Source organism: Scyliorhinus canicula, chromosome 9 (genome assembly GCF_902713615.1).
Source record: "Scyliorhinus canicula chromosome 9, sScyCan1.1, whole genome shotgun sequence".
Lineage (NCBI taxonomy): Eukaryota > Metazoa > Chordata > Chondrichthyes > Carcharhiniformes > Scyliorhinidae > Scyliorhinus > Scyliorhinus canicula.
Window position 1 is genome coordinate 96,050,375 of NC_052154.1, and position 274,657 is coordinate 96,325,031.

General features: G+C 49.9%; 1 protein-coding gene and 1 long non-coding RNA gene across 8 annotated transcripts; one reads left to right on the top strand and one right to left on the bottom strand.

The window, feature by feature from the left end:
• Positions 1-9,629: 9,629 nt before the first annotated feature.
• LOC119971555 lies at positions 9,630-9,972 on the top strand. The gene is made up of 3 exons (XR_005461869.1): positions 9,630-9,772; positions 9,808-9,886; positions 9,922-9,972. It is a non-coding gene; the product is annotated as an uncharacterized LOC119971555 (long non-coding RNA).
• Positions 9,973-13,054: 3,082 nt separating this feature from the next.
• On the bottom strand, positions 13,055-229,033 carry celf1 (cugbp, Elav-like family member 1). Of its 7 annotated transcripts, XM_038807236.1 has the most exons (15): positions 228,928-229,033; positions 226,495-226,550; positions 125,973-126,160; positions 109,401-109,483; positions 90,735-90,783; positions 88,770-88,904; positions 78,799-78,878; positions 76,063-76,224; positions 70,110-70,185; positions 69,009-69,137; positions 45,754-45,864; positions 44,755-44,940; positions 37,913-38,056; positions 19,339-19,505; positions 13,055-14,826 (listed from the first exon to the last, which is right to left on the bottom strand). In XM_038807236.1, the coding sequence occupies exons 3-14, from the start codon at positions 126,148-126,150 to the stop codon at positions 19,378-19,380; spliced, it is 1,461 nt and encodes a 486-aa protein (XP_038663164.1). In that variant the 5' UTR covers positions 126,151-126,160; positions 226,495-226,550; positions 228,928-229,033; the 3' UTR covers positions 13,055-14,826; positions 19,339-19,377. The 7 variants fall into 7 exon arrangements, with proteins under 7 accessions (XP_038663164.1, XP_038663162.1, XP_038663160.1 ...); XM_038807234.1 differs by lacking the exons at positions 226,495-226,550; positions 228,928-229,033 and adding an exon at positions 168,584-168,850 and having other exon boundaries at positions 37,913-38,050; XM_038807232.1 differs by lacking the exons at positions 226,495-226,550; positions 228,928-229,033 and adding an exon at positions 168,584-168,847.
• Positions 229,034-274,657: the final 45,624 nt, after the last annotated feature.

The window sequence follows — 274,657 nt, forward strand, 5'->3', positions numbered from 1 at the left end:
TGATCCTATTAAATGGCAGAGCAGGTTCGAGGGGCCGAACGGCCTACTCCTTTTTACAGCCTGAAGCTCAACATGATCCAGGACAAAATAGCCTGTTTGACAGGCATCCTATCCACCACCATTAACTCCCTGGTGGATCAGTGGTTAGCACTGTTACCTCATGGGTTTGATCTCAGCCCGGGTCACTGTGGACTTTGCACATTCTTCTCGTGTCTGCGTGGGCCTCACCCCCACAACCCAAAGATGTGCAGGGTAGGTGGACTGGCCATGCTAAATTGCCTCTTAATTGGAAAAAAGGTACTCTAAATTTTAAAAAACATTCACATTACTACTGATTCAGTGTGTACCATCTATAAGATGTACTGCAGCAACTCATCAAAGTTCCTTCAACAGCATCTTCCAAACCTGCAACCTCTACTACCCAGGACAAGGGCCATAAGACCATAAGATATAGGAGCTGAATTAGGCCACTGGACCCATCGAATCTGCGCCGCCATTCAATCATGGCTGATAATTTTCTCATCCCCATTCTCCTGCCTTCTCCCATAACCCTTGATCCCCTTATTAATCAAGAACGTATCTATCTCTGTCTTAAAGACACTCAGTGAATTGGCCTCCACAGCCTTCTGCGGCAAAGAGTTCCACAGATTCACCAACCTCTGGCTGAAGACATTCCTCCTCATCTGTTTTAAAGGATCGTCCCCGAAGTCTGAGATTGTGTCCTCTGCTTCTAGTTTTTCCTACAAGTGGAAATATCCTCGCCACGTCCACTCTATCCAGGCCTCGCAGTATCCTTTAAGTTTCAATAAGATCCCCCTCACCTTCTAAACTCCAATGAGTACAGACCCAGAGTTCTCAACCGTTCTTCGTACAACAAGCTGTTGAATCCAGGGATCATTCTTGTGAACCTCCTCTGGACCCTTTCCAAGGTCAGCACATCCTTCCTTTGATATGAGGCCCAAAACTGCTCACAGTACTCCAAATGGAGTCTGACCAGAACCTTATACAGCCTCAGAAGTACATCCCTGGCCTTGTATTCTAGCCCTCTTGATATGAATGCTAATTGTGTATTTGCCTTCCGAACTGCCGACTGAACCTGCACGTTAACCTTAAGAGAATTGTGAACAAGGACTCCCTTTGTGCTCCTATTGTGATTTCCTTAGCATTTCCCCTTTAGAAAATAGTCTATGCCTCCATTCCTCCTTCCAAAGTGCATAACCTCACACCTTTCCACATTGTATTCTATCTGCCACTTATTTGTCCACTCTCCTAGCCTGTCCAAGTCCTTCTGCAGCCCCCCTGCTTCTTCAATACTACCTGTCCCTCTACAGGTCTTTATGTCATCTGCAAGCTTAGCAACAGTGCCTTCAGTTCCTTCTTCCAGATCATTAATTTATATTGTGAAAAGTTGTGGTTTCAGTACAGACCCCTGAGGCACACTAGTCACCGACTGCCATCCTGAAAAAGACCCCTTTATCCCCACTCTCTGCCTTCTGCCAGTCTGCCAATCCTCTATCCATGCCAGGAATTTACCTTTGACATGATGGGCTCTAACACGATGGGCTCTTAACTTATTTAACAGTCCTATTGCAACACCTTGCCTTCTCGAAATCTAAATAAATTACATCCACTTGTTCTCCTTTATCGAACTGCCTTGTTACTTCCTCAAAGAACTCAAGATTTGTCAGACATGACCTTCCCTTGATGGCAAGCGGATACATGGGAACACTACCAGCTGCAAATTCCACTACCACATACCATTCTGACTTGGAAATATATCGCTGTTTCTTCACTGTCGCTGGGTCAAAATCCTGTAACTCCCTCCCTGACAGCAGTGAGTATACCTACACCACATGGACTGCAGCGGTTCAAGGCAGCAGCTCACCACCACCTTCTCAAGGGCAATTAAGGATGAGCAATAAATGCTGGTCTAACCAGCGAAGTTCACTTCTCATGAAAGAGTAAAAAATGAATGTAAAGATTTGACAAGCATGTGGGGAAAACAGAGTAGGTTAAATTGGAGACTTTTAACTTCAATACAGATTTGGATAAGCAGACTAGTGTCAGAAAGACAATGAATATCTTGTGTGTCCAGCATAGATTTCAGCACCAAAGAGCCAAGAGGGGATTAGTAACATGTAATGGGCCAGATTTAGTGTGTGAACATTTGTTTAACAGTGATCATGTTTGAAAGAGAGAAACATAAAACAGCTGCTAAGATGGTAGATAAAGCTGATTTCAATGTGGAAGACAAGAGTCATAATTAAAGTACATGCCCAAATGAATGTACATGCCCAAAGCAGCAAATTGTGACAAAATATACAGCAACGAGTTGTTTCAGAAACAGTCATTAAAAAAAAACTTGGAAGACATACTTGCCGTCTATTTTACATTTTATTTTGTAAAAGTGCATTACTTCGCTCCAAACACTAAATCACCAAGAAAACTTAAAATATTTGCTGCCTCAAACTTGCATGAACAACTATAATTACTTTAAAGGCAGAAAACAGCACCTCGCTTCTCCCTCTGCACTGAATCCCCTTAGCAAAGGGGCTTTCAGACAGCCCTAACGGAAAGAATTGTTCTGTTCTTCCTTTGTTTAAGAAGGGTAGCTAGGATAATCCAAGGAATTACAGGCCGGAGAGCCTTACGTCAGTGGTAGAGAAATTACGAGAGAGAATTCTTCGAGACAGGATCTACTCCCATTTGGAAGTAAATGGACGTATTAGCGAGAGGCAGCATGGTTTTGTGAAGGGGAGGTTGTGTCTCACTAACTTGATGGAGTTTTTCGAAGAGGTCACAAAGATGATTGATGCAGGTAGATGTTGTCTATATGGACTTCAGTAAGGCCTTTGATAAGGTCCCTCATGGTAGACTAGTACAAAAGGTGAAGTCACACGGGATCAGGGGTGAGCTGGCAAGGTGGATACAGAACTGGCTAGGTCATAGAAGGCAGAGTAGCAATGGAAGGGTGCTTTTCTAATTGGAGGGCTAAGACTAGTGGTGTTCCGCAGGGATCAGTGCTGGGACCTTTGCTGTTCGTAGTATATATAAATGATTTGGAGGAAAATTGGCCGGGGCATTGAGTATAAGAATTGGCAAGTCATGTTGCAGCTGTATGGAACCTTAGTTAGGCCACACTTGGAGTGTAGTGTTCAATTCTGGTCGCCACACTACCTGAAGGATGTGGAGGCTTTAGAGAGGATGCAGAAGAGATTTACCAGGATGTTGCCTTGTATGGAGGGCAGCAGCTAGGAGGAACGGTTGAATAAACTCGGTTTGTTCTCACTGGAACGACGGAGGTTGAGGGGTGACTTGATAGAGGTCTACAAAATTATGAGAGGCATAGACAGAGTGGATAGCCAGAGGCTTTTCCCCAGGGTAGAGGGGTCAATTACTCGGGGGCATAGGTTTAAGGTGCTAGGGGCAAGGTTTAGAGATGTACGAAGCAAGTTTTTTTTACACGGAGGGTAGTGGGTGCCTGGAACTCGCTGCCGGAGGAGGTGGTGGAAGCAGGGACGATAATGACGTTTAAGGGGCATCTTGACAAATACATGAATAGGATGGGAATAGAGGGATTCGGACCCAGGAAGTGTAGGAGATTGTAGTTTAGTCGGGCAGCATGGTCGGCACGGGCTTGGAGGGCCGAAGGGCCTGTTCCTGTGCTGTACTTTTCTTTGTTCTTTAATAAACAAAACTGCAAAATCCTGGGAAAGAAGGTTGTTGGAGCAGATAAGACTGAGGGGCGATTTGATCGAGGCGTACAAGAATGTGAGGGGCATGGACAGGGTGCAGCTGTTCCCCTCAGTTGAAGGGTCAGTCACAAGGGGACACAAGTTCAAGGTGATGGGCTGGGGATTTGAGGGCGCTATCGGTCTGGAATGCACTGCCTGGGAGGGTGATAGAGGCGGGTTGCCTCACATCCTGGATGAGCACTTGTCACACCATAACAGTCAAGTCTATAGGTAAATTGCTGTTAATGGGATTAAGTAGTTTGGTCAGTTGTTTTTCACGCATCAGTGCAGACTTGAAGATCCTCTTCTGCACAGTGAGATTCTGTAACCCTTGACCATTCAGGACAGAGATGAGGACAACTTTCTTTACCCAGAAAGTGGTGAGCCTATGGAATTTCTTACCACAGAAAGTAGTTGAGGCCAAAGCATTTTATGTTTTCAAAGCACTTGGACGAAGTGGATCAAAGGATATGGGGAAAGCGGGATTAAGCTATTGAGTTGGATGATCAGCCATGCTCATAATGAATGGCAGAGCAGGCTCAAAGGGCCTCATCCTGCTTCTATTTTCTGTGTTTCAATCCCTGATTGGGACATCAACGTGCTAGGGAAACAGAAGCTGTTGGGGGGGGGGGGGGGGGGGGGGACGGACAGAAAGCTGATATCATATTTCAGCAATGGTCATTGCCCCTGAATCAGTACTAACATAGCAACCCCTACCATATACTCAGATGAAGATGACTCTGTGATATCTATCACTCAGAACTACCATGAACCAAGCGAAGGAGGTTCTGTAGAACTGTGTGCTGTTTGGTGATAATCATCACGTGGAAGTTGGACGGATGAAAGAAAGATGCTGTTGGGACAACTTGATCAAATTTTGCATGAGGAAAATGAGTTGAACCGATGAAGACAGGGTTGTGAAGGCCTTCGGGCGACATCTGATGCCAAGTGTTGAGGGAAATGCCAGGATATCTAATCTAGTATCAAATATTTGAAGCATAATTTACAGTTTCTGTTGAATACAATTTGCCTGTTAATTCATTGTATGTTTATTTTTGCTTAGTTGTTAAAGATAAGAAAAATTAAATTGTGTCCATTTTAATCTCCACAGGGTTCATAACACATCCAGGACAAAGCTGGCCCCTTGACTGACGCCCCATCCAAAACCTTTTAAAAAAAAGAAATTCCAATTAAGGGGCAATCTGACCTGGTCAATACACCTACCCTGTGCATCTTTGGGTTGTGGGGGTGAGATCCATGCAGACACGGTGAGAATGTTCAAACTTTACACAGACAGTGCCCCAGGATCAGGATCAAACCCTGGTCCTCGGCGCCATGAGACAGCTATGCTAATCACTGCGCCACCGTGCCACACATCCATGACCTTAAACATTCACTCGTTGCACAATTGACGCAGTGGCAGCGATATGTACCATCTACAAGACACATTGCAGGAATTTCACCAAGGCTCCTTCGGCAGCACCTTTCAAACCCATGACCACTATCACCTAGAAGGACAAGGGCGGTGGGTACATGGGAACACCATCATCTCAGATATCACCGTGACCTGCTGAAGACACTGATACCGCAAAGGTATCTGACAATATTCCGGCAAAAGTACTGAAGGCTTGTGCTCCAGAACTTACATCTCCCTGAAAATGTGGAAAATTATCCCGGTATTCGCTGGACAAAGGAATTAGGACAAATCCAACCCACCCAATTACCAGCCCATCAGTTTACCTCGATCATCAGTAAAGCGATGGAAGGGGTTATCAACAGTGTTAACAAGCAGCACTTGCTGAGCAATAACCTGCTCACAGACACTCAGTTTGGGATCCATTAGGGTCACTCAGCTCCTGACCCCTTTATTGCCTTGGTTCAAACATGGACAAAATAGCTGAACGCCAGACGCGAGGTGAGAGTGACGGCCCTTGACATCAAGGCAGCATTTGACCGAATATGGCATCAAGGAGCTCTGGTAAAACTGGAATCGATGTGAATCAGAGGAAGAACTCTCTGCTGGTTGGTGTCATACCTGGCACAAAGGACGATGGTTATGGTGGTTGGAGGTCAATTGTCTCAGTTCCAGAACATCACTGTAGGAGTTCCTCAGAGTGATGTCCTAGGCCCAATCATCTTCAGCTGCTTCATTAATGACCTCCCTTCCATCAGAAGGTCAGCTGTGGTGATGTTTGGTAATTTTTGCAGAGTGTTCAGAACCATTCCTGACTTCTCAGATAATGAAGCAGTTCATGGCCAAATGAAGCAAGTTCCTGAACAATATCCAGACTTGGGTTGACAAGTGCCAGGAAACGACCATCTTCAAGAAGAATGACCTCTTGACATTCAGTGGCATTATCATCACTGAATCCCCCACTCTCAACATCCTGGGGTTACCATTGATCAGAAACTGAACTGGACTAGCCACATAAATACTGTGACTACCAGAGTAGGTCAGAGGCTAGGAATCCAGTGGAGAGTACCTCACCTCCTGACTCCCAAAGTCTGTCCACCACCGACAGGCACATGTCAGGAGTGCAATGGAATACTCTGCACTTGCCTGGATGAGTGTAGCTCCAACAACACTCAAGAAGCTCAACACCATCCAGGATAAGGCAGTCTGCACGTTGGTACCTCTTCCACAAACATTCACTCCCTCCACCACTGACAAACAGTGGCAGCAGTGTTTACCATCTACAAGGACAGCATGATGGCACAGTGGTGAGCACTGCTGCCTCACAGTGCCAAGGATCTGGGTTCAATTCCAGCCTTGGGTGACTGTCTGTGTGGAGTTTGCATGTTCTCCATGTGTCTGCGTGGAGTTTTGTTTGCGTGCTCTGGTTTCCTCCCACAGTCCAAAGATGTGCAGGGAAGGGGGATTGGCCATGCTAAATTGCCCCTTTGTGTCCACGGATGTACAGGTTAGGTTATGGGGGTAGGACAGGGTACTGCACCTGGGTGTGTTGTTTTGGAGGGTCGGTGCAAATCTGATGGGCCGAATAGCCTCCTTTTGTATTTAGGGATTCTATAATGCACTGTAGGAAATCACCAAGGCACCTTACAAACCCAAAACCGTTGCTATCCAAAAAGACAAGGGCAGCCGATACCTGGGAGCACCACCACCTGGAGGTTCTCCTCCAAGTCTCTCACGATTGTGACTTGGAAACATATCGCCACTCCTTCACTGCCGCTGGGTCAAAATCCTGGAATTCTCGACTGAAAAGTACTATGGAAGTATTTTTACGACCCAGGTTTAACCATGTTCTCAAAAACACGAAAGGGGAGTAATAAATGCTGTACTTGCTAGTGATCTCCACATTGCAGAATGAAAATCAAACAGATGTGTGAACACAAAGTACTCAGGCCTGTGTGCACCTCCTATGCGCCCACATGCATAACAAAAAGAGGCAGATGACAGAATCTTCTCAAACTGTTTAATAGTAAATACTAAACAAGGAAGGTACCACACTCTCATACAAAATGACTGCAAATCTGTGCGTGCAGTTAAAACAGTTTAGTACCCTTTCAAGACAAAAATTGTAGGAAAAATCTGAAACAAATACCAGCTTTATTCAAACTAGCAACATTTTGCCATTCCTCTACACAAACTGTTGGCTCCAAAACAACTTACAAGTGGTTTTTTGATTTTTTTTTTTATTAATTCCATAATTTGTCTCAAGGTTACATCACAAAAGAAAATCACACTAAATAATGACACTTTGCAAAAAAAAAAGCTTTTCCTTTGTAATAAGAGAGCAAAATTGCATTTTACTTTAGTAGAGAGGTTTGGTCATTGTGGCAAACTTCTAGAAATCAGTAACGTTCACATTTGTTAATCGTTTTATAGTCCTCGTATAAAAGGCAAAGTTTTACAAAACCTATAGAGTTAAATACAATCAGTTTGTACCAATAAAAAGCCCACAGGATTCTGAATTGTTTGTTAACTCACAAAGCAGCAAGGGTTTGGAAAAATCAGTCACTCAAGTATTTTGTGTTTGTTTGTACTCTTTACATTATCAAAAGACAACAAGATGGCAATTAAACATCTGCTAAGTATTTTCCACAGGATTCTGGCGCAGGCTGAGTGAGGATTGGCAATAATGCTGGAGAGGGAACATAGCCCAGGAGTGTCTGAGGGGTGAGGCAACAACAGTGTAACACACACCAACCTGTCATCATGCTCCTCACACCATGTTGCACCCCCACTACCAGTCAATCACAGGAATTAAATTTCCCTGGGTGGAGTGCAGGCTGTCCAGGTTTGTCGTGCTGGGGGCGGGGTGGGTTGTGTGTTAATTCTGACTCAGTGTTTAATGGAAGACAAGATGGGAGCCATAGTGAATTTACTTTGCAGGCCCACCTGGAGTGTTAACATTACTTACATTGGCTTGAGCTGATGTGAGACCGCCTGTCCTGTACAAGTTAGCAGGGTTTAGTGGCATTGAGAACTTGAATCCCAATATGGTCTCCCCATTCCAAGCACATAGCTGAGTGTTCAGGGGCCAGGTGTGCGTGGAGGGGTGGGGTGGGGGGCAACTTGATGTGCATCAGGAGTAACTCACCCAACTAACAGGTCTTACATAGGGCCAAAGTCCATGGAGAAAGGGCTGGCAAACCAATTACTGCCTCCAAAGGAGAAACGCGTGTAACATAAAAAACACGGAGCGAGGAAATTTAATTAATTTTTTAAAAGGGAGCCGCTTTATTTGAAAACTGTGATTAACAGGAGTTGATGAGTTTCACAGTTACTAATTTGGCAGATTAGGAGATTCTGGAACATGCACTGTTTTGGGAGGATCAGATCGGTGTGTATCGATAGTCACCTCCAATGCTCGCCACAGCCCTCATCCATTTGTATTCTTATGTCTTTAACAGGCAGGGTTGTGAAGGGGTGCAGAGTATTTCTAAAGCAGTGTTATGGTTGGGATATTTGTGAGGGGGGTAGCTTCTTTAAGAACAAGGTCTGGGACTTGGTTCTTTAAGAGACAGGGACATTGGGTTTGGGGGGTGGGGGGTCTTCAAGAGATAAGACTGGGGTTTCTTTAAGAAACAGGACTGTGGGGGTCCTTTAAGAGATAGGGGACTGGGTTGGGAGGGTCCTTTAAGAGACAGAACTGTGGGTTGGGGGGTGCGTTCTTTAAGAGACAGGACCCTGGTTGGGTTCTTTAAGAGGCAAGACACCGAGTTGGGGGGTTCTTTAAGAGACTGGACTCTGGGTCAGGGGAGTTCTTGAAGAGACAGGACTGTGGGTTGGGGGGTTCTTTAAAAGACAGGATGATGGTTTTGGGGGGTTCTTTAAGAGACAGGACTGTGGGTCAGAGGAGTTCTTTAAATGACTGGGCACTGGGTTGGGGGGGGGGTTCTTTAAGAGTCAGGATTGTGGGTTGGGGGAGTTTACTAAGAGGCTTGACCGGGGAGTGGGGGAGGTTCTTTAAGAGACAGAGCTTTTAATAAGCAGGGTTGCTTTGCTGGGTCACCATAGATGCTGGGGAGAGTGAAAGGTACATGTGCTGATATATAAGCTATTATAGCACAAGGAAATTAAATTCTCAAGAAAACCTGAGTTTTGAATGGTGGGGGGCTGAGAGTATTTTTTTTAAATTTAAAGTGCCCAATTCTGTTTTTGTCAAATAAGGGACAGTTTAATGTGGATAATCTACCTAACCTGCACATCTTTTGGGTTGAAGGGGGTGAAACCCACGCACACACGAGGAGAATATGAAAACTCCACACAGACAGTGAGCTGGGGCCGGGTTAAAACCCGGCTCCTCAGCGCCATGAGGCAGCAGTGCTAACCACTGCGCCGTCCTAGTGGGGATTGCGCGTTGAGGAAGGGAGTTTGGTTTGGGGTCGGACGTTGAGGGGGTTGGGGTCGGATGTTGAGGGGGTTGGGGTCGGATGTTGAGGGCGTTGGGGTCGGATGTTGAGGGCGTTGGGGTCGGATGTTGAGGGCGTTGGGGTCGGATGTTGAGGGCGTTGGGGTCAGATGTTGAGGGCGTTGGGGTCAGATGTTGAGGGCGTCGGGGTCGGATGTTGAGGTCAGATGTTGAGGGCGTCGGGGTCGGATGTTGAGGTCAGATGTTGAGGGCGTTGGGGTCGGATGTTGAGGGCGTCGGGGTCGGATGTTGAGGGCGTCGGGGTCGGATGTTGAGGTCAGATGTTGAGGGCGTCAGGGTCGGATGTTGAGGGCGTCGGGGTCGGATGTTGAGGGCGTCGGGGTCGGATGTTGAGGGCGTCGGGGTCGGATGTTGAGGGCGTCGGGGTCGGATGTTGAGGGGGTTGCGGTCGGATGTTGAGGGGGTTGCGGTCGGATGTTGAGGGGGTTGGGGTCGGAGTGGGGGGTTTTGGATTGAGGGGTTGGTGTTGAGGAGGGGTTGGTGTTTCGGGTTGAGAGGTTGGTTAGGGTGAAAGGGCTTAGTATTGAGGTGGGGGTGATTTGGGTTGGGGGTTGGTTGGGGTAGGGGATGGTGCTGAGGTGGGGATGTTTTGGGTTGGGGGTTAGTTGGGGGTAGGGGATGGTGCTGAGGTGGGGATGTTTTGGGTTGGGGGGTTAGTTGGGGGTTGGGGATGGTGTTGAGGTGGGGATGTTTCGGGTTGGGGGGTTGGTTGGGGTAGGGGATGGTGTTGAGGTGGGGGTGTTTCGGGTGGGGGGTTGGTTGGGGTAGGGGATTGTGTTGAGGTGGGGGTGTTTCGGATTGGGGAGTTGGTGTTGAGGTGGGGGTGTTTTGGGTTGGGGGTAGGGGATGGTGTTGAGGTGGGGGTGTTCCGGGTTGGGGGTTGGTTGGGGTAGGGGATGGAGTTGAGGTGGGGGTGTTTCGGGTTGGGGGTTGGTTGGGGTAGGGGATGGTGTTGAGGTGGGGATGTTTTGGTTTGGGGGTTAGTTGGGGTAGGGGATGGTGTTGAGATGGGGGTGTTCCGGGTTGGGGGGTTGGTTGGGGTAGGGGATGGTGCTGAGGTGGGGATGTTTTGGGTTGGGGGTTGGTTGGGGGTAGGGGATGGTGCTGAGGTGGGGATGTTTTGGGTTGGGGGTTGGTTGGGGGCAGGGGATGGTGTTGAGGTGGGGGTGTTTCGGGTTGGGGGTTGGGGTTGAGGTGGGGATGTTTTGGGTTGGGGGTTGGTTGGGGGTAGGGGATGGTGTTGAGGTGGGGATGTTTCGGGTTGGGGGTTGGGGTTGAGGTGGGGATGTTCCGGGTTGGGGGTTGGTTGGGGTAGGGGATGGTGTTGAGGTGGGGGTGTTTCGGGTTGGGGGTTGGTTGGGGTTAGGGGATGGTGTTGAGGTGGGGATGTTTCGGGTTGGGGGTTGGTTGGGGTAGGGGATGGTGTTGAAGTGGGGATGTTTTGGTTTGGGGGTTAGTTGGGGTAGGGGATGGTGTTGAGATGGGGGTGTTCCGGGTTGGGGGGTTGGTTGGGGTAGGGGATGGTGCTGAGGTGGGGATGTTTTGGGTTGGGGGTTGGTTGGGGGTAGGGGATGGTGTTGAGGTGGGGGTGGTCCGGGTAGGGGATGGTGTTGAGGTGGGGGTGTTCCGGGTTGGGGGTTGGTTGGGGTAGGAGATGGTGTTGAGATGGGGGTGTTTTGGGTTGGGGGGTTGGTTGGGTAGGGGATGGTGTTGAGGTGGGGGTGTTCCGGGTTGGGGGGTTGGTTGGGGTAGGGGATGGTGCTGAGGTAGGGGTGTTTTGGGTTGGGGGGTTGGTTGGGGGTAGGGCATGGTGTTGAGGTGGGTGTGTTTCGGGTTGGGGTATGGTTGGGGGTAGGGGATGGTGTTGAGATGGGGGGTGTTGGTTGGGGTAGGGGTTGGAGTGAGGTGGGGGTGTTTCGGGTTGGGATTGGTTGGGGTAGGGTTGGAGTTGAGGTGGGGGTGTTTCGGGTTGGGGATTGGTTGGGGATGGTGTTGAGGTGGGGGTGTTTCGGGTTGGGGTATGGTTGGGGGTAGGGGATGGTGTTGAGGTGGGGGTGTATTGGATTTGGGATTTGGTGTTGAGGTGGGGGTGTTTTGGGTTGGGGGGTTGGTTGGGGTAGGGGATGGTGTTGAGGTTGGGGTAGGGGATGGTGTTGAGGTGGGGGTGTTCCGGGTTGGGGGGTTGGTTGGGGTAGGGGATGGAGTTGAGGTGGGGGTGTTTTGGGTTGGGGGTTGGTTGGGGGTAGGGCATGGTGTTGAGGTGGGGGTGTTTCGGGTTGGGGTATGGTTGGGGGTAGGGGATGGTGTTGAGATGGGGGTGTTGGTTGGGGTAGGGGTTGGAGTTGAGGTGGGGGTGTTTCGGGTTGGGGATTGGTTGGGGATGGTGTTGAGGTGGGGGGTGTTTCGGGTTGGGGTATGGTTGGGGGTAGGGGATGGTGTTGAGGTGGGGGTGTATTGGATTTGGGATTTGGTGTTGACGTGGGGGTGTTTCGGGTTGGGGTATGGTTGGGGGTAGGGGATGGTGTTGAGGTGGGGGTGTTCCGGGTTGGGGGGTTGGTTGGGGTAGGGGATGGTGTTGAGATGGGGGGTGTTTGGGTTGGGGGGGTGGTTGGGGTAGGGGATGGGGTTGAGATGGGTGGTTGGGTTGGGGGGTTGGTTGGGGTAGGGGATGGTGTGTTGAGGTGGGGGTGTTCCGGGTTGGGGGGGTTGGTTGGGGTAGGAGATGGTGTTGAGATGGGGGTGTTTCGGGTTGGGGGTGGTTGGGGGTAGGGGAATGGAGTTGAAGGTGGGGGTGTTTCGGGTTGGGGGTTGGTTGGGGTAGGGGATGGTGTTGAGATGGGGTGTTTCGGGTTGGGGGTTGGTTGGGGGTAGGGGTTGAGTTGAGGTAGGTATTGAGGTGCGTGTTGAGGGGCATGGAAATTTATGATTGGGCTTTTGAGGTTGCACCAATCACACACATTTGGTCTGAATTGGAGTTGGGGGAGGGGATTTCCTGAGAGAAGGAATGGAATTCTTTCCCTGTTTCCGATGGGTCAGAAAGCACCCAAACCCTCAACACCATCCCCCTAACCCAACCAACACCCCAGCACTGCGCTTCCCCAGGATCCCAGCAGTGATTCACTTCAAACTGTAACCAACCCTCAGCTCTCGTCATCTCTCCCTCCCATCCATCTTCAAATAATAACACATCCCACCAAACACCAAGTCATCTGACGTCTAACCCCAAGGAGAATCAACCATTTATAGATATATGTAAACAGAAAAAAGGAGCTCACTGCACACTGCCCACCAACAGGAGTGTGTGGGTTTGCTGGGAGCAGCTTTAACATCACAGTCTGTCAATGCTGGGTTAAAGCAGATGGAGGGGGAATTGTTCAACAGGACCCACCTGCTCTGTGTATGATATTTGCCACACCACAGTTCAAAAATATACTTTATTTAAACCTCCAACTCAATATTTTGCACTTTATCAAACAGTAAATTTGAAGTCAGAAAGACAGGAAAGCTGTACAAAGTGGAAAAGGCTGTAACATGCAAATAACACTTGGCACTGAATTGAGTTAACAACAAGTCACATCACATTTTGCTGAGGATTTCAGCAGAGATACAGTACATGCAAGGTATATTCACACCAAACTCGACAACATTAAACTACACACTTCCCATTTTTGTTTTGTTTCTTCAAACACTTACTGCTAAAGACAGAAAACCAAAGTTTCCAAAAATAAACCCGATGGGAAATGGCCTCCACTTTGAAAGAAGCTATTCAAGCTCATAGTTATTGATGTCACTCCAGTATCAGTGAGGGGGAAAAGGGGAAGGGTAGAAGGGGTGGGGAAGAGAATGAGCAGGGAATGTGAGAGAGAGAGAGCGCACAAGCGGGGGGAGGGAGAGAGAGTGTGCGAGCAGGGGAAGGGGAAGAGAGAGCACGCGCTAGCGAGGGGAGGGAGAGTACAAGTGAGCGGGGGGGGGGGGGGGGGAAAGAGTGAGAACTCACTTGAGTGGGGGAGGGAGATCGCACGCAACCGGGGGTGAACATGCACGAGCAGGGGATGGAGGAAGAGTGGGTGGGAGCAGGAGGGAAAGAGTGCGCAAGCTGGGGAGGGAAAATGCGCGTCAGCGGGTCGGGGGGGGGGGAAGAATGCACTTGAGCGGGGGAGGGAGAACGCCAGCAAGCAGGGGGAGGGTGAACATGCCCGAGCGGGGCAAGAGAACACACATGGGAGCCGGGGAGGGATAACAAATGGGAGCAGGGGGGAGGGATAGCGCGTGTGAGCAGGAGGGAGAATGCGCGTGAGCGGGGAGGAGGAGAATGCTCGTGAGCGGGGAGGAGGAGAATGCTCGTGAGCGGGGAGGAGGAGAATGCTCGTGAGCGGGGAGGAGGAGAATGCTCGTGAGCGGGGAGGAGGAGAATGCTCGTGAGCGGGGAGGAGGAGAATGCTCGTGAGCGGGGAGGGAGTACACGTGCGAGCAGGGGGAGTGCGCACGCGAGCATGGGGGCAGAGCGTGCGAGGGAGAGGGGGAGCGAGTGGTCGGAGAGTGCACGCCATCGCAGGCAGGAAAGGGAAGGATTCAGAGAGAGGGATGAAGGGAGTGGGGAGGAGAAGCCAGCTTGAGGATTGAGAAAGGTTTGGAATGTGAAAAGGGGGATAGGATAATGTAGAACTGGAGAAAAATCTGGAGAAGACGCATCTCAGCTTAATTTCCTTGGAGCAAAATGTGACAAACACTCTACACTGTTCTAAACACACTGCACACTAAAAAAAACGGAAACAAAATCACACACAAATCATTTTCTGCATTTTTATCAATTGGCTGCTTGAGATATAAAGCCTTCTGCTCGTGCTAGAAAGGGCGCTTCGCAAAAAGGAGTAGAAACAAGTTTCAAAATGCTGCAATTTAGTTAAGAAATTCTAGAAAAATAGACTCTTAAAGAAGATTTAAATGTAACAATCTTTTGTAAGCTTGTTGAATGCAGCCTGCCCCAGCAGCATTGAGTGGGGTGGGGTAGGGGGTGGGCAGGAAAGAGGTGAACAAAAGGTTTCTGAAATATATCAAATTTAATAAGACCAAAACAAAGTCAAAGGTCAGTAGAGGTCAAGCATCAGAGAAGCTGAGAGACAACGAGGGGACGATGAACTTGGACGTCACAGCAACATGCTAGGCAGACGATGAACAAACGGGCACGAAGATATCTAGAAAAAAAACAAAACCAGAAAGGGAGAAGGACCAAGTTACACAAAGCCATAAAAAAAGGAAGAAATAAAATAAAATTAAAATTAAAAACAAAACACAATGATACAGTGCATGGGGGCCAATGCATAATTTGAACAATGGGGACAGAAACAGCACATGCTAAACAAATGTAATTCATTCACACACACACACATACACACACATACACACACACATACACACACAATTAGAACACAAGACAACCCTAAGCCACCCAAAGGGGTCAGGGATTGGAAGATGAGGAAGGGGCAGGGGCCCTCACCCTATGTCCTTTTATTTGCAGTTTGCCAGTCAGAATAAAGGAAATATTCGTTGTAAAAGGGAGAATGTCAGTAAGTAAACAGGCAGAGACACAAAGTGGGGAAAGATGGGCACACATACTCAGGGTGAGGAAAATCCACTGAAAAGATTTGTAAAGGTAAAGCTGTGTTGAAAAAATGTTCCCAGCTACAAACCATGAGGCCAGAATGGTGCAGGAACAATGGCGTGGAAGTAAAGCTGCGCCAACATTCCATAAAGCACTGGCCATTAATCACTCCAAACATAAGGGTGCAGGTCAGGGCAGCTCATTTAAAAGGAGGAAACAGTTTAGTGCCTTTTACCAACTCAGAACATCTAAAGCCCCTCAACAGTGAGTTACTGTAACACAGCAAATTCGGCTGGCAATTTGCACTTAAGTGGTCCCACAAACAGCAGTAGCCAGAGGGGGTCCCTCTTCTGCCAACAGCGTCACAAATCTTTTACATCTACCCCAGTGGGCAGATAGTGCACCAGTTTAACATCAGGTTTGAAAAATGGCACCTCCCTCAGTACTGACCCTCTGACAGTGCAGCACTCCCTCAGTACTGACCCTCTGACAGTGCAGCACTCCCTCAGTACTGACCCTCACAGCGCAGCACTCCCTCAGTACTGACCCTCTGACAGTGCAGCACTCCCTAAGTACAGATCCTCTGACTGCAGCACTCCCTTAGTACTGATCCTTGGCAGTGCAGCACTCCCTCAGTACTGACCCTCTGACTGCAGCACTCCCTCAGTACTGATCCTTGGCAGTGCAGCACTCCCTCAGTACTGATCCTTGACAGTGCAGCACTCCCTCAGGACTGACCCTCTGACAGTGCAGCACTCCCTCAGTACTGACCCTCTGACTGCAGCACTCCCTCAGTACAGATCCTCTGACTGCAGCACTCCCTCAGTACTGATCCTTGGCAGTGCAGCACTCCCTCAGTACTGACCCTCTGACAGTGCAGCATTAACTTAGTACTGACCCAATGGCAGTGCAGCTCTCCGAGTACTGACCCTCTGACAGTGCAGCACTCCGAGTATTGACCTCTGACAGTGCAGCTCTCCCTCAGTATTGACCCCATGGCAGTGCAGCACTCCCTCAGTACTGACCCTCTGACAGTGCAGCACTAACTTAGTACTGACCCCATGGCAGTGCTGCACTCCGAGTACTGATCCTCTGACAATGCAGCACTCCCTCAGTACTGACTCCATGGCAGTGCAGCACTCCCTCAGTGCTGACCCTGACAGTGCAGCACTCCCTCAATACTAACCCTCTGACAGTGCAGCACTCCCTCAATACTGACCCTCTGACAGTGCAGCACTCCCTCAGTACTGACCCTCTGACAGTGCAGCACTCTCTCAGTACTGACCCTCTGACAGTGCAGCACTCCCTCAGTACTGACCCTCTGACAGTGCAGCACTCCCTCAGTACTGACCCTGTGACAGTGCAGCACTCCCTCAGTACTGACACTCTGACAGTGCAGCACTAACTTAGTACTGACCCTCTGACAGTGCAACACTCCCTTTATGTGTTCGCGTGGCTCATTTGCGCAGATCTTTGGCGTGGGAAGAAGGTGGTTTCTACCCATTAATGTTCGGAGTTCTGCACAATGACCAGTTATCTCATGCACAGCCCAAGCTTCCCAGTACAAACTGCGATTCGTATCCACGACACTTTAGGAGATCAGGTCTTCAATCACTAATGGAGCCAATCATAGTGATTCAGTACATTGACCTCGGGGGCAGGTGCTGGGGCAGAAAGGGAGGGAGCAGCAACTCCCCACTTGCACTGAATTCAGTCTGGCAGAGCAGGTGGAAAGGTACAGAATCAATCTCTGCTGTTTTCCCAAGGGCGTAATTTAGATGTTGGCTACTTGCTTTTGGGTCGTGGCTCCCTTGTCCTGTTCATGTCGTAGCCCTCACCAGCAACATTTACTCGACAGCCCGTGTAACATGGATTAATCCTGAGTCAGATCCACACTCAGGGTCAGGTGTGCAAACAATATTAAGAGAAAAGCCAAACTTTACAATGGGAGATCATACTCTGGCATTTAACACACATCGTGGTTTGATTGAGCTTCGCCATTTCCTTTAAAATTAAACTTTTCGCTTCTCTCCAAACAGCTATTTAAAAACACAATAAGTTTCAAGTATTTGGATCAAAGAGCGTCAGAGGGACCCTGTATCAGTAGTTCCACCTCAAACATTGCATATAACAGCCACGTAAACCAATCACCTACATAACACTGATTCCCCAGTAAAATATCTCAGATAATAAATAATCTCCAACACTTGGGAGCAGTAAAAAACCTCTATAAAAATAGAAAAGGTAGAACTGTAATTATACATTCATCCCAATCTCGTTTTGTGCATTTTTAAAACAAATTTTCATTAAATCCCTGGGGGATTTTTAAGTTCAATGTGTGAAAACAATAAAACATTTTGTCATGTTGATTTTAAAAACCCCATCAGTTCCAAAGAAAAACAACTGGAGAGAATAAAATTCTAGAGGAGGTTGATGTGACTCTCCCAATATCTGAAAGTTGATTTGCAAGTCAGACACGGTATATGCACAGCACCAGGTTTCTTTGGAGTTAGAGAGAGGAAGTGCAAGCATGATGGCCGTGCTGGATCCTTTGAGGACTGATGGAGTGTCTTATATACTGCGGTATGGCCAAGAGCACGAAGATGAGGTGAGAAGGGAGGGGAGCAGGGAAAAGGAGTGTTTAGGAGGGAGAAGCGGAGAGGGGGAGAAGCGGAGAGGGGGAGAGGAGGGGAGGTAGGGAGATGAGACAGCGAGAGGAGTGGGAGAAGGGGTGTAGGGCAGGTGAGAGGTGGGCAAGGGAGGGACACACGCACACAGGGGGGGGAGGGGGCGACACACGCAGGGGAGGGGGCGACACACGCAGGGGAGGGGGCGACACACGCAGGGGAGGGGGCGACACACGCAGGGGAGGGGGCGACACACGCAGGGGAGGGGGCGACACACGCAGGGGAGGGGGACACACGCAGGGGAGGGGGACACACGCAGGGGAGGGGGACACACACGCAGGGGAGGGGGACACACACGCAGGGGAGGGGGACACACACGCAGGGGAGGGGGACACACACGCAGGGGAGGGGGACACACACGCAGGGGAGGGGGACACACACGCAGGGGAGGGGGACACACACGCAGGGGAGGGGGGACACACACGCAGGGGAGGGGGACACACACGCAGGGGAGGGGGACACACACGCAGGGGAGGGGGACACACACGCAGGGGAGGGGGACACACACGCAGGGGAGGGGGACACACACGCAGGGGAGGGGGACACACACGCAGGGGAGGGGGACACACACGCAGGGGAGGGGGACACACACGCAGGGGAGGGGGACACACACGCAGGGGAGGGGGACACACACGCAGGGGAGGGGGACACACACGCAGGGGAGGGGGACACACACGCAGGGGAGGGGGACACACACGCAGGGGAGGGGGACACACACGCAGGGGAGGGGGACACACACGCAGGGGAGAGGACACACACGCAGGGGAGGGGGGATGCAGGGGAAAGGGGAGATGAGGAAAATGAAAGGATGGAGGATGGCAAAGCAGAGAAAAAAAGAGGAAGAGTTGAAAGAGAGGAGAGGAGGAGTGAGAGGTGGCATTGTTGGCACTACATTCTGTAACTAAAATGGTCAATATTGACCAGTTCTTTATGGCTACTCCATTCCTTCATCATCTCCATTAATACTTCAATGGTACAGTGTTTTAGGATATGACAAATATGACGTAACAACTGAGATAGAACATCCTTCAGTCCTCAATAGGGTGGCTGCACAGTAATAACTTTGGCAGATACCACTGAACAATAGTGATTCTCTCCAGTAACACAACTGGCTGTCAGTACACAGCAAACGCCAAATTAAAAATGATACGGCAGCTAAAATTTCAGTGAAGAAAAATACCTTTAGACTACCCTTGTACTGAGCATCAGTACATCTTTGTATATATAAAACTTTAAAGTTCACAACAGAAAATAGTACTGTTAATGTTGTCAATAAAAACAGAAGTGAAACGCACGCACACACGCACACACACACAAAGACCGAGAGTGCAGAGAACGGCCCCAGTCACATTGGGGTTACTCATGGAGTTGACGACCGCCCTCTCTCGCGATTGGTTCCACAGCTGCGCCCAACTTACCAGTGAACATGTTTAACTCAAGTTTATTTTGACTAAAGCTCAATATGGCTTGCTGTCATTCTTCGATCGCTTGAGTTGGACTTTCAGGCGCTTCATGCCAATCTGAAAGCCATTCATTGCTTGAATGGCAGCCTGCGAGGAGACTGGATTGTCATAGCTTACAAACCCTGCAATCAAAAACACAGCAGCAGAGTTAACAGGAGAGGCTCAAACAAACACGCCTGCCATTCAGACTGTCTATTGTAGCCAGCAGTGTGCTCGTTAAAGTGAAGCAGATTCAGACATGGAGAGGGAACTTTTCATCTGGACCGTTTAGGGAAGGACTGCCCCTACTCCCTTTCTGAGAAAAGGACCCAACTCAAAACTTTCTAACTCTCTCCACAGAGACTGCCTGAACTACAGAACATTTCCAGCAGCTTTACTTCCTTTAAAGTGTCCAACAAAATAGTAGGAATTAGACCCGACAGTCTGGGAGAATCCATTGCCTATGAAGGACGTTAATGGATGGTTAATAGGTGAGAAGAGTGCCCTAACGTTTAATAGAGTTTACAGAGACTGAAGAGATAAACACGTTAACAGAATCCATGATAAAATGACCCACAAAATTTCTACATTCCCTCCACACCAACGCTTCGACAGTGTTGCACTCCCTCAGTACTGACCCTCTGACAGTGCAGCATTCCCTCAGTACTGACCCTCTGACAGTGCAGAACTCCCAAAGTACTGACCCTCTGACAGTGCAGAACTCCCAAAGTGCTGATCCTCTCACACTGCAACACTCCCTCAGTACTGACTCTCTGACAGTGCAGCACTCCCTCAGTACTGAGCCTCTGGCAGTGCAGCGCTCCCTCAGTACTGACTCTCTGACAGTGCAGCACTCCCTCAGTACTGACCTTCTTACAGTGTCAGTACTGACCCTCTGACAGTGCAGCACTCCCTCAGTACTGACCCTCTGACAGTGCAGCACTCCCTCAATACTGACCCTCTGACAGTGCAGCACTCCCTCAATACTGACCTTCTTACAGTGTCAGTACTGACCCTCTGACAGTGCAGCACTCACTCAGTACTGACCCTCTGACAGTGCAACACTCCCTCAGGACTGACCTTCTTACAGTGCAGCATTCATCAGTACTCAAGTGCAGAAAGTGTCATAGACCAGGGTCAAAGTGCAGAAGAACAATTGTTATAGGGGACTCCATTGTTAGTGGCATAGGGATAGGCACTTCTATGGACATGAAAGAGACTCCAGGACAGTATGTTACCGCCCTGGTGTCAAGAATGTTTCTGAACAGGCAGGAGGCATTCTGAAGGGAGAGGTGAACAGCCAGAGGTCGTGGTACATATTGGTACTGACAGCATTGGCAGGAAAAGTGAACAGATCCTGCAAGGGGAGTTCAGGGGGTTAGGTAGTAAATTTAAAAAACAGGACCTCTAGGGTTGTAATCTCAGGATTCCTCCATGTGTCAGTGAGGGTATAAATAGAAAACTAGTACAGCTAAACATCTGGCTAAACGGTGTAAGAGGGAGGGTTCAGATATCTGGATCATTGGGATCTCTTCTGGGGCAGCTGGGATCTGTACAAGAAGGATGGGCTGCATCAAAACTGGAGGGGCACCAATATCCTGGCTGGGAGGTTTGCCAGAGTCACTTGGGAGGGTTTAAAATAGTGTGGAAGGGGGTGGGTACCAGAGCAGTCGTCAAGTGAAATAACTGAGGGGGAACAAGGCCATAGAATCATAGAATTTACAGTGCAGGAGGCCATTCGGCCCATTGGGTCTGCACCAGCCCTTTTGAAATAGCACCTTACTTAAGCCCACATCTCGCCACCCTATCCCCGTAACACCACCTAGCCGTTTTTTGGACACTAAGGGCATTTTGCATGGCCAATCCACCAAACCTGCACATCTTTGGGCTGTGAAAGGAAACCGGAGCCGGAGCACCCAGAGGAAACATATGCAGACATGGGGATAACGTACAGACTCCGCAGAGTAAGACTAAGAGTAAGAGCAGACGGGGAGGTGTTGCTGAACACAGCAGGACTGGTGGTCTGAAGTGCATTTGTTTAAATGCGAGAACTATAACAGGTAAGGCAGATGAACTTAAAGGCTTGAATTAGTAGTTGGGACGATGTTGTTGTTATTGCTATTATAGAGATTTGATTGAGAGAAGAACAGGATTCGCAGCTAAAAGTTCAAGGATTTAGATGCTTTAGGCAGGATAGAAGGGGATGTAAAAGGGGTGAAGGGAGTTGCATCACTGGTTAAGTAGAATATCTGAGAGTTGATTGGTGAGTAGCAGATGAGGCAAGCAAGTGCTTCACATTGGGAGCTGAGCGGGAGAAATCCATTGTGCAGTCTGGGAAGGCTCACAGAGTAGATTCTGAGTTACATTTGTAAAGCAAGAGGTTTTTTTTCTCACACTTACTTGAGGGCAGCAAGCTAAATTTAATATTTTATACCAACCTGTACTAACCAGGAGACACACAGCAGCAGTAAATTTTTATTAAGGGCCTAACTAGTATTTAGTTTTTAGTCTGACAACCAACAGAGGGAGAGATATATCAATTGGCGGGGTTGTGTGCGACATCTGCATGATGTGGGGCATCATGGACACAGAGTGTCCCTGAGGATTACATCTGTGGGAAGTGCATTCAGTTGCAGAAGCTCACCGAATGCATAGATCGATTAGAGCAGCAGATGGAAGCACTAAGGAGTATACAATCAGCTGAAATTGTTACAGATAATAGCTACAGAGATGTGGTCACACCCAAGGTACAGAAAGATAGATAGGTGACTGCCAGATGGGGTAGGCAGACAGTGCAGGGGTCCCCTATGGCTGTCCCTCTATCTAACAAGTATGCCGTTTTGGATACTTATGAGGAGGAAGGTCCATTAGGGCACAGCAGCAGCCAGAGCGAAGGCACCACAATTAGCCCTGCTGCACAGACAGGGGGGTACAAATCGCAGCAAAGCAATAGTGATTGGGGATTCAATAGTCAGGGGCACAGATAGGCGCTTCTGTGGCCGTGAAAGGGACTCCAGGATGGTAGTTTGTCTCCCTGGTGCAAGGGTCCTGGATGTCTCTGAGCGGGTACAAAGCATCCTAAAACGGAAGGGAAATCAGACAGAGTTCATTGTCCACAGTGGCACGAATGATATATGTGGAAAGAGTAGCAAGGTCTTGCAACGTGTTTGCGAGGCTAGGAACAGGAATATAGTGCAGGTGAACATGTGGCTCAAGACTGGTGAAGGACAAAGAACAAAGAAAATTACAGCACAGGAACAGGCCCTTCGGCCCTCCCAGCCTGCGCCGATCCAGATCCTTTATCTAAACCTGTCTCCTATTTTCCAAGGTCTACTTCCCTCTGTTCCCCACCCGTTCATATACCGGTCTAGATGCCTCTTAAATGATGCTATCGTGCCCGCCTCTACCACCTCTGCTGGTAAAGCGTTCCAGGCACCCACCACCCTCTGCGTAAAAAACTTTCCACGCACATCTCCCCTAAACTTTTCCCCTCTCACCTTGAAATCGTGACCCCTTGTCAGTTTTGTTGATCATTGGGGCATATTTCAGGGGCCTGCACAAGAAGGACGGGTTACATCTGAACTGGAGGGGCACCAATATCTTAGCTGGCAGGTTCCCTAATATGGTTCAGATGGGTTTAAACTAATGTGGCACGGTGGCTAGCACAGCTGCCTCATGGCTCCAGGGACCCAGGTTCACGTCCAACCTCAGGTGACTGTCTGTGTGGAGTTTGCACTTTCTCTCCGTGTCTGTGTGGGTTTCTTCCGGGTGCTCCGGTTTCTTCCCACAGTCCAAAGATGTGCAGGTTAGGTGGTTTGGCCATGATAAATTTCCCTGTCGTGTCCAAAAGACTAGGTAGGGTCACTGGGTTACAGGGGTAATAGATAGAATTTACAGTGCAGAAGGAAGCCATTCGGCCCATCATATCTGCACTGGTTCTTGGAAAGAGCACCCTACCCAAAGTCAACCCTATCTCCACCCTATCCCCATAACCCAGTAACCCCACCCAACACTAAAGGCAATTTTGGACACGAAGGGCAATTTATCATGGCCAATCCACCTAACCTGCACATCTTTGGACTGTGGGAGGAAACCGGAGCACCCGGAGAAAACCCACGCACACACAGGGAGGATGTGCAGACTCCGCACAGACAGTGATCCAAGCCGGAATCGAACCTGGGACCCTGGAGCTGTGAAGCGATTGTGCTATCCACAATGCTACCGTGCTGGTAGAGGTTTGGGCTCAAGTAGGGTGCGGTTTCAAAGGGGCCACTACAGACTCGATGGGCCGAATGGCCTCCTTCTGCACTGTAGGGTTTCTATGATTACAGCTGTACTACGTGAGGACACTTCAGAGGGCTCATGCAGTGAGGCAATATGGGTAGAGCTCAGGAAAAGGGAGGGCAATCACAATGTTTGGGGTTTACTGCAGGTCTCCCAACAGCCAGGGGGAGATAGAGGAGCAGATATGTAGGCAGATTTTGGAAAGATGTAAAAACAATTGGATTGATGTGGTGGGTGATTTTAACTTCCCCTGTATCGATTGGGACTCACTTAGTGCTAGAGTCTTGGATGGGGCAGAATTTGCAAGGCGCGTCCAGGAGGGCTTCTTGAAACAGTATTCAAATAGTCAAACTAGGGATGGGGCCATACGAAACCTGCTATTGGAGAACAAGCCCGGCCAGGTGGTCAAAGTTTCAATTGGAGAGGATTTCGGGAACAGTGACCATAATTCCATAGGCTTTAAGCTACTTGCGGATAAGGATAAGAGTGGTCCTTGGGTGAAGGTGCTAAATTGGGGGAAGGCTAATTACGACAATATTAGGCAGGAACAGAAGAATTTAAATTCTGACATGTAGGATTCTTTCAAACTTCAGTTGATAGGAATTCAGGACTGGCATGTTCCTGTGAGAATGAAGGATAAGTATGGCAAGTTTGGGAACCTTGGATAACAAGGGATATTGTGAGCCTAGTCAAAACAAAAATGAAGCATTGGTAAGGTCGAGAAGGCTGAGAACAGATGAAGCCCTTGAAGAATATAAAGAGAGTAGGAAGGAACTTAAGTAAGCTGCTCCCCAGACCTGGAACACTTGCCCATGAAGTGCCGCCCGTACTGCTGTCCACGCGAGTTGACTTCAGCCATTATCACAGCGGTCTACATCCCACTCCAAGCAGAAGTGAAGACGCTGGACGAACGGTACACAGTCATAAACAACAACGAAACAGAACACCCGGAGGCCTTGTTCATCGTGGCTGGGGACTTCAACAAGGCCAACCCCAAGAGTGTACTGTCAAAATTCCACAAACACATCTCGTGTCCCACTAGGTGCAACAACACGATGGTCCATATTTAAGAACTCAGCGACCAACCTAAACGCATATGCCACCACCGTCACAGACTTTATCAGCAAACGTGTAGACGACTGTGTGTCAAAGAAAGCAGTAGGTACGTTCCGCAACAGGAAACCATGGCCTAATCGGGAGATTGACTCCCTACGGAAGGCTAGGTCTGAGGCTTCCAAGTCAGGCGACCCTGACCTATACAAGCAATCCAGGTACGACCTCCGTAAAGTCATCAGGGATACCAAGAAACAATATCGGACCAAGTTACAGTCACAGACTAACGTTACAGACTCTTGCCGGTTGTGACAAGGCCTAAACAACATAACGGGCTACAAAGCGAAGCAGAGTAGAATCTCTGGCAGCAGCGCACCCCTCCCCGATGAACGCAATGCATTTTATGCTCGGTTTGAGCAGGAAACCATCAAACTGCTGGTGACTTCTCCAGCAGCCCCGGACTCTCCCATACCCATCATCCTTCATGAAAGTAAACCCTCGGAAGGTGACGAGTCCGGACAGGGTCCCGGGTCATGCACTCAGATCCTGTGCAGCTGTGCATTCTTCCAGCTGGCAGATGTGTTCGCGGACATTTTCAACCTCTCCCTACTTCCTTCCGAGGTCCCCACCCGCTTCAATAAGTCCACCATCATTCTGGTGCCAAAGAAGAACCAGGCAACGTGCCTCAGTGACTATCGTCCGGTGGCCTTGACATCAATTGCAATGAAGTGCTTCGAGAGATTGGTCATGAGGCACATCAACTCCATACTCCCAGAATGCCTAGATCCGCTGCAATTTGCATACCGCCGCAACTGGTCCACAGCAGACGCCATCTCCCTGGCCCTATACTCATCCCTGGAGCATCTCGACAACAAGGAGATAGGAGAGGTGCTAAATGAATATTTTTCATCAGTATTCACACAGGAAAAAGACAATGTTGTCGAGGAGAAGACTGAGATACAGGCTACTAGACTAGAAGGGCTTGAGGTTCATAATGAGGAGGTGTTAGCAGTTCTGGAAAGTGTGAAAATAGATAAGTCCCCAGGGCCGGATTGGATTTATCCTAGGGTTCTCTGGGAAGCTAGGGAGGAGATTGCTGAGCCTTTGGCTTTGATCTTTATGTCATCATTGTCTACAGGAATAGTGCCAGAAGACTGGAGGATAGCAAATGTTGTCCCCTTGTTCAAGAAGGGGAGTAGAGACAACCCCGGTAACTATAGACCAGTGAGCCTTACTTCTGTTGTGGGCAAAGCCTTGGAAAGGTTTATAAGAGATAGGATTTATAATCATCTAGAAAGGAATAATTTGATTAGGGATAGTCAACACGGTTTTGTGAAGGGTAGGTCATGCCTCACAAACCTTATTGAGTTCTTTGAGAAGGTGACCAAACAGGTGGATGAGGGTAAAGCAGTTGATGTGGTGTATATGGATTTCAGTAAAGTGTTTGATAAGGTTCCCCACGGTAGGCTATTGCAGAAAATACAGAGGCATGGGATTCAGGGTGATTTAGCAGTTTGGATCAGAAATTGGCTAGCTGGAAGAAGACAAAGGGTGGTGGTTGATGGGAAATGTTCAGCCTGGAGTCCAGTTACAAGTGGTGTACCACAAGGATCTGTTTTGGGGCCACTGCTGTTTGTCATGTTTATAAATGACCTGGAGGAGGGCGTAGAAGGATGGGTGAGTAAATTTGCAGATGACACTAAAGTCGGTGGAGTTGTGGACAGTGCGGAAGGATGTTACAAGTTACAGAGGGACATAGATAAGCTGCAGAGCTGGGCTGAGAGGCGGCAAATGGAGTTTAATGCAGAAAAATGTGAGGTGATTTATTTTGGAAGGAACAACAGGAAGACAGAGTAATGAAAATCGCTTATCGTCAGTAGGCTTCAATGAAGTTACTGTGAAAAGCCCCTAGTCGCCACATTCCGGCGCCTGTTTGGGGAGGCTGGTACGGGAATTGAACCATGCTGCTGGCCTGTTTTAAAAGCCAGCGATTTAGCCCAGTGTGCTAAACCAGCCACTGGGCTAATGGTAAGATTCTTGGTAGTGTGGATGAGCAGAGAGATCTCGGTGTCCATGTACATAGATCCCTGAAAGTTGCCACCCAGGTTGAGAGGTTTGTTAAGAAGATGTACGGTGTGTTAGCTTTCATTGGTAGAGGGATTGAGTTTTGGAACCATGAGGTCATGTTGCAACTGTACAAAACTCTAGTACGGCCGCATTTGGAGTATTGCGTGCAATTCTGGTCGCCACATTGTAGGAAGGATGTGGAAGCATTATAGGAAGGATGTGGAAGCATTGGAAAGGGTGCAGAGGAGATTTACCAGGATGTTGCCTGGTATGGAGAGAAGATCTTATGAGGGAAGGCTGAGGGACTTGAGGCTGTTTTCGTTAGAGAGAAGAAGGCTAAGAGGTGACTTAATTGAGGCATACAAGATGATCAGAGGATTAGATAGGGTGGACAGTGAGAGCCTTTTTCCTCGGATGGTGATGTCTAGCACGAGGGAACATAGCTTTAAATTGAGGGGAGATAGATATAGGACAGATGTCAGAGGTAGGTTCTTTACTCAGAGAATAGTAAGGGCGTGGAATGCCCTGCCTGCAACAGTAGTGGACTCGCCAACACTAAGGGCATTCAAATGGTCATTGGATAAACATATGGATGATAAGGCAATAGTGTAGATGGGCTTTAGAGTGGTTTCACAGGTCGGCGCAACATCGAGGGCCGAAGGGCCTGTACTGCGCTGTAATGTTCTATGTTCTAAGGAGTCCTATATCAGACTCCTGTTTATTGACTACAGCTCCACCTTCAACACCATAATCCCAGCCAAGCTCATATCAAAGCTCCAAAAGCTAGGACTTGGTTCCTCACTCTGCAACTGGTTTGAAGACTTTCTGATCACAATCAGCAAGAATGAACAAAAACTCCTCCACGATCGTCCTCAATACCGGGGCCCCGCAAGGCTGTGTACTTAGCCCCTACTATGCTCCCTACACACACACACACACGACTGTGTGGCAAAATTTGACAAATACATGCTTGCTGACAGCACGGCCGTCGTGAGTCGGATCTCGAACAACAATGAGTCAGAAAATAGGAAGAAGATAGAGAACCTCGGAGTGGTGCAGCGACAACAATCTCTCCCTCAATGTCTGCAAAACTAAAGAGTTGGCCATTGACTTCAAGAAGCAAAGTATTGTACACACCCCTGTCTGCATCAACGGGCCGAGGTGGAGATGGTTAACAGCTTCAAATTCCTAGGTGTGCACATCACCAATCTATCCTGTTCCACCCACATCGACGCTGTTACCAAGAAAGCACAACAGCGCCTATACTTCCTCAGGAAACTAAGGAAATTCGGCATGTCCACATTAATTCTTACCAACTTTTACAGATGAACCACAGAAATCATCCTATCTGGCTGCATCACAACCTCGGCATGGCAACTGCTCGGCCCAAGACCGCAAGAAACTATACAGAGTTGTGAACACTGCCCAGTCCATCACATGAACCCGCTCCCATCCACTGACTCTGTCGACACCTCCTGCTGCCTTGGGAAAGTGGGCAGTATAATCAAAGACCCCTCCCATCCGCTTTACTCGCTCTTCCAACTTCCTCCGTCAGGCAGGAGATACAAAAGTCTGAGAACACGCACTAACAGATTCAATAACAGCTTCTTCCCCACTGTTACCAGTCTCGTAAACGACCCTCTTATGCACTGCCCTGATCTCTTCACACATCTTCTCTACCAACTAGTACTACACCCGATGCCTATGGACTTACATTGTGTATTTTATGTTTGCCCCATCATGCATTTTCTCTTCATGTACAGAATTATCTGTCTGAGCTGCACGCAGAACAATACTTTTCATTGTTACACGTGACAATAAACAAATCCAATCCAAGGACTCAGGGGGGGTAAAAAGGGTCATGAAAAGTCCTTGGCAAAGAGGATTAAGGAGAATTCTAAGGCATTTTATAATGAGCAAGAGGGCAGCCAGGATAGGGTCGGCTCAGCCACAGACAGAGGAGGGAATCCATGCGTGGAGCCAGAGGAAATGGGTGAGGTACTGAATGAGTACTTTGCATCAGTATTCACCAAAGAGGACTTGGTGGATGGTGAGTCTGGGGAAGGGGGTGTAGATAGTCTGGGTCACAATGAGATCAAAAAGGTGGTGATGTTGGGCGTCTTGAAAAACATTAAGGGAGATACGTCCCCAGGGCCTAATAGGATCTACCCCAGAATACTGAGGAAATTGTTGGGGCCTTGACAGTATCCTCATTGGTATTGCCATCTCTCCCTCTCCCTCCGCTGCTCTACCTCCACTGCTCTATCTCCCTCTCCCTCCGCTGCTCTATCTCCCTCTCCCTCCGCTGCTCTATCTCCCTCTCCCTCCGCTGCTCTATCTCCCTCTCCCTCCACTGCTCTATCTCCCTCTCCCTCCACTGCTCTATCTCCCTCTCCCTCCGCTGCTCTATCTCCCTCTCCCTCCGCTGCTCTATCTCCCTCTCCCTCCGCTGCTCTATCTCCCTCTCCCTCCGCTGCTCTATCTCCCTCTCCCTCCGCTGCTCTATCTCCCTCTCCCTCCACTGCTCTATCTCCCTCTCCCTCCACTGCTCTATCTCCCTCTCCCTCCACTGCTCTATCTCCCTCTCCCTCCACTGCTCCTTCTCCCTCTCCCTCCACTGCTCCTTCTCCCTCCACTGCTCCCTCTCCCTCCACCGCTCCCTCTCCCTCCACCGCTCCCTCTCCCTCTCCCTCCACCGCTCCCTCTCCCTCCACCGCTCCCTCTCCCTCCACCGCTCCATCTCCCTCCACCGCTCCATCTCCCTCCACCGCTCCATCTCCCTCCACCGCTCCATCTCCCTCCACCGCTCCATCTCCCTCCACCGCTCCATCTCCCTCCACCGCTCCATCTCCCTCCACCGCTCCATCTCCCTCCACCGCTCCATCTCCCTCCACCGCTCCATCTCCCTCCACCGCTCCATCTCCCTCCACCGCTCCATCTCCCTCCACCGCTCCATCTCCCTCCACCGCTCCATCTCCCTCCACCGCTCCATCTCCCTCCACCGCTCCATCTCCCTCCACCGCTCCATCTCCCTCCACCGCTCCATCTCCCTCCACCGCTCCATCTCCCTCCACCGCTCCATCTCCCTCCACCGCTCCATCTCCCTCCACCGCTCCATCTCCCTCCACCGCTCCATCTCCCTCCACCGCTCCATCTCCCTCCACCGCTCCATCTCCCTCCACCGCTCCATCTCCCTCCACCGCTCCATCTCCCTCCACCGCTCCATCTCCCTCCACCGCTCCATCTCCCTCCACCGCTCCATCTCCCTCCACCGCTCCATCTCCCTCCACCGCTCCATCTCCCTCCACCGCCCCATCTCCCTCCACCGCTCCATCTCCCTCCACCGCTCCATCTCCCTCCACCGCTCCATCTCCCTCCACCGCTCCATCTCCCTCCACCGCTCCATCTCCCTCCACTGCTCCCTCTCCCTCCACTGCTCCCTCTCCCTCCACTGCTCCCTCTCCCTCCACTGCTGCCTCCCTCCACTGCTCCCTCTCCCTCCACTGCTCCCTCTCCCTCCACTGCTCCCTCTCCCTCCACTGCTCCCTCTCCCTCCACTGCTCCCTCTCCCTCCACTGCTCCCTCTCCCGCCACTGCTCCCTCTCCCGCCACTGCTCCCTCTCCCTCCACCTCTCCCTCTCCCTCCACCGCTCCCTCTCCCTCCACTGCTCCCTCTCCCTCCACTGCTCTATCTCCCTCTCTCTCTCTCCCCTCCCCCTCTCATCAGCACGGCAGCACAGTGTTTAGCAAGGTTGCTTCACAGCACGAGGGTCCCAGGTTCGATTCCCGGCTTGGGTCACTGCTTGTGCCCAGTCTGCACGCTCTCCCTCTGTCTGCATAGGTTTCCTCCGGGTGCTCCACAGTCCAAATATATGCAGATTAGGTGGATTGGCCATTGTAAATTACCCCTTAGTACCCAAAATATTCGGTGGTGTTACTGGGTCACGGGGATAGGGTGGAGGCGGTGCTCTTTTCGAGGATCGGTGCAGACTCGATGGGCTGAATGGCCTCCTTCTGCACTGTACCTTCTATGACTTCTTCTATGAGTATTGACAGGCAGAAAGATCTGGATGTACAGGTCCACAGATCACTGAAAATGGCAACACATATGGCATGCGTGTCTTCATCAGTCAGGGCATTGAGTATAAAAATTGGCAAGTTATGCTGCAGCTGTATAGAACCTTAGTTCGACCACACTTGGAAATACTGCATACAATTCTAGTCGCCACACTACCAGAATGATGTGGAGGCTTTGGATTTAATTATTGTCACGTGTACCGAGGTACAATGAAAAGTATTCTTCTTCGAGCAGCTCAACAGATCATTACGTACATGAAGAGAAAAGAAAATACAAAATAGGGCAACACAAGGTACACCATGTAACTACATAAACACCGGCATTGGGTGAAGCATACAGAGGTGTAGTGTTAACGAGGTCAGTCCATAAGAGGGTCATTTAGGAGTATGGTAACAGCCGGGAAGAAGCTGTTTTTGAGTCTGTTTGTGCATGTTCTCAAACTTTTGACGGTACCATAAGACATAGGAACAGAATTAGGCCACTTGGCCCATCGAGTCTGCTCCGCCATAACCCCTGATCCCCTTATTGATCAAGAACCTATCTAGCTCTGTCTTAAAGACACTCAGTGAATTGGCCTCCACAGCCTTCTGTGGCAGAGTTCCACAGATCCACCACCCTCTTGCTGAAAAAATTCCTCCTCATCTCTGTTTTAAAGGAGAGTCCCTTTAGTCTGAGATGATGTCCTCTGGTTCTAGTTTTTCCTACAAGTGGAAACATCCCCTCCACGTACACCCTATCCAGGCCTCACAGTATGTTGTACGTTTCAATAAGATCCCCCCTCATCCTTCTAAACTCCAACAAGTACAGACCCAGAGTCCTCAAACGTTCCTCATACAATATTCCAGGGATCATGCTTATGAACCTCCTCTGGACCCTTTCCAAGGCCAGCACATCTTTCCTTAGATATGGGGCCCAAAATTGCTCACAATACTCCAAATGGGGTCTGACCAGAGCCTTATACAGGCTCAGAAGTACATCCCTGCTCTTGTATTCCAGCCCTCTTGACATGAGTGCTCACATTGCATTTGCCTTCTTAACTGTCAACTGAACCTGCACATTAACAGAAAAGGCACAGAAGAGGTTTACCAGGACGTTGCCTGGTCTGGGGGGTATTATCTATCAGGAGAGGTTGAAGAAACTCATTATTTTCACTGGAGCGACGGAGGTTGAGGGGCAACCTCATAGAGGTTTATAAAATTATGAATGGCATGGACAGGGTGGAGAGCAGACGCTTTTCCCAAGGGTGGAAAAGTCAAAAGTCAATTACTAGGGGCATAGGTTTAGTGTGCAGAGGGCAAGGTTTAGAGGAGATTTCCTTTACACAGAGGGTGGTGAGTGCCTGGAAAGCTCTATCGGGGGAGCTGGTGGAAGCAGGTACGACAGCGCCTAAGAGGCATCTTGACAAACACATGAACAGGATGGGAATACTGACCCCAGAAGTGAGGAAAGTTTTAGTTTAGACAGGCATCATGATCGGCGCAAGCTTGGAGGGCAAAAGGGCCTGTTCCTGTGCTGCACTGTTTTTTGCTCTTTGACCCTTTGACAGTGCAGCACCCCCTCAGTACTGACCCTCTGACAGAGCAGCACTCCCTCAGTACTGACCCTCTAACAGTGCAGCACTCCCTCAGTACTGACCCTCTGACAGTGCAGCTCTCCCTCAGTACTGGCCCTCTGACAGTGCAACACTCCCTCAGTACTGACCCTCTGACAGTGCAGCTCTCCCTCAGTACTGACCCTCTGACAGTGCAGCACTCCCTCAGTACTGACCCTCTGACAGTGCAACACTCCCTCAGTACTGACCCTTCAGCAGTGCAGCTCTATCTCAGCGGTGACCTCCAAAAGTGCTGCACTCCCTCCGAACCAACGCTCCAGTGTTGCACCCCCTCATTACCGACCTTCTGACATTGCAGCACTCCCTCAGTACTGCCTCTCCGACAGTGCAGCACTCACTCCACATTGACGCTCTGACACTGCAATGCTGTCTCAATTGCTACTCAGTGCTGTATTGTGGTGCTCGTCTGTTTTTGGAATCTGGAATATGGCTGGACTCCACTGGCTTTTCCTCAGGCAGTAAACTGAGCATCAAGCCACAAATAATAGTAGGGCAGGTCAAAACTGGGACATTGATGAGGCGCTGTAGCAGCAGGAAAATTGTATTGAAGCACAATCTCTAACCTCATGGCCGAACACATCTCCCACTCTACCCATAGCAAGTCTGAGCAGTAAGTGTGCCTGGAGCTGCACCAGGCACACCTAAAAATGAGACACCAATTTGCTACAGCACAGGACTGCATGCATGTAAGACAGTGAAAGCGGCATGTGATTGACAGAGCAAAGAGCCCAACACTCAGATCAAAGTTCTGCAGTGCTGCCACATGTAGTTGTGATTGGTAGTGGACAACTAAGCAGAGGCTTGAAAAACAGCCCTATCCCCAATGATGCAAAAGATCTCTACAAAAAATGTAAATGAAGCAATTTCAGCCAGAGGTGTGGAGTGGATGATCCACCTCAAACTCATCCTGAGGTCAGAAGAATATAAGAAATAGGAGCAAGAATAGACAATTCGGCCCCTTCCCTCACAATCAGTATGATTTATCCTCCATCTGAAGTCAACCTTTCCACACAACTGCCAGATCCTTGGATTATCATAGAACATAGAACATAGAACAGTTGGGGCAGCACGGTGGCCTAGTGGTTAGCACAACCGCCTCACGGTGCTGAGGTCCCAGGTTCCATTCCCGGCTCTGGGTCACTGTCCGTGTGGAGTTTGCACATTCTCCCCGTGTCTGCGTGGGTTTCGCCCCCACAACCCAAAAAATGTGCAGAGTAGGTGTATTGGCCACGCTAAATTGCCCCTTAATTGGAAAAAATAATTGGGTAATCTAAATTTAAAAAAAAAAAGAACATAGAACAGTACAGCACAGAACAGGCCCTTCGGCCCTCGATGTTGTGCCGAGCAATGATCACCCTACTTTAAACCCACGTAACCCGTATACCCGTAACCCAACAATCCCCCCATTAACCTTACACTACGGGCAATTTAGCATGGCCAATCCACCTAACCCGCACATCTTTGGACTGTGGGAGGAAACCGGAGCACCCGGAGGAAACCCACGCACACACGGGGAGGACGTGCAGACTCCACACAGACAGTGACCCAGCCGGGAATCGAACCTGGGACCCTGGAGCTGTGAAGCATTGATGCTAACCACCATGCTACCGTGAGGCCCACTATGCCATGTCATCCAAATTTCCTTTCCAACATGACTGAACATTTATTGGGTGCAGAATTCCGATGATTCACAACCCTGGAGTGAAAGAAATGTCTTACCTCAGTCCGAAATGGCCGAATCCTTCTTTGAGACGGTTACTCCAAGGCCCAGATTCCCCGGCCACATTTTCTCAGCACCCACCTCGAATACACCATCCAGTGCACTCAGAATTTTGTTTTAAACAGATCATCTCTCATTCTTCTCAGCTTCAGGCAATAAAGGCCTGGTCCACTCAATCCCCCCTCATAGGGCACCTGCAGATATAGGCTGGTGAATTTTCATTGCACTCCTTCTAGGCAAGTATATAGCTGCTTTGGTAAGGAGACCGGAATTCTGGAATATTTGAGATGTGAATGGGCAGACAAATGATAGACGGAATTTAATACTGAAAAGTATGAGGTGATGCATTTTGGCAGGAGGGATAGGGAGAGACAATATGGACTGAAGGGCACAATTCTAAAAGTGTCCAGGAACAGAGGGACCCAGGGGTTCAGTGCACCGATCTCTGAAGGTGACGACACATTATAACAGGTTTGGATTATGTAGATGAGGAAAAACTCTTCCCTTTCGCTGACAGTATCAGAACTCGGAGACATATTTAATATTTTGCACAGGAGGCAGGGGGGAATGTGATGAAGGATTTTTTTGGCACAGTGAGTGGTTACGACCTGGAACTCTCTGTTCAAGAGAGGGGTGGAAGTGGAGATATCCATGATTTAAAAATGAAACTGAATGGGAACTAAAGGTGTGGGTTACAGAGAGAGAGCAGGAGTATATCTGGATTTCCAGAAAGCCTTTGACAAGGTGCCACACAAAAGGTTGCTGCATAAAATAAAGATGCATGGCATTAAGGGTAAAGTAGTAGCATGGATAGAGGATTGGTTAATTAATAGAAAGCAACAAGTGGGGATTAATGGGTGTTTCTGTGGTTGGCAATCAGTAGCTAGTGGTGTCCCTCAGGGATCCGTGTTGGGCCCACAATTGTTCACAATTTACATAGATGACTTGGAGTTGGGGACCAAGGGCAATGTGTCCAAGTTTGCAGACAACACTAAGATGAGTGGTAAAGCAAAAGTGCAGAGGATACCGGAAGTCTGCAAAGGGATTTGGATAGGTTCAGTAAATGGGCAAGGGTCTGGCAGATGGAATACAATGTTGACAAATGTGAGGTTATCCATTTTGGTAGGAATAACAGCAAAAGGGATTATTATTTAAATTATAAAATATTGAAACATGCTGCTGTGCAGAGAGACCTGGGTGTGCTAGTGCTTGAGTCACAGAAAGTTGGTTTACAGGTGCAACAGGTGATTAAGAAAGCAAATGGAATTTTGTCCTTCATTGCTAGAGGGATGGAGTTTAAGACTAGGGAGGTTATGCTGCAATTGTATAAGGTGTTAGTGAGGCCACACCTGGAGTATTGTGTTCAGTTTTGGTCTCCTTACCTGAGAAAGGACATACTGGCGCTGGAGGGTGTGCAGAGGAGATTCACTAGGTTAATCCCAGGGATGAAGGGGTTGGATTAAGAGGAGAGGTTGAGTAGACTGGGACTGTACTCGTTGGAATTTAGAAGGATATGGGGGGGGGATCTTATAGAAACATATAAAATTATGAAGGGAATAGATAGGATAAATGTGGGGTGGTTGTTTCCACTGGCGGGTGAAAGCAGAACTAGGGGGCACAGCCTCAAAATAAGGGTAAGTAGATTTAGGACTGAGTTTAGGAGGAACTTCTTCACCCAAAGGGTTGTGAATCTATGGAATTCCTTGCCCAGTGAAGCAGTTGAGGCTCCTTCATTAGATGTTTTTAAGATAGAGATAGCTTTTTGAAGAATAAAGGGATTAAGGGTTGTGGTGCTCGGGCCGGAAAGTGGAGCTGAGTCCACAAAAGATCAGCCATGATCTCATTGAATGGTGGAGCAGGCTCGAGGGGCCAGATGGCCTACTCCTGCTCCTAGTTCTTATGAGTAGGAGAGTGGGACTGACTGGAGGCTCTACAGAGAACTGGTTAGCTGAATGACTTCCTTCTGTGCCTTAATGACTCGTGACTCTTTTGTGGTCTAATTGCAGCTTATTTTCCGACCTAACTTTGAATGTTAACTTGCACACATGACATTTTGTCCATTTATATTAGGAGCCGATATAGATAATTAGGTGAGGCTCAAGTACTGACCCTTGTAGTACCGCACTGGTTATCACCTGTCAATCTCAAAATGTTATGTTCATTCCTCCTGCTTTCTGTGCAGTAACTATTTCTCAATTCAGATAACCTCCTGTGAATCTGAAATTTTCTTCTTCATTTGGGGCAGCACGGTAACACTGTGGTTAGAATGTTTGCTTCACAGCTCCAGGGTCCCAGGTTCGACTCCCGGCTTGTGGAGTCTGCACGTACTCCCAGTGTCTGTGTGGGTTTCCTCCGGGTGCTCCGGTTTCCTCCCACAGTCCAAAGATGTGCAGTTTGGGTGGCTTGGCCATGATAAATTGCCCTTAGTGTCCAATATTGCCCTTAGTGTTGGGTGGGGCTACTGGGTTATGGAGATAGGGTGGAGGTGTGGGCTTGGGTAGGGTGCTCTTCCCAAGAGCTGGACTGACTCGATTGGCCGCCTTCTGCACTGTAAATTCTACAATCTTTTACGTGGCAACTCATTGAATGATTTTTCAATAAAAGACATCCAATGATTTTCTCTCATCTAGTCTGGTTACAATTTCAAAAGGCTCACTGATTTGTCAAACGCTTTCTCAAACCTACGTTGATTCCACTGAAAGATGTCATGATTTTCTTTGTCCATTTTTTTTATTCAGGGGCAATTTAGCACTGCCAATCCACCAACTCTGCACATCTTTTTGGTTGTGGGGGGTGAGACCCACACAGACACAGGGAGAATGTCCAAACCCCACATGGATAGTCACTCAAGTGCCACCCGACCGCTCCATGTTAATTGACCAGCAATCTTGAGTGAGCTAATGATCCAGATACCAGAGTTAAAATTCTAACTTGCTCGCTGAGAATTAAATTCAATTAACTAAATCTAGGGAAAATAGTGACCAATCAAGGTGAAAGAGAGACTAACCTGGGACATTTAATGGCATTATCATCATCACCAAATCCTCCACCATCAATATCTTGTGAGTTACATTGACCAGAAACTAAACTGCATCAGCCATATAAATGCTGTGGCTACCAGGTAGGCTCAGGCGCTAGGAATCCTGCAGAGCGCAACTCACCTCCCGACTCCCAAAACCTGTCCACCATTTACAACGTCAGCACAATGTAGTTGTAATCTGCACCTTGACAAAATGCTGGAAAGCAGATAAAAAGCTGGAAAGTAGCACATCAAGGGGACTTTTGAAATGTGTGACTTATAAAAAGGAGTAAAGGTTGCTCTTGAAGTGGCTGGGAAGCTGAGCTCGGGCCTTTTGGGACTGTCTCAACACCTGGAGATGGGCTTAGGCTCTACACAGTGAAAAAAAATTGACAGTCAGCCTGCGCTAATGGAAACTCTCCAATTCTGCTTTTTGGCAATCTGGAGTATACTGATGCTGGGCACTGATCTTGGGCAAATCAGCTTTGGTGAATATCCACTCCTTGGGTAAATGAGCCAGGGTGAACGTGAGCACTGAATATAGAGAGACATCCATGAGAGGGGAAATGAGCACTGCAGTCTCACAAACTGTCCCCCTGTGAGTGAGAAGAGGGCTGTTCAGCGTATCAATACCCTCACTCCAACAGCAGCCTCATCATTTTGTACGTATCACAACAGGTTGATATTCATTACACCCACACCAGGCAACATACCCACCAAAACATTTGCTCAAGTTCGTCTGTTTGTCAATGAAAACCTTGGCAGAAACGACATTTCCGAAAGGCATAAACATCTGGAGCAGGTCCTGATCTCCAAACTCTTGGGGCAGGTGGTAGATAAACAGATTACCTCCCTCTGGTCCTGAGAGAGACGGGGAGAGAGCGGGGAGGGGGGAGAGAAGAGAGTGATCGGGGGGGGGGGGGGGCAGGGAGGCGGCGGGGCAGGGAGGGGGGAGAGAAGAGAGTGATCGGGGAGAGGGCGGGGCAGGGAGGCGGCGGGGCAGGGAGGGGGCGGGGCAGGGAGGGGGCGGGGCAGGGAGGGGGCGGGGCAGGGAGGGGGCGGGGCAGGGAGGGGGCGGGGCAGGGGAGGGGCGGGCAGGAGAGGGCGGGGCAGGGAGAGGCGGGCAGGGAGAGGCGGGCAGGGAGAGGCGGGGCAGGGAGAGGGCGGGGCAGGAGAGGGCGGGGCAGGGAGGAGGGCGGGGCAGGGAGAGGGCGGGGCAGGGAGAGGGCGGGGCAGGGAGAGGGCGGGGCAGGGAGAGGGCGGGGCAGGGAGAGGGCGGGGCAGGGAGAGGGCGGGGCAGGGAGAGGGCGGGGCAGGGAGGGGCGGGGCAGGGAGGGGCGGGGCAGGGAGGGGCGGGGCAGGGGAGGGGCGGGGCAGGGAGGGGCGGGGCAGGGAGGGGGCGGGGCAGGGAGGGGGCGGGGCAGGGAGGGGCGGGGGCAGGTGAGAGGGGCGGGGCAGGGAGAGGGCGGGGGCAGGGAGAGGGCGGGGCAGGGATGAGGGCGGGGCAGGGACTTGAGGGCGGGCAAAGGGCAGAGAGGAGGAAGGCAAAGCGGCGGGGGGGGGGGGGGGAGGTGAGAGCGCGGGGGGGGAGGGAGAGCCGGGGGGGGAGAAGGGAGAGCACGGGGGGGGGGGGAAGAAGGGAGAGCACGGGGGGGGGGATGAGTAGGGATAGAGCACGGGGGGGGAGAGAGAAGGCGAGAGCACGGGGGGGGGGAGAAGGGAGAGGACACGGGGGGGGGCCGCACAGAGGGAGAGCAGCGGGGGGGGGAAGGGAGAACACGGGGGGGGAAGGGAGAGCACGGGGGGGAAGGGAGAGCACGGGGGGGGGAAGGGAGAGCACGGGGGGGGAAGGGAGAGCACGGGGGGGGAAGGGGAGCACGGGGGGGGGAAGGGAGAGCACGGGGGGGAAGGGAGAGCACGGGGGGGGAAGGGAGAGCACGGGGGGGGGAAGGGAGAGCACGGGGGGGGGGAAGGGAGAGAGCACGGGGGGGGAAGGGAGAGCACGGGGGGGGGGAGGGAGAGCACGGGGGGGGGAAGGGAGAGCACGGGGGGGGGAAGGGAGAGCACGGGGGGGGAAGGGAGAGCACGGGGGGGGGGAAGGGGAGAGCACGGGGGGGGGGGAAGGGAGAGCACGGGGGGGGGGACAGGGAGAGGCACGGGGGGGGGGAAGGGAGAGCACGGGGGGGGGGGGGGGAGAGCACGGGGGGGGGGAAGGGAGAGCACGGGGGGGGGGGGAAAGGGAGAGCACGGGGGGGGGAAAGGGAGAGCACGGGGGGGGGGGAGGGAGAGCACCGGGGGGGGGGGGGAAGGGAGAGCACGGGGGGGGGAGGGATGTGCACAGGAGGAGGGAATGCGCGGGGGAGGGAGAGCGCGGGGGGGAGGGAGAGCGCGAGAGGGGGAGGGAGAGCGCGAGAGGGGGAGGGAGAGCGCGGGGGGAGGGATGAGCGCGGGGGGAGGGCTGAAGCGCGGGGGGGGAGGGAGAGAGCGCGGGGGGAAGGAGGGAGAGAGCGCGGGGGGGAGGAGAGCGCGGGGGGGAGGGAGAGCGCGGGGGGGGAGGGAGAGCGCGGGGGGGGAGGGAGAGCGCGGGGGGGGAGGGAGAGCGCGGGGGGGAGGGAGAGCGCGGGGGGGAGGGAGAGCGCGGGGGGGGGAGGGGAGGAGACGCGGGGGGGGGGAGGGAGAGCGCGGGGTGGGAAGGGAGGATGCGCGGGGGGGAAGGAGGAGCGCGGGGGGGAGGAGAGCGCGGGCGGGAGGGACGAGCGCGGGGGGAGGGAGAGCGCGGGAGGGGAGGAGAAGGAGCGCGGGGGGGGAAGGATTGGAGCTCGGGGGGGGAGGGAGAGCGCGGGGGGGGAGGGAGAGCGCGGGGAGGGAGGACGCGCGGCGGGGAGGATGAGCGCGGGGGGGTAGGGAGCGTGCGGGGGGGAGGGAGCGCGCGGGGAGGGAGAGCGCCGGGGGGATGCGGAGAGCACGGGGGGAGGGAGAGCACGGGGGGAGGGAGCGCACGGGCGGAGGGAGAGCACGGGGGAGGGAGAGCACGGGGGGAGGGAAGAGCCCGGGGGGAGGGATGAGCACGGAGGGGGGGAGAGCACGGGGGGCGGGAAGAGCACGGGGGGGAGGAGGAGCCACGGGGGAGGGAGAGCACGGGGGGAGGGAGAGCACGGGGGGAGGGAGAGCACGGGGGGAGGGAGAGCACGGGGGGAGGGAGAGCACGGGGGGAGGGAGAGCACGGGGGGAGGGAGAGCACGGGGGGGAGGGAGAGCACGGGGGGGGAGGGAGAGCACGGGGGAGAGGGGAGAGCACGGGGGGGAGGGAGATCAAGGGGGGGGGAGGGATGAGCACGGGGGGGGGGAGGGAGAGCACGGGGGGGGGAGGGAGAGCACGGGGGGGAGGGAGAGAGCACGGGGGGGGAGGGAGAGAGCACGGGGGGGGAGGGAGCGCACGGGGGGGGGAGGGAGAGCACGGGGGGGGGAGGGAGAGCACGGGGGGGGAGGGATGAGCACGGGGGGGAGGGAGAGCACGGGGGGGAGGGAGAGCACGGGGGGGGGAGGGAGAGACGGGGGGGAGGGAGAGACGGGGGGGAGGGAGAGACGGGGGGAGGGAGAGACGGGGGGGAGGGAGAGACGGGGGGGGGAGGGAGACGGGGGGGAGGGAGAGACGGGGGGGGAGGGAGAGACGGGGGGGAGGGAGAGACGGGGGGGAGGGAGAGCACGGGGGGGGAGGGAGGAGCACGGGGGGGGAGGGAGAGCACGGGGGGGGAGGGAGGAGCACGGGGGGGGAGGGACGAGCACGGGGGGGGAGGGAGAGACACGGGGGGGAGGGAGAGACACGGGGGGGAGAGGGAGAGACACCGGGGGGAGAGGGAGAGACACCGGGGGGAGAGGGAGAGACACCGGGGGGGGAGGGAGAGACACCGGGGGGGGAGGGAGAGACACGGGGGGGGGAGGGAGAGCACGGGGGGGGAGGGAGAGCACGGGGGGGGGGAGGGAGAGCGGGGGGGGGGGAGGGAGAGCACGGGGGGGGGGGAGGGAGAGCGGGGGGGGGAGGGAGAGCGGGGGGGGGAGGGAGAGCGGGGGGGGGGGAGGGAGAGCACGGGGGGGGGGGAAGGGAGAGCACGGGGGGGGAGGGAGAGCACGGGGGGGGGGAGAGCACGGGGGGGGGGGGGGAGCACGGGGGGGGGGGAGAGCACGGGGGGGGAGGGAGAGCACGGGGGGGGGGAGGGAGAGCACGGGGTGGGGGAGGGAGAGCACGGGGTGGGGGAGGGAGAGCACGGGGGGGGGGAGGGAGAGAGCACGGGGGGGGGGAGGGCCGAGCACGGGGGGGAGGGAGAGCCACGGGGGGGAGGGAGAGCACGGGGGGGGGGAGGGAGAGCACGGGGGGGGGAGGGAGAGCACGGGGGGGGAGGAGGGAGAGCAAGGGGGGGAGGGAGAGCACGGGGGGGAGGGAGAGCACGGGGGGGAGGAGTAGCACGGGGGGGGAGGGAGAGCACGGGGGGGGAGGGAGAGCACGGGGGGGGAGGGAGAGCACGGGGGGTGGAGGGAGAGCACGGGGGGGGAGGGAGAGCCCGGGGGGGGGGAGGGAGAGCACGGGGGGGGGAGGGAGAGCACGGGGGGGGGGGAGGGAGAGCACGGGGGGGGAGAGCATGGGGGGGGGCAAGAGCATGGGGGGGAGAGCATGGGGGGGTGGGAGAGCAGGGGGGGGGGGAGAGCATGGGGGGGTGAGGGAGAGCGGGGGGGGGAGGGAGAGCGCGGGGGGGGGAGGGAGAGCGCGGGGGGGGGGGAGGGAGAGCGCGGGGGGGGGAGGGAGAGCGCGGGGGGGGAGGGAGAGCGCGGGGGGGGGAGGGAGAGCGCGGGGGGGGAGAGCGCGGGGGGAGGGAGAGCACGGGGGGAGGGAGAGCACGGTGGGAGGGAGAGCACAGTGGGAGGGAGAGCGCGGTGGTGGAGAGGGAGGGCGGTGGAGAGGGAGGGCAGGGGAGAAGGAGAGGGAGAGCGGAAAAAATGCAAAATTATTAGCTGAAGCTAAACTGACTACAGTGTCACTTCTTAACATATGAACAAAACCATTGGATCACTGAACTCAAACAACAGGTCAATGTGGATTCCAACTATTTTGTGTTGAAGCCAAATAATCTAAACTAAATTAACTGAGGACAAGTTTAACCTGCAGCAATTTAAAGGATACTGCCTTGAACAAAAACGAAATACTAATGAAAACAAAAACATCAAATTGAAATGTGATTAGGAGGCTCAAAGTAATACGCCAGTCCCTGCAGTGCTCAGCGGACACGGAAGGCCTCGATGGTGCCCACACACACCACAAGCTCCCTCTCCAGGGACACCAGGCTGCGCATTTAGCTTCACAGCTCCAGGGTCCCAGGTTCGATTCCGCTTGGGTCACTGTCTGTGCAGAGTTTGCACATTCGTCCTGCGTCTGCGTGGGTTTCCTCCGGGTGCTCCGGTTTCCTTCCACAGTCCAAAGACGGGCTTGTTCGGTGAATTGGGCATTCTGAATCCTCCCTCCGCTTTCACAAACATGCGCCGGAGTGTGGCAACTGGGAGATTTTTACAGTAACTTCTTTGCATTGTTAATGTAAGCCTACTTGCGACACTAATAAAGATTATTTCTTGTAAAAAGCCACAGGAGAGGAGCAGACAGTAGGATCGGATAAACCTCTCAGTAGCTTGCAGTCTGGAGCTGAATGACCATCCCCAAGGTGCAGATTCACGCTGAGGTCCACCGCCCTCCCCACCCGTTTCCGCAGCGTGTGCCGATGTGGACTGCACTGTCAGATCTCACCCTTCCTTGCCCATCGTTGGAAATATTGCCAGAATAATGCATAACATACCCAATCCCTAATACCACTCAAACCGATCCCCGTCTCCATACCCCTATCGTACAGATACTTACCCCATTCAGATTGATGGCTGTGCCCAACTCCTACCAATCCCCCCCCGGAGCATTGAACCCAGCCCCGTGCCAGACTCTTAGCTGCCCCGGACTGAACCCCACCTCCATATCCCACTCACACTGAACCCACCCCAGTACTCCTCTCTTACTGAACCTGACCCCATACCCCACTCGCACTGAACACAACCCTGTACCCCACATTGACAGAATCCACTCTTACTGAACCTGCCCCTGCCCCCATAATCTCTCTGTTAATGACCATGCCACCTTAATCCACTCTTACTATATCCGCCCCCCGGCCCTATTCTTACTGAACCCTCCCCGTACCCAACTCATTCTGAGCCTGCCTCCATACCCCACTCTTATTGAAATCTCCCCGAACCCCACTCTTACTAAACCCGCCCCTGTACCCCACTCTTACTGACCAGGCCCCTGTACCCCACTCTTACTGACCAGGCCTCCTGTACCCCACTCTTACTAAACCCGCCCCCGTACCCCACTCTTACTGACCAGGCCCCCGTACCCCACTCTTACTGACCAGGCCCCTGTACCCCACTCTTACTGACCAGGCCCCTGTACCCCACTCTTACTGACCAGGCCCCTGTACCCCACTCTTACTGACCAGGCCCCCGTACCCCACTCTTACTGACCAGGCCCCTGAACCCCACTCTTACTGAGCCTACCCCCGTACCCCACTCTTACTGACCAGGCCCCCTGTACCCCACTCTTACTGACCAGGCCCCCATACCCCACTCTTACTGACCAGGCCCCTGTACCCCACTCTTACTGACCAGGCCCCTGTACCCCACTCTTACTGACCAGGCCCCCATACCCCACTCTTACTGACCAGGCCCCCGTACCCCACTCTTACTGACCAGGCCCCTGTACCCCACTCTTACTGACCAGGCCCCTGTACCCCACTCTTACTGACCAGGCCCCCATACCCCACTCTTACTGACCAGGCCCCCGTACCCCACTCGTACTGACCAGGCCCCTGTACCCCACTCTTACTGACCAGGCCCCCATACCCCACTCTTACTAAACCCGCCCCTGTACCCCACTCTTACTAAACCCGCCCCTGTACCCCACTCTTATTGAAATCTCCCCGAACCCCACTCTTACTAAACCCGCCCCTGTACCCCACTCTTACTGACCAGGCCCCCTGTACCCCACTCTTACTGACCAGGCCCCCGTACCCCATTCTTACTGACCAGGCCCCCGTACCCCATTCTTACTGACCAGGCCCCCGTACCCCACTCTTACTGACCAGGCCCCCGTACCCCACTCTTACTGACCAGGCCCCTGTACCCCACTCTTACTAAACCCGCCCCCGTACCCTACACTTACTGAAACCGCCACTGTGCCCCACTCATACTGAACCTGCCCCCGTATCCCATTCTTATTGAACCAACCCCGTACCCCATTCGTACTGAACCCGCTCTGTACCCCACTCGCATTAACCCTGTTGTGTACCCCATTCTTACTGAACCGGCCCCCGTACCCCACTCTTACTGAACCCACCCTGGACCCCATTCGTACTGGCCAAGCCCCATACCCCGCCTCGTACTGGCCCCGGTCCGAACCACACTCAAATCTTGTGCACTAACCTGGATTCCAGACAAAATGGTTGGGATTGGGATGGTGCTTCTCATGCTTACCTTCTTTCTGACTCCCTGCTGCGCTCAGATTCTGCTGGCTGAGAAGATTCTGGTTGTAGAGTGAGGGGAGGGCTGCAGCTGCATACTGCTGAATGCCCGAGTATGCCTGGGTCAAGGCATCCATTGCACTGCCTGTACCATTCGACAGACCCCCAGATCCAAGGCCTCCATTCAAAGCTGCCATACCTGAGGACAGTTTTGATAAGGTCACTGGTCATATCTACATTTAGAACTTGCTCGACAAGCCAGTAGTAAAAATGAACAGACTGTATCTGATCCACCCCTGGATTAAAGCCCAAAGTCAACTCAACAGCCCCTACACCCTCACCAGACTAAAGTCTGAGCACTCCTCCAAACTCCCCCGTCAGCCTGGAGACCTCCCACACTTCCCCCAACACTCCCAACTGACTGCAGCTCAACTCCCTTCCCCGCAAACCACCCCCCCTTCCCGAAAACCCGCTTGGCTTCCCTCCCCTGAAAGCTCCCCATCCCCATCAGAAAGGAGCCCGTGTTCCCCTCAAAACCCCCTCTGCAGACTGGAGCTGTTCCCCCACCTACCCCCCCACAAACCATCACCTCCACCCCGACCAGCACCTCACCGAAATAGAGTCTACCAGACTGGAGCCTGATCACGTCTGCCACTACCTCAGTCAACGACTAGAGCAGTACTCCCCACCTCCCCAAACTTCCTCACCGTTCAGCCCAATTAATCCCCTCCACTCACAGACTCTGAGAGTCCTCAACTCCACCGTCCTGCCTGTTCCCCATAACCCTTCAACCCATTCCAATTAAACATCTGTCTAACATCTCCTTAAATTTACTCACTGTCCCTGCATCCACCGCACTCTGGGGTAACTGAAAACATTTTGAATTTGGTTCATTATGCGGCAGAGAGACCTCTATTTTGAAATATTGCATTGCGCTGATAAAACCCTAAATACCGTCAATCCTATTGTTTCTGCTGCAATCTGAACATTGTATAAACAGTGCTCCATTCACCTGCTAGTGAGCTAACATTGAGGCCTCCTGACGCCCCTGCCAGTGTCTGCAGTGCCCCCAGGGATGCCATCGGATTCATTGAGGAGTTTGTTTGGCTGCTGCTTGAAGAACCTGCAACATGATAACCAAATGAAAGACGGACCTACTTGAAATTACGTCAACACACACAATTCAAATGGGTGTAAAGTAACCAGTAAACATCCATGACAACACACAGCAACAACAAATGTGCTGGAGAGGGGGAGAACGAGATCGAGAAACAGATATCATTCAGTATTTATATATTATTTGGGACTAACAGTGGGGAAGCTGGAATGGAAATCGAACACACCGTGACATACTTACCCTAGTTGGATCCATTATAAATTTCAACATATGAATATTTATGGGAAAAGACCCGGCAGAATTGAATAAGGTATTCCGGGACTTCTAACGTAAGCTGTATACTTCGGAGCCGCCGGAAGAACCGGAGGGGATGAAGGTTTCTAGACGGGTTAACATTCCCAACAGTAGGTGGGGGGCGAGTGGAAGAGCTGGGGGCCCCGATTAGAGTAGAGGAGGTATTGGGGGGCCTTAAGGCCATGCAGTCGGGGAAGTCCCCGGGGCCGGATGGATACCCAGTCGTTTTATAGGACGTTCTCTGAGCTGGTGGGCCCGGTCTTGGCGAGGGTTTTTAATGAGGCAAGGGACAGAGGGACCCTGCCCCTGACAATGTCACAAGCCACTGATATTGAAGCGGGGTAAAGACCCGGAGGCGTGCGGGTCCTACAGGCCAATCTCCCTGATTAATGTAGACGCCAAGCTCCTGGCAAAGGTACTGGCGGGTAGAATGGAGGACTGTGTACCGGAGGTGATTGGGGAGGATCAAACGGGGTTTGTGAAAGGTAGGCAGCTGGCGGCCAACCTGAGAAGATTACTTAATGTGATAATGATGCCCCCAGTGAGTAGGGAGGTGGAGGTAGTGGTGGCAATGGACGCCGAGAAGGCCTTTAACCGGGTGGAGTGGGACTATCTATGGGAGGTGCTCGGACGGTTTGGGTTCGGGGAGGGATTGGTGGACTGGATCAAATTATTATATCAGGCTCCGAGGGCCAGCGTCACGACCAACAGAGAAGTGTCGGAGTATTTTAGGTTGTACCGAGGGACCAGATAGGGCTCCCAGCTCTCCCCGCTGCTGTTTGCGCTGGCCATAGAGCCGCTGGCGATTGCGCTGAGAGCCGCAGAGGGTTGGAAGGGGATGGTGAGGGGCGGGGTTGAACATAGGGTTTTCTCTTTATGCAGACGACCTGCTCCTGTATGTGTCGGACCCAGTGGCCGGGATGGGAACTATACTGGGAATGCTGAGGAAGTTCGGCCAGTTCTCAGGATACAAATTAAATACGGTCAAGAGTGAAATGTTTGTGGTCCAGGCAAGGGGCCAGGAGAGCAGATTGAGAGGGCTACCGTTTAGGCTGGTTGAGGAAAATTTCCGGTATTTGGGAATCCAGGTGGCACGAGACTGGGGCAGGCTGCATAAGTTAAATTTGGCCAGGGTGGTGGAGCAAATGAAGGGAGAGTTTCGGAGATGGGATGCACTCCCGCTGTCGCTGGCAGGGAGGGTGCAGACTGTAAAGATGACAATCCTCCCTCGATTTTTGTTTATTTTTCAGTGCTTCCCGATCTTTATCCCACAGTCCTTCTTCAAAAGAGTTAACGGGCTGATCATGAGCTTTGTCTGGGCGGGAAAATCCCCGCGGGTGAAGGCGGCGATGTTGGAGAGGAACCGCAGCGAGGGAGGGCTGGCTTTGCCGAGTCTGATCAATTATTACTGGGCGGCCAACATCGCTATGATAAGGAAGTGGATGGTGGGTACGGGGTCTATTTGGGAGCGGGTGGAGGCGGCTTCGTGCAGGGGCTCCAGCTTGGTAGCCCTGGTCACGGCTCCACTACCGCTGCCGCCGGCCAAGTACACCACCAGCCCGGTAGTGGTGGCGACCCTGCGGATATGGGGCCAGTGGAGGAGGCATGTGGGGGAGATGGGGGCGTCTGTCTGGGCGCCAATCTGCGACAACCATCGGTTTGCCCCCGGGAGTATGGATGGGGGATTCAGAGTATGGCGGCGGGCGGGGGCGGGAAGGGTTTGTGATATGTTCCTGGAAGGGAGCTTTGCGAGTCTGAGGAGCTTGGAGGAGAAATTTGGGTTGGTAAGGGGAAATTATTTTAGATACCTACAGTTGCGGGACTTTGTTCGTAGACAGGTCCCATCTTTCCCACGCCTCCCGCCAATGGGGATCCTCGACAGAATAGTCTCTAGGAGGGAAGAAGGGGAGGGTAGAGTCTCATTTATATATAAGGTGCTCATGAGGGAGGAAGGGTCCCAGACAGAGGAACTGAAACTTAAATGGGAGGAGGAGCTAGGCGGGGAAATGGAGGATGGGCTGTGGGCAGAGGCCCTGAGTAGGGTAAATTCGACCGCGACATGGGCTAGGCTCGGGCTGATTCAATTTAAGGTCGTTCACCGGGCCCATATGACGGTGGCTCGGATGAGCAAATTCTTCGGGATAGAGGACAAATGCGCTAGGTGCGCGGGAGGACCAGCGAACCACGTGCACATGTTTTGGGCAGGCCCTAGGCTGAGGGGGTACTGGGAGGGATTTGCGGGGGTCATGTCCCAGGTGCTAAAAACAAGGGTGGTGATGAGTCCAGGGGTGGCAATTTTTGGGGTTTCGGAAGATCCGGGGGTCCAGGGGGAGAAAGAGGCCGATGTTTTGGCCTTTGCTTCCCTGATAGCCCGGCGACGAATACTATTGGCGTGGAGGGACTCAAAGCCCCCGAAGACGGAGTTGTGGCTTGCGGACATGTCGAGTTTCCTGGGTATGGAGAAAATTAAGTTCGCCTTGAGGGGATCTGTGCAGGGGTTCGCCCGAAGGAAAAAAGACTGGATGTGAACGAAAGACACTGGAGCTTTGGGGAGAGTAATGGCGATTTGTTGATAATCACTTTTGTGTTAGTTTGAATAAGTAGCGTTATGTCCAATATGGGACTGTTTTAGGGTCTAATGTTAACTTTGTTTTACTGGGAGCTGGGGGGGTTCCGTGGTTGTTTTTCCACTGTTTTTTCTAGTGTTTGTTTACAGGGGAATGTGATTCTTTGAATATGTATGTCTAAGGTGGGGGTGGGGGCAGAACAATGGGGAGATAGTCAGTTTGGTGCCATGGGGGGGGGGAGCTATCAGGTCAGCTGGCTCACGGAAGCACAGTGGGGGGCGCACAGGTGATGAGCTTGATATGGGAAGTTGGGTTTCTGGTGCTGTTACCAGGGGGAAGGAGGGGGGGGAGCTGCTTTGCTGACAGGGGAAGAGCTGTTACTAGAGGATAAATGGGAGGTCGAGGACAGTGGATGCCCGAGGGTGGGCTCGAGGAGGCCGCGGACGCGAGCTGGAGGCTGGCCGAAAAAGGGTGAAGGCTAGTCAGCAGGGGGGCGTCAAGTCCGCCGACCAGGCTGATTACATGGAACATTAGAGGGCTGAATGAGCGCGTCAAGAGGGCTCGCGTGTTCATGCATCTGAGGGGGCTGAAGGCGGACGTGGCAATGTTACAGGAGACACACCTAAAGGTTACAGGCCAGACCAGATTGAGGAAGGGGTGGGTTGGCCAAGTATTCCACTCAGGGCTGGACTCAAAGACCAAGGGGTTAGCGATTCTGATTAATAAACAGGTGGCATTTGAGGCAGGGAGAATCGTGTCAGACACGGGTGACAGGTACATAATGGTGAGTGGGAAGCTGGAGGGGGTGCGGGTGGTATCGTGAACGTATATGCTCCGATCTGGGACGATGTGGAATTTATGAGGCGGGTGTTAGATAAGATCCCAGACTTAAGAGTCACATAACTTGATCATGGGGGAGATTGATCCGGAATTGGACCGGTGAAAATCCAGGACAGGGAGGGTGCCAGCGGCGGCAAAGGAATTGAAGGGTTTATGGAACAGATGGGGGATTAGACCCATGGAGGTTTGCACGGCCAAGGGCAAAGGAGTTTTCTTTTTTCTCCCACATCCACAGGATATACTCTTGCATTGACTTTTTAGATCTGAGCAGGGTTCTACTATCAGGGGTGGCAGATACTGAGTATTCGGCAATCACAGTATTGGATCATGTCCCACATTGGGTGGATCTACGGGTTAGTTTGGAGAGAGGACAACGCCCGCTATTGAGGCTGGATGTGGGGTTGTTCGCAGACGAAGGGATCTGTGGGCGGGTGAACAAGTCCATCCAGAACTACCTGGAAACAAATGATATGGGGGAGGTCTCTGCAGCAACGGTCTGGGCAGTGGTCAGGGGAATTAATCTCACTGCGGGTCCACAGAGAAACGGGTGGAATGAGCTGAGAGGGAAAGGCTAGTTGGGGAGATACTTCAGGTGGACAGGAGATACTCGGAAGCCCCAGACGCGGGGTTGCTGAAGCAGCAGCGGAGGTTACAGGTGGAATTTGGGCTGTTGACAACAGGAACAGGGAAGGTGGTGGAACAGCTGAGGAAGGCAAGGCAATCTATGAGTATGGGGAAAAGGCAAGCAGAATGCTAGCACACCAGCTCAGAAAAAAGGAGGCAGCCAGGGAGATAGGGAGGGTAAAGAGTAGATGTTGGATCACGGTCCTGGACCCAGCGGGGGTGAATGAGGTGTTTAAGGACTTTTACAATAAATTATATGAGTCGGAACCCCCGGCTGGGGTGGAGGGGATGAGGCAGTTCTTGGGTCAGTTGAGGTTCCTGAGGGTGGATGAGGATCTGGTGGAATGGCTGGGAGCCCCAGTTGAAATTGAAGAAATAATGGAGGGGTTGGAGGGCATGCAATCTGGCAAGGCCCCGGGGCCGGACGGCTACCCGGAGGAATTTCATAAGAAGTTTTCAGAGATATTCATCCCACTGCTGGTGAGGGCATTTAAGGATGCAAGAGAGAAAGGAGTCCTCCCCCCAACAATGTCGCAGACCTCTATCTCATTGATCCTGAAACAAGAGACGGATCCGGAGCATTGTGGGTCATACAGGCCGATCTCCCTATTGAATGTCAACGTCAAACTGCTGGCTAAGATATTAGCCACAAGGATAGAGGGTTGTGTCCCGGGGGGTGATAGGGGAAGACCAGACGGGATTTGTAAAGGGCAGGCAACTCACGGCAAATGTTCGAAGGCTTTTAAATGTTGTTATAATGCCTCAGAAGGAGGGTAGATGGAGGTGTTGGTTGCGATGGATGCGGAGAAAGCTTTTGATAGGGTGGAGTGTGATTACCTGTGCGAGAGACTGGGAAGGTTTGGGTTTGGTGAGGGCTTCATTGACTGGGGAGGTTGCTCTATCAGGCACCTGTAGCAAGTGTGCGTACAAACCGTCTGAGGTTGGGGTATTTTAAACTGCACCAAGGGACGAGGCAAGGGTGTGCCCTCTCACCGTTACTGTTTGCTCTGGCCATAGAGTCACTGGCCATGGCGTTAAGAGCCTCTAGGAACTGGAAAGGGCTGGTTCGGGGGGGGGGGGGAAACCAAGTCTCGCTTTATGCAGATGACTTGCTCTTGTATATCTCAGACCCGTTGGGGGGGGATTGGGGAAGTTATGCGGATCTTAAGGGAATTTGGTAATTTTTGGGGGTATAAATTGAACATGGGGAAAAGCGAGATGTTTGTGATCCAGGCGAGAGGACAAGAGAAGAGATTTGGAGAGCTGCTGTTTAGAATGGTAGGAAGGTGCTTTCGATATTTGGGAATCCAGGTGGCTCGGGAATGGGAGGCACTGTACAAGTTAACCCTATCCCGGCTTGTAGAACAAATGAAAGAGGACTTTAAGAGATGGGACATGCTCCGTTATCATCGGCCAGGGCACGAGTTTAAAAATTGGCAAGTCATGCTGCAGCTGTATAGAAATTTAGTTAGGCCACACTTGGAATATTACATACAATTCTGGTCGCCACACTACCAGAAGGCTCTGGAGAGGGCACAGAAGAGGTTTACCAGGATGTTGCCTAGTATGGAGGGCATTAGCTATGAGTAGTGGTTGGATGAAATCGGTTTGTTCACATTGGAACGACAGAGGTTGAGGGGTGACCTGATAGGAGTCTGTAAAATTATGAGGACAGAGTGGATAGTCAGAGGCTTTTTCCCCAGGGTGGAAGAGTTAATTACTGGGGGACATAGGTCTTAGGTGCAAGGGGCAAAGTTTAGAAGGGATTTGCGAGGCACGTTTTTTTACATAGAGGGTAGTGGGTGCCTGGGACTCGCTGCCGGAGGTGGTGGTGGAAGCAGCTACGCTAGGGATGTTAAAGGGGCGTCTTGATAAATACATGAATAGGATGAGAATAGAAGGATACAGTCCCTGGCAGTGTAGAAGGTTTTACGTTAGATAGGCAGCATGGTCGGTGCAGGCTTGGAGGGCTGAAGGGCCTGTTCCTGTGCTGTAATTTTCTTTGCTTTTTGTTCACCAACCTTAACCTAATAATTGACCTGAGTGGTGCATTCCCAGGTTTCAAACGCCCGTGGAAAATCTGGACAATCCTCAACTGCTACAGGGCCGTCCAGGGAAGATGCGACCACATGCACCAGAAGTGGAACATAAGGAACAGTTCAAATTGTGACTGTGGCCATCCAGATCAGACCATCGCCCATATGCTTAACTCTACGGGACTCTAGCACGGAGTCTGTCCCTGTTGCTCAGAAGGGAAGAGGGGATATGAGTAGAACATTAGTAATTGGGGACTCAATAGTCAGGGGCACAGATAAGAGATTTTGTGGGAGCGAGAGAGACTCACGATTGGTATGTTGCCTCCCAGGTGCAAGGGTACGTGATGTCTCGGATCGTGTTTTTCGGGTCCTTAAGGGGGAAGGGGAGCAGCCCCAAGTCGTAGTCCACATTGGCACTAACGAAATAGGTAGGAAAGGAACAAGAAAGGGGACAAGGATGTCAGGCAGGCCTTTAGGGAGCTAGGATGGAAGCTCAGAGCGAGAACAAACAGAGTTGTTATCTTTGGGTTGTTGCCCGTGCCACGTGATAGTGAGACGAGGAATAGGGAGAGAGAGCAATTAAACACGTGGCTACAGGGATGGTGCAGGCGGGAGGGATTCAGATTTCTGGATAACTGGGGCTCTTTCTGGGGAAGGTGGGACCTCTATAGACAGGATGGTCTACATCTGAACCTGAGGGGCACCAATATCCTGGGGGGGAGATTTGTTAGTGCTCTTTGGGGGGGTTTAAACTAAATCAGCAGGGGCATGGGAACCTGGATTGTAGTTTTGAGGTACGGGAGATTGAGAGTATAGAGGTCAGGAGCACAGATTTGACTTCGCAGGAGGGTGCCAGTGTTCAGGTAGGTGGTTTGAAGTGTGTCTACTTCAATGCCAGGAGTATACGAAATAACGAGTATACGAAATAACGAAATATACGAGTATACGTGTTTGAAACAAACCTGTTGGACTTTAACCTGGTGTTGTAAGACTTCTTACTATACGAAATAAGGTAGGGGAACTGGCAGCATGGGTTGGTACCTGGGACTTCGATGTTGTGGCCATTTCAGAGACATGGATAGAGCAGGGGCAGGAATGGTTGTTGCAGGTTCCGGGGTTTAGGTGTTTTAGTAAGGTCAGAGAAGGGGGCAAAAGAGCGGGAGGTGTGGCGCTGCTAGTCAAGGACAGTATTACGGTGGTAGAAAGGATGCAAGATGGGGACTCTTCTTCCGAGGTAGTATGGGCTGAGGTTAGAAACAGGAAAGGAGAGGTCACCCTGCTTGGAGTTTTCTATAGGCCACCTAATAGTTCTAGGGATGTAGAGGAAAGGATGGCGAAGATGATTCTGGAAAAGAGCGAAAGTAACAGGGTAGTTGTTATGGGAGACTTTAACTTTCCAAATATTGACTGGAAAATATATAGTTCGAGTACATTAGATGGGTCGATCTTTGTACAATGTGTGCAGGAGGGTTTCCTGACAGAATATGTTGACAGGCCAACAAGAGGTGAGGCCACATTGGATTTGGTTTTGGGTAATGAACCAGGCCAGGTGTTAGATCTGGAGGTAGGTGAGCACTTTGGAGACAGTGACCACAATTCGGTGACCTTTACATTAGTGATGGAAAGGGATAAGTATACCCCGCAGGGCAAGAGTTATAGCTGGGGGAAGGGCAATTATGATGTCATTAGACACGACTTAGGATGTGTAGGTTGGAGAAGTAGGCTGCAAGGGTTGGGCACACTGGATATGTGGAGCTTGTTCAAGGAACAGCTATTGCATGTTCTTGATCAGTACGTACCAGTCAGGCAGGGAGGAAGGGGTCGAGCGAGGGAACCGTGGTTTACCAAAGAAGTGGAATCTCTTGTTAAGAGGAAGAAGGAGGCCTATGTGAAGATGAGGCGTAAAGTTTCAGTTGGGGCGCTTGATAGTTACAGGGAAGCGAGGAAGGATCTAAAGAGAGAGCTAAGACGGGCAAGGAGGGGACATGAGAAGTCTTTGGCAGGTAGGATCAAGGAAAACCCAAAAGCTTTCTATAGGTATGTCAGGAATAAAAGAATGACTAGGGTAAGAGTAGGGCCAGTCAAAGACAGTGGTAGGAAGTTGTGTGTGGAGGCTGAGGAGATAAGCGAGATACTAAATGAATACTTTTCGTCAGTATTCACTCAGGAAAAAGATAATGTTGTGGAGGAGAATGCTGAGACCCAGGCTATTAGAATAGATGGCATTGAGGTGCGTAGGGAAGAAGTGTTGGCTATTCTGGACAAGGTGAAAATAGATAAGTCCCCGGGGCCTGATGGGATTTATCCTAGGATTCTCTGGGAAGCCAGGGAAGAGATTGCTGAGCCTTTGGCTTTGATTTTTAGGTCATCATTGGCTACAGGAATAGTGCCAGAGGACTGGAGGATAGCAAATGTGGTCCCTTTGTTCAAGAAGGGGAGTAGAGATAACCCCGGTAACTATAGGCCGGTGAGCCTCACGTCTGTTGTGGGTAAAGTCTTAGAGAGGATTATAAAAGATACGATTTATAATCATCTAGATAGGAATAATATGATTAGGGATAGTCAGCATGGTTTTGTGAAGGGTAGGTCATGCCTCACAAACCTTATCGAGTTCTTTGAGAAGGTGACTGAACAGGTAGACGAGGGTAGAGCAGTTGACGTGGTGTATATGGATTTCAGTAAAGCGTTTGATAAGGTTTCCCATGGTCGGCTATTGCAGAAAATACGGAGGCTGGGGATTGAGGGTGATTTAGAGATGTGGATCAGAAATTGGCTAGTTGAAAGAAGACAGAGAGTGGTGGTTGATGGGAAATGCTCAGAATGGAGTTCAGTTACGAGTGGCGTACCACAAGGATCTGTACTGGGACCGTTGCTGTTTGTCATTTTTATAAATGACCTAGAGGAGGGCACAGAAGGATGGGTGAGTAAATTTGCAGACGACACTAAAGTCGGTGGAGTTGTAGACAGTGCGGAAGGATGTTGCAGGTTACAGAGGGACATAGATAAGCTGCAGAGCTGGGCTGAGAGGTGGCAAATGGAGTTTAATGTGGAGAAGTGTGAGGTGATTCACTTTGGAAAGAATAACAGGAATGTGGAATATTTGGCTAATGGTAAAATTCTTGGTAGTGTGGATGAGCAGAGGGATCTCGGTGTCCATGTACATAGATCCCTGAAAGTTGCCACCCAGGTTGATAGGGTTGTGAAGAAGGCCTATGGTGTGTTGGCCTTTATTGGTAGAGGGATTGAGTTCCGGAGCCATGAGGTCATGTTGCAGTTGTACAAAACTCTAGTACGGCCGCATTTGGAGTATTGCGTACAGTTCTGGTCGCCTCATTATAGGAAGGACGTGGAAGCTTTGGAACGGGTGCAGAGGAGATTTACCAGGATGTTGCCTGGTGTGGAGGGAAAATCTTATGAGGAGAGGCTGATGGACTTGAGGTTGTTTTTGTTAGAGAGAAGGTTAAGAGGTGACTTAATAGAGGCATACAAAATGATCAGAGGGTTAGATAGGGTGGACAGTGAGAACCTTCTCCCGCGGATGGAGGTGACTAGCACGAGGGGACATAGCCTTAAATTGACGGGTAATAGATATAGGACAGAGGTCAGAGGTAGGTTTTTTACGCAAAGAGTGGTGAGGCCATGGAATGCCCTACCTGCAACAGTAGTGCACTCGCCAACATTGAGGGCATTTAAAAATTTATTGGATAAGCATATGGATGATAATGGAATAGTGTAGGTTAGGTGGCCTTTAGTTTTTGACTTCCCATGTCGGTGCAACATCGTGGGCCGAAGGGCCTGTACTGCGCTGTATCGTTCTATGTTCTTGCAAAGAGAGATCCTTTCCTGATGATATCACAAATATTGAGCAGCATTTAGACTGAGTACCAGGAAATTAAAACCATGAAGCTGCTTTTTGTTGGAATGGGACACGTGTTTTCAATGATAAGAAGCTAGAATTATGAAATGGTTCTGAAATATCTCGTTAGTAATACAGAAATACGCCACACATATTTTGACACTTCATCGGTGAAGCTGCTGAATGGGCTGTTAACCTCATATATACAAATAAGAAATAAGGTCCCAGTAAACTGCCAAGTTTATGTGCCATGTATCTGCAAAGTTCAGCTCTTTTGGCGTCAACTGTTTTTAGCAGTTATCGAAGGGTTGCAGGAGATTTCAAAGCAGGCACCAAGTTCCGTTTTAACCTTGATAAAGATAACTAAACAGTTAAGCAAGCCCTACACAGAACCAGGGAAGGTGTGGTATATTTCTGTATTACCAGCGAGCTATTCCAGAGCTATCTTCATTGGTTGATTACCCAGTACTCAGATTAAATGGTGCTCAATACTTTCCAGCACGTTTTAGGCCAAAGCTGTGCCACAGTAGAAGCACTCTCACCTCTGAAATCGGTTCACGTCTCACTATAAGACTTGCGCACTGAAATCAAGGCTGACATTTCATTGAGGAAACGCTGCAGTGCCAGAAATGCACTCTTTTGGATGAGACATTGAACCCTCTCAGGTGGAAGGCAGGGATGTTCTCCCCTGTGTCCTAGCCAATATTTATCCCTCAATCAACACCACAAAAACAGATGGTTCTGGATATTATCACATCGTTGTTGGCATGAGTACATATTGGCTGCCACGGTTCATACCTTACAGCGGCTAAGAAAACTTTTTAAATCCATCATTGGCTGTAAAGTTCTTTGGGACAGTCAGGACTTATGAAAGGTGCATTATAAAGACAATTCTGTCCTTTTCAATTTGTGGAAACAATTCAAGTTATTTGCAGGGCTTTTTACAACTGCCGGTACCATTGAGAATGTTTCATCAGTAGACAGTGCATTGCAATGCAGTGAGTTAGAAACTGTAAGCCATTGATTTGAGAAAGGTGGGGAGAATTTGCAGGCAGCACGGTAGCATAGTGGTTAGCACAAATGCTTCACAGCTCCAGGGTCCCAGGTTCGATTCCCGGTTTGGGTCACTGTCTGTGCAGAGTCTGCATGTTCTCCCCGTCTGTGCGTGGGTTTCCTCCGGGTGCTCCGGTTTCCTCCCACAGTCCAAAGATATGCAGGTTAGGTGGATTGGCCATGCTGAATTGCCCCTTAGTGTCCAAAATTGCCCTTAGTGTGAGGTGGGGCTACTGGGTTATGGGGATAGGGTGGAGATATGGCCTTGGGCAGGGTGCTCTTTCCAAGAGCTGATGCAGACTCGATGGGCCGAATGGCCTCCTTCTGCACTGTAAATTCTATGAAATTCTCCTGTAAAAAACTTCTCCATTTCATCGCCGTTTTGGGTGGAAAATAGAGAAAAAGGTCATATAAAATTTTACCAGAATAATTCTCCATTTTGCGTCCTCTTCAAATTCGCTAAGAGCCCACTCTTCAACTTGTAAACTGCATCATGTGGATAAGGCTGATCTATCTGATCTAGTTACTCCAATTCTACAATAGAAGTGCTGCCATGTCAAGGTCTTACTCAGACTTCTGTGCATGTCAGTGCTTCAGAATGCTGAGCTTTTCCTTGGCAGGCAGCTGGAGAGTTTTGTCAACTGCTGGCAAGACAGGCAGCCAAATTTCACCTGTCAAACAACAGTGACAGCGCTAGTCAAGATCACAGGCAACATCTTTGGACCTGTGCCACCTTCACTGTGCAACCATGAAATCTCTACAGTGCAGGAGGCGGGTATTCAGCCCATCGGGTCTGCACTGACCCTCAAAGAGCACCATAGCTTTTTTTGTAAAAGATTTTTATTCTCCATTTTCACATTTTCTTCAGAATTTATACCCCTGCCAACAAGCAGTAAACGATAACAAATACATAGTCAATCCCCTTAACAACAACAATCCTATCCTCCCACCACCCCAAACGACGGCCCACCTGACAATATAAGCATCAAATAAAACAAACCATGGTGGGAAAAACAAAGAAAAAGGAATCAGGAATCGCCTATGGTCACCATTTACCGATAGCGTCCACCCCACCCCCACATTCAATGCCATCCAGTCCCCGAAAGAGCACTGTAAATCACACCCATGAATTGTCAATCCCCCCCGACTCCTCCCCTCCACTTCCTATTACAAAACTCCTCCCCCCAACCTCTGTTCCTTCCCCTCAACTTTCCACCCCGCCTCGACTCATTGGAACCTGTTCTGCCAGGCTCCGATGGCCGCAGTCCCTCCCCCCACCTCACTCCCGTTCACTGGCCGGCATAAACCGGCCAGCGTGCAGGCCCCTGCCCGGATATCTTTCCCCCTTGCCCGGTCCCAGGAAAAACCAAGAAATCCCCTTTAGCACACAAACCCCGCATACACACCCAAGCCTCAAAGAATCATCATTGCAAGTGAAAGTCCCATCTCTTCCCTTGTCCAAATATATACGTTGGCTCATTTAGCACATACACCAGCACGCAGTGAACAAAATACAGTTACATGAGGCTACATCGGTACATGTCCATTTCTCAATTCTGCCACAGTCCTTCTGCCTTTGCAAACTCCTCCGCTGCTTCCGCCGTCCCAAAATAAAAGTCTTTGGATTTGTAGGTTACCCTCAACCTAGCTGGATATACTATGCCGCGCTGCACTGCACCTTACTGATGTATGGTGCCTTCTTCACCCGGCTGAAGGCAGCCCGCCTCCTCGCCAGCTCCACCGTAAAGTCCTGATATATGCGTATACCAACTCCAGCCCACTGCACCACGCGCTTCTGCTTTGCCCAGCACCGAACCTTCTCCATCACACTGTACCTATGAAAACACAGCGTCACTACTCTTGGCGGTTCACTCTCCTTTGGTCCAGGCCTCCACGACCGATGAGCCCGATCCAGTTCATATCGGGAGGGATCATCCCCCTTCCCCAATAGCTTCGCCAACATCGTGGCAAAATACTCAGTCGGCCTTGGGCCTTCCACTCTTTCGGGTAGACCCACAATCCACAGATTCTGCCGCCTAGCTGTTTTCCAAGTCGTCCATTTTGGCTCGCAGACCCTTGTTGATCTCTATCACCTTCCGCATCTCCTTCCCCACCGAGGTAATTTGATCACTGTGTTGCAAAAATGTCTCTTCCACTTCTGCCACTGCGCTCAATACCGCCTCCCTCACCGGGGCAACCGCCCCCATCTCCTTCCTCATCACCTCCACATTTTTTGTTAAAAACATACAGCGCTGAAGGCGGCCATTCGGCCCATCGAGTCTGCACCAACCCACTTAAGCTCTCACTTCCACCCTATCCCCGTAACCCAATAACCCCATCTAACCTTTTTGGACATTAAGGGCAATTGAGCATGACCACTCCACCTAACACCAATCGAACCTGGGACCCTGGCGCTGTGAAGCCACAGTGCTATCCACTTGTGCTACCGTGCTGCCCCATGTGTTTTGTGAACTGCCTTTCGAGTTCCGCGGTCATCACCTTAGTCACTTCTTCAGCTGTGGGCAATGCGGCCTCCCCTGGTGCCCCAGCCTGCATTTATCTTGCCATCCCCGCGGTGACCTTTGCATTCCCCGGCAGACTTTCAGCCGCTTTTCTCATGGCCGTTTTTAAACTTATTTTCGACATTTACTTTCGCTGTGCCTTCTCCCTGCCTTTGCTGCCTCTGTTGCCCCTGGGACCGGACGTTAAACCCTGAAAATGCCATTCCCAAACGGGAGCCCTCCAATGTGCGGCTGCCTCCCGCCCGCCATCACCGGAAGTCCTCAAAGAGCAGCATACCTATGCCCACTCCCCCATCCTATCCCCGTGACCCCACCTAACCCACACATCTTTGGACTCCAAGAGGCAATTTATCATGGCCGATCCACTTAACCTGCACATATTTGGTCTGTGGAAGGAAACCGGAGCACCCGGAAAAAACCTACGCAGACACAAGGAGAAAGTGCAAACTCTGCAGTCACCCAAGGCCAGAATCGAACCCGAGTGCTTGGCTCGGCGAAGCAGCAGTGCTAACCACTGTGCCACCTATATTGCACTCACTATCACATTACTATCACATTACTATTCCTGATGTGCTTGTCATATGAATTTCGCAGCTTATTTTTTTCCTAACAGAATGTGGTAGAGAGAGCTATCCAGGTCCCACACACTTTCAGGATTCTGTTATGCTTTATACACAGAAAACAGTTCATCTTCAAGGACTAAGGACATAAAAATGTAGAACAACCGCAAAGCTGACAAGGTGGACCTTCTGACGGAGGGAAAAGCTTGCTTTCAGAGTAGGAATATCAAGAATTGGAACCCCCCCCCAAAGTCATCAAGCAGCTCAACACTGGGGACCAGCTGATTCAACTGCATCAGTGAACCCGAAGAATGACAGTAGCTCGGGAGAAAGGGAGTCGGATAGTGAGAAGGAATCCTGGAGTGAGCTATGTGTTGCAAATCCAGGGAGTGCATCCAGCATGAGGAGGCCTACTCCAGCACCGGAGGAAAGCCAGATAGTACAAGGGAAAACCTCATCGCGATATGGTAAGACGACAAAGCATGGCAACAGTAAAACCTCACCATGAGACGATGACAACACAAAGCACCACACATTACAGGGCATTCCACCTGGAACACTAGGTCCAAACAGCAGAGAGGATGCTGAACAAGGGAAGAGGGCCCTCTTTCAGGACAAGAGGCACAGATCAGGGAAGGCTGAGGGCAGAGTCTGGGCCTGGGCATGAGCTGAAAGGGCAGAGTCAGAAGGCCAGGTTTTGGGGGGGGGGGGGGGGGGGGGGGGGGGGGGGGGGGAGAACCAGACTCAGCCATTCAGTTTCTCAAGCTGTTTCACCACATGCCATTTGTGGCTGATCTGCAATCTTACTCACCATGTACCCACACCCCTTCATGGGCCAGAACTTCAAAAGAGTGGCTATCATTGTCAAATTATCACGATATTGATGTATAGTGATGTTTACAGGGCAGCAAGGCTAATATGTGCTCCTATTTTAATATATACAAGTCACACAAGAACATTATTTGGCTTTGCAGCAAGATGCTTAGCCCTGAGCCAAGTTGTTCCAATACAGCTACAACATTGGCATTTACCCGACAATGTGAAAAATTGCCCGGAATGTCCTGTCCACAAGACAGAGGACAAATCCAACCTGGCCAAATACGACTGCATCAATCCACTGATTGGCATAGACAGAGTGGATAGTGTAGCCACCTAAGATGGACACTGGGCTAACAAAATGGAGAACTGCTAAGACTGCAGGGAAAAAGCCGTTTAGCCAGGACAAGCAGTCTGCAAAGACTAATTAGCATTCTGCACGTAGCAAAACTAGTTTATGGCCAGGTGGAAGATCTCAACCAAAGGTGTAAATAGCAAAACGCTTTGCATAGTAATGAGGCAATCCAGATCTGGGCACACACAATAGCAACATTTGGTTTTGAATGGATACTTTGAGTGGACGCCCAGACTAAACGGCACCAGAAGTATCCATCACAAAGACCCTAGAGACCGCCCCACCCATCGAGAAGAGACCCTCAGATTGGGGGATTTGTGAGACATCGATTGGGAAATGATCCAATCGATGCATGGCAGGTAAAGCCCGCCCCGAAAAGGCACGGACATTGGGGACCCCTATAAAGATAGACCCCCGCACATGGTTCTGTCTGTTTGTGCTCCGGCTTGGTCTGCTTTTGCTCCGGCTCCGCTGTTGACCCCGTTGCTGTTGTATCCTGACTCCGACTCCAGCCGTTGATCCTGTCTTCCATCACCAGCCGTTGAGCACCAGCCATCGTTCAGTAAGTCCCAAAACGACGCTCGCTACGTGAACTTATACAGTATTTGACTAATAACGAACAGAAGGTGCAGCCCAGAAAGGAACAAAGGCCTTGTCCCCTGACCTTGCTGGTTCCCACTTAGATAAGTATTTAGTCGTTTAATAGTAGAAACAGGTATTAGTCTTTAGCGTGTGCATGCGTATTTATTATATTTGTATAATAAATATTGATCGTTGGAACTTACTAATCGGTGTATAGTTTTATTACTTTGAACCTGACCTTGAGATACTTGTGAGGTGTTTATATACGACACTGGGCGACTCCGAGCTGAAATTACACATACAGAGCTATAGCAGTGTTAAGCACACGGCCTTTAAACGGAGGCGTGTTAATACACTCCAATAAACGCGTAATACACTCAAGTAAAATGTGCAACAATAGTCAGAGGCTTTACCCCAGGGTAGAGGGGTCAATTACTAGGGGGCATAGGTTTAAGGTGCGAGGGGCAAGGTTTGGAGGAGATATACGAGTCACGTTTATTTACACAGAGGGTAGTGGGTGCCTGGAACTCTCTGCCAGAGGAGGTGGTGGAAGCAGGGACGATCGTGACGTTTAAGGGGCATCTTGACAAATACAGAAATAGGATGGGAATACAGGGATACGAACCCAGGAAGTGTAGAAGATTTTAGTTTTGACGGGCAGCATGGTCGACACGGGCTTGGAGGGCCGAAGTGCCTGTTCCTGTGCTGTACTTTTTCTTTCTTCTTTGTTCACACTTGATCATCAATGAAAGTTTTGTCGACAGTGTAATCGAGTGGATTTACCTGCTCAGTTTGAGTTCTGCCAGGTTCCTGACCTCATTACTTACAGACTTGGTTCAAACACAGACAAAAGAGCAGAACTCCAGAGGTGAGGTGAGTGACTGCCCTTGACATCAAGGTACCAAGGAGCCGTAGCAAAATCTGGAGTCAATAGGAATCAGGCTAATAACACTCCATTGGCTGCACAAAGGAAGATGATTGTAGCGGTTAGGAGGTCAATCATCTCACTCCCAGGGCATCACTGCAGCAGCTCCTCAGGGTAGTGTCCGAGGAACAACCATTATCAACTGCTTCATCAAAGACCTCCCTTCCATCATAAGGTCAGAAGTGGGGATTGCTCTCTGATGATTGCACAATGTTCAGCACCATTCTCAGCTTCTCACATACTGAAGCAGTCTACAAGGCACAAGTCAAACAAAGAACAAAAGAACAAAGAAAAGTACAGCACAGGAACAGGCCCTTCGGCCCTCCAAGCCTGTGCCGACCATGCTGCCCATCTAAACTAAAATCTTCTACACTTCCTGGGTCTGAATCCCTCTATTCCCATCCTATTCATGTATTTGTCCAGATGCCCCTTAAATGTCACTATCGTCTTTCATTCCACCACCTCCTCCGGCAGCGAGTTCCAGGCACCCATTGCCCTCTGTGTAAAAAAAACTTGCCTCGTACATCTACTCTAAACCTTTCCCCTCGCATCTTAAATCTATGCCCCCTAGTAATTGACCCCTCTACCCTGGGGAAAAGTCTCTGACTATCCACTCTCTCTATGCCCCTCATAATATTGTAGACCTCTATCAGGTCATCCCTCAACCTCCGTCGTTCCAGTGAGAACAAACCGAGTTTATTCAACCGCTCCTCATAGCTAATAACCAGAATTGAACTCTATATTCCAAGTGTGGCCTAACTAAGCTTCTCTCCAGCTGCAACAGGACTTGCCAATTCTTATACTCAATGCCCCGGCCAATGAAGGCAAGCAGGGCAGCATAGTGGTTAGCACAATTGCTTCACAGCTCCAGGGTTCCAGGTTCGATTCTCGGCTTGGGTCACTGTCTGTGCGGAGTCTGCACGTTCTCCCCGTGTGTGCGTGGGTTTCCTCCGGGTGCTCCGGTTTCCTCCCACAGTCCAAAGATGTGCAGGATAGGTGGATTGACCATGCTAAATTGCCCTTAGTGTCGGGTGGGGTTACTGGGTTATGGGGGTAGGGTGGAGGTGTGGGCTTAGGTAGGATGCTCTTTCCAAGAGCCGGTGCAGACTCGATGGGCCAAATGGCCTCCTTCTGCACTGCAAATTCTAGGCCATATGCCTTCTTGGCTACCTTTTCCACCTGTGTTGCCCCTTTCAGTGACCTGTGGACCTGTACAGCTAGATCTCTCTGACTTTCAATACTCTTGAGGGTTTCTACCATTCACTGCATATTCCCTACCTGTATTAGACCTTCCAAAATGCATTACCTCACATTTGTCCGGATTAAACTCCGTAAAGTCAGGAGTGTAATGGAATGCTCACTTACCTGGATGAGTGCAGCTCCAACAATACTTGAGAAGCTCAACACCATCCAGGACAAAGTAGCTTGCTTGATTGACACCCCATCTACCGCCTTAAACATCCACCAGTGAGGGCAGCACGGTGGCCTAGTGGTTAGCACAACCGCCTCACGGCGCTGAGGTCCCAGGTTCGATCCCGGCTCTGGGTCACTGTCCGTGTGGAGTTTGCACGTTCTCCCCGTGTCTGCGTGGGTTTCGCCCCCACAACCCAAAAATGTGCAGAGTAGGTGGATTGGCCACGCTAAATTGCCCCTTAATTGGAAAAAATAATTGGCTAATCTAAATTTTAAAAATAATAATTTAAAAAAAACATCCACCAGTGACAAAGCGGTAGCTATCTACAAGATGCATGACAGCAACACACCAAGGCTCTTTCATCAGCACCTTCCAAACCTGCAGCCTTTATCACTTCAAAGGACAAGGCAGCAGATGCATGAGAACACCACCTGCTGCAAGTCACTCATCATCCTGACTTGAAAATATATTACCGTTCCTTCACTGTCATTAGATCAAAATCCTGAACCACATTTCCCAACAGCGCTGTGGGTGCACCTAAACCACATGGACTGCAGTGGTTCAAGGAGGCAGCTCACCACCACTTTCTCAAGGGCAATTAAGGATGGACAATAAATGCTAGGCTAGCCCACATCCAATGAAATAATTTTTAAAAATTGTTATGGACTTCGCTACATTGGATGCTCTCTAAGTAAGTATATGATCACCGAAAGGGATGATTTTGACCTGGGGCTGGTTTGAAAAGTTGATGGACATACCAAATTGCAGACGTTGTTGCAAGACGGTCCGTGATTGTTTATATATTATCTTGTCAGGATATCACTGGCGAACAAGAGCACAATCACAAAGAAACATGCAAACAAGTTCTTTCAGCTTCTTTCTTGTAGCTTGTAGTTTTCAAATGAAGAACTGCTTTTTGTTCACTAATCGGATCTCGACTCAGACTAAGGTTACTGAAAGCTTACAAGAAGCATAGTACCAAAATGAACAGTGAAGAGTAATGATGTCAGGACACAACCTTCTGTAACATCATTTGCTCTGGGAACGGAGATGGAATTCTCCCCAGTCCCATCCCTTGAGTTGAAATGTCTGGACATTGCGACATGGAGAGGATTTCCATGAGGCCTTCTCTGTTAACAAAGCCAAAACCTTTAGTTAGATCAACAGAGCTCTACAATCCTGCTATGTACATTTCTATTAGTGAAAAAAGACAAGTTGTCAAAGTTTTCAGTCTTGCACTCATCAGGATAATTGCAAGATTGCCAATGTTTATAAAACCAATGCGACTATCCTGATGAGTGTAAGACAAAAACCTCAACTAAATGTGTTTTTTCAGCAGTATTCATGTTGTCTATCACCAAATGACTTACAGGTTCTCCAACTATAAAATTGTCAGTTGTATGTCTCACACACTGACTGTCTCAGGATTTATTTTAACAATATTTTGAATAAAGCCACTGCTCGGATTTTTCCAGCAATGAGTCGAGGTAAACAATTTAATTATTTTTGAACTTCTGAGGAGCATTCCTGAGTGCCATAAAGGTTGAAATAGTTTGTCATGGCATTTGACTAAACAGTCACTACTAACTTTGTATATCTTTAGCTGGAAAATGTGTCTTCCCAAATGAAGCAGATAAGTGGCCAATGCGGAGACATTTGGGCTCCTTTGCAAGGATTTCAAAGGTGGTACCATCGTGACGGTTGAGATTTACAAGGCAGTCATATTTTGAAATGTATCCTCAGGTCGAAGTAAAACACAGAATTCCAGATGAACACTTCAGCTCAGAGACCTGCCCGCATGATCTGGTTGTCATGGGGTGAGATACACAAACTGAAAACCATTTGGGTGCAGTGGCAGTTTTAACAACTTTTCACAATATTTCACAGAAAGGTGGTTAGCATAAATGCTTCACAGCTCCAGGGTCCCAGGTTCCATTCCCGGCTGGGTCACTGTCTGTGAGGAGTCTGCACGTCCTCCCCGTGTGTGCGTGGGTTTCCTCCGGGTGCTCCGGTTTCCTCCCACAGTCCAAAGATGTGCGGGTTCGGTGGATTGGCCATGCTAAATTGCCCGTAGTGTCCTAAAAAGTAAGGTTAAGGGGGGGGTTGTTGGGTTACGGGTATAGGGTGGATACGTGGCTTTGAGTAGAGTGATCATTGCTCGGCACAACATCGAGGGCCGAAGGGCCTGTTCTGTGCTGTACTGTTCTATGTTCTATGTTCTAAAACGGGCAGCTGCTGTTTGAGTTACAGCTGTGGACTTTTTTTTTGTTAACAAGCAAACAGGATGTTGTAGAGATTTTGGTTTCTGTTCGAAAGAAATGAAACAGGACGGGGTTCCTGGAGGTTTGAGGAATGGAGAGACACCAACGTACACCTTGCTGGTGATTATATTGTCAGGGAAAACTCAGGCTGAGTGGAACATTTTGTCGAAGTACACGGGAGATTTTAACCTGGTATGCTAACCCTAACCTCCTGGAGTGACTGTGGGACTGTTCCTGTAGTGCTGCATATCACACGACAAAGAGGTCGGGAAATAAATATTTCAATTGTATTCGTTCCCCCCCCCAAAACAAATTTAGAATACCCAATTCTTTTTTTTCCCAATTAAGGGGCAATTTAGCGTGGTAAATCCACTTAACTTGCACATCATTGGATTGTGGGGGTGAGACCCACGCAGACTTGGGGAGTGTGAGAAAATTCCACAAGGACAGTGCCCGGGGCCAGGATCAAACCCGGGTCCTTGGCACCTTGTGCTAACCATTGCGCCGCCGTGCCGCCCTGAATTGTATTAGCTAATGCAGAAGTACCTTTTCTTTAGTTTGATGCATTAGTTGTCGGTTAATTAATTGGTTGACCCATCGTTTTAGCTTGTTTGTTACAGTAAAAGCTTAAAAAGTGGAATCTTGTCCTTTGGTTATATCAGTTGCTGGGAAATTAATTTCTTCTTTTTTTACACAAGTCATTGATTGCTACAGGGATTTTAACAAATTGGAGATTCATGCTGAATAGTATCCAGAAGCTGCCTAACTGCTGCACTAGAATTTGTCACAGTTAAACAAGATTTCACATTTTCTCTTACTATGCTCAACGAAAAGTCAACATGAACATTTTTTATGCCAACGTGATTTTGGAAAGGGGAGACTTGCAACATATCAAGATTAATTGAAAGCTGTGGCAGAGAAATTAGGGGCTGTCGTGAAAGTAGGAGCTGTTGCAGAATGGCTCAGTACTCAAATCTTGAGGAAAAGGGTGATCCTGATGACACCCATGCTGAGTTAGTCAGACTTGTTAATGAAATAACCTAAAATGCGAGAAAGAAAAAGTAAGTTCAAAACTTGAATTGTAAAAGCAAAATGTTGAATTTTAGAGAGAAAAGGGAGCAAGAAAATTTGAACCGGTTAGAGTAAAGATTCAATTATGCGAGCAGAGGGTGGCAGTAAAACTTGAGAGATTTACTCAGAATTAATTCAGAGCTTTGATTTTACAAGGAATTTTCGCTCGTACCTAAATACACCAAGGAAGAGTTGAAATGTATTTTGTGTCATTTGAGAGAATTGGACTATTTTAGATGGAAGTTTGGAGGAGTTATGATTCAATGATTCTCTGGGAAGATGGTGTTCGCCTTCTAAGGGCAGCACGGTGGCACAGTGGTTAGCACTGCTGCCTCACAGCTTCAGGGTTCAATTCTTGGCCTCGGGTGACTGTCTGTCTAGAGTTTCACATTTTCCCCCCCCGTCTGTGGGTTTTCTCTGGGTGCTACGGTTGCCTCCCACAGTCCAAAGATGTGCAGGTTAGGTGGATTGGCACTTATCGTCCATAAAGGTGAGGTGGGGTTACTGGGTTACAGGGATAGGGTGGAGGTGGGGGCTTCTGTCGGGTGCTCTTCCAAGCGGTGGTTTACCTCTGCACTCTAAATTCTAAGATTCTGAGTGCGCTCATCTTTTTCAGATAGTCTGGTGACTATGATACAGTGAAAACTGCTGTTGTGCCGATAAGTTAGTTCTCGAGGCTGACAGATAATTCAAAATTTAGGAAACAAAGTTAGACTTTCTGGAATTTGTCAGAGAAAATAAAATGGTGCTTGACAGATGAAGGTTAAACAAGACTTCGAAAAATTTAAAGAGGTGATTCTGACAAAATAATTTAAAATTTCTGCCTCTTTGGGAATAAGGTCCCACCTAGAAGATCGTAAAGTTTCTAAGATAAGGGAGGCGGCAGCAATGGCAGACGGCCACGAATTGTCTCACACTCATGTTAACATCGGGCCTTTGTTTGGGAGCTCAAGGGGAAACTGGAGAAATATGAAATCTGTGAGGAAATTGGCCTGGGGAAGATACAGGTGCTACTTGTAGTAGTGAAAGAGTCTGGAAAAGAAGTTTGATTCAAGGGGACAAACATAGTAGCATTGTCACAAAAGTGGACAGGCGAAGGATGTAAGGACCCTTTAAGCACGGAGAGTAAATTTATAGAATGGTTATAAGGATGGAGCATTTTAGCCACATGGGTTGGGGAAGCTGGTTCTCCTTGGAGCAAAGGAGATTGACAAGAAATTTCATAGTGTGGAAAAGATTATGACATATTATGTCAGATAAGACAAAGAAAAAATGATTCCCATTAGCTGACAGTACAAGGACCAGACTGCCCATTCATGAACTGGTTAATTCACTCAGGAACTGCGGCCCTGATTACTGGGTTGATGACCTTACCTGAACAGGTCAGTGCACTCAGGGGACTGTTGCCTGCGGTCAATGCGTTGGTGCCGGGCGCTGTGTTTTGAGCTGCACTTGCAGCTGCAGCCAAAGCAGCAAGGTTCTGTAATTGCATGGCATTGAGACCTGGAAGGGAAGGAGATGCTGTATTCATGCACCATAAAGACCATTTGTATTTGGTAGTGCACGCCACTCTAGGGTCCAATGTGAATCAGATGCTGAATTTTCGAGGAAATAATTTTGTCTTTCTGTCCCCAGGTTCCACAATTTAAACCCCAAATCTTTCCCAGCAGAGGAGAAGCTGCAGACATGCCACCAGTTATGCTTTTTTGGGCTTGCCTGGTTGGCCTGCATTTCATAGAGCTGTCTGGCCAGCCTGCATTTCACAAAACTGCCTGGTCAGCCTGTGTTTCATGCAACCTCCTGGTCGGCCTGTGTTTCACACAACTGCCTAGTTGGCCTGCGTTTCATACAACTGCCTGGTCATTCTGTGTTTCACAGAACTGCCTGGTTGGCCTGTGTTTGTAATGTGGTTGGCATCCGATTGATAAGACTACCTGGTCGTTCTGTATTTGATACGTCGGCCAGCATTTGGAATGACTGGTTGGTTTGCATTTGACTGGATCATAAGTTTCACCCCTGCTTGACTGGACTGTCTAGTTGGTCTGCATTTTGGATTGCTGATTGGCACGCATTTCATAGAATTATCTGGTTGGCCTCCATTTGCAATGTGTGGTTGGACTGCAATTCACATGACATGACTGCCGGGTTGGCTTGCCTTCAGTAGGATTATCTGGGTGGCCTGTGTTTGGAATGGCTGGGTTGGCCTGCGTTTTATAGGACTGTCTTGGCCTGCAGTTGACTAGATCATCAGGTTGGCTTGCATTTGGAAGAAATGTCTACTGACCTGGATTTGAAATGTCAGATTGGCTTGCATTTGGAAAGCCTCGATAGCTGGCCGGCGCTCGACAGGCCGGCCTGCTTTCAACGGCACCTGCAGGTCGGCCTACGTTCGATGGAATGTTGTTGTTGGTCTGTGTTTTGATTGGAAGTTGTGAATGAGTTAGGGCTGAGAATGGACAGGACAAAGGTACTCACCAGCCATGGGGTGCAGGTTGCTCAGTGCATTGAGGTTCCCAGTGGACGCTGTCTGCTGTAGGAGCTGCAAATAAAGCTAGACATTACACCAAAACAAAAACAGAGTGTGTCAGCAGTGCCCGGAATATCAGGGAACGAGAGAGAGAAAGAGCAACGCACTGGAGACAGAGAGGAGGTCAGTGACAGACAGGGCTTAATTCAAACACCTCAGACACTTCATTGGCACAGTTGAGGTTTGAAGACTGATTTCCTTGGCAGTTTACAGTTTATAAAATATGTAATGGTTACAAGGGTCAGCATGGGAACACTTTACAGAAACAGTTAGCATGGCACAATTCTGAAATGCACCATCTTTAATTTGTTAACTCAATCTTATGGCACACAAACAAGTCAAAGCAGTAACATTTATGTCTACTCATCTATACACAGGCAGAGAGGGAGATAATGAGGACGTCTGGAAGAACGGTACAGCGAGCAAGCAAATGGAAAAACATTTTAAAAAGTGAGCGAGAGAAAGAGAAAACAGGAAGGAGAAAAAGAGCGAAAGAATGGTAAGAGGGAGCGAGAGAGAGGGGAAGAGAGAGAGAGCGAGAGAGAGGGAGAACACACTAAAACAAGTCATCTTAATAAATTCAACAGATGTGGACGTCACTGGCAAGATCAGCATTTGTTGCCCATCCCCTTAACTGAGTGATTTCCCAGGAGGCCATCTCAGGGGGCATTTTGAGTCAATTGGATTGCTGCGAGTCGGGATTCACATGTAGGCCAGACCTGCTAAGGGGATGGCAGATTTTCTTTCATGATGGACCCCCGTGAACAAAATGTATTTTACAACAATCAGCTAGTTATAACAAGAGTGGCTTTTTATTCCAGTTTCGAGCTGAACAGAAATTCCACAGTTACTGTGGCAAGGTTTTGAACTCATATCTGCACACCGCTAATCCAGGCCATTAACAGCCACTGCTCACATGCTTCCGAAGATGGTGTACGAGGAGCAAAAGCATGCAAGAATCAGAAAAGCGAGGTACAGCGTGATCATCAGTCAGGGCAAGGGCGCCGAAGGGAATCGGAACAGCAGACATATGGAGGTGGCGGCGGTCGGACGGAGGGGGGGGGGGCAGTGCGATGCTGGAGTCTGCCCTCAGAACGCAACAAGAGTGTCGGAGACAAGGGTAAAAGAGTGCAGGAACAAAATAAGAGAGCACGGGGAGAGCAGAGATTCGTGGCCAAATTCCAGGGTGCAGTCTCAGAGGGTGGGGTACCAGAGAGATGAGTACCTCAAGTGAAAAACAACCTGAAAGTGATGTCACAGGAAACTTGTGACCGGATTGGCTGTAAGGAGTCTTCACTAAATTTGAAAATAATTTAAAAAATCAATTCATTAATTAGTGCTAGAAATGTCAGTTAGAGGGATAATGTGCATCACCAGTGAGATGCGGAAGGTTGATGAAGCTTCCACACAACAACAACAGCAGGAAATGTACCCAATAGCAGCTCCTCACAGACCGTATAGATTGGTTGGATGCGCTTGGGTGCTTGCAGGGGGGGGAAATGCCATAGTCAGGAGTTTTAGAGATGTGTTCACACTCAAGGTGCAGGCAGATAGACGGATGACCGCAGGGAGGAGCAGACAGTGGGTGCAGGAATCCCCTGTGGCTGTCCCCCTTGCTACGAAGTATACCGTTTTGGATACTGTTTGGGGGGGTGGACTGTCAGGGGACAACAACAGCAGCAGTCAGAGCAGTGGAACCACAGCTTGCTCTGTTGTTCAGCAGGGAGGGACAAAGCATAGAAGAGCAATAGTTATTGGGGATTCTATAGTCAGGTGGCACACTTAGGCACTTCTGTAGACATGGAAGAGACTCCATGTTGCTTCCCTGGTGCTAGGGTCCAGGATGTCTCTGAACGAGGCATTCTAAAGGGGGAGGATGAACAGCCAGTGGTCATGGTACACATTGGTACTAAAGGCATAGTCAGGAAGGGTGCCATAGTCCTGCAAGGGGAGTTCAAGGAGTTGGGTTAGTAAATTAAAAATCAGGTTGTAATCTCAGGATTACTCCCTGGGCCAAGTGCCAGTGAGACTATAAATAAGAGCATAATGCAGCTAAACACGTGGCTAAACAGCTGGTGTAGGAGGGAGGGTTTCAGATTTCTGGATCATTAGAATCTCTTCCGGGGCAGGTGGGACCTGTACAAGAAGGACGGGTTGCATCTAAATTGGAGGGGCATAAGTATCCTGGCCACAAAGTTTGTTAGTGTCACACAGGAGTGGGAACTGGGGCAGTGGGTCAAGAGGGGAAATAACTGAGGGGGACCAAGTGAATAAGGCCAGTAAGACCGAGAAGAGGAGCAGGCAAGGAGATGTTACTGAACACATGGGGACTGGTGGTCTTTGTTTCATTTGTTTCAATGCGAGAAGTGAAGAGCTTGGAGTACTTGGAACTATGTTGCTGCTATTACAGAGACTTGGTTGAGGGAAGGACAGGATTGAGAGTTAAACATTCCAGGATTTAGATGCTTCAGATGGGATAGAAGGGGATGTAAAAGAGTGGGGGATGACTGATTAAAGACAATATCACAGCTGTACTGCAGGAGGACACCTCGGAGGGCTCATGGAGCAAGGCAATAGGGGCAGAACTCAGGAATAGGAAGGGTGCAGTCACAATGTTGGGCGTTTACTACAGTACGGGCAGCACGACAGCACAGTGGTTAGCACTGTTGCTTCACAGCGCCAGGGTCCCGGGTTTGATTCCCGGCTTGGGTCATTGTCTGTGCGGAGTCTGCATGTTCTCGCCGTGTCTGTGTGGGTTTCCTCTAGGTGCGTTTCCTCCCAAACGTTTGAAAGACGTGCTGTTAGGTAAATTGGACATTCTGAATTCTCCCTCAGTGTACCCGAACAGGCGCTGGAATGTGGCGACAAGGGGCTTTTCACAGTAACGTCATTGCAGTGTTAATGTAAACCTACTTGTGACAGTAAAGATTATAAAACAGCCATAAGACCTAGGAGCAGAATTAGACCACTCGGCCCATCGAGTTTACTCAGCCATTCAACCTGATATTTTTCTCATCCCCATAACCCCAGATCCCATTATTAATCAATAACCTATCTGTCTCTTTCTTAAAGACACTCTAGTGATTTGGCTTCCATGGCCTTCTGCGGCAAAGAGTTCCACAGATGCACCACCTTCCGGCTGGTGAAATTCCTCCTTATCTCTGTTTTAAAGGATCGTCCTTTTAGTCTGAGATTGTATTCTCTGGTTCTAATTTTTCCTACAAGTGGAAACTTCCTCTCCACATCCACTCTATCCAGGCCCTCGCAGTAACCTGTAAGTTTCAATAAGATCCACCCTCCCCAATCCTTCTAATCTTCAACGAGTACAGACCCAGAGTCATCAACCGTTCCTCATACAACAAACTGTTCATTCCAGGAATCATTGTTGTGAACCTCCTCTGGATCTTTTCCAAGACCAGCACATCCTTCCTTAGATACGGGGCCCAAAGCTGCTCACAATATTCCAAATGGGGTCTGACCAGAGCCTTATACAACCGCAGAAGTATATCTCTGGTCCTACATTCCAGCACTCTCGACATGAATGTTAACATTGCATTTGCCTTTCTAACTGCCGACTGAATCTGCACATTAACCTTAAGAGAATCTTGAACAAGGAATCCCAAGTGACTTTGTGCTTTGGATTTCCAAAGCATTTCCCCATTTAGAAAATAGAAAATAGCCAACGGGGATAGAGGAGCTCATATGTGGACAGATTTTGGAAACAACATGGTTATTGTGGTGGGTGATTTTAACTTCCCCTGTATCGACTGGAACTCACTTAGTGCTTGGGGCTTGGATGGGCAGAGTTTGTAAGGAGAATCCAGGAGGGCTTCTTGAAACAATGTGTAGATAGTCCAACTAGGGAAGGGACTGTACTGGACCTGGTATTGAGGAACGAGCCCAGCCAGGTGGTCGAAATTTGAATAGGGGAGCATTTCAGGAACAGTGACCATAATTCAGTAAGTTTTAAGGTACTTGCGGGTAAAGATAAGAGTGGTCCTCGGGTGAAGGTGCTAAATTGGGTTCAGGCTAATTATAACAACATTAGGCAGGAACAGAAGAATTTAGATTGCGGGCAGCTGTTTGAGGGTAAATCAACATCTGACATGTAGGATTCTTTCAAACATCAGTTGATAAGAATTTAGGGCCGACATGTTCCTGTGAGGATGAAAGATAAGTATTGCAAGTTTTGGGAACTTTGGATAATGAGGGATCTTGAGCCTAGTCAAAAACAAAAAGGAAGCATTCGCAAGGGCTAGAAGGCGGAGAATGATGAAGCCCTTGCGGAATATAAAGAAAGTAGGAAGAAACTTAAGCAAGGAGTCAGGAGGGCTAAAGTGGGTCATGAAAAGTCATTGGCAAACAGGATTAAGGAGAATCCCAAGGCTTTTTATACTTGTATAAAGATCAAGAGGGCAGGCAGGGAGAGGGTTGGCCGACTCAACGACAGAGGAGGGAATCTATGTGTGGAGACAGAGGAAATGACTTGAGGCTGTTTTCGTTAGAGAGAAGGTGGTTAAGAGGTGACTTAATTGAGGCATACAAGATGATCTGAGGATTAGATAGGGTGGACAGTGAGAGCCTTTTTCCTCGGATGGTGATATCCAGCACTAGGGGACATAGCTTTAAATTGAGGGGAGATAGATATAGGACAGATGTCAGAGGTAGGTTCTTTACTCAGAGATTAGTAAAGGCGTGGAATACCCTGCCTGCAACAGTAGTGGACTCGCCAACACTAAGGGTATTCAAATGGTCATTGAATAAACATATGGATGATAGGGGAATAGTGTAGATGGGCTTTAGAGTGGTTTCACAGGTCGGCGCAACATTGAGGGCCGAAGGGCCTGTATTGCGCTGTAATGTTATATGTTCTAAATGAAAGAGTATTAAATGAGTACTTCATCAAAGAGAAGGACTTGGTGGATGATGAGTCTAGAGAAGGGGGTGCAGATAGTCGAGGTCATGTCGACATCAAAAAAGGTGGTGGTGTTTGGCGCCTTATAAAACATCCTGTATGTACCCCAGAATACTGAGGGAGGCAAGGGAGGAAATTTCTGGGGACTTGACAGTATTTTTTTGTATCCTCATTGGCTACAGGTGAGGTCGCAGAGGACTGGAGATTAGCCAAAGTTGTTCCTTTTGTTTAAGAAGGGAAGCAAGGATAATCCAGGAAATTACAGCACGGTGGCACAGTGGTTAGCACCGCTGCCTACAGCACTGAGGACCCGGGTCACTGTTCAAGTGGAGTTTGCATATTCTCCCCGTGTCTGCGTGGATTTCACGCCTCACAAAATGATGGGGCTTGGACAGAGTGAATAGTCAGACGTTTTTACCCAGGGTGGAAAAATCAATTCCTTGGGAACATAGGTTCAAGGTACAAGGGACACAGTTTACACCAGGTGTGTGAGGGAAATTTTTTGCAAAGAGGGTAGTGGGTGCCTGGAACTCACTGCCGGAGGAGGTGGTGGAAGCAGGAACGATAGTGACATTTAAGGGGCATCTTGACAAATACATCAATAGGATGGGAATAGAGGGATACGGACCCCGAAAGTGATGGTTTAAACAGGCATCGTGATCCGTGCAGGCTTGGTGGGCCTGTTCCTGTTCTTTGTTTGTTCTTAGCTGGGATCAGTGGGCAAGTGCCCTTGGATCTGGGGGGAGGGGGAGGGGGCAGAGACGACAACATCTGCGTGGCTAGTGGGGTGAGTGTATTCGGTGAAGGTGGATCCAGGCAGGTCAGTCAGGAAAATGGTGTGCACACAGGAACACACATGGAGAAGACACTGGAACATTCCCATCTCAACAGCAGCTCAGAAGTAATATTACTGTCCCACAATTCTCCTCCCGAATATGAAAATGATAAATGGCCCATTCGCACTCTGTGACCTCCCCAATACTCACAGCTAGATATTGGGGTCCAAGTGTGTTCAGCCCTGCCAGGTTACCCCACATGGTGGCTGCATTAAGCTGCTGCATCTGCTGTTGGAGCTGCTGAGCAATTCGTTTTTGCTCTTTATCCCTCTGTGTGTCAGCAAACTTCACAACAATCGGGGAAGAACAGCCCTGTTCAGGAGAAAGCAATCAGAGTCGGTCAAGGGGTTGGGAACGGAGGCCTGAGGGGGTGGTGGGGCAGGCGAGCACAGAAAGAGAGAGAGAGAGAGATGCCGAGAACAGAAGAGGGGACGGGGGCAGCAACAAGGGTGCAGGCGTGGGCGGGGGTCAGGGGCAGCGGGCGGGGGTCCAGGGGCAGCGGGCGGGGGTCCAGGGGCAGCGGTCCGGGGGCAGCGGGTCCGGGGGCAGCGGTCCGGGGGCAGCGGTCCGGGGGCAGCGGGTCCAGGGGCAGCGGGCGGGGGTCCAGGGGCAGCGGGCGGGGGTCCAGGGGCAGCGGGCGTCCAGGGGCAGCGGGCGGGGGTCCAGGGGCAGCGGGCGGGGGTCCAGGGGCAGCGGGCGGGGGTCCAGGGGCAGCGGGTCCAGGGGCAGCGGGCGGGGGTCCAGGGGCAGCGGGCGGGGGTCCAGGGGCAGCGGGCGGGGGTCCAGGGGCAGCGGGGCGGGGGTCCAGGGGCAGCGGGCGGGGGTCCAGGGGCAGCGGGCGGGGGTCCAGGGGCAGCGGGCGGGGGTCCAGGGCAGCGGGCGGGGGTCCAGGGGCAGCGGGCGGGGGTCCAGGGGCAGCGGGCGGGGGTCCAGGGGCAGCGGGCGGGGGTCCAGGGGCAGCGGGCGGGGGTCCAGGGGCAGCGGGCGGGGGTCCAGGGGCAGCGGGCGGGGGTCCAGGGGCAGCGGGCGGGGTCCAGGGGCAGCGGGCGGGGGTCCAGGGGCAGCGGGCGGGGGTCCAGGGGCAGCGGGCGGGGGTCCAGGGGCAGCGGGCGGGGGTCCAGGGGCAGCGGGCGGGGTCCAGGGGCAGCGGGCGGGGGTCCAGGGGCAGCGGGCGGGGGTCCAGGGGCAGCGGGCGGGGTCCAGGGGCAGCGGGCGGGGGTCCAGGGGCAGCGGGGCGGGGGTCCAGGGGCAGCGGGCGGGGGGTCCAGGGGCAGCGGGCGGGGGTCCAGGGGCAGCGGGCGGGGGTCCAGGGGCAGCGGGCGGGGGTCCAGGGGCAGCGGGCGGGGGTCCAGGGGCAGCGGGCGGGGGTCCAGGGGCAGCGGGCGGGGGGTCCAGGGGCAGCGGGCGGGGGTCCAGGGGCAGCAGGGCGGGGGTCCAGTGGGCAGCGGGGTGCGGGGGTCCAGGGGCAGCGGGCGTGGGGTCCAGGGGCAGCGGGCCGCGGGGGTCCAGGGGGCAGCGGGCTGGGGGTCCAGGGGCAGCGGGGGGGGGTCCAGGGGCAGCGGGCGGGGGTTCCAGGGGCACGCGGCGCGGGGGTCCAGGCGGACAGCGGGCGCGGGGGTCCGGGGCAGCGGGGCGGGGGTCCAGGGGCAGCGGGCGGGGGTCCCAGGGGCAGCGGGAGCCGGGGGTCCAGGGGAGCGGCGCGGGGGTCCAGGGGCAGCGGGCGGGGGTCCACAGGGGCAGCAAGCGGGGGTCCAGGGGCAGCAGGGGCGGTGGGGGAAGCTGGCAGAGGGACGAGGGGAAGAGGGCCAGGGTGCGGGCAGGAGATCGGGGTGGGCGGGGTCAGAGAGAGAGCGTGAGGGTCAGAGAATGAGTTTTTGGGGGGGGGGGGGGGGGGGGTTGTTGGGGAGAAGCTGGTGGCAGGATCGGGGCAGCTGGTGGAAGGGGTGTCAAGCAATATTCAAGCAGTATTCAGGCAGTGCGCACTTGGTGAGGAGCCTGCACAATGTGCGTGGGGGGAAGCAGATGTGAAATACAGTTTGCGTGGCAGGTGAGAGGCACAAGGGAGCTTCCACAACTGGAGCAGTTGCGGGCCAGGGCAGTTGTCAGATGGAGCGAGGGAAACTGGAGTGCACAGAACCTGACAAGGGCAGCTCAAAACATAACAAACATTGAGGCAGACTGTTTACTCACTTCAGTACAACAACTGGTTTCATGCGCAGGTACAATCAAACCCAAAAGTGAGTATTTACGGATTATGATGACAACCATGAGGCGAGTAAATTTGCTCCAATGTTAATGAGGGTTGAGGACCAAAGAGCCTGGGGATAAATGTACATGAACCTTTTCTGGGGGTAAAATAAGCCAAGAACACAATTAACAAAATTTATCGGATCTTTGGCTTTATCAATAGTTGCAAAGAATACAAAAGTATTCCACCTTCCCACAACTCGAGATAAACCTTAGCTGGAGTTCTGTGCTCAGTTTTGAACAAAGCCTTGGAGAATGTTCAGAAGAAATTTACTTCAATGGCCCCAAGGATACAGAACTTCAGTCATGTGGAGAAGCTGGAATTGCTCTCCTCCGAGCTGAGAAGATTCTAGAGGTGTTCCAAATTATTTTCAATCGAATAAATGAAGAAGGTGAGGTGATTTTCTTTCACAGCAGCGAGTAGCCGTGATGCAGAATGCACTGCCTGAAAGGTTGGAGGCAACACATTCGGTAGTAACTTCCAAAAAGATATTGGTTAAATACTTGACAGGGCAAACATGGCAGAGCCATGAGGAGCAGGCAGTGGTTATGGTCTAGCACATTGAAACAGCTGGCACAGACATGATGGCCTGAATGGCCTCATGAGCTGTGTGACTGGTATTCTCGAACAGGACTCACCTCCATTGTCTGTGACTGGTGCATGGTCTTGATTGCATTCTGTGCCATTGAGCGTGTTGCAAACGTTATAAATGCGCAACCTGTGGAAGAGACGATAGGGCAGTATGGAAGAGGGTTCAACAAGACACACAAACATCTGCCCTGTCATGCCCCCTGAAAATCCTTTATGTGTCAATAAGGTTGCCTCTCATGCCCCTAAACTCCAATGAGTCCAAACAACTAAAACTCTCCTGCTAAGAAAATCCCTCCCTTTTTCAGGATCAAATGAGTGAATTTTCTCTGGACTTCCTCCAATATCAGTATATTGTTCCTTAGATAATGGGACCAGACCTATTCACAGTATCCTAGGTGTGGTCTAACTAGTGCCCTGTATAGTTTTAGCAAGGCTTCCCTATGTTTATACTCCATTCCCTTTGAAATAAAAGGCCAACGTTCCATTTGCCTTCCCAATTCCCTGCTGAGCTTGCATGCTCTCTTGGTGATTTATGCAAGAGGACCCCGAAATCCCTCTGTGCTGCAGTTCTCTGCAGTCGTTCTCTATTTAAATAATATTCAGTTCCTTTATTCTTTCTGTCAAAGTAAACAACTTCACATTTTCCCACATTATATTGGACGGCTCCTTCCTGTTTACTCCCTTATTTCCCCTTTCTTTTATTTTTGCCGTTACATTTTTGATCAATGGATGATAAATGAACATGTGACTTGAATTCTTTTTTTCATAAATTTAGAGTATTCAATAATTTTTTTCCCCCAATTAAGGGGCAATTTAGCATGGCCAATCCATATAACCTTCACATCTTAGAACTTAGAACAGTACAGCACAGAACAGGCCCTTCGGCCCTCAATGCTGTGCCGAGCAATGATCACCCTACTCAAACCCACGTATCCACCCTATACCCGTAACCCAACAACCCCCCCCCCCTTAACCTTACATTTTAGGACACTACGGGCAATTTAGCATGGCCAATCCACCTAACCCGCACATCTTTGGACTGTGGGAGGAAACCGGAGCACCCGGAGGAAACCCACGCACACATGGGGAGGACGTGCAGACTCCGCACAGACAGTGACCCAACCGGGAATCGAACCTGGGACCCTGGAGCTGTGAAGCATTTATGCTAACCACTATGCTACCATGCTGCCCATGGTTTGGGTTGTGGGGGTGAAATCCACACAGAGACAGGGCGAATGTGCAAATGCCACACAGACAGTGACCCAGGGCCGGGATTGAACCCGGTTCCTCAGCGCCGCAGGCAGCAGTGCTAACCACTGCGCTACCGTACCACCCGTGTGACTTTTCGTCAAGCAATTTTTAATTTCAAGCAGGAAGATTCCGAAAGGCTGTGCTGGTTTAAACAGAAGCTGTAGACTTGCCGGCACCAAACCGAGGTGTGTGTTGGGACACAGTTTGATTTGATTGGCTGGTGGCCAATGAATTGGCCCAAAAAGCTGCACTCTCCCTGGTAAACGTGGTGATTGGTTCTGATCCCACTAAAATACTTTTCGGAATCCAAGGTTTGAGTTTGGTTTCCGGTTTTGATTCTGACAGCACAGTGAAGGGATCCAGCTAATTCTCTCCAGAAAGATCCAATTAACTCTCTCCAGACAAATCTATAATTAGGGGGACAGACAGCATCCTTTGTAAGCAGGGCCGAGAGTGCCACATTGTATGTTGCCTGCCCGCTGTAAGGATGATGGACATCTCTAACCGGCAAGGATATTGGAGTAGGAGAGGGCGGATCTAGTTGTTCTGGTCCATGTTGGGACGAACAACATAGGCAAGAGGAAAGAGGACGTGTTTGGGAACATCAGGAACTGGGAACAAAATTAAGACCAGGTCCTCAAGGGTTATAATCTCTGGATTACTACGCAAGCCACATGCAAATTGATTTAGGAATGAGGAAATTAGGGAAGTAAACAGGTGGCTAAAGGAGTGGCGCGGGAAAGAGGGATTCCATTTTATGGGGCACTGGCATTAATATTGGGACTAGAGGGATCTGTACCGTTTGGATGGTCTCCACCTGAGCCGATCCAGGATCAGTGTTGGAGCGAAAAGGATAAATAGGGTGGTAGGGTGGTCACAAGGACTTTAAACTAGCAAGTGTGCAGAGGGAGTGGAGGGAAGGATAAAACTACAGAAATTAAAAATTAAAATGTAATGTGACTGTGGGAGTAAAAGTTGGGGATGAGGCAGAGAGTGATCACAGATTAATGAAGGAGGGCAGAATATGTGAAAAACATTGTGCACAAGACAATCCTGCAAGGGAAGGACAAATCAGTCGGACATATTTAAAAACCAGGGCCGGGATTCTTCCCTACCCGGTGGGGCGGGGGGTCCCGGCGTGTTGGAGTGGCGTGAACCACTCTGGCGTTGGGCCGCCCCAAAGGTGCGGAATTCTTCGCACCTTTAGGGGCCAAGCCCTCACATTGAGGGGCAAGGCCCGCGCCGGAGAGGTTTCCACTCCGCCGGCTGGCGTGAACGGCCTTTGGCGCCAAGCCAGCCGGGGCCGAAAGGACTTCGCCGGCCGGCATAAGTCCGCGCATGCGCCGGAGCGTCAGCGGCTGCTGACATCATACCGGCACATGTGCAGGGGAGGGGGTCTCTTCCGCCTCCGCCATGGTGAAGGCCATGGCGGGGCCGGAAGAAAAAGAGTGCACCCATGGCACAGGCCCGCCCACCGATCGGCACAGGCCCCCCCCCCCCTCCATGGGGTCAGATCGCCCCCCCCATCCACCCTCCAGGACCCCGGAGCCCGCCAGCGTCGCCAATCCCGCTGGTCAGGTTGGTGGTTTAAACTACGCCGGCGGGAGAGGCCTGTCAGCCGCGGGATTTTGTCCCATCGAGTTCTGGAGAATCGCTGCGGGGGGGGCTCGCCGACCGGCGCGGCGCAATTCCCGCCAAATCTCGTGGGGACGGAGAATTTGGGACACGACGGGGGCGGGATTGACGCCGGCCCCGGGCAATTCTCCGCGCCCACACACCCCCTCAGACACGCGCCCACACACCCCCTCAGACACGCGCCCACACACCCCTCAGACACGCGCCCACACACCCCCTCAGACACGCGCCCACACACACCCCCTCAGACACGCGCCCACACACCCCCATCAGACACGCGCCCACACACCCCCTCAGACACGCGCCCACACACACCCCCTCAGACACGCGCCCACACACCCCCCTCAGACACGCGCCCACACACCCCCTCAGACACGCGCCCACACACACCCCCTCAGACACGCGCCCACACACCCCCATCAGACACGCGCCCACACACCCCCCTCAGACACGCGCCCACACACCCCCATCAGACACGCGCCCACACACACCCCCTCAGACACGCGCCCACACACACCCCCTCAGACACGCGCCCACACACACCCCCTCAGACACGCGCCCACACACCCCCATCAGACACGCGCCCACACACACCCCCTCAGACACGCGCCCACACACACCCCCTCAGACACGCGCCCACACACCCCCCTCAGACACGCGCCCACACACACCCTCTCAGACACGCGCCCACACACACCCCTCAGACACGCGCCCACACACACCCCTCAGACACGCGCCCCCACACACCCCTCACACACACACATAAACCCTCAGACAGACACACACACACCCCTCAGATACACACACAACCACATAGCTCCGACACACACACAGACACCTCCGACACACACACACAGACACCTCCGACACACGCACACCTCCGACACACACACACACACCTCCGACACACACACACCTCCGACACACACACACAGGCACCTCCGACACACGGACACACAGGCACCTCCGACACACGCACACACAGGCACCTCCGACACACGCACACACAGGCACCTCCGACACACGCACACACAGGCACCTCCGACACACGCACACACAGGCACCTCCGACACACGCACACACAGGCACCTCCGACACACACACACACAGGCACCTCCGACACACGCACACACAGGCACCTCCGACACACGCACACACAGGCACCTCCGACACACGCACACACAGGCACCTCCGACACACGCACACACAGGCACCTCCGACACACGCACACACAGGCACCTCCGACACACGCACACACAGGCACCTCCGACACACACACACACAGGCACCTCCGACACACGCACACACAGGCACCTCCGACACACGCACACACAGGCACCTCCGACACACGCACACACAGGCACCTCCGACACACGCACACACAGGCACCTCCGACACACGCACACACAGGCACCTCCGACACACGCACACACAGGCACCTCCGACACACGCACACACAGGCACCTCCGACACACGCACACACAGGCACCTCCGACACACGCACACACAGGCACCTCCGACACACGCACACAGGCACCTCCGACACACGCACACACAGGCACCTCCGACACACGCACACACAGGCACCTCCGACACACACACACACAGGCACCTCCGACAGACATACACACAGGCACCTCCGACACACACACACACACACAGGCACCTCCGACACACACACACACACAGGCACCTCCGACACACACACACACACAGGCACCTCCGACACACACACAGGCACCTCCGACACACACACAGGCACCTCCGACACACACAGGCACCTCCGACACACACACAGGCACCTCCGACACACACACACACAGGCACCTCCGACACACACACACACAGGCACCTCCGACACACACACACACACACAGGCACCTCCGACACACACAGGCACCTCCGACACACACACAGGCACCTCCGACACACACACAGGCACCTCCGACACACACACACACAGGCACCTCCGACACACACACACACAGGCACCTCCGACACACACACACACAGGCACCTCCGACACACACACACACACACACAGGCACCTCCGACACACACACACACACAGGCACCTCCGACACACACACACACAGGCACCTCCGACACACACACACACAGGCACCTCCGACACACACACACAAAGGCACCTCCGACACACACACACAAAGGCACCTCCGACACACACACACACAGGCACCTCCGACACACACACACAGGCACCTCCGACACACACACACAGGCACCTCCGACACACACACACAGGCACCTCCGACACACACACACACAGGCACCTCCGACACACACACACACAGGCACCTCCGACACACACACACACAGGCACCTCCGACACACACACACACACACACACAGGCACCTCCGACACACACACACACACACAGGCACCTCCGACACACACACACACACAGGCACCTCCGACACACACACACACAGGCACCTCCGACACACACACACACAGGCACCTCCGACACACACACAGGCACCTCCGACACACACACACACAGGCACCTCCGACACACACACACACAGGCACCTCCGACACACACACACACACAGGCACCTCCGACACACACACGCACCTCCGACACACACACACAGGCACCTCCGACACACACACACACACAGGCACCTCCGACACACACACACACACACAGGCACCTCCGACACACACACACACAGGCACCTCCGACACACACACACACAGGCACCTCCGACACACACACACAGGCACCTCCGACACACACACACAGGCACCTCCGACACACACACACAGGCACCTCCGACACACACACACAGGCACCTCCGACACACACCCGACACACACACACACACCTCCGAAACACACGCACACTTCAAACACACACAAACCCACCCTCAAACACGCATGTCCACACAAACAACCTGAAGACGCACACACACACGCACTCACACTTCAGAGACACAGACACACACACACCCCCCCCAGACACACATGCACCCCAGACACACACACGCACCCCAGACACACACACGCACACCTCCGAACACACAGACACCTCCGACACACACACAGACACCCGACACACACACGTCTGTAGACACGAGGTGTCTACCTCCGACACACACACACAGACACCTCCGACACACACACACAGACTCTTCCGACACACACACACTCTTCCGACACACACACACTCTTCAGACACACACACACTCTTCAGACACACACACACTCTTCAGACACACACACACTCTTCAGACACACACACACTCTTCAGACACACACACACTCTTCACACACACACACTCTTCACACACACACACTCTTCAGACACACACACTCTTCAGACACACACACACTCTTCAGACACACACACACTCTTCAGACACACACACTCTTCAGACACACACACTCTTCAGACACACACACTCTTCAGACACACACACTCTTCAGACACACACTCTTCAGACACACACACTCTTCAGACACACACAAACCCAACCTCAAACACGCATGTGCACACAAACTACCTGAAGACGCACACACACTCACACGCCTGACACTCACACACCTCAGACACACAGACACACACAGACCCCTCAGACACACACACACCCACACCCCCCAGACACACGCACGCACCTCAGACACACAAACGCGCACCTCAGACACACTCGCGCACCTCAGACACACACGCGCACCTCAGACACACACGCGCACCTCAGACACACACGCGCACCTCAGACACACACGCGCACCTCAGACACACACGCGCACCTCAGACACACACGCGCACCTCAGCCACACACGCGCACCTCAGACACACACGCGCACCTCAGACACACACGCGCACCTCAGGCACGCGCACACCTCAGACACGCGCACACCTCAGACACGCGCACACCTCAGACACGCGCACCCCTCAGACACGCGCACCCCTCAGACACGCGCACCCCTCAGACACGCGCACCCCTCAGACACGCGCACCCCTCAGACACGCGCACCCCTCAGACACGCGCACCCCTCAGACACACGCACCCTCAGACACACGCACCCCTCAGACACACGCACCCCTCAGACACACGCACCCCTCAGACACACGCACCCCTCAGACACACGCACCCCTCAGACACACGCACCCCTCAGACACACGCACCCCTCAGACACACGCACCCCTCAGACACACGCACCCCTCAGACACACGCACCCCTCAGACACACGCACCCCTCAGACACACGCACCCTCAGACACACGCACCCCTCAGACACACGCACCCCTCAGACACACGCACTCCTCAGACACACGCACTCCTCAGACACACGCACTCCTCAGACACACGCACTCCTCAGACACACGCACTCCTCAGACACACGCACTCCTCAGACACACGCACGCCTCAGACACACGCACGCCTCAGACACACGCACGCCTCAGACACACGCACGCCTCAGACACACGCACGCCTCAGACACACGCACGCCTCAGACACACGCACGCCTCAGACACACGCACGCCTCAGACACACGCACTCCTCAGACACACGCACTCCTCAGACACACGCACTCCTCAGACACACGCACTCCTCAGACACACGCACTCCTCAGACACACGCACTCCTCAGACACACGCACTCCTCAGACACACGCACTCCTCAGACACACGCACTCCTCAGACACACGCACTCCTCAGACACACGCACTCCTCAGACACACGCACTCCTCAGACACACGCACTCCTCAGACACACGCACTCCTCAGACACACGCACTCCTCAGACACACGCACTCCTCAGACACACGCACTCCTCAGACACACGCACTCCTCAGACACACGCACTCCTCAGACACACGCACTCCTCAGACACACGCCACTCCTCAGACACACGCACTCCTCAGACACACGCACTCCTCAGACACACGCACCTCCTCAGACACACGCCACTCCTCAGACACACGCACCTCCTCAGACACACGCACTCCTCAGACACACGCCACTCCTCAGACACACGCACCTCCTCAGACACACGCACTCCTCAGACACACGCACTCCTCAGACACACGCCACTCCTCAGACACACACACCCTCAGACACACACACCCTCAGACACACGCACTCCTCAGACACACGCACATCCTCAGACACACGCACACATCCTCAGACACACGCACACATCCTCAGACACACGCACACATCCTCAGACACACGCACACATCCTCAGACACACGCACACATCCTCAGACACACGCACACATCCTCAGACACACGCACACATCCTCAGACACACGCACACATCCTCAGACACACGCACACATCCTCAGACACACGCACACATCCTCAGACACACGCACACATCCTCAGACACACACAAACCCACCCTCAGACACGCATGTGCACACAAACACAACCTGAAGACGCACACGCATTCTCATGCACCCTCACAGATCGCACAAACAGCTCAGACACGCACAAAAACACACCCTCAGACATGCACACACGAACACACACCCCCCAGACACACCCACAAACACATCTTCAGACACGCATACACGCACAAAAACATACCCTCGCAGACACCCCCATCTCAGACCCGCCCCCTCACACAGACACACCCACATTCTCACCCTCAGATACACCCACCCTCACAAACACACCCTGCTCCTCAGACATGCACAGACATGCCCACCCCCAGATACGCCCACCTACACACCCATCAGACACACACAAACACACACACACCCTCACACACACACACACACCCTCACAGACACAGACACACACACCCTCACAGACACACACACCCTCACACACACACACACCCTCACAGACACAGACACACACACCCTCACAGACACACACACCCTCACAGACACACACACCCTCACAGACACACACACCCTCACAGGCACACACACCCTCACAGGCACACACACCCTCACAGGCACACACACCCTCACAGGCGCACACACCCTCACAGGCACACACACCCTCACAGACACACACACCCTCACAGACACACACACCCTCACAGACACACACACTCCTCACAGACACACACACCCTCACAGACACACACCCTCACAGACACACACCCTCACAGACACACACACCCTCACAGACACACACACCCTCACAGACACACACACCCTCACAGACACACACACCCTCACAGACACACACACCCTCACAGACACACACACCCTCACAGACACACACACCCTCACAGACACACACACCCTCACAGACACACAGCACCCTCACAGACACACACACCCTCACAGACACACACACCCTCACAGACACACACACCCTCACAGACACACACACCCTCACAGACACACACACCCTCACAGACACACACACCCTCACAGACACACACACCCTCACAGACACACACACCCTCACAGACACACACACCCTCAGACACACACACCCTCAGACACACACACCCTCAGACACACACACCCTCACAGACACACACACCCTCACAGACACACACCCTCACAGACACACACCCTCACAGACACACACCCTCACAGACACACACCCTCACAGACACAAACGCATCCTCACAGACACAAACGCATCCTCACAGACACAAACGCATCCTCACAGACACAAACGCATCCTCACAGACACAAACGCATCCTCACAGACACAAACGCATCCTCACAGACACAAACGCATCCTCACAGACACGCACACAAACACACCATCACAGACATGCACAGAGGTACACCCTCAGAAACACGTACGTGCACACACGCACACACACACTCTCAGACTGGCGTGGGCCCGCAGAGATACACGTATGACTGGGTGCCCGCACAGGCATGTGACATGCCTGTATATACAGGTGCATGTGCTCACACGCACAAATAGGTGAACCATGCCCACAGAGACATCTGTGCACACCCTCAGAAACACAGACGCACGTACTCACTCGAGATAAATGCACACACTACACCTTCAGACACAGATGTACGTGAGCCCCCTCAGTCACATGTGCATCACCCTCAGACACACGCACTCCTTCTACCACGACAATCCCGCAAACCATCAGCTCTGTAATATCACTCACTCACCTCGACTCATTCCCACATCCCTGCTGCTCTGTAATGTAGCTTCTACTTACCTCGACTCAGTCCATCTGGACCCCGTAATATTCGACATTCTTCTATCTGTCCAAACGGTGAAAACATGACACGGGCATCATTTTCATTACATTTTTTTGAAATCATCCCCACAAAGAGCTTTCTGTCTTCCACAGCTGCAATTAAACAAGGGCATAATTTTAACGGCAGTCAGTTATGTAAGGAGTCATGTACACAGAATACCTACAGTGCAGGAGGCTATTCAGCACACCGAGTCTGCACCGACCCTCCAAAAGAGCACCCCTCAAAGACCCACTCTCCTCCTCTCTCCTCCCCCCCTCCTCTCTCCTCTTCCCCCCCCCCCCCTCTCTCTCTCTCTCCTCTCCTCTCCTCTCCTCTCCTCCTCCCCCCCCCCCCCCCCCCCCCCCCCCCCCCCCCCACCACCCCCGATTCCTGTGACCCAACCTAACTTGCACATCTTTGGACACCAAGGGACAATGTAGCACGCCCAATCCACCTCAGCCACCCCTCAATCTTTAGACTGTGGGAGGAAACCAGAGCGCCCGGAGAAAATCCACGCAGAAACTGGGAGAACGTGCAAATTCCACGCAGACAGTCACCCGTGACCAGAATTGAAGCAGGGTACCTGGTGCTGTAAGGCAGCAGTGCGAACCACTGTCACTGTGCCGCCAACTAACCACCCCAATGCCACATACCAGGGCTTTATTCACTGGAAAATAGAACACATGTGGGGAGGGTTTTTAAGATATTGAGCTGAAGAGAGCGGGCCGGTGGAGTGAATCAACTTTCACTGGGCTACGACGACGAAGCAGAGTCCAAAGCTTAGAACCAGATCGTTCAGAATAGAAATGAGGAAATGCTGCTACACAGAAAGGGCTGACAAAAGTCTTGAATTCTCTTCTGCTAAGGTTTGCTATCCAAGTGTTAACAAACATTAAACAAAGAACGTCACAGATTAGACACCATCTCTTTGGCTGGTGTCACGAGAGGGGATATTTCAAACTTGGGTCCAGAAATGGAGTCCAAGTTGCAGTAGGCAACTTAGGGGTTAATCAGACTGAAGGAAAAGACTGCTAGCAGCAGAGTCACAGGGATGCATCCACAACCTGAGTTACCTTGTCCCATTCAGACTTAACCTCGTTAGTGGGAATGCACAGGATGTCCTGAATCAGCTAGCATGATCCACTCAAGGTCCATTGTCATTCGGGACAACATTGCTTGACGAGCCATCAGCCCATCACAAGTTTGATGACCTATTTATCTGTTCTTTTGTACAAACAGGAGTGGGCAATCAGCCAAGATAACAAGAATAGGTTCAAGTCTGGCCACCTCAGAGGGAGAACCTTTGCTTGAGGGGGTGGGCAGAGCTTAGAGAGAGCGAACAAGTGAGTGAGTAGCAATTATTGTTCTTTTGAACAGTTACAAAGGCTGAGCACTGAGCAGCGAGGACATGAAAGTTGGCACCAAAGCAGGCATTGGAAAAGGTGTCCTACATTCTGATGAGCAAGAACAAATGTCCCTACTAGAAAGTTGCTTCGCAAATGCAAGTATTGCCTTTGACTCCCTGCAATAGTGCCATGAGAGCTGTATGTTCAGTTACAGCATTGTCTACTGGGAACTAGTGTCTTAAGGTGAAGGAACTGCATATAATCAGTTAGTGTTCCAGCTGAAGAAAACGTTTAAATATTGTTTTCTTTTCGTTCATTTTAATGAAGTTTGTTTATAAAATAACCAAGCCTTATTTCCTATATTATCACCCCCAGAACGAATCAATCTTTCTGCAGTCTTAAAACATAAAAAATGTTATGCGTCTGGTTCAGTATCTCAGCCATTGTTGAGGGCTGACCAGGTGTCTGTAACACTGGCTGAAAAGACATGAGGGGTCAAATGGCAAAGATGTGCCCATCGTGCGCACCAGATAGACGTAGTCTCTCCTGAAACAAGACGATGGTGTTCTACATTCTGATGAGCAAGAACTGACTCACCATTGTTCTTCTCACTATCAGCTGGTTTCATCTGTATAGGATGGTGCATCTGGAAAAAGAGAAGAGGCAATGGATCAATCAGTACACGGTGCTGGTAGGAAGCTGCTCCTAATAGTCTATCCCTGCCTAGTAGGAATCATCAGTGTATCTGTATCCAGGACTCAAGTTCAAAAATCAAATCTGACGTTCAAATGCAGTACTCTGGGAGACTGCATTAGAACATAGAACAGTACAGCACAGTACAGGCCCTTGAGCCCACGATGTTGTGCCGACCATTTATCCCAATCCAAGATCAACCCAACCCACACCCCTTCAATTTACTGCTGTCCATGTGCCGGTCTAAGAATCGCTTAAATGTCCCGAATGACTCTGACTCCACCACCTCTGCTGGCAGTGCATTCCACACACCCACCTCTCCCTGTGTAAACAACCAACCTCTGACATCTCCCCGATACCTTCCTCCAATCACCATAAAATTATGTCCCCTCGTGACAGCCATTTCCATCTGAGGAAAAGTCTCTGGCAATCCACTCTATCCATGCCTCTCATCACCTTGCACACCTCTATCAAGTAACCTCTCTGCCTTCTTTCGCTCCAGTGAGAAAAGACCTAGCTCACTCAACCTTTCTTCATAAGACATGTCCAGGCAGCATCCTGGTAAATCTCCTCTGTACCCTCTCCAAAAATCCATATCCTTCCTATAATGAGGCGACGAGAACTGGACACAATATTCCAAGTGTGGTCTAACTCGGGTTTTATAAAGTTGCAGCAAAACCTCGCGGTTCTTAAACTCAATCCCCCTGTTGTCATGTGAGAGTACCTTTAAGAAATGGGTGTTTAATGTACCTTTAAGAAATGAGTGTTTACCAGTGATGTCAGAGTGTGGGTGGAGCTGGGCTGTCTGTCAGCTTTTTACTTTTGTTTTAGGCTGTTTGCTGCAGGATGTGTTTTAGTTTTGTTTTCAGTGTTGGAGCTGAAGCCAGGCAGAGCAGGTGTACTGTTGAGCACTCTGCCATCAAAAGACTATCTCTTAATCATTTGGTGAATTCAGAATTATAAAGGTTCTCAGTAGTGAATGTAAACCTAATGTGCTTCTGTTAAAAGGTGTTTCTTCGGTCTTCTCGATGTTGTTTGGGACGTTATTAAGGATTACGTAGTGCTGTTTTCTTTGGGGGTTATATTTGAAGTGATGGTTGCTAAGTTGCTCGCGGTATGTTGTAAAAAGTTTAACTTGAGTTCATAGAAAATTCATTGTTTTGCTTTAAAAAATACTTTTCCATTTCTGCTGTACCACACCTGTAGAGTGGGCCGTGTGCTCCCCATACCACAATCTATTAAAAGTTATGGGTCAGGTGAACTCCGTGATATGGATTGGCTTAGTGAACTTAAAGACAATAAGGGGTGAGCATATTGTGGTTGCTTTTCATGTGTGGTATTGTAGTTTAAGAGGGGAGTGTGTTGTGGACAGTGGCTCTTTCAGAGGCTCTGAAGTTTTTAGGGTGGAGACGATCACACGCAGTACCTTACGGACAGAGACTAAAAGCAGACTGTTAGATTTGACAAAAACATTGCAGTTAACATGACCTGACAAACTGCAAAAAGATGAGGTAATTATGGCGGTGGCTAAGTATTTAAAGTTGCCTGAGACACAGTCTGACTCATTAGAAATGGCAAAGATCCAGTTGCAGATTAAGCAACTTGAATATGAGAAAAAATTAAAGCAGCTTGAATACGAAAGAGAGGAAAAAGAGAGAGCGGAAAGAGAAAGTGATAGAGGAAAAAGATATGGAGAGAGAAGGAGAAAAGAAAGAATAGTCCTCGCAGAACAAAAAGAAAGAGAAAGGGAGATACAGATGAGGAAAAAAGATAAAGAGAGAGAGTTTGAACTTCAGAAAATGGGCATGAAACAAGTCAATCAGTTAAAATTGGCAGATGTAAAGGGAAACGTACAGTTGGAAGATAGTGATGAGGATAGTGAGAGAGCGTCAAAGTCGAAGGCTTGGTGGGAATCTATTTAAGTATGTCCAAGCATTGCCAAGGTTTGACGCAAAGAAAGTGGAAGCCTTTTTCATTTTGATTTCATTTGAGAAGGTAGCTAAACAAATGAAATGGCCACAGGACATGTGGGTATTACTGATTTAAACAAAGCTGATAGGTAGGGCTAGTGAAGTGTCTGCATCAGGGAGATAGGGTGGAAACTTAGAGCTAGAACAAACAGAGTTATTATCTCTGGGTTGTTACCCGTGCCACGTGCTAGCGAGTCGAGGAATAGGGAGAGAGAGCAGTTGAACACGTGGCTGCAGGGATGGTGCAGCAGGGAGGGTTTCAGATTCCTGGACAATTGGGGCTCATTCTGGGGTAGGTGGGACCTCGACAAACGGGATGGTCTACACCTGGACAGAGGGGTACTAATATCCTCGGGGGGAGGTTTGCTAATGCTCTTCGGGAGGGTTTAAACTAGTTCAGCAGGGGATTGGGAACCTGAATTGTAGCTCCAGTACACAGGAGCTGGAGAGTAGTGAGGTCATGAGTAAGGTTTCAAAGTTGCAGGAGTGTACCGGCAGGAAGGAAGGTGGTCTAAAGTGCGTCTACTTCAATGCCAGGAGCATCCGGAATAAGGTGGGTGAGCTTGCGGCATGGTTTAGTACCTGGGACTTCGATGTTGTGGCCATTTCGGAGACATGGATAGAGCAGGGCGAGGAATGGTTGTTGCAGGTGCCGGGGTTTAGATATTTCAGTAAGTTCAGGGAAGGTGGTAAGAGAGGGGGAGGGTTGGCATTGTTAGTCAAGGACAGTATTACGGTGGCTGAGAGGACATTTGATGAGGACTCGAATACTGAGGTAGTATGGGCTGAGTTAAGAAACAGGAAAGGAGAGGTCACCCTGTTAGGGCTTTTCGAAAGGCCTCCGAAAAGTTCCAGAGATGTAGAGGAAAGGATTGCAAAGATGATTCTGGATAGGAGCGAAAATAACAGGGTAGTTGTTATGGGGGACTTTAACTTTCCAAATATTGACTGGAAACACTATAGTTCGAGTACTTTAGATGGATCCGTTTTTGTCCAATGTGTGCAGGAGGGTTTCCTGATGCAGTATGTAGATAGGCCAACACGAGGCGAGGCCATATTGGATTTGGTACTGGGTAATGAACCAGGACATAGGAGGTAGGTGAGCATTTTGGTGATAGTGACCACAATTCGATTACGTTTACTTTAGCGATGGAAAGGGATAGGTATAAACCGCAGGGCAAGAGTTATTGCTGGGGGAAAGGCAATTATGATGCGATGAGGCAAGACTTAGGATGCATCGCCTGGAGAGGAAAACTGCAGGGGATGGACACAATGGAAATGTGGAGCATGTTCAAGGAACAGCTACTGCGTGTCCTTGATAAGTATGTACTTGTTAGGCAGGGAGGAAGTGGTCGAGTGAGGGAACCATGGGTTACTAAAGCAGTTGAATCACTTGTCAAGAGGAAGGAGGCTTATGTGAAGATGAGACGTGATGGTTCAGTTGGGTCGCTTGAGAGTTACAAGTTAGCTAGGAAGGCTCTAAAGAGAGAGCTAAAGAGAGAGTCCGAGGAGATAGGAGAGGTGCTAAATGAGTATTTTTCGTCAGTATTCACACAGGAAAAAGACAAAGTTGTCGAGGAGAATACTGAGATACAGGCAACTAGACTAGAAGGGCTTGAGGTTCATAAGGAGGAGGTGTTAGCGATTCTAGAAAGTGTGAAAATAGATAAGTCCCCAGGGCCGGATGGGATTTATCCAAGGATTCTCTGGGAAGCTAGGGAGGAGATTGCTGAGCCTTTGGCTTTGATCTTTAAGTCATCTTAGTCTACAGGAATAGTGCCAGAGGACTGGAGGATAGCAAATGTTGTCCCCTTGTACAAGAAGGGGAGTAGAGATAACCCCAGTAACTATAGACCAGTGAGCCTTACTTCTGTTGTGGGAAAAGTCTTGGAAAGGTTTATAAGAGATAGGATGTATAATCATCTGGAAAGGAATAATTTGATTAGAGATAGTCAACATGGTTTTGTGAAGGGTAGGTCGTGCCTCACAAACCTCATTGAGTTCTTCGAGAAGGTGACCAAACAGGTGGATAAAGCAGGGGGTAAAGCAGTTGATGTGGTATATATGGATTTCAGTAAAGCGGTTGATAAGGTTCCCCACGGTAGGCTATTGCAGAAAATACAGAGGCATGGGATTCAGGGTGATTTAGCAGTTTGGATCAGAAATTGGCTAGCTGATAGAAGACAAAGAGTGGTGGTTGATGGGAAATGCTCTGACTGGTGTCCAGTTACTAGTGGTGTGCCACAAGGATGTGTTTTGGGGCCGTTGCTGTTTGTCATTTTTATAAATGACCTGGAGGAGGGCGTAGAAGGATGGGTGAGTAAATTTGCAGATGACACTAAAGTCGGTGGAGTTGTGGACAGTGCAGAAGGATGTTACAAGTTACAGAGGGACATAGATAAGCTGCAGAGCTGGGCTGACAGGTGGCAAATGGAGTTTAATGCAGAAAATTGTGAGGTGATTCATTTTGGAAGGAATAACAGAAAGGCAGAGTACTGGGCTAATGGTAAGATTCTTGGTAGTGTGGACGAGCAGAGAGATCTCGGTATCCATGTCCATAGATCCCTGAAAGTTGCCACCCAGGTTGAGAGGGTTGTTAAGAAGGCGTACGGTGTGTTAGCTTTTATAGGTAAGAGGAATTGAGTTTCGGAGCCATGAGGTCATGTTGCAGTTGTACAAAACTCTCGTGCGGCCGCATTTGGAGTATTGTGTGCAGTTCTGGTCGCCACATTATAGGAAGGATGTGGAAGCATTGGAAAGGGTACAGAGGAGATTTACAAGGATGTTGCCTGGTATGGAGGGAAGATCATATGAGGAAAGGCTGAAGGACTTGAGGCTGTTTTCGTTAGAGAGAAGGAGGTTAAGGGGGGACTTAATTGAGGCATACAAGATGATCAGAGGATTAGATAGGGTGGACATCGAGAGCCTTTTTCCTCGGATGGTGATGTCCAGCACGAGGGGACATAGCTTTAAATTGAGGGGAGATAGATATAGGACAGATGACTGAGGTCGGTTCTTTACTCAGAGAGTAGTAAGGGCGTGGAATGCCCTGCCTGCAACAGTAGTGGACTCGCCAACACTAAACGCATTCAAATGGTCATTGGATAGGCATATGGACGATAAGGAAATAGTGTAGAGGGACTTTAGAAGGGTTTCACAGGACGGCGCAACATCGAGGGCTGAAGGGCCTGTACTGCGCTGTAATGTTCTATGTTCTATCACGACCGGAGGAGATATCTTGGGCGTATGAGGAGGTGAAAAAAACCATCTTAGGTGCATATGAACTAGTGCCTGAAGCTTACAAAGGTTTAGAAATTTGATGAAAGAATTTGGTCAAATATACAGCAGCACGGTAGCATTGTGGATAGCACAATCGCTTCACAGCTCCAGCGCCCCAGGTTCGATTCCGGCTTGGGTCACTGTCTGTGTGGAGTCTGCACATCCTCCCCGTGTGTACGTGGGTTTTCTCCGGGTGCTCCGGTTTCCTCCCACAGTCCAAAGATGTGCAGGTTAGGTGGATTGGCCATGAGAAATTGCCCTTAGTGTCCAAAATTGCCCTTAGTGTTGGGTGGGGTTACTGGGTTATGGGGATAGGGTGGAGGTGTTAATCTTGGGTAGGGTGCTCTTTCCAGGAGCCGGTGCAGACTCGATGGGCCAAATGGCCTCCTTCTGCACTGTAAATTCTATGAAAATACATGGAGTTTGAAAGGCTCAAACAGAATAATTTTGATAGGTGGATAAGGGCTTTGAAAATAGACCAAACGTATGAAGCTCTCAGAGAAATTATACTTTTGGAGAAGTTTAAAAATTCAATTCCTGATGTAGTAAAACTGCAAGATTAGCAGCAGAAACGGCAGATGATTATGAATTAGTTCATTAATCAAAGCTTGCTTTATGACATCAGTTTCAGCCTGTGAGGGATAGAAACTGAGGACATGAGAAATACTGAAGTGGTAAAGGTAAAGGTGATCTGATGGGAGATAATAAGGAGAGTGTACCTCAGATTTAAAAAGAAATCCAGGAGGGTGGAAAAGAAATGAAAAGTTTCAAATGTTTTCATTGTAATAAACTAGGCCATGTAAAGTCACAGCGTTGGTGGATGAAAAAAAGCACTGGGAAGGCTGATGTGGTAAAACAGGATAAGACAGTGGGGTTTGTTAAAGTGATAAAGGAATGCCCAAGTGAATTGAAGGAGGTGCAAAAGATTGTACAGCCTGATCAAGAGGTGATTGATGAGAAGGTGCCAGATCTCTTTAAAGAATTTACTTGTGTGGGTAAAGTTTACTCATGTGTATCAGGAGGAGCAGGTAAAGAATTTTAAGAGATACGGGAGCTAGTTAATCTTTAATGGTAAGTGATGAGGAATTATATAGTCTGAGGAATTATATAGTCTGCCAGAAAAGGTGGTAATATGAGGAATTCATGGTGAGAGGAGTAGTGTTCAATTATCTAAGGTAAGGTTTTAAAGTCCAGTGAAGAGTGGTGAAGTGGTAGTGGGAGTAATAGAGAAACTATCTTGTCCAGGAATACAGTTTATCTTGGATAATGATATAGCTGGATCGTCGGTGGAAGTGATGCCTACTGTGGTTGATAAAACAGTGGAATCCAGGATTATGTAGTGACAAGGTCGCAAAGTCACAGGTTAAGACAAGAGGAGAAATCAAAGAGTGAAGATGAAGTTGAAGTGCAATTATCAGAAAAGATTTTTGATCAGATTGTTGAAAAAGAATAAGAACAGGTGGAGGATACGGTAGATATTTTTAGTTCAGGAAAATTGGCGGAGTTACAACAGAAAGATAGAGAAATAAAACGGATGTATCAAAAAGCATACATGGAAGAGGAATCTGAGTGGATACCAGAGTGTTATTACCGTAAAAATGATGTCTTGATGAGAAAATGGAGACCTTTACATATGCAGGCGGATGAAAAGTAGGCAGAAGTTCATCAAGTCGTATTGCTGGTAGGGTATGGAAAGGAGGTGTTGCGGGTTGCACATGAGGTACCAGTGGGGGTTCATTTGGGAATACGGAAAACTCAAGCTAAAATATAAAAACATTTTTATTGGCCTGGGCTACATAAAGATGTACTTAAATTATGTCAATCATGTCACACATGTCAAGTGATAGAGAAACATCAAGCAGTGATTAAACCCTTAATACCCATTCCAGCATTTGAGGAACCTTTTACAAAGGTCCTAATTGATTGCGTAGGACCGCTTCCTAAAACAAAAAGTGGGAATCAATATCTTTTGACAATATTGGATGTGTCTACTAGGTTTCCACAGGCCATTCCAGTACGTAATATTACAGCTAAAAAGATTGTGGAGGAATTACTTAAATTCTTTATTAGATATGGACTACCCACAGAAATACAAATCGGATCAAGGACAATCTCAAGGTTATTCAAAGAAGTTATGGATAGTTTAGGAATAAAACAATTTAAATCAACTGCATACCATCCAGAATCACAGGGAGCGTTATTAAGGTGGCATCAGACATTAAACACAATGATGAGGGCTTATTGTCAAGATTATTGTTGTGGCGATTTCAGAGACATGGGTAGAGCAGGGACAGGAATGGTTGTTGCAGGTTCCAGGATTTAGATGTTTCTGTAAGAACAGAGAAGATGGTAAAAGAGGGGGGGGGTGTGGCATTGTTAATCAAGGAAAGTATTACGGCGGTAGAAAGGACGCTTGAGGACTCGTCTACTGAGGCAGTATGGGCCGAGGTTAGGAACAGTAGAGGAGAGGTCACCCTGTTGGGAGTTGTCTATAGATCTCCGAATAGTTCCAGCGATGTAGAGGAAAGGATTGCAAAGATGATTCTTGACAGGAGCGAGAGTAACAGGGTAGTTGTTATGGGGGACTTTAACTTTCCAAATATTGACTGGAAATACTATAGTTCGAGTACTATAGATGGGTCAGTTTTTGTGCAGTGTGTGCAGGAGGGTTTTCTGACACAGTATGTAGACAGGCCAACAAGGGGCGAACCACATTGGATTTGGTACTGGGTAATGAACCCGGCCAGGTGTTAGATTTAGATGTAGGTGAGCACTTTGGTGATAGTGATCACAATTCGGTTATGTTTACTTTAGCAATGGGCAGGGATAGGTATATACCGCAAGGCAAGAATTATAGCTGGGGGAAAGGCAATTATGATGCTATTCGGCAAGATTTAGGATGTATAGGATGGGGAAGGAAACTGCAGGGGATGGGTACAATCGAAATGTGGAGCTTTTTCAAGGAACAGCTACTGCGTGTCCTTGATAAGTATGTACCTGTCAGGCAGGGAGGAAGTTGTCGAGCAAGGGAACCGTGGTTTACTAAGGAAGTTGAAGCACTTGTCAAGAGGAAGAAGAAGGCTTATGTTAGGATGAGACATGAAGGCTCAGTTAGGGCACTTGAGAGTTAAGTTAGCCAGGAAGGGCCTAAAGGGAGAGTTAAGAAGAGCGAGGAGAGGACACGAAAAGTCGTTGGCGGATAGGATCAAGGAAAACCCTAAGGCTTTCTATAGGTATATCAGGAACAAAAGAATGACTAAAGTAAGATTAGGGCCAATCAAGGATAGTAGTGGAAAGTTGTGTGTGGAATCAGAGGAGATAGGGGAAGCATTAAATGGATATTTTTCATCAGTGTTTACACTGGAGAAAGACAATGTTGTCGAGGAGAACACTCAGGTTCAGTCGACCAGGCTAGATGGAATTGAGGTTCAAAAGGAGGAGGTGTTAGCAATTTTAGAAAATGTCAAAATAGATAAGTCCCCTGGGCCAGATGGGAATTATCCTAGGATTCTCAGGGAAGCCAGGGAGGAGATTGCAGAGCCTTTGTCCTTGATCTTTATGTCGTCTTTGTCGACAGGAATAGTGCCGGAAGACTGGAGGATAGCAAATGTTGTCCCCTTGTTCAAGAAGGGGAGTAGAGACAACCCTGGTAATTATAGACCTGTGAGCCTTACTTCGGTTGTGGGTAAAATGTTGGAAAAGGTTATAAGAGATAGGGTTTATAATCATCTTGAAAAGAACAAGTTGATTAGCGATACTCAACACGGTTTTGTGAAGGGTAGGTCATGCCTCACAAACCTTATTGAGTTTTTTGAGAAGGTGACCAAATAGGTGGATCAGGATAAAGCTGTTGATGTGGTGTATATGGATTTCAGTAAGGCGTTTGATAAGGTTCCCCACGGTAGGCTATTGCAGAAAATAAGGAAGTATGGAATTGAAGGTGATTTAGCGGTTTGGATCAGTAATTGGCTAGCTGAAAGAAGACAGAGGGTGGTGGTTGATGGCAAATGTTCATCCTGGAGTTCAGTTACTAGTGGTGTACCGCAAGGATCTGTTTTGGGGCCACTGCTGTTTGTCATTTTTATAAATGACCTGGATGTGTAGAAGGATGGGTTAGTAAATTTGCAGATGACACGAAGGTCGGTGGAGTTGTGGATAGTGCTGAAGGATGTTATAGGATACAGAGTGACATAGATAAGCTGCAGAGCTGGGCTGAGAGGTGGCAGATGGAGTTTAATGCGGAAAAGTGTGAGGTGGTTCACTTTGGAAGGAGTAACAGGAATGCAGAGTACTGGGCTAATGGCAAGATTCTTGGTAGTGTAGATGAACAGAGAGATCTCGGCATCCAGGTACATAAATCCCTGAAAGTTGCCACCCAGGTTAATAGGGCTGTTAAGGCGGCATATGGTGTGCTAGCCTTTATAAGCAGGGGGATTGAGTTTCAGAACCACAAGGTCATGCTGCAGCTGTACATAACTCTGGTGCGGCCGCACCTGGAGTACTGCGTGCAGTTCTGGTCACCACATTATAGGAAGGATGTGGAAGCTTTGGAAAGGGTTCAGAGGAGATTTACTAGGATGTTGCCTGGTATGGAGGGAAGGTCTTACGAGGAAAGGCTCAGGGAATTGAGGTTGTTTTCGTTAGAGAGGAGAAGGCTGAGAGGTGACTTAATAGAGACATACAAGATAGTCAGAGGGTTAGATAGGGTGGACAGTGAGAGTCTTTTTCCTCGGATGGTGATGACCAACACGAGGGGACATAGCTTTAAATTGAGGGGTGGTAGATATAGGACAGATGTCAGAGGCAGTTTCTTTACTCAGAGAGTAGTAGGGGTGTGGAACGCTCTGCCTGCAACAGTAGTAGACTCGCCAACTTTAAGGGCATTTAAGTGGTCACTGGATAGACATATGGATGAAAATGGAATAGTGTAGGTCAGATAGGCTTCAGATGGTTTCACAGGTCGGCGCAACATCGAGGGCCGAAGGGCCCGTACTGCGCTGTAGTGTTCTATGTTCTATTATCCAGAGGATTGGGATAAAGGAATTCCATTCGTACTGTTTGCAATTAGGGATGCACCTAATGAGTCAACCATTAGTCCTTTTGAACTAATTTTTGGTCATGAGGTAAGAGGACCACTAAAATTGATTAAGAAAAAATCAGTGAGTGAGAAATTGGAACTTACATTATTGGATTACGTGTCAAATTTTAGGGAACAATTAAATAGAGCAGGTGAATTGGCTAGACAACATTTAAAAGTTGCACAAAATGTGATGAATCGGGTCGCGGGCAAGAAATCCAAAGTTTGTTGTTTTGCCAGTGGAGATAAAGTTTTAGTGTTGTTACCGTTGGTTAGTGAACCTTTAAAACCTTGGTTTTGTGGACCTTATCAGATTGAAAGGAAATTAAGTGAGGTGAATTATGTGGTAAAAACACCAGATAGAAGGAAGACTTACCGAGCGTGTCATGTGAATATGCTTGAAAGGTACTTTGTAAGGGAAGGAGAGAAAAAGGAAGTTTTAATGATTCTAACTCAAAGTGACGAACCAAATCCAGATGACTATGAATTTGACATACATAGAACATAGAACAGTACAGCACAGAACAGGCCCTTCGGCCCTCGATGTTGTGCCGAGCAATGATCACCCTACTCAAACCCACGTATCCACCCTATACCCGTAACCCAACAACCCCCCCCTTAACCTTACTTTTTTTTTAGGACACTACGGGCAATTTAGCATAGCCAATCCACCTAACCCGCACATCTTTGGACTGTGGGAGGAAACCGGAGCACCCGGAGGAAACCCACGCACACACGGGGAGGACGTGCAGACTCCGCACAGACAGTGACCCAGCCGGGAATCGAACCTGGGACCCTGGAGCTGTGAAGCATTTATGCTAACCACCATGCTACCGTGCTGCCCCGTTTTTTTTAGAAATAAAAGATCATGTGATAGATTATATCAGAACCCGCCCGTATTAGAATACCTCAAATTAAATTGGAAAATGAGGATGTTCTTAAAAATTGGGATAAATTGTTGAGTTACCTTCCAGAGGAAAAACGATCTGACCTGAAAGAGGTATTGATCATGGGCAAGTTTGTAGAGATAAATTGGGAAGTACTAAAATGGCTATACATGATGTTGATGTGGGAAATGCTGTTCCGATCAAACAACATCCATATCGACTTAACCCTTTGAAATTGGCACAGGTTAACAAAGAGATTGAGAGTATGCTTAAAAATGGCATAATTGAAGTGGGTTGCAGCCAGTGGAGCTCACCCATAGTGATGGTACCTAAACCAGAAGGTACCCAACAGTTATTGTGTGGACTATAGAAAGGGTAATGCAGTTACAAGAACGGACTGTGATCCTATCCCACGTTTGGAGGATTGCATTGAGAAAGTGGGACAATCAGCTTTTATTTACAAACCGGTTACTGGCAGGTACCTTTATCCGAAAGGGCGAAGGAGATTTCAGCTTTTGTGACTCCAGATGGTATATACCAATTCAAAGTTATGCCATTTGGCATGAAAAACGCACCAGCCACATTTCAATGGTTAACTGACAAAGTCGTTTCAGGATTACCCAATTGAGCGGTATACATCGACAATCTGTTAATTTTCAGCCAGACGTGGACAGAATATTGAAAACATCTGATGGAGTTATTCAATCGACTTCAGGAGGCAGATTTGGTGATAAACCTAGCCAAAAGTGAATTTGGAAAGGCCCAAGTCACTTTCCTTGGCCATACAATCGGACAGGGTCGAAGAGTCGAATGGTTAAAACGGGACGTGAAAACAAAAGTTATTGGGGAGTTTCTGATACCCTCGACACGAGGGGAAATAATGCGATTTAGCGGACGTTTGTGCCAAATTTTAGCAGTGTGCTTGCTCCACTGACGGGACCTGCTCAAAAAGTGTAACAGACTGCAGTGGACAGCGGAGTGTCAACAGGCATTTGACGGCCTGAAGGCTGTGTTAACCACTGCTCCCGTGTTAGTCATCCCAAATTATACCAAAGCATTCAAAGTGGCTGTTGATGCGAGTGATGCGGGTGTAGGTGCGGTGCTTCTGCAAGACGACGACGAAGGGCTAGAGCAGCCTATTCGTTATTTTTCAAAGAAGTTGAATTCTCACCAGAAAAAGTATTCCATGATTGAGAAGGAGACTGAGTTGGCTGGCTTTGCAACATTTTCACATGTATGTAACCAGCAATCCGTCTGACACCGTTATACATACTAATCATAATCCGTTGACGTTTTTGGAGCGATTCCGGAATAACAATGCAAGGCTGTTTCGCTGGAGTTTATTGTTACAGCCATTTCATTTAAAAATAGTACATGTGGCAGGACGAGAAAACGTGATAGCCGATGCTTTGTCACGAATGTGATGAACGGAAGCAGCTTCAGTTGGAGGAAGAAGAATGAAAAAAAATGGACTATATTATTATACCTGTTTGCGTGTGTTGTTTTTTGAAACAAAAAAGTATATTTACTGTGTGCATTTGTTAAAGGATAGTGAAATGGTGAAAAATGAAACCATCTTGAAATTGATGGGGTTTTTTTCTGGGGGGGAGGGAGGTGTCATGTGAGAGCACCTTTAAGAAATGGATGTTTATGAAATGTACCTTTAAGAAATGGGTGTTTATTAGTGATGTCAGAGTGCGGGTGGAGCTTGGGCTGTCAGCTTTTTACTTTCGTTTTAGGCTGTTTGCTGCAGGGTGTGTTTTAGTTTTGTTTTCTGTGTTGGAGCTGAAGCCAGACAGAGCAGGTGTACTGTTGATCTTTCTTACATCAAAAGACTATCTCTTAATCATTTGGTGAATTCAGAATTATAAAGGTTCTCAGTAGTGAATGTAAACCTAATGTGCTTCTGTTAAAAGGTGTTTCTTCTCGATATGTTCCTGGAAAGGAGCTTTGCGAGTTTGAGGAGCTTGGAGGAGAAATTTGGTCTGGTAAGGGGAAATGATTTTAGGTACCTACAGTTGCAGGACTTTGTCCGTAGACAGGTCCCATCCTTCCCACGCCTCCCGCCATTGGGGATCCAGGACAGAATAGTCTCTAGGTGGGGAAGAAGGGGAGGGTAGAGTCTCTGATATTTATACGGTGCTCATGAAGGAGGAAGGGTCCCTGACGGAGGAACTGAAACTCAAATGGGAGGAGGAGCTAGGTGGTGAAATGGAGGACGGGCTGTGGGCAGAAGCCCTGAGTAGGGTAAATTCGACCGCAACATGTGCCAGGCTTGGCCTGATTCAATTTAAGGTTGTTCACCCGGCCCACATGACGGTGGCTCGGATGAGCAAATTCTTCGAGGTAGAGGACAAATGCGCTAGGTGTGCAGGAGGACCAGCGAACCACGTACACATGTTTGAGCATGCCCGATGCTTAGGGGATACTGGGAGAGAGTTGCGGGGATCATGTCCCGGATGCTAAAAACAAGGGTGGCGATGGGTCCAGGGGTGTCAATTTTTGGGGTTTCAAAAGACCCGGGAGTCCAGGGTGAGAAAGAGGCCGATGTTTTGGCCTTTGCTTCCCTGATAGCCCGGCGACGAATATTATTGGCATGGAGAGACTCAAAGCCCCCGAAGACTGAGTTGTGGCTTACAGGCATGTCAAGTTTTCTGGGTATGGAAAAAATTAAGTTTGCCTTGAGGGGATCCGTTCAGGGGTTCGCCCGAAGGTGGCAACTTCATAGACTTCTTTGCGGGAGAGTGAGCGTCGGGCGGGGGGGGGGGGGGGGGGGGGGGGGGGGGGGGGGTTAGAGTAGAGTAGGAGGGATAAATTGGCGGGTAGTACCGGTGGGAGAGGAGCGGGCTTGTGCAATATTTTATGACTGAAGTATTGAATGTACGTGGATGTTTGCACATTTTTGCCTTTTTTGCTTTCTTTCTGTTGTTATTTGTAACTGTTTACAATGCCAAAAACTACCTCAATAAAATTGTTTGTCAAAAAAAAAATGGTGTTTCTTCTGTCTTCTGGATGTTGTTTGGGAAGTCATTAAGGATTACTTAGTGTTGTTTTCTTTAGGGGTTGTATTTGAGTTGATGGTTGCTAAAATGATCACTGTATATTTTAAACGGTTAACCTGAGTTCATAGAGTAAACATTGTTTTGCTTTAAAAAATACTTTTCCATTTCTGCTGTACCACACCTGTAGAGTGGGTCGTATGCTCCCCATACCACAATCTATGAAACGTTGTGGGTCTAGTGAACTCCAAGGTACACTTTGGGGTTCTCTAAACCCTGACCCATAACACTATTAATGAAAGCCAACACACCATACACCTTCTTATCACCCTGGGTGGCAACTTTGAGGGATTTATGTACGTGGACCCCAAGATCCCTCTGTTCCTCCACACTTCCAAGAATCGTGCCTTTAATCCTGTATTCAGCATTCAAATTCGACGATCCAAAATGAATCAATTCACATATATCAATCTGCCGCATCTCAGCCCAGCTCTGCATCCTGTCAATGTCCTGTTGTCACCTGCAAGAACCCTCAACACTATCTGTAACTCCCCCAACCTTCATGTCATCGGCAACCTTAATAACCCACCCTTCCACTTCCTCATCCAAGTCATTTATAAAAACCACAAAGAGGAGATGTCCCAGAACAGATCCTTGCGGGACACCACTGGTCACCGACCTCCAGGCGGAATACTTTCCATCCACTACCACTCGCTGTCTTCTTTCGGCCAGCCAATTCTGCATCCAGACAGGCAAATTTCCTTGTATCCCATGTCCCCTAACTTTCTGAATGAGCCTACCAAGGGGAACCTGATCAAATGCCTTACTGAAATCCATATACACCACATTCACTGCCGGACCTTTATCAACATGTCTCGTCACATCCTCAAAGAATTCAATGAGGCTTGTGAGGTATTAAACCGCTACAAAAACACAAAAAAGGAATGAAACCGGACGGACCACCCGGCATCAAACCAGGCACCCGAAACAGCAACGGCATTGCTTCATCAATGTGGAAAATTGCTCAGGTGTGTCCTGTATACAAGAAACTGGACAAATCCAGCCCAGCCAATTACCGCTCTATCAGCCTACACTCCATCATCAGCAAAGTGATGGAAGGAATCATCAACAGTGCTATCAAGCGGCGCTTACTCAGCAATGCTCACAAATGCTCAGTTTGGGTTCCGCCAGGGTCACTCAGCTCCTGACCTCATTACAACCTTGGTTCAAACATGGACAATAGAGCTGAATGCCAGAGGCGAGGTGAGAGTACCTGCCCATGTCATATTGGCAGCATTTGACTGTGTATGGCATCCAGGAGCCCATAGAACAGTACAGCACAGAACAGGCCCTTCGGCCCTCGATGTCGTGCCGAGCTTCATCCGAAACCAGGATCAAGCTATCCCACTCCCTGTCATTCTGGTGTGCTCCATGTGCCTATCCAATAACCGCTTGAAAGTTCCTAAAGTGTCCTACTCCACTATCACAGCAGGCAGTCCATTCCATACCCTAACCACTCTCTGAGTAAAGAACCTACCTCTGACATCCCTCCTATGTCTCCCACCCTGAACCTTATAGTTATGCCCCCTTGTAACAGCTACATCCACCCGAGGAAATAGTCTCTGAACGTCCATTCTATCTATCCCCTTCATCATCTTATAAACGTCTATTAAGTCCCCTCTCATTCTACTCCCACAATCTTTCCTCAGAAGACCTACCCTCCAAACCAGGCAGCATCCTGGTAAATCTCCTTTGCACCCTTTCCAATGCTTCCACATCCTTTCTATAGTGAGGTGACCAGAACTGCACACAATATTCCAAGTGTGTTCTCACAAGGGTCACGTACAGTTGCAGCATAGCCCCACGGCTCTTAAACTCAAGCCCCCTGTTAATAAACGCTAACACATTATAGGCCTTCGTCATGGCTCTATCCACTCTATCTAGCCCTAGCTGAACTGGAGTCAATGGGAATCAGGGGGGAAACTCTCCACTGGCTGGAGTCATACCTGGCACAAAGGAAGATGTGGTGGTTGAAAGTCAATCATCGCAGCTCCAGGACATCAGGGTAGTGTTCTAGGCCCAACCACCTTCAGGTGCTTCATCATTGACTCCCTTCGATCATAAGGTTAGAAGTGGGGATATTTGCGGATGACTGCACAATTTTCAGCACCATTCGCGACTCCTCAGATAATTAAGTAGTCCATGTCCAAATGCAGCAAGACCTGGATAATATCCTGGCTTGGGCTGACAAGTGGCGAGTTCCCCCAATTGGGAAATATATTACCATTCCTTCATTGTCAATATCCTTGGACTCCCTCACTGATCGATGCCCCAAAAACACATGGACTGCAGCAGCTCAATGTGGCTCACCACCACCTTCTCGAGGACAATTAGAGACGAACAATCAACATTGACCTTGTCGACAATGCCCACATGCCTTGGATGAGCAAAAAAACACTCCAATCGGACAGATTCTATGTTAACATGTCAGTTGACGTCTTGTTCTGATGAATGATCATAGACCTGAAACTTTAACTTTGTTTCTCTCTCTACAGATGCAGCATGTTTCCAACACCTTCTGCTTTTTTTTCTCAGATTCCCAGATCTGCATTATATTGCTTTTGTGTTTCCAGTTCAATTTTGTCTTGGATTCGGTCGAGGACATTCTCTCTTAACAGTTACCCCCTCTTCAATTTTTCATTCCCTTTTTGGTGCCTTGAATATCTTCCACCCATAAATATTAAGCATCCATTTGTCCCCTTTTTTGAGTCAGGTCCCATATGGCTATTGGTGTCTGTCGCCCATCAACCTTATTTATGCACACACTCAACATGCAAACAACCCCCTCTGTGATCTGGCCTAATTCCTTATGTGGTATCGCTGGCGAGGTCAACATTCAATGTCCATCTCTAATCATCCATGAGATGGCATCCAGGAGTCAACCACATTGCTGTCGGCCTGGAGTCACAAGCAGGCTAGAACAGGTATGGATGACAGATTTCCTTCCCTCAAGGACATTAGTGATGGTTTTTTAATGACAATCGACAATGGTTTCATGGTCATCATTTGACTTTTAAGTCCAGATTTTTATTCAAATCTGCCATAGTGGGATTCAAACCTGGGTCCCCACAGCATTACTCTGGAGGTCTGGAATACCAGTCCAGGGACGATATCGCTGCGTTCTCCTATTCCCAACTCCAACTGTATCTTCAGTCTTTCATGCACCTTGTTTCTAAGGATGTACGGGCCTCTCTTCATCGATGGTGACATTTAAGGGCCGTCTTGACAAATACATGAATAGGATGGGAATAGAGGGGTACAGACCCAGGAAGTGTAGAAGATTTTAGTTTAGACGGGCAGCATGGTCGGCACAGGCTTGGAGGGCCGAAGGGCCTGTTCCTGTGCTGTACTTTTCTTTGTTCTTTCATCCTTGTATTTTCTTAAATCTCCCAGGGCTTTCTGACCCCATGCCACTACAGGCTCCTATACTATTGTCTGCAAAGTCTCATGTATATAACTGACTGACTGACAGGCTGCCTTGATGAAATCTGTGGTTTTGGAGTGAGTATTTTTTGAAATAGGCCTTAACTGTAAAAGAAATGGAAACTTCAGAAAGGGAAACAGAATCTTGAAGTTTCTGGGAAATCTAAGCCTGAAATGGAAACAGAAACTTTGGGTTTCTAAAGAAATTGACACTGTTTGAAACCAAATAAAAAGGCAAAGAACTATTCAAACTCAGATTCGAGTGGGGCAGCACAGGTAGGCTGAAGAGGGGAGCTTGATCCAGGAACTGGAAATCGGTAAATACACAATTGCTGCATTGGTGGATTTATTTATTTATGGTTAGATCTAAACCATCAAGATCATTCTGAATACAGTGGAGGAGGTTCTGCCATTTTGGAGCTTGGGTTGGTTGGGTTCTGCAGTCAGCTGGAGATCAGGTTAAATCCTCGTGAAAAAGGAGCTGGAATTTTATCGGAGGAAGTTCAGAACAGTGAATGACCTTGCGACTTAAATTGGTGCCATATATGCGGAATGGACTGCAGAATAAATGAGAGATCGATCTTTGTTGCATTTGCTATTTAATTTATAGTTTATAATGACCACAATTGCGTGCAAATTCATAGTTTAATTTATGCTGATTTTAAGTGGTTAAAAAGTGAAATCTTGTCCACTGGTTCTCGCTGGGGTCATGCAACAAATTTGGTTCTTTTGGTTTGTTGATCGCCCCAGTAATTACAAATTTCTGTTTAACCGCACACATGGAATAGTGACAGATTGGTCAAAAACTCTTGAAAGCACAGATTAGGTCCCAATCCCTGACCTATTGAGGTGTTAGTTACCATGGATATACTTACCCCAGGCAGTATCTTCATATTGTGAAGAGCGTTTTGTGCTTCCAGTGCCGCTTTACGGGTATAAAACGTTACAAAGCAACAACCTAGAAAGAAAGGAAAAGAGTAAAAACCATAAATGCCAGCTCACCTGCCAAATCTCAGAATATCGGGGACCTTCCCATCTGCTTGGGCACTGATCCATTCTTGCTACACTGGAGATGGGAGGCGTACTCTAATTCCACTACTCCATGGGTCACAACATATAGAATCCCTACAGTGCAGAAGGAAGCCATTTGCTCCAACGAGTCTGCACTGATCCTTCGAACGAGCACTCTACCCATGTCTACTCCTCCGTCCTGCCTGCCCTATCCCCCTGACCCCATAACCTAACCTGCACATCCTTGGACACTAAGGGCAATTGATCACGGCCAAATAACATAACCTGCACATCTTTCTACTGTGGGAGGAAACCAAAGCACCCGGAAGGAACCCACAGACACGGTGAATGTACAAGCTCCAGGCAGACAGTCACTCGAGGTGGAATCGAACAGTGCTAACCACTGTGCAACCTTGTATTTAAATGATTTCTCCAGCTAGCAAAATGGTCAATTATGTGTTTTACTGGTCAATCTCAGAATGAACACTCAATGCCGGGATTCTTCAACAAAATGATTAGTTTATTATAAAATCAGACTTGTCAAGTAGACGGCAAAGCTCATTAACTTAAATATGAAAGTATAATAATTACTCTAAATAACCAAACTCTCAACCAATAGATAGAAATACAATGAAGAATTCTGTCCCAAAAGGTGAAACATAAATGTAAGGGACAAGGATAAATGATGGGAGTCCTTGAATGGTGCCCGGGTTATATGGTTTGTCTCTCAGCACGGTCTGTGAAACAATCAGTGACCCTTGCACTACGATTCAGGCAGACGCTGCAGGAAACCTAGTCAGTCAATTAAGGGAGACATCGGAGCAACCTGCATTGGTTTTTTGCTTTTGACTGGGTCTGGAGTTCCAAGAACCCTCTGTCTTGTTAAAAGGGCTTGAAAATTGCAACTAGAACATAGAACATAGAACAGTACAGCACAGCACAGTACAGCTATGAGAGATAGATAGATTAGGCTGAGGTTTCTTTCCTTAGGGCACAGGAAGCTAAACACCTGATTGAGGTGTTCAAAATTATGAGGGGCCTGGATGGGGTAGACAGGAAAAATTTGTTTCCCCGAGCTGAGTGGTCAATTACGAGCGAGGGTCCAAAGATTTACGGTGATAGGTGGGAGGATTAGAGGGGACATGAGGAAAAACCTTTTTCACCCAGGTGGGTGGGCACCTGGCATTCACTACCTAAATTGGTGGTTGAGGCTGGAACGTTCAAACCATTTACAAGGTATCTGGATCTGCATCTGAAGTGCCGTAACCAACAAGGCTATGGACCAGGTGCTGGAAAGTGGGATTAAAAAGAGAGGGTAGTTTGTTTTGGCCAGCGCAGACACAATGGGCTGATTGGCCTCTTTAGCAACATAACCTTTCTTTATCCAAGCAGTTGATCCGTCTTGTTTTCCCCTGTCACAGAAACCTGGTCAGCTCTCAGTAGTGGATATAAAACTGGACCAGACCCGCAACGTTTTAAAGTTTTAATGTGAAAGAGAAAGATCGATTTGTTCCAGTTAAGATAGCATAAGAAATAGGGCTTGGTTATTTTATAAACAAACTTTATTAAAACCAAAGAAAAACAATATTTAAACCTTTAAACTTCAACCCTAATAATAAGAGATTACATGTAGTTTCTTAACCCTAACACACGAGTTCCCATTAAACAGCACTTCAAAGGAACATGCCGCTCTCATTCTACTTACACAGCAAGGCAAAGGTGCTACGTGCATTTAAGAAGCAATTTTTCTTCTATTAGTGAAGTTCTTTCAGAACTCTTTGCAAAAGTCTGTCTCTGGAAAAGCTTTCCAGGACCTCTCCCTGTGGCTTTTTCAAATCCTCTGATTCTTCCTCTCTCTCTCTCGGAGCTCTGCCCAGCCCCTCAAAGAAAGATTCTCTCTTGGGGCTTCCAGACTTGAACCCATCATCGTTATCTTGGCTGTTTGATTTCCTGCTCCCGTTCATACAAAAGAACAGAGTCACGCTATTGATTTGACACAACTCTCCCACTGACGGACAAAGAGGCCATCAGATTCTAAAATGGGCTAATAGCTGGTCAGACATGAGTGTCCTGAAGGACAATGGATCTTGAGTGACTCACCCTGGCTGAACAAGGCATCATATATAGTCCCACTAATGAGTTTAGGTTTGAATGGGACAATGTAACTCAGGCCGGGTATGGGCATATCCCTCTGACTCCGAGCTAGCAGTTTTTCTCTCAAGTCTATTAATGTCTAAATTGCCTGCTACATCTTCAGCACTGAGCACAGTTGCTTCACAGCTCCAGGGTCCCAGGTTCGATTCCCAGCTTGAGACACTGTCTGCATGGAGTCTGCATGTTCTCCTGTGACTGCGTGGGTTTCTCCGAGTGCTCCCGTTTCCTTCCACAGTCCAAAGAAGTGCAGGTTTGGTGGATCGGCCATGATAAATTGCCCTTAAGTGTCCAAGAAAGGTTAGCTGGGATTACTGGATTATGGGGATAGGGTGGAGGTGTGGGCCTAAATTGGTGCACTTTCCAAGAGCCGGTGCAGACTCCTTCCGCACTGTAAATTCTATGATTCTTAATTTTCTTCAGTCCCATTTTTGGACCCAGGTTCCTAATATCTCCCTCTCATAACACTCCCCAAAGCCCATTAATTTTGTTTCAATGTCATAAACACTTATATGACCCTTTGTACACAGGCCACCAGGGTCAAGGTTTCCAGCTTCTTTAAAACTGCTGAATTACCTTGTCTTATAAAATGCTGCCTGTTCCAGGAACAACAGCAACCAGAGATCTTCCATTAACACTTCAAGAGGCAATGTCCTACATAAACATAAATTCTTCCAAAATGTTCTTAGTGCTTGCAGATTAAACATTTGCTGTGATTAAACTGTCCAGGACAGCCACTCCTTCCCACCGGGTGCTGCTGACACTGAAGAACAGCCAAAACCATGGAAAAGTATCAGTGCTCCAATAACTATTTAATGCTGCCCACATTGACATGAGCCTGCCAAATCTGTCTCTCAGACCTCCCCCAATCCTAATTGCTTGAAACTCACCAGGAGGGGTGCAGCTACTTAGCTGCTACACCACTCACCCTGCAATCTCTTAAAAAATGAATTTACAGTACCCAATTATATTTTTTTCAATCTAGGGGCAATTTAACGTGCCCAATCCACCTCACCTGCACATCTTTGGGGAGAATGTGCAAACTCGAAATGGACAGTGACCCAGAGCCGGGATTCATAGAACATAGAAAAATACAGCACAGAACAGGCCTTTCGGCCACGATGTTGTGCCGACCTTTTGTCCGAGATGAAGAACAAAATAATCCACACCCCATCATTCTACCGTAATCCATGTACCTATCTAAAAGCCGCTTGAAGGTCCCTAATGTCTCCGACTCAAATACTTCCACAGGTAGTGCATTCCATGCCCCTACTACTCTCTGGGTGAAGAACCGACCACTTTAAATTTCCCATTGTAATGGTTTGTTCTACCCAGGGAAAAAGTCTCTGACTATCTACTCTATCTATTCCCCTGATCATCTTATGAACCTTTTTCAAGTCTCCCCTCATCCTTCTCCATTCTAATGAGAAAAGGCCTAGAACCCTCAACGTTTCCTCGTAAGACCTACTCTCCATTCCAGGCAACATAAGAACATAAGAACTAGGAGCAGGAGTAGGCCATCTGGCCCCTCGAGCCTGCTCCGCCATTCAATTAGATCACGGCTGATCTTTTGTGGACTCAGCTCCACTTTCCGGCCCGAACACCATAACCCTTAATCCCTTTATTCTTCAAAAAACTATCTATCTTTACCTTAAAAACATGTAATGAAGGAGCCTCAACTGCTTCACTGGGCAAGGAATTCCATAGATTCACAACCCTTTGGGTGAAGAAGTTCCTCCTAAACTCAGTCCTAAATCTACTTCCCCTTATTTTGAGGCATGTCCCCTAGTTCTGCTGTCACCCGCCAGTGGAAACAACCTGCCCGCATCTATCCTATCTATTCCCTTCATAATTTTAAATGTTTCTATAAGATCCCCCCTCATCCTTCTAAATTCCAACGAGTACAGTCCCAGTCTACTCAACCTCTCCTCATAATCCAATCCCTTCAGCTCTGGGATTAACCTAGTGAATCTCCTCTGCACACCCTCCAGCACCAGTACGTCCTTTCTCAAGTAAGGAGACCAAAACTGAACACAATACTCCAGGTGTGGCCGTACTAACACCTTATACAATTTCAACATAACCTCCCTAGTCTGCAGAACATCCTGGTAAATCTCCTTTGCACCTTTTCCAAAGCTTCCACATCCTTCCTAAAATGAGGCGACCAGAACTGCACACAGTACTTCAAATGTGACCTGACCAAGGTTTTGTACAGCTGTATTATCACCTCACGGCTCTTAAATTCAATCCCTCTGCTAATGAACACTAGCACACCATAGGCCTATCTTGAGTGGCAACTTTCAAAGATCTATGAACATAGACCCAAGATCTCTCTGCTCCTCCACATTGCCAGAATTCTACCATGAACCCTGTATTCCTTATTCATATTTGTCCTTCCAAAATGGACAACCTCACACTATCAGGGTTAAACTTCATCTGCCACTTCTCAGCCCAGCTCTGCATCCTATCTATGTCTCTTTGCAAGCGACAACAGCCCTTCTCACTATCCACAACTCCACCAATCTTCGTATCGTCTGCAAATATACTGACCCACCCTTAAACTCCCTCATACAAGTCATTAATGAAAATCACAAACATCAGAGGATCCAGAACTGATCCCTGCGGTACGTCACTGGTAACTGGGCTCCAGGCTGAATATTTGCCATCCACCACCACTCTCTGACTTCTATCGGTTAGCCAGTTTGTTATCTAACTGGCCAAATTTCCCACTATCCCATGCCTCCTTACTTTCTGCATAAGCCTACCATGGGGAACCTTATCAAATGCCTTGCTAAAATCCATGTACACTACACCCACTGCTTTACCTTCATCCATGTGCTTGGTCACCTCCTCAAAGAATTCAATAAGACTTCTGAGGCAAGACCTACCCCTCACAAATCCGTGCTGACTATCCCTAATCAAGCAGTGTCTTTCCAGATGCTCAGAAATCCTATCCCTCAGTACCCTTTCCATTACTTTACCTACCACCAAAGACTAACTGGCCTGTAATTCCCAGGGCTATCCCTATTCCCTTTTTTGAACAGGGGTACAACATTCACCACTCTCCAATCCCCAGGTACCACCTCTGTTGACAGTGAGGACAAAAAGATCATTGCAATTTCATATCTGCTTCCCATAGAATCGTTGGACATATCCCTTCAGGCCCGGGGGACTTGACTATCCTCAAGTTTTTCAAAATGCCCAACACATCTTCCTTCCTAACAAGTATCTCCTCGAGCTTACCAGTCTGTTTCACACGGTCCTCTCCAACAATATGGCCCCTCTCATTCGTAAATACTGAAGAGAAGTACTCGTTCAAGACCTCTCCTATCTCTTCAGACTCAATACACAATCTCCCGCTACTGTCCTTGATCGGTCCTACCCTCGCTCTAGTCATTCTCATATTTCTCACATGTGTGAAAGGCCTTGGGGTTTTCCTTGATCCTACCCACTGAAGATTTTTCATGCCCTCGCTTAGCTCTCCGAATCCCTTTCTTCAGTTCCTTCCTGGCTATGTTATATCCCGTCAGGGCCCTATCTGAACCTTGTTTCCTCAGCCTTACACAAGTATCCTTCTTCCTCTTAACAAGACATTCAATTGTGTCCTTCCCTGACAGCCTATATTCCTAACCCATGCACTTCAGTTCTTGTCTGACAGCATCGTATTTACCCTTCCCCCAATTGTAAACCTTGCACTGTTGCACACACCTATCCCTCTCCATTACTAAGTGAAAGTCACAGAATTGTGGTCACTATCTCCAAAATGCTCCCCCACTAACAAATCTATCACTTGCCACAAGTGGATAGCACTGTGGCTTCACAGCGCCAGGGTCCCAGGTTCGATTCCCCGCTGGGTCACCGTCTGTGTGGAGTCTGCACTTTCTTCCCGTGTCTGCATGGGTTTCCTCCGGGTGCTCCAGTTTCCTCCCACAGTCCAAAGACATAGAACATAGAACGATACAGTGCAGTACAGGCCCTTCGGCCCTCGATGTTGCACCGACATAGAAATAAAACTAAAGGCCATCTAACCTACACTATGCCCTTATCATCCATATGCTTATCCAATAAATTTTTAAATGCCCTCAATGTTGGCGAGTTCACTACTGTTGCAGGTAGGGCATTCCACGGCCTCACCACTCTTTGCGTAAAAAACCCACCTCTGACCTCTGTCATATTACCCCTCAATTTAAGGCTATGTCCCCTCGTGCTAGCCACCTCCATCCGCGGGAGAAGGCTCTCGCTGTCCACCCTATCTAACCCTCTGATAATTTTGGATTGCTCTATTAAGTCACCTCTTAACCTTCTTCTCTCTAACGAAAACAACCTCAAGTCCATCAGCCTTTCCTCATAAGATTTTCCCTCCATACCAGGCAACATCCTGGTAAATCTCCTCTGCACCCGTTCCAAAGCTTCCACGTCCTTCCTATAATGAGGCGACCAGAACTGTACGCAATACTCCAAATGCGGCCGTACTAGAGTTTTGTACAACTGCAACATGACCTCATGGCTCCGGAACTCAATCCCTCTACCAATAAAGGCCAACACACCATAGGCCTTCTTCACAACCCTATCAACCTGGGTGGCAACTTTCAGGGATCTATGTACATGGACACTGAGATCCCTCTGCTCATCCACACTACCAAGAATTTTACCATTAGCCAAATATTCCGCAGACGTGCAGGTTAGGTGGAGAGGCCATGATAAATTGCCCTTAGTGTCCAAAAAAAAGGCTAGGTGGGGTTGTGGGGTTATTGAGTTACGGGGATAGGGTGGAAGTGAGGGCTTAAGTGGGTCGGTGCAGACTCGATGGGCCGAATGGCCTCCTTCTGCACTGCATGTTCTTTGTATCTTCTATGTATTACCAAATTCAATATGGCCTCCCCTCTGGTCGGACAATCTACATACTGTGTTAGAAAAGCTTCCTGGACACACTGCACAAACACCACCCATCCAAACTATTTGATCTAAAGAGTTTCCACTCAATATTTGGGAAGTTGAGGTCACCCCGACTACTACCCTGTGACTTCTGCACCTTTCAAAAATCTGTTTCCCAATCTGTTCCTCCACATCTCTGCTGCTACTGAGGGGCCTATAGAAAACTCCCAACAAGGTGACTGCTCCTTTCCTATTTCTGACTTCAACCCATATTACCTCAGTAGGCAGATCCTCCTCGAACTGCCTTTCTGCAGCTGTCTCTAATTAACAACAGTAAGAAGTCTTACAACACCAGGTTAAAGTCCAACAGGTTTGTTTCAAACACGAGCTTTCGGAGCACGGCTCCTTCTTCAGGAACACTCATTCACCTGAAGAAGGAGCCGTGCTCCGAAAGCTCGTGTTTGAAACAAACCTGTTGGACTTTAACCTGGTGTTGTAAGACTTCTTACTGTGCTCACCCCAGTCCAACGCCGGCATCTCCACATCATTCTAATTAACAATGCCACCCCCCGCCTATTTTACCACCCTCCCTAATCTTACTGAAACATATATAACCAGGAACCTCCAACAACCATTTCTGCCCCTCTTCTATCCAAGTTTCCGTTATGGCCACCACATCGTCGTCCCAAGTACCGATCCATGCCTTAAGTTCACCCACTAAGTCGAACCCGGGTCCTCAGCACCGCAGTCCCAGTGCCATCCACTGCGCCACATGCCGCCCCCGCTCATTCTGCAATATGTTGTAACAACTGTAGCTCCTCTACCACCTCCACACTCAGACCATTCCTTGGACCAGAATACAAAGCAATTTCAGCAATCCGCAGTCAGCATTAAAGTCGATGTCTGCCCCTGATCCTTCTCTCAAATCTGACCATTTATTAACGTTCTTTCAGGATGTAACAAGCATGCTGGATAAAGGGGAACTAGTTGATGTTATGCATTTCTATTTGCAAAAAAGGCATTCAACAAGGTGCCACGTGACTTCCGGTTGCGGCTATGACCAGCTAAGTCGCACGTTTGGCTGCTCCTGCTACAAAGGTGTTTTCGGGCCGATTGGAGGGCCCCAACGGCGCTGTAAGGACAAATCCCGGTGGGGGAAGGCTCCCTGAAGAGAACCAGACCAACTTTATGGTCGGTACCCGGAGTGGGGTGGTAAAGAAAGCAACAGCAGCTCCCAAAAAAAAGCGGGGGAAGAAGACCAAAATGGCGGCCGGTGGTGCACCCGAGGAATGGAGGAAATGGGCGGAGGAGCAGCAGGCCGCTCTCCTGCGCTTCTTTACGGAGCTGAAAATGGAGCTCTTGGAGTCAATGAATGCGACGACCACCAGGCTGATGGGAGCCCAGGCGACCCAAGAGGCGTCGATTCGGGAGCTGCAGCAGGAGATGACTGTGAGGGAGGAGGAGGCCACGGTCCTCGTGGGAAAGGTAGAGGTGCACGAGGCACTCCACCTGAAATGGCAGAGCCGTTTTGAGGAGCTAGATACCCGAATGAGGCGGAAGAACCTGAGGATCTTGGGCCTGGCAGAAGGCCTGGAGGGGTCAGACCTCCCGGGATATGTAGCAGAAATGCTGAGCTCCCTGATGGGGGCAGGGGCCGTCCCTTCGCCCCTGGAGCTGGAAGAGGCCTACAGGGTCATGGCTAGGAGGCCAAGAGAAAATGAGCCCCCGAGGGCGGTGCTGGTGCGGTTCCAGCGACTCAGCGACCGTGAGAGAGTGCTGGAGTGGGCCAAGAGGGAAAGGAGCAGCAAGTGGGAGAATTCGACGGTGAGGGTCTACCAGGACTGGAGTGCGGAGGTGGCAAAGCGGCGGGCCCGGTACAACCGGACGAAGGCGGTGCTACATGCAAAACGGATCAGGTTCGGAATGCTGCAGCCAGCGCGCTTGTGGGTCACCTACAAGAACCAACACCACTATTTTGAGTCCCCAGAGGAGGCGTGGGCCTTTGTACAGGAAGAGAAACTGGACTCGAATTAGACCCAGGGGATACTTGGCGGCCGTAGCCGCTCGGGTACTTTCAGCTGAATTCTTTGTTTGGATTTTGAACTCTTGCTGTGGTTTTTCTTCTGATGTTTTTTCCCCCTCTGCCAACTTCCCTTAGTTATTGTTATTGTGGTTATTCATGGTTATTTATGGTTATTTATGCTGTTTGGTAGAGGGCGACTGTTAAGTACAATGTTATTTGTTATTTATCTGTTATTTATAATGTTAAGTTGGGGAGGCGGGACGGGGGGGAGAGCAGATCGGGGATATGGGCTCCTAGGGGGGGTTCTTTACAGGCATGGACGGGGACGGGGGTGGAACTGAAGATGGCGGGGTGGGGTGTGGCAGGGCAAAAGCGCGGGCTTTCCTCTGTTTTCCCGCGCGCGGGGCAGAGGAGGGGGGGAGGGGAGGAGTGCGGGGCGTGGCTAGCAATGGCGACCTTTCCCGCGCTGGAGCGGGGCCAGGGAGGAGTGGCAAGGGGGGGGAGGCCCCCCCCGAGCCGGGAGGAGTCGGAGTGTGGCAGGAGCAGCCGGGTCAGCGTGAACCAGCTGACTTACGGGAGTACGATGGAGGGTACATCGCGGCTAGGAGGGGTCCTAGCCTGGGGGGGGGGGGGGGGGGGGAGGGGGGTTAGGGAGGGACACCGGGTTGCTGCTGAAAAGACCAGAAACGGGAAGTGGAGGACTGGAGAGGTGGGGGGAGGGAGACATCGCCATGGGGAGCGGGTCAGAAGGGGAGGGTCGACCCGGGGCGAGCAGGGAACAGGACATGGCTAATCGGCAGGGGAGGGGGGCGGGTCGTCCCGCGACCCGGCTGATCACTTGGAACGTGAGGGGGCTGAATGGGCCGGTCAAGAGATCAAGGGTATTCTCACACCTGAAGGCCCTGAAGGCTGATGTAGCAATGTTACAGGAGACCCATTTGAAGGTAGTGGACCAGGTTCGCCTGAGAAGGGGGTGGGTGGGACAGGTGTTCCACTCTGGATTGGACGCAAAGAACCGGGGGGTGGCGATTCTGGTGGGAAAGAGGGTGTCGTTCGTGGCGGAGGAGGTGGTGGCGGATAAGGAGGGTAGGTATGTGATGGTGAAGGGTAAGCTGCAGGGGGAGAAAGTGGTGATGGTCAACGTATATGCCCCGAACTGGGATGACGCGGGTTTTATGAGGCGCCTATTGGGCCTCATTCCGGGACTGGAGGCAGGGGGCTTGATCATGGGGGGGGGGACTTTAACACAGTGCTGGACCCCGGGCTAGACAGATCGAGTTCAAGGACCAATAGGAGGCCGGCAGCGGCAGAAGTGCTGAGGGGGTACATGGAGCAGATGGGAGGAGTAGACCCATGGAGGTTTGGTAGGCCAAGGGCGAGGGAGTATTCCTTTTTCTCCCACGTCCATAGAGTGTACTCCAGAATCGATTTCTTCGTGTTGAGCAGGGGGCTGATCCCAAGGGTACGGGAAGCTGAGTACTCGGCCATTGCGATCTCTGATCATGCACCACATTGGGTGGATGTGGAAATGGGGGAGGCGCGGGACCAGCGCCCGCTGTGGCGGCTGGATGTGGGGCTGTTAGCGGACGACGAGGTGTGTAAAAGGGTCCGGAAGAGCATCGAGAGCTATCTGGACTTGAATGACACGGGTGAGGTGCAGGTGGGGATGGTCTGGGAGGCCCTGAAGGCAGTGATCAGGGGAGAGCTGATCTCCATAAGGGCGCACAGAGAAAGAAAGGAGAGGCAGGAGAGGGAGAGGCTGGTGGGGGAGCTATTGGAAGTGGATAGGAGATATGCGGAGGCACCAGAGGAGGGGCTGCTGGGAGAACGGCGCAGCCTGCAGGTCAAGTTCGACCTGCTGACCACCAGGAAGGCAGAGACGCAGTGGAGAAGGGCACAGGGCGCGGTCTATGAGTATGGGGAAAAGGCGAGCAGGATGCTGGCACACCAGCTTCGCAAACGAGATGCGGCTAGGGAGATTGGGGGAGTGAAGGAGAGGGGCGGGAAGGTAGTGCAGAAGGGGCAAGAAGTGAACGGGGTCTTCAGGGATTTTTACAAGGAGTTGTATCGGTCTGAGCCGCCGACGAGGAGAGGGGGAATGGAGGACTTCCTAAACAAATTGAGGTTCCCAAGGGTCCAGGAGGGGCTGGTAGAAGGGCTGGGGGCGCCAATAGGGCTAGAGGAGCTAGTCAAGGGAATAGGTCAGATGCAAGCGGGGAAGGCGCCGGGGCCAGATGGGTTCCCGGTGGAATTCTATAAGAAAAATGTGGACTTGGTGGGACCGGTACTGGTACGAGCCTTTAATGAGGCGCGAGAGGGGGGGGTTCTGCCCCCGACAATGTCGCAGGCACTGATCTCCCTGATATTGAAGCGGGATAAAGACCCCGTGCAGTGCGGGTCCTACAGGCCTATCTCGCTTCTGAACGTGGATGCCAAGTTGCTGGCAAAGATCCTGGCAGCTAGAATAGAGGATTGTGTGCCAGGGGTAATCCATGAGGACCAGACGGGGTTCGTGAAGGGGCGGCAGCTCAACACGAACGTGCGGAGATTGCTGAATGTAATTATGATGCCGGCAGTGGAGGGGGAGGCTGAGATAGTGGTAGCGCTGGACGCGGAGAAGGCATTCGATAGGGTGGAGTGGGAGTACCTGTGGGAGACGTTGGAACGGTTTGGGTTTGGGGAAGGGTTTATTAAGTGGGTGAAGTTGCTCTACTCGGCCCCGACGGCGAGTGTAGTGACAAACGGGAGGAGGTCGGAGTATTTCGGGCTCCACCGAGGGACCAGGCAGGGATGTCCTCTATCCCCCCTACTTTTCGCACTGGCGAATGAACCGTTGGCGATGGCACTGAGGGGTTCAGGGGGGTGGAGAGGACTGACTAGGGGAGGGGAGGAACATCAAGTATCGCTGTATGCGGATGATCTACTGCTGTACGTGGCAGACCCAGAAGGGGGAATGCCGGAGATAATGGAACTATTAGCAGAGTTTGGGGACTTTTCGGGGTACAAACTAAATTTGGGCAAAAGCGAGGTTTTTGTGATACACCCGGGGGACCAGGGAGAGGGTATTGGGAGACTCCCCTTCAAGCGAGCAGGAAAGAGCTTTAGGTACTTAGGGGTGCAGGTGGCAAGGAACTGGGGGACCCTCCACAAGTTGAACTTTTCCAGGCTGGTGGAACAGATGGAGGAGGAATTTAAGAGGTGGGACATGGTACCGTTGTCGCTGGCGGGGAGGGTGCAGTCAATCAAAATGACGGTCCTCCCAAGGTTCTTGTTTTTATTTCAGTGCTTGCCCATCTTCCTCCCTAGGGCCTTCTTCAAAAAGGTGACGAGTAGCATCATGAGCTACGTGTGGGCGCATGGCACCCCAAGGGTGAGGAGGGTCTTTTTGGAGCGGAGTAGGGACAGTGGAGGGCTGGCACTACCCAATCTTTCGGGGTACTACTGGGCGGCAAATGTGTCAATGGTGCGCAAGTGGATGATGGAAGGGGAGGGGGCAGCTTGGAAACGAATGGAGAGGGCGTCCTGTGGCAACACAAGCCTGGGGGCCCTAGTAACGGCACCATGGCCGCTCCCCCCCACGAGGTACACCACGAGCCCGGTGGTGGCGGCCACCCTCAAGATATGGGGGCAGTGGAGGCGACATAGGGGGGAAATGGGAGGTCTGTTGGCGGCGCCAATAAGAGGGAACCATAGATTCATCCCGGGGAACATCGACGGGGGATTTCAGAGCTGGTACAGGGTGGGCATACGGCAGCTGAAGGACCTGTTTATAGAGGGGAGGTTTGCGAGCCTGGGAGGGCTGGAGGAGAAGTTTGAGCTCCCCCCGGGAAACATGTTCAGATATTTACAAGTGAAGGCATTTGCTAGGCGGCAGGTGGAGGGGTTTCCCCTGCTCCCCAGTAAGGGGGCGAGTGATAGGGTGCTCTCGGGGGTCTGGGTCGGAGGGGGAAGATATCAGACATCTACAAGATAATGCAGGAGGCGGAAGAAGCATCAGGGGAGGAGCTGAAAGCCAAGTGGGAAGGGGAGCTGGGAGAGCAGATAGAAGACGGGACGTGGGAGGGATGCACTGGAGAAGGTCAATTCTTCCTCCTCGTGTGCGAGGCTGAGCCTCATTCAATTTAAGGTGCTGCATAGAGCTCACATGACGGGGACAAGGATGAGCCGGTTCTTTGGGGGTGAGGACAGGTGTGTCAGATGTCGGGGAAGCCAGCGAACCATGTGCATATGTTCTGGGCATGTCCGGTGCTGGAAGGGTTCTGGAAGGGGGTGGCAAGGACGGTGTCGAAGGTGGTGGGGTCCAGGGTCAAACCAGGATGGGGGCTTGCGATCTTTGGGTCGGGGTAGAACCGGGGGTACAGGAGGCTAGGGAGGCCGGAATACTGGCCTTTGCGTCCCTAGTGGCTGGACGAAGGATATTAATTCAATGGAAGGACGCGAGGCCTCCAAGCGTTGAAACTTGGATTAACGATATGGCTAGCTATATTCAGCTAGAAAGGATCAAATTTGCCCTGAGAGGGTCGGTACAGGGATTCTCCAGGCGGTGGCAACCTTTCCTTGACTTTTTAGATCAGAGATAGACGTTCAGGGTCGTGGCAGCAGCAACCCGGAGAGGGGGGGGGGGAGGGGGGGGGGGGGGGGGGGGGGGGGGGGGGGGAGGGAGGGAGGGGGGGAGGGGAGGGGGGGCAGCAAGGGTCGTGGGGGGACATGCACGACTGTAACGCGGGCAAGTCTGCTCGCTGCTCATGTCTGAAACTGTAGGCTGCCCTGTTTGTTAAGGTTGCCTTGGGGGGGGGGGGGGGGGGGGGGGGGGCTGGTGCGCGCGAGAGGGCGGGCGAGGGAGGGACATTTGCCTGGAGGGATTGTGTTGTAAATAATTTTAAAAATTAGTAGGGGTAAATGTTTGTATGGAAAAACTCTTTCAATAAAAATTATTTAAAAAAAAAAAAAACAAGGTGCCACGTGAAAGGTATCTAGGTGTCCTTGTACATGAATCATGCAGGTATACCAAGTCATTGGGAAGGCAAACGGAACATTGACATTTATTGCAAGGGAGATGGGAGTACAAAAGTAGTGAAGTCTTGTGTTAGGATACTGTTGGAAACCGTTGTCTGATCTGTGTTTCCTTATTAATTCTTGATCTACAATCTTCTTGCTAACTGCTATAAACCAAAAACATCCCTGGCCTAATGGACTAGCCAAGACTTCGCCTTTGGGTTCTGTGGCAGAGAACATGTTGTCAGTTTGATAGACTTGGCAAGCAGCCAATCAGCGAATCTGAAATTCTGAGCCATCTACTGTTGTTGCTTCTGATTGGTGGAGCCATTCAGAATCTTCCGGGAGAAAGACGGGTCATGTGAAGAGCTCCATTTTGTCCTGAATTCTGTGAGAAGAGATTTATTCAGGAGGCAGCTGTAAGACACTCTCTCTGCCAGGCAATTTTAAAAACTCCTCATCAAACCTGGGAAGGCACTCTTATTTAAAAGTCAGATAGCAGTTAGAACTGTGATGAGATCTTCTGGAGTGAAAGGTTGCAAGCAGTTTCTCACCACGTCTGTAATACTATAATCCTCTGTCTGAATGGTTGGGAAGAACCCAAACTGAGAACTCTCTTCAGAATACAGCCGTATTTTCTGCACAGAGATTAGGCAAACGAAAATGCCTGTACAATTCTCAGGCATAACGCTCCAGCAATGTCTCAGGAAGATGAAGGCTCCGTTTGGTGGTCGGAGGTCATAATTGCATCGATCTTGTATGAACCAATTCCTCAGAGGGTCGCATTCAGAGAAGACCGGCGCCTGCAGAGGCCACAACCGCAGCAGCGACAATTCATTTTGAATTTTTTCCCTACATTCCCGTTATTCCAACCCTTTTCATATCTCTTCACCGTGTATCTGTTTTGTGTGTGTGTGGGTGGAGGATGGACGGAGTTTGGGGAATAGGTAGATTAGTAGACCATAGTTCCAATTATTTCATTTTATGTTCATCTTTTACTCTTGTTATAAATAAACCATTTGTGTCAGTAACTCATTGGAGCAGTCAGAGGTTAAAGATCTCAGGAAAAGACAAATTAATGGTAAAATTCACTTATGTTGAGAATCCAGGGTTTGTGGGACTGGAACTGACCATGCACTCGCCCAGGGTATTGCAACACTTGTTACAGCTGTACAGGGCATTGGGAAGGCAACACCTAGGGAACTCTATACAGTTTTGGTCAATTCACTTCAGGAGTAAATCAGAAACAATCTATTGGAAGCAGTTCAGAGAAGGTTCATCAGGCTGATTCCTGGAATGCAGGTGATTGGTCCCCTCACTCGTGAGTATCTATTATAGAATCCCTACAGTGCAGAAGGGCGGCATTCGGTCCATCGAGTCTGCACCAACGCTCTGAAAGAGCACTCAACCTATGCCCACCCTATCCCTGTAACCACGCCTTACCTGCACATCATTGGACTGTGGAAGGAAACTGGAAGACACGGAGGAAACCAATGCAGACACACGGAAAAAGTGCAAACTCCAAATAGACAGTCACCCGAGGTTGGAATTGAACCCGGGTCGCTGAAGCTGTGAGAAAGCAGTGCTAACCACTGTGCCATAGTGCCGCCCTTTCTTTGGAGGAAAGGTTGAGCAGATTGGGCCTATACTTATCGGAGTTTTGAAGAATTATACGTGATCTTATTGAAACATACAAGATTCTGAGGGGGCTTGACAGGGTGGATACTGAGAGGACTTTGCCCCTCATGGGAGAATCTAGGACTAGGTGGCACATTTCCAGAATAAGGAATTTCCCATTTAAGATGGAGATAAGGAAGTATTTCTTCTCTTGGGAGTCAAGAGTGTTTGGAATTTTCTATTCCAGAGAGCAAGGAGGCTGGGTCATTGAATATAGTCACAGCTCAGTTGGACGGATTTTTGATGAGCTTGGGAGTCAAGGATTATGGGGTTCAGGCCAGAAAGTGGAGCCACAATCAGATCAGTGTGATTTTATTGAACAGTAGAGCAGGCTCGAGGGGCCAAATGGACTATACTTTGTCCTATTTCTTCTGTCTTTATGTTGAGCATGGCATCCGAGATTGGGAGATCAGTGACTGTATTTCTAAAAAAACACCCTTGTTCCAAACACCCAGAACAAGTGGGTGCCCAGAGTGGCACAAGTTGAGAGGATCACAAGACCAAACACAGGGTAAATGCGCTGGACACCCAGACCAAGGAGGCTTGGGGCCTGGACATGAGACCACGAGGCAGAATGAACTCAATCAATGAAGTTGCACAAGACACACAATCCAAGGGTTGAGTGGCATCTTGCAATTATTGAAACGCCTACAATAAAACTGATGTTGGCAGACACTGACTGAAGACAAGGTACATCAGATTTTGGCACGCTCACCTTTACTCTGAGGAGGGTTCTGACTTCTGTCTCGAAGTACGTTGATTTCATACACCGCACCATACTGCTCAAAGAGCTCCTTCAGTTCCTTCTCTGACCAGGACCGTGGAATCTGGCCTACAAACATCTTAATGGAGTCGATGTCGGGCTGGTCGGGGTGATCCAGAGACCCGTTCATTTTCTTTGATCTGTGCAAAGAAGAAATGGCAAAAGTTCAGAAACAAGACTGACCCAGGTGTGGAGGAAGCATTAGGGAGGAGGGGCAGTGGATGTGGAGATGGGGTTACAACACCATAGACAATGGCACACTTTCAGCACAATTCTCCCTGGAAGGAAGGAACTCCTGCATCCAGGGAATGGCTACGAAGTACGAATGAAGTGCTTCTAGATGTAACTCTTCAGCCCATCTTGTACCAGTTCATAACTCTGTCATTTCAGGACATTGCACACTTTTCAAATCCCCTCTCATGTTCCTCCTTATCTTGTTGAATGAAACTTAGTTGAGTAAATATGCGTAATTGAGGTCAAAGTGGAAATAAGTCTTATCCCTTACCTCGACAAGGACAGGTCCCTCTGCTTCAGTTACTGAAGCTGAATGGGCTTTTCTAAACATTGCCTGTCGAGCGCAATTCTGCACAATGAGTATCATGTGCTCAGAACCCATACAGAAGGCTCAGAATAAATATGTTCCCAGAAAGAAAAGGGGGGCGTAAAACCCAGACTTGCCAAAGAGCATCCAAAGTAGGGCATGGCGAAAAAGGAAAGCTCATGTCAGATTCTGAGAACAGAGGTGAAATGAAAAAAGAAAATTAGGAAAGCAAAAGAGAGGGCATGATGAAATATTGGCAGGTTTAATCAAGGAAAACACAAATCTGCTTTATAAATCTTTAAAGAGCAACAGATTAACCAAGGACAGAGTACTGCAATGAAAGACTTAAAAGGTTAACCTTGTGTGTGAATATGGGCATGGCACGCATTCGCCGCTGACCCGGTCTCCAGCACACTCTCAGCATTGACCCCGTCTCCACCACACTCTCAGGATTGACCCTGTCTCCACCACACACTCAGCACTGACCCTGTCTCCACCACACACTCAGCATTGACCCCGTCTCCACCAACTCTCAGCATTGACCCCGTCTCCACCACACTCTCAGTATTGACCCTGTCTCCACCACATTCTCAGGATTGACCCTGTCTCCACCACATACTCAGCATTGACCCCGTCTCCACCAACTCTCAGCATTGACCCCGTCTCCACCACACTCTCAGTATTGACCCTGTCTCCACCACACTCTCAGCATTGACCCCGTCTCCACCACACTCTCAGGATTGACCCTGTCTCCACCACACACTCAGCACTGACCCTGTCTCCACCACACTCTCAGCATTGACCCCGTCTCCACCAACTCTCAGTATTGACCCTGTCCCCACCACACTCTCAGCATTGACCCTGTCTCCACCACACTCTCAGCATTGACCCCGTCTCCACCACACTCTCAGTATTGACCCTGTCTCCACCACATTCTCAGGATTGACCCTGTCTCCACCACACACTCAGCACTGACCCTGTCTCCACCACACTCTCAGCATTGACCCCGTCTCCACCAACTCTCAGTATTGACCCTGTCTCCACCACACTCTCAGCATTGACCCCGTCTCCACCACACTCTCAATATTGACCCTGTCTCCACCACATTCTCAGTATTGACCCCGTCTCCACCAAACTCTCAGCATTGACCCCGTCTCCACCACACTCTCAGCATTGACCCCGTCTCCACCACACTCTCAGCATTGATCCCGTCTCCACCACACACACGAGCATTGCATTCCATACCCTAACCATTCGTTGTATGAGATTATTTTGCATGAAGCAATTTTTGTATTCTTTCTTTTTCCAATTACCTGCAATCTATGCCCTTCAGTTCTCCTGTCTTTCCACCAATGGGAACATTTTCTCCCAATGTTCAGATCACTCAATATTTTGAACACCGCAATCAAATCTCCTCTCAAGTTTCTGCAGAAGTCCAACTTCTCCAATCTGCCTTCAGAACTGAAGTTTCTCATTCGTGGACCCATTCTCATCAACCTACTCTGCACCCTCTCTCATACACACATATCTATTCTGCACCCTCTCTCATACATACACATCTACTCTGCACCCTCTCTCATACATACACATCTACTCTGCACCCTCTCTCATACATACACATTTTTTCCAAAGTGCAGTACCCAGAATGAGACAATACTCCAGCTGAGGTTGATCCAGTGGTTTGCACATGTCTATGTTACAATCCCAGGTGATGTAACCCCTGGATAGTCAGGTCCCAGAGTGGAACTCTGGCTCAGTAGATGGTAAAAGGTTTTCTGCAGAAATGTGGATAAATAAGAGTCGCAGGATTGCTGATTAACTTTTACCAAAGGAATAAAACCTTTATTGAACAAGAAAATATTAACTATAATACTCTACTCCTTCAACCCAGCTATTCCGTTACCAGATGTATTCAGATTTATATGATTTACACAAGTTACAAAATCAATCTTATACTCTAATGTTCTCACCACTCTCTGAGAACACACTTTGAAATCTTTTCCCACGCAAGGTTTTCTCAGATGTCTCTACCAAGCATCCGCATCCAGGATTTCAAAATCTCCTTCCGGTATTCCTCGGCCCTGGATCACCATGTGCATTCATGCTTCCACACACTCTCTCAGGTATCCAACCATGCCAACCGAACATTACTGCTTCACAGGCTGTATTAATATAGCACCAACTTTAGGTTACTTAGGTATCTTGGCTTCTCGCAAGCAGACTTCTTCAGCTCTGCACCTTGCAGCTATGTCTGTGGCTGGGAGCCTCTCTCTGCCCCTTTCTAACTTCAGTGTGAACAGGACATTGTTTAGATTTAGATTCCTTCTGGCTCAGTCGTCCTGGGGCTCTTTTCAGTCCTTGGTTTCTAACTGTTGTCTAGCTTCTAGGTCTTGTTTCAGCCCCTTGTACTGCCTGTACTGGCAGCCTCTGAACAGCATCATGCTTCTTAGGTTACTTGGTTCCAAGTGAAATCAACTGCTGCCACTTTTCAGTGTGGGCCTCTGGTTGTTAAGCAACAGCTTAATTTTTTCCCCGTCTATAATTTAGTGATCACAATTTGGTTATGTTTACTTTAGCAATGGGCAGGGATAGGTATCTACCGCAAGGCAAGAATTATAGCTGGAGAAAGGCAATTATGATGCTATTCGGCAAGATTTAGGATGTATAGGATGGGGAAGGAAACTGCAGGGGATGGATACAATCGAAATGTGTAGCTTTTTCAAGGAACAGCTACTGCGTGTCCTTGATAAGTATGTACCTAAGGCATTTGCTAGGCGGCAGGTGGAGGGGTTCCCCTGCTCCCCAGTAAGGGGGCGAGTGATAGGGTGCTCTCGGGGGTCTGGGTCGGAGGGGGGAGGATATCGGACATCTACAAGATAATGCAGGAGGCGGAGGAAGCATCGGGGGAGGAGCTGAAAGCCAAGTGGGAAGGGGAGCTGGGAGAGCAGATAGAAGACGGGACGTGGGCGGATGCACTGGAGAAGGTCAATTCTTCCTCCTCGTGTGCGAGGCTGAGCCTCATTCAATTTAAGGTGCTGCATAGAGCTCACATGACGGGGACAAGGATGAGCCGGTTCTTTGGGGGTGAGGACAGGTGTGTCAGATGTCGGGGAAGCCCAGCGAACCATGTGCATATGTTCTGGGCATGTCCGGCGCTGGAAGGGTTCTGGAAGGGGGTGGCAAGGACGGTGTCGAAGGTGGTGGGGTCCAGGGTCAAACCAGGATGGGGGCTTGCGATCTTTGGGGTCAGGGTAGAACCGGGGGTACAGGAGGCTAGGGAGGCCGGAATACTGGCCTTTGCGTCCCTAGTGGCTGGACGAAGGATATTAATTCAATGGAAGGACGCGAGGCCTCCAAGCGTTGAAACTTGGATTAACGATATGGCTAGCTATATTCAGCTAGAAAGGATCAAATTTGCCCTGAGAGGGTCGGTACAGGGATTCTCCAGGCGGTGGCAACCTTTCCTTGACTTTTTAGATCAGAGATAGGCGTTCGGGGTCGTGGCAGCAGCAACCCGGGGGGGGGGGGGGGGAGCAATGGTCGTGGGGGACATGCACGACTGTAACGCGGGCAAGTCTGCTCGCTGCTCATGTCTGAAACTGTAGGCTGCCTTGTTTGTTAAGTTGTTGCTGGGGGGGGGGGGGGGGGGGGGGGGGGGGAGGGACTGGTGCGCTCGAGAGGGCGGGCGAGGGAGGGATATTTGCCTAGAGGGATCGTGTTGTAAATAATTTAAAAATTAGTAGGGGTAAATGTCTGTATGGAAAACTCTTTCAATAAAAATTATTTTAAAAGATAAGTATGTACCTGTCAGGCAGGGAGGAAGTTGTCGAGCAAGGGAACCGTGGTTTACTAAGGAAGTTGAAGCACTTGTCAAGAGGAAGAAGAAGGCTTATGTTAGGATGAGACATGAAGGCTCAGTTAAGGCACTTGAGAGTTACAAGTTAGCCAGGAAGGACCTAAAGGGAGAGTTAAGAAGAGCGAGGAGAGGACACGGAAAGTCGTTGGCGGATAGGATCAAGGAAAACCCTAAGGCTTTCTATAGGTATATCAGGAACAAAAGAATGACTAGAGTAAGATTAGGGCCAATCAAGGATAGTAGTGGAAAGTTGTGTGTGGAATCAGAGGAGATAGGGGAAGCGTTAAATGGATATTTTTCGTCAGTGTTTACACTGGAGAAAGACAATGTTGTCGAGGAGAATACTCAGGTTCAGTCGACCAGGCTAGATGGAATTGAGGTTCACAAGGAGGAGGTGTTAGCAATTTTGGAAAATGTAAAAATAGATAAGTCCCCTGGGCCAGATGGGATTTATCCTAGGATTCTCTGGGAAGCCAGGGAGGAGATTGCAGAGCCTTTGTCCTTGATCTTTATGTCGTCTTTGTCGGCAGGAATAGTGCCGGAAGACTGGAGGATAGCAAATGTTGTCCCCTTGTTCAAGAAGGGGAGTAGAGACAACCCTGGTAATTATAGACCCGTGAGCCTTACTTTGGTTGTGGGTAAAATGTTGGAAAAGGTTATAAGAGATAGGGTTTATAATCATCTTGAAAAGAACAAGTTGATTAGCGATAGTCAACACGGTTTTGTGAACGGTAGGTCATGCCTCACAAACCTTATTGAGTTTTTTGAGAAGGTGACCAAATAGGTGGATGAGGGTAAAGCGGTTGATGTGGTGTTTATGGATTACAGTAAGGTGTTTGATAAGGTTCCCCACGGTAGGCTATTGCAGAAAATAAGTAAGTATGGGATTGAAGGTGATTTAGCGGTTTGGATCAGTAATTGGCTAGCTGAAAGAAGACAGAGGGTGGTGGTTGATGGCAAATGTTCATCCTGGAGTTCAGTTACTAGTGGTGTACCGCAAGGATCTGTTTTGGGGCCACTGCTGTTTGTCATTTTTATAAATGACCTGGAAGAGGGTGTAGAAGGATGGGTTAGTAAATTTGCAGATGACACGAAGGTCGGTGGAGTTGTGGATAGTGCTGAAGGATGTTATAGGATACAGAGGGACATATATAGAGCTGGGCTGAGAGGTGGCAGATGGAGTTTAATGCGGAAAAGTGTGAGGTGGTTCACTTTGGAAGGAGTAACAGGAATGCAGAGTACTGGGCTAATGGCAAGATTCTTGGTAGTGTAGATGAACAGAGATCTCGGCATCCAGGTACATAAATCCCTGAAACTTGCCACCCAGGTTAATAGGGCTGTTAAGAAGGCATATGGTGTGCTATCCTTTTATCAGTAGGGGGATTGAGTTTCGGAGCCACAAGGTCATGCTGCAGCTGTACATAACTCTGGTGCGGCCGCTCCTGGAGTACTGCGTGCAGTTCTGGTCACCACATTATAGGAAGGATGTGGAAGCTTTGGAAAGGGTTCAGAGGAGATTTACTCGGATGTTGCCTGGTATGGAGGGAAGGTCTTAGGAGGAAAGGCTCAGGGACTTGAGGTTGTTTCGTTAGAGAGGAGAAGGCTGAGAGGTGACTTAATAGAGACATATAAGATAGTCAGAGGGTTAGATAGGGTGGACAGTGAGTCTTTTTCCTCGGATGGTGATGACCAACATGAGGGGACATAGCTTTAAATTGAGGGGTGGTAGATATAGGACAGATGTCAGAGGCAGTTTCTTTACTCAGAGAGTAGTAGGGGTGTGGAACGCCCTGCCTGCAACAGTAGTAGACTCGCCAAATTGAAGGGCATTTAAGTGGTCACTGGATAGACATATGGGTGAAAATGGAATAGTGTAGGTCAGATAGGCTTCAGATGGTTTCACGGGTCGGCACAATATCGAGGGCCGAAGGGCCCGTACTGCGCTGTAATGTTCTATGTAATGTTCTATGTCCTAAGTGTCTCCAGTTGCAGCTTCAGGAAGCCCGAGTTTCAGAGCTGGAACGGCAGCTGTGGACACTGGAGGCTGAGTATCGTGTATAGTGCTTATAGAGAGATGGTCACACCCCAGGCTCAGACCCCACAGGCAGGGAATGGATCACCACCAGGCGGAGCAAGCGGGCTAGACAGGGAGTGCAGGAATCTCCTGTGGCCAGTCCCCTGCAAAACAGATATACCGCTTTGGATACTGTTGAGGGGGATGACCTCGCAGGAAAACAGCAACACCCAAACCTGTTGCACCACAGTTGGTTTTGCTGCAGAGGAGTGAATCATTGAATTTACAGTGCAGAAGGAGGCCATTCGGCGCATCGAGTCTGCACCGGCTCTTGGAAAGAGCACCCCACATCTCCACCCCATCCCCGTAACCCTGCAAATCCCATCTAACCTAAGGACAATTTGGCTTGGCCAATCCGCCTAAGCTGCAAATCTTTGGACTGTGGGAGGAAACTGGGGCACCCAGAAGAAACCCAAGCAGACATGGGGAGAACATGCAGACTCCACACAGACAGTGACCCAAGCTGAAATGGAACCTAGGACCCTGGTGCTGTGAAGCCATAGTGCTAACCACTACGCTAACGTGCTGCCCACTGTAGAGACCACTAAATTGCAGTAGTAATGTCGGGAATAGCAATAGATGGAAAACAGAGATTTATGTGTTAAAGGAACATCTGTGATTGTGGGTAACGTTAATCTGCATGTCGATGACTCCAATTAGTCACAGTACAGCAGAGGAGGAATTTCTAGCATGTGTACGGGGTGGTTTTCTGGACAAATACGTAGAGGAAGCAATAAGGGAACAGGCCATCTTGGACTGGGTGCTGTGCAATGAGAAAGGATTAGTTGGCAACCGTTTTGCACGAGAACCCTTGGGGATGAGTGACCAAATGGCTGAATGGCCTCCTCTTGCTTCTATGTATCGATCAAGCCCTTCTGTTTAGTGAATACGATCGAAAACATAGACATAGAATAGACATAGAACAGTACAGCACAGAACAGGCCCTTCGGCCCTCGATGTTGTGCCGAGCAATGACCACCCTACTCAAACCCACGTATCCACCCTATACCCGTAACCCAACAACCCCCCCCCTTAACCTTACTTTTTAGGACACTACGGGCAATTTAGCATGGCCAATCCACCTAACCCGCACATCTTTGGACTGTGGGAGGAAACCGGAGCACCCGGAGGAAACCCACGCACGCACGGGGAGGACGTGCAGACTCCGCACAGACAGTGACCCCGCCCGGAATCGAACCCGGGACCTTGGAGCTGTGAAGCATTTATGCTAACCACCATGCTACCGTGCTGCCCTCATTTACTCCTTCATCCATTTCCTCTGGCTCCACGCTTAGATTCCCTCCTCTGTCCTTGAGTGGGGCAACCCTTTAGCTGGCTACCCTCTTGCTCTTTATATATGTACATGCACATATATCATTGTCCACTCAAGGAGAATGGAGGGAAGTTATGCATGGAACCACAAGAAGTGGGTGAAATCCTTAATCCGTACTTTGTATCGGTATTCACCACGGAGAAGGACATGACGAGTGTTGAGGTCCGGGATAGGTGTGTGAACTCTCTTGAGAAAGTCAATATATCACAGGAGGAAGTGATGAGTATCCTAAATTGCATTAAAGTAGACAGGTCCCCTGGGCCAGATGGTATCTATCCAAGGTTACTTAGGGAGACATGGAGAAATTGCTGGGGCCTTAACAGATACCATCACATCCTCTTTGACCAGAGGCGAAGTTCCAAAGGACTGGTGAATAGCCAACATTATTCCCTTGTTCAAGAAAGGAAGTAGGGATAATCCAGCAAATTATAGTCCTGTGAACCTGACATCACTGGTGGTGAAGCTTTTGGAAAAAATACTGAGGGACAGGATATATGCACATTTGGAGAAAAATGGACGAGTTAGTGACAGACAGCATGGTTTTGTATGAGAAAGATCAAGTTTCATCAGCTTAATTGAGTTTTTTGAAGAGTTGACAAAGAAAATTGATGAGGGAAGGGCTGTGGATGCAGTTTATATGGACTTTAGTAAGGCATTTGACAAGGTCCCACATGGCAAACTGATTCGGGGTGGGCTGGCTAATGGACACAGAACTAGCTTGGTTGTAGAAGTCAGAGGAGCGGAGGAAGGGTGTTTTTCTAGAATGGAGATCTGTAGCTAGTGGTGTTCCACAGGGATCAGTGTTGAGACCTCTGTTGTTTGTAGTGTATAGAAATGGCCTGGAAGAAAATGTGGGTGGTCTGATTAGTAAATTTGCGGATGACACAAAGATTAGTCAAGTTGCTAATAGTGCCGAAGATTGTCAGATGGATCAACAGGATATAGATAGATTGGAGAATTGGGCACAGAAATGGCAGATGGTGTTTAATCCGGACACATGCGAGGTGATGCATTTTGGAGGATCAAATCTTGTTATGAATTATACTGTAAATGGCAACCCTCAGGAACATTAACGTACAGGGGGATCTGGGCGTGCAGGTAAACAGTTCCCTAAAAGTGGTAACATAGGTGGCCAAGGTGATTAAGAAGGCACATGACATGCTTGCCTTTGTCAGCCGGGGCATTGAGTGCAGGGATTGGGAAACCATGTTGCAGCTACATAAAACCTTGGTAAGACCGCATTTGGAATATTGCGTGCAGTTCTGGTGACTACATTATCAGAAGGATGTGGAAGCTTTGGAGAGAGTGCAAAGAAGGTACACCAGGATGCTGCCTGGTCTGGAGGGTGTTGGCTATGAAGAGAGGTTGAATAAACTTGGATTCTTTTCACTGGAAAGATGGAGGCTGAGGGAAGACCTGATAGAGGTCTACACTCTTATGAGAGGCAGAGACAGGGTGGATAGTCAGAGGCTTTTTCCAAGGGTGGAAGTGTCAATTATAAGGGGGAAAGTTTAAGGGAGATGTGTGGCATACGTTATTTACAAAGAGTGATGGGTGCCTGGAACGTGCTCCCAGAGGATGTGGTGGAAGCAGGCACATTAGCAACATTTAAGAGGCATCTGGATGGATACATGAATAGGGAGCAAATAGAGGGATACGGACCGAGTAAGTGCAGAAGGTTTTGTTTTTAGTTAGGGCATCATGATCGGCTCATGCTTGGAGCCCGAAGGATCTGTTCCGGTGCTCTACTTTTCTTTATTCTTGCTCTTTGTTCTTTACAGTGGAATTGGTTGAGAGTGGTTAGTAAAGCATACAATATCTTGAACAGTTTCAATATGGACAAGAAAAAGCAAAGAATTTAAAGTTGTTAGGAAAGAGAGCTGGTTTAAATATTTGTTGCTTGGGTTTTGGGTATTAGAAATAAGATGTAAATTCATTTTTTTTTTTTTTTTTTTTATAAATTTAGAGTATCGAATTCATTTTTTCCAATTAAGGGGCAATTTAGCGTGGCCAATCCACCTACCCTGCACATCTTTGGGTTGTGGGGGCGAAACCCACGCAAACACGGGAGAATGTGCAAACTCCACACGGACAGTGACCCAGAGCCGGGATCGAACCTGGGACCTCGGCGCCGTGAGGCAACAGGGATAACCCACTGCGCCACCGTGCTGCCCTAAGATGTAAATTCATGCTTAATTTGTATTTCTGTACTCGTGCTAAGAAAATGTTAAAACTTCAATTAGCTTCTGGTTAAACATGGTGCCTGCCTTTTTATAGGTTTTAGTTTCACTTTAAATTGTGCCTGCATAGTAATTAAAGGTTTGCAACGTAATAGAACATTACAGCGCAGTACGGGCCCTTCGGCCCTCGATGTTGCGCCGACCCATGAAACCACCTGAAGCCTATCTGACCTACACTATTCCATTTTCATCCATATGTCTATCCAGCGACCACTTAAATGCCCTTCAATTTGGCGAGTCTACTACTGTTGCAGGCAGGGCGTTCCACACCCCTACTACTCTCTGAGTAAAGAAACTGCCTCTGACATCTGTCCTATATCTACCACCCCTCAATTTAAAGCTATGTCCCCTCGTGTTGGTCATCACCATCCGAGGAAAAAGACTCTCACTGTCCACCCTATCTAACCCTCTGACTATCTTATATGTCTCTATTAAGTCACCTCTCAGTCTTCTCCTCTCTAACAAAAACAACCTCAAGTCCCTGAGCCTTTCCTCCTAAGACCTTCCCTCCATACCAGGCAACATCCTAGTAAATCTCCTTGGAACCCTTTCCAAAGCTTCCACATCCTTCCTATAATGTGGTGACCAGAACTGCACGCAGTACTCCAGGAGCGGCCGCACCAGAGTTATGTACAGCTGCAGCATGACCTTGTGGCACCGAAACTCAATCCCCCTACTGATAAAGGCTAGCACACCATATACCGCCTTAACAGCCCTATTAACCTTGGTGGCAACTTTCAGGGATTTATTTACCTGGATGTCGAGATCTCTCTGCTCATCTACACTACCAAGAATCTTGCCATTAGCCCAGTACTCTGCATTCCTGTTACTCCTTCCAAAGTGAACCACCTCACACTTTTCCGCATTAAACTCCATCTGCCACCTCTCAGCCCAGCTCTGCAGCTTATCTCTGTCCCTCTGTATCCTATAACATCCTTCAGCGCTATCCACAATTCCACCGACCTTCGTGTCATCTGCAAATTTACTAACCCATCCTTCTACACCCTCTTCCAGGTCATTTATAAAAATGACAAACAGCAGTCGCCCCAAAACAGATCCTTGCAGTACACCACTAGTAACTGAACTCCAGGATGAACATTTGCCATCAACCACCACCCTCTGTCTTCTTTCAGCTAGCCAATTACTGATCCAAACCGCTAAATCACCTTCAATCCCATACTTACTTATTTTCTGCAATAGCCTACCGTGGGGAACCTTATCAAACACCTTACTGTAATCCATAAACACCACATCAACCGCTTTACCCTCATCCACCTATTTGGTCACCTTCTCAAAAAACTCAATAAGGTTTGTGAGGCATGACCTACCCTTCACAAAACCGTGTTGACTATCGCTAATCAACTTGTTCTTTTCAAGATGATTATAAACCCTATCTCTTATAACCTTTTCCAACATTTTACCCACAACCAAAGTAAGGCTCACAGGGTCTATAATTACCAGGGTTGTCTCTACTCCCCTTCTTGAACAAGGGGACAACATTTGCTATCCTCCAGTCTTCCGGACACTATTCCTGCCGACAAAGACGACATAAAGATCAAGGACAAAGGCTCTGCAATCTCCTCCCTGGCTTCCCAGAGAATCCTAGGATAAATCCCATCTGGCCCAGGGGACTTATCTATTTTTACATTTTCCAAAATTGCTAACACCTCCTCCTTGTGAACCTCAATTCCATCTAGCCTGGTCGACTGAACCTGAGTATTCTCCTCGACAACATTGTCTTTCTCCAGTGTAAACACTGACGAAAAATATCCATTTAACGCTTCCCCTATCTCCTCTGATTCCACACACAACTTTCCACTACTATCCTTGATTGGCCCTAATCTTACTCTAGTCATTCTTTTGTTCCTGATATACCTATAGAAAGCCTTAGGGTTTTCCTTGATCCTATCCGCCAACGACTTTCCGTGTCCTCTCCTCGCTCTTCTTAACTCTCCCTTTAGGTCCTTCCTGGCTAACTTGTAACTCTCAAGTGCCTTAACTGAGCCTTCATGTCTCATCCTAACATAAGCCTTCTTCTTCCTCTTGACAAGTGCTTCAACTTCCTTAGTAAACCACGGTTCCCTTGCTCGACAACTTCCTCCCTGCCTGACAGGTACATACTTATCAAGGACACGCAGTAGCTGTTCCTTGAAAAAGCTCCACATTCCGATTGTATCCATCCCCTGCAGTTTCCTTCCCCATCCTATACATCCTAAATCTTGCTAAATTGCATCATAATTGCCTTTCCCCCAGCTATAATTCTTGCCTTGTGGTATATACCTATCCCTGCCCATCGCTAAAGTAAACATAACTAAATTGTGATCACTATCACCAAAGTGCTCACGTACATCTAAATCTAACACCTGGCCGGGTTTTTACCCAGTACCAAATCCAATGTGGCATCGCCCCTTGTTGGCCTGTCTACATACTGTGTCAGAAAACCCTCCTGCACACACTGCACAAAAACTGACCCATCTATAGTACTCGAACTATAGTATTTCCAGTCAATATTTGGAAAGTTAAAGTCCCCCACAACAACTACCCTGTTACTCTCGCTCCTGTCGAGAATCATCTTTGCTGTCCTTTCCTCTACATCTCTGGAACTATTCGGTGGTCTATAGACAACTCCCAACAGGGTGACCTCTCCTGTTCCTAACCTCGGCCCATACTACCTCAGTAGACGAGTCCTCAAACGTCCTTTCTGCCGCCGTAATACTTTCCTTGATTAACAATGCCACACCGCCCCTCTTTTACTATCTTCTCTGTTCTTACAGAAACATCTAAATCGTGGAACCTGCAACAACCATTCCTGTCCCTGCTCTACCCATGTCTCCGAAATCGGCACAACATCGAGATACCAGGTACCAATCCATGCTGCAAGCTCACCTACCTTATTCCGGATGCTCCTGGCGTTGAAGTAGACACGCTTCAAACCAGCATCTTGCTTGCCGGTGCCCTCTTTCGAACTTTTAACCCTATCCGTGACCTCACTACTCTCAACATCCTGTACACTGGGACTACAATTTAGGTTCCCATCCCCCTGCTGAATTAGTTTAAACCCCCCTGAAGAGAACTAGCAAATCTTCCCCCCCCCCCCCCCAGGATATTGGTACCCCTCTGGTTCAGGTGAAGACCATCCTGTTTGTAGAGGTCCCACCTACCCCAGAATGAGCCCCAATTATCCAGCACACTTCCTGCACACACGGCGGTCCTGGGAACTGGAAACGTTCCTGGTCTCCCAGCAAAAGCAGACCATGGCTTGGAGCTCTGCTGACATGCCTTACCCGTCAGATTAAAATTGTTCCTTTTAATATGAAATAATATTAACTAGTATAAACTATTAACTAGGGCCCTTCTTCACTGTTCGTTTTTACAATAGAATATACAAATGTACAAAATATGTATACGGTGAGGTGGGGTTAATGGGTTACGGGGATACGGGTGGAGGAGTGGGTTGAACTAGGGTGTCTTTCAGTGGGTCAGTGCAGACTGGATGGGCCTGAATGCTTTCCTTCCGCACTGTAAATTCTATGACTCCACACGCACCCAATCAGCTCTTTTGATTTCCTGGTTCCACTTTCAGATTCACTTCTTTATCTCCAAGCTTGGTTCCCTAACTATTATCTTTTTCAAATATTTAAGTTTCAGCTATTTAGAGATAGTCCCCAATATCAGTTACTCTCCAATCAGCTTTTTGCCTTTTTGTGACATAACTGTTAATTTTTTTCTTCAAACCCAGCACGCTGCTTGAACAGCGAAAAGGCCCCGAGCCTCGTGTTCCCTTCATCCTCCACTCTCAATAGAGTGACCCTCGCAGGTCCGGTGCTTTCTGCTACCTATGAGTCTAGGGAAGGGTGTAGGGAAGGGGGGTTTAAACTAATAACCTTCCCTATGAGTATAGATAGTCTGGGTCCTATCAATATCAACAAGGAGCTGGTGTTGGGTGTCTTAAAAAACATTACGGTAGATAAGTCCCCAGGGCCTGATGGGATCTACTCCAGAATACCGAGGGAGGCCAGGGGGGAAATTGCGGGGGCTTTGACAGAAATCTTTGTCTCCTCACTGGCTACAGGGGAGGTCCCAATGGACTGGAGAATAGCTGATATTATTCGTTTGCTTAAGAAGGGTAGCAGGGATAATTCAGGAAATTATAAACTGATGAGCCTTATGTCAGTGGTACGGAAATTATTGGAGAGGATTCTTCGAGACAGGATTTACTCCCATTTGGAAACAAACAGACTTAACAGCAAGAGGCAGCATGGTTTTGTGAAGGGGAGGTTATGTCTCACAAACTTGATCGGGTTTTTTGAGGCAGTGACGAAGTTGATTGATGAAGGAAGGGCAGTGGAAGTTGTCTATATGGACTTCAGTAAAGCATTTGACAAGGTTCCTCATGGCAGACTGGTACAGAAGATGAAGTCTGACGGGATCAGAGGTAGCTTTCAAGATGGTTACAGAACTGGCTCGTCGTAGAAGACGACGGGAGCAGTGGAAGGGAGCTTTTCTTAATAGAAGGTTGTGACTAGTCATGTTCCACAGGGATCCCTGCTGGGATCTTTGCTGTTTGTAGTATATGTAAATGATTTGGGAGGAACATGTAGCTGGTCTGATTATTAAGTTTGTGGATGACGCAAAGGTTTTTGGAATTGCGGATAGTGATAAGGATTGTCAGAGAATACAGCAGGTCGGTTGGAGGCTTGGGCAGAGAAAATGGCAGGTCGAGTTTAATCCGGAAAATATGCGAGATAATACATTTTTGAAGGTCTAATACAGGTGGGAATTATACAGTACACGACAGGGAGAGAGATCTGGGCGTACAAGTCCACAAATCACTGAAAGTAGCAACGCAAGTGGATAAGATAGTTATAAGAAGCCATACGGTCTGCTTGCCTTCGTCGGTCGGGGCATGGAATATAAATATTGGCAAGTTAGTCTGGAGCTGTACAGAATCTTTGTTGGAATATTAGTTGGAACCTAACTTGGAACATTACGTACAATTCTGGTCACCACACTACCAGAAGGATGTGAAGGCTTTGGAGAGTATACAAAGAACAAAAGAACCAAAGAACCAAGAACAAAGAACAAAGAAAATTACAGCACAGGAACAGGCCCTTCGGCCCTCCCAGCCTGCGCCGATCCAGATCCTTTATCTAAACCTGTCTCCTATTTTCCAAGGTCTACTTCCCTCTGTTCCCCACCCGTTCATATACCGGTCTAGATGCCTCTTAAATGATGCTATCGTGCCTGCCTCTACCACCTCTGCTGGTCAAGCATTCCAGACACCCATTACCCTCTGCGTAAAAAACTTTCCACGCACATCTCCCTTAAAATTTCCCCCTCTCACCTTGAAATCGTGACCCCTTGTAACTGACACCCCCACTCTTGGGAAAAGCTTGTTGCTATCCACTCTGTCCATACCTCTCATAATTTTGTAGACCTCAATCAGGTCCCCCCTCAACCTCCGTCTTTCCAACGAAAACAATCCTAATCTACTCAACCTTTCTTCATAGCTAGCACCCTCCATACCAGGCAACATCCTGGTGAACCTCCTCTGCACCCTCTCCAAAGCATCCACATCCTTCTGGTAATCTGGTGACCAGAACTGCACACAGTATTCCAAATGTGGCCGAACCAAAGTCCTATACAACTGTAACATGACCTGCCAACTCTTGTACTCAATACCCCGTCCGATGAAGGCAAGCATGCTGTATGTCTTCTTGACCACTCTATCAACCTGCGTTGCCACTTCAGGGTACAATGGACCTGAACTCCCAGATCTCTCTGTACATCAATTTTCCCCAAGATCCTTCCATTGACCATATAGTCCGCTCTTGAATTTGATCTTCCAAAATACATCACCTCGCATTTGCCTGGATTGAACTCCATCTGCCATTTCTCTGCCCAACTCTCCAATCTATCTAAATTTTGTTGTATTCTCTGACAGTCCTCCTCGCTATCTGCAACTCCACCAATCTTAGTATCATTGCAAACTTGCTAATCAGACCACCTATACCTTCCTCCAGGTCATTTATGTAGATCACAAACAGCAGTGGTCCGAGCACGGATCCCTGTGGGACACCACTAGTCAACCTTCTACATTTTGAGACACTCCCTTCCACCACTACTCCCTGTCTCCTGTTGCCCAGCCAGTTCTTTATCCATCTAGCTCAGGGGTGGGCAAACTTTTCCGTGCAAGGACCACATTCAGAAATTCACAATTTTAAAGGGCCGCATAGTATATTAAGTAAAATAATTACTTCACCCGGTTATGATTCTGGGCGCCTCATATAGAACATAGAACAGTACAGCACAGAACAGGCCCTTCGGCCCTCGATGTTGTGCCGAGCAATGATCACCCTACTCAAGTCAACGTATCCACCCTATACCAGTAAGTAACCCAACAGCCCCCTCCCCATTAACCTTAAAAAAAAATGTTTTAAACTTTTTTTTTAATGACTTGGTGGGCCGCATAAAGACCTTTGGCGGGCCGCATGCGGCCCGCGGTCCGTAGTTTGCCCACCCCTGATCTAGCTAGTACACTCTGAACCCCATACGACTTCATTTTTTCCATCATCCTGCCATGGGAAACCTTATCAAACGCATTACTAAAGTCCATGTATATGACATCTACAGCCCTTCCCTCATCAATTAACTTTGTCACTTCCTCAAAGAATTCTATTAGGTTTGTAAGACATGACCTTCCCTGCACAAAACCATGCTGCCTATCACTGATAAGTCTATTTTCTTCCAGATGTGAATAGATCCTATCCCTCAGTATCTTCTCCAACAGTTTGCCTACCACTGACGTCAAGCTCACAGGTCTATGATTCCCTGGATTATCCCTGCTACCCTTCTTAAACAAAGGGACAACATTAGCAATTCTCCAGTCCTCCGGGACCTCACCCGTGCTCAAGGATGCTACAAAGATGTCTGTTAAGGCCCCAGCTATTTCAACCCTCGCTTCCCTCAGTAACCTAGGATGGATCCCATCCGGTCCTGGGGACTTGTCCGCCTTAATGTCTTTTAGAATACCCTAAAACTTCCCCCTTCCTTATGCCGACATGACCTAGAGTATTTAAACATCCATCCCTAGCCTCAACATCCATCTTGTCCCTCCTTTGTGAATACCGATGCAAAGTACTCATTAAGAATCTCACCCATTTCCTCGGAATCCATGCATAAATTCCCTCTTTTGTCTTTGAGTGGGCCAATCCTTTCTGTAGTTACCCTCTTGCTCCTTACATACAAATAAAAGGCTTTGGGATTTTCCTTAACCCTGTTAGCCAAAGATATTTCATGACCCCTTTTAGTCCTCTTTATTGCGCGTTTGAGATTCGTCCTACTTTCCCGATATTCCTCCAAAGCTTCATCAGTTTTGAGTTGCCTCGATCCTATGTATGCTTCCTTTTTCATCTTAGCTCGTCTCACAATTTCACCCGTCATCCATGGTTCCCTAATCTTGCCATTTCTATCTTTCATTTTCACAGGAACATGTCTGTCCTGCACTCTAATCTACAGAAGAGATTTCCCAGGATGTGGCATGGCCTGGAGGGTATTAGCTACAAGGAGAGGTTAGATAAACTCGGGTTGTTTTCACGATGGAGGTTGAGGGGCAACTTGATAGAAATTTTTTAAATTATGAGTGGGATGGATAAAGTGGATAGCCAGATGCTTTTTCCCAGGGTGGAAAAGTAAATTACACGAGGATATAGGTTTACAGCTTGAGTGGAAATGTTTCGAGGGAATGTGCAAGGCAAGTTTTTTTTTTACATGGAGGATGGCGAGTCACTGGAACGCACTGCCGGGGGAGGTGGTGAAAGCAGATACGATAGCGACATTTATGAGGCATCTTGACAAATGCACGAATAGGATGGGATTAGAGAAATACTGACCCTGGAAGTACAGAAGCGTTTAGTTTAGACAGGCATCATGATCAGCACAGGCGTGGAGAGCGAAAGGACCTGTTCCTGTGCTGTTCTTTGTACACCCATGTTCCCCTGCTCCTGCATTCTCTTTACAAATGACATGAAATGAAATGAAAATCGCTTATTGTCACAAGTAGGCTTCAAATGAAGTTGCTGTGAAAAGCCCCTAGTCGCCACATTCCGGCTCCTGTTCGGGTAGGCTGATACGGGAATCGAACTGTGCTGCTGGCCTGCCTTGGTCTGCTTTCAAAGCCAGCGATTTAGCCCCGTGCTAAACAGCCCCTCGCTGACAATTATACCCTTCACTGTATATTGTCCATTTCCCCAGCAAATGAATCACTTCACACTTTGCATTACATTCCATTTGCAATGAGTCTGCCCATTCTCCCAGCCTGTGTCTTTTTGAAATTCTATACTGTCCTCTTCATGTTTCACACCCAAGTTTTGTATATTCTATTAATTTTGAAATTGTGCTTTGTACACCGAGGTCTGGGTCATTAATATCCACCAGGAAAACTAGTGGTCTCAATGCTGACCCCTGGGGAACTCCACCTTTCTCCAATCCAAGAAACATCCATTAACCACCACTGCTCTCTCTTTCCTGTCACTCAGCAAATTTTGATTCCATGTTGCTTTTTTCCCCCTCATAAGCTCTCACCTGGCTCACCAATCTGTTATGTGGTACCTATAATTCCATCTGAAAGTCAATATACACCACATCAAGGGGCTGTTTAGCACAGGGCTAAATCGCTGGCTTTGAAAGCAGACCAAGCAGGCCAATAGGTTCGATTCCCGTGCCAGCCTCCCCGAACAGGCGCCGGAATGTGGCAACTAGGGGCTTTTCAAACTTCATTTGAAGCCTACTTGTGACAATAAGCGATTTTCAACAGCCTTAATCTTTGTCAACACAAAAACAAAATTCTGTGGATGCAAGAAATCTGAAATAACAAAATGCTGGAAATACTCACAGATCAGATAGCGTCTGTGGAGAAAACCAGTTAATGTTTCAGATTGAGTACAATCTCAACCCCACATTCCTGCCCACTCCGATAACCTTTCACCCCCTTGTTAATCAAGAATCTAGCTAACTCCGCCTTAAAAGGAGTTCCACAGACTCACCACTCTCTGATAGAAAGAAATTCTCCAAATCTCTTTGCGACCCTTACCTTTAGACAGTGAGGCCCTAGTTCCAGATTGCCCCATAAGAGAATCCACCCTGTCAATAGAGTCATATAGGTCTACAGCAAAGAAAAGGCCCTTCAGCCCATCGTGTCTGCGCCTGTCAAAAATAAACATCTCGCTATTCCAAATCCATTTTCCAGCCTTTGGCCTTGAGTGCCCAGGCATCTAAATAATTCTTCAACATTAAGAGTGTCTCTACCTTCATCACCCTTTCAGCTACTAAGTTACAGGCTCCCACCACCCTCTAGATGGAAAAGCTTTTTCTCACATCCCCTCTAAACACCCTGCCTCTTATCTTAAATCTATGCCCTCTGGTCATTGATTCCCCCAAGGGAAAGTTTCTTCCAGTCTACTTGAATATCCTGATAAATCACCTCTGCACCCTTTCCAGTGCTATCATATCCCTCCTATAACTGTTTTTCTTATTTTTTATATATATAAGTTTAGAGTGCCCAATTATTTCTTTTTCCAATTAAGGGGCAATTTAGCATGGCCAATCCACCGACCCTGCACATCTTTGGGTTGTGGGGATAAAACCCATACAGACACGGGGAGAATGTGCAAACTCCATAGACAGTGACCCGGGATCGAACCTGGGTCCGCAACGGCGTACGCAGCAGTGCTAACCACTGCACCACCGTGCCACCCTCATCCCTCCAATAATGTGGATTCCAGAACTGCACACAATAATCTAACTGTGGCCCAACCAACATTTTGTATAGTTCCTGCATAACCTCCCTGCTCTTAAACTCTACGCCTCGGCTAATAAAGGCAAGCACAACATACGCCTTCTTAACTACTTTCTTCTTGCCCGGTTACCTTAAGCGACCGGTGAACATGCACACTGAAAGGATTAAAAATCATACAGGTTTAAAAACCACAACAGCTCCCACAGGCTGCTGGCTGCTAAATTCTTAAAGGCAGAAAACTAGTGATGAGAACCCAGTTGCTTCAGCTTATACAGTCTCCAGATACAAATCAAGGACCATTGCTATATTAATTGTAGAGAGTCACACATCTCAGTTCAAAATTCAATTGATCATTATACAGCTGCAGCTCATCTGTGCCCGACTAAAACACTGGACAATGTTTTGTCTAGGTCAGGCAAATCTTTATTTTACTCTAGCAGTTAGTAAACTAATAAATAGAGACAAATAGGTGCTTGCCGATATTATAAATCAAATATAAGTGGCCCGATTATGACTGATTGGCAAGTGGACTCTGGTTGGTAGAGGTGTTGCCATGGAGAACCTACCAGTTGATGCTGACTGACAATTAACTGCCAAGCATTGTTTGAAATTTAAGCAAAGTAGCTTGACTCTGATTGGCCATGGCATTGCTCTGATGAATGAGTCAGCGAATGGCTGTCACTTATTTTGCTTTGCTGAAACAGGTACAATGTGTGTACATGTTCTTTGTCTGCAAACAGAGCCCTGTGTACTAATGTATGTAGTTTTCAGTGCATCCAAATGCACCACACTGCGAGCCCTACTGACAATCTTAAATTGGTTGTAGGTGTCATTCTTAGCACATTGAGGCTTATTCAGCAAATGTTGCTCAATTGTGGAATCTCATCTTATGTTGGACACTTTGTTTTGAGTTTGTAAGTACAGGCTGGTTGGGTATGGTACGCTCCTTGCCCGCTGCAAACAGCAGCTGGAACATGCTGTTCGCAGTGAATGTCGAAATTGTTATATATTATATTTCACTTTTGTGACAGCAATGTTATTAAAAATCCCGCTGTGACTGCTAAAGTTGTAATTAACAAGTTGTAAAAGGTGAGGTAGTGATTCATTATTTACTTGTTTAGAGAGATGGCTAATGGGATATTGTATAATTTAAAAGCAATTGTATTTAATCCCAGCTGAGCATCTTAGTGGCATACAGATGATGCAATTAAAGGGAGGAGCCAGGTTTGTCTGCAGTTTGCAGTTCTGCCGAATGTTGTTTGGTTGAGTAGATGGGTCTGATAAGACAGGAAGTGTACTGGATCTGCTCTTAAAAAGGGTTTCCCTCTCCAAAGGACTGCACGTAAGTAACCTGTTTAGTTACCTTTATGTATAAATGGCATTTGAACTGTATTGGCCTGTTTAATTGGAAATTATGGCAGATGCAGATAGTAATTTTTTTCCATTTTATTTAAGAACTGCTTAATGTGATTAATTCTGTGTTTAAATTAAAGTTTGTTTGAACATAAAAGATGCGTATTGGTCAGACTCATCACTCCTGGGTGAAGTATCCTTTCCTCGCAGTTTTACTAATTTACAAATTGTTTAAGATTCTCGTCCGGTATCCAAACAAATGTTGGAGTCTGGTCCGGTATCCTGACATATTTAATGTGATCAATCAGTCTTTTGGACATAGACTGCATACCTTCTATAACAATGAAACAGAAATGTATTTGCCACATTAATCATTTATGTGACAAGCAGAGGGTTTTACAGCAGCATCCTGTTAGTGGTGAATACCACTTGTGTTGCTTCTTTATGGTAGAAGGGTGAAACAGCCAGCTTCAGCTTTTGCTCAAAGTTTTTGAGTTACGTTTTTACTTCCAGGGTAATCTGAGATAGACTGGGCACTTTTCAGGCCAATATTGATGGTCTTCAGCCCATTAATGAGTTTGTGCAATCCACAGCGAGAGATGATCTGATCAGGACAGCCATTATCCCACAGGATGCCTTTGATGAGCCCTAGTTCAGCATTAAGCTTGTGTGCTGAGCAAATGGTTCGGACCCTATTTTCAATAATACTCAAGCTTTTATTTTCTGGATTCACCTTTGATGTAGCACCTTATCAAATGCTTTCTGGAAATCCAAGTATAGTACATCCACCAGTTCCCCTTTATCTACAGCAAGATACTCCTTCAAAGAATTCCAACAATCAATTAAACAGGATTTCCCTTTCACAAAACCATGGTGGCTCTGCCTGATTACCGTGGCATTTCTACATGCAAAAAGACCCGCCTGCACTCAAAACAAGAACTCTGCTTCTTCACGGATGCTGCCAGTCCTGCTGAGCTTTTGCAGCATTTTCTGTTTTTACATCAAAAATTCATCATCCCCCTGGAATGTGACATGTAGGAACATTCCAGCCAAGCCAAAACAAAGGTCATGTATCAAGATGTGCATTTCAGCCAGCTCTCGACAAAGGCAGAGCTATTGAGACTCCTCATCTCCAAAGTTGTGTCCATGGTTCCACAGGTATCTGCTCAAAATGCAACAGGTTTTCACGAGAGTCCTGAATGTACACCGATAGCGGAAAGGTTCAACTCAAAACCACCCTGTCACATGACCGAGACTTGAGCAGTTTTAATTACTTTAGTTATACAGCTTTGAATTCGGCCTTCAGTTGTGGGCAGCAAGGTTGCACAGTGGTTAGCACCTCCACCTCATCGCCAGGGATGCAGGTTCAATTCGGCCTTGGGTGACCACGTGGAGTTTGCACTTTCTCCCTGTGTCTGCATGAGCTTCCTTCAGTTGCTGCGGTTTCCTCCCACATTCCAAATATGTGCAGGTTAGGCTGATTGGCCATGATAAGACTGTCCCTTAGTGACCAAGGTTAGGGCAGGGGAGTGGGATAGCGTATTCTTTCAGAGGGTTGGTGCAGACTCAATGGACCAAATGGCCCCCTTCTGCACTGTTGCCATTCTAACAATAAGAGAAAACCATGCTCGAGGGTCAAAACCTGCCTCTGACCTCCATCTCTCTCAAAGACTGATCTCCACAAGGAATCCTGTATTTTGTCTCCAAAGTGAAGTAACTCCCGAGAATACAATACTTTGCAGCATCTTCAACTGCCTCCTCCTGACCATCCTGATTCTTTTACCTCAGTCTGGGCTCAATAAAATTTGAGACGGGTTTGCAGGTATCAATTATTGTTTATTTTAACCAGCTAGCTGCGTGACTCACTCTATTGGGAGAGCAGGACACCACCAGTCTCCTGCCTCTTCAACAGCCAGAGTGCAGACAAAAGGACAAAACATCTCATTTCATATAGATTCAAGTTGCATCAAGTTTCACATACATACGACCAAATAAGGCAACGGTGCAAATGCAAAGCTCCCATAGGCTTTCCCCACATTCCTTAACCTGGCCTGAGGCCCCTTTTCCCAGTATCCCTGGCAACAAAGAATGGTCTTAGTGGCTGCTCATCCCCCTCTTCCTGCCTTGAATCCCAGTTGATGTTTAAAAGTCCACTAACCTAACTCCTTATTCTACTGCAGTAAAATTTTACTCCTAACTTGGCCTAACTACCCATTATGCCTTTCTGTTCATTTCTTCACTCCGAGTTCCGAGGACAAAGACCAGCAATTTCTCCAGTCAAAGCCACCCGATGTCCTTTCATTGAACGTTGACTTACCTCACGTGAATTGATGCCAATAAACATCGTTTTGATTATTTTAAAAGTAACTCGCAATTTGGAACTTCTTTCCCTTTCTACGTTGTGTGCCCGTGAGTGTTAACATGTGTTGTGATTCATCCCTCAGATTTTGAATGTAATTTTGTTTCACCTTAAAGAATTTGTTGTGGGATTATTTTTAACATTGGACCTCATAAATCCGTGGTTGGGAACCACACCAGAGTCCAGTGGAACAAGGGAAAGGGTACAAAGGGAAACATTTAAATTAAACATCAAAACTATCGCTGTCACAAGAGAGGAACAGCAATCATAATTCAGTTCACCTCGCTCTCACGTCGGTAGCATTATTGATCTATCCCTTAACGTAATCTGCCAGTTCGCTTTAGTTAGCTCTGCTTTCATGCCCATATAATAGCCCTCATTTAAGCATAAAATACTAAATCTTGGATCCAGTCTGCTCTCCCTCAAACTGAATGCAAAATTTAAATATATTAATTAAAGGTGGTAGACCTGCTACCGAAGGGTGCATTCACATTGAAGTCATTAATTAATTCCATCTTGTTGCACAATACCAAGTCAAGTATAGCCTGCTTTCTGGTTGGCTCCAAAAAGTGCTGTTCTAAGAAACAATCCCAAAAACATTCTATTAATTCCTCACTTTAGTTACCTTTCTTTCCCCAGTGTATATGTAGATTAAAACCCATGATTATCACTGTACATTTCTAATAAGCTCCTATACCTATATACCCTTTTTGACCACGTGATTACTGTTCGGGCCTGTATATCACTCCCACAAAGTGACTTCTTGCCTTTATCATTTCTCATCTCTATCCTAATTGCTTCCACATCCTGGTTTCCTGAACTTGGGTCATCCCTCCCTTTTGTGCTAAAATCCTCATTAATTAACAGAGCCATCGCTCCACCTTTTCCTTGCTTTCCTTCTGAAAGGTCACGTATCCTTCAATGTTCATGTCCAAATTATGCCATCATGCAGCCATGTCTCTGACATGACTATGAGATCGTAATTATGTATTTCAATTTAGACTATCAGTTGATCTGGTTTGTTTCAAATGCCAAATGCATTCAGATACAGAGCCTATATTTAGTTTTGTTCTTTTTATTAATTCAGTAACCTTATCTGCTGATTTTCTCCTAGATTTGTACTCTGTCATGGTAATTATTATTTCCCAAATTAATATATTCCTCTCTTGCTTTGTCTGTACTCTTTGATTTGCCATATTTTCCCAAATTGATCCTTTGCCTCCACTCTTCACTTCCCTCGATAGACGGCCTACTAGAGCACTGGTCTCAACATGGTTCAGGTGTCGACCGTCCCAATGGTACAGCCCCCACTTTCCCCAGCACCAGTGCCCAACGAACCAGAATCCACTTCTCCCATAGCAGTCGTTAAACCATGCATTTAATTCTCGAACTGTATTTACCCAATGGCAATTTGCATGTGACTCAGAGAATAATAGAGATTATTCTGCTTTTAAATGTAGTATCTAGCTCTTCACATTGCCTATGCAGAATCTCTTTCTTAGTTCTACTTATGCTGTTGGCATCTCCATGGACCATAACAACAGGATCCTATCCCTCCCCAGGCCTGAGCAGATATCTCGAATCCCAGACAACATAGCCTTTTTGAGAGACAATGGACTGGCAGGTGAAGGAGGACATTGAACCAAAGAGGAGGGTGTGGAGATGAATGTGGGTTTGTTTTCCTTGTTCTTTGGTAATTCTTGTACTATTTGTTTGGTTGGTGGTTGGGGAACTCTTCTCCTTTGAGATGTTTCGATGCGATGAGGGGGTGAGTAAATTGTAAATTTAAATTGTAGGGGTGGGGTTTGTTTCTCTTCTGTTTTTTTACTGTTGTGCTGTTGGTTGCGAGCTGTGCAAGCGGGTGTGGAGGGATCAGTGGGGTTAAGAGGCTAACCTGCACATAGAACATAGAACATAGAACAGTACAGCACAGAACAGGCCCTTCGGCCCTCAATGTTGTGCCGAGCCATGATCACCCTACTCAAACCCACGTATCCACCCTATACCCGTAACCCAACAACCCCCCCCTTAACCTTACTTTTATTAGGACACTACGGGCAATTTATCATGGCCAATCCACCTAACCCGCACATCTTTGGACTGTGGGAGGAAACCGGAGCACCCGGAGGAAACCCACACACACAGGGGGAGGACGTGCAGACTCCACACAGACAGTGACCCAGCCGGGAATCGAACCTGGGACCCTGGAGCTGTGAAGCATTTATGCTAACCACCATGCTACCCTGCTGCCCCCATCTTTGGATTGTGGGAGGAAACCGGTGGAAACTCATGAAGACACAGGGAGAAAGTGCAAATTTCACTCAATCACCCAAGGCCAGAATCGAACCCAGATCACTGGCGCAGTGAGGCAGCAGTTTAGAAGAATGAGAAGTAATCTTATTATTTAGAATTAGATGTTCGGAGGGTGTTTCCACTTCTGGGAGAGATGAGAACCAGGGGATACAGTTTAGGAACAAGGTACCCACTATTTGACATGGAAATGAGGAAAATGTTTTCTCTCAAAGAATCATTAGTCTGTGGTATTCTCTTCCCCAGAAAGCAGTGTGGGCTGGGGTCATTGAAATTATTCAACAGCTGAGCATTTTGATAAAGAGTCATGGGACAAAAGGCAAACTGGGATGAGACACAACTAAATCAGCCATGATCTTATTGAATGGTGCAGCATGCTCGAACGGCTGAATGGCTTATTCCTGCTCCTAAGTCCAATGTTCAAATATTTCTATGTTGCTGGACCCAAGCACCAGGGAGGCAATACAGCATCTTGGATTCACATCTGTGGCTGCAGAAAAGCCTGTCTATTCCCCTATTGAATCTCCTATCAATACTGCTGTTCCATCTGTGGTGCCATGGACTTTGTGAACTAGCCACATGAACTATCACCTTCATCTGTTTTGAGAACTGAACACTGGTTGGCGAGGGGATGCACTCAGGGGGCTCTCCTGCACACGGTGCCTATTTATTCTGGACTGCCGAAGATCACCAGTTCTCTCTCCTCTATACGCTGCGCGGTGACCATGTGCTACCACAAAAGCCCTCATGGATGTGCTACGGTGACGTCAGCTGCTGCAAAAGCCCAAAACCTGCAGCTCGAGCTCATGCAGCTAACGGTACTTCTGCACAAGTGGGCACAGGAAATGCCTTGCTCACTGCTACACTGTTACTTTCAAATTCTGTCCCTTCTTGACACATTATCATGACCAAATCTAGAGTGTTGGATGGCCTTCGAGTTTTTCTTTTAATATGTAAACTACCCCTCATAAGAACTTAAGAACTAGGGGCAGGAGCAGCACAGTACAGGCCCTACGGCCCATGATGCTGTGCTGAAATAGTCTGAAACTAAGATCAAATCAACCTACTCCTAATCATTCTGGTGCACTCCATATGCCTATCCAATTACCGCTTGAAAGTTCCGAAAGTGTCCGACTCCGCGACCATAGCTGGGAGTGAGTTCCACTCCCCAACCACTCTCTGAGTAAAGAACCTACCTCTGACATCCCTCCTATATCTTCCATGAACCTTATAGTTATGCCCCCTTGTAACAGCTATATCCACCCGAGGAAAAAGTCGCTGAACGTCCACTCTATCTATCCCTCTCATCATCTTATACACCTCAATTAAGTCACCTCTCATCCTCCTCCGCTCCAAAGAGAAAAGCCCTCACTCCCTCAACCTTTCCTCATAAGACCTACCCACCAATCCAGGCAGCATCCTGGTAAATCTCCTTTGCACCCTTTCCAATGCTTCCATATCCTTCCTATAATGAGGTGAACGGAACTGCACACAATACTCCAAATGTGGTCTAACCAAGGTCTTGTACAATTGCAGTATAACCTCATGGATCTTAAACTCAATCCCCCTGTTAATAAATGCGAACACACTATAGGCTTTCTTTACGGCTCTATTCACTTGGGTGGCAACTTTCAGAGATCTATGGACATTAACTCAGAGATCTCTCTGCTCCTCCACATTCTTCAGAAACCTGTCGCTAACCACGTAATCCGCATTCACATTTGTCTGACCAAAATGAATCACCTCACACTTATCAGGGTTAAACTCCATCTGCCACTTTTCAGCCCAGCTCTGCATCCTATCAATGTCACTTTGCAGACAACATCCCTCCACATTATCACCACTCCACCAATCTTGGTGTCATCAGCAAATTTACTAACCCAACCTTCCACTCCATCATCCAAGTCATTGATAAAAATCACAAATAGCAGAGGACCCAGCACTGATCCCTGTGGTACACCGCTGGTGACTGGGCTCCAGGATGAAAATTTACCACCTACCACCACCCTCTGTCTTTTATGTGGTAGCCAGTTACTGATTCAATCGGCCAAATTTCCCTCTGTGCCATGCCTCCTTATTTTCTGCATGAGCCGACCATGGGGCACCTTATCAAACGCCTTACTAAAATCCATGTATACAACTTCAACTGCTCTACCTTCATCTACGTACTTAGTTACCTCCTCAAAGAATACAATCAAACTTGTGAGGCAAGACTTACCCCTCACAAATCCGTGCTGACTATCCTGGATTAAGCTGTATCTTTCCAAATGATCATGAATCCTATCCCTCAGGACCCTTTCCAATAATTTACCGATGACCGAAGTGAGACTAATCGGCCGATAGTTCCCAGGGTTCACATAAGAACTAGGAGCAGGAGTAGGCCATCTGGCCCCTCGAGCCTGCTCCGCCATTCAATGAGATCATGGCTGAATTTTTGTGGACTCAGCTCCACTTTCCGGCCCGAACACCATAACCCTTAATCCCTTTATTCTTCAAAAAACTATCTTTACCTTAAAAACATTTAATGAAGGAGCCTCAACAGCTTCACTGGGCAAGGAATTCCATAGATTCACAACCCTTCGGGTGAAGAAGTTCCTCCGAAACTCAGTCCTAAATCTACTTCCCCTTATTTTGAGGCTATGCCCCCTAGTTCTGCTTTCACCCGCCAGTGGTAATAACCTGCCCGCATCTATCCTATTTATTCCCTTCATAATTTTATATGTTTCTATAAGATCCCCCCCTCATCCTTCTAAATTCCAACGAGTACAGTCCCAGTCTACTCAACCTCTCCTCGTAATCCAACCCCTTCAGCTCTGGGATTAACCTCGTGAATCTCCTCTGCACACCCTCCAATGCCAGTATGTCCTTTCTCAAGTAAGGAGACCAAAACTGAACACAATACTCCAGGTGTGGCCTCACTAACACCTTATACAATTGCAGCATAACCTCCCTAGTCTTAAACTCCATCCCTCTAGCAATGAAGGACAAAATTCCACTTGCCTTCTTAATCACCTGTTGCACCTGTAAACCAACTTTCTGTGACTCATGCACGAGCACACCCAGGTCTCTCTGCACAACAGCATGCTTTAATATTTTATCATTTAAATAATAATCCCGTTTGCTGTTATTCCTACCAAAATGGATAACCTCACATTTGTCAACATTGTATTCCATATTCCCTTCCTATTCCCCTAGCCATTCCCTTCCTTGAACAAGGGGACAACATTCGCCTCTCTCCAGTCTTCTGGCGATATTCCTGTAGAATGAGGACAAAGATCACAGCCAAAGGCTCTGCAATCTCATCCCTTGCCTCCCAAAGAATCCTAGGATATATCCCATCAGGCCCAGGGGACTTACCTATCATCAGGCTTCTCAAAATTTCTAACATATCTTCCTTCCGAATATCTTCCTCCTCCAGCCTATCAGCCTATATCGCACTATCCTCCTCAACAACATGGCCCCTATCCTTTGTGAACACTGAAGAGAAGTATTCATTTGGAGCCTCTCCCATATCTTCAGACTCCATGCACACGTTCCCACTACTGTCCTTGACTGGCCCCAACTTCACCTTGGTCATTCTTTTATTCCTCACATAAGTGTAAAAAGGCTTGGGGTTTTCCTTGATCCTACCCAAGGACTTCTCATGCCCCCTCCTAATTCTTCTAAGCCCTTTCTTGAGCTCCTTCCTAGCTATCTTGTATCCCTCAAGTGCCCTAACTGAACCTTGTTTTCTCATCCTTACATAAGCCCACTTCTTCCTCTTGACAAGACATTCAACCTCTTTTGTAAACCATGGTTCCCTCACTCAACCATTTCCTCCCTGCCTGACAGGGACATACATATTAAGGACACGCAGTATTTGCTCCTTGAACAAGCTCCACATCTCAATTGTGCCTATCCCTGACAGTTCCTGTTTCCATCTTGTGCTCCCCAATTCTTGCCTGATCGCATCGTAATTACCCTTCCCCCAGTTATAAACCTTGCCCTGCCGCATGTTCCTATCCCTCTCCATTGTTATAGTCAAAGTCACTGAATTGTGGTCACTATCTCCAAAGTGCTCTCCCACAACCAAATCTAACACTTGGTCCGGTTCATTACCCAGTACCAAATCCAATGTGGCCCCGCCTCGTCGGTCTATCCACACATTGAGAGGGGAAACCCTCCTGCACACACTGGATAAAAACAGCCCCATCCAAACTATTCGAATTATAGTGGTTCCAATCAATATTTAGAAAGTTAAAGTCACCCATGACAGCTATCCTGTGACTACCACACCTATCCAAAATCTGCATTGCAATCTTTTCCTCCACATCTCTGTTACTGTTTGGGGGCCTATAGAAAACTCTTCACAAAGTGACCGCTCCTTTCCTGTTTCTAACTTCAGCCCACACTACCTCCGTAGACAGATCCTCCTCAAACTGCCTTTCTGCAGCCATTATACTATCCTTGATTAACAATGCTGCTCCTCCACCTTCCCTAATCTTACTGAAACATCTAAACCCCAGAACCTCCAACCATTCCTGCCCGTTTTATCCACTCCGTAATGGCCACAACATCGTAGACCCAGGTACCAATTCATGCTTCAAGCTCACCAACTTTATTCCTGATGCTCCTCGCATTGAAGTAGACACACTTCAAACCACCTTCGTGCCTGCAGGTTACCTTGATACCTTCCTCAGTACTGCACTACACTCAACTTCCTCAACTCCAGCAACCCTATCTCCTGGACTACAAATCAGTTTCCCATCCCCCTGCAAAATTAGTTCAAACCCCTCCGAAGAACTGTAACAAATTTCACTCCCAGGATATTGGTGCCCCTCTGGTTCAGGTGTAACCCGTCCTGTTTGTACAGGTCCCACCTTCCCCAGAATGCGCTCCAATTATCCAAATACCTAAAGCCCTCCCTCCTACACCATTCCTGCAGCCACGTGTTCAACTGCACTCTCTCCCTATTGCTAGCCTCGCTATCACGTGGCACCGACAACAAACCAGAGATGACAACATGGTCTGTCCTGGCTCTCAGCTTCCACCCTAGCTCCCTCAATTCCTGTTTTACATCCCCGTCCCTTCTCTTACCTATGTCGTTGGTACCGATGTGTACCACGACTTGTGGCTGCTCCCCCTCCCCCTTAAGGAACCTGAAAACACGGTCGGAGATGCCACGGACCTTGGCACCCGGGAGGCAACACACCAACCGTGAGCCTCTATCGTTGCCACAGAATCGCCTATCTGTACCTCTAACTACAGAGTCTCCAATAACTAATGCTCTCCTGCTCTCCCCCCCCTTCCCTTCTGAGCCACAGGGACAGACTCAGTGCCAGTGGTCACCGTGGCTTACCTCTGGTAGGTCGCCCCCCCCCCCCAAAACGGTACACCTGTTATTGAGGGGAACAACCGCAGGCGATCCCTGCACTGACTGCTTCTTCCCCGTCCTTTTAAACGTCACAACGGATCAGATCTAAGCTCTGCGGTGGTTCAAGAAGGCAACTCACCACCACCTTCTGAAGGGCAGTAAATGCTAGCCTAACCAGCGACGCACACATCCCACACACATCCAGTCGTGAATAAACCCAATTCAAGAATGAGGAGCGGGCTGATCCATTCGAGTCCTCAAAAACTTTCCTGTCTGCCTCCCACGAACTTTAACTCCTCCCTTGTCTATCAAAAATCCAACTTGAGCTTGAATAGATTCAATGACCCAGCCTCCACTGCTCTCTGGGGAAGAGAAGAGAATTGTACAGACTGACAACCCTCCGAAAAAAATATCCATATCTCGGTGTCCCCTCAGGATCCTTTACGGTTCAATAATTTCATCTCTCATGACTTCCGGTGGCGTTTGCAAGCGGGCCGGCCGCATTGAGAGGAGCTCCTATTTACAGCGCTTTCGGGGGTTTCCCCAATTCCTCGCTCTCCCTCCTGATTGTTCTTGGCCTTTGGGGCCGTCCCGGGCGTCAAGCCGGGCCGGTTTGGAAACCGGCAAGGAACCCCACCGGTTGAGACGTCGGGCCCAGGGCCCTCGGTGTTCAGAGCAGCGGGGGCAGAGCCAAACTGAGGACGAAGCAGCAGGCCCAAAGCCAGGGCACAATGTAATAGAGATGTTCCACATCGGGTGGCTCCCGCCTAGAATGTGTTCGTTTTAAGAAGACTGAAGTCGGGTCCCAGAGGAATTTTTGAGGAATAGAAAAAAGAGAAAGAAGTTTTAAAGAAAGTTTTGGGGGGAAAAAAATTTTCTCTTGAAGGAAGAAATGTTTTTTGTTTCTCTTTTTAAAAAAAGATTGAAGAAGGAAAGGGAAAAAAAATTAAAAAAAATAAGTTGTTAAAGGATGCAAAAAGCAGCATCGAAAAAGGGAGGAAGCATGGGCTCACTGTTGAATGAGACGACCAGCACTGACAAGATGGCGGATGCCGGACAACATGGTGCGGCCACACTGCTTCCGGTGGAAAAGATGACCGAGGTGATGGCTGTGGAGCTGGAAAAGCAGTTTGCGAGGCACATGGAGGCTTTGGGGAAGGAGATGGCACATTGAAGTCATTTGTGGAGGAGGCAATCGCCCCGGTGAGGGGAGTTGTGACAAAGACATTGGCCGAGGTTAGAGAGCAGGGAGAGAAGATGAAGGAAGCGGAGGAGACCATGTCGCAGCACAGCGAACAGCTCACCTTGATGGGGGACAAGCTGTGGAGGGTGGTGGAGGCCAACAGAGGACTCCAAGCTCAAGGGCTTGGAGAACCGCTCGAGGCGGTATAATCTGAGAATTGTGGGCTTGCCCGACGGGACAGAGGGCCCTAGGCCAACAAAGTACTTCGCTAAGAGGTTGGCGGAGTTGATGGGGGAGGATGAGAACCCCTCCCGGTACGTGCTGGACCGAGATCATCGGTCATTAAGGCTGAAGCCCAAAGTAAATGAACCACCAAGAGCAGTAATTATCTGCTTCCATAAGTACTGCATGAAGGAGATGTTAAGCTGGGCAAAGCAGAAGCACGAGGTGCAGTGTGATGGTGCTAGAGTTCAGATTTACCAGGACTTGACGGCGGAGTTGGCAAAAAGACGAGCGCATTTGGGCGAGTGAAGGCAGCACTGTACAAGAAGGGGGTGCGATTTGGTATGGTATACCCGGCGAAGCTGAGGGTGACATATAACGCCAAAGACTTTTATTTCGAAACAGTGGCTGAGGCGTTCGTGAGGGCAGAGGCTTGCGACAGACGTGAGGAGCGGAGCTGGAAGAGGGACTGTGAACTGTGATTGGGGAGCTGGAAAATGTATGAATGCTATAACTTTCTTTTCATTGACGTCTATTGTAATTTACTTCACTTCACTGGGTTTATTGGCATTCTGTGTTGCGACGGTTATATCTTATTTTAGTGAATTGTATGGGTTGGATTGTTGATTTGTCGTCTAGTGAACGGAGGTGAGGTGAGAGGAGGGTTGTGGACATTAGAGCCTGGTTAGCAGGTTTCAATGGGCCTATGAGGCGAGCGGGCAGGGATCGATGCTGGGAGACGTTTTTTCAAGAGGAAATGTAGGGGGGGGGATGGGATTCAGGGAAGAGGTTCGATGTTAAGAATGGATAGGAGCGGGTCAGGCTCATGGGGCAGGGCCCGGGGGTATTATGATGGTGGATTGGGGGGGGGGGGGGGGGGGGGGGGGGGGGGTTTAACTTCCAGCCTAACTCCCTGAACTTGTTTATTACCTCCACACCCCTTTTCCTACTTGCGTTGTTGCTACCAATGTGCACCACGACTTCTGGCTGCTCCCCCTCCCCCTTAAGGATCCTGAAGACACGATCCGAGACGTCCCTGGTATCTCGGCCGGGTGTGGGGGCACAGGTTTGGGGGGGGGGGGGCTGCTATTCCATAGGTCAGGGATTCACTTTAGATATCTGACTGTGCAGGTTGCCCGGGAGTTTTTTGGGGGGGGTGCCTCAGCAGGTACAACATTTCTAGTTTGGTGGGAGAGTGAAAGCTGATCTGGCAAGGTGGGATGGTCTCCCTCTGTCACTGGCGTGTCGGGTACAGGCGGTTAAAATGAGCGCGCTGCCGCAATTTCAGTTTATTTTCCAATGCCTTCCGATTTTCCTGCCAAAGGCATTTTTCGGAGAGATTGAAGGAATGATTACTTTGTTCATATGGGGAGGAAAGGTGGCCAGAGTTAGAACGGTGCTGCTACAGAGGAGAAGACAGGCAGGGGGTTTGGGTCTTCTGAACCTGATGTATTATTACTGGGCGGCGAATGTGGAGAAGGTGCAGGGCTGGGTCAGAGGGGTTGATTCCCAGTGACTCAGAATGGCGGAGAGTTTGTGCAGGGGGGTCGGGACTGAAGACACTAACAACAGCGGCACTCCCGATTGCCCCGGGGAAATACTCAGGGAGTCCGGTAATAATAGCTTCGTTGAGAATTTGGAGGCAGTTTCACCAACACTTCAGGTTGGGGGCAGGGTCAAGGGAAATGACGATTCGGGGAACCACAGGTTTGAGCCAGGAAGTGGGATGGAAATTTTCAGAAATGGGAGGAGAAGGGGATTAAGACACTAAAAGATTTGTTTCTTACGGGTCGGTTTACTGTATTGAAGGAGCTGGAAGCGAAGTATGGGCTGGAGCAGGGGGAAATGTTTAGATACATGCAGATTTGAGATTTTGCCAGAAAGGAGATACAGAGCTTCACGGTCGAGCCGGCCTCCACATTGCTGGAGGAGGTGCTGACGACAGAGGGACTGGAGAAGAGGGTAGTGTCGGCGGTTTCCAGAGCTATTTTGGAAGAGGATAAGGCACCACTGGAAGGGATCAACGCAAAGTGGGAGGAAGAGTTGGGAGAGGATATGGAGGAGGGGTTCTGGTGTGAGGTGCTCCGGAGAGTGAATGCCTCCACCTCATGCGCAAGGTTGGGACTGATACAGCTGAAGGTGGTATGGGAGGGGGACTGTGTGTGTTAATGGTGACTATCCCTAATTCCTTTTTGTCATTTGTTTGTGTGAACATGCAGGCAAATGTTTTGGGTTTGGTGGGAGGATGGGATCGCTGTTATTGATATGGGGATTGACATATTTGTTAGATTGCGCTTATTGTTGGTGGGTATAAATTTGGGAGAAAATGTGAAAAGGAGCAGAATAAAAATATTTATTAAAAAAAGTTCACCTCTTATTCCTCTAAACTCCAAGAGGTATTAACCCATCCTGTCTGACGGTTCCTCATTAAAGACAACCCCCTTCATCCCAGGAATCTACCGAGTGAACCTTCTCTGAAATGTTTCTAATGTAATTATATCCTTGAAGTGAGGAGACCAAAGCGGCGCACAGGACACCCTGCACAGCTGTAGCAACACTTCCCTTTTTCTGTACTCCCGCTTCCTAATCACTTTATTGTGTACGAGGACACCCTGATCACTCTGCACTCCACATGAGCAGTGACCCAGAGCCAGGATCGAACCTGGGACCTCGGCTCTGTGAGGCAGCAGGGCTAACCATTGTGCCACCATGCTGCCCAGATAGAGGTGTTATATTAGCGATTTTCCAATTGGCTGGGACCTTTCCAGATTCGAGGGAATTTGGAAAGATTATAATCAATGCATTATTTATTTGATGCAAAGAATAGAAAAGCAGAATATTTTTTAAAAGTTGTAAAACTTGTAATGTTAGATGTTCTTTTTTTTTTAAAATAATTTTTATTCAAATTTTCACATTTTCACAAGAAAACAACAACAGAAAATTCTAAGAACAAAAAAAACAGAGCCCCCCCCCCCGCCCGCTACTGCTGACCTTTTGCTTTTATCATCCTGCCAGGAGATCTAGGAATGGTTGCCATCTCCTGAAAAACCCCTGCACTGACCCCCTTAGGGCAAATTTCACCCTCTCCAATTTAATAAACTCCGCCATATCGTTGACCCAGGCCACGCTTGGGGGCCTCGCATCCTTCCACTGAAGAAGAATCCTCCACCGGGCTACAAGACACGCAAAGGCCAGAACACCGGCCTCTTTCGCCTCCTGCTCTCCCGGCTCCACTGCAACCCCAAATATTGCGAGTCCCCAGCCCAGATTGACCCTGGATCCTACCACCCTCAATACCGTCCTTGCTACGCCCTTCCAAAATTCCCCCAGCGCTGGGCATGCCCAGAACATGTGGACATGGTTTGCTGGGCTCCCTGAGCACCTAATGCACCTGTCCTCGGTCCCAAAAAACTGGCTTATCCTTGTCCCGGTCATATGAGCCCTATGCAGTACCTTAAACTGTATGAGGCTAAGCCTCGCACACGAAGAGGAGGAGTTCACCCTTCTAGGGCATCCGCCCACATCCCCTCCTCAATCTCCTCACCCAGCTCCTCCTCCCATTTATCTTTCAGCTCCTCCACCGAGGCCTCGTCTACCTCCTGCATCACCTGGTACACTTCCGAGATCCTCCCCTCTCCAACCCATACCCCCGAGAGCAACCTGTCCTGGACCCCACGCGGCGGCAGCAGGGGAATCCCCGCCACCTGCCGCCTGACAAACACCCTTACCTGCATGTACCTAAAGGTGTTCCCCGGGGGGGGAGCCTAAACTTCCCTTCCAGCTCACCCAGGCTCGCAAACTTCCCGTCTATGAACAGGTCCCCCAGCCTCCTGACGCCTGCCCTGTGCCAACTCAGGAACCCGCCATCAATTCTCTCCGGAACAAACCAGTGGTTCGTAATGTTAGATGTTCTTAAAGACTGGTGTACTCACACAAGGAACAGCAACTAATTTGTAAGCAAATGACATTATTCTTAGCCTGAATCACCCCATTTACATTCCTTTTGTCTTCTGTCCTTGACATCTTTGCCTATCGCCACTTATCGCTGGCCCCTACCCAGCCCCACCCCGCTATGACAGTATAAATCTATCCCCATTTCCAGTTCGCTCCAGCTTTGACAAAGAGTCATCCAGACTCAAAACGTTAGCTCCCTTTTCTCTCCAGATGCGGTCAGACCTGCTGAGTATTTTCTGTTTTTGAAGCAAATGACGCGATGGGCTTTATTGCACGGGATTGACAAGAATAAGCAAATCTTGCCACAATTGTATAGATTTTGAAGAGATTGCGTCTGAAAACAAGTGCAGTTTTGATCTTGGCTAAAGAAGGTTACACTTGCCTTGGAGGCAGTACTCAAAGGTTCATGAGATTGGTTCCTGGGATGAGTGTGTTGTCCTATGATGAGAGGCTGAGTGAATAGAGTCATTACTCTCTGGAGTTTAGAAAAATGCGAAGCAACCCCACTGAAACATTGAAAGTTCTAAAGGAGCTTGCCAGGTTGTTTCCCCTGGCTGGGAAATCTAGAACACGGCGGCAGTCTCAGGATAAGGAGTCAATTGTTCAGGATTGGGATTAGGAGGCATTCCTTCATTCAGAGTTTGTACCACAGAGGGTTGTGGATATTTCCATCGTTGAGGATATTCAAGACTTAGATGGATATGTTTATGATCTATGGAGGACTCAATGGACATGAGGAGTGGGTTGAAAGTGCAATGAAGTAGAAAGCCCAGTCATTATTGTACTGAATGGTGTAGCAGGCACAAGGATCTCACCTTCCTGATCTTATTTCTTGTGTTAAGTGGCTGCAGAGATAGTGGATGCATTAGTTATAATCTTCCAAAATCTTTAGATTCCGGAAAGGATTGGAAAACCACAGCCTCAGCCTTCAATGTATTCAATGACTAAGCTCCACTGTTCTCTGTGGAAGAGAAGTCCACAGATCAGGGACACAAGGCATCTGCAATATGAAATGAAATGAAAATCGCTTATTGTCACAAGTAGGCTTCAATTAAGTTACTGTGAAAAGCCCCTAGTCGCCACATTCCGGCGCCTGTTCGGGGAGGCTGGTACGGGAATCGAACCGTGCTGCTGGCCTGCTTGGTCTGCTTTAAAAGCCAGCGATTTAGCTGAGTGAGCTAAACCAGCCCCTATTCCAACCAATATTCTGAGGGGAGTTGACAGAGTAGATGACGAGAGGATTCTCCTCATGGGAGAACCTGGAACTAGGAGGCAGTTTCAAAATAAGAGATGAGGAGGAGTTTCCTCTGTTACAGATTGTGAATCTTTAGAATTCCCTACCTCAGAGAGTTGAGAAGGCCGAGTCATTGAATATATTCCAGACTGAGATGGACTAATTGTTAAACTGCAGGGAAGTGAAGGCCGTGGGAAACATATGCAAACTGGAGACCACTGAGACCATGATCTGCTCAGCCATGGTCTTATTGAAGAGCAGGCTCAGGCTCTGCTCCTCTTTTTAAAAAAATCATAGAATCTCTACAGTGCAGGAGGCGGCCCACCGAGTCTGCACTGACGTTCCCTTCCCTGTCCTATTCCAATAACGCCACTTAACCTGCACATCTTTAGACACAAGGGGTAATGGTCAATCTACGTAATCCGCATATGTTTAGACTGTGGGAGGAAACCCATGCAGACACGGGGAGAACATGCAAACACCACATAGGCAATCAGCCATGGCCAGAAGCGAACCCGGGCCCCTGGCGCTGTGAGGCAGCAGTGCCACCGTTATTGTATGCCCTCACAACAGCAACTAAAACTAAACAATCCCAGGGATTTGCCATTAATTATTTGCTCAGCTATTGCTATTGGAACCTCGCTCCATACAAGTCAGGTGTCAAATTTGCATAGAAAACAACAACTTCAAAAGTAATTCATTCGGACATGTGAACCACACTTCCACGCTATCACTCAGACAACCTTATTTTTTTATTTGTTCATGGGACATGGGTGTCGCAGGCTGTGCCAGCATTTCCTGCCCATCCCTAATTGTCCTTGAGTAGGACTAAGAGTCAACCGCTGCTGTGGGTCTGGCGCCACATGTAGGGCAGACCAGGTGAGGATGGCAGATTTCCCTCCCATAGGGGTATTAATGAACCAGATGGGCTTTTACAACAATCAACAATGGATTCATGGTAACCATTAGACTTTTAATTCAAGATATTTTATTGAATTCAAATTTCGCCATCCGCCGTGGTGGGATTTGAACCCGGGTCCCCAGAGCGTTACTCTGGGTTTTTGGTTTACTTGTCCAGTGAAAATATCACTACGCCATTGCCTCCCCAACACCACACTAATGCCTCCCCTCAATGTAACATTGCCTGACTCATGCCCACCCCACCTCCCCTGCTGCTCAAACCCTCATCCTTGCTTTCGTTACCTCTGGACTTAACTCATCCATTACCTTCCTGGCTGCTCGCTGGCATTCTACCCTCCGTAAACTTGGTCATGCAAACTTCTGAAGCCTGTGTCTTCATTTGCATCAAGTTCTGTTCCCCTATCACCACAGTGCTCGCTGATCTCCAGCTCCTGGCCAAGCAATGATTATTATAAAAATAAATTTAGGGTATCCAATTATTTTTTTTCCAATTAAGGACAATTTAGCGTGGCCAATCCACCTATCTTGCACACCTTTGGGTTGTGGGGGTGAGACCCACGCAGACACGGGGAGAATGTGCAAACGCCACACGGACAGTGACCCAGGGCCAGGATTGAACCTCGGACCTCGACGCCATGAGGCAGCAGTGTTAACCACTTTGCCACGTGCCGCCTATGGTCAAGCGATGATGACTTTTAAATTCTCATCTTTTGTTTTTAAAGCTCTCCCTGGCCTCACCTCTCTGCAACTATCAGCCTCTTTCAGCCTTACGACCCTCCAATATGCCGTCGGGAGTATCCCTGATTTAAAGTGTTGCCTCGTTGGGAAGAAAGACTCCATATAAATACAAGTCACGTCTTACTTTCCATAGAATCCCTACGGTACAACTATTTGGTCCATCAAGTCTGCACTGACCCTCCGAAATGGCACCCCAGCCCACCCAGGCCCAATTCCCACCCTATCCCTGGAACCGTATCCAATCTTTGGACACTAAGGGACAATTTAACATGGCCAATTCTCCTAACGTGCATATCTTTGGACTGTGAGAGGAAGCTGGAGCACCCGGAAGAAACCCACGCAGATTTGATGAGACAATACAAATTCCACACGGACAATCACCCAAGGCCTGAATTGAACCCATGTCTCTGGCGCTGGGAGGCAGCAGTGCTAACCAGTGTGCCCCCGTGTCGCCCAACTTTGGAAAGGAAGAGAACCACAAGAGAGAAATGTTGGCGCAGTTGAGAAGTAGTGTATTCGGCGAGTAGTGTATGGAAGGGACGGGGCGGGTGGTAGTGTAAACATTTGCTAACAGTCAACTGTTGTCATTTTCCAATGAGCATTTTAAGTGGAAAAGGGATTCAATACGACATGTGCAGAGAAACTCTTTTCTCCAGTGAGGTGACCCAGAATAGGGAGACACAAACTTTAAATTGGAGCAGCCAATTCTGCAATGAAATCGAAAACACGTTTCAAAACGTAGCACAGTGAAAATGTGGAGATCACATTTCAAAACGCTCAGCATGTTGGCAAAAGGTTTGGAGCCTTCAAGACCGAGAGCACTAGATTCTTCGAGACCATGGAGCAATGCTGGAAATGGCAGATGAAATTACACAAAAAGCACATGCACAGACACACTCAACAATTCCCCTTCAATATCTCATCAACAAGTCCACATTAGGCTTATTCACACTATTATTTTCATTATTCACACCTATTCCCAAGACAGATTCAGTACAGAGTTAGATACAGACTAAAGCTCCATCTATGCAAAGAAAAATGATTAGATGCTGCATAATTGTTAAAAGTTTCACAACAAACTGACCATCCGCAGCAGTCTAGTTTCAATCCTCTATTACACTTTGGGCATTGCTTTCCGTAATTATTACACTTGGCAAAATGTGAGATGCAAGAGGGCGGGTGAATGAGTCAGACAGAGAGCCAAGGAGCGAGCGAACGAGCCAGACAGCCAGCGAGTGAGCGAGGCAAACAGCCAGCCAGCGAACGAGACAGACAGCTAGCGAACGAATGAGCCAGACAGCCTGCGAACGAGCCAGACAGCCAGTCAGCGAACGAGCCAGACAGCCAGCCAGCGAACAAGCCAGCCAGCGAGCGAACGAGCCACACAGTCAGCGAGCGACGAGCCAGACCGCCATCCAGCGAGCGACGAGCCAGACAGTCATCGAGCAAGTGAACGAGCTAGAAAGCCAGCGGACGAGCCAGCCAGCGAGCGAACGAGCCACACAGCCAGACCGCCAGCCAGCAAGCGAGCGACGAGCCAGACCGCCAGCCAGCGAGCGACCAGCCAGCGGGCGAACCAGACGGCCAGCGAGCAAACGAGCAAGACGCCCAGCGAGCAAGTGAGCGACCTAAACTGCCAGCCAGCGAGCGAACGAGCTAAACTGCCAGCCAGTGAGTGAGCGAACGAGCTAAACTGACAGCCAGCAAGCAAACGAACAAGCTAAACTGCCAGCCAGCAAGCAAACGAACGAGCTAAACTGCCATCCAGCAAGCAAACGAACGAGCTAAACTGCCAGCCAACAAGCAAACGAACGAGCTAAACTGCCAGCCAACAAGCAAACGAACGAGCTAAACTGCCATCCAGCAAGCAAACGAATGAGCTAAACTGCCAGCCAACAAGCAAACGAACGAGCTAAACTGCCAGCCAACAAGCAAACGAACGAGCTAAACTGCCAGCCAGCATGCAAACGAACGAGCGAGACACCCAGTGAGAAAACAAGCCAGACACCCAGCGAGAGAACGAGCCAGACGCCCAGCGAGAACGAGCCAGACGCCCAGCGAGAGAACGAGCGAAATGCCCAGCGAGAGAACGAGCCAGACGCCCAGCGAGAGAACGAGCGAGATGCCCAGCGAGAGAACGAGCGAGATGCCCAGCGAGAGAACGAGCGAGACGCCCAGCGAGAGAACGAGCGAGACACCCAGCGAGAGAACGAGCGAGACACCCAGCGCGAGAACGAGCGAGACACCCAGCGCGAGAACGAGCGAGACACCCAGCGCGAGAACGAGCGAGACACCCAGCGCGAGAACGAGCGAGACACCCAGCGCGAGAACGAGCGAGACACCCAGTGAGACAACGAGCTAAACTGCCACGAGCAAAGAAGTGAGTTTGGCAGCCAGCGAACAAGCGAGACAGCTAGTGAGTGAGCAAACGTGCCAGGCAGCCAGCGAGCGAGTGGATGGCCTAAACTGCCAGCTAGCGAGCGAAGCGAGACACCCAGCAAGAGAACAAGCTAAACTGCCAGCCAGCAAACAAGCTAAATTACCAGCCAGCAAGCGAAAGAACAAGCTAAACTGCCAGCCAGCCAGCAAACGAACGAGCTAAACTGCTAGCCAGCGAGCGAACGAGCTAGACAGCCAGTGAACGTGCGAGTCAACCAAGCAGCGAACAGAATGAGCCAGGCAGCCAGCGAGCGAACAGTCGGGCCAGACAACCTGCGAGCAAACGGTCGAGCCAGACAAGCTGCGGGCAACCGAACGGACGGACCAGACAGACAGCCAGCCGGCCGGCCAGAGAGTTGGCCGGTGGGCCAGACATGAGCCAACGGGCGCACAAGGGGCAGAATGCTCCAGAGCCAGAAAGTGAACAAGCGACAGGGCCAGTCAAAGAATAAGCAAGAAAGCGTGAAGGTCAGACAGAGCATGAGCAAGAATGCACGTATGAGTGAGAGGGCTACAGAGTGAGACAGCGAACAAGCAAGGGTCAGAGGAATGGAGAAAAATGGACCAAAAGCTGGTAAAGCACGTGTTGGGAGAAGTTCACTGTAACCCTTGACAGCATGAGGCAGCCACTACACACTGGGTGTGCTTCCTACTCACACAGGATTAGAACTCAACGTGCAGTGATCCACCATCATCTCCGGCAGGAAGTCCAATTTGAAGGAAGACATTCTCAAGGGCAAGGCTGAGGACGAGGGCAGCGACAGATTTCACCCCTTATAAGGCCTCACAAGTTTTCAAAATGGGAACAATAATTTTTTTTGAAGTTTCTTTTTTTTTAAATCTTCTCTGCAGACTGATGGAGACAGGTGCAGCAGGCTGAGACACAAACAGCTCACACTCAAGTCTCCGTGTCCTCGAGACCTCAGCCCCCAAACAGCAGCTGCACTGCTCAACAGGAGATGGAGAATGGGGGTGGGGGGGTGGGGAGTGGGGAGGGGAGGGGTGGGAGAGACGTTGTAGAACCTGGGAGACGTAAAGGACAGTTTGGACTGAATGAGCACACAATGCAGCAGTTTGGAACGGCAGCTGGATTAAATGGGACGCAATCTAGCAAATACAGTCTCACCCTGACACACAATAGAAAGTGCTGAACCATCAGGGTCTTTGTAAAATGTACAACATAGCAGGACGAAGTGCAGTGTCAGACAGATCCACTGTCAGATTGATCACGATACGGTGGCTTGATGTTTGGGAATAAAAGCCTGCTGGTCACTTTAATCCACCGTTAATGTCAGGCAGTCTGACATCAGCACTGTGCAGACTTGTTTTGCATTAAGCTGGGTTGTGTGGAGGGAGTTAGATAGGGGTCACTTGTAAAGGAAGGCAGGTATGGTGATAATGGGCTAGTGTTAAAACCCGCAGCAAAATAGCTGGTCTTCAGAAGGGGAGCCAAGTGTCGCAGTTACACATTCTAACAGAGAAACGAAGTTCAATGCAATTTACAGTTTTATAAATCTTTGATTAGGCCTCAGCTGGAGGAGTGTGCATATCCGGACACCACCACCAGCATCCAGAAAGGATAGACTTGGATGAGGTACAGCACATTTTCGACACCAGGGTTATGAATCTGTAGCTCAGTTGATAGCACTCTGGGGAGGAACGCTGGTGGTCAAATCCTAACCAGGCTGACACCCCAAATGCAGTACCAAGAGTGTGCTGCATTGTTGAAGGTGCAATCCATCAAAGAAAGCATTAAACTTGCTTAATGTTGCAGCTGGTTGCAATAAAATTCCATGGCACTATTCTGAAGTACAGTAAGAAGTCTTAAAACACCAGGTTAAAATCCAACAGGTTTGATTCAAACACGAGCTTTCGGAGCGCAGCTCCTTCCTCAGGTGAATGGCGAGGTATGTTCCAGAAACATTTATATAGACAAAGTCAGAGATGCTGGACAATGCTTGGAATGCAGGCATCTCCACATCATGACTATTCTGAAGAGCAGCAGGGCAATTATCCCGCTTCCATGACAAAACATCTGCCTCACTTCACATTACAAAAAAGATTTTGTCAAGATATTTCTGGTTGGGAGATCTTGCTGTCCAATTGTGTGGTTACATTTCTGACTTTACAACAGTGAATACACTTGAAAAGCACTCCATTGCAAAATATCGGGGATGCTGAGGTGTGGAAGGTTCTATATCAATGCTATATTATTTTTCTAAAGGGTTAACAGGCTGGCTGGCATAGATGGCTCTTGCATTTTCTTTGAGTTTAAAAAGCGAGGGGGAAGGGGTGGCAGTTTGATTGAGGTGTTCATGATGATTAGAGAGAGGGGGAGAGAGAGAGATGCTTTCCTCTGTCCAGGCATAATTTTCAATGGAGCTTGGCTGCTCAGGGGTGTTGTCAGGAAGTATTTCTTCACACAAAGGCTGATGCAAATCTGGAACATCCCTCCCACCGTAAAAAACAGGGGAGATGATCTGAACATTTCAGAGCCAAGACAATTAGATTTTTGGTATGCACAACAAGGTTTATAAAGCTAGAGATGTATTTGGCAGATCAGCTATGATCGAAGTGATGGCGGAATATGGTGGCGAGGCTGAATGGCCTCCTTGCAAAATGCATCAGATCAGCTATGGTGGGGTTAGGCCAATCTCTCATCCACACCTCCCTCACAGCCATGATAATTAATACCAAACAGTCGAGCGGCATCTCAACTCTTTTTTTTTTTTTTTTTTTCCAGACCCCCCCCCCCCCCCCCCCCCCCCCCCCCCGGCATCTCAACTCTTGATGAAAATGAATCTTTGCCTGCACTCAGCAGAAGTGAAGCAGCTCAAATCTCAGTCTAAGAGCAGCTGAGATATAGTGTGGAGTGTCGGAGTTTGAGTCAATGTTGCGACGGGGAGGATTCAAACACATTTTCCAGGCCTATTCTGTAGATATGGCAGTTCCAAGGAAACTCCCAACTGGATGCTTCAGTCTTGCTGAAGGCCAAATTTAATGGACAACAGCATTAGACTAATACTGATTTAACACGGGAGCAGCACAGAGGTGCAGTGGTTAGCACTGCTGCTTCATGGCACCGAGGATCCGGGTTCAATCCCGGCCCCGAGTCACTGTCCATGTGGAGTTTGTACATTCTCCCAGTGTCTGCGTGGGTCTCACCCCCACAAGTGTGCAGGTTGGTGAATTGGCCGCGCTAAATTGCCCCTAATTGAAAAAGAGAAAACTGGGTACTCTAAAGTTTTTTAAAATTTGCTCCGGTTTCCTACCGCAAGTCCCGAAAGATGTGCTGTTAAGGTCATTTGGATATTCTGAATTCTCCCTCTGTGTACCCGAACAGGGGCCGGAGTGTGGCGACTAGGGGCTTTTCACAGTAACTTCACTGCAGTGTTAATGTAAGCCTACTTATGGCAATGAAGATTGATTGATCTATCTATCAGTTATTCAGATTTTCTGTTGACAAACAATTTGACTAATCGGGATAAAATATTACCTCCAGCCATCTTCAGTGGCAGAGGTAATAAATAAAAATCGGTCAGGTTTTGTTAGAGGTAAATTGTGCATGACAAATCTGATTGAGTTTTTTGCTGAAGCCCTGAAACTGGTTGATGAAGCTAGTGCAGCTGATGCTGCGTGTGCAAACCTTTTGAATATTTAATGAAGTACCATGTGACTGACTTCTTCACAGTGGTAGTGTAGAAATCAAATTGGTGAGATAGAGCAGATATGCAGACAGATCTTGGAAAGATGCATAAACAATAGAGTTGTCGTGGTGGGTGATTTTAACTTTCCCTATATTGAATGGGGCACACTTACTGCTAGAGTCATGGATCGAGCAGAATTTGTCAGGAGCACCCAGGAGGGTTTCTTGAAACAATATGTAAATAGCCCAACTCGGGAAGGGGCCATATTAGACCTGGTGCTGGGGAATGAGCCCAGCCAGGTGATCGAATTTTAATAGATCATATCGGGAACAGTGATCATAATTCTCTAAGTTTTAAGCTGCTGATGGATAAGGACAAGAGTGGTCCTCAGGTGAAGGTATTAGACTGGGGGAAGGCTAATTACAGCAGCATTAGACAGGATCTGGAGAGTGTTGATGGGCGAGGCTGTTTGAGGGAAAATCAACATCCGGCATGTGGAAGGCTTTCAAATGTCAGTTCATTAGAATACAGGACCGGCATGTATCTGTGAGGACGAAAGATAAGGGTGGCAAGTATAGGGAACCCTGGATAACGAGGGATATTATGAATCTTGTCAAAAAGAAAAAGGAAGCATTCATGAGGTTAAAAGGCTTAAGGTAGGAGTTAGGGAGGCTAAAAGAGGTCATGAAATGTCATTGGCAAACATGATTAAGGAAAATCCGACGGCGTTTAATACATATGTAAAGAGTAAGAGGGTAGCCAGTGTAAGGGTTGATCCATTCAAGGTTATTGGAGAGAATCTATGTATGGAACCAGAGGAAATGGGAGAGATACGGTAGCATTGTGGATAGAACAATCACTTCACAGCTCCAGGGTCCCAGGTTCGATTCCGGCTTGGGTCACAGTCTGTGCAGAGTCTGCACATCCTCACGTGTGTGCGTGGGTTTCCTCCGGGTGCTCCGGTTTCCTCCCACAGTCCAAATATGTGCAGGTTAGGTGGATTGGCCATGCTAAATTGCCCTTAGTGTTGGGTGGGGTTACTGGGTTATGGGGATAGGGTGGAGGTGTTAACCTTGGGTAGGGTGCTCTTTCCAGGAGCCGGTGCAGACTCGATGGGCCGAATGGCCTCCTTCTGCACTGTAAAATTCTATGATAAATACTTTGCCTCAGAATTCAACAAAGAGAAGGTCTTGGTTGATTAGGAGTATAAGGTAGAGTGTATAGATATTCTGAGTCATGTTGATATTAATAAAGAGGTGTTGGGCATCTTAAAAAGCATTAAAGTAGCTAAATCCCCAGGGCCTGATGGGTTCTACCCCAGAATACTGTGAGAGGCAAGGGAGGAAATTGCTGGGGCCTTGACAGTAACCTTTGTATCCTTATTGGCTACAGGCGAGATGCCAGAGGACTGGAGAGTAGCCAATGTTGTTCTATTGCTTAAGGGGGGCAGCAGCGATAATCCAGGAAATTATAGGCCTTGCGTCAGTGGTAGGGAAACTATTGGAAAAGATTCTTATAGATAGGAGTTACTCACATTTGGAAACAAATGGACTTATTATTGATGGACAGCATGGTTTTGTGAAGGGGAGGTCGTGCCTCACTAATTTGATAGGGTTTTTCGAGGAAGTGACAAAGATAATGAGGGAAAGGCATGGACTTCAGTAAAGCCTTTGACAAGGTGCCTCATGGTACACTGGTACAACAGGTGAAGTCACATGGGTTCAGAGGAGAGCTGGCAAGTTGGATACAGAACTGGCTTGGGCACAGAAGACAGAGGATAGCAGTAGAAGGGCGCTTTTCTGAATGGAGGGCTGTGACTAGCAGCGTTCCACAAAGATCAGTTCTGGGGCCTTTGTTGTTTGTGGTGTATTTAAATGATTTGGAAGAAAATGTAGCTGGTCTGATTAGTAAGTTCACAGATGACTCAAAAATTGGTGGAGTTGCAGATAGTGAAGAGGATTGTCAGAGGACACAGCAAGATATTGTAGCCACCTAAGATGGACACTGGGCTACAAAATGGAGAACTGCTAAGGCTGCAGGGAGAAAACAGTCTGAGCAAGGACAAGCAGTTTGCAGAAGGATAATTAGCATTCTGCACGTACAGAAACCAGTTTGTGGCCAGGTGCAGAATTTCAGCTAAAGGTGTAAATGGCAACAACGATTTACATAGTAATGAGGTGATCCAGATCCAGGCCCGCACAATAGAAACATTTAGGTATGAATTGATACTTTTGAGTAGACGCCCAGACGGAACGGCACCATAGTATCCATCACAAAGAACCATAGAGACCGCCCCACCCATCGAGAAGCGACCCTCAGATTGGGGGATTTGGAAAATATCGATTGGGAGAAGGCCCAATCGATACACGGCAGGTAGAGAACCGCCCCGAAGAGGCACGGACTTTGGGGGACCTATAAAAGTAGACCCCGCACATGGTTCGGTCTGTTTGGCTCCGGCTCGCTGTTTTTTGGCTCCGGCTCTCTGCTGTTTTCATCGCTTTGCTGATACATCGCATCCTGACTCCAGTTCCATCACCAGCCATTGAGCCACCAGCCATCGAACTGTAAGTGTCACCACAACGATCGCTACGTGATCCAGACTTTGCTAGACCCTGACGATTTTAAGACCCTGAGAGTTGCAGACCAAGAACGGGACGAAGGCCTCGCTCCCTGACCTTGCCTGTTCCTGCCTAGATAAGTATTTTAGTCGTTTAGTTTAGAAGTAACTTAGTCTCTTTAGCGTATGCATGTGTATTTATTATATTTGTTATAATAAATATCAATCGTTTGAACTTACTAATCGGTGTACAGATTTATTACTTTGAACCTGACCTTGATATACTTGTGAGGTGTCTAAATACGGCACCTGGCGACTCCTGAGCAGAATTACATACACAGAGCCGTAGTAGTGTTAAGCACACGGCCTTTAAACGGAGGTGTGTTAATACACTCCAACCAGTAAAAACGGCAACAATATAAACTGGTTGGAGTCTTGGGCGGAGAAATAACAGATGGAGTTTGATCCGGACATGTAGAACATAGAACGATACAGCGCAGTACAGGCCCTTCGGCCCTCGATGTTGCACCGACATGGAAAAAAATCTAAAGGCCATCTAACCTACACCATGCCCTTATCATCCATATGCTTATCCAATAAATTTTTAAATGCCCTGCATTTTAAATGTGTGAGGTAATGCACTTTGGAAGGTCCAATGCAGGTAGGAATTACACAATAAATGTTGGAACTCTTGCAAGTATTGACAGGCAGAGAGATCTGGGTGTGCATGTCCACCGATCACTAAAAGTGGCAACGCATGTGGATAAGGTGGTCAAGAAAGCATAAGGCATGCTGGCCTTCATCAGTCAGGACATTGAATATAAAAATTGGCAAGTCACATTGCAGCTGCACAGGGCCTAAGTTAGGCCTCATTTGGAATATTGTGTACAATTCTGATAGCTACACTACCAGAAGGACATGGATGCTTTGGAGAGGGTACAGAAGCGGTTTACTAGGATGTTGCCTGGTATGTAGGGCATTAGCTATGAGGAGAGGTTAGATAAACTTGGTCTGTTCTCACTGGAAAGACAGAGGTTGAGAAGCGACTTGATAGAGGTTATGATAGATGGGGCCTCACGGTAGCATGGTGGTTAGCATCAATGCTTCACAGCTCCAGGGTCCCAGGTTCGATTCCCGGCTGGGTCACTGTCTGTGTGGAGTCTGCACGTCCTCCCCGTGTGTGCGTGGGTTTCCTCCGGGTGCTCCGGTTTCCTCCCACAGTCCAAAGATGTGCGGGTTAGGTGGATTGGCCATGCTAAATTGCCCTTAGTGTAAGGATAATGGGGGGATTGTTGGGTTACGGGTATACAGGTTACGTGGGTTTAAGTGGGGTGATCATTGTTCGGCACAACATCGAGGGCCGAAGGGCCTGTTCTGTGCTGTACTGTTCTATGTTCTATGTTCTATGTTCTATGTTTATGAGCGATAAAGATTATGAGTGGCACGGACAGAGTGGATAGTCAGATGCTCCTTCCTAGAATAGGAGAGTCAAGTACTTGGGGACATAGGTTTAAAGTGCGTGAGGAAAAGTTTAGAACAGATGTGTGTGAGGCAAATTTTGTTTTTACACAGAGGGTGGTAAATAAATGGAATGCGCTGCCTGGGGAGATGGTGGGAGCAGGTATAGTGGCATTTAAGGGACATCTAGAGAAATATATGAATTGGGTGGGAATGGAAGGATACGGACTCTGTAAGTGCAGACGGTTTTAGTTTAGGCAGGTACCATGGTCGGCGCAGGCTTGGAGGGACGAAGGGCCTGTTCCACTGCTACACTGTTCATTGTTCTAAGACAGACAGCAGAGAGTAGTAGTGACCAGCTGCTTTAGAGTGAAGTATGTAATCGTGACCCACAGGTGTCAGTACAGTAAGCTGTGTTTCTGGCACTCGAAGTCCTGGAATTCTGTACTGACTGGAATTTCTGATAATCCGTGACTATGAATCGTCACTTTAGGAACCAATTACGAAGATATCCAGAATCTATACCTATATACTGCATTATTTTATACTTGAGTTTATGTTTTAATGTACTGTTGAAGACTAAGTAACAAGAATAGTGTTTCATTATTTCTTGCATACTGGCAGGTTACTTCATCTGACAAATATTGCTCTGTATTCCATTAGCAAATGGAACTCTCCCTTCAGCAGCATTTTTCGTTAACCAGTACCACTCTCTGCCACATTCTGCATAATAAAGATTTTACTGTGCTTATAAACAAACTGCAGTTGAGTACATAGGACATAATTTCAAATCTTGCAGTTGACAGGAAACTAGGAAATATGGTGAAGAGAGTGTGTATTTCAGAAGAACACATGTGGTGGAAGGGGAAACACGATGATATGGAAAGGAAATGGAATGGACACTTGAAGGGAATAAACTTGCTGTGCTGTGGGGAAATCGAGGGGGGTGGGAAAGGGACTGACTGAATGGTGCAGAGGAGCACAGTATAGCTTCGATGTGCTGAATGGGCTCCTTCTATGCAAGAATCGACCCGATCACTCAGACGATGAAATAGCAGACAGATGGCGGATCCAATTTAATACAACTTCGGTAGGAAGAATGAATAGAGGCAATTTGGAGAAAATGGCAACCTTACAAAAGGTGGCAGGGCACTGGAGAAGATTGTTTTCAAAAACAGTACAAGAGATCTTTGGCTCAGGGGCACAGGGTTAAAAAAAAGATTTATAAAACATTGCTTAGACCACGGTGAGAACATTACATGTCCAATTCCAGGCATCACACATGAGGAAGTCAGCTCTTTAAATAATCAATGGAGATTTCTTGATTGGTACAGAGTATGAAGAACATCAGCAATGCTGAGATACTGGAGGAGATGGAGTTGTTCTCCAAAGAAGAGAAGAGATTAACTGGAAATTTAACCAGATGTGTTCAAAATTATTAAGGGCTTTGAATAGGGTAAGGAAGGAGACACCGTTACCTATGACGAGAAGGATGAATGACCAACGGACAAAGATTTTCAATTGGCAAATGAATCAGAGCAGAGTGGAGCAGAATTCTTTTCATGACATGAATTTTTGTGATATGGAATATAATATCTGAAAAGGCGAGTCAGTTGTGATAAATGTCAGAATTTCAGATGTATATTGTGATATGGGTATCTGGTGAAAGCCTGGGTTAGTATTTGTATGTGTACATCAGTAAGGGTATTAAAAATCTTGGTTCAAATGATAGGCATACACTGTGGCTACAGGAGGGACAATTAAACAATCAAAAAAGTAGTCACACACCTCAGAGCCCCCAACGGGGAAGGCTGGGATGAACCGGTTTCTTGACGGACTGAACATACCAGTTGTGGGAGAGGGCAGAAAACGGGATCTGGAAGCACCACTAGCACTGGGAGAGATCATGGACAGCATTAGCTCCATGCAGGCGGGGAAGGCGCCGGGACCGGACGGATTCCCGGCGGACTTCTACAAAAAATTTGCGACAGCGCTGGCCCCGCACATGCGGGAGATGTTCACAGACTCGCTAGCTAGGGGCACGTTGCCACCCACGTTAGCACAGGCCTCAATCTCGCTGATACCTAAGAAAGACAAAGACCCAACGGAATGTGGGTCATACAGACCCATATCTCTGCTGAATGCAGACGCCAAAATACTGGCCAAAATCCTAGCCAAAAGGCTAGAAGACTGTGTACCTGAGGTGGTCACAGAGGACCAGACGGGCTTTGTCAAAGGTAGACAGCTGACCGCGAACATCAGGCGCCTGCTGAACGTGATAATGACCCCCTCCGGGGAGAGAACACAAGAGGTGATCGTCTCCCTGGACGCAGAAAAGGCCTTCGACAGAGTCGAATGGAAATACCTCATAGAGGTACTGGAGCGGTTCGGGCTTGGAACAGGGTTCACCGCTTGGGTAAAGCTCCTGTACAACGCTCCCATGGCGAGTGTACAGACCAACAATACCAACTCCCAATACTTCCAGCTGCACAGGGGCACCAGACAAGGATGCCCACTGTCCCCGCTGCTGTTCGCACTAGCAATCGAACCGCTAGCAATCGCGCTCAGGGCAGCAAAAAATTGGAGGGGGATCCGAAGGGGAGGTAGAGAGCACAGAGTCTCACTCTATGCGGATGATCTGCTCCTCTATATCTCGGACCCACAAAGCAGCATGGACGGAATCATCGCGCTCCTGAAAGAGTTTGGAGCCTTCTCGGGCTACAAACTCAACATGAGCAAAAGTGAGATCTTCCCATTACACCCGCAAGGGGGGGGGGGGGGGGGGGGCAGCACTAAAGGGGCTGCCGTTCAAACAAGCCCGACATAAATTCCGCTACCTGGGGATCCAAATAGCCCATGACTGGAAAGGGATCCACAAATGGAACCTCACCAGCCTGACGGAGGAAGTTAAAAAGGACCTGCAAAGATGGAACACACTCCCGCTCTCCCTCGCGGGGAGAGTTCAGACGATCAAAATGAACGTACTGCCCAGGTTCCTCTTCCTGTTTAGATCCATTCCGATCTACATCCCCAAGGCCTTTTTCAAAGCGCTGGACAAACTCATCATGGCGTTCGTATGGGGGGGTAAAAATGCTAGGATCCCAAAGAAGGTCTTACAAAAAACAAAAACCAGGGGAGGGTTAGCCCTCCCGAATCTACAATTCTACCACTGGGCAGCAACAGCCGAGCGAGTAAGGGGATGGATCCAGGAGCCAGAAGCTGAGTGGGTGCGTGCGGAGGAGGCCTCCTGCATGGGAACCTCCCTCCGGGCCCTCGCCACGGCAGCACTCCCATCCCCACCCAAAAAACACTCCACCAGCCCAGTGGTGACAGCCACCCTCCAATCCTGGAACCAACTGCGGCAGCAACTTGGCCTGACCAAAATGTCGAACAGGGCTCCCATCTGCAACAACCATAGGTTCAAACCAGCACTGACCGACGCCACCTTCAAAAGGTGGAGGCAGGACGGGGGGACACTGACAGTCAGGGACCTATACACGGACGACAGGATCGCAACACTGGACGAACTGACAGAGAAATTTCAGCTAGCTGGGGGGAACGAGCTACGGTACCTGCAGCTCAAAAACTTCCTACGAAAGGAGACAAGGACGTACCCACAACCGCCACGACAGACACTACTGGAAGACCTACTGGACGCAAGTATCCTAGAGAAAGGGAACTGTAGTGACATGTATGACCGACTGGTAGATAGGGACGACACCGTACTGGACGCAACAAGGAGGAAATGGGAGGACGACCTGGGGATGGAGATCGGGTGGGGACTCTGGAGCGAAGCACTGCATAGGGTCAACTCCACCTCCACGTGCGCAAGGCTCAGCCTGACGCAACTAAAAGTGGTACATAGAGCCCACTTAACAAGAACCCGTATGAGTAGGTTCTTCCCGGAGGTGGAAGACAGATGTGAACGGTGCCAAAGAGGCCCGGCCAACCACGCCCACATGTTCTGGTCCTGCCCCAGACTCGTGGAGTACTGGACAGCCTTCTTCGAGGTAATGTCCAAAGTGGTGGGAGTGAGGGTGGAGCCATGCCCGATAGTGGCGGTCTTCGGGGTTTCAGAACAGCCAGATCTATTCCTGGGGAGGAGGGCGGATGCCCTTGCCTTTGCCTCCCTGATCGCCCGCCGTAGAATCCTGTTTGGCTGGCGGTCAGCAGCACCGCCCAGAGCTGCGGACTGGCTGTCCGACCTCTCGGAATCTCTCCAAATGGAGAAAATCAAATTTGCCATCCGAGGGTCGGACGACGGCTTCCACAGAACGTGGGAGCCATTCATGCAACTGTTCCGGGACCTATTTGTGGCCAATGTACAAGAGGAAGAATAGTCGGGGGAAGGTAGCGGGAGGGGGGGGGGGGGCTACAGGTTCGTTACGGGGGTTCGATGGCTAGCTAAGGCCCAAAACCAAGCTAAATAAACATGTTGAGGGGGGGAGGGGGGGGGGGGGGGCGCAGTTACTACTACGAAGATGCTTACCTGTAAATATGTATGTTAATTTTTGCGTGTTTGTTTTTGTTTGTTTTTTTTTCTCTCTCCTAACAATTTGTAATTTGTTCAATATAAAATACGAAAACTGAATAAAAACATTTATAAAAAAAAAAAAGTAGTCACCATTCATTCCAACCATGGATAGTGTTTATCTATATAGGGCAAATGCAATTTTGTTTAAAAAAAAGAAGGGGTTTAGATAATTGAGGGGTTGTGGCTAGCCTGAGTAAGATAGTCAGAACCCAGTGAGTAGGATAGTGATGTTGCAGTTAACGGAAGGAGTCAGGGGCTGAAGCAGTCAGGTATGGAGATACAGTTTAGATTTGCTGTGAACAGAACAGGAACATTTTGCCAAATACTGGGAAGTTAAACAGTAGTTTCACAAAGGCAAGAATGTGCAGGCTGTTTCCTGAAGGATCTCTCTCTCTCCAAGACATCTCTATATAGCAAGTATTCCTGTGTTTCCTAACTGTATTTAAAAGTGGATAGAGAGCAGTCACCTCCTCAACATGGTGACTCAATTCTCGAACGGGCCCTTGATCTAGCACTCTCAAAGGCATTACAGCTGATGATTACTAATATTAAGGTAATTGATGATACAGTTGGCTTATTAGTGCTCATGCGACAGAATTGCAGAATTCAGGTAAAAGTCTCAATGAAGTGAAAAAGAGAATCCTTACGCTCAAAAATGCAACATCCTTGGTTGAGGCCTGCTTGCAATCCTTGGAAAAGCAGCAATGGGGCAAGTCAGAATTCCTGGACAATCTGGAAAACTGAGGTCGGAGGAAAAATGTCCAGGTTGTTAGTTTACCAGAAGTAGCTGAGGGAAGCTTCCAGTTAAATTATTATACAGCTGCCACGTTTTCTTAATCTGGATACAAAAGCCAGGCATATTAAGTTAGGGCACATCTTATCCTGTCTTTGAGGCCTACTGGCAATCAGCATCCCCGGCCCGTAATTATGCATTTTGATAACTTCAAACATTGTCAAAGAGTATTGGAGGCAGCATGAAGTAATGGGGCTTGCTTTACGGTGGAGTGGAGGTCTCTTTTTTGCAAGATTTCTCAGAGGTAATGCAACAGAGATGGAAAGGTTTCAGCGTAGTTAGAAAATGGTCGAAGGCTATTGGGAGGGCAATATGTGCTGCTATATCCTGCTACAGCGAGGGTGATATCGGAAACCGTAAAGACATTCAACAATCCGCGTAAGGCCATGGCCTTTGTGAACCCCGTGGAAGACAATCATTTGGAGTAACAATCTGCGGTTCACTGTAAATTCTGAACTCCATCCCATGTCATTAGAATTCCTTCCTGATTCTGCATCTATTTATCATGCTGATTGGGATGATTTAGTAATTGAGCACTACAATTAGTGTTTTATCCATAAGAATACTCGGGACTTCCATTTGTCTGGAATGGAAAACATCCCTCAGCATACTCCTTGTAGCTAAGGAGTGCACTGTGCAGGATGTGTGGTGCTCGGGCCATGCGATAGATATCTGTCTTCTCTTTTTTTTATCCATATGTTTATAATGTACATAGATAAATAGAAGATAGGACCTGGAGGAGGCCTTTTGGCCCTTCGTGCCTGCTCTCATTCTCCCCAAGTGCTATATCCAGCCGCCTCCTGAATATATTCAAAGTTTTAGCATCACCGACCTCCTGTGGTAATGAATTCCACGGGCTCACCACTCTTTGTAGTATCTGCTTTATGGTTTCCTTTGCTTTAATCATGATAAATATGAGAAGCACCACTGCTGAGAGGTGGGCGAGTGGCTTAAGTCTTAAGTGGATAAGGGGTTATGGAGAGAAGGCAGGAGGATGGGGGTGAGAAAAATATCAGCCATGATTGAATGGCAGAGCAGATTCAATGGACGGAGTGGTCTAATTCTGATCCTATGTCTTATGGAAGGGCATTCGGTACTCATCCTTATTGTGGTATATCTTACTTCTTCTTAAAAGGGAAAGTTTCCTTGGTGTAATGATGGAAAGTCAGTTGGTATAGCCTAATGGGTCCTCGCCTAATGGTGAGAATTATCCCCTTAGAACTAACGGCTGATTCGTTTTTTATTTTGGTGTTAAAGAATCATTGACTGGTTCCTGCAAGAGTACAGGGAGGTCTCATATCCTAGAAAAATACTTAATCATGAGTCAATGTTGCCTCTAGTATAGTTGCAGATGGTAGGGATATGTTTTGGTGCATGTCCGAGTGGGGCGTGAAAATCTCTGGTTTGTAAGCCTACTTTCTCTTTGTGTCAACATCTTGGCTGAATAAGCAATGGCAGTAGCTAATTTGAAACTTCACTCCTGGAACGTGCAGCGAGTACATCGTCCTGTAAGGGCAGAAGGCCCAGAAGGGCAGCACGGTAGCATAGTGGTTGGCACAATTGCTTCACAGCTCCAGGGTCCCAGGTTCGATTCCTGGCTTGGCTCACTGTCTGTGCGGAGTCTGCACATCCTCCCCGTGTGTGCGTGGGTTTCCTCCGGGTGCTCCGGTTTCCTCCCACAGTCCAAAGATGTGCAGGTTAGGTGGATTGGCCATGCTAAATTGCCCTTAGTGTCCAAAATTGCCTTTAGTGTTGGGTGGGGTTACTGGGTTATGGGGATAGGGTGGAAGTGTGGGTTGGGTCGGGTGCTCTTTCCAAGAGCCGGTGCAGACTCGATGGGCCGAATGGCCTCCTTCTGCACTGTAAATTCTATGAAATGAAATAAAGGAAAAAAGATTTTGTCTTGCCTTAAAAAGGAAAACATTGACATAGCTTTAGTGCAACAAACTCATTTAAATGCTAGGGAGCATTTAAAATTGAAGAGGCACTGTGTAGAGCAGCTGTTTTTGTCTTATTCTCGACCAGTGGCTGAGGTGTTCGTGTTAGTCAACAAAAATGTGCATTTTAAAATGGAGGGCTGTGTGAAGGATAAGGGGAGGGGGTGGAGTAGAATGTGATTGTCAAAGGGCTATTGTATGGGGAAAATTATAGATTATAGAACAGTACAGCACAGAACAGGCCCTTCGGCCCTCGATGTTGTGCCGAGCAATGATCACCCTACTCAAACCCACGTATCCACCCTATACCCGTAACCCAACAACTCCCCCCCTTAACCTTACTATTAGGACACTACGGGCAATTTAGAATGGCCAATCCACCTAACCCGCACATCTTTGGACTGTGGGAGGAAACCGGAGCACCCGGAGGAAACCCACGCACACACGGGGAGGACGTGCAGACTCCACACAGACAGTGACCCAGCCGGGAATCGAACCTGGGACCCTGGAGCTGTGAAGCATTTATGCTAACCACCATGCTACCGTGCTGCCCTCGAAAATGTCTCGATAAGGAAATTATTCCCCTGATAAAACCTTCATGGGCTTTGCTGAATTATCAACTAATTCCTTTAGTTATAGAGACATGGTCACACCCAAGGTGCAGGCAGACAGATGGGTGGCCGCTAGAAAGAGCGGGCAGTCAGTGCAGGGATCCCCTGTGGTTGTCCGCCTCTCTAACAGGTATACCATTTTGGATGCTCTTGGGGGGACAGCCTATCAGAGGAAAACAACAGCAGTCAGAACAGTGGCACCACAACTGGCTCTGTTGCTGAGCGGGGGATTGCAAAGTGCAGGACAGCGATAGTCACAGGGGACTCTTATAGTTAGGGGCACAGATAGACACTTCTGTGGACGTGAAAGAGATTCCAGCATGATATGTTGCCTCCCTGGTGCCAGGGTCAAGGATGTCTGTGAACGAACCCAGGACATCCTGAAGGGGAAGGGTGAACAGCTAGAGGGAGTACACATAGGTACTAACGACATAGGCAGGAGGAGCGATGAGGTCCTGCAGAAGGAGTTCAGGGAGTTAGGCAGTAAGCTAAAAAAGCAAGACCTCTAGGGTTGTAATCGCAGGATTCCTCCTTGTGCCACGTGCCAGTGAGGCTAGAAATAGGAGGATAGTGCAGTTAAACACGTGACTAAACTGGTGGTGTAAGGGGGAGGGTTTCAGATTTTTGGACAATTGGGATTTCTTCCGGGGCATGTGGGACCTGTACAAGAAGGATGGGTTACATTTAAACTGGATGGGGCACCGATATCCTGGCTGGGAGGTTTGCTGGAGTCACTCAGGAGAATTTGAACGAGTATGGCAGGGTGGTGGGAACCAGAATGGGTCGACTCTGTGTGGAGTTTGCACGTTCTCCCTGTGTCTCCGTAGGTTTCCTCCGAGTGCTCCATTTTCCTCCCACAGTCCAAAAGTGTGCAGATTTGGTGGACCGGCCATGCTAAATCGCCCCTTAGTGTCCAAAAGGTTAGGTGGGGTTACTGGTATAGGGTGGGAGCGTGGGCCTAGGTCTGTGCAAACTGAGCAGATATCTGGCTTTTTTCACCAGGAAGAGGGTGAACTCTAGGGCTATTCCCAGAAGTTCATAGGACCCCTACAGTGAAGAAAGAGGCCTTTCGGCCACCAAGTCTGCACAAACCCTTCACATCAGCATTCTGCACCTTTACAAATGTCCACCTGCCCTATCTATGTAATTCCATAATCTAACCTGCATATCCCTGGACTCTAAGGAGCAATTTATCATGGCCAATCCACCTAACCTGCACATCTTTGGACTGTGGGAGGAAACCGAAACACCCAGAGGAAACCCACGCAGATAAGGGAAGAATGTACAAACTCCACGCAGTCACCCGAGGCCAAATTTGAACCCGGGTCTCTGGTGCTGTGAGGCAGCAGTGCTAATTACTGTTTTACCTCTGAGCTAAACTCCAAACATAATAGGATCATCAAGACGGATCATCAAGACAGAGGAAGACAATGAAGCATTTAAAGGTTTTCATGCCGCCTTATATAAAACTGACCAGTGGGACTTACATTGTTGGTCCACCTTACTGATATCATGTCTGGATAGAATAGCACTGTGCTATCAAGGTTATTATACTCTTTACAGGTACTGTCAATCTTGCTTTTTGCCACAGTCCTAAAGGAAGTTAATGGGGTGCTCATTGCTAAACTGCAGCTTTCAACTTCAAAGGGGTTCCAGGGGTGTTGAATATTTAAATACATCAGTTAGCTCTCACTTTGGATTTATACAAGAATAAATGGTCTGACGAGAGACCATTTCTTCCATTTGGTTCAATATTGAAGCTGGCCAGTTTGTGTATTCCTTACAGGTTCTGTTGTTTCTCAGCGATTTCAAGGCTGTGTCTGTCAAGTGTGAAAATCCTGTAAACATTAACATTAAACTAACATTAAACTAATGTGGCAGGGGGATGGGAACCAGATTAGGAAGTTAGAGGTCAGTAAAGAGACAGCAACTAAAGCTAGTAAGGTACTAGATAATAAACTCAATGTGACTAAGGGGAAGAGTAGACAGGGAAGTGATGATGATCGCAAAGGGACATGTGGTCTGAGGTGCATTTTTTTTAATGCGAGAAGTGTAGCAGGTAAGGCAGATGAACTTAGGGCTTGGATTAGTGTCTGGGAATATGATGTTATTGGTATTACAGAGACTTGGTTGAGGGAAGGGCAAGACTAGCAACTAAATATCCCAGGGCATAGATGCTTCAGGAGGGATAGAGAGGGAGGTAAAAGGGGTGGAGGAGTTGCATTACTGGTTAGAGATGATATCACAGCTGTGATTAAGGAGGGCACAATGGAGGATTCGAGCACTGAGGCAATATGGGTAGAGCTAAGAAATAGGAAGGGTGCAGTAACATTACAGGCCTCCCAAAAGCGAGCGTGAAGTAGAGGTACAAATATGTAGACAGATTATAGAAAAATGTAGGAGTAATAGGGTGGTTGTGATGGGAGATTTTAACTTCCCCAACATTGAATGGGACTCTTGTAGTGTTGGAGGCGTAGATGGAGCAAAATTTGTAAGGAGCATCCAGGAGAATTTTTTAGAGTAGTATATAAATAGTCCAACTCGGGAAGGGGCCATAATGGACCTGGTATTGGGGAATGATCCCGGCCAGGTGGTTGACGTTTCAGTCGGTGATTACTTTGGGAATAGCGATCACAATTCCAGAAGTTTTAGAATACTCATGGACAAAGACGAGAGTGGTCCTAAAGGAAGAGTGCTGAATTGGGGAACGGCCAAGTATAACAAAATTCGGCAGGAGCTAGGGAATGTGGATTGGGAGCAGCTGTTTAAGGGTAAATCCACATTTGAAATGTGGGAGTCTTTTAAGGAAAGGTTGATTAGAGTGCAGGACAGACATGTCCCTGTGAAAATGAGGGATAGAAATGGCAAGATTAGGGAACCATGGATGACGGGTGGAATTGTGAGACTAGCTAAGATGAAAAAGGAAGCATACATAAGATCGAGGCAACTCAAAACTGATGAAGCTTTGGGAAAGTAGGACGAATCTCAAACGCACAATAAAGAGGGCTAAAAGGGGTCATGAAATAGCTTTGGCTAACAGGGTTAAGGAAAATCCCAAAGCCTTTTATTCGTATATAAGGAGCAAGAGGGTAACTAGAGGAAGGATTGGCCCACTCAAAGACAAAAGAGGGAATTTATGCGTGGAGTCAGAGGAAATGGGTGAGATTCTTAATGAGTACTTTGCATCGGTATTCACCAAGGAGAGGGCCATGACGGATGTTGAGGTTAGGGATGGATGTTTAAATACTCTAGGTCAAGTCGGCATAAGGAAGGGGGAAGTTTTGGGTGTTGTTAAAGTCATTAAGGTGGACAAGTCCCCAGGTCCGGATGGGATCAATCCCAGGTACCTGAGAGAAGTGAGGGACGAAATAGCTGGGGCCTTAACAGATATCTTTGCAGCATCCTTGAGCATGGGTGAGGTCCCGGAGGACTGGAGAATTGCTAATGTTGTCCCTTTGGTTAAGAAGGGTAGCAGGGATAATCCAGGGAATTATAGACCTGTGAGCTTGATGTCAGTGGTAGGCAAACTGTTGGAGAAGATACCGAGGGATAGGATCTATTCACATTTGGAAGAAAATAGACTTATCGGTGATAGGCAGCATGGTTTTGTGCAGGGAAGGTCATGTCTTACAAACCTAATAGAATTCTTTGAGGAAGTGACAAAGTTAATTGATGAGGGAAGGGCTGTTGATGTCATATACATGGACTTCAGTAAGGCGTTTGATAAAGTTTCCCATGGCAGGTTGATGGAAAAAGTGAAGTCGTATGGGGTTCAGGGGGTACTAGCTAGATCAGTGGTTCTCAACCGGGGTCCACATGGAACCTGGGGTCCATGTAACATTACTGGGGGTCCACACAAAAAAAATACCGAATTGGGGGTCCACGGTGATATTTTATTGGTCCATAGAGCAATTCTACTTCAGAACAATTGTTATTACTGAGAATCAAGTAGAAGAAAAAAATGTTTGTTTTCATGATGAATATTCACCTTTCTCTCTCTCTTTAACACAGTAATCACTAGAAACTGTGTATATTTGATATGAATTGGTTATTTTTAGAGTAATTTAATTCAATTTAGTCAGTAAAAAGTTTTTTTCATTACTTTTCATATTAGAATAAGTACAACGTACTTATTCTAATGGCAACGTACAAAAATACCGCTAATCCGTTTCCAACCCTCACGGTAAGGTAGATGGACTTTAGGATTAGTTTACCACGCATATAAGAAGCTTTTTTTTCTGTGGAATGGCTATGGGGGTCCACAAAAAAAAAATTAAGAGGAAAAGGGGTCCATGGGTTAAAAAAGGTTGAGAACTCCTGAGCTAGATGGATAAAGAACTGACTGGGCAACAGGAGACAGGGAGTAGTGGTGGAAGGGAGTGTCTCAAAATGGAGAAAGGTGACAAGTGGTGTTCCACAGGGATCCATGCTCGGACCACTGTTGTTTGTGATATACATAAATGATCTGGAAGAAGGTATAGGTGGTCTGATTAGCAAGTTTGCAGATGATACTAAGATTGGTGGAGTTGCAGATAATGATGAGGACTGTCAAAGAATACAGCAAAATATAGATAGATTGGAGAGTTGGGCAGAGAAATGGCAGATGGAGTTCAATCCAGGCAAATGCGAGGTGATGCATTTTGGAAGATCTAATTCAAGAGCGGACTATACTGTCAATGGAAGAGTCCTGGGGAAAATTGATGTACAGAGAGATCTGGGATTTCAGGTCCATTGTACCCTGAAGGTGGCAACGCAGGTCGATAGAGTGGTCAAGAAGGCATACAGCATGCTTGCCTTCATCGGACGGGGTATTGAGTACAAGAGTCGGCAGGTCATGTTACAGTTGTATATGACTTTGGTTTGGCCACATTTGGAATACTGCGTGCAGTTCTGGTCACCAGATTACCAGAAGGATGTGGATGCTTTGGAGAGGGTGCAGAGGAGGTTCAGCGGGATGTTGCCTGGTATGGAGGGTGCTAGCTATGAAGAAAGTTTGAGTAGATTAGGATTGTTTTCGTTGGAAAGACGGAGGCTGAGGGTGGCCCTGATTGAGGTCTACACAATTATGAGAGGTATGGACAGGGTGGATAGCAACAAGCTTTTTCCAAGAGTGGGGGTGTCAATTACAAGGGGTCACGATTTCAAGGTGAGAGGGGGAAAGTTGAAGGGAGATGTGCGTGGGAAGTTTTTTACGCAGAGGGTGGTGGGTGCCTGGAACGCTTTGCCAGCAAAGGTGGTAGAGGCAGGCACGATAGCATCATTTGAGATGCATCTGGACAGATATATGAACGGGCAGGGAACAGAGGGAAGTAGATCCTTGGAAAATAGGTGACAGGTTTAGATAAAGGATCTGGTTCGGCGCAGACTGGGAGGGCCGAAGGGCCTGTTTCTGTGGTGTAATTTTCTTTGTTCTTTGTTCAAGAGCGTGGAGGATGGTCCATGAGTTAGAATGGAGATCTAATTTAACTTCCGGTCTCTTTAGATTACAAAAGCAGGGAGGTCATGTTTGTGTTGTTTAGAACTTTGGTGAGGCCACAGCTGGAGTACTGTGTGCAGTTCTGGTCGCCACATCATAGGAAGGATGTGATTGCACTGGAGAGGGCGCAGAGAAGATTCACCAGAATGTTTTTAGAATTTACACTGCAGAAGGAGGCCATTAGGCCTGTCGAGTCTGCACCGGCTCTTGGAAAGAGCACCCTACCCAACCCACACCTCCACCCTATCCCCATAACCCAGTAACCCCACCCAACACTAAAGGCAATTTTGGACACTAAGGGCAATTTAGCATGGCCAATCCACCTAACCTGCACATCTTTGGACTGTGGGAGGAAACCGGAGCACTAGGAGGAAACCCACGCACACACGGGGAGAACATGCAGACTCTGCACAGACAGTGAGCCAAGCCGGGAATCGAACCTGGGACCCTGGAGCTGTGAAGCAATTGTGCTAACCACTATGCTACGGTGCTGCCCGTGTTGACTGGGATGGAACATTTAAGTTATGAAGAGAGGTTGGATAGGCTGGGTGGTTATTGCTGGAGCAGAGAAGCCTGAGGGATTATCTGATCGAGGTGTACAAGATTATGAGAGGGGTGGATAGGGAGCAGCTATTCCCCTTAGTTGAATGGTCAGTTTTGAGGGGCGCAAATTCAAGGGGAGGGGCAGGAGGCTTAGGGGGGGATTTGGGGGTGGTGACGGTCTGGAATGCACTGCCTGGGAGGATTGCCTCACACCCTTTAAAAGGTACCTGGTTGAGTACTTGGCACATCATAACATGCAAGGCTATGGGCCGAGAGCTGGCAAATGGGATAAGGGAGGCAGGTCAAGTGTCTTTCATGTGTCGGTGCAGATTCAATGGGCCAAAGGGTCTCTTCTGCACTGTATTATTCTGTGATTCTCTCTCCAATTCAGGGCAACCTGGATTTCGCGCCAGGTCTTCTGGACCATGCTTCATAAGATATCTATGCATGTGGATTGGCCATGATAAATTGCCCGTAGTGTCCTAATAAAAGTAAGGTTAAGGGGGGGGTTGTTGGGTTACGGGTATAGGGTGCGTTTGAGTAGGGTGATCATGGCTCGGCACAACATTGAGGGCCGAAGGGCCTGTTCTGTGCTGTACTGTTCTATGTTGACACTAATGTTTCCCCGATGAAAAAAATCCTGATATCAGCAAGTTTTATGACACTTAATGGTCACAGAACGTGTGAATATACCAGAGACTTCTGCGGTCTTGGGAAAAAAGCATCACAGTAAATATTGAAGAGGAGACTTAGGGCAACATGTGGGAAAATGTTAACAGACTCTCAGTCTGCAATAGAACAAAGGAGACTCAGTTTAAAATATTGCACCTCCTGCACATAACACCAAGCTTAATATATAGGTTTCCCGCTCGCTGTGCCAAAAGTGCAAAGTGGTCCAGGGAGATTACACACAGTGTGTTTGGTCCGATGTCAAAATTAAAACCTACTTTGTTCATTTTCATCAAATAACCAACAAAAGAAAGCAATCAATACCAAATACAGTACCAATCCCCCAAACAGCATCCCATTCAGTATACAGACCAAAACATCACCCATACATTCCAAGTAAAAAAGGAAAGTCAATCAGTAAACAGTATACTCAAGAACAACAATAACCCTCACCTCCCCCCCCCAATGTTCAATGGCAACCAATTCTCGAAAGTGCATAATAAACAGTCCCCCCAGGCAGCACGGTGGCCTAGTGGTTAGCACAACCGCCTCACGGCGCTGAGGTCCCAGGTTCGATCCCGGCTCTGGGTCACTGTCCGTGTGGAGTTTGCATATTCTCCCCGTGTCTGTGTGGGTTTCACCCCCGCAACCCAAAAATGTGCAGAGTAGGTGGATTGGCCACGCTAAATTGCCCCTTAATTGGAAAAAATAATTGGGTAATCTAAATTTAAAAAAAAAAATAATAAACAGTCCCCATGAATTGTAGAACCCACTCTTCGTCCCCCTCAGCTCAAACTTCACCTTTTCGAGTCAAAAATTCCAGTAGATCCCCCCGCCAAACAGAGGCATAGGGTGGAGAAGCTGACCTCAGCATCCCAACAGCATCCGCCTCCAGGCAATCAGCAAGGCGAATGCTAAAACATCTGCCCCCGCATCCAACTGCAACCCTGCCCGGTCTACAACCCCACAAATGGCTTCTAGGAGACCTGATTCCACATTCAGAATTCAAGAATACTTCTCCAGCTTTGGACAGGACCAAAACATATGTACGTGGTTTGTGGGGCTCTCCCACAGCACTCACATACATTCTCCACTCTCTCAAAGAGGGCTCATCCTCGCCCTCGTGAGGTGCCAGTTTGTGTCAGTCCCAGCCTCTGGAGCACGTCACACCACAGTGACAGTGACAAAGGAAGGCTATCCCATCTTGCCAAATCCGCTTTCACCCTCCCCACCAAGCTAGCAAATTTGTACCTACAGACCCCCCCCCCCCCCCCCCCAGTACCTTCGCCAATATCTTTGCATCGACATTCAGTAGCGATATCGGCCTGTACGACCCACACTCCGTCGGGTCCTTATCTTTCTTTAACAAGAAGGAGATTGAGGCCTACCCAAATGTTTGTAGTAGCACCCCCTTCCATATCCATCCAGGAACTCTTGCATCCTCTGATACTCCCCCGGTGGTGCCAACCTTGAATATCTTATTAATCTGGTCTGGGGCCACCAGCAATTTCCCCGTCCTGTCCCGCACCTGGACAATTTCCCCCGCAGCTGCCTCCCTCCAAAGTTGGCCTTGTCCCCATACTCATAAATCGCTCCCCTCACCCACCTCAGTTGGCATACCACCTTCCCTGAGGACACGCGATCAATGCTAGCCTGTAGTCCCCTCCTTCTGTCCAAAAGTGCTGGATCTGCATCCCCCACGTACCTCCTGTCCACCTCCAACATCTTATCTATCAGCCTTTGGTGCTCTTTCCTCTCCTCTATATCTACCTTGGCCTTAAAATAGATCACCTCCCGCCTCACCCCCACCTTCAGGGCCTCCCATACCACTGCTTACAATACTTCCCGTGTAGTTAAAACTCTCAATCACCCTCCCGATCTTCTCACAAAAACTTTGGTCCCTCAGCAACCCCATATTTATTCCCCATCCCAGTCTATGCATTGTCCCAACCCAATGTGGCGCATGGTCCAAAATTGCTATCGCCGAATACTCTGATCCCCTAACCCCAGCCAACAGCGCCTTCTCTACTACAAAAAAGTCTATCCTTGAATAGACCTTGTGAACCAAAGAGAAAAACAAATTCTCCACTCCCTCGGGTGCAGTCAATGGTTCAGCTGCCCCCCCCCCCACCACTGGGCAAGCGAGCGCAGCTGTGACCTATCCAACCTTGGCTCTTGCGCCAAGTTCCAGTCTCCTCCCACTATTAGCTCGTGTGAATCCAAATCTGGAATGGCCCCAAACACCTTTCTCACAAACCCTGCATCATCCCAGTTAGGACCATACACATTCGCCAACACCACCGGCCTCCCCTCCAACACCCCTGTTGCTATCACATATCTACCATCTTCTCCATCTGGAACCTCTCTCATTTTTTTTCCTTTTTTAAAATAAATTTAGAGTACCCAATTCATTTTTTCCAATTAACGGGCAATTTAGTGTGGCCAATCCACCTAACCTGCACATCTTTGGGTTGTGGGGGATGAAACCACGCAGACACGGGGAGAATGTGCAAACTGCACACGGACAGTGACCCAGGGCCGGGATTCGAACCCGGGTCCTCAGCGTTGCAGCCCCAGTGCTAACCACTGTGCCACATGCCGCCCCTTCACTCTCTTACTGACTAAAACCGCGCCCTGCTGTCGAAGCCAGAGTGAAATACTTGGCGTACCCACCCCATCCTGAGCCTCACATGAGCTTCACCCTCAGGTGAGTCTCCTGTAGCATAAGTGGCCTTTAAGTGTTTTAGTGCACAAACACCTCAACCTCTTCACTGGCCCCCTCAAACCCCTCACATTCCACGTAACTAACCTGACCAGGGGTAGCTCATCCCCCCCTCCCCCAATGTCCCTCCTATCCACCATCATAACTCCGGGCCCTGCCCACTGGGCTTGGCCCGCCCCGTCCCATTGATGCCATTAAACCCCTCCCAGAATCCCCCCATCCACTTCCTCTCGAAAACAGCTCATCCAGTATCAGTCCTCTCCCCCCCACATTTCATACCTCCTAGGCCCATCAAAACTTGTTCAACCAGGCTCCAATGGCCATAGCCCCTTCCCCACCACACTTCCATTCACTAGCCGACTTGAGCTTGTTAGTGTGGAGGCCCATGCCCAGGCCCCTCGGTCCATTATCAGCCCTCAGTCCTATTCGCACTTCTGCCCCAGTCCTTCTACCTTCACAAATGCCTCCGCCGCCTCAAGATAAAAGTCTTTGGAGTTGTAGGTCAACCTCAACTTAGCTGGGTACACTATGCTGAACCGCACACCGCTGTTCTCCAATGTCATCTCCACTTTTTTTTGAAAATGTATTGGATTACAAACGTATAGAAAAAGTTACAACACAAACAATTCGGGAAACTGACTTCACACAAACGATTATACAGTTTATACAAATGTTTCCCCTTTTTCACCCCCCCCCCCCCAAACTCCCCGGCGAACAACTCCTCAAACACGGTCACGAACATCCCCTCACCTTGCCTTAAAAGCCTCCACTGAACCCCTCAACTCATATTTGATCTGTTCCAGACGAAGAAAATCATAAAGGTCACCCAGCCAGATTGCTACACCCGGTGGCATTGCTGACTGCCACTGGGCAATCAGAGAGGCGAAGGCCACAACATCGGTTTCCGTGCCGTCTTCACTTAGCCGAAGGCTACCCGCCTTCTCGCCAACTTCACGGTTAAGCCCTGATTAATACATATACGAGCCTCCAGCCCACTGCACCTCCCGCTTCTGCTTCACCCAACTCGAGATGTTCTGCTTCACATGGTACCTGTGGAAACAATCACTGCTCTTGTCGGCTCACTCACCTTTGATTTGGGCCTCAACAACCTATGAGCCCAATCCTGTTCATGGCAGGAAGAATCTTCCGCCTCCTCCAAACAGCTCCGCGAACATCTCAGTCGGCCTCGGGCCCTCCACCCATTCGGGCAGGCCCACAATCCTCAAGTTTTGCTGCCTTGACCTGTTTTCCAGGTCCTCCACCTTCGCTCGCAGACGTTTGTTGGCCTTGACCACCCGCTGCAAGCTCCTCACTCATCAAGGTGAGCTGATCGCTGTGTTGCAACAAGGCCTCCTCCACTCCCTTCATTTTCTCATCCTGCGCCCACACGTCAACCAAAGTCCTCGACACTGCAGCCTTCACCTGGGGCAATCGCCACCTCCACCAGCGGCGCCATCATCTCCTCCATGTGCTTTGCAAACTGTTTCTCGAGTTCCAACACCATCACCTCGGTCATCTTTTCTGCCGTGAGCAGTGTGGTCCCACCACCCAGTGACCCAGCCTCCACCATCTTTCCAGTTGCCACGCTGACCCTTTCGCTCGACGGCTAACCTTCACTCGTTCCCTTGTTCACGGCAGCTTTCGTTTGGTTTTTCAACATTCCTCTCCTGCCTCGTGTCTTCCTGCAGTTATTTGTCAAAAAATTGCCCCTGGGACCGGGAACTAAATTCTAAAAAAAAAACCAAGCCTCGAGCATGAGCCACCCAACGTGCAACTTCCTCCTACATGCCATCACCGAGACTCCCAAATTAAAACCTACTCAAAAAGTTTGAAGGTATTCGATACAGCCTTAGAATTTTATTCTTTGTTCTTCATTTTGGGGTACCCAGATGGAAAGATAATTCACGCCAATGAAAAAGTGCTGTATCATATCCTAACATTTGCAGCAGGAAGAATATACTCTGCTCCTAGATGAGCGATTAATGTCCTCCAGTTCAGAATTGGCATAAAATTGTCATGGAATGTATCCCAACAGAATTCCTAACATGCATTCTCCGATTCAAATTGTTTGCATTCCGAAAAGTATGCGGCTCTATCTCAAATATATAGGTTCCATAACATCTGGCTTGCTCTTACAAGCTTTTCCAGAACCTATATAACATGGCCTTTAACATGCTGTACCTGAGGGTATGCAGCATTTTGCCATGTTTCCATGCCTTTATGTTCTTTCTCCCCACCCCGTCACTGGTTCTTTCAATTTTTTTTGTGTAAATGGAGGTGCCAGGCAGGATGATTACACTGAACCAACTATGTTGATGTCCTCCTATCTTTTTCTCTGTCCATATATGGAGAAATAGTTCTGCTGAGTTATTTGTAAAGATGGAAAAACTCAACAGAAATATATTTTTTAAAGGAATCAGATAGGGCGGCACGGTTACGCAGCGGCTACCACTGCTGCCTCATGGTGCTGAGGACCCTGGTTTGATCCCAGCCCCGGGTCACTGTCCGTGTGGAGTTTGTACATTGTCCCAGTGTTTGCATGGGTCTCACCCCTCAACCCAAAGATGTGAGGCTAGGTCGATTGGCAACGCTAAATTACCCCTTAATTAGAAAAAAGAAGAATTGGGCACATAGAACATAGAACATAGAACGATACAGCGCAGTACAGGCCCTTCGGCCCTCGATGTTGCACCGACATGGAAAAAATCTAAAGGCCATCTAACCTACACTATGCCCTTATCATCCATATGCTTATCCAATAAACTTTTAAATGCCCTCAATGTTGGCGTGTTCACTACTGTTGCAGGTAGGGCATTCCACGGCCTCACCACTCTTTGCGTAAAAAACCCACCTCTGACCTCTGTCCTATATCTATTACCCCTCAATTTACGGCTATGTCCCCTCGTGCTAGCCACCTCCATCCGCGGGAGAAGGCTCTCGCTGTCCACCCTATCTAACCCTCTGATCATTTTGTATGCCTCTATTAAGTCACCTCTTAACCTTCTTCTCTCTAACGAAAACAACCTCAAGTCCATCAGCCTTTCCTCATAAGATTTTCCCTCCATACCAGGCAACATCCTGGTAAATCTCCTCTGCACCCGTTCCAAAGCTTCCACGTCCTTCCTATAATGAGGCGACCAGAACTGTACGCAATACTCCAAATGCGGCCGTACTAGAGTTTTGTACAACTGCAACATGACCTCATGGCTCCGGAACTCAATCCCTCTACCAATAAAGGCCAACACACCATAGGCCTTCTTCACAACCCTATCAACCTGGGTGGCAACTTTCAGGGATCTATGGACATGGACACCGAGATCCCTCTGCTCATCCACACTACCAAGAATTTTACCATTAGCCAAATATTCCGCATTTCTGTTATTCTTTCCAAAGTGAATCACCTCACACTTCTCCACATTAAACTCCATTTGCCACCTCTCAGCCCAGCTCTGCAGCTTATCTATGTCCCTCTGTAACCTGCAACATCCTTCCGCACTGTCTACAACTCCACCGACTTTAGTGTCGTCTGCAAATTTACTCACCCATCCTTCTGCGCCCTCCTCTAGGTCATTTATAAAAATAACAAACAGCAACGGCCCCAGAACAGATCCTTGTGGTACGCCACTCGTAACTGAACTCCATTCTGAACATTTCCCATCAACTACCACTCTCTGTCTTCTTTCAACTAGCCAATTTCTGATCCACATCTCTAAATCACCCTCAATCCCCAGCCTCCGTATTTTCTGCAATAGCCGACCGTGGGGAACCTTATCAAACGCTTTACTGAAATCCATATACACCACATCAACTGCTCTACCCTCGTCTACCTGTTCAGTCACCTTCTCAAAGAACTCGATAAGGTTTGTGAGGCATGACCTACCCTTCACAAAACCATGCTGACTGTCCCTAATCATATTATTCCTATCTAGATGATTATAAATCGTATCTTTTATAATCCTCTCCAAGACTTTACCCACCACAGACGTTAGGCTCACCGGCCTATAGTTACCGGGGTTATCTCTACTCCCCTTCTTGAACAAAGGGACCACATTTGCTATCCTCCAGCCCTCTGGCACTATTCCTGTAGCCAATGATGACATAAAAATCAAAGCCAAAGGCTCAGCAATCTCTTCCCTGGCTTCCCAGAGAATCCTAGGATAAATCCCATCCGGCCCCGGGGACTTATCTATTTTCACCTTGTCCAGAATTGCCAACACTTCTTCCCTACGCACCTCAATGCCATCTATTCTAATAGCCTGGGTCTCGGCATTCTCCTCCACAATATTATCTTTTTCTGAATATTTTTTAAAAGGAATCAGTTAAATAATTAATCCGCACTACACTTTACAAAATTAACCCACACACTCCCCACTGCTCATCACCTGTCTCAATTAAACCCGCACTCTCCATTTAGTCATGAATGGTGGTGGACAATTAAAGAACTCACTCGAGGCAGCGGCTTCGCAAATATCCCCATTTTCAATGGTGAAGGAGCCCAGCACATTAGTGCAAAAGATGAGGTTGAAGCATTTGCAATAATCTTCGGTCAGAAGTGCAGAATGAACGATACATCTCAGCCTCCTCCGGAGGTCCGCAGCATCACAGCCAATTCGATTCAGTCCACGTAATATCAGGAAACTGCTGAACGCATTGAATACGACCAAGGCTATACCGGCCCTGACAGTATTCTAGTTATAGCATATAAGACAGGAGCTTCACAACTTGTTGCATCACTAGTCAAGCAGAGCTGTGACTTGTAAACCCAGGGAAATACTAAGGGATCATGGGTTTGAATATCAGCACTGAATTCAATGAACAAATCGTGAATTATAAGTTTCATGATGACCATGACACCATCGTCGATGATCACAAAAGTCCAACTCGGACTTCCTGTGGCAGCCATGGAGTGAGGGATCGCATATTTGGCAGCTCTCGCTCATGGTGGTCTTTACTTCGGTTTGTTGCAGGAATTTTGTAAGAAAAAGGTGCAGTAGTGAAAGCACAAGAGAGTGACCCCTAGTTTATGCAGCTGCGGTCCAAAAGTGCCCGGCAAAAAGCAAATCAGTGGGTTGAGGTGAGCTAGAAGCACTGAGAGATGGCAGGCGTGGAGATGGCAGGCGTGGAGATGGCAGGCGTGGAGATGGCAGGCGTGGAGATGGCAGGCGTGGAGATGGCAGGCGTGGCGATGGCAGGCGTGGCGATGGCAGGCGTGGCGATGGCAGGCGTGGCGATGGCAGGCGTGGCGATGGCAGGCGTGGCGATGGCAGGCGTGGCGATGGCAGGCGTGGCGATGGGAGGCGTGGCGATGGCAGGCGTGGCGATGGCAGGCGTGGCGATGGCAGGCGTGGCGATGGCAGGCGTGGCGATGGCAGGCGTGGCGATGGCAGGCGTGGCGATGGCAGGCGTGGCGATGGCAGGCGTGGCGATGGCAGGCGTGGCGATGGCAGGCGTGGCGATGGCAGGCGTGGCGATGGCAGGCGTGGCGATGGCAGGCGTGGCGATGGCAGGCGTGGCGATGGCAGGCGTGGCGATGGCAGGCGTGGCGATGGCAGGCGTGGCGATGGCAGGCGTGGCGATGGCAGGCGTGGCGATGGCAGGCGTGGCGATGGCAGGCGTGGCGATGGCAGGCGTGGCGATGGCAGGCGTGGCGATGGCAGGCGTGGCGATGGCAGGCGTGGCGATGGCAGGCGTGGCGATGGCAGGCGTGGCGATGGCAGGCGTGGCGATGGCAGGCGTGGCGATGGCAGGCGTGGCGATGGCAGGCGTGGCGATGGCAGGCGTGGCGATGGCAGGCGTGGCGATGGCAGGCGTGGCGATGGCAGGCGTGGCGATGGCAGGCGTGGCGATGGCAGGCGTGGCGATGGCAGGCGTGGCGATGGCAGGCGTGGCGATGGCAGGCGTGGCGATGGCAGGCGTGGCGATGGCAGGCGTGGCGATGGCAGGCGTGGCGATGGCAGGCGTGGCGATGGCAGGCGTGGCGATGGCAGGCGTGGCGATGGCAGGCGTGGCGATGGCAGGCGTGGCGATGGCAGGCGTGGCGATGGCAGGCGTGGCGATGGCAGGCGTGGCGATGGCAGGCGTGGCGATGGCAGGCGTGGCGATGGCAGGCGTGGCGATGGCAGGCGTGGCGATGGCAGGCGTGGCGATGGCAGGCGTGGCGATGGCAGGCGTGGCGATGGCAGGCGTGGCGATGGCAGGCGTGGCGATGGCAGGCGTGGCGATGGCAGGCGTGGCGATGGCAGGCGTGGCGATGGCAGGCGTGGCGATGGCAGGCGTGGCGATGGCAGGCGTGGCGATGGCAGGCGTGGCGATGGCAGGCGTGGCGATGGCAGGCGTGGAGATGGCAGGCGTGGAGATGGCAGGCGTGGAGATGGCAGGCGTGGAGATGGCAGGCGTGGAGATGGCAGGCGTGGAGATGGCAGGCGTGGAGATGGCAGGCGTGGAGATGGCAGGCGTGGAGATGGCAGGCGTGGAGATGGCAGGCGTGGAGATGGCAGGCGTGGAGATGGCAGGCGTGGAGATGGCAGGCGTGGAGATGGCAGGCGTGGAGATGGCAGGCGTGGAGATGGCAGGCGTGGAGATGGCAGGCGTGGAGATGGCAGGCGTGGAGATGGCTCGGGCGGTGGACTCGATCAAGGCAGTGGTTGACCTCGTGGAGATGAGACTGAAAACCTAGGGACAGGTGATCCAGAGGTTGGAGGACCTGGCGGGGGAGCATGAGGAACAGTCCACCTCGATGGCAGCAGAGATGGGGCTGATGCGTGACTAGCAGAAGCAACTGATGAAGAACCATTCTCGGAGGCAGAACATCCGGATTGTGGATCGGCCGGAGGGAATCGAAGGACCGGGTGCGTACATTGGTAAGATGGAGAAGCTGCTTGGGGAAGGTGCGTTCGACCAGCCTTTGTAGGTGGATCGGGCCCACAGGGCACTGATGCGCAAGCCCCAATGGGGTGAACCGCCGAGGGCGATGGTGCGATTGCATCGGTTCTTGGACAAGGATGGCATTATGAGGTGGGCTAGGCAGACGAGGCGATGCACCTGGGAGGATGCCGAGATTCGGGTGTACCAGGACCTGGGGGCAGGCCTGGTGAAGAGGAGTGCGAGCTTTAATACGGTCAAGTCAGCACTGTACAAGGGCATAAAGTTCGGACTACTGTACCCGGCCCGCCTACGGGTGATCTATGGGGGCCGGAAGTTGTACTTTGGCTCTGCAAAGGAGGCAGCGGACTTTACGAAGGAGAATGGACTGGCAGGAGAAGGATGACCTTGAACTTTGATTGAGGAGAACTGAACTATACTGTGAAAAACTTTGAGTTTATGTTGTGTAGATTTCTTTTGTTTTTTCTCCGTTTTTCGGCTCTGGTGGGGTTTGGCCAGTATACTGTGCTTTGTTAAGGGAAAAGGGGTGGATCTTTGTGTTCAGACCTTGGGAGGGATTGTTTGTTTTTACTTCTTGTCTTTGTTTTGAATGTTTGCACTTAGAGCAAGTGGGGGGGGGGGGGGGGGGGGGGGGGGGGGGAAGAGATCAGTGGAGGTTAATATGTTAGGCGCCATGGGCAGAGGCTGCCAGGCTAGCCGGGTGGGCTAGTTCAGGGAAGCAAAGTGGGGGGGCGAGCTGAAGATTGAAGAAGGGGGGATGGGAGTGGGGGAGGTCGGGTATTAGACTTTCGAAGTGGAGAAGGAGGGTCGATGACGGTAGTTGCCCAAGGGCGAGCCAGGGAGGTGCAGAACATGGGCCACAGAAGAGTCTTGTCCTCTACGATTGAAGACTGTGTTCTGGATGTGATTGGGAGGACCAGGCGGGGTTCGTTAAGGGTAGGTAGTTGGTGGCCAATGTAAGAAGGTTGTTAAACGTGATCATGATGCCCCCAGAAGGTAGGGATGTGGAGGTAGTGGTCGCAATGGATGCAGAGGTAGTGGTTGCAATGGATGCAGAGAAGGCTTTTGATCAGGTGGAATGGTAATATCTGTGGGCGGTACTGGGACGGTTCGGATTTGGGCGGGGCTTTGTTGACTGGGTCAGGTTGTTGTATCAGACCCCTGTTGCGAGCGTACGGACGAATAGGACAACATCGGCCTATTTCAGGCTGCATCGGGGGACGAGACAGGGATGCCCCCTCTCCCCACTGTTGTTCGTGTTAGCCATAGAGCCGCTGGCAATTGCGCTGAGAGCCTCAAGGGGCAGGAAGGGGCTGGTTTTGGGGCGGGGGGGGGGGGTGGAACACAGAGTCGCGCTTTACGCTAACGACCTGTATGTATCGGAGTCCAGGCAAGGGGGCAGGAGAGGCGATTGGTGGAACTGCCGTTTAGGGTGGGAGGAGGAAGCTTCCGGTACCTCGGCATCTAGGCAGCACAGGAATGGGAACAGCTACACAGTTAAATCTGGCCCAATTAGCAGACCAAATGAAGGACGATTTTCGGAGGTGGGCGCACTCTCACTGTCACGAGCTGGGAGGGTACAGACAGTGAAAATGACGGTCCTCCCAAGATTCTGTTTGTGTTTCAGTGTTTCCCCATCTTTATTCCACGGTCCTTTTTTTAAATGGGTCAATAAGGTAATCACTGGCTTTGTATGGGCAGGTAAAACCCAGTGAGTAAAAATGGGGATGCTTGAGCTGAGCCTGGGGGAGGGCTGGCTAGCGCTGCCATACTCTAGTAATTATTATTGGGCGGTGGTGGTGGCGACCCTGAGGCTCTGGGGGGAATGAAGGAGGCATGTGGGAGTGATGGGAACATCGGTGTAATCTCCAATCTGTGGTAATCACCAGTTCGCCCCTTGAAGGATGGATAGAGGGTTTTGGAGATGGCAGAGAGCAGGGTTTGAGAGGATGGGGATATGTTTATAGAGGGGAGCTTTTCTTGCCTGAGGGGGCAGGAGGAGAAATTTGGATTGGCATGGGGAAATGAATTTAGGTACCTGTAGGTGCAGGACTGCTATGCAGGCAGGTCTTAACCTTCCCGCTCCTACCACAAAGGGGGGATACAGGACAGCGTAGTTTCTGGAGTGTGGGTGGGAGAAGGGTGGGTCTCTGACATTTACAAGGAACTCATGGGGTCAGGAGACGCAGACCGAGGGGCTGAAGCGCAAGTGGGAAGAGGAGTTGGGAGGAGAGATAGAGGATGGTCTCTGGGCGGACGCATTGAGTAGAGTCAACGTGCCCACAACATGTGCCAGGCTCAGCGTGATACAATTCAAGGTCTTTCACCGGGCTCACATGGCAGTGGCCCGGATGAGCAGGTTCTTTGGTGTAGAGGATAGGTGCGTAAGGTGTGCGGGAGGGCTAGCGAAACATGTCCATATGTTCTGGGCATGCCCGAGACTTAGGGGATTCTGGCAGGGGTTTGCGGAGGTCATGTCCACGGTGTTAAAAACAAGGGTGGCAACCGAGTCCAGAAGTGGCGATTTTCGGGGTGTCAGAAGACACAGGAATCCAGGAGGAGAAAGAGGCAGACGTTCTAGCCTTTACTTCCCTGGTAGCCCAGCGTCGGATTCTATTAGCTTGGAGGGACCCAAAGCCGCCGACGACAGATCTGGCTAACTGACATGGCTAGCTTTCTCTGTCTGGAGAAAATCAAGTTCGCCTTGAGAGGGTCAACTTTAGGTTCGCCCGGAGGTGGCAGCCGTTCGTCGAGTTCTTTGCGGAAAATTAACCGTCAGCGGAGGGGGGGGCGTATCGACTGATTATGGGGGGGAAGATTTCAACACGGTCCTGGAACCAAGGTTGGACCGTCGAGTTCTCGGTCTGGGAAGGTATCAGCTACGGCAAAGGAGCTTGGGGGGGGGGGGGGGGGGGTTCATGGAGTGCATCGGGGCAGGTGAATCCGTGGCGATTTGGGAGACCGAGGAGTAAGGAGTTTTCATTCTACTCCCACGTGCATAAGGTGTATTCCCGGATAGACTTCTTTGTTATGGACAAAACACTGCTGGCTGAGGTGGTAGATGCTGAAATTTCAGCAATCGTGGTGTCAGACCACACCCTGCACTGGATGGACTTGCAAGTTAGCAAGGGAAAGGCCCAGTGCCTGCGAAGGCGGCTGGATGTGGGGCTGTTGGCGGAGGAGGAGGTATGCGAGCGAGTGAGGGAGGGTATTCGGGGATATATAGGGCCTGGAGAGCAACTGTCCGAAGGCTGTCAGCCGCCCAGTGTCGGGAGCGCAGGGTGCAGGAGGCGCTCTGTAGCGGGGTACAGGGCTCACTCGTGCCTGACACTGTGTCGCCCCTCACCCCCTCTGGGGAATCCCAGAACCTGGCACATCATAATTGAAGGTTCTTTTATTTTTGTGCCTCCGTAGATAGTTCAGGCAGTATCCAATTGGGCCCCCCCTCCACCAACACCCCGACTCCCTCCATCCCCACCACTCCCTTCCTTTCCTTTCTGTTGGTACAGAGGTGAGGATATCTAGTCTCTCCAGCCCAAACTTTAGTGCTTGTACCATTTGTTTTTTGTAGAAATGTGTTGTGAACTATTTTAATAATCAGAGTATCCAAACCCCCTCCCCGCACATTGGTACTGAGGGAGGGTACCCTGTTTCGCCAAGACAAAATTAGTGTTTGTACTGTTTGGCCTTGTATATATTTTTTACTGTTTTAATAAAAAGATATATAGGAATCAATGACACAGGTGAGGTTGTGGTGGGGGTGGTTTGGGAGGCACTGAAGGCAGGTATTGGGGGGAATTCATCTCAATTTGGGCCCATAAGGCGGCTGAGCCGACGGAGTTGAACAGACTCGTAGGCGAAATTTTACAGATGGATAGGAAGTACACAGAGTCTCCGGATGATGGGCTTTTGAAGGAGCGCCAGAGACTGCAGTGGGAATTTGGGGTCCTGTCCAGATGTAAGGTGGAGGGGCAGCTGAGGAGGGTGAAGGGGGCGGTGTATGAATATGGGGAAAAAGACAGCATGATGCTGCCGCACCAGCTGAGGAAACAGGAGGCAGCCAGAGAGATTGGGAAAGTGAGGGATGGGGGAGGAGGAAATTAAGCGATTTCTGGGAGGGCTGGAGTTCCCAAAGGTACATGAGGAGTTGGTGAAGGATTTGGGAGGTTATAGACGGATTGGGGGCAATGCAATCGGGTAAAGCCCCGGGATCACACAGATAAGCGGTGGAGTTTTATAAAAAGTTTCCCGGGCTGTTGGGGCCACTCCTGGTAAAGGCATTTTTTTTAAAATACGCATTTTATTCAAACCTGTATCAAAGTAGGTTACAGCAAACAGACACACCGGGAAACATTCTTCCCAACAATCAACTATACAGTTTATTGGGCAGCACGGTGGCCTAGTGGTTAGCACAACCGCCTCACGGCGCTGAGGTCCCAGGTTCGATCCCGGCTCTGGGTCACTGTCCGTGTGGAGTTTGCACATTCTCCCCGTGTCTGTGTGGGTTTCGCCCCCACAACCCAAAAATGTGCAGAGTAGGTGGATTGGCCACACTAAATTGCCACTTAATTGGAAAAAATAATTGGGTAATCTAAAAAAAATTTTAAACTATACAGTTTGTCCAGATTTTTCTCCTTTTCCACCCACCCCCCTCCCCATCACCCACCCCCCCACCACGAACCGCTCCTCAAACACGGTCACAAACATCCCCCATCTTTTCTCAAACTCCCCCGCTGAGCCCCTTAACTCATGCAGCCCCCGGTGACGATGCCGGCCACCACTCCAGCAAAATTCGTCACCGTGCAATCAGAGAGGCGATGGCTAATACATCAGCCTTCCTCCTCTCCATGAGCTCCAGCTTCTCTGAAACCCCAAATATCGTCCACTCCCTTCTCCATTATTCTGGTAAAGGCTTTTAATGAGTCAACGGAGCTGGGAGTGCTCCCCCCAACGTTATCGCAGGTATTGATTTCCCTTATTTTGAATCGGGATAAGGATCCGGGGGGCTGTGTAGGCCAATTTCCTTGCTAAATGTAGATGCAAAATTGCTGGCAAAGATCTTGGCCTCACGTATAGAGGATTGTGTTTCTGGAGTAATAGGGGAGGACCAGACGGGATTTGTTAAGGAATGACACCTGACGTCCAACATTAGGCGGCTCCTAAATGTAATAATAATGACGGCAGAAGGACACGAGGTGGTGGTGGCCATGGATGCAGAAAAGGTCTTTGATCGAGTGGACTGGAAGTACTTGTGGGATGTTCTGGGAAGGTTTGGGTTTGGGCAGGGATTTATGGATTGGGTCCGGTTGTTATATCAGGCACTGTTGGCAAATGTGAAGGCAAACCGGGTTTGATCAGAATATTTTAGTTTGTGCTGGGGGACAAGACGGGGGTGTCCATTCTCCCCACTACTATTTGCCCTGGCCAAAGGAAACATCCGGAGATGGGACGTGCTCCCGCTGTCACTGGCAGGGAGGGTGCAGACTGTGAAAATGACAGTCCTCCCAAGATTACTGTTTGTGTTTCAGTGTCTTCCAATTTTCATCCCCAAGGCATTTTTTAGGAAAATAAATGCGGCGATCTCAGGTTTTATATGGGCCCCAAGGGTGAAGAAGGCCCTTCTTGAACGGGGCGGGGGGGGACTTGGCCCTTCCGAACTTTATTAATTACTACTGGGCGGCTAGTAGATCAATCATTAGGAAATGGGGGAGGGGTCGGTGTGGGAGCGAATGGAGGCAACATCTTGCAAGGGCATGAGTCTGAAGGCTTTGTTAACAGCACCTCTGCCATTTTCGCCGACTCGGTACTCCACAAGCCCAGTGGTAGTGGCAGTCTTGAGTGTGTGGGGGCAATGGAGGGGGCATTGGTGTGGTCACCTATCTGTGATAACCACCTGTTCGTCCGGGGGGTGGGGGGAGGGCACAACGGGGAGGCTGCAGCAAGCAGGGATTGAGAGATTTGGGGACCGCTTCATTGAAAGAGTCCCCTCACTCTAATAAGATAGGTGTTTTAGTAAGCTCAGAGAAGGGGACAAAAGAGGGGGAGGTGTGGCGCTGCTAGTCAAGGACAGTATTACGGTGGCGGAAAGGATGCTAGATGGGGACTCTTCTTCCGAGGTAGTATGGGCTGAGGTTAGAAACAGGAAAGGAGAGGTCACCCTGTTGGGAGTTTTCTATAGGCCACCTAATAGTTCTAGGGATGTAGAGGAAAGGATGGCGAAGATGATTCTGGAAAAGAGCGAAAGTAACAGGGTAGTTGTTATGGGAGACTTTAACTTTCCAAATATTGACTGGAAAATATATAGTTTGAGTACATTGGATGGGTCGTTCTTTGTACAATGTGTGCAGGAGGGTTTCCTGACACAATATGTTGACAGGCCAAGAGGCGAGGCCACATTGGATTTGGTTTTGGGTAATGAACCAGGCCAGGTGTTAGATCTGGAGGTAGGTGAGCACTTTGGAGACAGTGACCACAATTCGGTGACCTTTACGTTAGTGATGGAAAGGGATAAGTATACCCCGCAGGGCAAGAGTTATAGCTGGGGGAAGGGCAATTATGATGCCATTAGACATGACTTAGGATGTGTAGGTTGGAGAAGTAGGCTGCAAGGGTTGGGCACACTGGATATGTGGAGCTTGTTCAAGGAACAGCTATTGCGTGTTCTTGATAAGTACATGCCAGTCAGGCAGGGAGGAAGGGGTAGAGCGAGGGAACCGTGGTTTACCAAAGAAGTGGAATCTCTTGTTAAGAGGAAGAAGGAAGCCTATGTGAAGATGAGGCGTGAAGTTTCAGTTGGGGCGCTTGATAGTTACAAGGAAGCGAGGAAGGATCTAAAGAGAGAGCTAAGACGAGCAAGGAGGGGACATGAGAAGTCTTTGGCAGGTAGGATCAAGGAAAACCCAAAAGCTTTTTATAGGTATGTCAGGAATAAAAGAATGACTAGGGTAAGAGTAGGGCCAGTCAAGAACAGTGGTGGGAAGTTGTGTGCGGAGGCTGAGGAGATAAGCGAGATACTAAATGAATACTTTTCGTCAGTATTCACTCAGGAAAAAGATAATGTTGTGGAGGAGAATGCTGAGACCCAGGCTATTAGAATAGATGGCACTGAGGTGCGTAGGGAAGAAGTGTTGGCAATTCTGGACAAGGTGAAAATAGATAAGTCCCCGGGGCCTGATGGGATTTATCCTAGGATTCTCTGGGAAGCCAGGGAAGAGATTGCTGAGCCTTTGGCTTTGATTTTTATGTCATCATTGGCTACAGGAATAGTGCCAGAGGACTGGAGGATAGCAAATGTGGTCCCTTTGTTCAAGAAGGGGAGTAGAGATAACCCCGGTAACTATAGGCCGGTGAGCCTCACGTCTGTTGTGGGTAAAGTCTTGGAGAGGATTATAAGAGATACGATTTATAATCATCTAGATAGGAATAATATGATTAGGGATAGTCAGCATGGTTTTGTGAAGGGTAGGTCATGCCTCACAAACCTTATCGAGTTCTTTGAGAAGGTGACTGAACAGGTAGACGAGGGTAGAGTAGTTGATGTGGTGTATATGGATTTCAGTAAAGCATTTGATAAGGTTCCCCACGGTCGGCTATTGCAGAAAATACGGAGGCTGGGGATTGAGGGTGATTTAGAGATGTGGATCAGAAATTGGCTAGTTGAAAGAAGACAGAGGGTGGTGGTTGATGGAAAATGTTCAGAATGGAGTTCAGTTACGAGTGGCGTACCACAAGGATCTGTTCTGGGGCCGTTGCTGTTTGTCATTTTTATAAATGACCTAGAGGAGGGCGTAGAAGGATGGGTGAGTAAATTTGCAGATCACACTAACGTCGGTGGAGTTGTGGACAGTGCGGAAGGATGTTGCAGGTTACAGAGGGACATAGATAAGCTGCAGAGCTGGGCTGAGAGGTGGCAAATGGAGTTTAATGTAGAGAAGTGTGAGGTGATTCACTTTGCAAAGAATAACAGGAATGCGGAATATTTGGCTAATGGTAAAATTCTTTGTAGTGTGGATGAGCAGAGGGATCTCGGTGTCCATGTACATAGATCCCTGAAAGTTGCCACCCAGGTTGATAGGGTTGTGAAGAAGGCCTATGGTGTGTTGGCCTTTATTGGTAGAGGGATTGAGTTCCGGAGCCATGAGGTCATGTTGCAGCTGTACAAAACTCTGGTACGGTCGCATTTGGAGTATTGCGTACAGTTCTGGTCGCCTCATTATAGGAAGGATGTGGAAGCTTTGGAACGGGTGCAGAGGAGATTTACCAGGATGTTGCCTGGTATGGAGGGAAAATCTTATGAGGAAAGGCTGATGGACTTGAGGTTGTTTTCGTTAGAGAGAAGAAGGTTAAGAGGTGACTTAATAGAGGCATATAAAATGATCAGAGGGTTAGATAGGGTGGACAGTGAGAGCCTTCTCCCGCGGATGGAGGTGGCTAGCATGAGGGGACATAGCCTTAAATTGAGGGGTAATAGATATAGGACAGAGGTCAGAGGTAGGTTTTTTTACGCAAAGAGTGGTGAGGCCGTGGAATGCCCTACCTGCAACAGTAGGGAACTTGCCAACATTGAGGGCATTTAAAAGTTTATTGGATAAGCATATGGATGATAATGGAATAGTGTAGGTTAGATGGCCTTTAGTTTTTGACTTCCCATGTCGGTGCAACATCGTGGGCCGAAGGGCCTGTAGTGCGCTGTATCGTTCTATGTTCTATGTAAGACGGCATGTTGGCACAGTGGTTAGCACTGCTGCCTCACAACGTCAGGGACCAAGTTCAATTCTGGCCTTGGGTGACTGACTGTGTGGAGTTTGCACCTTCTCCCCGTGTCGGCAAGGGTTTCCTCTGGGTGCTCCAGTTTCCTCCCACAGTCCAAAAATGCGCGGTTATGCGGGGTTATAGGGTTACGGGGATAGGACAGGGGTGTTTCAGAGGGTTGATGAAGACTCAATGGGCCAAATGACCTCTTTCTGAACTGTAGAAAATCTATGGTTCAAGTAGCACCTACACAACTAAAATGTTTTGTGAAACTGCTGAAGCTACAACACATGACCACTTGCAGCCAAAAAGCACAAGGAGCTCAAGACAGACATCCCCTCGATTTCACGATTCAAGATGGCGCCGGAGCATGGCGATCCTCTGCGAGCTCTCTCAACCAGACCCCTTTCACAATCTTTGATCACTGTTCTGACTAACTAAAACGCTTTTCCACTCTCTATATAATTAGTAATAACGCTCTTCTACGTTTTCTTACTATTCTTTTGTCTACTGTGTACATACTGTGTACGTTCCCTTGGTCGCAAAAAAATTATTTTCACTGTACTTCAGTATATGTGACAATAATTATCAATCAATCCTCGCCGCAATAACATGCAGACACCCTCTCCTCGCCGCAATAACATGCAGACACCGCATCCTCGCCGCAATAAACAGACACTCCCGCCTGGCCACAACAACCCAGACAGTCCCCCTCACTCTAATAACCCACAGACAGTCCCCCTCACTCTAATAATCCACAGACAGTCCCCCTCACTCTAATAACCCACAGACAGTCCCACTCACTCTAATAACCCACAGACAGTCCCCCTCACTCTAATAACCCACAGACAGTCCCACTCACTCTAATAACCCACAGACAGTCCCCCTCACTCTAATAACCCACAGACAGTCCCCCTCACTCTAATAACCCACCGACAGTCCCCCTCACTCTAATAACCCACAGACAGTCCCCCTCACTCGAATAACCCACCGACACTAGTCCCCCTCACTCGAATAACCCACAGACAGTCCCCCTCACTCTAATAACCCACAGACAGTCCCCCTCACTCTAATAACCCACAGACAGTCCCCCTCACTCTAATAACCCACAGACAGTCCCCCTCACTCGAATAACCCACAGACAGTCCCCCTCACTCTAATAACCCACAGACAGTCCCCCTCACTCAAATAACCCACCGACATTAGTCCCCCTCACTCGAATAACCCACAGACAGTCCCCCTCACTCTAATAACCCACAGACAGTCCCCCTCACTCTAATAACCCACAGACAGTCCCCCTCACTCTAATAACCCACAGACAGTCCCCTCACTCTAACAACCCACAGACAGTCCCCCTCACTCGAATAACCCACCGACAGTCCCCCTCACTCGAATAACCCACCAGCAGTCCCCCTCACTCCAATAACCGACAGACAGTCCCCCTCACTCTAATAACCGACAGACAGTCCCCCTCACTCGAATAACCCACAGACAGTCCCCCTCATTCTTATAACCCACAGACAGTCCCCCTCATTCTAATAACCCACAGACAGTCCCACTCACTCTAATAACCCACAGTCAGTCCCCTCTCACTGCAATAACCCAGACACGCCCCCTCACTGCACAAACCTATACACTTACGTGAGTCTATCACTAAGGGACAGTGTGTGTGGGTGTGCGTGTGCGTCGAGTGTTCTGTGAGTTGTAATACTGGATACAGTGAGTCTATCACTGAGTGGGTGAGGGGTGTGTGTGTGTGTGTGTGTGTGCGCACACGTGTATGGAGAGTGCTCTATGAGCTGTAATACCGGATAGTGAGAGTCTATCACTGAGAGACTGTGTGTGCGTCTTTGTGTGCATTTGCCTTTGGAGGGTGCTCTGAGAGTTGTAATAGTGGGTACAGTGTGAGTCTATCACCGAGAGGCTGTGTGTGTAGATAGTGCTCTGTGAGCAGTCACACTCGCTGGCAATGTTAGAGTGGGGGATATTCTGGTCCATGAGTTGAGCACAATTCTGCTACTGCTGATGGCCCACAGCGCCTCCTTGCTTTTCTGTCATTAAGTTGCTGGACCTTCCATTGCCTTTATCCAGATCTGGATAGGAATATTTTTTGCAATAGAACAGAATTGGTTCTGAATCTGTCATATTTGGCTCGGTCGTCTTGCCATGAAGACGATGGACGTATGAACATCCGAATTAGGAACAGGAGGAGGCCACTTGGCCCTCGAGGCTGCTCCACCATTCAATGAGATCTTAACTAATCTGATTGTAACCTCACCCCCATTCTTGACCACCCGGATAATCTTTCACCCCCTTGTTGATCAAGAATCTATCTAGCTCTGCCTTAAAAATGTTTAAAGATTCTGTTTCCACTGCCTTGTGCAGAAGTGAGTTCCAGAGACTCTCAGCTTTTAAGAGAGCAAATATTTCTCCTCATCTGTCTTAAATGAACAATCCCTTATTTTTAAAAAGTGACCCCCCTAGTTCTAGATTGCCCCACAAGTGGAAACATCCTCTCCACATTCACCCTGTCAATATCCCTCAGGATCTTAAAGGTTTCAATCAAGTGGCCTCTAAACTCCAGTTGATAGAATTCTAATCCTTCCAATCTTTCGTCTCAAGACAAGCATTAATAATAATGATAATAATAATAATAGAGCTGGGGGCCCCGATTAGAGTAGAGGAGGTGTTGGGGGGCCTTAAGGCCATGCAGTCGGGGAAGTCCCCGGGGCCGGATGAATACCCAGTAGAGTTTTATAGGACGTTCTCTGAGCTGGTGGGCCCGGTCTTGGCGAGGGTTTTTAATGAGGCAAGGGACAATGTCACAAGCCACCATATCACTGATATTGAAGCGGGGTAAAGACCCGGAGGCGTGCGGGTCCTACAGGCCAATCTCCCTGTTTAATGTAGACGCCAAGCTCCTGGCAAAGGTACTGGCGGGTAGAATGGAGGACTGTGTACCGGAGGTGATTGGGGAGGATCAAACGGGGTTTGTGAAAGGTAGGCAGCTGGAGGCCAACCTGAGACGATTACTTAATGTGATAATGATGCCCCCAGTGAGTAGGGAGGTGGAGGTAGTGGTGGCAATGGACGCCGAGAAGGCCTTTGACCGGGTGGAGTGGGACTATCTATGGGAGGTGCTCGGACGGTTTGGGTTCGGGGAGGGATTGGTGGACTGGATCAAATTATTATATCAGGCCCCGAGGGCCAGCGTCAGGACCAACAGAGAAGTGTCGGAGTATTTTAGGTTGTACCGAGGGACCAGACAGGGCTGCCCGCTCTCCCCGCTGCTGTTTGCGCTGGCCATAGAGCCGCTGGCGATTGCGCTGAGAGGCGCAGAGGGTTGGAAGGGGATGGTGAGGGGCGGGGTTGAACATAGGGTTTCTCTTTATGCAGACGACCTGCTCCTGTATGTGTCGGACCCAGTGGCCGGGATGGGAACTATACTGGGAATGCTGAGGAAGTTCGGCCAGTTCTCAGGATACAAATTAAATACCGTCAAGAGTAAAATGTCTGTGGTCCAGGCAAGGGGCCAGGAGAACAGATTGAGAGGGCTACCGTTTAGGCTGGTTGAGGAAAATTTCCGTATTTTGGGAATCCAGGTGGCACGAGACTGGGGCAGGCTGCATAAGTTAAATTTGGCCAGGGTGGTGGAGCAAATGAAGGGAGAGTTTCGGAGATGGGATGCACTCCCGCTGTCGCTGGCAGGGAGGGTGCAGACTGTAAAGATGACAATCCTCCCTCGATTTTTGTTATTTTTCAGTGCCTCCCGATCTTTATCCCACAGTCCTTCTTCAAAAGAGTTAACGGGCTGATCATGAGCTTTGTCTGGGCGGGAAAATCCCCGCGGGTGAAGAAGGCGATGTTGGAGAGGAACCGCAGCGAGGGAGGGCTGGCTTTGCCGAGTCTGATCAATTATTACTGGGCGGCCAACATCGCTATAAGGAAGTGGATGGTGGGTACGGGTGGAGGCGGCTTCATGCAGGGGCTCCAGCTTGGCAGCCCTGGTCACGGCTCCTCTACCGCTGCCGCCGGCCAAGTACACCACCAGCCCGGTAGTGGTGGCGACCCTGCGGATATGGGGCCAGTGGAGGAGGCATGTGGGGGAGATGGGGGCGTCTGTCTGGGCGCCAATCTGCGACAACCATCGGTTTGCCCCCGGGAGTATGGATGGGGGATTCCGAGTATGGCGGCGGGCGGGGGCGGGAAGGGTGGGTGATATGTTCCTGGAAGGGAGCTTTGCGAGTCTGAGGAGCTTGGAGGAGAAATTTGGGTTGGTAAGGGGAAATGATTTTAGATACCTACAGTTGCGGGACTTTGTTCGTAGACAGGTCCCATCTTTCCCACGCCTCCCGCCAACGGGGATCCTCGACAGAATAGTCTCTAGGAGGGAAGAAGGGGAGGGTAGAGTCTCGGGTATATATAAGGTGCTCATGAGGGAGGAAGGGTCCCAGACAGAGGAACTGAAACTTAAATGGGAGGAGGAGCTAGGCGGGGAAATGGAGGATGGGCTGTGGGCAGAGGCCCTGAGTAAGGTAAATTCGACCGCGACATGTGCTAGGCTCAGGCTGATCCAATTTAAGGTCGTTCACCGGGCCCATATGACGGTGGCTCGGATGAGCAAATTCTTCGGGATAGAGGACAAATGCGCTAGGTGCGCGGGAGGACCAGCGAACCATGTGCACATGTTTTGGGCAGGCCCTAAGCTGAGGGGGTACTGGGAGGGATTTGCGGGGGTCATGTCCCGGGTACTAAAAACAAGGGTGGTGATGAGTCCAGGGGTGGCAATTTTTGGGGTTCCGGAGGACCCAGGGGTCCAGGGGGAGAAAGAGGCCGATGTTTTGGCCTTTGCTTCCCTGATAGCCCGGCGGCGAATACTATTGGCGTGGAGGGACTCAAAGCCGCCGAAGACGGAGTTGTGGCTTGCGGACATGTCAAGTTTCCTGGGTATGGAGAAAATTAAGTTCGCCTTGAGGGGATCTGTGCAGGGGTTCGCCCGGAGGTGGCAACCATTTATTGGCTTCTTTGCGGGAGGGTGAGCGTCGGCAGGGGGGGTAGAGTAGAGTTGGAGGGAAAATATGGCGGGTCGTACCGGTGGGAGAGGAGCGGGCTTGTGCAATATGCTATGATTGAAGCATTGAAAGTACATGGATGTTTGCACATTTTTGCCTTTTTATGCTTTCTTTCTGATGATGTCTGTAACTGTTTATAAAGCCAAAAACTACTTCAATAAAATTGTTTATTAAAAAAAATAACAATAACAATAATCGCTAATTGTCACAAGTAGGCTTCAATGAAGTTACTGTGAAGAGCCCCTAGTCGTCACATTCCGGCACCTGTTCGGGGAGGGAATTGAACCCGCGCTGCTGGCCTTGTTCTGCAATGCATGCCAACTATTTAGCCCACTGTGCTAAACCAGCCCATTCCTGTGTGATGAATGTAGGAATCTCAGAGGTATTGTATTATCTGTATTTCGTGCACTAAGGGTTAAAATCCTGGTTTAGTGTGCTTGTGAATGATGCAATCATGCTTTTAAGAATCCAGGTTTGATAGGCAGCAGATACCTTTTGGACTCTAAAAATGTGGTTATCTAAACATCTGGACCCCCCCCCCACTTTTATTTTTTGCTTCCCTTGGCTTCCCCTAATACAACCCCATCCCTCCCCCACAGGGTCATCTGTCACTTCTTGTTCAGTTTTCCTGCCACTGAACTCCCCTATTAACACATGCTGCTATTTTACCTTTATGCCACTATTAGCACTTTCTCAGTCCTTAATGGCACTATTAACACTCCATGTTTCTCGCGTCCATGACATATTTGTCAATTGCTCCTTAGCTCCCACCTATCCCTGACGATCCATTCTGGCCCACCCCCCACCAACTATATCACTCACTATACTTCTATTCTGTTGAAGGGTCATCTGGACTCCAGACACTAACTCGGTTTCTCTCTCCACAGATGCTGTCAGACCCGCTGAGTTTATCCGGCATTCTGTTTTTATATCCAAGAAACATTCTTATTGTGTTCAAGTGCCAAACTACAAGAAACTGAATCAGTCCAAACATACAAAGTAATCCTAACTTATAGAAGTTGTTTGTACTACTTATATGTATACGTTAACTATCATTAAACATTCCCTTGTTAAAAACTTACTTGATGTGGAGATGCCGGCGTTAGACTGGGGTGAGCACAGTAAGAAGTCTTACAGCACCAGGTCCTGAGCAAGGAGCAGTGCTCCGAAAGCTAGTGTTTGAAACAAGCATGTTGGACTTTAACCTGGTGTTGTAAGACTTCTTACTACAAAAACTTACTTGGGTCTTAGCTTTGTGCCATTTTTAATGGGAGGAACGTTGCTGCTCCTTTGGTTCAAATGGGAAGAGTGCTGCTGGATTCTCATATTCGATACACATGCATGCATTCTTGTCCCCCTTCCCCCCCCCCCCCTCCTCTCCCCACCCCCCCTCCTCCAGGTCCGACTCTCCCCCCGACGCCACTCTCCCCACCGTTCCATCTCCACCCTTAGCCTGATCGATAGTTTTGTGTTGTTTCCAGCTCGTTCAGAAGCTAGATTCTGATGTATCGAGCCTCTGATTGGGTGAGTTGGAAACAGCTCAGAACTCAAATTTTATCAATCAGCCTGGCCTGCCGCAGAACCTGTCGGAAGCTCCAGCAGAAACCCAGGATTCTGGGAGATGGTGGTGCAATAGCATTGTCACTGGACTGGTAATCCAGTGACCCAGGATACTGTTCTGGAGACTCGGTTCAAATCCCACCATGGCAGATGGTGCAAATTGAATTCAATAAAATTATGCAATTAAAAGTCGATGATGACCACAAAACGATTGCCAATTGTCATAAAAACCCATCTGGGTCACAAACGTCCTTTTGGGAAGGAAATCTGCCGTCCTTATCTGCTCTGTGACTCCAGACCCAGAACAGTGTGGTTGACCCTTAACTGCTCTCTGAAATGGCTGAGCAAGCCACTCAGTTCAAGAGCAATTAGGGGCAGTTGGCCCAGCCCAATGACGCCCACATCCTATGAAAGAACAAAAGAAAAACAGTGTTCTGCAGAATCCAGTTAGGGAACCACTGCTGTTCACAATGTCAATTTGAGCCAACTGCATTGTTAAAACAAGTGATAGGCATTGGCTCACCTTCAGACACAGCTGAATACATGGGGTGGGAGGTACTGGGACAGTCTGTCACTCTGCTGAGCTCTAAGAATAAACCTGTATGCACATTGAATTTAAACAGTCCTCAGATGTGGTCTCACTAGTGCCCTGTACAACTGAAGCATAACCTCCCAACTTTTGTATTCAAATGATAACATTCTATTAGCTTTCCAATTATTTGCTGTACCTGGATACCAGGCTTTTGTGATTCATGCACTTGGACAACCAGATTCCTCTGCATCTCAGGGCTCGGCAAACTCTCACCATTTAGATAATATGCTTTTTTATTCTTCCTCCAAAATGGACAATTTCACATTTGCCCATAACATACTCCATTTGCCAGATCTTTACCCACTTAACCTCTCTGTTTTTTTTGTAGCCTCCTTATATCTTCCTCACAGTTTACTTTCGTACTTTTGTGTCATCAGCAAATTTAGCAATCGTCCCTTCATACAAGTCTTTTAAATAAATTCTAAGATGTTAAGGAACCAGTACTGATTCCTTGTGACGATCATTACAAACTGCCAACCAGAACTTTACACATTTATGGCGATTGTCTCCTGTTAGCGAGTCAACCTTATACCCATGTCAATCTTACCCCCTACACCAACACCCTTGGATGTGGCACCTTATTAAATGCTGTAAAAGATTAAAGGGAAGCTGTTTTGTTGGAAAAAAGATGTAAGGCGTTCACGCTTGTAGACAATGGCAACGCCACCTGTGTTTACAGTGGTTAGTCTACTCGTCATCAAAGTCCCTCAAAAAGATGTTGAGAAACTAAGTTGTAAAGTTATGCTTTAAACAGTCTATTGAATTCCAAGATTGAACTGAGCCAGGATTTCAAGGATAGCCAATCAGCATTTAAACTTGGATACAAAGCTGTGGAGATGGGCTTTGACAGGGGGAAGAGACCCAAGGAACTATCGTTAGATTGCGTTGTAGGATTTCCTAAAAACATATGATTGAACCTCAGAGTTAGTCTGCCAGAATCAGGAGAGAGAGAGAGAAAGTTCCTCTGGTTCGTTGGGCAGGAATGGAAGTGGGAGAGACACGGATTGAAAAGCACAAATTTGTGAGGATTTGAAACGAGGCCAGAAGGTTTGCATAGCTAGATTCACTAGAAGGAGAATCATCAAGAAAAACCCTCACTGTGAAAAAGAGTTTGAAGATTAAAAGTTTCCACTGTTGCAATAGGAAAGGAACAGAAATAAATCTTCAATTTGGACTGGGTCCAGAAAATCACCAGTGTAAAGTATACCTGGGAAGTGAGTTATTTTGTTGTTTTTTATATTTGTTCATGGGACGTGAGCGTTGCAGGCTGCGCCAGCATTTATTGCCCATCCCTAATTGTCCGTGAGGGGGCAGTTAAGAGTCCAACCACATTGCTGTGGAGTCACATATAGGCCAGACCAAGTAAGGATGGATTTCCACCCCGAAAGGACATTAGTGAACCAGGTGGGTTTTTACAACACTCAACAACAATTAAGCTTTTAATTCCAGATTTTTATTGAATTAAAATTTCACCATCTGCAGTGGTGGGATTTGAACCTGGACCCAGAGTACTCCAGGTCTCTGGAATACTAGTCCAGTAGCAATACCACTACGCCAATGTCTCGGTAAGTGGAAAGTTTTGTTCTGCAATTTAAAGTATAAGATGTCGACAAACATAATCAATAGCGGACGGCACGGTGGCACAGTGGTTAGCACTGCTGCCTCAGAGTGCCAAGGGCCCCCGAGTTTAATTCCGGCCTTGGGTGACTGTCCGTATGGAGTTTAATTTTCTCCTCGTGTCTGCGTGGGCTTCGCCCAAATGCTCCTGTTTCCTCCCACAGTCCAAAGATGTGCAGGTTAGGTGGATTGGTCATGCTAAATTACCCCTTAGTGCCCAAAATGTGGTTACGGGGATAGAACATAGAAAAATACAGCACAGAACAGGCCCTTCGGCCCATGATGTCGTGCCGAACTTTTGTCCTAGGTTAAGAACAAATTAATCCACATCGTTCCACCGTAATCCATGTACCTATCCAATAGCCGCTTGAAGGTCCCTAATGTTTCTGACTCAACTACTTCCACAGGCAGTGCATTCCATGCCTCCACTACTCTCTGGGTAAAGAACCGACCTCTGACATCCCCCCTATAACTTCCACCATTCACCTTAAATTTATGTCCCCTTGTAATGGTTGTTGCACTCGGCGAAAAAGTCTCTGACTGTCTACTCTATCTATTCCCCTGATCATCTTATAAACCTCATCCTTCTCCATTTGAATGAGAAAAGGCCTAGCACCCTCAACCTTTCCTCGTAAGACGTACTCTCCATTCCAGGCAACATCCTGGTAAATCTCCTTTGCACCTTTTCCAAAGATTCCACATCCTTCCTAAAATGAGGTGACCAGAACTGCACACAGTACTCCAAATGTGGCCTTACCAAGGTTTTGTACAGCTGCATCATCACCTCACGGCTCTTAAATTCAATCGCTCTGCTAATGAACACTAGCACACCACAGGCCTTCTTCACAGCTCTATCCACTTTCAAAGGTCTATGAACATAGACCCCAAGATCTCTCTGCTCCTCCACATTGCCAAGAACCCTACCTTTAACCCTGTATTCCGCATTCATATTTGTCCTTCCAAAATGGACCTCACTTTTCAGGGATAAATTCCATCTGCCACTTCTCAGCCCAGCTCTGCATCCTATCTATGTCCCTTTGCAGCCGACAACAGCCCTCCTCAACAACTCCACCAATCTTCGTAATGTCTGCAAATTTACTGACCCACCCTTAAACTCCCTCATCCAAGTCATTAATGAAAATCACAAACAGCAGAGGATCCAGAACTGCTCCCTGCGGTACGCCACTGGTAACTGGGCTCCAGGCTGAATATTTGCCATCCACCACCACTCTCTGACTTCTATCGGTTAGCCAGTTTGTTATCCAACTGGCCAAATTTCCCACTATCCCATGCCTCCTTACTTTCTGCATAAGTCTACCATGGGGAACCTTATCAAATGCCTTACTAAAATGAATGTACACTACACCCACTGCTTTACCTTCATCCACGTGCTTGGTCACCTCCTCAAAGAATTCAATAAGACTTCTGAGGCAAGATCTACCCCTCACAGATCCGTGCTGACTATCCCTAATCAAGCAGTGTCTTTCCAGATGCTCAGAAATCCTATCCCTCAGTACCCTTTCCATTACTTTGCCTACCACCGAAGTAAGACTAACTGGCCTGTAATTCCCAGAGTTATCCGTATTCTCTTTTTTGAACAGGGGCACGACATTCGCCACTCTCCAATTCCCTGGTACCACCCCTGTTGACAGTGAGGACGAAAAGATCATTGCCAACGGCTCTGCAATTTCATCACTTGCTTCCCATAAAATCCTTGGATATATCCCGTCAGGCCCAGGGGATTTGTCTATCCTCAAGTTTTTCAAAATGCCCTGCACATCTTCCTTCCTAACAGGTATCTCCTCGAGCTTACCAGTCTGTTTCACACTGTCCTCTCCAACAATATGGCCCCTCTCATTCGTAAATACTCAAGAAAAGTACTCGTTCAAGACCTCTCCTATCTCTTCAGACTCAATACACAATCTCCCGCTACAGTCCTTGATCGGGCCTACCCTCGCTCTAGCCATTCTCATATTTCTCACACGTGTAAACGGCCTTGCGGTTTTCCTTGATTCTACCCGACAAAGATTTTCCATGCCCTCTCTTAGCTCCCCCAATCCCTTTCTTCAGTTCCCTGCTGGCTATCTTGTATCCCTCAAGTGCACTGTCTGAACCTTGTTTCCTCAGCCTTGCATAAGTATCCTTCTTAGGAGGAGGTCGGAGTACTTCCGGCTTTACCGAGGGTACGTGGCCACGAATAGGAGGAGGTCGGAGTACTTCCGGCTTTACCGACGGACCAGGCAGGGTTGCCCCCTGTCCCCCTTGTTGTTTGCTCTGGCAATCGAGCCACTGGCGATGGCGTTGAGGGATTCAGAGAGGTGGAGAGGCTTGGTGCAAGGTGGAGAGGAACATAGGGTGTCGTTGTATGCTGATGACCTGTTACTGTATGTGCGGACCCGGTGGGAGGGATGCCGGGAGTGATGGAGTTGCTAGCTGAGTTTGGGACCTTTTCAGGTTATAAATTAAATTTAGGCAAGAGCGAGGTGTTTGTGGTGCACCCTGGAGACCAGGAGGAAGGAATTGGTAGGCTCCCGCTTAGGAGTGCCTGCCCATATTTATCCCCAGGGCCTTCTTTAGGAGAGTGACTAGCAGTATTTTGAGCTTTGTGTGGGCACATGGGACTCCGAGAGTGAAGAGGGTGTTCCTGGAGCGAGGGAGGGATAGAGGCGGGATGGCGCTGCCCAACCTTCTGGGGTACTATTGGGTAGCCAATGTGTCAATGGTGCGTAAATGGGTGATGGAGGGGGGAGGGGCGGCGTGAAAAAGAATGGAGATGGCGTCATGTAGAGGTACGAGCCTGGGTGCCATGGTAACGGCACCGTTGCCGCTCTCCCCTAAGAGGTTTACCACGAGCCCGGTAGTGGCGGCGACCCTAAGAATCTGGGGACAGTGGAGACGGCATCGGGGGGAAACAGGGGGCTCGATGGAGGCTCCACTGGGTGGCAACCATCGGTTCATCCCGGGGAACAAGGATGGGGGATTTAGGGGATGGCAAAGGGCAGGCATCAGCAAATTGAGGGACCTGTTTATTGGCGGGAGGTTTGCGGGCCTGGGGAACTGGAAGATAAATTTGGCCTTCCCCAAGGGAACATGTTCAGATACTTGCAGGTAAAGGCGTTTGCTAGGCGACAGGTAGAGGGATTCCCTCTGCTGCCGTCGCGGGGGACGATGGACAGAGTGCTTTCGGGGGTGTGGGTCGGAGAGGGGAAGGTGTCTGACATCTATAAGGTAATGCAGGAGGTGGAGTCGTCGTCAGTGGAGGAGCTGAAGGCTAAATGGGAGGAGGAACTTGGGGAGCAGATAGAGGATGGGACTTGGGCGGATGCCTTGGAGAGAGTCAACTCTTCCTCCTCATGTGCGAGGCTTAGTCTCATCCAATTTAAGGTGCTGCATCGGGCCCACATGTCCGGGACTAGGATGAGTAGGTTCTTTGGGGGTGAGGACAGGTGCACCAGATGTTCGGGGAGTCCAGCGAACCATGCCCATATGTTCTGGGCGTGCCCAGCACTGGAAGAATTCTGGAAGGGGGTGGCGGGGACGGTGTCGAGGGTGGTTGGATCCAGGGTCAAACCAGGGTGGGAACTCGCGATTTTTGGAGTTGCGGTAGAGCCGGGAGTGCAGGAGGTGAAAGAGGCCGGTGTCCTGGCCTTTACGTCCCTAGTAGCCCGACGAAGGATTCTGCTACAGTGGAAGGATGCAAGGCCCCCAAGTGTGGAGACCTGGATCAGTGACATAGAACATAGAACAGTACAGCACAGAACAGGCCCTTCGGCCCTCGATGTTGTGCCGAGCAATGATCACCCGATTCAAACCCACGTATCCACCCTATACCCGTAACCCAACAACCCCCCCCTTAACCTTACTTTTTAGGACACTACGGGCAATTTAGCATGGCCAATCCACCTAACCCTCACATCTTTGGACTGTGGGAGGAAACCGGAGCACCCGGAGGAAACCCACGCACACACGGGGAGGACGTGCAGACTCCGCACAGACAGTGACCCAGCCGGGAATCGAACCTGGGACCCTGGAGCTGTGAAGCATTTATGCTAACCACCATGCTACCGTGCTGCCCACGGGATTAATAAAATTGGAAAGGGTCAATACAAGGGTTCTATAAACGACGGCAGCCTTTTCTGGACTTCCTGGCTCAAAGATAGGTAGCTTCGTCAATAAAAATTATTTCGAAAAAAAAAAGTTTCCTTCTTCCTCTTAACAAGACATTCAACCTCTCTTGTCAACCATGGTTCCCTCACTCAACCATCTCTTCCCTGCCTGACAGGGACATACATATCAAGGACACGTAGTATCTGTTCCTTGAACAAGCTGCACATTTCAATTGCGTCCTTCCCTGACAGCCTATGTTCTCAACTTATGCACTTCAATTCTTGTCTGACAGCATCGTATTTACCCTTCCCCCAATTGTAAACCTTGCCCTGTTGCACGCACCTATCCCTCTCCATTACTAAAGTGAAAGTCACAGAATTGTGGTCACTACCTCCAAAATGCTTGCCCACTAACAAATCTACCACCTGCCCTGGTTCATTACCAAGTACCAAATCCAATATGGCCTCCCCTCTGGTCGGACAATCTACATATTGTGTTAGAAAGGCTCCCTGGACACACTGCACAAACACCACCCCATCCAAACTATTTGATCTAAAGAGTTTCCACTCAATATTTGGGAAGTTGAAGTCACCCATGACTACTACCCTGTGACTTCTGCACCGTTCCAAAATCTGTTCCTCCACATCTCTGCTGCTATTGGGGGCGCTATAAAAAAACTCCCGAAAAGGTGACTGCTCCTTTCCTATTTCTGACTTCAACCCATACTACCTCCGTAGGCAGATCCTCCTCAAACTGCCTTTCTGCAACTGTTATGCTGTCTCTAATTAACAATGCAAACCCCCCACCTCTTTTACCACCCTCCCTTACCTTATTGAAACATCACCAGGAACCTTCAATGACCATTTCTGCCTCTCTTCTATCCAAGTTTCTGTGATGGCCACCACATCGTAGTCCCAAGTAACGATCCATGCCTTAAGTTCACCCACCTTATTCCTGATGCTTCTTGCGTTGAAGTATACACACTTCAACCCATCCCCGTGCCTGCAAGTACTCTCCTTTGTCAGTGTTACTTTCCCCACTGCCTCACTACACGCTTTGGCGTCCTGAACATCGGCTACCTTAGTTGCTGGACTACAAATCTGGTTCCCATTCCCCTGCCAAATTAGTTTAAACCCTCCTGATGAGTACTCGAAAGCCTCGCTCCCAGGATATTGGTGCCGCTCTGGTTCAGATGCAACCCGTCCTGCTTGTACAAGTCCCACCTTCCCCAGAATGCGCTCCAATTATCCAAATACCTGAAGCCCTCCCTCCTACACCATTCCTGCAGCCACGTGTTCAACTGCACTCTCTCCCTATTCCTAGCCTCGCTATCCCGTGGCACCGGCAACAAACCAGAGTTGACAACTCTGTCTGTCCTGGCTTTTAACTTCCAGCCTAACTCCCTAAACTCGTTTATTACATCCACAGCCCTTTTCCTACCTACGTCGTTGCTACCAATGTGCACCACGACTTCTGGCTGCTCCCCCTCCCTCTTAAGGACCCTGAAGACACGATCCTTGACACCCGGGAGGCAACATACCTTCGGGGAGTCTCGCTCGCGACCACAGAATCTCCTATCTATTCCCCCTAACCATTGAGTCTCCTATCACTATTGCTTTTCTGTTCTCCCCCCTTCCCCTTTGAGCCCAAGAACCATACTCAGTGCGAGAGACCTGGCCGCTAGGGCCTTCCCCCAGGAGGTCATCCTCCCCCCCAACAGCATCCAAAACGGTATACTTGTTTTTTGTTATTTTTTTAAAACAAATTTAGAGTAGCCAATTCATTTTTTTCCAATTAAGGGGCAATTTAGCGTGGCCAATCCACCTAGCCTGCACATCTTTGGGTTGTGGGGACGGAACCCACGCAAACACAGGGAGAATGTGCAAACTCCACACGGACAGTGACCAAGAGCCAGGATCGAACCTGGGACCTCGGCGCCGTGAGGCTCCAGGGCGAACCCACTGCGCCACCGTGCTGCCCCTCGGTATACTTGTTTTGAAGGGGAACGGCCACGAGGGATCCCTGCACTGTCTGCACATTTGTTTTCTTTCCCCCGACTGTAACCCAGCTACTCTTGTCCTGTACCTTGGGTGTGGTTACCTCCCTGTAACTCTTGTCTATTACCCCCTCTGCCTCCCGGATGATCCGAACTCCAGTTCCCCAACACGGTCTTTGATGAGCTGGAGTTAGGTGCACTTCCCGCAGGTATAGTCAGCAGGGACACTGGTGGTATCCCTCACCACCCACATCCTACAGGAGGAGCATGCAACTGCCCTAGCCTCCAGCCCCTCTTACCTTGCAGAATATAGCTGCCCTGTGGACCAACTGGAACTCCGCCCTCGACTCTGCTCCTATTCAGCTGCACTCTCTGTAAACTCCCAGCTCCCTTCACGCTCTTTGAGGAAATGTAGGAAATGAAATGAAAGAAGCACCTTACTCCCTCCTCACCAAACTCTCACTACAGCACTCAAATGCACCCAAATTCAGCACTCACTGCAAATAAAGTCTGCACTGTAGCTGGCTCACATTTATAGTGTGACTCTAGCCTCTGAAAACTGGCCTAATCCAATTAACTAATTAACAAGCTCCAGCTGCAAGTAGTTACAAGTAGAACCTTTGTTTAAAGCGGATTGAAAATTCACCTTCTTCTAAACCAAACAGCATTTTTTAAGTTAATTAACTAAATAAAAGACTAGACTTGAGATAAAAATTAAAAATAAACCCTTAATATCCCTCAGTCACCAAACTCTCACCATAGCACTCAAATGCACCCAAATTCAGCACTCAGATAGCGTGGGGGAGTGGTCCTTGGTAGAGTGCTCTTTCAGAGAGTCGGTTCAGACTTGATGGGCCGAATGGCCTCCTTCTGCACTATCGGGATTCTATGTCTTTAGCCTGTGTGTTACAGTAAAGCATTAAAGCATGAAATCGGGTCGTGTCATTCTCAAAGTTGCCAACTTGAGGTTTGAAGTAATTTTCCTAAATTTATTGGCAGGCATCTGAAATTCAGTGTCTTAATGATCTCAAAATGCATCAATCATTGAGTTGTCGATTCTTTGTGAAACCACAGAATGTCCCATTTATGCCATGAAGGCTGCTCGAAATGTCTGCTTCTCCAGGAACTTCTTAAAGGTACCAAACATCTACTCCTAAAGGGAGTTTTTATCCGAGAGCCAAATCCCAGTTAAGACCAGGAGTCTGTCCGTATGTGCCATCTTAAATGGCTGGATTGTGTTAAATATCAGTTAGAACAAGGAATTTCTAAATTGAATTCTTTCAATTCTTTATAATCTGTTGAAGTCAATGATAGATTCCACCATGGAATGGCATCTTCCAAACCCATGACCTCGACCATCTACAAGGACATGGGTAGCATATGCCTGGGAACACCACCACCACCTGAAGATTCCCCTCCAAGTTCCTCAACTTCACTTCCGCTAGTTCAAAATCCTGGAACTCCCTTCCGAACAGCACTGTGGGTGTACCTATGCCATAAGGGCTACAGCGGTTCAAGAAGGCAGCTCACCAGCACATTCTCAAGGGCAATTAAGGATGGGCAATAAAGGCTGGCCCAGTCAGCGAAGCCCACATCCTGTGAATTATATATTTTTTTAATTGAAATCTATCAAAGTCTGACCATGCCTTGCAGACATCCAACAGATCATCTTTCCGGTAAATTTCGTCCATGAAACCGTGGAGAAGAACAAAACCTTCCTCAGTGTCCCACTGACAGGCTTCCAGCTCACAAAATACTTTCCTTCTGAGCGAACCGCTGCTAAGAAGCGACAATGCCAAGGCTATCTCTTATTTCCTATTTGGTATGGGCCTAATACGTGTCCACCTATTCATTTAATTCTTCCACAGCTCAGAAGGTTCAGACTCTGAGAACATCAGTGGGTAACCAGACCCCGACACTTCACACATACATTCCGCAGCTCTTCATAAATGCTGCTCGCATTGGAATCGTCAGTCTTAAAACAAAGTCTTTGTTCCTAACCTTCACCTTTAGACAACCATTCTCTGCCAACCCTGTTCAACTCCTGACAGCCAATTGGTGAAGGAGGCGATCAGAGGTCAACTGTTACTCAATTTTGGATTTGACAAAGTGAAACATTACAAATTCCTAGATCTTCACAGTGAAACCCAATGTCAGTGTTTCTTTATACCTGCACAACTATTCATCTAGATAGATAGAACAGTACAGCACAGAACAGGCCCTTCGGCCCTCAATGTTGTGCCGAGCCATGATCACCCTACTCAAACCCACGCATCCACCCTATACCCGTAACCCAACAACCCCCCCTTAACCTTACTTTTTTTTTAGGACACTACGGGCAATTTAGCATGGCCAATCCACCTAACCCGCACATCTTTGGACTGTGGGAGGAAACCGGAGCACCCGGAGGAAACCCACGCACACAGGGGGAGGACGTGCAGACTCCACACAGACAGTGACCCAGCCGGGAATCGAACCTGGGACCCTGGAGCTGTGAAGCATGTATGCTAACCACCATGCTACCCTGCTGCCCCGAATGGATGTCCCCCACTTCTACAACTTGAATTTATCGAATTAACTATGACCCCAGGAGCTGTCGACCTTCAGCTCGGAGTCTCCCCCTCAAGTACCATCCTCCCCGGACAGGCGCCAGAATGTGGCGACTAGGGGCTTTTCACAGTAACTTCATTGAAGCCTACTCGTGACAATAAGCGATTTTCATTTCATTTCAAGTGACAAAGGAAGAATTTCATAAGAATCTGAAACCAAAGCTTTGTTTTGGGTCAGAACGCTGCACTTTGAGAGGTCAAAGTAATGTGGACATTGGTTCAGTGTCCCTTGTCACCAAACCGTATATGCTGCCAACAACTTTTTTAAAAAGTTAGAAAGTTAAAAAGTATCCACAGAACAGAATCCTTGTTTTGTTTAAACCGAAATTATGGTCCAAAACTGCTTCATACAAATTCACTCTGGGCAACGGTCAACAAGTAACTGGACACCAGCCGTCCCTGCCAGCCATGGGAACATATTTTAAGAACATTTACCTTGAAGCCCTCCTTGAGTCACTTTCTCTGCTGCCTTCTTTTGCACTCACGGCGCTCTGTACCATTGAAGAAAACAAGAAATTTAATTCAGAAAGAGTCAAAAACTGCTCAAGAATTTCAACACCACACGGTCATTCCGTCCCACACCAGGTTACAGAGACAGCAGCTATAACCTGGCTGGTTGCAGTGTACATGCTGTGTGCACAATCCAGCAAAGTTGCTGTTCCCTACATTATCCGGTTGTAAAAGCAAATGGCACGTCTTGGAACAATGTTGCTGTTTAGCACAGTTTCTGTTTTTAGTTCAGCCATGGCAGCCCTCTTTGCAAAAAGTCACAAGCCTGCAACGGCAACTCTCAACGCAAGGACACGGGTGCAAAATGTAGGACTGATTAATCGGATGATCTGTCGCAACCCCACTGATAGGGGGCTTGGGGCTGGCGCCACACGGCCGACGGTGGCCAGCAACGCACCATAATGCCGATGGGGACGGGGGGCTGGCAGCCCCACACCGCCGATGGGGCCAGTGGGGCGGAGGGCAGCACCATGCCACCGATGTGGGGCGAGGGGCAGCGCCATGCCACCGATGTGGGGGGAGAGGGACAGCGCCATGCCACCAATGTGGGGCGAGGGACAGCGCCATGCCACCGATGTGGGGTGAGGGACAGCGCCATGCCACCGATGTGGGGCGAGGGACAGCGCCATGCCACCGAATTGCGGGCAGGGGCAGCACCACAGTGGCAATGTGGGCAGGTGGCAGTACCTCACTGCCAATGGGGGCGGGGTCAGTACCACACCGCCAATGGGGACAGCACCACAACACCGAAGGGGGCGGGGGGAAGCCCCACGCCGCCAATGGGGGCGGGGGCAGCACCACACCACCGATGGGGGCAGGGGGCAGCACCACAACACCGCCGAAGGGGGCGGGGGGCTGCACCACACCGCCGATGGGGGTAGCGCCACACCACCGATGGGGGTAGCGCCACACCACCCATGGGGGCAGCGCCACACCACCCATGGGGGCAGCGCCACACCACCCATGGGGGCAGCGCCACACCACCCATGGGGGCAGCGCCACACCACCCATGGGGGCAGCGCCACACCACCCATGGGGGCAGCGCCACACCACCCATGGGGGCAGCGCCACACCACCCATGGGGGCAGCGCCACACCACCCATGGGGGCAGCGCCACACCACCCATGGGGGCAGCGCCACACCACCCATGGGGGCAGCGCCACACCACCCATGGGGGCAGCGCCACACCACCCATGGGGGCAGCGCCACACCACCCATGGGGGCAGCGCCACACCACCCATGGGGGCAGCGCCACACCACCCATGGGGGCAGCGCCACACCACCCATGGGGGCAGCGCCACACCACCCATGGGGGCAGCGCCACACCACCCATGGGGGCAGCGCCACACCACCCATGGGGGCAGCGCCACACCACCCATGGGGGCAGCGCCACACCACCGATGGGGGCAGCGCCACACCACCGATGGGGGCAGCGCCACACCACCGATGGGGGCAGCGCCACACCACCGATGGGGGCAGCGCCACACCACCGATGGGGGCAGCGCCACACCACCGATGGGGGCAGCGCCACACCACCGATGGGGGCAGCGCCACACCACCGATGGGGGCAGCGCCACACCACCGATGGGGGCAGCGCCACACCACCGATGGGGGCAGCGCCACACCACCGATGGGGGCAGCGCCACACCACCGATGGGGGCAGCGCCACACCACCGATGGGGGCAGCGTCACACCACCGATGGGGGCAGCGTCACACCACCGATGGGGGCAGCGCCACACCACCGATGGGGGCAGCGCCACACCACCGATGGGGGCAGCGCCACACCACCAATGGGTGCAGCGCCACACCACCAATGGGTGCAGCGCCACACCACCAATGGGTGCAGCGCCACACCACCTATGGGGGCAGCGCCACACCACCGATGGGGGCAGCGCCACACCACCGATGGGGGCAGCGCCACACCACCGATGGGGGCAGTGCCACACCACCGATGGGGGCAGTGCCACACCACCAATGGGGGCAGTGCCACACCACCAATGGGGGCAGTGCCACACCGCCAATGAGGGCAACACATGGTAGCTCTCCACCAGTACCCGCTCCCCAATTTTATCTCCCAGCCCCAGAACCTTACATCCCCTATCTACAGTATCCCAGAGCCCTCCGCCAAACCCGTCCCCCCACACTTCAGCAACCCCGACCTCCCTCAAATCCCACAGCATCCCCACCATCCTCAATAGCACCGCCAATCACCCTCAGTACCTCCCGCCCCCCCAGTGCCCCTTGCAGTCCCTAGTAAACCCACTCCCCCAGGACAGGGCCCCCACTCCATCACGCCCAGTACCCCCCCACATCCCGTACCCTCCTACCCTGCTCGCTCCCCCAGTTTATTCACCTACCTTATCCTCTCCTCACTCCGCTCTCTCTCTCTCGGTTCTGACAAGAAGACGCGCTCAAAATGGCCGAACTTCCTCTCCCAACAAGCAACCGGCAATTCGGGCCGAGGCGGCGGGCGGAAGTCCCGTCTGGACACCCAAGATGGCGGAGCAGCCCCGCCGCTGGACACCCAAGATGGCGCAGCAGCCCCGCCGCTGGACACCCAAGATGGCGGAGCAGTCCCGCCGCTGGACACCAAAGATGGCGCATCAGTACGAAATGGGAAAGTGAAATGAAGGGAAATATTCAGTCAGGTTTCTATCTGTCATCTTACAAAAACAATTTTCACAGCAGTGCCATCTTAACTAATGGTAATGGTCATGTTAAAGAAAACCCAACAGAGTTTTCTAAAATGGATCCTCAGAAGGTATTGAGTATTTGATTGTTCCACTCCTTTTGGGGAAAGGGAATTTGAAGTTTGTACATTTGGATCTGTTGGTTGTGAACTCTTTGAGCTCAGTCACATCTGGGCTTAATGAACTGCTCAGAAATGTATAATGTTCATTCAAAATACCATTGACCGTGTCTAGAACCAAGTCATTGTTTAAAAATAAGAGCACAGTAACAACACCAACAGAAACATATATATAGACAAATTCAAAGATGCCGGACCATGCTCAGAATGTGAGCATTTGCAGGTAATTAAGTCTTTACAGATCCAGAGCGAGGGGTAACCCCAGGTTAAAGAGGTGTGAATTGTCTCAAGCCAGGACAGTTGGTAGGATTTCTCAAGCAGACGCTGCAACAACGAATGAACGGACATCGCGCGACAATCACCAGGCAGGAATGTTCCCTTCCAGTCGGGGAACACTTCAGCAGTCAAGGGCATTCAGCCTCTGATCTCCGGGTAAGCCTTCTCCAAGGTGGCCTTCAGGACGCGCGACAACGCAGAATCGCCGAGCAGAAATTTATAGCCAAGTTCCGCACACATGAGTGCGGCCTCAACCAGGACCTGGGATTCATTTTTTTTTTAAATAATTTTTATTGGAATTTTTTACAGAAAATATAAAATATAACAACAAACAATGAAATGCAACAAAATAACCCATAACAACTGTGACACCCCCCAGACCGCCTCAACGCATGTATCATATCCCCCCCACCCCCCCAACCCCAACAAAAGAACTTAAAAATAAATTAAAATTAATAAACAAACATAGTCATCGTCCGTTCCCCCCCCCCCCCCCCCCCCCCCCACGGGTTACTGCTGCTACTGTACCAGTACCTATCGTTGAGCCAGAAAGTCGAGGAAAAGTTGCCACCGCCTAAAGAACCCTTGTACCGATCCTCTCAGGGCGAATTTGACCTTCTCTAGCTTAATAAAACCCGCCATGTCATTGATCCAGGTCTCCACGCTTGGGGGCCTCGCATCCTTCCATTGAAGCAAAATCCTTCGCCGGGCTACTAGGGACGCAAAGGCCAGAACACCGGCCTCTTTCGCCTCCTGCACTCCCGGTTCCACCCCAACCCCAAAAATCGCGAGTCCCCAGCCTGGCTTGACCCTGGATCCTACCACCCTCGACACCGTCCTCGCCACCCCCTTCCAGAACTCCTCCAGTGCCAGGCATGCCCAGAACATATGGGCATGGTTCGCTGGACTCCCCGAGCACCTGACACACCTGTCTTCACCCCCAAAGAACCTACTCATCCTCGTCCCAGTCATGTGGGCCCGGTGCAGCACCTTGAATTGGATGAGGCTAAGCCGCGCACACGAGGAGGAAGAATTAACCCTCTCCAGGGCATCAGCCCATGTCCCGTCTTTGATCTGTTCCCCCAGTTCCCCCTCCCACTTAGTTTTCAGCTCCTCTACTGACGCCTCCTCCACCTCCTGCATAAACTTGTAGATATCAGATATCTTCCCCTCTCCGACCCAGACCCCCGAAAGAACCCTGTCACTCACCCCCCTTGCGGGAAGCAAAGGGAATCCCACCATCTGCCGTCTAGCAAATGCCTTTACCTGCAGATACCTGAACATGTTTCCCGGGGGGAGCCCAAATTTCTCCTCCAACTCCCCCAGGCTCGCAAACCTCCCATCAATAAACAGGTCCCTCAGCTGTTTGATGCCCCATCAATGTTCCCTGGGACGAACCTATGGTTCCCCCTTAACGGAGCCTCCATCGAGCCCCCCACTTCTCCCCAATGTTGCCTCCACTGCCTCCAAATCTTGAGGGTAGCCGCCACCACCGGACTCGTCGTATACCACGTAGGAGGGAGCGGCCACGGCGCCGTTACCAGGGCCCCCAGGCTTGTATCTCCACAGGACACCCTCTCCATCCGTTTCCATGCTGCCCCCTCCCCCTCCATCGCCCACTTGCGCACCATCGACACATTGGCTGCCCAGTAGTACCCGAGAGATTGGGTAACGCCAGAACCCCCCCCCCCCCCCCCCCATCTCTACCCCGCTCCAAGAAGACCCTCTTCACCCTCGGGGTCCCATGCGCCCAAACAAAGCTCATGATGCTGCTGGTCACCCTTCTAAAAAAGGCCCTAGGGATAAAGATGGGCAAACACTGGAAGAGGAACAAGAACCTCAGGAGAACCGTCATTTTGACGGACTGCACTCTACCCGCCAGCGATAGCGGCACCATGTCCCACCTTTTAAATTCCTCCTCCATCTGCTCCACCAGCCTGGTAAAATTAAGCTTATGGAGAGTCCCCCAACTCCTGGCCACCTGCACCCCCAGATATCTGAAACTCTTCACTGCCCTCTTAAACGGGAGCCTCCCAATTCCCTCCTCCTGATCTCCCGGGTGTACTACAAATTCCTCGCTCTTGCCTAAATTTAACTTATAGCCCGAGAAGCCCCCAAATTCCGCTAACAGCTCCATCATCCCCGGCATTCCCCCTTCTGAGTCCGCCACATACAACAGCAGATCGTCCGCATACAGCGATACCCGATGTTCCTCCCCACCCCGCACCAGACCCCTCCATCTCCCTGACTCCCTCAACGCCATAGCCAGAGGTTCAATCGCCAGTGCAAAGAGCAAGGGGGCCAGGGGGCACCCCTGCCTGGTCCCACGGTACAGGCTAAAGTACTCCGATCTCCTTCCATTTGTGACTACACTCGCCATCGGAGCCGCGTAGAGCAGCCTCACCCATTTGATGAATCCCTCACCAAATCCAAACCGCTCCAGCACCTCCCACAGGTACCCCAACTCAACTCTATCCAACGCTTTCTCTGCGTCCAGTGCCACCACTATCTCCGCCTTCCCCTCCACTGCCGGCATCGTGATAACGTTTAGCAGTCTCCACACATTCGTATTGAGCTGCCGTCCCTTGACAAATCCTGTCTGATCTTCATGTATCACCCCTGGCACACAATCCTCTATCCTGGTGGCCAGGATCTTCGCCAGCAACTTGGCGTCAACATTGAGGAGCGAGATAGGCCTGTATGATCCACACTGCAAGGGGTCCTTATCCCGCTTTAGGATCAGAGAGATCAGTGCCCGCGACATCGTCGGGGGCAAAGCCCCCCCCTCCCATGCCTCATTGAAGGCTCGCACCAACAGGGGGCCCACCAGATCCGCATACTTTTTATAAAATTCCACCGGGAACCCGTCCGGCCCCGGGGCCTTACCTGACTGCATTTGTCCAATCCCCCTGACTAGCTCCTCCAACTCTATCGGCGCCCCCAGCCCCTCTACCAGCTCCTCTTCAACCCTTGGGAAACATAGCCTGTTCATGAAGCTCTCCATCCCCCCTCTCCCCATCGGAGGTTCCGACCGGTACAGTTCCTCGTAGAAGTCCCAAAAGACCCCATTTACTTCTGTCCCCTTCTGCACTTCATTCCCACCCCCATCCGTCACTCCACCAATTTCCCTAGCAGCATCTCGCCTACGGAGCTGATGCGCCAACATCCTGCTCGCCTTCTCCCCATACTCATATACCGTGCCCTGCGCCCTCCTCCACTGTGTCTCCGCCTTTCTGGTGGTCAACAAGTCAAATTTGGCCTGCAAACTACGCCGTTCCCCCAGCAACCCCTCCTCCGGTGCCTCCGCGTATCTCCTGTCCACATCCAGGACCTCCCCCACTAGTCTCTCCCTCTCCCTCCTTTCCCTATGGGCCCGGATGGAGATCAGCTCCCCCCGGATCACTGCTTTCAGAGCCTCCCAGACCATCCCCACCCGGACCTCCCCCGTGTCATTGGTATCAAGATACCCCTCAATACTTCTCCGGACCCTCCTACACACCTCCTCATCAGCCAGCATCCCCACATCCAGGCGCCAGAGCGGGCGCTGGTCCCGCGCCTCCCCCATCTCCAGATCAACCCAGTGCGGAGCATGGTCTGAAATCGCTATGGCCGAATACTCGGCATCCTGCACCCTCGGGATCAATCCCCTGCTCAGGACGAAAAAGTCTATTCGTGAATAAACCCTATGGACATGGGAGAAAAAGGAATACTCCCGCGCTCTCGGTCTCCCAAACCTCCAGGGACCTGGGATTCATGTTGCATTACATTCATCCCCCACCATCTGGCCTGGGCTTGCGAAGTCCTACCAACTGTCCTGGCTAGAGACAATTCATACCTCTTTAACCTGGGGTTACTCCTGTCTCTGGATCTGTAAAGATTTAATCTTTAAGGGTGGAAGTGAGGAAGTACTGGCGGAGAGGAAAAAGCTACAGATGGACTTTGGCCTGCTCTCCACTGGGGAATCAGTGCACCAGCTCCGCCAGGCATGGGAGGCATTTTACAAGCATGGAAACGAGGCTAACTGCCTCCTGTCTCACCAGCTGAGGAAGCAGGCAGCCACAAGGGAAATAGCTCAGGTGAAGGATAATAACAGACTAGTCACAGCACCAGAGGAGATTAACAAAGCGTGGTGAATTATAAACCTAGTAATTCACACTATGTTGTATCATATGTATTGTGTCCTTGTGGGCTCTGTATACGAGCCGTTGCGCGGCTCTGCCCATGGGGGGAGATGAGTTTGTACTGGGCTCCACCCTTGACTCTGCCCATGGCTCCTCCCACTAACCGGAAGTATAAAGCTCTGCAGTCGTGAGCGCCCCGCGGAGTCGCTGGAAGAATTCCTGCGCGATTTAAAAGCCTTAACTCGGGACTGCAATTATCAAGCTGTAACAGTCGCCCAACACATGGAGCTTGCTGTCCGGGATGTGTACGTGGCAGGGCTCAGGTCCAACTATGTGCGCCAGCGGTTGCTTAAAAATGGGGCCCAGAATTTGGAGGACACTGTAGAGTTAGCTACAACCATGGAGGTCGCGTTCCGCAGCCTCACCTCATTCCCCGCAGACCAAGCGACCCCATCCTGGGCCCCCGATCAGCGACTGCCCCAGGCCTGCACCGCGCGGCCACCCACCCACTACGCAGCCCCAGCGTGCCATTTTTGTGGGCAGCCCCAACACCCACGGCAGCACTGCCCGGCCCGCAACGCGACCTGCAGCAGCTGCGGTCGCAAAGGACACTATGCCCGGGTCTGCCTGGCGAAGAAATCCCCCTCTCCAAACTCTCTCGCAGCCCAGAGCACTCGCTTCCAAAACTCGCAGGCCCCGAAATGCTGCAGCCTGTATGCAGACTCCGCCCCCACCCAACAGTCCAAAGATGTGCGGGTTAGGTGGATTGGCCATGCTAAATTGCCCGTAGTGTAAGGTTAATGGGGGGATTGTTGGGATGTGGGTTTAAGTAGGGTGATCATTGCTCGGCACAACATCGAGGGCCGAAGGGCCTGTTCTGTGCTGTACTGTTCTATATTCTATATTCTATATATTCTATATTCTATAACACATGCGACTCATGGGGGCCGCCATCTTGGCAATCCTCCTCCACGCGGCCGGCCACGTGCGATGCATGGGGTTTGCCATCTTGGGCGCCATCTTCCTCGCCGCCCGCCACGTGCGATCCACGGGGGCGGCCATCTTGGGATCCATCCTCTCAAACTCTGAAACTCACCTCGAAGACTATGACCTCAGCGGACAGTCATCTCGGGGCCACTCCAGCACAGCTGATCGAGCCGCCAACTACCCGCAACTCAGCGCGGTCACGTTGGACCAGTCGCGTCCTAAACACCTCCGCAACTCGATGATGACCGTTAAAAACAAACGGGTACAGTACACCGTGCCTCTTCGACTCCGGGAGCACAGAGAGCTTCGTACACCCAGATCTGGTAAGGCGCTTTTCGCTCCCAGCATGGTTGAAGACACCGGGCCCGGTTCTCCTCCGGAAGCACGTCCAGGCACACAAAACTGACCCACTCATAGAGAGAGTGCTCCTACTCCACTCGAACCCCCAGTACGCTTTCATCGATACCCTGACGGCCGTCAGGACACTGTTTCCCTCCGGGACCTGGCACCTGCAGAATCCAATCCCATCACCACTACCGCCGAGGTACCCCTCACACTACACCCCGCACAACCCTCCACGCCCTGCGCCCCCGCACCTACAGGTTCACTGCCCGTGCTCCGCGCCCCCACGCCTATGGGTTTCCGGCGCTCCCAGTCACCAGTCGAGCCAGTCGGGTACGAAGCTCGGACCGAATCACCCCCGGAATCCACTATCGTACCCTCACCGACCGCCACCACCCAACCACCAGAACAGGCTGCAACCCCGGTGCTTCGCCGATCCCAAAGGACGACTCGGCCGCCGGACCGGCTCAATTTGTAGACCCATCACCCCCGCCGGACTTGATTTTTTTACAGGGGGCGAATGTGGTGAATTATAAACCTAGTAATTCACACTGTGTTGTATCATATGTATTGTGTCCTTGTGGGCTCTGTATACGAGCCGTTGCGCGGCTCTGCCCATAGGGGAAGATGAGGAGTTTGTACTGGGTCCACCCTTGGCTCCACCCATGGCTCCTCCCACTAACCGGAAGTATAAAGCTCTGCAGTCGTGAGCCTGCTGCCAGTTCATCTCGTCGCAGGCAGGCTCAGTTGTAAGACAATTAAAACCACTGTTCACTTCCAATCACATGTCTTGTGAATTGATGGTCTCATCACAAAGCATTTGCGACTTTCTGCCGAGAGCTGTACACTTCCGAGACCCGGAGGGAGACTCAGAGATGAACAGTTCCTCGATGGACTGAACATGGGAGGAAGGTAAACATGGCCTGGAAGCACCATCAGAACTGAAGGAACCTGAATCATATGCAAAACCTCAGGCTTTTGAACATGATAATGATGTGGGCTGCACGGTAGCACAAGTGGACAGCACTGTGGCTTCACAGCGCCAGGGACCCAGGTTCGATTCCCCGCTGGGTCACTGTCTGTGCGGAATCTGCACGTTCTCCCCGTGTCTGCGTGGGTTTCCTCTGGGTGTTCCGGTTTCCTCCCACAGTCCAAAGAGGTGTAGGTTAGGGGGATTGACCATGATAAATTGCACTTCGTGACCAAAAAGGTTAGGAGGGGTTACTGGGTTATGGGGATAGGTTGGAAGTGAGGGCTTAAGTGGGTCGTTGCAAACTCTTTGGGCCGAATGGCCTCCTTCTGCAATGTATGTTCTATGACTCCATCAAGGGCTCCATGGATGCAGAGAAATCCTTCGACCGGGTGGAGTGGAGGTACTTAATTGAAACTTTGGACAGGTTTGGATTTGGACCAAACTTTGTGGCATGTGTCTGGCACAGACACGGGGAGAATGTGCAAACTCCGCACACGCAGTGACCCAAGCTGGGAATGGAACCTGGAACCCTGGAGCTGTGAAGCAACAGTGTTAACCACTGTACTACCGTTCCCCCCCCCCCCCCGCCCCCCTCCCCCCGCCCCCGCCCCTGAAATGGCAGACGCTGCCATATGAAGTGGCGAGGGAAGGTTTTAGAAATCTGCGGATATGGATAACAAGGGAATGGGCCATGATGCATTAGTGGAATTTGACAACACTAGTGGAAGAGATGAAGGAGGACCTCAAGAGATGAGACACATTACATTTGACGTTGGTGGGGAGAGTGAAGGTCATAAAAATGAATGTGTTACCAAGGTCCTCATTTGATTTCCAAGCCAACCCAATCTTTTTCCCGAAGTCTTTCAGAAATTAGAGGCAGTAATGTCGGAATTTGTATGGCCGAGGGTAAAGAAGGCTCTTTTATAAAGGCGGAGACAGAGAAGCGGGTTGGCACTCCCGGACCTGCTACACTATTCCTGGGCAGTTAATGTGAAGATGGTGAGATGGTGGTGGAGGGATGAGGGAGCAGAGTGGAATAGAAGACCTGCAGGGGATCCAGCCCGAGAGCCTTGATGGCGGCCCTTCTGCTGTTTGCCCCAGCGAAGTACACAGAGAGTCCGGTTGATGCACCGTCATTTATGGGCAGCATGGTAGCACAAGTGGATAGCACTGTGGCTTCACAGCGCCAGGGTCCCAGGTTCAATTCCCCGTTGGGTCACTGTCTGTGCGGAGTCTGCACATTCTCCCCGTGTGTGCGTGGGTTTCCTCCGGGTGCTCAGGTTTCCTCCCACAGTCCAAAGACGTGCCGGTTAGGTGGATTGACCATGATAAATTGCCCTTAGTGACCAAAAAAGTGAGGAGGGGTTATTGGGTTACGGGGATAAGGTTTAAGTGAGGGCTTAAGTGAGTCGGTGCAGACTCGATGTGCCGAATGGCCTCCTTCTGCACTGTATGTTCTATGTTCTAATTAACACAAGACGAGAATGGTGGAACAATCAAGGCTTTATTGAGCAAGATGTTGTGCCAGGTCCCGGAGGGAGACTGTGTCCTGGCGCCCATAGGGGTGAGCCACGTAGGCGTACTGCGGGTTTGCATGTAAGAGGTGGACCTTTTTGACCAAGGGGTTCGACTTATGGGCCCGCACATGCTTCCAGAGGAGGACGGGTCCAGGAACTGTCAGCCATGTTGGGTGCGAGACCCCGGAAGTCCACTTCCTGAGGGGTCTCGTTACTCGCGGTGCAGTGGAGCGATCGGATGGAGTGGAGCGCATCGGGGAGGACCTCCTGCCAGCAGGAGACCGGGAGATTTTTAGACCGTAGGGCCAGCAGGACGGCCTTCCAGACCGTCCCATTCTCCCTCTCCACCTGCCCGTTTCCCCGGGAGTTGTAGCTGGTCGTCCTGCTCGAGGCGATGCCCTTGCTGAGCAGGAACTGACGCAGCTCATCGCTCATGAACGAGGATCCCCGATCGCTGTGGATGTAGTTGGGGAAACTGAACAGAGTGAAGATGCTGTGCAGGGCTTTGATTACTGTGGCAGAAGACATATCGGGGCATGGGATAGCGAAAGGGAACTGGGAGTACTCATCAATCACATTCAGAAAGTACGTGTTGTGGTCGGTGGAGGGGAGGGTCCCTTTGAAGTCCACGCTGAGGCGTTCAAAGAGGCAGGACGCCTTCACCAGTGCGCTCGATCTGGCCGGTAGAAGTGCGGCTTGCACTCTGCGCAGACATGGCAGTCTCTGGTGACGGTCCTGACCTCCTCAATGGAGTAGGGCAGGTTGCAGGCCTTGATGAAATGGAAGAACCGGGTGACCCCTGGGTGGCAGAGGTCCACTTGTGTGCTGGCACATGTACCGCGGGATAGGGCATTGGGGGCTCGTTGAGCTTACCCGGGCGATACAAGATCTCATAATTATAGGTGGAGAGCTTGATTCTCCACCTTAAGATCTTGTCATTTTTGATCTTGCCCGCTGTGTATTATTAAACATAAAGGCAACTGACCGTTGGTCAGTGAGGAGAGTGAATCTCCTGCCGGACAGGTAATGCCTCCAATGTCGCACCGATTCCACAATGGCTTGGGCCTCCTTTTCGCCAGAAGAGTGCCGAATTTCGGAGGCATGGAGGGTGCGGGAAAAGAAGGCCACGGGCCTGCCCACCTCGTGGCGGCCAGAGCTACATCCGATGCATCGCTCTCCACCTGAAAGGGGAGGGACTCGTCGACCGCGTGCATCGTGGCCTTGGCGATGTCTGCCTTGATGTGGTTGAGGCCGCCAGGGGGAAAACTGTGGGCTGAATGAGTGGGCGGGCCTTGTCCACATAATTAGGGACCCACTGGGCGTAATAGGAGAAAAACCCCAGGCATCAATTCAGGGCCTTTGGGCATTGGGGGAGAGGGAGTTCCAGGAGGGGGCGCATGCAGTCGGGGTCAGGCCCTAGGACTCCATTTTCCACGACATAGCCAAGGATGGCTAAGCGGTTGGTGCGGAACACGCATTTCTCCTTATTGTAGGTGAGGTTAAGGAGTTTGGCGGTATGGAGGAATTTTTGAGGTTTGCGTCGTGGTCCTGCTGATCGTGGCCGCTGATGGTGACGTTATCTAGGTACGGGAAGGTGGCCTGCAGTCCGTACCGGTCAACCATTCGGTCCATCTCTCGCTAGAAGACCGAGACCCCATTGGTGACGCCGAAGGGAACCCTAAGGAAGTGATAGAGGCGGCCGTCTGCTTCGAACGCAGTGTATTGGCGGTCCTCCGGGCAGATGGGGAGCTGGTGGCAGGCGGACTTCAGGTCCACTGTGGAAAAGACTCGATACTGCGCAATCTGATTGACCATGTTAGATATGCGCGGAAGGGGGTACGCGTCGAGCTCCGTGTACCGATTGATGGTCTGACTGTAGTCAATGACCATCCTGTGCTTCTCCCCAGTCTTTACTACCACCTCTTGAGCTCTCCAGGGGCTGTTGCTGGCCTCAATGACCCCTTCCTGCAGAAGCCGTTGGACCTCCGACCTGATGAAGGTCCTGTCCTGGGCACTGTACCATGTGCTCCTTGTGGCAATGGGTTTGCAATCTAGGGTGAGGTTCGCAAACAAGGAAGGTGGATCGACCTTAAGGGTCGTGAGGCCGCAGATGGTGAGGGGTGGTAGGGGTCCGGCGAATTTTAAAGTTAGGCTTTAGAGATGGCACTGGAAATCCAGGCCGAGTAACAGGGCAGCGCAGAGGTGGGGGAGGCTGTAGAGCCGGAAGTTGCTGAACTCTACGCCGTAGATGGTGAGGGTCGCGATGCATACCCCCCTGATTTCCACGGAATGGGATCCGGAGGCCAGGGAGATTTTCTGGGTGATTGGGTGTACTGGGAGGGAACAGTGCGGAAAAGTGTGAGGTGGTTCACTTTGGAAGGAGTAACAGGAATGCAGAGTACTGGGCTAATGGCAAGATTCTTGGTAGTGTAGATGAACAGAGAGATCTCGGCATCCAGGTACATAAATCCCTGAAAGTTGCCACCCAGGTTAATAGGGCTGTTAAGAAGGCATATGGTGTGCTAGCCTTTATAAGCAGGGGGATTGAGTTTCGGAGCCACAAGGTCATGCTGCAGCTGTACATAACTCTGGTGCGGCCACACCTGGAGTACTGCGTGCAGTTCTGGTCACCACATTATAGGAAGGATGTGGAAGCTTTGGAAAGGGTTCAGAGGAGATTTACTAGGATGTTGCCTGGTATGGAGGGAAGGTCTTACGAGGAAAGGCTCAGGGAATTGAGGTTGTTTTCGTTAGAGAGGAGAAGGCTGAGAGGTGACTTAATAGAGACATATAAGATAGTCAGAGGGTTAGATAGGGTGGACAGTGAGAGTCTTTTTCCTCGGATGGTGATGACCAACACGAGGGGACATAGCTTTAAATTGAGGGGTGGTAGATATAGGACAGATGTCAGAGGCAGTTTCTTTACTCAGAGAGTAGTAGGGGTGTGGAACGCCCTGCCTGCAACAGTAGTAGACTCGCCAACTTTAAGGGCATTTAAGTGGTCACTGGATAGACATATGGATGAAAATGGAATAGTGTAGGTCAGATAGGCTTCAGATGGTTTCACAGGTCGGCGCAACATCGAGGGCCGAAGGGCCCGTACTGCGCTGTAGTGTTCTATGTTCTATGTTCTATAAGCACCTTACCGTAGTGGGGTGGATGAAGCTCTTTGTGCTCCTGGAGTCAAAAAGGCAGGTTGTCTCGTGCCCATCAGTCTTCACCATCGTCGCGGCGGTCACGAGGTTGCGGGGCCGGGGCTGATCCAGGGTGATAGAGGGGAGCTGCGGCAGATGCTGGGAGGTCCCGGGCTGGTCAGTGATGGCGGAGGTAGTGGCAGGCGATGAACGGCCAGACGGGCAGGGGTACTGAGGCGCCGTCCAAAATGGTGCCGAAGATGGCGGCGCCCATGGGGTGCACATGGCAGGCAGCATCAAAGATGGCGGCTTGCGGTGAGGAAAATGGGGGCCACACGTGGCTTGCAAAGGGGAAAATGGCAGTGCCCCTGGGTCGCACGTGGGGGGTGTAGAAATGCGGGGCCTGGAAACAGCGGCAACCGGCCGGGCCTGGCAAACAGAAACAAAGTGTCCCTTCTTCCACACCCGTTGCAGGTCACCCTCCGCGCCGGGCAGCGCTGCCGGGGGGTGTTTGTTTTGCCCGCAAAAATAACACTTGGGGCCCCCCCAGGGCTGGCTGGCTGCCACGTGGCGCAGGCTTGTGGTGAGCTGGAGTCGGCAGCTGGTGGGGGCCCACGATGCCCACGGGGGTGCCGCGTGGTCGGGGGCGTAGGACTGAACGTTACGATAGGCCACTTCTAACGAATTAGCGAGCTGCCTAGTTCCCGCAAGATCGAGCGTATCCCCTTCCAGTAGCCGCTGGCGGACGTACGTAGACTTCATGCCTGTGACATAAGCGTCGCTCATTAAACGTTCGGTGTGTTGGACTGCCGAAACTGCCAGGCAGTCACAGTTCCTACCGAGCATCTGTAGGGCCCGCAAGAAATCGTCCAGAGTCTCCCCGGGGAGTTGCTGTCTCGTGGCCAGGAGGTGCCTGGCGTACACTTTTTTAATATAAATTAAGAGTACCCAATTATTTTTTCCAATTAAGGGGCAATTTAGAGTGGTCAATCTACCCATCCTGCACATATTTGGGTTGTGGGGGTGAAACCCACGCAGACATGGGGAGAATGTGCAAACTCCACACGGACAGTGACCCAGGGCCGGGATTCGAACCCGGGTCCTCAGCGCCATAGGCAGCAATGCTAACCACTGTGCCACCGTGCTGCCCCTGCCTGGCATATACTTGATTCACTGGTCGAATGTAATGTCCCTTCAGGAGCTCCATCGCTGTGGAGTAGGTGGGCGTATCCCGGATGAGGGGAAAAATGTCAGGGCTCACCCGTGAATAAAGGACTTGGAGCTTCTGCGAGTCTGAGGGTTCTTCAGCGGCTGTTCGGAGGTAGCTTTCGAAGCAGGCTAGCCAGTGGTCAAAAGTGGACGTAGCGTTGGCTGCTTGAGGGCTCAGCTGCAGGCGAGCAGGCTTGATGCGGAGATCCATCGTTTAAAAAATCTTGCTCAATAAATTGATGCACCGTCAATTACCACAAGACGAGAATAGTGGAACAATCGAGGCTTTATTGAGCAAAGATGTTGTGCCTCCTGTAGCTGGAACCAGAATGGCTGCAGCACAGGAGAGCACACACATTTATTACGCCGCCTGCTGGGCAGAGCCAGCAGGCAGGGATTTACCATTGTACCCTTAATATACGGGAGGTGCCGTAATACACATAATATGCCACTAGTGGTGACTACCACACCGTTGGTACAATCGATGGTCAAGGTATGGAACTGAGGAGACACTTTAAGTTGGGGGAATATCGATGTTGACACCACTGTGCAGGAACAACAGGTTTAAGCCTGGGGAGATAGATGGAATGTATTGAAGATGGAAGAAGATAGGACGGGAGAAGGTGGGGGACCTGTACCTGGAAGGACAATTTGCTCGTCAGATGAGCTATAGGAAAGGTTTGAGCTGCCAAGAGGGAGTGAGTTTCGGTATCTGCAGGTACGGGACTTTGTAAAAAAAGAGTGGAGGATGGTTCCCATGCTGCCTGGGTATACTCTGCTGGATAAATTGATACTCCCAGACTAGCCTGGAAAGGGCAAGAATGGGGACAAATATGGGTTGGTCGGGGAGCGAGGGGCAAAGATTAAATGTAAGTGGGAGGAGGAGCTGGGGAGGAAATAGATTGGGGTCTGTGGTGCAAAGCTCTGCGTAGGTGAACGTATTCTTGCGCGCGGATAAGTCTGATCCAGTTTCAGACTGTGCACAGAGTGCACATGACTCGGCCACGACTGAGCGTGTTCTTTCGTGGGTGATTGATGTGTCTGAAAAATGTGGGCGGGGCTGGTGAACCATGTGCACATGTTCTGGGGTGTGAGAAGCTGGCAAGATACTGGGGGGGGGGTAAGGGTAAAACAAGATAAAATTGTACAAACTGTATATTGTTGCTTGTTTTGTTCAATTTATTAATGTTCCTGTTTATACATGTTCAATATAAAATACATTTTTTTTAAAAAGAACTGAGGGAAGTCATGGACAGCATCAACTCCTTGCATCCAGTGAAAGTGCGGGACTGGACGGATTCCCGGCGGACTTTAATCAAATATTTGCGCTAGCACTGGCCCCACACCTGCGGGAGTTGTTTGCAGACTCGCTAGCAAGGGGAACCTTGCCACCTCGCTGTCAGAGACCTCCATCACTGATCCCCAATAAAGACAAAGACCTGATGGAGTGTGGGTCATACAGACCCATCTCACTCCCTAATACTGACACCAAGGTCCTGATGAAGGCACTGGTGAGGCGGTTGTGCAGCTGCATAGAGGTGGAGAGGTCAGCGGGGAATCAGAGAATCATAGAATTCCTACAATGCAGAAGGAGGCCATTCGGCCCATCGAGTCTGCATTGACTCTCTGAAATCACTCCACCATTTTTATTTTTAGAAAATATTTTATTGATGTATTTATAATTTTAACATTTTAAACAACCCGCAATAACATACCCAACCCCCCCCCCCCAAGCAGACTCTAACTACCCATACATTAGATTCCCTGCCCTTATTCATCACTTCCATGCCTCCCCCACACCTCTTCCCCCCCCCCCCCCCCCCCCCACCCCCTGCTGACGGTCAATTTTCCTTGATGAAGTCGATGAACGGCTGCCACCTCCGAGCGAGCCCCTGTAATGAACCCCTTAAGGCGAACTGAATTTTCTCTAGCCTGAGAAACCCCGCCATGTCACTGACCAACACTCCCGACTTTGGAGGCTCCAAGTCCCTCCATCCCAGCAAAATCCGTCTTCGTGCCACCAAGGAGGCAAAGGCCAAAAGGTCGGCCTCTCTCCCCCCTGGGCTCCCAGATCCTCCGACACTCCAAATATTGCCACCTCTGGACTCGGAGACACCCTCCATTCCAGGATCTCTGACATGACATCTGAGTATCCCTGCCAAAATGCCCTCTGTCTCGGACACTGTCAGAATATATGCACATGATTTGCCGGACTCCCCCACACCCATAGGTCGTCCCCAGACCTACCCTCGACTTCCTGAAAAAACCTGCTCATCCGAGCCACAGTCATATGAGCCCTGTGGACCACCTTGAACTGGATCAGGCTGAGCCTGGCACATGACGAGGATGCATTGACTCCCCAGGGCCTTCTCCCATAGCCTGACCTCCAACTCGCTGCCCAACTCTTTCTCCCACTTCCTCTTCACCTCTCCAATTGAAACTCCTTCCCACTCCATCAGTTCCTTGTATATTTCCGAGATCACCCCTCTCCAACCCCTGTTTTTGACATCACCTTATTCTGTAGTCACCTCAGTGGGAGGCGAGGATAGCCCGTAACCTGCCTCCGGCCACAATCCCGCACTTGTAAGTACCGGAACCAATTCCCCCCGTCAACTCAAACTCCTCCTCTAGCTCCTCCAAGTAGGGAAACCCTCCTCAATGAAGAGATCTCCAAACCTCTCAATCTCTGCCCACTGCCACCACCTAAAGCCCTCGTCCAAACCCACCGGAGCGAACCGGTGATTGTATGGGATTTGTGAAGCCTTCATCACTTGTCTCACATACAGTGGGAAGACCTTCTGTGTCTTCTGGTCGGTTAATTTAGCTGGGTAGACTGTCAGAGTCTTCTTCTGGTGGTTCAAATAATCTGGGTGGACTGTCATAGTCGCTTTGTTGTTCACATGAGCATGGTAGACTGTCATAGTCTTCTTGCTGTGCACTGGAGCGTGGCAGACTTGCATCATCTGCTGCTGGTTGCTCAGATGAGTTTGCTAGACCTTCATGGTCCTGTTCATGCAAGGACTTCGCTCTGAAGTCTTGCGTTGCTTCCATCGTGGAGTCTGTCAACGAGCTCACTGTGGAGGCTTGCATCGCTCTCTCTGTGGAGTCTGGCATCGTCCCCTGTGTGGAGTCATGCAGTGGTCTCGCTGTGGAGTCGATCTGTGCGCTCTCAACAGAGTTGTGCAGTGGTCTCGCTGTGGAGTCTTTCTGTGTTCTCTGTGTGGAGACGTGCAGTGGTCTCGCTGTGGAGTCTGTCATCGCTTTCTCTGCGGAGTCGGGGACCCTTTGTGGTGCGTGGACCACCATTCGTGGTGCACGGACCACTAGTGTGACGCCAGGCCGCTCTCTGTGGGCTTGTACCTCTCTCTGTCTCGTGGTGTCAGGCCGCTCTCTGTGGGTTTGTACCTCTCTCTGTCTCTTGGTGTCAGGCCGCTCTCTGTGGGCCCTGTACCTCTCTCTGTCTCTTGGTGTCAGGCCGCTCTCTGTGGGCTTGTACCTCTCTCTGTCTCGTGGTGTCAGGCCGCTCTCTGTGGGCTTGTACCTCTCTCTGTCTCTTGGCATCAGGCTGCTCTCTGTGGGCTTGTACCTCTCTCTGTCTCTTGGTGTCAGGCCGCTCTCTGTGGGCTTGTACCTCTCTCTGTCTCTTGGCATCAGGCTGCTCTCTGTGGGCTTGTACCTCTCTCTGTCTCTTGGTGTCAGGCCGCTCTCTCTGGGTTTGTACCTCTCTCTGTCTCTGGGTGTCAGGCCGCTCTCTGTGGGTTTGTACCTCTCTCTGTCTCTTGGTGTCAGGCCGCTCTCTGGGTTTGTACCTCTCTCTGTCTCTTGGTGTCAGGCCGCTCTCTCTGGGTTTGTACCGCTCTCTGTCTCTTGGCATCAGGCTGCTCTCTGTGAGCTTGTACCGCTCTCTGTCTCTTGGTGTCAGGCCGCTCTCTGTGAGCTTGTACCGCTCTCTGTCTCTTGGTGTCAGGCCGCTCTCTGTGGGCTTGTACCGCTCTCTGTCTCTTGGTGTCAGGCTGCTCTCTGTGGGCTTGTACCGCTCTCTGTCTCTTGGTGTCAGGCCGCTCTCTGTCTCTTGGTGTCAGGCCGCTCTCTGTGGGCTTGTACCACTCTCTGTCTCGTGGCGTCAGGCCGCTCTCTGTGGGCTTGTACCGCTCTCTGTCTCTTGGTGTCAGGCTGCTCTCTGTGGGCTTGTACCGCTCTCTGTCTCTTGGTGTCAGGCCGCTCTCTGTCTCTTGGTGTCAGGCCGCTCTCTGTGGGCTTGTACCGCTCTCTGTCTCTTGGTGTCAGGCCGCTCTCTGTGGGCTTGTACCGCTCTCTGTCTCTTGGTGTCAGGCCGCTCTCTGTGGGATTGTACCGCTCTCTGTCTCTTGGTGTCAGGCCGCTCTCTGTGGGATTGTACCGCTCTCTGTCTCTTGGTGTCAGGCCGCTCTCTGTGGGATTGTACCGCTCTCTGTCTCTTGGTGTCAGGCCGCTCTCTGTGAGCTTGTACCGCTCTCTGTCTCTTGGTGTCAGGCCGCTCTCTGTGGGTTTGTACCGCTCTCTGTGAGCTTGTACCGCTCTCTGTCTCTTGGTGTCAGGCCGCTCTCTGTCTCTTGGCATCAGGCTGCTCTCTGTGGGCTTGTACCGCTCTCTGTCTCTTGGTGTCAGGCCGCTCTCTGTCTCTTGGTGTCAGGCCGCTCTCTGTGGGCTTGTACCGCTCTCTGTCTCTTGGTGTCAGGCTGCTCTCTGTGGGCCCTGTACCTCTCTCTGTCTCTTGGTGTCAGGCTGCTCTCTGTGGGCTTGTACCGCTCTCTGTCTCTTGGTGTCAGGCTGCTCTCTGTGGGCCCTGTACCTCTCTCTGTCTCTTGGTGTCAGGCTGCTCTCTGTGGGCTTGTACCGCTCTCTGTCTCTTGGTGTCAGGCCGCTCTCTGTGGGCTTGTACCGCTCTCTGTCTCTTGGTGTCAGGCTGCTCTCTGTGGGCTTGTACCGCTCTTTGTCTCTTGGTGTCAGGCTGCTCTCTGTGGGCTTGTACCGCTCTCTGTCTCTTGGTGTCAGGCTGCTCTCTGTGGGCCCTGTACCTCTCTCTGTCTCTTGGTGTCAGGCTGCTCTCTGTGGGCTTGTACCGCTCTCTGTCTCTTGGTGTCAGGCTGCTCTCTGTGGGCCCTGTACCTCTCTCTGTCTCTTGGTGTCAGGCTGCTCTCTGTGGGCTTGTACCGCTCTCTGTCTCTTGGTGTCAGGCCGCTCTCTGTGGGCTTGTACCGCTCTCTGTCTCTTGGTGTCAGGCTGCTCTCTGTGGGCTTGTACCGCTCTTTGTCTCTTGGTGTCAGGCTGCTCTCTGTGGGCTTGTACCGCTCTCTGTCTCTTGGTGTCAGGCTGCTCTCTGTGGGCTTGTACCGCTCTCTGTCTCTTGGTGTCAGGCCGCTCTCTGTCTCGTGGCGTCAGGCCGCTCTCTGTGGGCTTGTACCGCTCTCTGTCTCTTGGTGTCAGGCCGCTCTCTGTGGGCTTGTACCTCTCTCTGTCTCTTGGTGTCAGGCCGCTCTCTGTGGGCTTGTACCGCTCTCTGTCTCGTGGCGTCAGGCCGCAGCAGAATCCTGTACTGCTGGGTTAGGATGTCGTCTATGCTGAGCTGAGGATCCTCAAATCCGAAGAACCTGTCCATGCCTGTGTCGGATGCTTCACTGTACAACACATCTCATTGCGGTTCGGATTTGGTCCTGAGGTCGCACGTCCAATGCATCGTCTGAATTGTAGTCTTCAAGGACCATATCATCACTTTTTGTGTCAGAGCTGTCATTTTGCTCGCGATGTCCAAAGAAGTAATCAACGTCTGACTCATAGTCGTCAAGGACTAAATGATTACTTTGGGTGGTGCTAACTGCTTGTCACAGGGTTCTGCGGAGGTTACTTTCAGCTACTGGTTGAAGTTCAGGCATTGTGCTGTCGTTCCGGGTGAAAGAATTATGTTTTATGGCTTTAAAATAATTTTTCACTATTTTGGAACATTTCCCCTTTAAGTGTGTGTGGTCCGGGTCCTCTGACGTCATGACGCTTGTGACGTAGAGCGTAGGAATGGAACACGCATGTGCAGATCGCTGTTCCTATACTTTGCGCCATTTTCGCACCTGTGCATGCGCAGCTTCACGCGCATGCGCAAAACACTGTTTTGCCGGTACACTTCTTTTGGGGAACTGCGCATGTGTGGCTCCTTTCCCAAGATGGCTGCCAATCAAAACTGCCATTTTCTGCATTTGCAGGCCTACCTTTGCATCGTGGTGAGTATTGGCTCCTCTTTTACCATTCTCTCTTGTGTGTTCCTCGCAGTATTCTTGAAACTTGTCCAGGACTGCCTGGAAGTCTCTCTTGTCTTGCCCTTTGGAGTACTTGAAGGTCTCGAAGATTTATGCTGCTCTTGCACCCGCAATGGTGAGCAGAAGCTTTCTTTTCTCTGCATCCACCACGCCATCTAGGTGTGACGCTACCAAGTAGATCTCGAATCTCTGCCTGAACGCACGCCAGTTTGCAGTAAGATTGCTGTGGTACCTGAGCTGCTGTGGAACCGGAATCTTGAACATCTTGCCTGGGTGCTGTTGCTGGTAGTCACAGATTTGTTGAGTTGAACTATGTAGATTTAACAGGGCACTAACTGGTACCATGTTGTGTTATGCTTCTTCATGTAGCATAAGCTGCTTCCTTGATGTATACTCTGACAAAGGAAGGTTCAGACTTGGAGATCGGTTTGACACATTTATTGAACAGTTAACAATTCTCGGACTTGACTTCCGGTTGCGGCTATGCGGAGCTAAGCCGCACGATCGGCAGCGCCAACCAGGAAAGGACTTTTGGGCTCTTTTTAGGGCCCCCAGTGGTACTTTTTCCACGTTTCCCGACGTGGGAAGGAGACAGCAACATTTCCCCAGCAGTATATGGCCTGGACCAGGAGTGGGACGAGTAAGAAAGTGGTTGCAGCGCCAAAGCAGAAGCAAGGGTAGAAGCACAAGATGGCGGCGGGCGGAGACCAGGAGGCAGTGGGTGCAGGAGCAGCAGGAGACTCTCCAGCACTGTTTCAGGGAGCTTAAAGCAGAGCTGCTGGAGCAGTTGAAAGCTTCAATTGACAAGCTGCTGGAGACCCAAACGGCCCAGGGGGTGGCGATCTGAGAGATCCGACAAAAGGCCTCCGAAAGAGAGGACGAGACCTTAGGCCTCGCGGTGAAGGTGGAGATGCACGAGGCGCTCCATAAAAAATGGCAGGAGAGGTTCGAGGAGCTGGAGAACCGGTCGAGGCGGAAACATCTGCGGATCCTGGGCCTGCCGGAAGGGCTGGAGGGGTCAGACATGGGGGCCTATGTGGTCATCATGCTAAATTCGCTGATGGGAGCTGGGTCTTTTCAGGGGCCCCTGAAGCTGGAGGAAACCCAAGCCGAATGAGCCGCCTCGGGCGGTGCTGGTGCGGTTCCACCGGTTTGCTGACCGGGAGTGTGTGCTCAGGTGGACCAAGAAGGAGCAGAGCAGCAGGTGGGAGAACGCGGTGGTACGGATCTACCAGGACTGGAGTGCGGAGGTGGCTAAGCGGAGAGCCGGCTACAATCGGACGAAGGCGGTGCTGCACAGGAAGGGAGTGAAATTCGACATGCTACAGCTGGCACGTTTGTCGGTCACCTACAAGGACCGGCACTTTTACTTTGAGTCCCCGGAGGAGGCGTGGGGCTTTGTGCAGGCCGAGAAGTTGGACTCAAACTGAGGGTTGGGTGCAGGGGTCTGCATGTAACTGTTATATTTTGAGGGGGGGTTCTCTGATTAATGTTGGTTCTTTGTTGTTTTCAGGGCGGGTGGGGCACTGTTTTCTGCTTGGGTTTATTGGATGGGCTCGAGGAGGGGGGAGGACCTGCAGTGTGGGGGGCTGATGGTGTGAAGGGGGGTTGGGGCCCCGCGAGGGGACCGGGCCGGTAAAGGGAGCCGCTGTAGAGGAGGTGGGGTCGGGCAGGTGGAAAGCGCGGGCTTTTTCCCACGCTAAGGGTTGAAGGGGGCGGGGCCGGAGCTGGGAAGCGCAGGATTTTTCCCGCTAGAGGGCGGGACGGGGAGGAGGAAAGCCTGCTGGTGGACACTGGGGAGGAGGGGAGCCCCGCGCTGGGAGGGGTCGGAGGAGTGGCGGGAGTGGCCGGGGTCAGCAGGAGTCAGCTGACTTGCATGAGTGCAATGGAGGGAGCAACGCAGCTAGGGGGGTCCTGGGGGGGTGGGTTACGGGGTTGCTGCTGGGATGGTCAAGAAGGAGCTGGAGTATGTAGAGGAGGTCGGGATGGGGGTCTGCCGCCGAGAGGCGTGGGCACGTGGCGGGCTGAGGAAGGGCAATGGCTAGTCGGCGGGGAGGGGAGTGGGGGGGGGGGGCTGATAACCTGGAATGTGAGGGGACTGAATGGGCCGGTCAAACGGGCCCGAGTGTTGGCGCACCTGAAGGGGCTGAAGGCGGATGTGGCCATGCTTCAGGAGACGCACCTGAAGGTGGCGGATCAGGTTAGATTGAGGAAGGGATGGGTAGGCCAGGTGTTCCATTTGGGGCTGGATGCAAAACTTCGGGGGGGGCGCCGATCCTGGTGGGGAAGAGGGTGTCGCTTGAGGCGTCGAATGTTGTGGCAGACAGCGGCGGGAGGTATGTGATGGTTAACGGCAAGCTGCAGGGGGAGCGGGTGGTGCTGGTCAATGTATACGCCCCGAATTGGGATGATGCGGGTTTCATGCGGCACATGTTGGGCCGGATTCCAGATTTGGAGGCGGGGGGCCTGATAATGGGGGGGGGGGATTTTAACAGGGTGCTGGATCCGGCACTGGATCGATCCAGATCCAGGACGGGGAGGAGGCCAGCGGCGGCTAAGGTGTTGAGGGGGTTTATGGACCAGATGGGAGGGGTGGATCCTTGGAGGTTCGCGAGGCCGAGGGCCAGGGAATTTTCATACTTCTCCCATGTGCATAAGGCCTATTCCCGGATTGATTTTTTCGTTATCAGTAGGGCGCTGATTGCGAGGGTGGAGGATGCTGAGTATTTGCCGATCGCCATTTCTGACCATGCCCTGCACTGGGTGGACCTCGAGCTGGGGGAGGAGAGGGACCAGCGCCCGCTTTGGCGCTTGGAGGTGGGGCTGCTGGCAGACGAGGAGGCGGGCGGGCGGGTTCGAGGATGTATCGAGAGGTACATGGAGGCCAATGACAATGGGGACGTCCGAGTGGGGACGGTCTGGGAGGCGCTGAAGGTGGTGGTTATGGGGGAGTTGATCTCCATTCAAGCCCACAGGGAGAGGAGAGAGCAGAGAGAGTGGGAGAGACTGGTGGGGGAGATGGTGAGGGTGGACAGGAGATACGTGGAGGCTCCGGAGGAGGGATTGCTGAGGGAGCGGCGTAGTCTCCAGGCTGAGTTCGACTTGTTGACCACCAGAAAGGCGGAAGCTCAGTGGAGGAAGGCACAGGGAGCGGTGTATGAATATGGGAGAAGGCGAGCAGGATGCTGGCGCACCAGCTCCGTAAGCGGGATGCGGCCAGGGAGATCGGTGGAGTTTTTGTTTTAATAAATTTAGTGTACCCAATCATTTTTCCAACTAAGGGGCAATTTAGCGTGGCCAATCCACCTACTCTGCACATTTTTAGGTTGTGGGGGCGAAACCCACGCAGACACGGGGAGAATGTGCAAACTCCACACGGACAGTGACCCAGAGCCGGGATCGAACCTGGGACCTCAGCGCCGTGAGGCGGTTGTGCTAACCACTAGGCCATCGTGCTGCCCTGTAAGATCGGTGGAGTTAAGGATAGGGGAGGGAATGTGGTGCGAAGTGGGGTAGACATTGATGGGGTCTCCAGGGACTTTTATGGGGAACTGTATCGGTCCGAACCCCCAGCTGGGACGCTTTTTGGACCGGCTGAGATTCCCGAGGGTGGAGGAGGGACAGGTGGAGGGACTGGGGGCGCCGGTTGAGCTGGAGGAGCTGGTCAAAGGGGATGCAGTCGGGGAAGGCACCGGGGCTGGATGGGTTCCCGGTCGAATTCTATAAGGTGTATGCAGACCTGTTGGGCCCCTGTTGGTTAGGACCTTCAACGAGGCAAGGGAAGGGGGGGCTCTGCCTCCGACGATGTCTCGGGCGCTAATTTCCTTGATCCTTAAGCGGGTCAAGGATCCCCTGCAGTGTGGGTTATACACGCCGATCTCATTCTGAAGCGCCAAACTGTTGGCGAAGATTTTAGCCATGAGGATAGAGGACTGTGTGCCGCAGGTTATCCATGAGGATCAAACGGGGTTCGTGAAAGGGAGGCAGCTGAACATTAACATACGGAGGCTCTTGAATGTTATAATGATGCCAGCGGTAGAAGGGGAGGCGGAGATAGTGGTGGCGTTGGACGCAGAGAAGGCCTTTGATAGGGTTGAGTGGGGGTACTTGTGGGAGGTGCTGGATAGGTTTGGGTTTGGGGAGGGGTTTGTCAGGTGGGTGAGGCTGTTATATGAGGCCCTGATGGCGAGCGTGGCCACGAATAGGAGGAGGTCGGACTATTTGCGGTTATACCGAGGGACAAGGCAGGGGTGTCCCTTGTCCCCCTTGCTGTTAACCACTGGCCATGGCGCTGAGGGAGTCGAGGAACTGGAGGGAGCTGGTGCGAGGTGGGGAGGAACACCAAGTGTCGCTCTATGCGGATGTTGTTGTATGTGGCGGACCCGGTGGGGGGAATGCCGGAGGTGATGAGGATTCTCAGGGAATTTGGGGATTTCTCAGGGTACAAGCTCAACTTGTTCGTTGAATACCCGGGGGACCAGGAGGGGGAGATTGGTAGGCTCCCACTAAAAAGGGCGGAGAGGAGCTTCAGGTACTTGGGGGTCCAGGCGGCCAGGAGCTGGGGGGCCTTGCATAAGCATAACCTCACGAGGCTGGTGGAGCAAATGGAGGAGGAGTTTAAGAGATGGGACATGTTGCCGCTGTCTCTGGCGGGTAGGGTGCAATTAGTCAAGATGACGGTGCTCCCGAGATTTCTGTTCCTGTTCCAGTGCCTCCCCATCCTTATCCCGAAGGCCTTTTTCAGGCAGGTTAACAGGAGCATTACGGGGTTTGTGTGGGCGCACGGGACCCCGAGGGTGAGAAGGGTGTTCCTGGAGCCGGGCAGGGATAGAGGGGGTGGGTGGCGCTGCCCAACCTCTGTGGGTACTATTGGGCTGCCAACGCAGCGATGGTGCGTAAGTGGGTGATGGACGGGGAAGGGGCAGCATGGAAGAGGATGGAGATGGCGTCATGTGTGGGCACGAGCCTGGAGGCGTTGGTAACGGCGCCGCTGAATGAAAAATGAAAATCAAAATCGCTTATTGTCACGAGTAGGTTTCAATGAAGTTAATGTGAAAAGCCCCTAGTCGCCACATTCCGGCGCCTGTTCGGGGAGGCTGTTACGGGAATCGAACCGTGCTGCTGGCCTGCTTGCAAAGCCAGTGATTTAGCCCAGTGTGCTAAACAGCCCCTTCAGTTCCCTCCAACGAGGTATACCACGAGCCCTAAACATTTGGAGGCAATGGAGACGGCACAGGGGGGAGGTGGGGGCCTCGATGGGGTCCCCGATACGGGGGAACCACCGGTTTGTCCCGGGGAGAATTGACGGCGGGTTCCTGAGTTGGCACAGGGTAGGTATTAGGAGGTTGGGGGACCTGTTTGTAGACGGGAAGTTTGCGAGCCTGGGTGAGCTGGAAGGGAAGTTCAGGCTCCCCCCCCGGGGAACACCTTTAGGTACATGCAGGTAAGGGCGTTTGTCAGGCGGCAGGTGGCGGGGATTCCCCTGCTGCCGCCGCGTGGGGTCCAGGACAGGGTGCTCTCGGGGGTATGGGTTGGAGAGGGGAGGATCTCGGCAACGTACCAAGTGATGCAGGAGGTAGACGAGGCCTCGGTGGAGGAGCTGAAGGGTAAATGGGAGGAGGAGCTGGGTGAGGAGATTGAGGAGGGGACGTGGGCGGACGCCCTAGGAAGGGTGAACTCCTCCTCTTCTTATGCGAGGCTTAGCTTCATACAGTTTAAGGTGCTGCTTAGGGCTCTCATGACTGGGACAAGGATGAGCCAGTTTTTTGGGAACCAGGACAGGTGTATTAGGTGCTCAGGGAGCCCAGCAAACCATGCCCATATGTTCTGGGCATGCCCAGCGCTGGGGGAATTTTGGAAGGGCGTAGCAAGGACGGCGTCGAGGGTGGTAGGATCCAGGGTCAAACCGGGCTGGGGGCTCGCAATATTTGGGGTTGCAGAGGAGCCGAGAGTGCAGGAGGCGAAAGAGGCCGGTGTTCTGGCCTTTGCGTCCCTAGTAGCCCGGCGGAGGATTCTTCTTCAGTGGAAGGATGCAAGACCCCCAAGCGTGGAGGCCTGGAGGAGAGGGGGGGGGGGGGGGGAGGGGGGAGGAGAGGGGGGGACGGGGGGGAGAGGAGAGGGGGGACGGGGGGGAGAGGAGAGGGGGGGACGGGGGGAGAGGAGAGGGGGGGACGGGGGGAGAGGAGACGGGGGGACGGGGGGGAGAGGAGACGGGGGGAATGGGGGGGAAAGGAGAGGGGGGGACGGGGGGGAGAGGAGAGGGGGGGACGGGGGGGGAGTGGAGAGGGGGGGATGGAGAGGGGGGAGGGGTGGGGGGGGGGGGAGAGGGGGAGGAGAGGGGGTGAGGAGAAGGGGGGTGGGGGAGGAGAGGGGGGGATGGGGGGAGGAGAGGGGGAGGGGGGATGAGAGGGGGGAGGAGAGGGGGGTGGGGGGGAGGAGAGGGGGAGGGGGAGGAGAGGGGGGGATGGGGTGGTGGAGGGGGGAGGAGAGGGGGGGTGGGGGGGATGTGGGGGAGGAGGGGGAGGGGAGGGGGGTGAGAGGGGGGAGGGGAGGGGGGTGAGAGGGGGGAGGGAAGGGGGGGTGAGAGGGGGGAGGGGAGGGGGGTGAGAGGGGAGATGGGAGGGGAGGGGGGTGAGATGGGGGAGGGGAGGGGGGCTGAGAGGGGGGGAGGGTGAGGAGGGGGGAGAGGGGAGGGAGGGGGTGGGAGGTGGGGGGGGGAGAGGGGAGGGGAGGGGGTGGGAGGTGGGGGGGGAGGGGGTGGGAGGGGGTCGTCTCTTTGTTTTGGGTTGAAGGGACGTGTATATTTGTTCATTGCTAATGACGGGCGTTAATTTATTTCTTCTTTTCTCTATACACGGGGGTGGGGTTTGTTCTTTCTTTTCTTAGTATTTTTTGTTATTGATATTTTGTGAAAATTTGAATAAAATTATTTTTAAAAAAACAATTCTCGGACTTGAGTTTGACTCTCCTGACTGAGTTACTATAGCAAGTTCATTGCTATAGTAACTCAGTCTAACTAACCAGTCTGCTCTAAGCCATGCGATAGGTGTGACACTTCCTGATCTGTCCCCGTGTCTCTGAGTGTCACCTATGGAAAGAGGAAGAGCATGTGTGCCCTGTCCTTTTATATGGGTAGCCCCCTTGTAGTAGTGTCACCTCTGGGTGTGTCTTGATTGCCCATTCGTCGTGTCCGATCTTACTGGTTGAATGTCTGTGTGTCATGATGTTTCTGGTGCTCCCTCTAGTGTTTATTTAGTCTTATTGTATTTGCATTAACCCCTTGTGTATTTACAGTGATGCATATCACCACAACGACGAGCGACGGTTTGGCTTAAAATGCCACCAGGGCGGCAAGCGACCGGGTATCTTGGAGATCCGGGTGAGTCAGGATTTTTTTCACACTGTAGGCAAGCTGTAGGCAATACCACAGTTTGCTTCTCATCTCCGACAATTGTACTCATCTTAAAAAATGATTGCATGCATTAGATAAATTGTCCCCAATCATCTGTATCTACGTTAAATGGCTCCAGCTTCCCTCTATACTGTATTTTGACGGTCAGTAGAGGGTGGAACCGTGCCCAAGAGTGACAGCCTTCGGGGTATCAGACCAATCAGAACTACATATGGGGAAGAGGGTGGACACCCTGGGTTTTGCTTCCCTTATCGCCCACTGGAGAAACCTGCTCCGCTGGCAATCAGCAGCACCAGCCACAGCTGCAGACTGACTGGCAGACCCATCAGCAGCACCAGCCACAGCTGCAGACTGACTGGCAGACCCATCAGCAGCACCAGCCACAGCTGCAGACTGACTGGCAGACCCATCAGCAGCACCAGCCACAGCTGCAGACTGACTGGCAGACCCATCAGCAGCACCAGCCACAGCTGCAGACTGACTGGCAGACCCATCAGCAGCACCAGCCACAGCTGCAGACTGACTGGCAGACCCATCAGCAGCACCAGCCACAGCTGCAGACTGACTGGCAGACCCATCAGCAGCACCAGCCACAGCTGCAGACTGACTGGCAGACCCATCAGAATTTCTCCACCTGGAGAAAATCAAGTATTCCATCTGAGCGTCAGAGGATGGCTTCTCCAAAGCATGGAGGCCATTCACTAACTTGTTCCAAGACCTGTTCGAAGCCACGGAGCGACAGGGAACAGACAGAAACAAGAAGGGAGGCCAGAGCGAGACCGACACAAAGACCAGAGGGCCAACACAAGGCCACGCAAAAGAGAACCCTCAAAAGCAGACCGACAACAGGAAGGGATGAGGGGAGAAAAAGGGAGGGGAGCCCAAGTGAGAGGGAGGGGGGAGCTGGGCATTGCCCACATATAAACACCAACCACCCACAGTGCAGTAAAGGGCCAAGGAAAAGGGTTCCGAAACAGCGAAAGGGAGTTGGGTGCGGGCAAGGCGGGGGGAGGAAGCGACACCGGATTGTAAATTGTAACCGTCGCATTTATCTTTAATGAGTGCAGTGTATAAAATGTGAAAACTTTCATAAAATATATATTTTGAAGAAGAAATTAATGACCAAGGTTTGTTATGATACAAATCTAAACTCCTCCACTCCCCTAACAGTCTCCTTGCCACATCTCCCCCAGCCCGGGGTTTATATTGAGTTGGGGCTCTCTTTGTCAAGGGGAAGCCCTGCACCCTTAAAGGGACAGTTGATATTCAGGGGAGGTCATGGAAAACCGTATGGTCCTGATCCTGGGACCTCCATTGGGGTTACAACACTAAAATTCCCTGCAACTGGTCTACTGATTGTCTTCCTATCAGTTGATCAGGAGAATCAAAAATATTTATTCGAGTCTCTGAAGATTGTCTAATTAAGGTTAATGGACCCCTTACTTTGGAAGGGAATACGTTCGGACTGCCCCGTCTGGCCAGTTATGTTCCATTTGCGTGAAGCCTTTCCTGCACCTCTTGCAAAGGAGGTTGTTGTTTTTGTTGATTTTTAAAAATAAATTTTGAGTACCCAATTACTTTTTTTTTCCAATGTAATTTAGCATGGCCAATCCATCTAACCTACACATCTTTGGGTTGTGGGGGTGAAACCCACACAGACATGGGGAGAATATGCAAATTCCACACAGACCCTCATCAAAACTGCAAACTGCTGTTGGAACGTGTGCCTTCAAGGCTAACTGACCTCAACATGCCTTCTCCCCTGGTGGAAGACTCATGTCTTACTAGCTAAGACCCAGGGCCGCGATCAAACACGGGTTCTCAGCGCCGTAGGTAGCAGTAAAGACTGCGCCACCGTGCCGCCTTCGGCTTACGTTGATGACGTGCTCCTTAAGTTCACAGACCCAGCTGACCTACACAGGATTGTAAGGAATCTATCCACGGCATTCTCTACCAGGATCAACGTGGGAAAATGTTCCGGTATTATTTTTTAAAAAATCTTTATTGTCACAAGTAGGCTTACATTAACACTGAAAATCCCGTAGTCACCACATTCCGGCACCGGTTCGGGTACAGTGAGGGAGAATTCAGAATGTCCAATTCACCTAACAAGCACATCTTTCGGGACTTGTGGGAGGAGCCCGGAGCAACCGGGAATTGAACCTGGGAACCTGGCGCTGTGAAGCAACAGTGCTAACCACTGTGCTAACGTGCCGATCAGACCAGATCCCAACAGTGGCTAGGATACTGGACAGAAGCCCCAATATTTTATTTTAATTTTGTAAGACTGTAAGGAAAGGATTCCTCACTCCATGAGTGAATACAAAAAGAAATAGGAATATGGTATATTAAAACAAACTTTATTACCAACACAGTATTAGAATATCTTTAACATCACCCCAGAAAATAGCTTCCAATTACCCTTGAGACAATGCTGCTCAATACAGTGAATACAATACCCTTAACTACTATCTATATTCCCATGTAACCAAGAAAAAACATCTCCGCTCTCAATCCATTAAAATACCATTAGTAAGGGAAGCACAGTGGCACAGTGGGTTAGCCCTGCTGCCTCACGGCGCCGAGGTCCCAGGTTCGATCACGGCTCTGGGTTACTGTCCGTGTGGAGTTTGCACATTCTCCCCGTGTTTGCATGGGTTTCGTCCCCCACAACCCAAAGATGTGCAGGCTCAGTGGATTGGCCACGCTAAATTGCCCCTTAATTGGAAAAAAAGAATTGTATACTCTAAATTTATTTTTTTTAAATACCATTAGTAACCTGCAATACAAAGATATTCTTTGTAAAAGAGATCCTACTTTAAAGAAAATACCTGAATCCTGTCAGAACCATGCAGAAACTCTGCCTGTAACTCTTCAAAAGCTACTTCTGCTCACCCACTAATCAGACAAGTCTGAACTGCTTTGAAAGACTGCTAATATGTCTACGGACATATCTTTAACTGAACTGCAGAGAGCAAACTGCTTGACGTCTGTTCATAGCTTCAGCTGGAACTCCACTGACTTGCTTTCCCTGCAAATGCCTGATGCCGAAGTGCCACCCAGTAACGGTGTCATCTTACCCAGCTGAAATCTAATTAACTCCACAGGAAATTCCCCGTAATCCAAACAAATTTGCAACAACCAAGCTTTTTTCAATGGTTTAATTGCACCCTTGGCTTCCAAAAGCCTTGTTTCAAGCTAAGATTTATTTTAAAACATGCCTGCAGCAGTCACACACTCACAGGCTTCTAACCCTTACTGCACCAAATGCCTGGAATACATATGAAATTCCTACATTCATCACACTGGGGTCAGTCAGTGGACTCCCTCCTGGAGAAGCTCAAGACTTTTGACCTGAGACATCCTGGCTGGCAAATTGGCAATGTCTCCACTCACCAAGGACACTGAACGACTGCTCCAAGTGCTGTACTACAGGCGTTGAGCGCTGGTCATAAACCAACTGATGCCCTGCCGTTATGTGGTACCAGTTGGCCACTTTGATCCCTCCTCTGATCTTTGTCACAAAGGTACAGATGAAACACATTGAGTTCTTCTGGGACAAAAGAAGTTTAGGGCAGCACGGTAGCATAGTGGTTAGCATAAATGCTTCACAGCTCCAGGGTCCCAAGTTCGATTCCCGGCTGGGTCACTGTCTGTGCGGAGTCTGCACGTCCTCCCCGTGTGTGCGTGGGTTTCCTCCGGGTGCTCCGGTTTCCTCCCACAGTCCAAAGATGTGCGGGTTAGGTGGATTGGCCATGCTAAATTGCCCGTAGTGTCCTAAAAAGTAAGGTTAAGGGGGGTTGTTGGGTTACGGGTATAGGGTGGATACGTGGGTTTGAGTAGGGTGATCATTGCTCGGCACAACATTGAGGGCCGGAGGGCCTGTTCTGTGCTGTACTGTTCTATGTTCTATGTTCTAAAAGGATGCAGTGGCTCACTGCTGAGGTTCTGAGTATCCTGCTTAGGGAGGGCGGTTAGGTGCTGGTGTGCCGTCACGCCCAGGTAGCAACCTTGTTACTGGCAGGAAGGAGGTTAAGTTAAACAGCCCTGATTCCTCCTCTCTCTACCCATCCGTAAACAGAAAGGTGTTTTAATTTTTGATGAAATGAAAAAATGAAAATCGCTTATTAGAACATAGAACATAGAACATAGAACGATACAGCGCAGTACAGGCCCTTCGGCCCTCGATGTTGCACCGACATGGAAAAAAAAACTAAAGGCCATCTAACCTACACTATGCCCTTATCATCCATATGCTTATCCAATAAATTTTTAAATGCCCTCAATGTTGGCGAGTTCACTACTGTTGCAGGTAGGGCATTCCACGGCCTCACCACTCTTTGCGTAAAAAACCCACCTCTGACCTCTGTCCTATATCTATTACCCCTCAATTTAAGGCTATGTCCCCTCGTGCTAGCCACCTCCATCCGCGGGAGAAGGCTCTCGCTGTCCACCCTATCTAACCCTCTGATCATTTTGTATGCCTCTATTAAGTCACCTCTTAACCTTCTTCTCTCTAACGAAAACAACCTCAAGTCCATCAGCCTTTCCTCATAAGATTTTCCCTCCATACCAGGCAACATCCTGGTAAATCTCCTCTGCACCCGTTCCAAAGCTTCCACGTCCTTCCTATAATGAGGCGACCAGAACTGTACGCAATACTCCAAATGCGGCCGTACCAGAGTTTGGTACAGCTGCATCATGACCTCATGGCTCCGGAACTCAATCCCTCTACCAATAAAGGCCAACACACCATAGGCCTTCTTCACAACCCTATCAACCTGGGTGGCAACTTTCAGGGATCTATGTACATGGACACCGAGATCCCTCTGCTCATCCACACTACCAAGAATTTTACCATTAGCCAAATATTCCGCATTCCTGTTATTCTTTCCAAAGTGAATCACCTCACACTTCTCCACATTAAACTCCATTTGCCACCTCTCAGCCCAGCTCTGCAGCTTATCTATGTCCCTCTGTAACCTGCAACATCCTTCCGCACTGTCTACAACTCCACCGACTTTAGTGTCGTCTGCAAATTTACTCACCCATCCTTCTGCGCCCTCCTCTAGGTCATTTATAAAAATGACAAACAGCAACGGCCCCAGAACAGATCCTTGTGGTACGCCACTCGTAACTGAACTCCATTCTGAACATTTCCCATCAACTACCACTCTCTGTCTTCTTTCAACTAGCCAATTTCTGATCCACATCTCTAAATCACCCTCAATCCCCAGCCTCCGTATTTTCTGCAATAGCCGACCGTGGGGAACCTTATCAAACGCTTTACTGAAATCCATATACACCACATCAACTGCTCTACCCTCGTCTACCTGTTCAGTCACCTTCTCAAAGAACTCGATAAGGTTTGTGAGGCATGACCTACCCTTCACAAAACCATGCTGACTATCCCTAATCATATTATTCCTATCTAGATGATTATAAATCGTATCTTTTATAATCCTCTCCAAGACTTTACCCACCACAGATGTTAGGCTCACCGGCCTATAGTTACCGGGGTTATCTCTACTCCCCTTCTTGAACAAAGGGACCACATTTGCTATCCTCCAGTCCTCTGGCACTATTCCTGTAGCCAATGATGACCTAAAAATCAAAGCCAAAGGCTCAGCAATCTCTTCCCTGGCTTCCCAGAGAATCCTAGGATAAATCCCATCTGGCCCCGGGGACTTATCTATTTTCACCTTGTCCAGAATTGCCAACACTTCTTCCCTACGCACCTCAATGCCATCTATTCTAATAGCCTGGGTCTCAGCATTCTCCTCCACAATATTATCTTTTTCTTGAGTGAATACTGACGAAAAGTATTCATTTAGTATCTCGCTTATCTCCTCAGCCTCCACACACAACTTCCCACCACTGTCCTTGACTGGCCCTACTCTTACCCTAGTCATTCTTTTATTCCTGACATACCTATAGAAAGCTTTTGGGTTTTCCTTGATCCTACCTGCCAAAGACTTCTCATGTCCCCTCCTTGCTCGTCTCAGCTCTCTCTTTAGATCCTTCCTCGCTTCCTTGTAACTATCAAGCGCCCCAACTGAAACTTCACGCCTCATCTTCACATAGGCCTCCTTCTCCCTCTTAACAAGAGATTCCACTTCTTTGGTAAACCACGGTTCCCTCGCTCGACCCCTTCCTCCCTGCCTGACTGGTACGTACTTATCAAGAACATGCAATAGCTGTTCCTTGAACAAGCTCCACATATCCAGTGTGCCCAACCCTTGCAGCCTACTTCTCCAACCAACACATCCTAAGTCATGTCTAATGGCATCATAATTGCCCTTCCCCCAGCTATAACTCTTGCTCTGCGGGGTATACTTATCCCTTTCCATCACTAACGTAAAGGTCACCGAATTGTGGTCACTGTCTCCAAAGTGTTCACCTACCTCCAGATCTAACACCTGGCCTGGTTCATTACCCAAAACCAAATCCAAAGTGGCCTCACCTCTTGTTGGCCTGTCAACATATTGTGTCAGAAAACCCTCCTGCACACATTGTACAAAGAACGACCCATCCAATGTACTCGAACTATATCTTTTCCAGTCAATATTAGGAAAGTTAAAGTCTCCCATAACAACTACGCTGTTACTTTCGCTCTTTTCCAGAATCATCTTCGCCATCCTTTCCTCTACATCTCTAGAACTATTAGGTGGCCTATAGAAAACTCCCAACAGGGTGACCTCTCCTTTCCTGTTTCTAACCTCAGCCCATACTACCTCGGAAGAAGAGTCCCCATCTTGCATCCTTTCTACCACCGTAATACTGTCCTTGACTAGCAGCGCCACACCTCCCCCTCTTTTGCCCCCTTCTCTGACCTTACTAAAGCACCTAAACCCCGGAACCTGCAACAACCATTCCTGTCCCTGCTCTATCCATGTCTCTGAAATGGCCACAACATCGAAGTCCCAGGTACCAACCCATGCTGCCAGTTCCCCTACCTTATTTCGTATACTCCTGGCATTGAAATAGACACACTTCAAACCACAGACCTGAACACTGCCGCCCTCCTGCGAAGTCAAAACTGTGCTCCTGACCTCTCTACTCTCAATCTCTCGCACCCCAAAACTACAATCCAGGTTCCCATGCCCCTGCTGAATTAGTTTAAACCCCCCCAAAGAGTACTAACAAATCTCCCCCCCAGGATATTGGTGCCCCTCAGGTTCAGATGTAGACCATCCTGTCTATAGAGGTCCCACCTTCCCCAGAAAGAGCCCCAGTTATCCAGAAATCTGAATCCCTCCCGCCTGCACCATCCCTGTAGCCACGTGTTTAATTGCTCTCTCTCCCTATTCCTCATCTCACTATCACGTGGCACGGGCAACAACCCAGAGATAACAACTCTGTTTGTTCTCGCTCTGAGCTTCCATCCTAGCTCCCTAAAGGCCTGCCTGACATCCTTGTCCCCTTTCCTACCTATGTCGTTAGTGCCAATGTGGACTACGACTTGGGGCTGCTCCCCCTCCCCCTTAAGGACCCGGAAAACACGATCCGAGACATCACGTACCCTTGCACCTGGGAGGCAACATACCAAACGTGAGTCTCTCTCGCTCCCACAAAATCTCCTATCTGTGCCCCTGACTATTGAGTCCCCAATTACTAATGTTCTACTCCTTTCCCCCCTTCCCTTCTGAGCAACAGGGACAGACTCCGTGCCAGAGGCCCGTACCCCATGGCTTACCCCTGGTAAGTCGTCCCCCCCACAAGTATCCAAAACGGTATACTTGTTACTCAGGGGAACGACCGCAGGGGGTCCCTGCACTGACTGCTTCTTCCCAGTCCCTCTTACAGTTACCCATCTATCTCCAGTCTTTGGTGTAACTACTTCCCTGAAGCTCCTATCTATGACCCCCTCTGCCTCCCGAATGATCCGAAGTTCATCCAGCTCAAGCTCCAGGTCCCTAACACGGTTTTTGAGGAGCTGGAGTTGGGTGCACTTCCCACAGATGAAATCAGCAGGGACACTGACGGCGTCCCTCACCTCAAACATTCTGCAGGAGGAGCATTGTACTGCCCTCCCTGACATCCCCTCTAGATTTAAAAAAAAACAAGAAAAAGAAAAAGAAAGGAAGAGCTTACCTGATATTACCTCAAACCCTGATCCCGCTGAAAGGTAAGCAAATTTAAAGGCACTCACTCACCTTCACGACAGGCCCCTGCTCCCGCTTCCCAACCACCGTGGGGTGGGGGGGTTGGTTAGAGGAGGAGGTAGGGTGGGAAACACTCACAAAGTGTTTCGGGTTTAACTGTCACTTGCCAACAGCCCCTCCACAAACCACCTTCAACTTAGGCTGACCGCACTGCACGTATGCAAATTTCCCCAGATTAGCTGATCAGTAGCTCTGCTCTGCTGCCCTCTGCTGGTTGCTTGCCTTTACTCAAACTCCTTGGGTCTTCTTCGCAGGTTCACCTTCGACTTAGGCTGACCGCACTGCACGTATGCAAATTTCCCCAGAACAGCTGATCAGTAGCTCTGCTCTGCTGCCCTCTGCTGGTTGCTTGCCTTTACTCAAACTCCTTGGGTCTTCTTCGCAGGTTCACCTTCGACTTAGGCTGACCGCACTGCACGTATGCAAATTTCCCCAGAACAGCTGATCAGTAGCTCTGCTCTGCTGCCCTCTGCTGGTTGCTTGCCTTTACTCAAACTCCTTGGGTCTTCTTCGCAGGTTCACCTTCGACTTAGGCTGACCGCACTGCACGTATGCAAATTTCCCCAGAACAGCTGATCAGTAGCTCTGCTCTGCTGCCCTACTGTCACGAGTAGGCTTCAATGAAGTTACTGTGAAAAGCCCCTAGTCGCCACATTCCGGCGCCTGTCCGGGGAGGCTGGTACGGGAATCGAACCGTGCTGCTGGCCTGCTTGGCCTGCTTTAAAAGCCAACGATTTAGCTCAGTGAGCTAAACCAGCCCCTAATGAAAATCGCTTATTGTCACGAGTAGGCTTCAATGAAGTTACTGTGAAAAGCCCCTAGTCGCCACATTCCGGCAAGGCTGGTACGGGAATCGAACCGTGCTGCTGGCCTGCATGGTCTGCTTTCAAAGCCAGCGATTTAGCTGAGTGAGCTAAACCAGCCCCTTTCCCCCTTTCTAAGAACTTTCCCCAACCCTTAAATTTGGAGTGTTCCAATCCTCTATGAATAGCCCGCACAGCAAAGACTTTGTAAGATAAAACAAAACGGGTTGATTTATTTCACACGCACAAACAAATATGGAGAGGATTTTGCAATGTTCCCCACTTTTACACTCACACAATACAAAGTGGGAAAAGGGAATGAAAGAAGGTTCAGTACCAGGTCAGAATAAAATACAAGTTAGGGTTTTGAGTGTGTCCGGGGCCCAGCATCAAAAGTCTGTTGGACTGTTTCTTCAGAGGGAAGGTTGCAGAGTGATCCATCTTTCCAGACATGAGTCTTCCACCAGGGGAGAAGGCATGTTGAGGTCAGTTAGCCTTGAAGGCACTCATTCCAACAGCAGTTTGCAGTTTTGATGAGGAGCCAAACTTTTTCTGCTGCCACCTCCTCAATGATAACATGGTCGACAGCGCAGGCTGCTTGCCTAGAGCTACTGTTTCTCTTCAGAGGTCAAACCGTGACCGGCTGATGTCATATCCACAGGACAATAGTACAAGTTCTAACAGCTTGGAGGGAGATCATGTGACATATCTTCCACCACTTGTTGGACAAAGAAAGTATTTTCCCAGGACTGGAATCTTGAGGTGTTCGCCTTTGTTTGCTTTCAACTATTTTAGTTGAACCAAATCAATTAAATTAAATAAACTGAGGGACAAATTAAAAGGGGCGGCCTCTTAAAGGGATAGTGCCTTAAACAAAAACAAATCGCAATTGAAACTTCAAACATCAAACTGAAATGTGATGAAAATGGTCAATAAAGCACCTCAGCGCCTACTGTACCCAGTAGGCATGGAAGGCCTCGATGGTGCCTGTGGACATCGCATGTTCCCTCTCCAGGGACACCCAGACGCAAATATAGCCGTGGTCTTTGTTTGCTCTCAAGCTGCTCAAAAATTTCCGGAAGTCAGCATGTGACCAGCTGGAGCTATTGTCACTCCAGCAATTGTCCATTTTGAAAAACAATAGAAAACAAATCATATGTAGTCTGGTATTTATATACATCCTTTCCTTCCTAACTGGACTGGGATACCCTGGAGTGATATCTTTACATTAGGCCCCATCCCCAGTGATGTGCATTAGCAACATATTTCTCCCACCAGGTACAAGGCCAAAATTATGATCTGCAGCTCCTGTGTACCGAGCTGGAAAGTCTCCATACCTCCTGCAAGATCTGCCTGTCTTGTACCAGGAACTGATCAGGGCCAGGAACGTACTTGCTTGCATCAGAGTGATGCTTAATGTCCAGGAATCACTGCTCAGGAATCTGCACCCCCATCAGTACTGTCAGAGAGGAGGGCCCAGATTGCCACGGTGACCAAAGTCAGGAATCTAGTGGATGTTGCCAGGAGAACTTGTACAATGTGTAATTGGATGACATCCAGCTTGCGGCCAAAGCCATTGAGAACTAAAGATTAGCTGTTCGGCCCCAAATGCACTCGTGGTGTGGGGCGGGACAAGCGTGAGGGGCATTCCACTTTCAACTGACCTCCCATTCAGAAAGCGTTTCTCCAATGACCCACGACAGAGAATTCTGAGGAAGAGGATGATGATAATAATAGATGCAAGCAAATTATACTGGTCATGAGGACTCTAACATCTGTTTAGCTCACAGGGCTAATCGCTGGCTTTGAAAGCAGACCAAGGCAAGCCAGCAGCACGGTTCGATTCCCGTAACAGCCTCCCCGAACAGGTGCCGGAATGTGGCGACTAGGGGCTTTTCACAGTAACTTCATTTGAAGCCTACTCGTGACAATAAGCAATTTTCATTTCATTTCATTTTCATTTCATTTTCATCAAAGAAACCCAATATTATTTGACCAACATGTTTATAGTAAGTAGCTAGTAGGAGGCGTGCTGAGAGCCTATTAGAGACTTAGAGGTGCAGGACAAAGCAAGAATATTTAATGAAAACTTTGTTACCATGTTTACTGGGAAGAGGATGTTGAACAAGATCTTGGTAAAAGTGGAGATGGAAAAGGTTCTGGATGGGGTGAAAATTGATTGGAAGGATGTACTGGAAAAAGTTGGCTGTGCCGAAAGTGGATAAGTCACTTGATCCGGACGGTTTGCAACCAAGGTGCTACAGGAAGTGGGAGTGGAGATAGTGAAAGGACTGGTCAGAATCTTCCAATCTTCCCTCGATATGGGAGGTAGTAGAGAATTGGAGAGTGATAGTACAAGATAGGGTAGTTAACAAACATTTGGGTTAAGGGAGAGTATCAAATTGGATTTAAAAATTGACTAAACGACAGAAGGCAACAAGTCAGAGTATATGATTGTTTTTAGAGACTGGAGAGTGGTAAACAGTGGCCATCCCAAGTTGTCAGTGCAAGGATCACTGCATTTGTGCAATATTTAAATAACTTAGATATTGGGATGCAAAGTAAAATTTCAAAATTTATCAACAATACCTGTGATATCTTTGCAGGACAAAAGAGTCAGGTGTGTGTGCATAGAAGTGAAGTCATCAACTGAAAGTGGTTTATTCTGATTTTCTTATACACATACATAGACAATGGCCACAAGAGGCCATTACATCCCTCTCTCCTTCATGAAAATGTTACCTGGAAATCAAATTCCATTCAACTTGTATATAGTTCTTGTTTATCACTTATTTACAAACACAACACAACCACTATTTCCTATTCCTAAGAGGACAACCGGTTTCTTGAACCAAACATTCAGAACCTGGGAAGACCTGGACCCCTCTGGGCCAGCTCTGAGGGGAAGGACTTGGATCTATCTGATCTTGGGTCAGATCTGAGAGGTTTTCTCCAACGAAAAATATTTTGCTCTTGACTTTCAATTGAATTTTGTACTTCATCAGACATGTCTGTCTGACTCCATCTGGACTGGTTTCCGATATTGTATCATATGTGTTTGGTGCAGTAAGGGTTAAAGCCTAGGTGACTCGTGATTTAAAAAAATCCTTTTAAAGAAAGATTTGGGGAGTCAGGGGTGCAATTAAAGCATCTTAAAAGCTTGGGCTAATGGAATGTTGTTTGGGTTAAAGGGATTACCTGTGGAGTTAATTAGATTTCAGCTTAGTAAGATGATATAATTTATGGAAGGAGCCAAAGTATCGGGCATCATGTGTATGTGGGTTTCCTCTGGGTGCTCAGGTTAGGTGGATTGTCGATGCTAAATTATCCCATAACGTTCAAAGGTTAGGTGGGATTACAGGGGTGGGAAGTGGGCCGGGTGGGGTGCTCTTCCAGAGAGTCGATGCCGACCTGAAGGGCCAAATGGCCTCTTTTTGCACTGTAGGTAATTTCTAATTGTTTGACCTCCTCAGGGCAGCCAGGGTGAGTCAGCAGCACTATGCTCCTAGCACCAACCCCCATCCCACACACCCGTAACTCCATCCACCCCCACCCATCCAGAGGGTGGCCGTAATCCCCACCGTGCACCACATGCCGGCACCCATACTGGCTGCCATGCCGGGTGCCCTGGCCACTGAAGCTACCAGCTACCCACCCCCTGGGCTGGAACGTCTAACACTGTGCGTTTTCTGTTTCTGTTCCCTCCCGACCCCCAACCCCTGGAGAAGGCCGCACATAACCTCTGAGAGAGGGAGAAGACTGAAGGGGGACCGTCGGATCTCTGGCCCCTCACTGCAGCAGAACAGAGGGCACTGGATGTGGCCGGAGATCCTGAAGTCGCTAGGGCAGAGGTTGGCATCGGGCGAAGAAGTGAAACCCCGCTGAGTTGCAGTTCCTCATGGCTCATGTGCCACCCCCTTAACACCTCCTCTCTGACCCCCACTCCACCACCATCACCCTTCCCTTGCTGACCCCCCCCCCCCCCCCCCCCCCCCCCCCCCCCCCCCCCCACAGCCCGCGTTGCAATCATGCATCTTGTCTTGTGTCTTGCAGGAGTTGCTGGTGATGAGGTGGGTCCTTCAGATGTCCCCTGCCCCCAGACACATACCTAGGTGGCGGGCAGCAATGCCGATGCCACCGACATGAACAGGGGCCATTGACCCGCATCCCATGGTACCCCGGAGCTCAAGTCCGGGGAAGTCACGGACTTCCAGTCACAGCTGTCTCCAACATCCTCCACCATCCCAGAGACACTCATCTCGGTTGGGCACTTTAGTGAACAAGCTCCTGGGACACTATCTGGTACGCACGACAAACGTGCAGCAGTACAGCAGGTGGAGATAGGAACCCCTGAGGGGAAGGATGGCCGTAGGGTGGCCCAACACCAGGGACTAGCTGTCGTCCAGACTGGTTTTGGGTATCTGGAACGGAAAGTCCCATCAATTGTGGAGATGCAGTCGCAGAGTCAGGGACTACATGTCGGCGAGCATCCAGCACCTGCAGGTGCAGTTGGAGGAGTCCAACCGCGTACAGCAGCAGGAGATGGTGCCAACAAAGCGTGCCACCCAGGCCATCACCGCATGGGTGGCGTCAATGGTGGAGGCCTCGGGGGCAAAGGTCTCAGCCATGGGTCAAAATGTCTCAGGCCTGGGGCAATCTGTGGAGGCGTATGCCGAGGCCCAGGTCAGGGCTGCCCTATCACAGGCAGCCATTTACCAGAGCCATCTGGACATTGCAACGGCGCCCCAGAGCGTGGCTCAGTCACAGCGGGCCATGGTTGAGCGTGTCGGCGGCATTGCCCAGGCGCTGGCTGACGTAGCGCAGACACACAGGGAGGTAGCCCATTCCCAAAGGGAGATGGCGCAGTCACTGGCTTATGTGGCACAAACCCAGAAGGTGGTGGCACAGTTGCAGCATGATGTGGCGCAGACCCAGAAGGACATGGCCCACTCCCTCTGCTCCATGGCCACGAGTATGCACAACCTGGTTGAGACATCAGCGGGCGAGGACTGGTATTCATCCTCCTCCTCCTCCAGCATGCACGAAGTTGGGGAGGATACAGCAGGCCAGCACGGCCTGCTGGAGGGTTATACTGGAGGGCCCCTCCAGGGAGCTCCAGGCATCTTCTGGATGCTCAAGCACCGCTCGATCACGCCCTTGGTCGTAGCTTGGACACAGTTGTAGCGGATCTCCGCACCGGCCTGTGACCTCCGGACAGGTTTCACCAGCGACTACCACAGCGGATAACCCCTGTCGCCCAGGAGCCAACTCCCCAGCCGGGGGTGCGCCTTGAAGAGGTCAGAATCGTCAAGTGTGCCAGGTTGAAGGCATCATGCACACTGCCCGGGTATCCAGCACAGACGTTCATGATGCACATCTCATGGTCGCCCACCAACTGCATGTTCATTGAGTGGAACCCCTTTTGGTTTGTGAAGACCAGCCTGTCAGCTACAGGTGCTCATCGGGCGACATGCCTTCCGTCAATCACATCCTGGATCTGGGGCATCTTTGCAATGGCGGTGAACCCCATTGCCTGGGCATCTTGGTGGGCTCGGTCAATATTGAATTTGATATATTGTGCCAGGTCAATAGGGCTCCGTGACGGCACAAATGCATCTGTGCACCGAGCTCTGTGAGATCCCGGACAGGTCCCCACTCATCGTCTGGAAGGACCCTGTGGCATAAAAGGTCACAGCAACCGTCACCTTGACAGCCACTGGCAGCGGATGTCTCCCCTGTACCTCCACAGCGCCAGGAACGCCATGATCTGGCAGATATGTCGCACTGCCTCCTTGCTCAGCTGAAGTCTTCAGCATGCTCAGTCAGACTGGTCCTCGAATGACAGGTGCAGCCGGTACGAGGCCTCATGTGGCAACTCCTTTGCACCTCCTTGACCTGTTGGGTGGCTGGCTCTCCATCCTCACCGGCTGCCTCCTGTTTCTCTGAGACACACTCCGCTGCTGAAGACTCCTCCTCCTCGAGAAGCTCCAGCTTGTACAGCCGCAGTACCCCCAGGGCTGCGGCGACTAGGAGGAAGGCCACCATTACTGACTGAATTCCAATATCCATTGTCTGCAGGGGGTGTTAGCATGGTGCATACCACCATGCCCTACCAGGTCCAACGGTCTACACGGTGGTCCAGGTTGGCACTGAGGACCCTGCCCCTGCATGTCCCCTCCCCCATCTCCGCACCCCTGGCCCCGTCGGTGCCCGGCACCTTGGGGCCTTCTGGCCCTGGCGCCCATCCCTGCTGCCTGGGGTACTGTTGGCTGGTGCTGCCCATACCAGCGGTACACTCCGCGGTCCACGTCTGGCGCCCCCCCTGTCGATGCCACTGTGCGCATTGTCCATGGGTGGGCTGGGTGATGCTCCACCGGCTGGTGGTGGCTAGTTGGGGGGTGGTATGGCAGAGGGTGGGGCGTGGGGTGGTGTGGTGGAGTGGGGGCACCTATACGGCCTGTGGCGCTCTGCAGAATCACGAGACACATTGGGTGGTCAGTGAAGTACGCAGCAAGATGGCTGCCTTGCAAACTGCGGCAAGGGCTGTGTCTGGACACCATGGTCGTCTGGGGCATCACCCCAGCACCACGGCCCATCCCCTGGTCACATCCCCCCTCCCCCCGGCCCTGGTGGCCTCCCCCCGCCTGCCAGCCCAGCCAGTGTCAGGACCGGCACCCCACGGTCGTGTCACTGTGTGACCGACCTCCCTTCTCTCCCTCATCAGACACGGTGCCTGTTCCCTGATTTTTAAAAGCACATGTGAATCTCGCCATCGGAAATTCCCCCTGGCAGCAGGGGAGCATCGCGGAAGCCCCGCAGAATACCAGGTTAGGCCCGCGAATGTGAACGGCATTTACCTGGCGTGCAGAGTGGAACGCCACTGTCAAGGCATCAGAGAATTGGGATTTGGCATGAACCCGGCACCAGCCACGAGTTCGGCGTCAGTATCAATTCTCCGCCCAATCGCCTTTCCTGATTTTGGCATTGGCAAAGGAGAATCCTGCCCCATGTCTCTGTTTTGTGTGAAATCACTCCTGGAGCGAGGGATCCTTTCCTCACAGTCTTATAAAATTGAAATTAAATATTGGGGTTTCTGTCTAGTACCTTAGCCACTGTTGGGGTCTGGTCTGGGATCGTAATACTTGGGCAAGATTTTCTCCGATATTGGCAAAGGCGACGGGCAGGAAAAACGGTGTTTAGCCAGCCAATGGCAGTCCTGGCTTTTCACACCATATAGTGCAGCACTTCGTGCTAAAGATTTTCATGTGTTCCATGTTGCATCGCTGATGAAAACCTGCCAACAAGGTTACAATCTAGCGTGAGAGGCAGTGCCAGCGGTGGTCAGTGCAAACGCCCTGCCATCCGGTATAGGAAGAGGATGACTGATCTCCTCTGTGCTGCCAGGGTAAGTCACTTTTCTCATCACTCAACTCACAGACCCATTACACACCTCCCTTAAATATCAGAGCTACACCACCTCCCTTCCCTTTCTGTCTGTCCTTCCGAATAGTCTGATACCCCTGGATATTTAACTCCCAGTCTTGACCACCCTGCAACCATGTCTCTGTAATGGCCACTAAATCATATTCATTTGAGATACTTTGTGCCCTCAACTCATTTATCTTGTTTTGAACGCTACGGATATTCAGGTAAAGTGCCTTTTATGTTGTTTTTATACCTTCTTTTTGAATCCTAACACCTCCATTAATAACATCTTCTGAGTTCTTCTTTTTATCTTTTTTCATAACTCTCGATGTAGTGGAACCTTCCACCCCACATCCTAACCTACTGCTTTGCTTCCCATTAACCATTTTACGTCCTGTAGTTTTACCCTTCCCTTCCCCTAGTTTAACGTCTTTATCCTTTACCCTCTTTATCCTTTCCTCTAGAACACTGGTCGCAGATTGGTTCAGATGGAGACTGTCCCAACAGTACAGATCCTTCCTGTCCCAACACTGATGCCAATGCCCCATGAAATGGAACCCTTCCTTCCCGAACCATTCCTTTAGTAACATGTTTACTTCCCAATTTTCTCATCCCTATGCCAATTCGCACGTGGCTCAGGTAGTAATCCAGAGATTATAACTTGAGGACCTGTTCTTTAATTTTGTTCCTGGAGCCTGATAATCCCCCAACAGGTCCTCTTTCCTAGTCTTGCCTCAGTTGTTTGTCCCAACGTGGACCCCAACAACTGGATCCTCCCCCTTCCACTCTAATATCCTTTCAAGCCAGTCAGAGATGTCCCTCACGCTGGTACCGGGCAGGCAACATACCACGTGGGACTCTCGAACCTGCTTACAAAGGATGCCATCTATCCCCCTAATGAGAGAATCCCCTACAACTACCACTTGTCTTTTTGCTCCCCGTGCTTGAATGGCCTCCTGTACCACGGTGCAGTGGTCGGCTTGCTCATCCTCCCTGCAGTCCTTTTCCTCATCTACACAGGGAGCAAGTACCTAAGACCTGTTGGACAAGGTCAAAAGCTGATGCTCCTTTGTTCTTGAATTCAGGATCCCCCTAACTGTCTCGCTTGCAGTCACACCCTGCCCGACCACCAACCGAATTTGAGGTACTTCATCTACGGGGTGTGACCACCTCCTGGAACAAAGCGTCCAGGTAACTCTCCCCCCTCCCGGATGTGTTGTAGTGTTTGAAGCTCAGACTCCAGCTCATCAATTCTGAGCCGCAATTCCTCGAACAACAAAGACTTGCTGCAGATGTGGTCACTGCAGTTCGCAATGGGATCTGCCAGCTCCCACATCATACAACTACAGCACATAACTCTCTCCAGAAGGCCACTGTGCGCGCTGACTCTCTCTCCAGCAAGCCTCAGGGTGCTGTTGTCTTGAGACTACAGATGCCCGAAGACAAACCACGAGCTGAAAGCATAGTTTGATGTGAAACAAAGTGTCTCTCCAGAAAGATAGAGGTCTGAATGTGAACCTCGAACTGAAAGCAAAGCTGAACAGCAATAAAGTTTCTTATCAGAAGGCCTGTTGCCTGTGAGTACTACATTTTCTAAACTACAGGAACCCCGAATGAATGAATCTATAAAGAAGACAATTACAGGCTGCAAACCAAAGACTTGCTGTGAAGAACCATCATCTGAAGCAAAGACTCTTGGGCAGGCTTCTCCAGTCCCCCAGCCGCATGTGTCTTGGCGGCGCATCGTTCCCTGGTGCCAGGATTCTATCTTCCTGCTCCCAACAAGATGGATGTACCACAGGGAAAGCCGGAAAAACCTCCTTGACCCAGCTCTGCACCTGGAGGTACTTAAAGACGTTGTGTTCACGGGCCCAAATTTCTCCTTTACCTTCCAAGCTGGCAAACCGCCCCATCGTCTTTAACCCTCTCTCCAACCATGCACCAAATGTGGCATCTATCTTTGCTGGCTCGAATAGGCGGTCAGCACAATTGGGAGCCAGCCATGAAGCTGCCCCCAAATTGAAATGTTGATGGAGTAGCCTCCAAATGTTTAGCATGGCCACTACCACTGGATTCATTGACTACTTCACCGGTGCAACCGGAAGTGGCACAGTTGCCAATGGCCCAAGATCTGTCCCCTAACTGATTCCGACACCATCTGGACCCAAAGAGCCCCCCGATCCCCGCACCACCCAGCGTTGGCCGCCCAATAATAGTGCAACACATTTGGCAACCAATTTGTCCACCTCTCGAAAAAATGTCTTGGGCAGAAACACTGGGAGATATTGGCATAAAAATAGGAATTTCAGCAAAGAAATTCATCAAAACCAACTGGACACGGGCTGCCAGCGATAATGGGAGACTATCCCACCTCTGCAGGTCAACAACAGGGGCTGGTTTAGCACATTGGGCTAAATCACTGGTTTTTAAAGCAGACCAAGGCAGGCCAGCAGCATGGTTCAATTCCCGTACCAGCCTCCCCGAACAGGCGCCGGAATGTGGCGACTAGGGGCTTTTCACAGTAACTTCATTGAAGCCTACTCGTGACAATAAGCGATTTTAATTTCACATAGGATCTAACCATCTCCCCTTTTCATTCACTGGTATGACCATCGCTGAATTCCCATC

Coding starts and splice junctions, on each gene's coding strand:
- celf1 (XM_038807232.1), bottom strand. CDS start 168,654: ATGTCTTCCTTCAAATTGGACTTCCTGCCGGAGATGATGGTGGATCAC. Junction 70,186..76,062: donor TTGGACCCCAATATCTAGCT/GTGAGTATTGGG, acceptor TGTAATGTCTAG/CTTTATTTGCAGCTCCTACA. Junction 19,506..37,912: donor GAACTTGAGCAAATGTTTTG/GTGGGTATGTTG, acceptor TTTTGATTGCAG/GGTTTGTAAGCTATGACAAT.